Source organism: Hylobates moloch, unplaced genomic scaffold (genome assembly GCF_009828535.3).
Source record: "Hylobates moloch isolate HMO894 unplaced genomic scaffold, HMol_V3 SCAFFOLD_3, whole genome shotgun sequence".
NCBI classification, from domain to species: domain Eukaryota; kingdom Metazoa; phylum Chordata; class Mammalia; order Primates; family Hylobatidae; genus Hylobates; species Hylobates moloch.
In genome coordinates, this window is record NW_026652278.1 from 153,772,589 (window position 1) to 154,060,946 (window position 288,358).

A 288,358-nucleotide genomic window follows, 5' to 3' on the forward strand; every position below is an offset into this window, starting at 1 on the left:
CATTGAATCTATAAATTACCTTGGGCAGTATGGCCATTTTCACGATATTGATTCTTCCAACCCATGAGCATGGAATGTTCTTCCATTTGTTTGTATCCTCTTTTATTTCATTGAGCAGTGGTTTGTAGTTCTCCTTGAAGAGGTCCTTCACATCCCTTGTAAGTTGGATTCCTAGGTATTTTATTCTCTTTGAAGCAATTGTGAATGGGAGTTCGCTCATGATTTGGCTCTCTGTTTGTCTGTTATTGGTGTACAAGAATGCTTGTGATTTTTGTACATTAATTTTGTATCCTGAGACTTTGCTGAAGTTGCTAATCAGCTTAAGGAGATTTTGGGCTGAGACAATGGGGTTTTCTAGATATACAATCATGTCATCTGCAAACAGGGACAATTTGACTTCCTCTTTTCCTAACTGAATACCCTTTATTTCCTTCTCCTGCCTGATTGCTCTGGCCAGAACTTCCAGCACTATGTTGAATAGGAGCGGTGAGAGAGGGCATCCCTGTCTTGTGCCAGTTTTCAGAGGGAATGCTTCCAGTTTTTGCCCATTCAGTATGATATTGGCTGTGGGTTTGTCGTAGATAGCTCTTATTATTTTGAGATACGTCCCATCAATACCTAATTTATTGAGAGTTTTTAGCATGAAGGGTTGTTGAATTTTGTCAAAGGCCTTTTCTGCATCTATTGAGATAATCATGTGGTTTTTGTCTTTGGTTCTGTTTATATGCTGGATTACATTTATTGATTTGCGTATGTTGAACCAGCCTTGCATCCCAGGGATGAAGCCCACTTGATCATTGTGGATAAGCTTTTTGATGTGCTGCTGGATTCGGTTTGCCAGTATTTTATTGAGGATTTTTGCATCAATGTTCATCAAGGATATTGGTCTGAAATTCTCTTTTTTGGTTATGTCTCTGCCAGGTTTTGGTATCAGGAAAATGCTGGCTTCATAAAATGTGTTAGGGAGGATTCCCTCTTTTTCTATTGATTGGAATAGTTTCAGAAGGAATGGTACCAGTTCCTCCTTGTACCTCTGGTAGAATTCAGCTGTGAATCCATCAGGTCCTGGACTCTTTTTGGTTGGTAAGCTATTGATTATTGCCACAATTTCAGAACCTGTTATTGGTCTATTCAGAGATTCAACTTCTTCCTGGTTTAGTCTTGGGAGGGTGTATTTGTCGAGGAATTTATCCATTTCTTCTAGATTTTCTAGTTTATTTGCATAGAGGTGTTTGTAGTATTCTCTGATGGTAGATTGTATTTCTGTGGGATCGGTGGTGATATCCCCTTTTTCGTTTTTTATTGCATCTATTTGATTCTTCTCTCTTTTCTTCTTTATTAGTCTTGCTAGCGGTCCATCAATTTTGTTGATCTTTTCAAAAAACCAGCTCCTGGATTCATTAATTTTTTGAAGGGCTTTTTGTGTCTCTATTTCCTTCAGTTCTGCTCTGATTTTAGTTATTTCTAGCCTTCTGCTAGCTTTTGAATGTGTTTGCTCTTGCTTTTCTAGTTCTTTTAATTGTGATGTTAGGGTGTCAATTTTGGATCTTTCCTGCTTTCTCTTGTGGGCATTTAGTGCTATAAATTTCCCTCTACACACTGCTTTGAATGTGTCCCAGAGATTCTGGTATGTTGTGTCTTTGTTCTCGTTGGTTTCAAAGAACATCTTTATTTCTGCCTTCATTTCATTATGTACCCAATAGTCATTCAGGAGCAGGTTGTTCAGTTTCTATGTAGTTGAGCGGTTTTGAGTGAGTTTCTTAATCCTGAGTTCTAGTTTGATTGCACTGTGGTCTGAGAGACAGTTTGTTATAATTTCTGTTCTTTTACATTTGCTGAGGAGAGCTTTACTTCCAACTATGTGGTCAATTTTGGAATAGGTGTGGTGTGGTGCTGAAAAAAATGTATATTCTGTTGACTTGGGGTGGAGAGTTCTGTAGATGTCTATTAGGTCCACTTTATGTAGAGCTGAGTTCAATTCCTGGATATCCTTGTTAACTTTCTGTCTCGTTGATCTGTCTAATGCTGACAGTGGGGTGTTAAAATCTCCCATTATTACTGTGTGGGAGTTTAAGTCCCTTTGTAGGTCACTGAGGACTTGCTTTATGAATCTGGGTGCTCCTGTGTTGGGTGCATATATATTTAGGATAGATAGCTCTTCTTGTTGAATTGATCCCTTTATCATTATGTAATGGCCTTCTTTGTCTCTTTTGATCTTTGTTGGTTTAAAGTCTATTTTATCAGAGACTAGGATTGCAACCCCTGCCTTTTTTTGTTTTCCAGTTGCTTGATAGATCTTCCTCCATCCCTTTATTTTGAGTCTATGTGTGTCTCTGCACGTGAGATGGGTTTCCTGAATACAGCACACTGATGGGTCCTGACTCCTTATCCAGTTTGCCAGTCTGTGTCTTTTGATTGGAGCATTTAGCCCATTTACATTTAACGTTAATATTGTTATGTGTGAATCTGATCCTGTCATTATGATGTTAGTTGGTTATTTTGCTCGTTAGTTGCTATAGTTTCTTCCTAGCCTCAATGGTCTTTACAATTTGGCATGTTTTTGCAGTGGCTGGTACCGGTTGTTCCTTTCCATGTTTAGTGCTTCCTTCAGGAGCTCTTTTAGGGCAGGCCTGGTGGTGACAAAATCACTCAGCGTTTGCTTGTCTGTAAAGTATTTTATTTCTCCTTCACTTATGAAGCTTAGTTTGGCGGGATAGCAAATTCTGGGCTGAAAATTCTTTTCTTTAAGAATGTTGAATATTGGCCCCCACTCTCTTCTGGCTTGTAGAGTTTCTGCCAAGAGATCAGCTGTTAGTCTGATGGGCTTCCCTTTGTGGGTAACCTGACCTTTCTCTCTGGCTGCCCTTAACATTTTTTCCTTCATTTCAACTTTGGTGAATCTGACAATTATGTGTCTTGGAGTTGCCCTTCTCGAGGAGTATCTTTGTGGCGTTCTCTGTATTTCCTGAATCTGAATGCTGGCCTGCCTTGCTAGATTGGGGAAGTTCTCCTGGGTAAGATCTTGCAGAGTGTTTTCCAACTTGGTTCCATTCTCCCCATCATTTTCAGGTGCACCAATCAGACGTAGGTTTGGTCTTTTCACATAGTCCCAAATTTCTTGGAGGCTTTGTTCATTTCTTTTTATTCTTTTTTCTCTAAACTTCTCTTCTCTCTTCATTTCATTCATTTCATCTTCCATCAGCGATACCCTTTCTTCCAGTTGATCGCATCTGCTACTGAGGCTTCTGCAATCTTCGCGTAGTTCTCGAAACTTGGCTTTCAGCTCCATCAGCTCCTTTAAGCCCTTCTCTCCATTGGTTATTCTAGTTATCCATTCTTCTAATTTTTTTTCAAAGTTTTTAACTTCTTTGCTATTGTTTTGAATTTCCTCTCATAGCTCAGAGTAGTTTGATCGTCTGAAGCCTTCTTCTCTCAATTCATCAAAGTCATCCTCCATCCAGCTTTGTTCCATTGCTGGTGAGGAACTGCGTTCCTTTGGAGGAGGAGAGGTGCTCTGTTTTTTAGAGTTTCCAGTTTTTTTGCTCTGTTTTTTCCCCATCTTTGTGGTTTTATCTACTTTTTGTCTTTGATGATGGTGATGTACAGATGGGTTTTTGGTGTGGATGTCCTTTCTGTTTGTTAGTTTTCCTTCTACCAGACAGGACCCTCAGCTGCAGGTCTGTTGGAGTTTACTAGAGGTGCACTCCAGACCCTGTTTGGCTGGGTGTCAGCAGCGGTGGCTGCAGAACAGCGGATTTTCGTGAGACCACAAATTCAGCTGTCTGAAAGTTCCTCTGAAAGTTTTGTCTCAGAGGAGTACCCGGTTGAATGAGGTGTCAGTCTGTCCCTACTGGGGGGGGGATGCCTCCCAGTTAGGCTGCTCAGGGGTGAGGGACCCACTTTAGGAGGCAGTCTGTCCGTTCTCAGATCTCCAGCTGTGTGCTGGGAGAACCACTACTCTCTTCAAAGCTGTCAGTCAGACAGGGATATTTAAGTCTGTGGAGGTTCTTGCTGAGTTTTTGTTTGTCTCTGCCCTGCCCCCAGAGGTGGAGCCTACAGAGGCAGGCAGGCGTCCTTGAGCTGTGGTGGGCTCCACCCAGTTCGAGCTTCCTGGCTGCTTTGTTTACCTAAGCAAGCCTGGGCAATGGCGGGCGCCCCTCCCCCAGCCTCGCTGCAGCCTTGCAGCTTGATCTCAGACTGCTGTGCTAGCAATCAGCGAGACTCCGTGGGCATAGGACCCTCTGAGCCAGGTGCGGGACACAATCTCCTAGTGTGCCGTTTTCCAGGCCCGTTGGAAAAGCACAGTATTAGGATGGGACTGACCCGATATTCCAGGTGCCATCTGTTTCCCCTTTCTTTGACTAGGAAAGGGAACTCCCTGACCCCTTGCACTTCCCGAGTGAGGCAATGCCTCGCCCTGCTTCGGCTCGCGCACAGTGCGCTTCACCGACTGTCCTGCACCCACTGTTAGGCACTCCCTAGTGAGATGAAACCGGTACCTCAAGCAGAAATGTAGAAATCACCCGTCTTCTGTGTCGCTGGGGCTGGGAGCTGGAGACTGGAGCTGTTCCTATTCGGCCATCTTGGCTCCACCTCACTTATGTAAATTTCTGCAGTCAGCTTGAATTTCTCCTCAGAAAATTGATTTTTTCTTTTCTATTGCATTGTCAAGCTGCAAATTTTCTGAACTTTTATGCTCTGCTTCCCTTATAAAACTGAATGCCTTTAACAGCACCCAAGTCACGTCTTGAATGGTTTGCTCCTTAGAAATTTTTTTCTGCCAGATACCTTAAATCATCTCTCTCAAGTTCAAAGTTCTACAAATCTCTGGGGCAGGGGAAAATGCCTCCAGTCTCTTTGCTAAGATATAACAAGAATCACCTTTGCTCCATTTCCCAACAAGTTCCTCATCTCCATCTGAGACCTCCTAAGCCTAGACCTTATTGTTCATATTACTATCAGCATTTTTGTCAAAGCCATTTAACAACTCTCTAGGAAGTTCCAAACTTTCCCACATTTTTCTATCTTCTTCTGAGCCCTCCAAACTGTTCCAACCTCTGCCTGTTACCCACTTCCAAAGTTGCTTCCACATTTTCAGGTATCTCTTCAGCAGGACCCCACTCTACTGGTACCAATTTACTGTATTTGTTCATTTTCACACTGCTGATAAAGACATACTCTAGACTGGGCAATTTACAACAGAAAGATGTTTAATGAACTTACAGTTCCACATGGCTGAGAAGGCCTCATAATCATGGCAGAAGGTGAAAGGCACATCTCACATGGCAGCAGACAAGAGAAGAGAGCTTGTGTAGGGAAACTCCTCTTTTTACAATGATCAGCTCTTGTGAGACCTATCCACTATCACAAGAACAGCACAGGAAAGACCTGCCCCCATGATTCAATTGTCTCCCACCAGGTCCCTCCCACAACATGTGGGACTTCAAGATGAGATTTGGGTGGGGACACAGCCAAACCATACCAGTTGGATACCCTAGAAACCTGTGAATGTGAGAAGTACCGTCAAAGCCACTAAACCATGGAGGCGGGAGTTAAATGCAGCATAATCATGGCAATGGCTGACAAAGATATAAGTGGTGACCATTTTATTATTAACTTAAAGAAGGTAAATGGGAAGAAATTAAGACAAAAGGAAGTGTTATAAAGGCAAGATAGGTGGAAAAGATCTTGGTCAAGATCCAGGCAAATGTCAGCCAAAGTTCAACTGGAGTCTGTACCACATGCTAGGACATAGATGAGTTCAACTGAAGTCTATACTGCATGCTAGAACAGAGATGAATTGCGGGGGGCTGGGGGGGCGGTGTAGGCAGGCGAGCTTCAAATTTTCATTTTATAGAGGAAAATTGAATCTCAGGGAGATGGAGTTACAAGCTTACTGCACAGCAGAAGTAAGTCATTATTTTTCTTTATCTGTCATCTCTGCAATGGAAATCCTACCCATCCTTCAAAGATCAATTCAAAAGCCACCCTCTGTTACACACTTCCCTGTTTTTCCTAACTCCTGATCTCTTTCACCTCTGAATTTCTGCAGATTTTAGTAGTGTTTATGTAACAATTTCTACTTATATTTTGGTCATTTGTATGTAATGTCTTAACTTTCATAGTCTTCAGACTGTATACACCATATATGTGACAACGATAAACTTTTGTTGATATGAATAAATGAATGAATCAGGCACAGTAGCTCACATCTGTAATCACAACACTTTGGGAGGCCAAAGCGGGAGGATCTTTTGAGCCCAGGAGTTTGAGACTAGCCTGGGCAATGTAGTGAGACCTTGTCTTTACAAATAATAAAAAATTAGCCAGGTGTGGTGGCACATGCCTGTAGTCCTAGCTACTCAGGAGACTGAGGCAGGAGGGTCACTTGAATCCAGGAGAGACTGCAGTGAGCTATGATGGCACCACTGCTTTCCAGCCTGGGTGACAGAGTGAGATGTTGTCCCAAAAATAAATAAATAAATTTCAAGACCATTTAATGGACAGATTCCTTAGCCCCGTCTGAATTTAAAAGCAAAACAGTTTTATTTTGTTTTTCCTGGCTTACTATCCTGTTCCTGTTGCAGGCTGCTTGAACTCAAAGAAAGAGGCTCACTGATGAGTATGTAGGCAGGGAGGGCCTTCAATATAGCGTATCCTCTTGCTGGAGAGAAAAGAACAGGGAGAAAAAATGAAATGTACCCTGACCTCATCATTTTTTTCTCTTTTTCAGTAAATGACCTTCATGAATTCTACTTATTTTATTTCTCCCTGTTCCTATGAAACCAGAAGGTAAGTTTTTTAGGGTTTCTCCTCAGAGCATTCTATTACCTCCATATTATGATTCCAGTAAATAAATAAATTCTAGGGACCTTTGGTAGACCAAAGGCCAGATGATGTCAGCTTTTCTCTGCTTTCTACTTTGAGTGACAGTCAGGTAGTACAAATGCAGCCCAAACTGGGCTAGTGTGGTGTGGGGTCACAGGACCAAATTAGTCAAATGTATGGTAGCTAACTGATCATTTCAAAGTAAGAAAAGATGGATTTAAAACTTTTGCTATTATTATGATGATGGTAAAGGAGAAGTCATTATGAAATTACATTAAAAGTAAAAAAGATGGTTTATACCTAAAGGAGGAATTAAGAGCTCAGAAATAAAGATTTTTTTTCCTCTCAGTGAGCACTTGTGAATTTAGAAACCCCAGGAGTGAGTCACTGAAGATGTCCCAACAGATAACATATTGTTAATCTTTTTCTTCTCCTAGAAAATCCAATGTGAGAGACTAAAAATCTAAAATAAAGTCCACTGCCTATCAAATATCTGAAGAAACTAATGGCAGAACAGTGATGAGATCAAAACAAAATAAAACCATCAGCTGATCTAATTCCAAGAACTAGTGAGGGTGTGTTTTGGTTTCTGCAAAGTTCTGGAAAGCAAAGCAGCTGGTCAAATTCTTAACTCCTTCAGGGCAGAGCTGTGTTTTATTTTAACTGTGAATTCCCTTTAGCGCTCAGCCGCACAGAGTAGGTGCTTGGAACACGTTTGCTGCATTAACAGCGTTGAGCTGTACTTGGTATAGCAAAGGCAACCATGTGCCTATGTTAGTTCTCTCTCATATCAAGCCTTTCTGAATCTCTGCCAATCTTCTGGGTTCTTCATACTTCACAAATCGGTGACAGAAAAGCAGATGCCCTTAGTCTTTTGTACTATCTGTTCTAAGCCTGGGTTTCACAGTTACTTCTTGCCTTTTGTGTGTGTGTGCTAGTGAAAAAGTGATGACTTTTCTGGTAAATGATGTATGTCTCCACTGCCTCTAAAGACGCTACATCAAAAGACCTCCAGGACTCCTATTTTTCATGCCTAGCAACTATTATTAATTGGAATTCGGTCTCAGAGTTTAGTAATTTCATTCCCAAATCTCTGGGGTGCAGAGAGCTAGGCTCAGGGGTGGGGAGAGGTCCACGTTTGGCTGAAATACCTGTTCCTCTTGTTCCCACTCATAGGCCCGTTTCACATTAATGAGCCAGACAGCTCTGCCTAGAGAGCCTATTGCTTTTTTTTTTTAAATAAGTTTCTTGATCTTAAAAACATACATTTTATTGTTAAAAAGTGATTGTAGACAACCGTACAGAGTAAAAAGGAGGAGTGCTGCAATCTTTTGCCATCCTATCATTGATCTCTTTCACCAGAGGTCATTGCTGATAAAATCCTGACCTTCAGAGATTCAGACAGATTACATCACTGCCAATGTTTGAAAAAAGAAAAATCTTACATTCAAAATAATTCTGTCTGCATGCCTTCCAATAGTTCATTTTACAGTTTTGATGAAACACTGGTCAGGTACTGTAAAGGATCTGAAAGTTATTACTCCCAGTACATCCTGTGTGTGGTACAGACTGTCAAACGTACACCTTGTATTATTCTTCATACATCCTGGATTCCTGGGGAGAGGGTGTATGATGTGGGCGTGTTTCGTGTGCTTGATATCTATAAATATACTCAGAGGCTGCTCAAAGCTGCTCACTGTTATTTCAGCACATTCACTATTCCCGGTTTTTACATACACCCGCACCCTCACAAAAAAGGAGTAAAACTGAATTTATTTCTGCTGTCATGATCATGATTCCAGATAAATTGCTACAAAACTAGTCATCATTTTCTAGGTGTACCTCACCCCAAAGATACAAAATTAACTTCTAGTTTTTCAGCAGCAATGTGTAGAACACTCTGTTTCTACTCATTTTCTTGACCTCCTTCAGGGCTGACTTCTGAGATACTGACTTCTATTTATGCCTCCACCTGCCTTCTGCAGTTTGACTCAGGGATCATCTTCTTTTAGCTCATGACTCTGACTCCATTTTTCCGCTAAAGCGTTTCCTTTTTCTTTCTCCAGGAATCCCAGCCCACAAGTCTTCCACCCACTGCTGCCTGTACCCTGCCCTTGCAGTCTGCACTTATCTGGAGTATGGGACCTTGACAGTGTTCAGGGTGCATCATGATCAGCCCCTATTCACCCACCCAGTCTCACCTCCCATGGCTCTTTCTCATATGTAACATTGTGGTTAGGAGCATAGATTCAGGAGTCAGTGTCTGGGTCCAAATCTTGGCTTTTTTTCTTATAAGTTATGGGTTACTTAACACCATATGGACTTCATTTTCCTCATCTGGAAAATGGGGATCTTAGTCCAGTTACGAACATCACAGGGTTTTTATAAAGACGGTGGGTGGACTGTTGCAATAATCGCAAACCCAGCGAATCATGCCTGAAACCACGCTCTTGCGAAGTCCCCTTTGACATTGATTTTGGGTTTGGCCATGTGGCCTGCTTTGGCTGATGGCACAAGCAGATATTTGATATGTGCTTGCACGTTGAGTTTTGTACTCATTTGCTTGCTGGTTTTTGGAACTCAACCACCACCTGAAAAAGCCTAGGGTAGCCTGCTGGATTCTGAGAGATGTTTGTCTCAATGGACTCCATCCCCCAAGTCAACTGAGACATGTGGGTTGGGCAACATCTGGGACTAGCCAGCCCCAGCTAACTTGCCAAGTGATTGCAAATACATGAGTAATTCCAGCTATTATATGGAGCAAAAAGATGGACTGTGCTAGGTCAAATTGCCAACTCACAGGATCTTGAGCTAATAAATGGTGATGAAGTCACTAAGTTTTGGGATGATTTGTTATGAAGCCATAGTTAACTGATAGAAAGACAAGTGAGTTTTTACTTGGTACATGCAAAGTATTTAGAAAAGTGTCCGACATTTGGTATGTCAGTAGTTGTTTATTATTATTTATCATTAGCTTGAGTCATAGGGGTCATCCTGGAAACTCCTGAATAGGCTGAGCCTTCTTATGCTTCCATGCCTCTGCATATGATTACAGTTTCCAAAAACGCATTCACTGACTGCCTACCTCCTATGTGTCCCTCAAGAAGGGGGATATTTAAAATATTTGACAATTAGTATGGCATGGGCACCATTAATCAGAATCAGGTGTGTACCACCTAAATATCAGGTCTGCCTTCAAGACTCTGATGAAGCATCACCATCATCAGTCACCTGAATTATTGTAATACCTCATCAGATTTCTCTGCTTCTCTTCTTACATCTCTCCATCCTCACCCCATAATTTGCTCTAAACATGGTTGTCATTTTTTTCAATGGAAATGATCCTTTAAAAATATAGGTCAGATCATATCACCACACAGAGAATCAAAACTGCAATGGTTCTTCGGTTCACTCAGAGTAAGACCTAAGGTCCTTGCAATGGTTCACAAGTCCTGCAAGTTCTGAGTCTTCCACTCCTGCTCCTTAGCTCTCTGATTTTTCTCTCCTTCCTTCACTGTGCTCCAGCCACACTGGTCTTCTTGTTCTTTCTCAAAAATCCTACCTTAGAGATTTGGTTCTAGCTGTTATTTCTGCTCGAAATGCTTGTCCTAAAAGAACACACTTGCCTAACTACTTCACTTTTTCCAAGTCTTTGCTCAAATACTTCTCAATGAAACCTAAACTGACTATTAATCTGTAACCTGCTCCCTAATGTTACCCTACACTCTCACTCTCCCTTTTACTCTATCACCTTCTGTAACAGTCAGGAATCCCCCAGAGAAGCAGAACCAGAAGGATATATATATATATGAATATATATACACAGAAGGATGTGTGTGTGTGTGTGTATATATATATATATATATATATATCCTTGCAAGGAACTGGCTTATGCAACTGTGGGGGCTGGCTAGGCAAACCAAGATCTGTAGGGCAGGCTGTCAGAAAAAACAGACTGAATTCCCAAGCACAAGCTAAGGCTTCAGTCCATAGGCAGAATTATTTGTTTTTTAGGGAAACCGCAGTTCTACTTGTAAGGTCTTTCACCTGACTGGATCAGGCCCATCCAGATTTCTAGGATGATGGTCACAGCAACACCTACACTGGTGTTTGCCTGAATAACTTAGGACTATAGCCTGGCCAATTGGCACATAAAATTGGCCATCACATCTTCTAATATACTATATAATTTTCTAATTTCTTATGTCTATCATCTGTCTCCTTCACTAAAATAAAATTTCCATGAGCATTGGGGATGTTTTTGTTTGCTGATACATTTCATAGTGAATATTCAGTAGATGTTTGTTGAATTAAATAGAAACATCACATCCCCAGGAAGTCTTTTGACTACCCGCTGTCCCCAAAACAGACACCTACCTACCCTAAGTTAGGTGCCAATCCTCTTCTTTCTACCTCCTATTTAGCTAAATCCATCCACTTTAATTAGACTGATTTAACCTCATTCCAAGAGATTAAGTAAAGAACCAGGAATAACTAAGCATCTTATGGTTTTATTTATTTAACTTATTTATCTCTTTGCTCCCATTAGCCTCCTATTTTGCATCTATTCCTTTATCTTTCTTCTACTTCTTTCTTCTACTTCGAATCATTAGGAAAAATAAAAAGAAGGATGCATCACGATGAAATTTATAAAAAGAAGCCTTACACTAAAGGCAGTGTTGACTTGTTTGATATCTCCACCTATAGAAATAGTCTTTCAATTTAGCAACATGACTCCATTTATTTTACCAGCATTTATTAAGCACCAAATATGTCAGACATTGTATAAAGTACTGAGACCACGGAAATAAAAATCAATGTCACTGCCTTCAAATTGCTTATAATCTTTAGTAATTGTTAATTATCATATATTATCAATCATATAATTATTGATTCCTATCAATTATTTATTACTCATTAATTAAGACTTTATTAGTTAATTATTGGTATACACAGTGTTTGATATTTAAATCGGCTGTTGACATTGAAAAATTAGGCCAGGTGAGGTGGCTCATGCCTATAATCCCAGCACTTTGGGAGGCCAAGGCAGGTGGATCACCTAAGCTCAGGATTTTGAGACCAGCCTGGCCAACATGGTGAAACCCTGTCTCTACTAAAAATACAAAAATTAGCCGGGCATGGTTGTGGATGCCCGTAATCCCAGCTACTTGGGAGGCTGAGGCAGGAGAATCGCTTGAACCTGGGAGACAGAGGTTGCAGTGAGCTGAAATCGCACCATTGCATTCCAGCCTGGGTGACAAGAGGGAAACTTCATCTAAAAAAAATGGAAATATTAAAATATTTTACATAGAAATCAGAATCTCTAGCTTCCCTTGAAATATCAAAAGATGTAACAAAATGGCCTGCATTTTTACGTAGCATAAGCAGCTCAGATTTGAGGCATGAGCTCTCCATTTCTAATTCACCATATTCACTACTTCTCTGTATTGCTTCTCAACATTAAGGTCAGATATCAGTTGCTATTTATCACCTTACACCTAGCCTGATTCGTTATTTAGCTACCTTCCTGGCCTCCTGCATGGATTTGGTTTGTGGATCTCTAGTCTAGTTCGTTGTATTTGATAATACACTACTAAAACACTTTTTAACTCTGCAAAATAATTCTGCTTCTATGATATAATTTGATGTTCATAACAAATCTAAGATGTAGGTAGGCCAAGTATTACTGGTTCCATTTTTTACACAACGTAATGAAAAATTGAAGTGGTTAATTTACAGATTTGGAGTGTAGTGGTGGTTCTAGACTTTACATGTCCTCCTTAGCTACCTTAAGTCTAAAGGGTATTGCAGAGGGATTTCACCCCCTTCCTCACTTTCCTCAGTACAAGATTTTAGACTGAAGTAGGTCAACGATTGGGAGGAGCAGAAAAATGAACACAAAGTTAAATTTGGAATTTTAACTATTACTCAAGACTGAGTTGTGGCATTTTAGGACTAAGTGGCTGGGGGACTTTTTATTATCTGAGAGTCACGAGCCTGTTCAATGTTTCATCTTCGGATAGAAAAAGATCACACCAATGAATACATGTGGAAAGGGACAATGGAAGCAAAAATTGAATTTTTCTGTGCAATCAAAATGTGTCATATTTATTCAGCTTACCAATTACACACAGAGATGCACACACACCACACACACAGAGACACTTTTTCTCTTTTACATACATAGGCTCATACTGTATGCAGTATTTTTTATTGTTGTCGTTGTTGAGACAGGGTCTCACTCTGCCATCCAGGCTGGTGTGCAGTGGCGTGATCATGGCTCATTGATCCTGGATCTCCTTGGACTCAGGTGATCCTCCCACATCAGCCTCCTGAGTAGCTGGGACTACAGGTGCATGCTACCATGCCTGGCTAATATTTGTATTTTTTTTTTTTTTTATAGAGACAGGGTTTCATCATGTTGCCCAGGCTGGTAGTATTTTCTAACTTACTTTTTCCTTTCAACAATATGTCATCTTTTTATGACATTAAGTTTTCTTATACTGTGTCAGTTTTAATGGTCCCATAGTAGTCTACTATATGGTGGTTTTATAATAATATTTATCCAGTGACCTGTGGGCCAATTTGGTTTTCCAATGTATTATTATATAAATAAGTTGCACTAAATATTCTTGTAGCTGACTCATGTGCATGTATGAATACTTCTTTTTTTATTTTTATTTTTTGAAAGTGAGTCTCTGTTGCCCAGGCTAGTGTTCAGTGGGGCCATCTCAGCTCACTGCAACCTCTGCCTCCCAGTTTAAAGTGATTCTCCTGCCTCCACCTCCCAAGCAGCTGGCATTACAGGTGTGTGCCACCACGCTTGGCTAATTTTTGTATTTTTAGTAGAGACTGGGTTTCACCATGTTGGCCAGCTGGTCTTGAACTCCTGGTCTCAAGTGATCTGCCTGCCTCGGCTTCCCAAAGTGCTGGGATTACAGGCTTCAGCCACCACGCCTGGCCATATGATTATGTCTTTAGGATGAATTCCTAGAAGTGGAATTGCTATATCACAGGATACATCTATTTTTAAAATTTTGATGCACATGTAATGACTCCTTAATCAATGTCCTTCCTTCCCAAATCTCCCAACTCCTAATTAGGTCTAACTACTTCAGCCAGATAAATCTCACTAAATACCATACTTGAGTATTGTACTCCCTTGTTAAAAAGTCTCAGTGGTTTCTAGCTTATTAGATAAATTTAAAAGCTTTGGGGCTGTGGGGGGAGGCCCAGGGAAAATATCTCATCTTAACTTCTTTAATCTCACTTACCGCTCTTCAATTCCAGTTGGGGCTGACCTATAATTTCTGCCAGGTCCAACGTTTCTATTTTTTTTCCCCCTACATGAGGAAGCTGCTCCCTTTTCTTCTCTGCTAATCTAAATCTTATATGTCCCCTGAAGTCCAGATCAAATTATACCTCTTCCAGAAAGTGTTACTGGAATAATCCCACCCCCAAATTATCATTGCACCCATAAATCATATTCCTCTATAATTTTAGTATGTATATCCTAAAATTTCCTCGGGGTGGGCAAGCTGTTTCTGGGCAGGTTATATTTTGAATCTGCCTCCATAGCAAACATAGTGCTAAGTTCTGAATCTTGAAAAGGACTGTAAAATTGTACAATGAGTTACTGGAGAAAGTTCTTGAATACTCCCTGAATGCCTTTAAAATCGGTTATACTCCCATTTGAAATTAGGTAAATGGACTAACTGAGTTTCAAAGAGGCTTCAGCCATATTTTTCTAAGAGCATAACTATAATTAGTTATCGATGAAGTATGAATCATTTTCAGCTGGCCCTGTGAAAGATACCTCCACTTACTCACAAAAAGTATTTGGTATGGAATAAGGTATGAGAGAAAAATCTCTCAAAGATGATTTAATCACCACAAGTACCAAAGTAGTTGTTGGTGGTCACATGATGGATTTTGAAAACCACATAAGTGAGGTTCCATTGTATAGAGATATTTTTATTCATAGCTTATGATACAAAACTGAACCAATGAATTTTCAAATTATCCTAGATACTGAACATTAAGAAAAATTTTGATTCATTTGAAAATACATAAATTATTTTCATTTCACCCCCCCCCAACTATGGTGCTTCACTGTTCCAAAAGTACTACACATTCAAATAAACTGTAATTATGAACACATATAGCTTCCCACAGTTAGAACTTTAAAAATGAATTGTGTTAAATAAAATGCATGTTGCTGCAATATTTAAATATGCTTTAAAGTAAATCATTATTATAAGTAGGTATGTAATTACTATGGCTTTAGGAAGGTTTAACTGGGAACTAAAATACAAAAGAATAAAATTTCTGCAGCTTTTGACCAAAATACGATGAATAGTTATCCACCGTAAATCTGCTCTCTAATCCCTCATTCCAGGCCTTCCTAGATGAGGTAACTGGAATGAAAAATCATAGAGAGAAAAAGTAAAATTTGGAACAAAAGATATGAAAAATAGAAATAGAGAATGTAGAAATATTAAGAACTTCAGGCAATGTAAAATCCAATTTTTTAAAAAAATGAATCTTTACTGGAGGAATAGTGGCTTTGAATCTATCTCCCTAAGGATTAGAGGAAAACTAAGATTTCCAAAAGAGTGGCTGTGTTTTGGTCAGAATGGAGGAGGAAGTTGTCTGTGGTACTAAGATGCAATGTAGTACCCACTTGGCACTAGGTAGTCTTTAACCTAATGCATTAGTCAACCTTCTAATATTCAAGTTTTTCCCTGAAATTTGTATCATTTTAACTCGTAGATGTACTGGCAACTGGCAGCTGAGCTCTCCCTGCCTGGGTCTCCCACAGCTACAGCAAGTTGGCAGTAAGCCTTCCTTAGCAGCTGCTAATGGGCTGAAGGTACCTACAGTGTGATTCCACTTACATGAAACAAATACAAACCCACCTATTTCCATGTGTACCACATATGTATGCAACTACGCAGAAAAATGTTTGAAAAGATACACTTAAAACTGTTAACATGTGCTACTTCTGGTGAGGAGATTAAGGGAAAGGTCAATGAGAACTTTCATTTTATGGTTTGAATTTTTACTATAAGAATGTAATCATTTTATTTCCAGTAAAGCCTTGTGAAAAAAAAAAGAATGTAATCATGTATTATTTGCTTTGAATTATTTTAAAAATTAGCAACCAAGAAAGCAGCCCTGGGACGCTAGCCAATGCCCAGAGCAGTGTGAAGAACAATGTAGTTGACCACAGAAAGCTGCATAACCAGTTTCTTCAGGGCCCAATAACTTTATGAGAGTGAATCTATCTTTGTACCAGGTGTCCTTGATCTGGCTAATCTACAACTTTCCGCCGGACATTTTACTGGGATATCTTGAGGTTGCTGCAAACTCTGTAGGCCTAAAACCACACGCATCATCATCTATCCCATGTGACTTTCTTATTTTTACCAACTCTATCATCATATTTTCAGGCTACTTCATCTTCCTTGCCCCCCATATCAAATTAGTCACTGAGTCATGTTTATTCCACCATTGCCATTTGGCTGCTTCTTTTCATTTGTGCCACACTGCACTACTTCATGCTTTTACCATGGATAAACTTTTTTTTTTTTTTTTTAAATGGATTCTCATTCTGTTGCTCAGGCTGGAGTGCAGTGGCACCGTATCAGCTCACTGCAACCTCTGCCTTCCAGGCTCAAGTGAGTCTCATGCTTCAGCCTCCTGAGTAGCTGGGATTACAGGTGTGTGCCACCACACCAGGATAATTTTTGTATTTTTTAGTAGATACAGGGTTTTGCCATGTTGGCCAGGCTGGTTTTGAACTCCTGGCCTTAAGTGATCCACCCACTTCAGCCTCCCAAATTGCTGGGATTATAGGCCTGAGCCACCACACTTGGCCCACAGATAAACTCTTGTAATAGTTTCCCAAAGAATCTTCCTGTTTTCAGTCTCTCCCAGCTGTCATTAATTTTGTAAAGCAATGCCAGATTAAAACTCTTACAAGTAGAGTTTGTTTATTCTACAACCTGGACACACACACGTATGCACGTGCACGCACACACACACACGGACTTAACCCCTCTAATAATTGTCTACTTATTCCACATACAGCCTGAAAAGATTTATGGAATCTGATGTTAACATTAATAGCTTGGCTTTATTTCTTAACATTCTATTCTTGGATTATTTGCCTAAAATCCTCCTTTACTATCCACTGAACATATTCTCTTTCCCCACTATGTACTTTTCTTTCTTTTTTTTTTTTTTTTTTTTTTTGAGATGGAGTCTGGCCCTGTCTCCCAGGCTGGAGTGCAGTGGCGCGATCCCGGCTCATGCAAGCTCTGCCTCCCGGGTTCACGGCATTCTCCTGCCTCAGCCTCCCCAGTAGCTGGGACTACAGGTGCCCACCACCACGCCCGGCTAATTTTTTGTATTTTTAGTAGAAACAGGGTTTCACCGTGTTAGTCAGGATGGTCTCGATCTCCTGGCCTCATGATCCACCTGCCTTGGCCTCCCAAAGTGCTGGGATTACAGGCGTGAGCCACCGTGCCTGGCCACTTTTCTCTTTCTTAAGTGCTCAAGTCAGAGTTTATCTTACTCGTGAAGACTCTGTTGTCTGGTATTTTTGTTTAATTAGTTTTATTTATTTATTTTTAAATTATTATTATTTTTTTTGAGATACAGTCTTACTCTGTCGCCCAGGCTAGAGTGCAGTGGCACCATCTTGGCTCACTACAACCTCCAATTCCCAGGTTCAAGTGATTCTTCTGCCTCAGCCTCCCAAGTAGCTGGGATTACAGGAGCCTACCACTATGTCCGGCTAAGTTTTTTGTATTTTTAATAGATACGGAGTTTCACCATGTTGGCCAGGCTAGTCTTGAATTCCTGACTTCAGGTGATCCATCTGCCTCAGCTTCCCAAAGTGCCGGGATTACAGGCGTGAGCCACTGTGCCTGGCCTAGCTTTATTTATTTTTTAGAGACAGGGTCTGGCTCTGTCACCCAGGCTAGAGTGCAGTGGCACAATCATAGCTCACAACAGTTTTGAACTCCTAGGCTCAAGCAATCCTCCCACCTCAGCCTCCCAAAGTGCCGGGATAATTAGTTTTATTTAAAATTTGGATTTATTTTTATCACTGAAGATGATTACAGTTATCTTAAGGGGACAATCCTTGTCCTAAGTTTCATATTATTCCTAACTGCTCCCCCGGGCGGACTCACCTATCACAGTGTAATCATCAAAGGAGGCATTCAATAAATTTATTGGCTGATTGACTCACTGAAATCAAAGAAAATTTCTCTGTACCTTCTTTATTTCTGGGGACCATTGTTTATATGCTTCCAAAAGTAAAAAAGAATAAATTTGATACATTGATGTAGCCATATATCTATTAAAATGCACATTGCCTGAATTTTGAGTTGGAATATATGTTCCTGGAGGTAAACGTTTTGGTTGTTGCCAGTTCATTCATTCAACAGTATTTCTTGAATGTATAATATGTGTTAGGTATTTTGCTAGGCCTTGGGACTGAACAGACTAAAATTCATGCCTTCATAGAGCTTACATTCCAAAGAAGAGAACAGACAATACATGAAATAAATAAGTAAGACACAGAGTTGGTCAAATTGTGATAAGTGCTTGGGGAAAAAACAAATCCGAAAATAAGTTTAGGAAGTGTTGAGGGTGCAGGGGGAGTGCTAGTTGCAATTTAAAATAGGGTGGTCAGTATTTTCCATATGTGACACAGAAAAAAAGTTGATATGTATATCTAAATATAATACAATCAAGATTGGCTTGAATCAGTTTGCCTCAGAAAATATGACTTGGAATATTTTTCTCATGATTTAATTTTAGTTGGCTTTTAACAAAGACTTCAAAATGGCAGCTCAGGTTCATTTTTAGTTCAATGAAGAATAGTTCTCATACATATGCAGCCTGGATTTAATTCTATTTCTTGGGTTGGATTATTACCAAGATCTTAACAAGGAAAATGAAGAAATATGGATGCCTCAGGAATTGACTAACCACTTATATCCTGCATTAAACATGCTTCTCTGCATCCAGAAGCTGACTAGTACCAGATTAAGAACTAGAAAGGATTTCTTGGCAAAGGACCCTTTCTTGCAAAAATAAATCCAAGACTTGGGCTGAGCTCAAATTTTAGGATTTATGTGGAAATTCAAGACTTATCTTTTTGTATTAGCATGTGAACAATTTGAACAAGTAATACAAACTCCCTGAGGTATGGTCTCAAAAGGTCTAGAGTTTAAGAAGAATATTTTTTATCTCCTATACTCTGCATTGTCCCTTATCAAAGTAAAGCATTCATTTCACAGTGTTATTCAGTAATACCTTTATTAATGAAAGACACATTTAAACATCACAACTTGTAAATAATTTTGTAATTAAAATAATATAGATGACATGGGAATGCATTCTAGGATGGAGAATAGGGGTAGGGTATAAAGATATTATTCAGCTCAAATAATACCAGTATGAGGTTACCCCATGTCTAAAAGCCATTTGTTTTAAAGTGTAGTTCACTAATCATTCTGTTGGCTGATGTCTGATCATTTCTAAGTTTTGATTAGGGATGGAGAGAGGACACTGGAGACCTGTAGAAGGTGTCAAAGGTGAGAGATGTATTGACGCATGAAAAAAGAGAAGAAAATGGGAAAAATGAGAATGCCAAAGCAAACTTATTTCACAATTTTGCTTAGGGCCTGTGCTATTAACAGTCAGCTGTAATGGACAGCAGAAGCTGTGGGGAGAAGTTTTTGTGTATGTGCGGATGCATAATTTCAGATGAATGACAACAACCTAATAATGCTTTGCATAATTTATCAAGAATTTTTACTTGCTTTTTCTTCCCCCCAGCACTGCTGACTGTGTAGAAAGATGTTCAGTCCTAGATAATTCTATAATGAGGAATTACATCACCAGACTACATAAATAGATACCATAAAGCTATATATAAGTAAAAATAGATTAAGTAAATTTCCTTTAAAGCACAGAGAAACTGCTTACCTGATATACATTAGTGTGAAACCTATTTTTGGATACTTCCTGTACCAATTCCAACAGATTTTCAATTAAACTTTGCAGCAAACAATTTGCATTCATTTCTCCGGGAAGCTCAGATACAGGGTAATGGGAGGTATGCTGTGCTGGAAGTAAAGTTGCTATCTTACAGACTACACAAACAAGGAGGCAAGCATTTGAAGAGTAAATTGGATTCATGGAAACAACGGACTCCATCAGTTTCTATTGATCTGGAGCACAAGATGCACATCACCCCATTTGACACCATAAAGCTTGTAATACATATCTTAATGTATTGACAGATCCATTTGCTAAATTGCAAAGTATCAAAAGAACATTTTGAAATGCTTCTTAATATATTATACTGCTAAGTTTCTCCTAAGTCAAAATATTAAAAGCAAAACCCCTAATTTAAAATTAGTCAAGCAACTTAAACTAAGTCTTTAGGATAGAAAATGCGACTTTTTAGAAGGCCTTTATTTTCTTTAGTACCTAATTTTGAATGAGTGAATCTTTTCATACTTGCCATCTTTGCACTGGAAGGAATTACAAATATAGCATCTAATGGTTTTGTATTCTTCGGTGAAGTTAAGTCTTTTCTTTATAGGAGCAATTCTTAGCTCCCGGATACTTGCCATGAGATGTGTTTGTGCCTGCCATGTCATGTCATTAGTTCTATTGCAACATCTGACTTCAGCTCAATCTAACGGATTTTTGCCACTAGCCACTGTCACAGACTTGTTCATCTGAGTGGTTCCATTTTCTTTACAAGTGATACATTCCAATTACTTACATTACCTTTAGATTATGGTTACTAATATGGTTAAGGAATTGTTCTATCTCAACAGCATAGCAGGCAGATGGACTTTTGTAAGATCTCATTCCTCTGCCAAGGGTGTGAAGGGCTCAGCTAAAGAATGATGAAAACGTGGGTGGAGGTAATAACCTAAGCAAGGGGAGGTCAACACCGTTGCATGTTCAGTCAGACCTTATGTCAAGGGAAATGAAAAAGAGAAGAGCTTGGTGGTCTTAGGTAGCTGCTCCTAATCCTTAGTGTCCTTCACTTGAGAAGATGGTGAAACTGAGAGTCAAAGGAAGAAGTGTTAAAAAGTTTCTTCCCCACTGTAATGTTGGATTTGGGCTCAGCCTGTCAGGCATTTTTGTTTACTTTCTCTTGTGAGCAGAGAGACAGGTTAAGGGTGGAGGCTGTATCTGGCTGAGGACCAGTTTTGGTGTGACATTTAACTCCAAGTAAGGCTGAATTGTATGTGGGTAATGTACTCTTTCCCAGTCTACTTGTGAAGCCTACAAATGGGGGTGGTTGTGAAAAAAGAAAGGTTTGGGTTGACATTTAGCATGCTAGATGAGTTGAACCCCTTAAGCAAAGAATTATGATAGACAAAACTAACCCAGAGGAGGATGTGAGAGGGGCTATGGTTTGAAGTTAGGTGCCTAGCTGTCAGATGGACACATCTTAATTTTTTAGTATTTATTTGTACACATAACACTATTTTGGGTGGGAAGATACAAAAGCAATAGAAAAAGTCCACCTCCCACCCCGCGCCTGAAAAGAGTTCCTGAAATGGCAGATGAGTCAGCCCTATTCACTGAGGTTGCATGCAGAAGGAAGTCAGGCCAAAGGCTTGGTAAGACCTAAGTCAGTATCTCCTGGCTCTAGGACTTAACCCAGTTCCTAGCAGAGTCAGGTATAACTGATGGCCACAGAAGTGTACAGAAATAATAGCAGCAACTAACACTTATTAAGTGCTTCCATTATACATTTATGTGCTATATACTTTACATCAATTATTTCATTTAATTCTTAAAACAACCTTGTAAAGTAGGAAGTTTTATTATGGCTCTGAACAGAACCATCATACAGAGAAGTTAGCTCATGCTAAAGTACTAAGAGTTTTTTTTGTTTGTTTGTTTTTCTGGAACCCATCACTAGGCTGCCGAGACACTTGCCTTGGATCTCCTTCTATTTCCCTGGTTGTTCCTTTACCATCTCCTTTGCTGAGTCCTCCTCCTCTTCTTTTTTAATGTTGGAGTGCCCCAGGGCTTACTTCTTGGTCTACTTCTTTTCTCTAGCTACATAATCTAGCTGATCTCAATACCATCTGTATACTAACAACTTCCAAATTTACATCTACCCCAGATACATATATCTAATTGTCTACACCTATCTTCACATGGATGTTTAACAGACATCTCAAACTTACCATATCTAAATCAGAGTTTACAAATACAATCTCCAGCCCACCCTCCAATATTTGTTCTTTCTCAATATCCCCAATCCCAGTAAAGGGCAACTCCATTCTCCCCAGAGCTCAGAACAAAACCCTTAGGATCATCTTTCTTTTATATGCTAATCTACCAGCAGTTCCTGCGTACTTTACCTTCTAAACAGATTCAGAACCTGTTCACTTTTCTCAATCACTCGGACTCTAATCCAAGCCATCCTTACTTTTCATCCCAGCTAGGCTAATCTCCTTGCTTGCTCTCTTGCCTCGCTATGCATGTTGCCCATACAGCAATCAGTCACCTTTAAAAAAAAAAACTTTGTATTATGAACTTTTATTTATTTATGAATTTTGAGACGGAGTCTCGCTCTGTTGCCCGGGCTGGAGTGCAGTGGCCCGATCTCGGCTCACTGCAACCTCCACCTCCTGGGTTCAAGTGATTCTCCTGCCTCAGCCTCCCGAGTAGCTGGGATTACAGGCACCCACCACCACACACGGCTATTTTTAGAAGAGACGGGATTTCGCCATGTTGGACAGGCTGTTCTTGAACTCCTGACCTCAGATGATCCACCCGCCTCGGCCTCCCAAAAAGTGCTGGGATTATAGGCGTGAGCCACCGCGCCTGGCCCATTATTATCTTTTAAAACATACACATAAACACACATAAATGATGACCACCCCTATGCACCCATCACTTAGCCTCAAAAATTAACATTTTGCAAATCTTCATCTATTCACTTCTCTGTCTTTTTTTTTTTTTTTTTTTTTTTTGAGACGGAGTTTGTTTCGCTCTTGTTGCCCGGGCTGGAGTGCAATGGCACGATCTCGGCTCATCGCAACCTCTGCCTCCAAGCGATTCTCCTGCCTCAGCCTCCCAAGTAGCTGGAATTACAGGCATGCACCACCATGCCCGGCTAATTTTTTGTATTTTGAGTAGAGACGGGGTTTCTCCATGTTGGTCAGGTGGATCTCGAACTCCCGACCTCAGGTGATGGGCCCGCCTCGGCCTCCCAAAGTGCTGGGATTACAGGCGTGAGCCACGGCGCCCGACCTCTGTCCTTCTTTTTGTGGGATATTTTCAAACAAATCCCAGAAAAGTCATCCTTTTAATGAACAGATCAAGCTACTCACCACTTTCTAATTGCTTCTAATCTCAGTAAAAGCCAAGTCCTTTATCATGGCCTGCAAGGCCTGGGTGATCTGTGATTACTCCCCGCCACACCCATTCCTGCCGCCGTCCTCCTGACCTCACTCTGCTTCGTTAGAGGGTCTCCCACCCTCGCGGCCCCAGCAAGCATCAGCTGGAAAGCTTGTTAAAGCACACGCTGCTAGGCCCCACCCCCAGAGTTTCTGGTTCAGTAGGTCTAAAGTGGAACTGGAAAATTCGCATCTCTAACAAGTTCGCAGGTGCTACTGCTTCCAGCGGGCATACTTGGAGAACCACCAGCTGCATTGTTCTCCTTCCCGTTCCTCAACAAGGCAGGCAGGATCTTGCTTAGCAGTTTCCACGCTGCTCTTCCCTCTGCCCTGGGCATTCTTTGCATTACTCAAAGCCCCTGTTACTCCATCTCTGTTTAACTCATGCCTTTTGAGAGGCCTTCTCTGACCACTCTTTCTAAAATCTCTTTCCCTCTCCTCATCCTTATTTATGTTTCTTCATGGTAAGCATCACTTACTGTTTCCGTCACCACGTCTAGATGGACAGCTCCACAAGCACAGAGACTTGGTTTTGCTGTCACATACCCAGCACTAAAACCTTGCCTAGCAGGTGCTCACTTCACTTGTCCAAGGAATGGATAGCATACTGAGGAGGGAGAACCCGCTTCTTGCTTGGGACACTGGACAGGCAAATCATTTCTTCTTGCCTCAGTTCCACCATTTGTAAGGACACTGGTTGGTTATGCCTATACCCTTCCCATCTCCCTGGGTACAGGCACAAATGAAAAGAATAACGTGTACACGCCCGCGAAGCAGAGCAGCAAGTGGATACCGAGCATTATCACACTGTGCGTTCGGCCGCCCTTTTACTGCACGGAGAACCCCCTCCGCTCCCATTTTCCAGCACCCCCGTCCCGGCGATCCACAGACCCGCTGTGGGCGGCCGCCGCCCGCGTCCCGGCCTGTGGGCCAGCGTCTGGGCACGCCCGCCCCGCTCCCGGCTGGCGCCCGCCCGCTCGCCTCCAGAAGCAGCAGCGGCAGCGGCAGCGGCAGCAGCAGCAGCAGCAAGAGGAAGGGGAGGCGCCGAGGGAGGGGTCCTTGGCCGCCGCGGGAGGCCGCATCGCAGTCCCGTCACAGCGTCGGCGCCGGCCGGGGCCGAACCCGGAAGTGGCCGAGCCCGCGCGCCCGCCGGTCCCGTCGCCGCCGCCCCGCACTCGGGCGAGCGCGGGAGCCGCGCAGTAGAGGGAGCGCGCCCGGCCGAGCGGGCCATGGCCGCGGGGGCCGCCGCCGCAGGTGGTGGCGCGCGGTGAGGAGAGCGCGGCTCCCCCTCCGGGGCGGATGGAACGCGGCTCGGCGGGCGGGCAGTGCCGGCGTCCGCGGCTGGAATGGTGCTGGCGGTGTTGGTCGGTGCCTGCGTTCTAAAGCCCGAGAGGAGCCACAATGGAGACGCCGCCGCTGCCTCCCGCGTGAGTGAGCGGGCGGGCGGGCTGCGCCGCTGCGGATAAGCGCGCCGCTGCGGCGCGTGTCGCCGGCCGCGGGCGCAGCTCTGGGGACAGCCGCCGGGGCCGGCGGGATGTGGGAGATGCGGGGCGTGACGAGGCGCAGTGCCCGCAGTCCTGAGCGGACGCGGACGGAAACTCAGCCTGGCCAGGCGGTGACTTAAAACGCTGCCCAGGATTTCTGGGGAAGGGTCTTCCCCATCTCAGGCGGATAGAAGATTCGGGGTGGGGCTGTGCATGGGTGACCCTGCAGGTCCTGTGTGTACCTCCCTGAAATGCATGGGCACCTGGTTCCCAGTTTGCCTACCCCTTTCTAAGAGATCAGGCTAGGATGCACTGAGTCCGTTGAAAAAAGGAAACTGGAAAGTACCAGTCACCCGCTGTCTAAATGAATTGATCTTAGGTTGCTTGATTCCCCGAATTTCTAACAAAATTAATATCTGAGGAGCTTTTGCATCACTCTAAATGAGCGGCGGCCGTTCAGGGCATGTGACCTCTTTTACCTGGCACTGCAGAACGTTTTATCCAGAAATCAGAGCATCTTCTGTTTCCTTCGTACCTCGGGCAAATTAGTAGCGTATCGACCTGCCAGGCACAGGTGTCTTTTTTCTTTGGTACCCAAGTACATTCAAGATCACTGGCAACAGAATTACTTTCTAGAAATAATAGCTGAAACATTATATAGAAGACATTATTGCATTATTTAGAACAAGGGTTTTTTTTTTAATTTTAGTTTTAAAAACATCTTGGTAAAAGTGAACTGTAAATACCCAGGAGTTTCGAAAATTTCAATTTTGGTTCCCTCTTCTCTTAGGAAGGAACAAGAGTCCTTTGAATCTGACTTTTCAAATCGCAGACAAACCTCATCCTGAAGAATGGTGTACCTTTTCATGAGAGCTTATTCATGGAGGCTTGTCTTTCTCCGTCCGATTTGGCAAGCTTCACTCCATGCCAATTGTACCGCACCAGTCTCTTGTGGTTATTTGGCAAAATTCCAGCCAAAATAAGGATAGTTGGCTTGGGTTGAATAATTTTTTGATGTTCAGCCCTTTTAGGAGAGCTAATGGGATTCTGGAACGACAGTTTCTAAAAGTGCGTTTCAGAATTTTTAGCTTGAGTGGAACAGGTCGTGGAAATCTAGGGGGTAGATGATAAGACTTGATTTGGCCTTCCTGGGCTGACAGAAGCAGGGGCTTAGTCACCTCTCGATAGCTGTGACTTTGAGGGCTCTGAGATTTGGTCATGTTCTTCAGCAGGCTGGAGGAAGGCACCTGAACCCCTAGGAAATATGATGGTGGACGGTTCACGTCAGCAGCATGAGCACACGGGGGTCTGCCGAGGCTCAGAAGCACTTAAGGCAGGATATGCTAGCTGTATTTAGACAACATATGGTATATAATATGTAACATGTAGGTATGTTATCTGTAGTAAACCTGCCTTCTATATAAGTTCCTGCAGTTCCTTTTTACTTTTGGAACAGAGGGAACTAAAGGAAAGAACAAGGGAATCTTAGAATGCAGGTGAAAAGAAGGGTGTGAAAAAGCAGGCTCTGGAGGGAGGGAGTAGAGACACAGATGATTTAAATTGAAATAATAAAAAATGAAATTGATGTATGCATTCAAACATTGATAAACTGACTCTATGGTAGATCAGCTAATCATGATTTTGATGACCAGCACCATTTTTTTTGGCATTGAGATTCCATCAATAGTGCTGGAACAATGAGAGGCTGGATATAATGGCAAACCTGGAATGCCAGCATGGATGAAAGAATTGTTAAAACTCCTTTCAATCATGGGTGGCTAAAGTTGGTGAGACTTTTTCATTGTTTCTATTTAATTATAAATACAAATAGGTTTTTATTTTCATTTGGTTCTATCCAGGATTAAACCTAATTCAAGAACTCGTTATGGTGTTATTTGCCATTCGGTGGATCAGAAATAGTTTTTTTCCTTGCCACCCCTTGGCCTGTTTGCCTCCACTCCCATTAACATCCCTCCACCATGGATCCCGTGTGCCGGATTTGAGACTTGCAGGCAGTGTCTTTAGGAAGGAACTTTACCGGGCCTCACTGCCAGAGCTGGGCTAGGACAGAGGCTAGTGGAAACTATTAGGAAGACTCAGCTTTTCATAAAGTTAGATTTTTGGCCTGAGTTTTAAGGCAAAGAAAGATGTTTGACCTGGACTTAAAGTGCCTTAGATGATGTGGTTGGAAGCACAGCCCCAGATTCTCTTTAAGTGTCTATTTATTAATTCATTAAATGTGCAAATATTTGAATGCCTGTCTCTGCCTGGCACTGTGCGTGGTGCTTTTGCTTGTGTTTCTCTTTTAACATCCAAATTTACATTGTTCTCAGATCCCACCTTGTTCTCCATTGGCCTGTTGGCACATTGTCTTGGAGGGATGTCAGGCATCTGTACCCACCATTCCTGTTTCCTTCAGGATGGACTCCTTGAAATTAGCTTCTGATCTCTTGTGCTTTTTCTATTCCTTGCCTCCAAGTTCTCATCCTTTTTAATTCTCATATAATTAAAAATTGTCGTTGGACTATATATTTCTGCTTATTGTTTTTTGCATACTTGAGTATATGTGGCATTTAGATTCTGTTGCATTCTGGGGTCTGGGTGATATCGAGACTGTGGTTACATTTGCTTCTGATCAAACCTGAAGGATGTGTAACTAAAAAATTAGATGTAGATTAGTAAAGGAATTTCAGGTAGTAAATTGAGAGATGCAGTTTAGATGTAGATTAGTAAAGGAATTTCAGGTGGTAAACTGAGATGTGCAAAAGAATGTAAATTGACCAGCCCTGACCTCAGGAATGTATTTCACAGTCTGGCTTTTATAGTTATTTGTATAAAGGATTTTCATAATAAGTTGAAGGAAGACTGTGAGGTATAGGCCTGAGTGCATCCCTCTGATCTCTTACTGATCAGTTTTCTTGGCACTTGTTTTTTTACTGGCTTCATTTTCACAAGTCGGCTTACTGTCTATAAGCCTTGATTTTTTTGCTTTTCCTTCACAAAACTAAGCAAACATCCCTCAGATAGAACCATATCTTTTTTCAGTTGATGGTTCCACATTCTTAGAGACTTGTCATCAGAGGTGTTCATGCATAGGCAGATAAACAACTTGTTGACCATGTTCTAAGGCATTTAGGCAGCAGAAGATTGGTTGGATTAGAGCAGAGGTTCTCACATTTTTGAATTTCACTGACCTGTAAAATTAAAAAAAGAAAAAAACAATTGAAGTCTAACAATTGCTAAGTTTTTTGTTTTGCTAAGTAAAAGAATTATTTATAAAACAACAATGATCAACTATCACCATCTTTTTATGAAAGAAAAAAACGTTTTAATATCCTTTCTCAAATATAAGGAAGGATATAATCTGACTAAAGGATTGTCTTTAAATTTAAAAAGTTTAGCCTTCTGAAAACTTAGTGCATTGTCCTCGTTTTGACATAGATCAGTAAAAAGTTCATTGAAGCCTGACATTGCAGTCCACTGGACCAGATGACCTTTAATGTTCTTTCTAAGATTCAATTGCTATGAATTTGGAACCTTGCTAGAGGTTACCCAGTATTCATTTGTTTGTCTGTTATCGTGCATTGGAGTGTATTCTTATTTTTGTTTAATTAAATGTACATTGGGCCTCTCTCATATCACGGGTGAATCTCCCCAGTGATAGACAAAGACGTTTAAAATATTTAGGAGTAATAATGGCCCACAAACAAGGTAATGGTGAAAGAAGACGTGTGGATCAATGTGTGTTGAAGGAAGTGTTAGATATAGGGACAACTTTGAGGTGCATTCGGGAACTTGAGAAGTGAATTCTGGAAGTAGGTAGCATTTATGTAGTAGTTTAAAAAATTTCTGATGCTGGGAAATCACTCCACCTACTCCCTGCAAAATGCCCCAAACTTTTTGTTTCTGATGTACATGGTAGGCATTAAGTAAATATTAGTAAATGTGCTTTTCTGAAGGTGACTAAGTTTACTCATCTATGGCTGTTACGGATTTACACTAGTAGTGCTTATGAAGACCATCGAACTTCTTTCTTAAGATCAGGCAGAAGGTTTTTTCAAGGTGATCCAGAGAAGGAAATTCACTTTAAGTTGCATTTCTGTAGTGTTCTACCAAATCCAAATGCATTTACTCTTTATGATGAGGTAGTTTGAGTTTTTAATTTATATTTATTGAGTGCCTACTATGGCCAGATTTTGGGGATATCTTAGAAAACAAAGTTCCTTTTCCTATGATTGAAACTAACAGCAAACAAATATGTAATATTGTTAGTTGTATTACAGTAAATAAAAATGAAGCAGGATAAAAGGGTAGAGAATAATAAGAATAATAGTTCAGATAGGGTCAGGGTGTCTTTGACGAGGTGGTATTTTAGCACAATCCAGAGGGGGAATAGCATTCCAGGTAGAGAGAATAGCAAGCGCAAAGGCATTCTTGAATTCTTCCCCTGATGAGATAATTGCTGCAGTGAGTGGGTCAGTATACTTTTTGTGTGTTATGCACCGTACTTTCTTACATTTCGGACTGTTGGCATTTGCTAAAATATTCCTTTGACCAGTTCCATTCTCTGATTTTACCTTGAAAAAGAAGCCCCTGCTTTTTATGATAGCTCTTTCTTGTTTTCCTTCTCTGATTTTTAGGTTGCTAAATGTGATTTGCATATTTTATCACTTAATCTCACTTAATCTTGTCAACAACCTTATAGTGGTAGGTGTCTTATTTATCAGCTGAAGGAGTTGAGTTTAAGTTACTTTCTCAAGCTTATCAAGTATTAGAAAAAGTGGGATTCTGATCTCTCAGTTGAATCACTTTTTTCTGTCTTGCGTGGCTTCTCTTCTATCACTGTGGGCAGTATTTCCTCACAGAAGTAGGCCTTGGCCAGTTCTTTTCAATCAACTGTTAATCTCTGAGTTCTAGCTCCATCTATATCTTAAGTCTGGGCTCCAGGTCTGTGCTTTGATGTGGAATTTTGAACTTCTCACGTCTCTACTCTTAGCTCATGCCTCTAAACCCAATATATCCAAAACTGATGTTTGTTCACAAACTGACTTCATTTTATAACATTTCCACTTATTCAATGGGATAACCATTCTTCTGGTTCCTGATAACCAAAACATTGGAATAGTCTTTGATTTCTCTCTCTTTCTTCATCTTCCACATCTTATCAGTCCCCAGGAACTGTAGTCTTGGTTTCAAGTGTCCATTCTGGCTGCTGCTATTCTGATGAATGGATTTCATCACTTGATACCTGAACTTTTTCACTGGTCTCCTATTGAGCTCTATTTATTCTCTCCTCATCCTTCAGTGCCCACACTGTTTTAACCCTCCAGCATCTTAGAGTCATGTGAAGTGACTTACCAAAACCGGAGACTCAGGCAGTCACAGCCCTCCATCATTTTATCTTATCCTACATATCCAAGATCATCATGTGCTTTTAAAACTCTTCCTTATCCACAAGCCAGGATTCTCCAGCCTTTTCTTATGCTTCTCTTCTTCTCTCCCCTGTTATAACAACTTGAAGTTCCTCCAAGGCCCCATTGGAGGCCCATTGGAGCCCTATCTGCTTCACAAAGTCTTTCCTCTTTACTCCAACTCATTCCAGCTCGTCGTTGCATTCCTATAGTGTTTGTCACTGCACCTATGTACTGACTTGTGCCATTCCTTAGTGGTTTCCCATGTACCTTCCCATTTAGATGGTAAATGGAGGAAGATCTCAATTCAGGCTTCCTAATGCTTCTTACCCTTCTTAGTACAAGGCATGCAGTGGGCATCTAGGCAGCACTTAAATACTTAATTTATTAGCTTTGGTCATTTTGAATATTGCTATTAACTTTGAATTGAATGTTGCAATTAAAAATGAAGGCCAATAAGATCCATAAAAATGTATCTGCATATACAGTTTAGCTCCTGAACTCAACAATTTTCTTCTAAACTTTGTTTACATTCGTATAGTGCCTAGTGCCTATACAGCTCCCTGAGATAAGTAGGTGAGGTATTATTATCTTTGACTTTCATATTACATTTCACATCAGACATATTTGTGAAATAAATTTTATAAGTAGTCTGAAGCCCAGAGAGGCTAAGTGACTAATCCGGGGTCTCTTGGTTAGTAATTGGCATAGACAGAACTACAGTTTAGGGCTTCTTTCTGATTCTGGTCCTCATCTAGTACCTTTTCATTTGAGTGCTAGAAAATGTATCCCAGTCAACTGAATTGCGGAGTCATATTGCCGCCCCCTTACCAAGCAAGTGATGGCAGTACTAGGAAGAGGGGCAAAAGAAAAGTCAGAAATATAAGTGATAAAATAAATGGAAATGTTTGAAATGGATCATCGACCCCCTTTTCCCTATTTTAGCACCTCACAAATATCCCACTCTGACAATGCTTTGTTAGTTATTTATAAAATATTCCTTAGGAGATTGATCTTGCATAAGACATGCTTTTACCCTGGTCCTTTTCCTGGTAATAGTCACTGTCAGGGACAAAAAGTGCCTGATTGTGTTCTGTTTGTCATGTAGGTGGGAGGGAAAGAGGGAGAGAAAGCTGAGTTGAACTGAAGCAGAGCTTTTTACAGCTCTATTGTTCTACTATCAGAGAGCAATTATACTCCAACTTCCATCCACCTCAGACATCCCAACCTCCTCCTCCTGCCACTGCTTCCCCACACACTTAACATACAGCCACACAACCGAGTTCTCCAGGGAGAATAGGGTGCTCTTTAATACCTCCCTCTGCCCTTCAGTGAGTTCAGGGCTCTGCTTTTCAACTGCTAATATATTTTAGTAAAGTTTGGCAATTCAAGCTTTTCTAGATGTTTCCTTTTCAACTCTGGAAAATTGGAAAAATAACTTTTAACTATATATATTTAAAGTATTCAGTGGCATTATGATATTGTCTGAAAGGCATTCTGTGACTTGATGCAAGATCAGAAGTTTTTTTTTTTTTTTTCTTGGAAAGTTAGTAATAAAAAGAAAAAAGAGATCAAAGTTTTTATCTCACAAGATACCTCATATTCAGTTCTACATACTGAAGACCTAATGCAAGTTCTTACACGTCTATAGGGCAAATGTTAACATTTTTAAAAAGCTACATTTATTTGGTAATATGAACATATGTTTGCAGATTAGTTAGTCTACTGTTTCCATACCTAATAAAAGTTTAAATTCCAGACATGTGGAGAAGATTTGCAGTGTGTCTCTTCGCCTTAGCTAACTGCAAAAATTGAAATCACAACCCTACCATAGACCCAAACGTGTTTCCAATTGAGAAAGTCTTCTACCTTCACAGCCTCTAAGTAACATAGTGGTTATTTGTTTGAAGGATGTGAGAGTATTTTGTTGAGAAACTGTAGAATGACATAACAAATTTTAGTTAAAATATTAGTTATGGTTGACTCTGTACTTCTGATATCCTGGATTTGTGTATGAGAACAATGCTAGCTAGTAAGATGCCTGCTTCTGAATGCAAGTTTAGCTGGGAAGACAGCAGAGAAATATAAGAAATATTATAAAGTAATGGAGAAACCTCAAAACAGTACAGCATGGATGTTGACTTTGAAAACAACAGCTGCTGATGTGAACTTGGCAGAAATTTGTGAGTAATGATGGGTGACTCATTGCAAGCGGGGGAGTCTTGCAGCTTTTGAGGTGAACAGGCAAAGGGGAAAACAGTGATGGTGGCCACCCAAGGGCCAAGTATTTGTGTCCTAAATGTCAAAATGTCTTTGATCGCCTGTTAAACTTTGCAGCTGCGTCATTCACATGAATAGTTGCATTTTTTTTTTCTAAAAATGCAACATATTTTCTAAAGCATTTGTTTTTAATCTGGGATGATTCTGAGGTGGGAGGTAAGTTGGTGGCAGGACATATTACATGACTTTTGTTATTATTATTTTTAAAAATCACGCATTGCTGGCTTTACCCTATACTCCTGGAGATGCCATCATGTACATATAGCTAATTCTAAAAAGGGCTTGTGTGACTCTTCATGTGAGAAGGGGTGGTTATTTGTGGCTTGAAAAAATTGCTTGGGTGATTCTGATCTTTCTCTTTCACTCTGCTGAAAACCATTGTTTCAAAGCCAATAATAAATATCTAAAGCAGTTTTACTTCATTTCTGTGGTGTTCTCAGAATTGTTACAGTAGGTTTAAACCTTTGCCTGGTTTGGAAACCTTGACTATTTGAAGGAGACAGCCCTGTTAGAGTCTTTATTTTCTTCCTGTCTGAGAATTCAGTTATCATCAATAGTGTATTCTTAGGCAGAGTCAGAAAGTCACCTCATCTGAGAAGCCACGTGTGTCCACAGCTGGGAATTTGCAGAAGTCAGTCACTGAAGGAAGGCTTTAGGATATCTATGATAAAACATAGCAGTACGCTGGGATCCAAACCCTGGGAAACCTCGACTATTTTAGAGTATGTGTTGATAACAATAGGCTATTGGATAATTGCCAGACTACTTGAGTCTAAGAGTTGGGGAAAGACTTAAAGGTGAAAGGAACTTGGAAAAATATCTTCTTCAGGTATTTTAAGGAAGACAGTTCTCAGAATGAGAAGCTTTTCTGGAAAAGGCTAGCACTTTGCTTCAGAAGGGAAGCAGGGCAAAGGTGTAATTCTTCATTTAATGTGGTACAACCTAAAGGGTAAACCTTTACCTCTCACTTAACTAATTATTCCTAGTATATATATATATATATATCTCACATCTATAGTTTTAGACATTATGCATCATTTTCTGTTCTGCTTCTGAATGAGAAGCCATCTAACACAAAGCCATACAGGGAATGGAAATTTATGGAAAGGGCATTCGTTTTGAAAATGGACGTGTGCAGAAGGGGTGATGTATTTGTAAGTGACTCTCAGTACAGAGAACACTTAACAAAATTCAGTGTTTTTTCTTACTTATTCCTTTAAGCCTTTGAATAAAGTCGTCTTTGCAGAGTTTCTGTAGTACATCAGAAAAAGGAGGAGCTGAAAATAGGTTTAAGAGAGGACCAATGTGGGCATTGATTGTTGTATGGCAGCTGTCTTAAAGTGAATTCTCCAATGCAGGGAATTTTAATTCCTAAGTTCTTAAGCAAATATAAACACTCCTGACTCTTAAATCATGACATTCTTTCTGGGGCAGAGTTGCTTTTGCTTCCACTTTCAAGCATGGAAAATTCTTTTATGATAGTTTTGCTAATCCTCAGTATAACAGTCGTCCTTTGTTGCACCTTCTAAATTATTAAACTAGAAGCAAATATAGAATAAATATTACCTTGCTATCATATATGGACATGCAGTGTTACATGGTTAGAAAGTTTGCATGGGTTGCATATATCTACACAGTTTTCACTTTCCCTGGTTTCCTACTGTTTCCTTTATAGGTAGAATGAGAATATCTGTCTTATACTATAAAGTGTTTCTGCAGTCCTCTCCCTCCAGACGTGAATGTTCTGCCATCTTTTTGGCTTCTAGACTTATCAGTGCTTTTCCTTTCTTAGACTGGGTGTAACTAATTCCCTACACACACCTTCAAGAGGCCATAGGGAGTAGAGTGGCACCTCCTTATTCTCCCACTCCAGCTGTGGGCTTTCCCTGTAGAGGTAAAGCCTTGGGTTAATTCATTTGTTAGGACCCTTAAAAAGTCTCAAGTGGTGAGGAAGTAGAACTGATGTGCACTTGTAGTAGGCAAGCCCTCAGAGAGTCAGGTGCTTCAACTAGTGCTGATTCTGGGGTTTGGGGTTTGCTTAATTTTAGAGGTTATATTAATGTTGAGTACCTGTTTCATGGCTTCATGTACCATCCATGTAACCAGTGATTCCCACATTTCTGCCTCCAGCTAAACTTTTTTCTCCAACTCTAGACTCCAATATTTATCTGATGATTTGATGCCTTCATTTGGACGTCTGATGTTTTAAAACCAGTATGTATAAAAACAGCTCTTGATCTCTTCCTATCTCAAACAGTTCCACCTGCAGCCTTCCCCATCTCAATGAACAGAAACTGAGTCCTTTCTCTTGTTTAGGCCAAAAGACTTGGAGTCATTCTGACTTTCTTTGACATGTCACATGGTTGTTTCAACAGATCTTGTTGGCTGTATCTTCAAAATGTCCAGAACCCAGCCAATTTTCATCACCTCCACTGCGACTATCCTCCCTAAGCCCCGTCATCTTTTTCTGAATTAATGTAATAGACCACTAAATAGTTGCCCCCTTTTAATCTTTGACCCGTGTAGACTGTTCTCAAACAGCAGCCAAAGTGGTCTTTGGAAAACATAAGTCGGATTGTGTCACTCTTTTGCAGTGTCTCCTCATTTCACTCAAAGTGAAAGGCCTTAGGATATCCTAAAAGGCCCTTTGTGATCTGCACTCCCCTCTCCTGCTCAGCGCCAGCCTTTTGCCAAAGCTGCATGGGTCACAGTTCCTGGAACATACCAGGTACATACTGGCCTTTGCTGTAGTTACTACTTCCATCCGGATGTTCCCACACCCCCTAGTCTTTTGTTCAAATCTCAGTTCTCAACTAGGCCTTCCCTGAGCACCCTATTTACTGCAGATTACACCCCTCCACCATCCCCACATTTCTCACTCTCTTCACCCTGCCCTGCTTTTTCTATTTCCATAACACCATTTCCTAACATGCCAGTTGCTTCCCTAACTTGTGTTGTCTTCCCCTTTCCCCCCACCAGACTCCAAGCTCTATGAGGACAGGGATCTTTGTTTTATTCACTGGTATATTCCAAGTGCCTTAAGAATAGTGATTGGTACATGGTTGGCACTAAAAAAATTGCTGAATGAATTAATGAACGATAATGTTTAAAAATGAATCATCCTTTTAGAAGTGGGTCAGGAAAGGAAGAGAAGTGCAGCAATTAATAATGATGTTTGCTTGTTCTTTGATATATATACAAGTATGATATTTTTAGACTTCATTTTTTAAGCCTGGTTAAAAAAATTGGTGCCCTGATTTTTTATGTAATAGCTTTATTGAGGTATAATTTACATACCATAAATCCACCCATTATAATTGTGCAATCCAATGATTTTTATTAAATTTATAAGGTTTTATAACCATTGCTTCAAGAAGTTCTCTTGTGTTCATTAATTTGCAGTTAATTCTCTGCCCCCCTCCTCATGGGACCCTGATTTTTTTGGTTAATTTTATGGTCCTAAGTCTTGAAAGAATAATTCATGTAGCAATGCTAGTATAGCCTTGTGTGCTTAAAAAATGTAAATTTAAATATTCACTGTTCAGTGTAGGAAATGGTATTGAAATATTAGTGAAAAGAACAAGATGGAGAATCAGACTGGCCATACTCTTACCAAGCCCTACCATTTACCACATTACTCAAACTATTCATCTATTAAATGGGGATAATAACAGTAATTTGCTCAGAGAGTTGTTGTGAGGATTAACCAAATAACGAAAGTAAACTACTCAGCACAGTGGCTGCCATATGGTAAATACTCAATAACTATTAACTAACATGATTAATCTCGATTAATCTCTTGTTCATATAGGTCCAAAATATATAGGATAAATATATCCTGGCAGGTAGAGAGCAAAATTTAAATCAGATTCTAAGTTTCTGAAGTTTGTGTAAAATATGATCCTGTTCTGTCTTGGTTTGTTAATAACGTATTACTATAGAAGTTTGTAAAAGCAAGTTAATTTCCAATGGAGAAGATCATTTCTCAACAGTTTTATTTGGAGGTATCTGCTAAGTCACTTCTGCTGAATATTCTGTGTTGATCTTTGACGGAACTTTGACACCAGGGAGGTAATTACCCACTTTTTAATTGAAACCATAGTGTACATCAGAAACTGTTCTCAGTTGTCTTAACCTTACATTGGGATATTCTGTCCATGAGACTTCCTCTAAATAAGTAGGGGAAGGAGACATTCATTGTCTCTCTTGTAGCTTGATAAGCTGAACTAAATTATCTTTAATAAGATCTTTCTCTGTTTTTGTTCTTTTCTTTTATGTACAGATGCACAAAGCAGGGTCATCAGAAGCCTCTCGATTCAAAAGATGATAATACCGAAAAACACTGCCCAGTGACAGTGAATCCTTGGCATATGAAGAAAGCTTTCAAAGTCATGAACGAATTAAGAAGGTATCATTATACTAATGTACATGCAACCATTGGTTTCGTCCCTTTATTTTTCAGTTGTTTGTAGTGAATATATAATCAACCTTCCATTGTTGCTTTGTCTGGTACACAGAACATTAAAAGCTTTTTCTGCAAGTTTTTTAAAGGAAGAGAGCAAATAATTTATCAGAAGTGTGGATGGTGTGGGGCTCCTCTATTAGTGTGGTAGCCACTTAGCCACGTACAGCTAGTCTGATGAGATAGTTTGGAGGTGAAAAACACACAGGGGATTTCTAAATGCAGAAAAAAGAAATGTAAATATTTTATTAATACTTTTAAATATATTGATTCCATGTAGAAATGATAATATACTAGATATTTTGAGTTAAAAAGAATATAGTAGGCCAGGTGCGGTGACTCATGCCTATAATCCCAGCACTTTGAGAGGTCAGGGCAGGAGGATCACTTGAAGCTAGGAGTTTGAGACCAGCCTGGTCAACACTGTGAGACTTTGTCCCTATTTTCTTTTTGTTGAAGTTAAAAATAAGAGAATATATTATTGAAATTAATTTCTCTTGTTTCTTTTTACCTTTTTAATGTGATTACTATAAAATTGTGACTTGCATTATGTTTATATTGGACAGTGCTTGTCTAGGGCTTCTAACTTACCGTGGTAAAGAATATGGAAAGAAACTTTTAGAGAAAAATGTAACCATTTTTTTTGTGGGAGTGGTGGTAGTTTTGGGGGGCAGTGACCTGCCTGTTGCTGAGGTAATTCTCAAGTGTACTAAGGATCACTGCAACTTTTAAGTAGTATTAAAAGTTGATTGAAAAATGAGTAGCTTTTTTTTTTAAATTAAAAGGGTAATGTATGTATTAAGAGTCTTGGTTTTATTTTCTTAGCACTTTATGAAAGATCTGCTTTTTCCCACCATTCCCTTTGTGAAAGTACTCTACGTATATCTATCTGAAATGCTGAAAGCCTGGCTAAGAAGGGATTAAACCTTCCCTTAATCTTTCTGTGCTTCCTAAAAGCTCTCCCTTTTAGGCCCATCATTTGTTTGTTTCTTCTTTAATTAAATTAGGGATTCAATAAATATTTATCTGCTAGGTACTGTGGGTACAATGGTGAGCAAGAACAAATATGGTTGCCACCCTTGTGGGCCCATAGCTGACTGCAGGAAGCAGGCATTCATCAAAGAATCACAAAAATAATTTACTGTAATGACAGTAAGTGCTGTAAAGGAGGGCTGCTGGTGCTAGAAAGGTGGTTAACAGTGGTCAGGAAAGGCTTTCTTGAGAAGACAGGAATAATTATGCTGATATCTAGAAGGAAAAGAATATAAGGGGGTAAAGTCAGGATGGGAGTGGGGAGAGAGAGAACAGTGTTCCAAGCATGGAGAATGCTGTGCCACATCTTAGGGTAGGAAGGAGCTGGCCTCATTGGAGGAACTGACAATGTTGCTGCAGTGCACATGGCAGTGGAATCACACAGAAGAGGCAGCTGAGTTGGTAGGAGGGGCCATTGGACTGAGGTCCTGATATTTTGGTCTTAATCAAGAGTTGCCTTGAGAGGAAGCCAGCGGAGAGTGTTAAGCAGGAATGTGACCTGATCAGATTTATATTTTGAACACACTGGCTGCTGGGTGGAGAATGGGTTGGAGAGAGATAAGAGAAAGTTAAACTGAATATTGGATCATTTGATTTGCTTTCTAGTACCTCTTTGACAACATTTTCAAAATGTGGGTTTTCGCTTATTCTTTGGGAGAATATATAGCTGGGATAATCCAGCAAGTCTGAGGGTGTTGTTTCAGGTTTTTAATCCTGTTTTGACAGTAGTTATTAGAATGTAAAATGCATTGGTTACTAAGTGGAACTGCAGGAAAAGTAAGAAAAATAGTCTGGTTGTTTTAAGACTGGGATCTTTGATGGCTCTTTTTTCCTTTGAGAAGTCTAAAAAGACTTTTAATAGGACTATTCAAATGTTCTTTTTCTGCACTCCTATGGGTGGGGCATGGGTAGCCTTGGCTTTCTGCTGGTGTTAATGTGAGTGGGTCTCTGTTGACCTGAGCATGACTCACTAAACTGCAAGGAAGGTAACACCAAGGGCTCCTTCCTTTGAGGTGAATGACCTGAGTTTTGGGACAGACTCTGGTCTTGAGCCAATTGTTTTACTTGTTTGAGCCTGACTATAAAATGAGAGGAATGGACAGGATGGTGTCTAAGGTTCAGTGCTCCTCTGACATTCTCAGCCTAGAGATGTTTTTCCTGCTTACCTGCAAGCCCTGTGGTGTCCTTGCCTGGCCCTAGGATTATTTATAAGCTCCAGTCTTCATTCATCTGTTTGCCCCTTTTTGGATATGAACTCTATAACTGTGAGATAGTACCTTCTTGTTCTTTGTGTGGCACCCTTTCAGCAGCTAGTATGTCACTGGGCTGGTAGTTGATGCTGATTTTCAGAACAAAGAATGACCTTTGAATAGCCAGAGTGTTGGCTGCCAGGTCTATAACCTGGATTGTTTTAATGAAAGCGCCAACAACAACAGTATTTTTAAAAATGCACTGTTGTTGGGGTTCATCAGACCTTTTTAAAAATGTCATTCCCTTCCACTCTTAAATCTTATAGCCATTTTGAATAATTCTTTAAAAAAAAATCTCTAAGAGGCCTATTCCTTGTACAGCTGAAAATCATTAATTATTTCCTGTCCTTGCGTCAACTTCCTCTTGCCCAGAAAGGGTAGCTGAGAGTGGTTTCCTGACTTCTGGGAAGGGAGAACTTCCTTGTTCTCACCACTCTGCCCTTGGGCTCTAACCTCAAAGTGGTAGAACAACAGCTGTACTCTGAAGAATGTTAATGTGAACCTTTGGCTGATGGAAGCAAAATTTTAGGAGTAAAAGTCACTTTCAATTATGGCTGATGTAAGGTGTGGTTGTGGGAATGGGGGTAGGAAGACAGGAGTTCTGTAAGGTTTAAGTTACAGAATTAAAATTGTTTGATAGAAAAAGTACTTGACATTTTATTGTTTTCTTAAACTAATTGTTTTTAGACAGGAGGCCCAGAGACCTAGCTTTATATCCCAGCCTGGTAAGAGCTTGAATATCTTAAAATTATTTGGTTTAAAAACCCTGCAGTCATATGTAAACAATGTATTCAACAAGTATTGGTGAGCACCTAATCAGCTAATATGCCTGAAAGGCTGTGTGGGATCCAAAAACAGTATCAGACTTAGCCCATGACCTTTGAGTGCCTAGAGAGCTGCTGGACACATACAGAGAGGAGGATGAGGCAGTGAAAAAGTGTGCAAATCGTGGGTGCCCAAAAGGATTCTCATGGGGAAAATTCACACAGCCCACAGAGGTGGGCTTCAGTTGGGCCTTGATGGGAGTGTGGCAGGATTCACTGAGGGGATGGAGTGGAGTGGGAAGGTCTTTGCTGGTACGATTAATTGCACAAGCCAGGGAGGGAATAAACATCATCTGTTGGATAAAGTGAATCAAGGGTTCATCCTGGGGAGTCTGTGCAGAAAAGGTTAGGAAGCAGGGGCAGAATTGTGGCAGGCTTAAATAGTGTGATGAATTCGGACTTAATCCTCTGGGCAGTGGGATTCAGTGAAGGCTTTTGAGAAACGGAGCATCATGCTAAGATTAATGATGTTGGAGTTGTGAAAGGATGGCTTTTAGGTCAGCAATGCATCTCTGGTGGGAAATTCAGATCGTAACTCTAAATTTCCCAAGTGTGGATGGGGGAAATTTTTCAAAACACCAACATTTTCAAAATAAACCCAATAGATCTTCACAGAGTGCTTATAACGTGCAACACACTATATTAGGTTTATAGAGGGGATAGAGAAGCAGACTGTACCCCAGGTAAGTTTTTTCTTTTCTTTTTTTTTGAGACAATCTCACTCTGCCACCCAGGCTGGAATGCAGTGGCGTGATCTCAGTTCACTGCAACCTCCGACTCCTGGGTTCAAGCGATTGTCCCACCTCAGCCTCCCGAGTAGCTGGGATTACAGGTGCGTGCCATCACACCCAGCTAATTTTTTATATTTTTAGTAGAGACAGGATTTTGCCATGCTGGCCAGGCTGGCCCAGATAAGTTTTATTGACAAAATTAGATTGCTAGCTTTTGGAGAAGACCAAAGAGCAACTGTCGAAAGGTGGCATTTTGTCTTTAAAATAAATTAAAAAAAAAAAAACCCTACTGTTTTTTAGGCTATAGGATAAGACTGTACTTGAGCTTTAACAATTTCAATGAGTATTAGTGGTGGGGGTACAACCTATTAGCTTTATTTACAAGAAATATAAGTTTGGGCCGGGCGCGGTGGCTCACGCTTGTAATCCCAGCACTTTGGGAGGCCGAGGCGGGCGGATCACGAGGTCAGGAGATCGAGACCACGGTGAAACCCCGTCTCTATTAAAAATACAAAAAATTAGCCGGGCGTGGTGGCGGGCGCCTGGAGTCCCAGCTACTCGGAGAGGCTGAGGCAGAGGCGGACTTGCATGACCGAGATGGTCCACTGCACTCACCTGGCGACAGACAAACTCCTCAAAGAAATATAAGTTTGATCCTTAATATTTAGGAGTTGAAAGTGTTCAGTAAGGATGAATCGTATGAAGCAATTCAAATGTTCACCTTTATATCCTGTATAACTCATAAATATTGAGTTGTTCATTCATAACAGCAGTTCTTAACATTCCAGAAGATATTTAAGCAAAATAGTCTGACATGCCCTCTTAAGGGAATGGTTATTGTGTTTTTCCCCCAGGATTTTACGCATCATGGGACCTATATCACTACTAGGATTAGAGTATCTGTTTTGCATCCATAAAAACATTTGATTTGTGGCTGTTGAATTTTGACTAAATTGTTATTGTGGCTATTGTATGAATTCATACTTTGTTACTTAGATGGCAAGTGAATTAAACAGTGAACTTAAGTGAGTCTCCCCTTTTCTTCAGGTATACCTAAGATATTTTGATACAGGTATACAACGTATAATAATCACATTAGAGTAAATGGGATATCCATGACCTCAAGCATTTATCCCTGTTGTTATAAACAATCCAGTTATACTCTTTTAGTTATTTTTAAATGTATCATTAAATTATTATTGACTATAATCACCCCATTGTGAGACATATTTTACTTTTAAGAAGATAGACACCGTGCATTTTAAAAGCAGTGACAGGTTTTTCTCAGTCTTAGGAATTCATTCATTTTATATCAGAAGACCCAAGGATGCATTAGTATGTTCAGGCATGTTTCATACCTTTTCAAAGCAGTTTCTTTTTTTTCCTGAGAAGGACCAATTTTCATGATATAATTTTATTTAGGAGATGGGGTGCCTTTCTTTATTCTGTGCTATTTGAATTTTACATTAAGCCTATCTAACTCCTGTTCTTTTCCCTTTAGATTTTAGCTTAGAAGCCACTTCATTCTGAAGCTTTTCCATAAGGTTGGGCCTAGCTTCTCCTGTGTGTTTCCAAATATCCCACACTTGCCCCATCTTAAAGTCACAGGTTCATTTTACAATCACTTATTTCCTTGTCTGTCTCCCTCACATGACTGTAAACTTCATACTGTCATGGCTGTTAATCTTGTTTATTTTGGTAATCTCACACAGTCCTTGATAAATGAATGAATAAATGCAAATTTTGCTAAATAACAACTTACTTATACCATTATTTTGGAGGCCTTCTTTTCCTACAGTTTATTCCCTCATTATATTTCCAGTAATAGGAACATAAACTTAGAAATTCACAATGGAAGACTTTGCATATGGGCTGCTAAAAGAAGTTTTTCTTATTTTTAGTGCCAGACTTTTCATTCGTAGCTCTCTCACTCAAAAGTCATTCATCTTCTTGTAAGCACGCAAATTTGGAAAGAGGTAAGGGCCAGACTCAATGTACACACACTGATATACACTCATTGTATACTCAGTGACATAAACTAGTAAGTTTGTTAGCTCTCATCTCTGAATACTGTTTTAAAATATGTTATTACTGAAGACAGAGAAAAAATTGAATACTGAAACTAAGCATGTCCTTAATTTGTAAAGTGGCTCTGAGACCTAACCCAGGATGCGGCTGCATAATATTTTAGCAGTGTTTTAACCTTATTAGTTAACTAACATCAACTAATAAGTCAGTAAGGCCAAGTTAATTATGTAAGTGACAGCCAGCAAGTATTATGTTAGAAGGTTTGGATCAATGAATAATTGTAATTGAAGCCAAATATAATTAGTTATGTGATTTTTGAGGTGTTCAGGTGTAATTCCACTTGTGTTCCATCTTGAAACTAAAGCACTAGGAGGGATTACTGACAAAAGAAAATAGGCATAAAGATGCACTTGACTCCTGTTTGAATTGTGTTCAAATCCCCAGGTCACAAAAGAGAAACCTGGATTGCTTTATTCTAGAGAGACCACGCATGCTCTGCTGACCTGCTTACCTCCCTCCAGAGTTTCTTCGCTCCCACCCTTCTCTCTCTCCACTCTTCTTGGCCCACAGTTCTGCATTCTACTTTGCTGCTTCAGGTCTCCATGCGATAGTACATTGTGTTCTCTTTGGGATTCTTTTGCTCCTTCTCGATCCAGCTAACTCTTACTTGTTTTTAGAACTCAGCTTAAGGCCAATAGCTGCAGGAGGCCCTTTCTGATCCCCAGTCTGATTTAAATGCAGCCCCCCCAACAACCTTTCCATAACATCTTTATTACGGTGCTTTCCACTTTATCCTATAATTTTTGCATTGCCAATTTTTTTCTGCTGGTCTTGTTAAGGGCAGAGATGGTCTTGCCCTTCAACTTTGTTGAATGAGTGAACAAACTTTGATTTTTAAAAATATTCTGTAGAGGTGTACTTAAAACCCACTAAATTTGGAGCTTTTATTAGCTATATATAGAACTTAAAAATACTTTCTAGTATATAGTATGTCAAAAAATAAATTGTTGTTATTTATAATTTATTTATTATTTCCCTTTCTTGTTTTATTCAAACTTTAACAGATCTTAAAACCATATAGCTTTAGGTTTTGTGTAGTGGTTGAGAGGCTCTGGAGTCAGCCTGTGGATTTGAATCCTGGCACTGCCTCTAGTTGGAGGACTTTAACCTTGGTTTCCCCAGCTATAAATTTGGGGATAAAAATAATACCTTATAACATTGTGGTGGGCACTAAATGGAATAATACATGCAGGTAAAACACTTGCATAGTACCTTCCTGAAAACACCACTGACACCACTGACTTTTCCATCCTAGTTATATGTGAACCCATAGAATTCATAGAATTGCAGAATGGTTTTATATTCTCAGAGCAGATGGTAAACTTTGTCAGTTCTCTAAAATGATCTGGAGGAATTATAAATTAGTGATACTGTGCCACCTTTTATGACTCCAATATGGGACCTGCATTATGTCTCATACAGCATCATGAGCCATTAAACTGGTAGCACATGAGCCATACTATAATCTAAATGGCATAGCAATCTCATCAGCAATGAGGCCTTGGGATACAGTCATCACTGATGCCGGGGTACTCTTTTTTTCTTCCATTTCTCCTGAACTGGAAGGAGAGTAGTTACCAGTAGGCTCTCCAAAAAGTTTTGGCATGAACTTCATGGGAACAAGTTTGTAAGGACAGGTGGAAAACTTCAAGGACTTGGTCAAGCTCATGGAAAATGTTGCTTGTAAGCTACTAGAAAATTACAGAAGTGAGCAGTCCACCCTTTTAGGAAATAGAACAGTAGAGGAGGGTGCCAAGTGTGACCTGCATGCACTATGCACATAGACATAAATTCAGTGCTTGGGTGTGTGAGGTGTGGAAGGGACATTTGCTTTCACCACACCTGTTTCAGTCATTCATAGTATGACTACCAGCAAGGCAGGTTTTAGGCTTTGGAGCCTTCTTGCTTGTTCTAGAATAAGCATCAGCAACGTTTTCTGTTAAAAATAGTCTGTGACATTATTAATTACCTGGAGAGTATGATCTGGCACCACATGTTGCATGTCAAAAATGCTCACTACATGTTTTTGAGTGAATTACAATGGATGTTTTAAAATTAGAGATATAATAATTATGGTTGCTGAATAATGGTTTTGAGGTAACAGAACGCTTTTTTTTTTTAAACAGAGTCTCACTCTGTCACCCAGGCTGGAGTGTGGTGGTGCGATCTTGGCTGAATGCAACCTCTGCCTCCCAGGTTCAAGTGATTCTTGTGTCTCAGCCTCCTCAGTAGCTGGGATCACAGGTGTGGTCTACCATGCTTGGCTAATATTTGTATTTTTAATAGAGCCTGGGTTTCGCCATGTTGGCCAGGCTGGTCTCAAACTTCTGGCTTCAAGTGATCCATCTACCTACCTTGGCCTCCCAAAGTGTTGGGATTACAGGCATGAGCCACTGCACCTGGCCAAAGTGTTTTTTAACTTTAGATGTAATATTTTCTGGCCTTGAGGGATGAGATATTTTGCGTTGGTAAAATGTTGTGATTAAGTTAAGCTTCAAATGCACAAAGCCTTTTAAGCAGCAAGTGTAATTGAATATAATTTTACCATTGTTTGATGAACTAGAGTCTTTTTTTTTTTTTTTTTTGGGAGGGGGTGGATATTTGACCCAATTTAGTTTTCGGCATGTGTTTTTCTTCATCTTCACGTCACACTACACCTGCTACTTCTTATTCAGACAGCCTCTTCTTTTGCAGTCCATTGATGGTTTGCTGCCAGTAATTGCCTTTAGGTTGAAAAATCAATAATCAAGTTTGGGAATATGACTGTGTTTTTCAAAGGCAGGATTCTTAGTGAAGGTCCAAGGCATGTTGGGCCTTTATCCCAGCTATTTTCTATGTACTTCATGTTTAGGGATCATGTCCCAAAGGATGGCTGTCTTTTACGTTAGTCTCCACTTGATAAAAGTGGGCTTTACTGTAATATTTTTACATAGGATGTTCAATACATTCATTGTTGATATCATTTAAATTTTTTCTCTCTGCTTTTTACACAGTCAAAATTTGCTATGCGATGTCACGATTGTAGCAGAAGACATGGAAATCTCTGCTCATAGAGTGGTGCTGGCCGCCTGTAGTCCTTATTTTCATGCCATGTTTACAGGTATGAAATATTTTAGTTATGGGCATTTTAAAAAATGTATTCAGATCTGCGCTTTTCTTACCACATTTTCTTTTGTTATTAACATTTTACTCTTATGAAATGAAGAATTATAATGGAAGAAAATGTTCTTGCTTTGTTCCAAATTCCTCCTCATCTTTGTTTTTCATTGTTGGGGGTCAGTAAGCCTATACATAGGTACACTCACAATTTTATGCTCAACTTTCTCCCTGTAAGTTATACTTACGTATATTAGTTCCTGCCATTTATAATAGCTTTTTGACACTTTATTATTTTGACAAAAGAAAACCACTTTACATTTTTTAAAATGATTTTTACATTTGTTTCATCTAGTGTTACATTGAACAAAAAGATGTTTATTTAATATCCTTCATTTGGAAATATAAGAAAATAAAACGATTTATCTACAAGCTTAGGTTTTACTTTGGCAATTGTGAAAATATATAGAATGATTTTAGTACTTCTGGAAAAGAGGTAATTTATGTCTGTCACACTTGAATCCCTTACTCTCATTCTTTTTTAAAATATACTGTACAAAGAAATGAAGTTTTTATCTGTTACATCAATGAGTTTATAATCTTAGGGTATTGGTATGCCAAATAGAAAATACAAATAGAAATGTAGTTATACCAAAAAGCAAAAATACAAAGCTCTTTTTACTTTAGAAACTATTAAGTATTTCTGGTGCTACTGTTTTACTAGATACTTCAAGGCATACAAAAACAATGTGAACATGCTTCCTGCCCCAAAAGCTTCCTGTGTAGCTAGGCAGATGGATGTGCACCCTTTAATAGGTAATAGTGTATGGAAGATCTGAGTGCTCATAGCAGTGGTCAGACATTGAGGGCTGTGATGGGCAGCACTGAGAGAAGGATTTCCCCAGACCTGATGGATTGAGGGGTTTACACAGATGAAGATGGGTGTAGAAGATCAGATGGAGAAGATGGACTGAGTGAAAACTTTTCTGGGTGTCTTGGGAGTAGTGAGGAGACCAGAGCCCCGCTCGGTTTTCAGCCTTTTATGATCTTGCTGTTCCAGAACAGAGTTAAATAATCAGGAATGAAGAAGGATAGCAGGTGGGCTCTAGCCAAGTTTGGGAGGGTTGCCTTTCAGCTGAGAGCTGAGGTTGATCTGAAAAGTCAATACCCGTGAAGTGAGACTAGTCAGATTTTTATGTCTTGGGGTTCACTCTAGTCTCTTGATTTACATCTTATTTATTACTGCTGGACACTTTTCTAGAGGGAGAGAGTCTCTAAGGCTTGTAAGAGAAGGATTCGATCTGGAATGTGTTGGGCTACTTTAGGAATTCCCTTGTAAAGTGCTGTCCCCTTGTTGGCCTTCCTTCAGATGACACTGCTATTGCCACTTACTTGTTGGAACTACTAGGTCTTTGGAAATCTTAATCTGTGCTTCAGTTTCCCCATCTGGAAAAAGGGAATAATAATATTGCCCATATCCTAGAGTTTTTGTAAAGATTAAATGAGATCATATGTATGAATTTCTTAGCACTTGACACATAGAAAATGATCAGTTAATTTTGACGGTAATTATTATGGTCATCATCACCATTCTTTTTTACTCTAACTTCCTAAATTTCTTTATATTCTGTACAAGATTGGAAAGCTTTAAGCTAGGCTTTTTTTTTTTTTGATAAATGTTTTCTTGTCCACAGAGTGACAAAAATAGAGTGATTAACTTATACCTGTAAGATCAAGGTTAGTTTCCTTTCCCCTCAAAAGGCTTTGGAGACTTAGTGTCTCCAAACTCCTTGAGCCTTAGACATCCAGTGAAATGGATGCTAGGTAGAGATAGGAGAGCTTATTATGTCTTTAGCTCTCTTTTCTGTTTGCTTTATAATCTAAACTGCATTTCAGTTTCCCTCTTCTGTTTTTGTCTAACGGTTCTCTATGCTTCATGATTTAGCTGACATGTGGTTTATGAATATGTGAGCTTTGCCTAATGAAGGGAATGAGGCATTGAAGACATTCTGATTTTCTAAGTATTTATAGTGTATTGCAACTAACTAGTAGGTAGGTGCTTTTGCGGTTCAACTGGTTTCTGTCTGAGAATATACCTTTTATGCTTAGTCAAATTTTAGATTGCTATGCGCTAAAGTAGTTGAAAATAGGAATACTATGTTAATTTCTGGCACATATACAAAATGTGAATTGAGTACCTAACTTTTTTTTTTTACTAATTTATTGAGGCATATTTTATATATCATAAAATTTACCCATTTCAGGGCTGGATGCAATGGCTCACACCTACAGCCTCCCAGCACTTTAGGAGGCTGAGGCAGGTGGATTGCTTGAGGAGTTAAAGACCAGCCTGGGCGACGTGGTGAAAACCCATCTCTATCAAAATATAAAAAATTAGTGTGGTGGCACTAGCCTATAGTCTTAGCTACTCAGGAGGCTGAGGTGGAAGGATCACTTGAACCTGGGAGGCAGAGGTTGCAGTGAGCCAAGATGGTGCCATTGCATGCTAGCCTGGGTGACAGAGTGAGAAAAAAAAAATTACCCATATTAAGTGCACAACTCACTGATTTTTAGTAAATTTACTGAGTTGTACTGCCATCACCATAAATCAATTTTAGAACATTTTTGTTCTCACGTAATGTTTTTGAGGTTCATCCGTGTTGTAGATGTTTCAAAGGAAAGTTTGCTGTTCTTATTGCTAAACAGCATTCCGTGTGGATAGACTGCTTTTGACTTTCCATTTACCAGTCGATGGATGTTTTTGTGTTATTTCAATTTTTGGCTATTATGAATAATACTGCTATGAACATTCATGCGCAGTTCTTTGTGTGGACATATATTTTTATTTCTCTTCGGAGTAGATATCTAGGAGAGTAATTGCCGGGTCACATGGTAAATTTATGCTTAAAAAATTCTGCTAAGCTGTTTTTCCAAAGTTACTGTACCATTTTACATTCCTACTAGCAAGGTCCTATTTCTCCACATCCTTGCTAACACTTGCTACCGCTTTTTAAAAAATTATAGCCCTTCTAGTGGGTGTTGAAGTAGTATAGCATTGTAGTTTTAATTTGCATTTTTCTAATGACCAATGATGTCAAGCATCTTTCTATGTGCTTATTATTTAGGCTAAACTTTTATGGTTTTTCAGCAGTAGATGTTATTTGACTTTCTAGCAATCTTTGTACTGTTTCTTTTTTCTTCTACTTTTGAATCTACTGTTTAGCCAACAATTTGGCAGAAATTAGATAAAAAAGATAAAGGCCACTTTGGGAGGCTGAGGCGGGTGGATCACGAGGTCGGGAGATCGAGACCATCCTGGCTAACACGGTGAAACCCCGTCTCTACTAAAAATACAAAAAAAAAATTAGCCGGGCGTCATGGTGGGTGCCTGTAGTCCCAGCTACTTGGGAGGCTGAGGCAGGAGAATGGCATGAACCCAGGAGGTGGAACTTGCAGTGAGCCGAGATAGCACCACTGCAATCCAGCCTGGGCGACAGAGCAAGACTCTGTCTCAAAAAAAAAAAAAAAAAAGATAAAGGCAGGGCGCAGTGGCTCATGCCTGTAATCCCAGCGCTTTGGGAGGCCAAGGTGGCAGAATTGCTTGAGCCCATGAGTTCTAAACCAGCCTGGTAGAAATAGGGAGATCTCATCTCTAAAAAGATTTTTTAAAAAATTTACCGAGCATGGTCACGTGTGTCTGTATAGTCAGTCCCAGCTACTGGGGAGGCTGAGGCAGGAGGATCACTTGAGCCTAGGAAGCAGAGGTTGCACTGAGCTGAGATCATGCCACTGCCCTCCACCTGGGCAACAGAGTGAGAATGTGACCCTGTCTCAAAAAAGGAAAAAAAAATAGAAGACACGGGAATTGGGCCTAGGTGATTTAGTGTATGTGGACTCATTTAGGTATTCGCCAGAGTGTGAGTACTTTATTTCTTTGTTTTTCATGGTCTGAAGCCCTGTTAAGCTTTTTTTTTTTTTTTTGGTAAAAATTATGGTGAGGTTAACAAGTAGACCATTGGATGCTTTCATTCCACCAAACATCATGTACATTTACATTCTCTTGCTCAGGGACGGGGAGTTTCCCTGCTCTTGTTTTGTTTTCCTGTGACTAACCTATTAGGAAATGGGGAATATGCAGATGTTCTTTGTTGGGTCTTACTTTTAATCTCATAAACTGTAGGTGAAGTTTTCATTTAAATTATATCACCTAAGAAATAATTCTGTTACTCATCATAGTTCCAAGTATTTGAGTAGAGAAGGGAAGTGAAAAGTAATTCTGTGATGTAGTCACAGGGTTTTACTTTGTGAAGTATGGGCCTATTTAGAGCAAGGCCAAGTTGTTTAACTATTACTTAAGAAAGAACACACCAAATTGGGTTCTTGTGTTTTTAGATTACTTCTTGGTTACAAATGTGGCATTTAGAAAACTGTTTGCCTAACACATACTTTGAGATTTATTTGTGCCACAGGCTAACATTTCTGAAATCTAGTGGGAAGTACTGAATACTAAATTTTTATTTTTAGCCTTTTTTTTGGTGTGCTTTTTGATTTCTTTTGTCATATTGAACATGATTCAGTAAAATAAATTAGAATAGGAAAAGACAGATTATTGTTTGAGTGACTAAGAAGTAAGATTTTAAAAAGCTATATACATGGTTATGTTTGTCTAAGATTCATGCTTTCATTCATCAAGGAATATTTATTGAGCATCTTCTCTGCTAGGCATTGTCCTGGGCTTTGGGGACTAGAGTAATGAATAAAACAGATAAGTTCCTATTCTCATGATTCTAGTTAGGAAGAAGAAAGGTTAGACAGTAAGTAAACACACAAAAGATAATTTCTGGTATTGATGATGGCTCTGAAAAAAATTAAATAGAATGTTGCACAAAGAACTTAAGTTGGAATGCTTTAGGCTGCCTGTAACAGCAAACTCCACTCAAACTGGTTTAAATAGTAAGAAAGCAGGCTGGGCACCAGACATGATTGGATCTACAGCTTGAAAATTTCATCGAGAATCTTCTTCTTCTGTCTCTCTACCCTTCTATCCTCAATAAAACTATCCTAAGGTTTGTTCCCCTCCTAAATGAAAGATGCCTACAAGAGTGGACCCAACATCTCAAGGAAGGAGGACTCTCTCTTTTAGGAGCTAAGAAACCTTTCTCAGAAGTTACCCCAACCAGACCAAAACTGGCAGGGCAATGCAGTTACCATGTTGGCCTTCGATTTGCTGTAGAACTGGAGAGTTACATACTCTGACCATTATAGAGAGTGGCTGGTGGGCCACCCAGGTCAGCTTGCCAAACTGAAAATGCCTGTGTGTCAGTAACTGCTTTGTAACCCAAGAACAAAAAGGTGGTAGTGATTAGAGTAGATGACAAGTGGAACTTGCAAAGTAATGGAATAAAATTTGTTTATTAAACATAGCTATAAATTTGTTATTTATTTCTTAGGGTTTCAGCATAGAGTTTCTGCGTTACACTTTTATTTTTTTTCCAGATGTTTTGTGTGCTAAATAACTGAAATTAGAATCATAGAATTTTTAAAATGAAATGAATTTTAGCGTTTATTTTTTTAAACCTATTCACTTTTCATTTATTCATTGGATTAATTCATTTTGCAGTGGATAAGTGAAGTTACCAGTTTATGTTGGGCTTCAGGAGTCCTGATTAAAGATCCTTGAGATGGAATTTTTTTTTTTTTTTGAGATGGAATCTCGCCCTGTTACCAGGCTGGAGTGCAGTGGCATGATCTCAGCTCACTGCAGCCTCCGTCTCCCGGTTTCAAGTGATTCTCCTGCCTCAGCCTCCTGAGTAGCTGGGACTATAGGCATGCGAGATGGAAATGTTTTTAGCCATATATGTGTTCTTACACTTTCATGATTTGGAGGACTTCTTTTTTTTCTCAATAAAAGTAGATAGGAGACTGGGTGTGGTGGCTTATGCCTATAATCCCAGTACTTTGGGAGGCCAAGGCGGAACAATCATTTGAGGCCATGAGTTCAAGGCTGCAGTGAGCTGTGATTACACAATTGCACTTCATCCTGGGCAGCAGAATGAGACTCTGTCTCAAAAAAAAAAAAAGGTAGAGATGATGTGGTATTTGCTAGTGAAAGTGCTTGGCTCACTCTGTAATGTATAGTGATGTTCAATAAATGTTTGTTGACTGAAATCCTACATAGCTAGAATATCCATGTTTAAGACTAATTTTAAAGTGCTGTTAGTTATGTTAAGTAAAAATGCTATATTTTATGTATTTATTCAATTAATTAATTTATTTACTTATTTATTTATTTGGTGAGATAGAGTCTTGCTCTGTCACCCAGGCTGGAGTGCAGTGGTGTGGTCTTAGCTCACTGTAACCTCCACCTCCCGGGGTCATGCAATTCTCCTGCCTCAGCCTCCCACATAGCTGGGATTACAGGCATGTACCAGCATGCCTGGCTAATTTTTGTATTTTTAGTAGAGATAGGGTTTTGCCATGTTGGCCAGGCTGGTGTTGAACTCCTGACCTCACATGATCCGCCTGCCTTGGCCTCCCAAAGCGCTGAGATTACAGGAGTGAGCCCCTGCACCCAGCCAAAATGCTACATTTTAAATTGGCACTTGCTTTACTTTTTATTCATCTAGTCATTTACTTATCTAACCAGTATTTATTGAGTATCTACTAGATGTCAGACATGTTATACAGAGATAAGAAAGGCTTCATCCCCGTTCTCAGTGAGCTTAAGAATTCAGAGGAGGAGAACTAGGTAAAGAGTTGATTATGACAGAGTGGATTTGCATGAGGTACACAACTGTACCTAATCCAGCCTTGGGCCACCAACAGATAAGGCTACCTAGAGAGGTTCCAGTGGAGATTAGCCTGGGAGATGAGTGGGTGGGGAGACAGAGAGGACAATGTTCAACAAGAGCATCAGGGGTAAGACATTGCTTGGTGTCTGTAGAAAACAACAAACAGCTTCTCAATAATGTATTTCAAGTTTAGAAATAGTGGGAGGAGAGAGAGAAGGCTAGATAATGAATCAGGGGCTGGACATGTGTGCTTGGACTGGGAGAAACCAAAGGATTTTTGAACTCCGTGCTCAGATTTGTGGAGTCAGTACTGGAGGCAGGAAAATAATTAGGAGGTGGCTACACTGATGTTAGCAAGAGATTATAGGATCCCCAATGGTGAGAAGGTGAGAAGATTTATTTGAGATCTATCCAAGTTTAATTCTGCAAGTTTTAGTGAACTGTGGGACTGGTCGGTAAGGAAGAGGAGAAAATCAAGGATGACTCTCACTCAGGTTTTTAGTATAGGTGTTTGTATGTATAGCATAATGTAACTTCAGAGTTCTGATATAACCTCAGAGTTATGTGATCAAAACATAAACAAGAAACTATAATCTCTATAGAGACTATGGGAGGTTACAAATGGTAAGGATAAACTATGTACAGTATCATTGGATAGCCTAGTTTTTTTTCTGTTTGTTTTAAATAGGACAGAGTCTTGCTGTGTTGCCCAGGCTAGTCTTGAACTCCTGGGCTCAAGTGATTCTCCTGCTTCAGTCTCCCTAGTAGCTGGGATTACAGGAGTGAGCCACAGCACCTGACTCTCATTGATAGTTTTTAAAATGCATTAGCAATCATAAATCTCACAAAGCCATACTGTTTAAAGATTTCCTCTGAAAACACAGCAAAGGGCAAAAACTAAGGTAATATGTAACAACTGCAATTAGATATAAATAACTTTTACAATACTCTTTAGTATAGGCTTTGATTCATAGTAATTAGAATTTTTAAACCATTAATACAGTCATGGGCACATTTTTTGTTTTTCTTACTGTTTTTTAAAATTAATATAAAAATATTAAAATGTTTTCAAAACAGTATATAATTGGAATTGAATTTATTGGAAGCAGATACAGTTTTCTGGGGAGAAAAATAATCTTAAAAATGACAGATATTTGAACTAGCAAAATGCATCTTATAGCAATACCTTAAAAACTATAATATTAAAAACTGTTTGGCAGAGAACTAATTATTTTTCAGTCATACATGTAAATTAAAGTCCCACTTGGTTTTGCCTAAGGTAAGTCACGCTTAACTGAGTACTGGCTGTTTGGCTTTGTGCTCATGTGGCCCCAGGCCCTGAAGGGCTTTGCATATTATTGGGGCCCTGTAGGTGAATCAGTTATGGCCTTTGTCTCAAGTCCAAGTGGGAATCACCAGAATGTTTTAACTTTTGGCCCAAAAGACTTCAGTTTATGCAAACTATCAGTTTATACCCCAACTATCCACAGGATCCAGCAAGAATAGGATAGAGGAAGGTGCCTTATATGTGGCTGAAGACTTATTTTTCTGTATTCCTTGACCTTCCTTTTTCCCCCTTTCTGTAAGCAGGGGAAAAACATTTGCTGTAGCACCAGACATACAACTCAGTCCCCTTTCATCCTGCTATGTAGGTATAGGTACATCTTTCTCGTTAACTCTCCTACTTCCCTTGTCATACAAAGAGATGTTTTTCTTCCTGGGAAGTAGCAGGGTAGTTTTTTGGGATATTTTAGCTCCGTGGTGAACAGCTTCTTTCTGAGATCTTGTCAGAGATAATCTCCAGGGAAGCACGCAGTTAAAAGTACACCACTATTGTTATTTCTCTTCTCCCAGGGTTTTGTTTACAAAGGATTTTGTGTAATTATGATTTCCCATAGACTTTTCTGATAGTTTATGGTCGCTGACAGTGCATTGTATCAGAAAAAGAAGTGAGCTTTCAAGAAATCTTGAGGCCATGTTATGTTTTAATAAGAGATGCTGGGTTAAAGTGAAGGTGATGAATGGTGGCACGTTCTCATGCTTCTTTTATCTTTGAAACTTAGTGAATTCTAGAGCCAAATCTTTTTTGCCCATGGCCCTCAGCATTATTCTTGGACTGTCCTTTTAGTTTTTAATTGAATCCCTCCCCACCCCCATTCAATTGCTTGTGTCTCCGTGTATCATAGTTCACTTATGTTGTCACACCTAGGTGCTTAAACTTGCCTCCTACTCTCCCCAAGTCTCCTTGGCTTAGGGACCATCCCTTCTCCTTCCTCCTTCCCTATTTCTTTTCCATAAGTGGGTATTAGGAAGAAAGTCTTGCACTGTTTTTTTAGCAGGCAGTTTTGTAGAAGGATACCTGGTTTTAGTAATAAAGCTGGTATGGAAATGACTTCAGCGTGAAGTTGCTGCAGATGACAAACAGGAACTGAATCTGAGCTAGAAGATCTCTGTAACAAGCTTTGTTATTGACTAACCCTTTGTTATTATTGTGATCCCTGTTATGCCTTGTATTCTCTAAGCATCATAAGTAATTTGTTTTCTTGTTGTCTCTGGCATGAGGGTTGTGACCTCTCACTGAGGGTGGAGCCTCTGTGTCTGGTGCAGGCTATGCATGCCCCTGCAGGCATTTGTGTGTTTGTTGAAGGAGTAATGCTAACCAGGTGGGTCCTTTTCAGCAGCCATTCATTGCTATTAGCCAAAGGCAGTAACATCGTTACTCTTCTAGTCATGACTAGAAATCCATAAAGACAACAAATGCCCAAAAGCAGGGACAGCCTCTGCTACTGATCCTGTAGCCACAAGAATAGTTCATGCAGCTGGACATATGGCACGTTCATTGTTGTGATACGATTTTCAGGTGCAAGTGGGTAACAAAAGTACATTTTATGATTTGCTCAGGTAAGCTTTTGGAAGAGGAAGGAGAGTGTTTTCGGCCTGCAAAAAGTGGCTGATTATGCTGCCTATTGAATACAGTGAGTGGCTAGAAGATGTATCAATCTATGTTGGCATTGGAACTTCCACAGCAGTGTCTTGCTGTAACATCACTCTTATTCCTTTGTGTTTTAGGTGAGATGAGTGAGAGCCGAGCAAAGAGAGTTAGAATAAAAGAGGTAGATGGCTGGACCCTGAGGATGCTAATTGATTACGTTTACACTGCAGAAATTCAGGTTACAGAAGAAAATGTACAGGTAAGAATAAACACTTCACACCATCTAGCTCTTTAGGCATACAGTTTTTTTTAATAAAAAAAGCATACCCACACAGTATACATTTTGCACCAAAATAATAGGATTCATTGTGAAAATTGTATTTCTAAAAAATATTTGGAATGATTACACCTTTTTAGTAATGTTTCTGAGTTCAGTATCTTTTATATTCTTTAAGATCTGAGATACAAATCCTTTAGTTCTCTGAATGATGCTTGTTCTTTCATGAAAGCACTGTCATATTCATTTATAACTGTTGATTGATAAGCCCACAATTTTTCTTTATTCCTTGGAAGGATATACTCTACAAAGAATGTTTTTGACTGCCAATATTCTTTATTTCTTTCTTTTTTTTTTTTTTTTTTGATACACGATCTTGCTCTGTCTCTCAGAGTGGAGTGCGGTGGCGTGATCATGGATCACACAGCCTCGACCTCCCAGGCTCAAGCAGTCCTCCCACCGCAGCCTCCCAAGTAGCTGGGACTACAGGCGTGTGCCACTGTGCCCAGCCAATTTTCTTATTTTTTTGTAGAGAGGTCTCACTGTTGCCCAGGCTGATCTCAAACTCTTGGGCTCAGGTGATCTACCCTCTTCAGCCTCCCAAAGTGCTGGGATTATAGGTGTGAACCACCATATGCCCAGCCTATTCTTTGTTTTACTATTTGAGCATCCTCTTTAGGTGATTCTGGAGTTTAGCTAAAAGTTGATATTGCATCTTATTTTCTATAAAGAACAAATGTTTTATGTATGTTACATAAATGTTTAAATAATACAGATGGATGTGGAGTAAAAGGTGAAAATTCCTCTTTAGAAAACTGCCCTTCTCTTCGAACCTACCCCAGTCCACATACATTGATTCACTTCTTCTAACCCAGAGGGTAGCTTCTGTTATCTACTGTGAATCCCTTCAGACCGTTTTACATGCATTTATTCACACACATGTATACACACAGTTTTTTTACATAAGAAATACTATACTTGTTCTGAAACTTGCTTTTTGAACTGAACAGTGTCTTAGGGGTCTTTACACATTAGTGTATATGAGTCTAACTCATGTTTATCAGTTATACATGTATGTATGATTTTTCACCTTTATAAAAACAATGCAATGAGTGGACATTTTTATATTCAAATCTCCAAATTTTATAAGCTGGATTCCTCAAAATGGAATTGGTGAATCAAAGAGTACACGCGTATATTAATTTTTTGATAGCGATGCCAAATTGCCATCTGAAAATATGTGTTTATTTATATTTCTTCTAACAGGGACACTGTGTTTTGAGGACAACAAAAATAACTAGGACTAAATTCTTAAGAAATAGTCTTTAAATTCTACTTGCACAAATAGGAAGTTGTTGGCTCAATCCTTATCCCTGCTAACTAGTTGAAATATACTACAAAATGAATTCGGCGACTGAAATCTTTGCGCTTGTTAAGACATGCTATTGATTGTTCCATGCGAAATATTGGCAGTAGTAAGGCCTCCTGGTGATCTTTCCCAGATGGCCTCATTAGCCTTCGCTTGGAAGTTCTAGTTATGAGGTAAGGCATTTGAAAAACCTTGGTCAATATTGGGGTTGTTTCTAAATGTATGCATCAGATACTAGATGAACTTTTTTTTTTTAACATGGAAGAAAGTGTTTGGTATATGTCATGAGATCACTGTACTAATCTGTCATCTCATTCTGGTCTTTTAGGTACGTTTAGACTATTTGCTAGATTCTGGGGCATTGCTTTCAACAAGAGTTTATCTTGGTTTCTTTTTGTTCATTCTTTTTATTCATTTTAGTGCATGGGCCCCGTTATGCCCTTATATTTGACCTTCAACAAATGAATTACTAATTTCTTTGATTCACATAATGGGCCACATGGGAGAAAATTGAGAAAAATCATTTAGGCCTTAGAGACTAAACTGTGTGAATTCAGCGCTAAATGTTGTTTGTAGTAGTTCTTGTGGTGGGGACATGGGCCTATTAGGAATCAGGAGAACGCCTCTCATGTTTCTTTCAATAACTATCATGTTCCAGTCCTGAAATATTAGTCATCACAGCCTTTCAGAAAACTCTTGCCATCCTAATTTGCCTCTTGTGTATTATATTGCTTAGCTTTTAGAATATGCAGGAATACATTCTAAGGGTTACATTTGGCAGGCTTATTAAATGCTTAACATTTGTATAGTTTTGTTTTGTTTTTAAGAGGGAGAGGGATATCTCTTCAGCATAGGACTATCCTGGTTTGTAAAGCTTTCTTTTATTTTCAATTGAAAAATACTTGTTTTGGAAAAGGCAGTTGAGAAGTAAATTAGATTGAAAGTAGCTACTTTTTCCATAACGTGTTTTTCAAAGAAAAAAATAAGACTATACTATATAAAGATACACCAGACTCCTATTTCCTGTTTTGTGTATTTTTTGTCAATCTATATTATGTTAAATCTTTCTTGTAAAGTGCTGTCCACCTTAAAGAAGAAGGTGTCTGGTGTTATTAATGTTAAGCTGAAGTTTTAAGTGGCCATAACTGGAAGCCCTGCTCTGAATTTACATGCCCTGAAGGTGCTGACAGTGGGAACAAAAGTTTCTGTAATTAAAATGTTTCTTGTTGGTGGTATATTTTTCTCACTGGACCTAGACTCAAATCTTTTACCAGGTGACCTCCCTTTTGTAAGTTTCTGTTTTAGTAATAAAGTACAATATTGGGCTAGAAAGTATCTTTGGGATGCATGTTTTGATGTAGAATCATTGTGCCTTAGAATGCTGAGGTCCAGCCATCTTTTGGCAGTCAGTTGGCAACAGAACAGGGCTATAACCCTGGTTTCCCAGATCACTAGTGTAGGGTCTCTTCCATGATACCATATGGTCTCCTTATTACACTAATTTTAAACAATATAATAGCTATTTGAAGTGAAGGTTGTTAACTTGGAGTCAGAATGAGGGAATGAGTAATTTAAAAAATAAACTCCAAAGAAGGGACTGTTGTTATTATAGTCCCTTCTGATTTATACAAGCAATAGGGCTTTAATTCTTTGCCATTCCAGGTTTCCTAGCTTTTTGTGTGTTTGTTGCTGCTGTTGTTTTTTTGTTTGTTTAGGTTTTTAAACTTTGGCTTTAAGTTTGGATATTTGGTTTTATTTATGGCAAAATCGGAGGATGATTTGAGCTAAATGAATTTACAGTTTTTTTTAAAAGGAGATAAAAGGAGAACCAATATTTTACCTATGACTACACTTGTAATTCAACTTTTTTGTTGTCGTTGCTGTTGAGTGAATTAAAATTTAACTTATGTCTAGAGTTTCAAAGCAAACTTTATGAACTGCATAAATCTGGGAAATATAGAAAATACAGCCAAAGTCTATTGAAAAGTATGCTCTTTGACATTTGGTGGTTATGGACACCTTTGAGAATATGATGAAAAACTGTCAACCCTTTTCTAAGGAAAGGGCACATTAGCTTATCTACACAAAGTTTTGCATACATTTTCAATACACTTTCAGAGAATCCGTGTACCTTGCTGCTTGCCCCACCTTCCACTGTTAAGAATACTTGGCTTTATTTTTAAATTTTTTTATTTTATTGAGACAGTGTCTTGCTCTGTTGCCCAGGCTGTGGTCAGTGGTGTGATCTTGGCTCGTTGCAACCTCTGCTTCCCAGGTTCAAGCAATTCTCCCACCTCAGCCTTCCAAGTAGCTGGGACTACAGACATGCACCATGGCCAGCTAATTTTTGTATTTTTAGTAGAGATGAGGTTTCGCCATGTTGGCCGGGTTGGTCTTGAACTCCTGAGCTCAAGCAGTCTGCCAACCTTGGCCTCCTCAAGTGCTAGGATTATAGGCATGAGCTACCACTCCCGGCCAAGAATACTTGGCTTTAGATATAAAAAATATAAATATGTAAGTGTGTGTGAGTCTGTGTGTGTATGTGCGTGTATGAAGGATTTTCACATGGGTATATCTCTAGTTATATACTAAGCATTTTATATGTAGCTCATTTGATGTTTGTGCCTCCATATAAGATAGGTGTTACACCAATGTGATTGAAGAAATAGGCTTAAGAAGGTTAATTTGCTCAACGTCACACAGCAACTATTAAATCGTCATTAACTAGTATTGCTTACAAAGAGAGTTTATAAATTCAAAAATGTAAATGGCTTTATAACTGAAATTTTTTTTTCACGATCCAGAAATTATTCAAGATATATGCTATGTCATTAGATGTGTTAATTAACACTTTTGGAGAATCCTAAAGCATCTTGAACTTCTTAAAGCATTTACTTCATTGCTAAATTTGTAGTTTTGTTACATGAGTTTGACTTCTCTGCCTTTGGGTATTTGTTTTGGCTTCCTAAAAGTAGGTAAGAGTTTTTCACTTGATGTAAGTGTTAAAAACAAAGGTAATGCTGTTAATAAACAGTGCCCATGAAAGTAAATGCTCTCATTCCTAAATTAATATTATAAGTACTCATCTACAGATCTTTCTATATTAGAACTGTTATCATCTAGAAGAATTTGAGAAACATCTGATAATTTTGAATGGATGGGTTTTAAAAAGTTCCTGAAACATATGTTGGATGAATTGGGCTTATTTGAGACAGAAACTTTCTGTCTCTTTAGAAATGAAACAAAATTTAAATGAGAGTTTTTCAAGGGACATCTAAAATCAATTATTGGTAATAAACAGACTAAATGTTTAACACAGTCTCAGTATAGTAGAAAATTCAACATAGTGTGTCCATTTGATTGGTAGTATAGGGCAGGTTGTTGTTGTTTTGCTTCAAACCAGAACTGCTAGGAGTATGCTGTATAGATAGTGTTTTACTCTGCATGTTCCCAAAAGGAGGACATCACGTGGAGGGGCTTGTTACATGGTACCAGGCCTGTTGACATAGTTGAAAAAGCTTTAAGTTGGCTTAATCAATAAAAAGCCTGCCAAAGTAGAGAAGTCACCAAAACAGAATACGTGTGTACCCTCAATATTTTAACCTCAAACATGTAAGTTTACAATTGTATTCCAATCTTTGTTTGTAAAAGCTAAGTATGGTCAGCTGTTTCGAGAGCCACATGTCCTTTTTTGCACAAACCACACCATAATCATGCACCAACTATAATTTCCAGGCTTTTTTCTTTAAGTGCAGCAAGAACTGAGACACTTGAAATCTCAACGCAAAATCTTCTTTGAATTACACAGTTTCTCTTTCATTCCTCCCGTGTCTAATTGGATTGAAAACATTTATTTTTTTTCCAGTAACACATTGATCAAGCCACTTCAAAGCAGCCAACTTAGTTTTCATAGAAAGAGCTCTTTTTACATTCACATTTCATTGAATTCATTTACTTAAATTGTGTAATTTCAATAAGTGCAAGTGTCATAAACAGATGTGGGAGCAAATCCAACATGTATGAGTTGGTAAAATGCATCCCAGCTGGAGGAGCAGACGTGTGCAAGCACAGTAGAGTGTACTTACTGAGGGCATGGAGAGAGTTGGTTCATCAGGTGAGTAGGTAAAGTGGATTTTGGTGAAGAGTGCTTTTGCTTTGTGTATTTCTATATTGTGTGGGTAAACATTGAAATGAAATTCTCATTAGGTGGAGATTTGTTTTAAAAATCTGTCTTAAAAATATTTAAGATACCCTATCAGTTAAACAGTCATTGATAGAATATCTGATAAGTACTTGGTCCTGGTGCTACAAAAAAAAAAAAACAACAACAAAAAAAAATGAACAGGGAACAAAGCGTAATGAATAGAGTCTATACTTAGACTGGGTTTGGATCTTGGCTTTGCTGTTTAAATGCCATGTGACCTTGCCTAAGTTGCTTAACCTCTGATTGGCATTGGAGCTTGAGCCAGAGATGAATAGGGCTAGGCATAGGAGCACTCACCTGATGGAGCAAGCACTCAACAAGTATTTTTTTTGTGTTTGTGTTTGTGTGTGTGTGTTTTTTTGACATTTTCAAAAAATAATTTTGAAACTGAGGGTAGGCTGTGCACAGTGGCTCACGCCTGTAATCCCAGCACTTTGGGAGGGATGCCAAGGGAGGTGGATCACCTGAGCTCAGGAGTTCAAGGCCAGCCTGCCCAACATGGTGAAACCTCATCTCTACTAAAATTACAAAAGTTAGCCAGGCGTGGTGGTGCACACTTGTGGTCCCAGCTACTCGTGATGCTGAGGCAGGAGAATCGCTTGAACCCGGGAGGCGGAGGTTGCAGTAAACCAAGATCGCACCACTGCACTCCAGCCTGGGCAGCAGAGTGAGATTCCATCTCAAAATAACAACAACAACAAAAAAAATGAGGGTAGCATGCAGTCCAAACTGAAATGTTTAGAGGTGAGTTACAGATTCAGGTCTGAATGAGATGCTGCAGAGATCCTGGCAGCAGGACTTTTGTGGTGTTGGTAGTGGTGGTGGCATATACTCTTAGGCTGATGGCAGTGCCTTTATCCAGGAAGAGCTGCCCTGGGTGAACACTCAAGCCTACAGCTCTTATATTTCTGGCTTGTCTAGAAAGAGACTTGGTAAGGGCTGGGCAATTGTAATGACCACAATCAAGTAAGTTTGAGATTGTGGAGGGTCTGCATTCCCATAGGAAACTGGGCAGCAAACCCAGGATCTGGGGCTTGTTATGTGGGGCATTAGGAGTCACGCTGTGGCTTGGCAAGCATGAGGGTACTTGGGGGAGCACATCATGTTTAGGGCAGCAAGATTAACGCCAGACTGTAAACACTGACACGGTGCCCAATAAGCTTTGTGGTATTGGTCAGGATTAGTTTAGGACCGAATTGAACTGCACTTGAAGATCTAAGATTTTTAAGACCTGTAGCTGGATCAGGCCAGATCAGGTATGGATGAAGAACCACTTTACTGCTTTTTATACATGGCTTGCCCTTTCCCTTCCCTGTATCTAAGCTGTTGAGGTTACCTGTTTTTTTCACTGCCAGTATTGATCCTGATGAATTCCATCTTTCAATCAATAGTTTACTAAATATTTATGGGGTATGTATTCTATGCCAGACACTGTTCCAACCATTGGTGTTACAATGTCAAGCAGGATAGATAAGGTCCCTGTCTTGAAAGGCTTTACATTGTAGAGGAGGGGTAGGGACGAGACAAATAATATACCCATAGATAGAGAAACAGGTAAATTTTACATTATTTTCTGGGGAGGAGTCATGTGAACAGAGACTTGAATGAAGAGAAGGGAGTGATGTAAAAGTAAAGGCAGAGAACATTCCAAGCAGAAAGAGCAAAGGACCTGAGATGTGAATAAGTTTGGCATGTTCTATGGGCCAGAAAGAAAAGGACAATTATTATTTGAGGAGAGTAAATGATGAGAGAGTGGAGGAAGACGAGATTAGATTAGAAAGGTAAATAGGGCCAAAGTAGGTTTGTAGACTATGATAAGGAGGTTTGATTTTGTTCCAGTTGTAGTTTGGGCAGGGAATTCATGCTTTAGACAGATTGTTCCCCTTTCCCATCTGCTAGGTGGAGGATGGACTGTGGGGGCAGTAGAAGAAGTTGGAGGCCCTTTAGATACCTGTTGGGGTAGGCTAAGTGAGAGACTAGTGGCTTGGGCCTGGGTTGTTGGCATGAGATGGTGAACAATAGATTTGGGGGATATTTGGAGGTAGGGCCAATGGAATTTACTAATGGATTTGCATGACGGATGGAGGAAGGAGAATGATCAAGAATGGCTCCTGCGTTTTTGGCCTGAGCAACTGGGTGGATTATAGTGCTATTGTCTGAGATGGTGAAGACATGGGATGGGGACATATTTTCGGGATGGTGGGAATTAATGGTTCTATTTTGGTTATGTTAACTTTTACCAGTTGGACTTACAAGTGGAGATGCTGAATAGGTTGGTTCTGTGATGGGAAGGGGTCAGGTTAGGGAGGTAGATTTGGCATATTGGTGGCATATTGAAGTGGATGAGGTCACTTTAAGAGGTAGTGTAGACAGAGAAAGCAAGCAAGCCAAAGACATAATCTGGGGCATTCCAGATTTTAGATGAGCAGATGAGGGAGATGGAGTACTGGTGATGTAGGAGGAAAAGCAGGTGTATGTGGTGTCACAGAATGCTAGTTCTAGAGAAGAAAGTGCTTTACGGAGACAGTGCTTGGCTGTGTCAGATGTTCTTGATAGGTCAAGAAAGTGAATTGAGCCATATCAGTGTAGATGTCATTACATTCATTTGCCTGAGACAGTCCTATTTTGTGCCTGTTAATCTGGTGTCTTGTCTGATTAGTGTTTATTTTACTCAGAAATGTTCCAGTGTGGATGATAAATTATATGGTCACACTGGTCATTAGTGACCTTAGGAAAAGCTATTTAGAGGTGATGGTGAGAATGAAAACTGGTTTGGAGTGGACTAAGAATAAGTGGACTCAGAGAGTACCGAAAGTTCTTTCGATGCCTTTTGCTATGAAAGGGGAGAGAATGTGCTGGCTGAAGGGGATGATGAGTTTAAGGGTGTTTTTTTTTGTTTATTTGTTTTGTTTTGTTTTTTGATGGGTAATATTTTAAAGCAAGTTTTTAGTTAATTAGAATAACCTAGTAGAAAAGCAAAAGTTGATGTGATAAAGGGGAGAAAGAAACAAAGGGTATAATTGCAAAAGTGAGAGAGGTTGGCATCTAAAACAAAATGAAGGGGTTTACCTTAGATGGGAGCAGGAAAACTTCTCTGTTAACCAGAGAGAAGGCAGACTGTGTTGTCAGATACAAGTTAGTGGCTTGGATGGTGGAAAGGTAGGTATTTTATCAGCTTGCATATAATTATAAAGGCTGTGGCAAGTAATCAGCCAAAAGGAAGATGAGGAAAAGGGATGCTAGAGATTTGAACTAAAGATGATAAATCATTGTCTTGCAAAGGATGAAGGTGAATTTACTAGTGAAGTGTAGTCGAATTGTCAGGCCATATTGGGAGCTCATTTGAGATTTGCAGTCATAAATATCAGGTAGAATGGTTGCATGATTTTCTTCAGCCATGTTAAACCACTTATACTTAGTATAGAGATGATGAATGTGTTAGTTAGCTATTGCCACAAAAATGCCACAAAACAAAGTATGCCGAAACTCAGTGGCTTAATAAAAAATCATTTATTCTTATGGATTTGCAGGTTGGCTGAGGATCAACTAATCCAGGCTGAGGTTGGCTGGGTGATTGGCTCTACACCATGTTTTAAAAATTATTCTGGAATAAGAAAGTCTAGAACAAGACTACATGAGTGCGTAGTTGAGAGAGTGGAGGAGGAAGTGGTAGTTGGAACTCAGGAAACTGAGATGTTCTATTTGGATGTTTATGTCGTCAAAAATTGTCAGAAGTTGTGGTGGAGAGAATGGTGATTTAGGTTTTAAAAAGTTCTCTCTCTCGTGTGTTTGAGTTAGTGTGACGACAACACTCTGGGGTGATTGTAGTACCATACTTAATCTTTGATTTAGAACCACCTGTTCCATCTTAGTATATTAGACGAAGTTGGCCAAGTAAAAAAAATCATCTGTAAATGAGTTGGAGTGACCGAGGTGTTGTTAGATAGTCCCAGTGAGGAAGGTGAGTAGACATGTGCTTCCAAGGAGCAGGGGTTTTTGGAGAAAGGAGAAAGGAAGTAGCAATGGGGAGCTGCATCTCTAGGCCTTAAAGCAGCATTTTTGTTTTTCAGGTGTGGATGACGATCAACTAATGGGTCAAGAAATAAACTTAGTAGGTTGTTATTAGCATTTAAGAGAAAAATTAGAGACAAGAGTAGGAAATGCTATTCAAGCCGAAGGTCTGTTTCAGAAGAAAATAGCAGATCCTAGCAAGTCTGCATGTTTTGTGAAACTTTGAGTTCTAGGTTGTGAGGTAAAAAGTCTTACTATGCAGTGTGGTCAAAAGAATTGGAAAATTCAGCTGTAAGTTACTTGGAGTGTGAGAAAGAAAAGATCCATAAATAGTAGAGATGTGACTGAATATATGTTATTGATTATGCATAAATACAGTGATTTTTATGTTATTTGTGTATATATTTTATTTTTCTAGACTGTATTCTTTAGCATGGAAATGCCCAATAGATGACTAATAGATGTTGACTACTTAGATATCAGGAAGACATAGGTACTCAGTGGTAATCCAGAAAGTATACTTTGTTTTCTATGCTGGCTCGTGGTGCAGCTCCTGGAACAGGGCACAGAGATTCAGATGGACCTGCTTGAGATGGTGAGCAATGAAGGTGACGTCACAGTGGGGGTTAGACATCACTTGCCCAGTCTATTTCTTGGCTTTGCAGGTCTAGAAACTATTTTGTTAGCTCCTTCAGAATTGATCAGACTTTTGTGAAATAGCTCAGACTAGCCAAAATCAGAACACTAATACATGAACCATAATGATCTTAAACTAATTTTCAGTGGGGTAACAGGTGTTTCTAGGGACTGTGTTTACATTATCCGGTGTGCATCATTCTCAGGATCTGGATACCTAAGTGATAGAATTAGTAATCAGAGCCTCATTTGGTGAGCAGGGAATCACAAGGAAAGGGAATTTACTTCAAAGGGATAGTGGAAAGTCCTACTAAACTGGCATCCCACTGCAAAACATACCTTTCTGGTGATTTGAGTATTGATTACATACTGTGAAATCCAGTGTCTCCCTATCTTTCATGGTACTGGGAAAACTCTGACAAATAATTGCTCTTTGGATAACCCATTTCTGAATTTTTTTGTAATCTGGTAGTTGTCTTTTTCTGTCCCCAAGCACTTGAGGATGTGCCAAACTCCAGCAGACACAGTGGTTCATTGACACAGAGATTCTCAACTAGAGGGCAGAGTGCCCTGGTATTTTTAATTCTTATTCATCTCCTTGTGGAGATTTAATAATGTGGACCATTTTAAACCTCATGTTAAAAATAGTTTCCTCTGGCCAGGTACGGTGGCTCACGCCTGTAATCCCAGCACTTTGGGAGGCCAAGGTGGGTGGATCATGAGGTCAGGAGATTGAGACCATCCTGGCTAACACGGTGAAACCCCGTCTCTACTAAAAATACAAAACATTAGCCGGGTGTGGTGGCAGGTGCCTGTAGTCCCAGCTACTAGGGAGGCTGAGGCAGGAGAATGGCATGAACCCAGGAGGCAGAGTTTGCAGCAAGCCGAGATCACTCCACTGCACTCCAGCCTAGGCAACAGAGCAAGACTCCATCTCAAAAAAAAAAAAAATAGTTTGTTCGGACAGAGACTATCACTATATATTTTATTATGTTTTGAGCTTTGTTACAGTCATGTTCCAGATCTGCTCCTCCAACACTGCCCTCCACCCATTTTGAATGGATGACCATGCTTCATTCGTAGCCACACATCTAGAAGTTGCCAAATAGCAAGGAGTTCTGTGGAAAGTTCATCTTCAAGGTGAACAGAAACATCTACTGAGCAGTTTTTTAAAATATTGTTAATAAATCCTCAAGGTAAAATCATTTGAATTACACATATAATGCGGCATATTTACATTAATGTGGAACAACTCAGAAAATAATAAGGAACCCTTAGATTGCCTTTCTGCTAGTAAACTTCATGGCCCAGTGGACTTTGGCTAATTATTGTACTAAAATTCAGAGCTCAAATCTTGAATTTATTACTGACTTCAAGAAGAGCCTTGAGTAAGATATTAACCTTTCTGTTTCTCAGCTATTAAATGAGGCCAACAGTGCTTTGCCACTGCATTGAAATGGTGTAAAAATATACCAGTTAAAGCTTGCAAAAATATCTAAATGCTCTATAAGTGTTGAGCAGAAATAAGAGATGGGCAGGAATAAAAAGACTTAAGACCAAGAAAAAGAACAACTCATTAACATTATTTGGGATCACTGGGTAGAAAATAGCTCATATGACTTTTCGTTCCCTCTTTATATTCTGAATCAGGTCATATAAAAAATGTCCCTAATTTGCTATAGAGTTCTCTCCCTCTTGTGCATTTGAGTTGGCATGGAGTCCACAGTCGGGTGATTGTAGTACCATGCTAAATCTTTGATTTAGAATCACCTGTTCCATTGGTTTGACATGTAGTGGTTAGAGAAGAAGTTATGTATCTCCCAGCAGTGTCTATGGAGGGCTTATTGCTTTTCCATTTCTGTTTTCTTTCTCTTATGAGATAGAAGTCCTTTGTGAGTAAAAGGGTTTGGCAGATGATGTGCTTGGAAAACACAGGTTGAAACTTAAAAAAAAAAAAAACATAAATTCCTGAATCAAACCTTCAGGATTAGTGGTTGTTTATGATATAACCATGGGTACTTATATCATTTATCTGACATTCTAGCACCCAGAAATCAGTTACCTTGATATTTTATCACTTTACCTGGTTAGTACTAATTTATTATTATCCAGAGGCATAAAAATTTAAATTATTTACCATTTGAGCTTTGATGTTAATTGTATTTTATTATATTTTAAGTCTGAATTTGGTAATCCTCATAGTTTTAATCAAAACATTAGACCAACTAGAACATCCATTCTCCATTCTAGTTAAATTATTTTTATTCAATATAAGAATATAGAATAAAACAGTCATATTTAAAATTTAATATGGAAAGGCCATTGAGGTCAGCTAGTTTGAGAAAACCTAGAAACCTTAGTATAAGAGCATCTTATAAAACCAGATGGATATGGAACTCAAAGTGGTTCTAAAAAAATTTATTGTTCGGAGCAAGGCTAGGTACTCTAGAAGCGTTAGTAATTGAGTTACTTGTGGCTTTGTATTATTAAAATATATGGTCCTTGAAGATGTCTCCACAGCTGAATCATTTTGGGATTCATGTCTGAAGTAGTTTCATGTGGTACATAAAAGCATTTATCTTGATGAACAAAAAATGACTCCATCTTGATTGTGATTTAGCATGTTATAACAGCATCTTTGTAATTTGAACTAGAACAAGAAAAATAGAAACAAGTCAAAGTCCTTATTAGAAATAAACCCAGTTCAAAGTGGATTTTTTTTTCTTGATTTGTGATGTTGTTTAGGTATGGAGCCTGTGTGTGGGATAGCACATTTGTATCAGGCTAGTTGCCAGTGTTCAGGGTATGCCTCTCCAATCCAGTCCAGGTGGTCACAGTCTAGAGCTGTTAAATTATATGTGGTTCTGGCATGTTTGGTTTGACACCAGCCAAAGGTTTTATAAACCCTAGCATTATTGACATATAGTCTTAAAAATATTATTACCTCTTGGACCTTAATGTCTTAATCTCATTGTTAGGTTAGTAAAATTAATGTGCTTCTGATAACCTGGTTTAAGTATATTGTGCCTTTTCTTAAGCTATATAATTTATGAAAACTTTATTTCTAGCTTTGTACAATGGCAGTATCGTAGCCAATGAAGTTTATCTGGGGCATGATTATTGCTAATTGAAAACTATTTCTTGTGAAAATAGAATATAGCTATATCACTGACACGGATGCACAAGCTACTGCTTTAAAATAAGTTTATCAATGCTAGTGTAGCAATTTGGTCATGTAAATGCATTTTTGCGGGGTTGCCTCTTATTTTGGATTCTATCAGGTAGGATTATTATTTTCTATTTGAAAATTTATTTCATGGCTTATAAATGCTGTCTGTTGACCTCTGGTTAATCTATTAGTATGGATTTAAAGTACAGTTGTCCCTCAGTATCCGTGGGAGGTTGGTTCCATAACTTCCCTTGGGTACCAAAATCTAAGCATGCTCTAGTCCCTGACTTAAAGTGGCATACATAGTATTAATATTTGCATATAACGCATGCACATCCTCCTGTATACTTTTTTATTTATTTATTTTTTTGAGACGGAGTCTCGCTCTGTTGCCCAGGCTGGAATGCAGTGGCACGATCTCGGCTCACTGCAACCTCTGCCTCCACCTGGGTTCAGGTGATTCTTTTGCCCCAGCCTCCTGAGTAGTTGGGATTACAGGCACCCGCCACCATGCCTGACTACTTTTTGTATTTTTTTTTTTTTTTTTTTGAGACAGAGTCTCACTCTGTCGCCCAGGCTGGAGTGCAGTGGCGCAATCTCAGCTCACTGCAAGCTCCGCCTCCTGGGTTCATGCCATTCTCCTGCCTCAGCCTCTCCGAGTAGCTGGGACTACAGGCTCCCGCCACCACACCCGGCTAATTTTTTGTATTTTTAATAGAGATGGGGTTTCACCGTGGTCTCGATCTCCTGACCTCGTGATCTGCCCGCCTCGGCCTCCCAAAGTGCTGGGATTACAAGCGTGAGCCACCGTGCCCGGCCTACTTTTTGTATTTTTAGTAGAGACAGGTTTCACCATGTTGGCCAGGCTGGTCTCAAATTCCTGACCTCAGGTGATCCACCTGCCTCAGCCTCCCAAAGTGCTGGGATTACAGATGTGAGGCACTATGCTCGGCCCCTCCTGTGTACTTTAAATCATCTCTAGTTTATGTACAATACCTAATACAATGTAAATGCTATGTAAATAATCATTAATATGGTATGGTTTAGGGCATAATGACAGGAAAAAAGTCTGTACATAATCAGTACAGATGCACTATTTTTCCTGAATATTTTTGATCTGAGATTGGTTGAATCCCATGGAGAGTTGACTGTACTTGATTGTTTTTCCCCTAGTGGGATATAATTTACATACCGTAGATCTTAACTGTACAGTTTGCTAAGTTATAACAAATGTACACATCTATTAATCCACACCCAAATCAAGGTATTGAGCATTTATAACCTCAGGTCTCTTCCCAATAAATCTCCCACTCCCTTTCCAGGCAACCACTGATGTCATTTCTATTATAATAGATTAGTTTTCCCTGTTCTTGAACTTCATATAAATAGAATCATACAGAATGTATTTCTTTTAAGGCTGACTTCTTCCTCATAACATATTTGTGAGAGTCATCTATGCTGTTGTGTATTTCAGTAGTCGTCCCTGTTTATTGATGAGTATTGCATTGTAAGGGTTTATTATAGTTTAGCATGTTAATGAATATGTGTCTTCTCTGACTAGAGACAGGATGGGATCCAGATCCAGTGCTGCCAGCTGTAGGAGTGAAGGATGGATGCAAGGGCAGGAGCCAAGCTGTCATTAAAAAATCAATAGAACACTTTCTTTACTCTGTCCACTATGTGTTAAAAATACTTGGTGTGGAAGTGTTCACTAGTTCGTTCTGTTTGTGTCAACATCAGAGGAGCTTGTTGTCCATTAAGTTGTTCTAATATGATGATAGGTTAAAGCTGTGTGCCAAGTCAATTTAATTTTATAATAGGATTGTTTGTTATAGCAAATACTTTAGAAATGTTAGTTATTTTTAAAGCCACTATTAGTCTTTATTATTACTGATTATAACATTTCATCATGTGGATTTATCATATTTTACTTAATTGTTGCCATATTGTTAGATCTTTAGTTGGTTCTGTTTTTTTTTCTACTCTCATAAGTAATGCTAAAGTAAAAGTCATTTACGTATCTTATTCCATTTTTTGAACTTTTTTCTCAAGGTAGATTTTCAGAAACATAATTTTAGGGTCAAATGTTTTAAACGTTTATATTTTTTGGTATCTATTGATCAATGTTCCTTACTTGTTTTCTAAGAGAGTTGATTAGTTTACAGTGACAGCAAAAATATGCTAAGGGCCAAGGCTTACTGTACTTTAGTTTGAATATATATTGTCTGGAAACATTTTGTTGTTTGAATTGGGAGGTGCTAGAAAGAAAAGTAAAAACATTTTGTATTGTTATAAAATGCACTCTCATGGTTCTATATTTATTTGATAACTAATGAGGCATCAAATACATTTCTCATTTTTGTATGCTATGTTTCTTCTTTTGCAAATTTTCCCTGATTACATCTTTTATGTTGAGAATATTTGATCAAAAAAGGAAGCTACCTATACTGTGAATGATCTGGGACAAAACATCACCTTATGCGGGAGAGAGTAAATCTTGCTGTTCCATTCTCATGGGGTAGAATGTTCAATCCAAGAAAAAAAGCCCTGAGTCAGAGCTGATGTGCTACATGGTCATTGCCATGCGTTGTTAAATGGTTGACTGACATTTAATTTTTCAACAACCCTGAAAGGTAGGTGGTGTCTTCATTATCCATTTGAGCCACTGTCAAATAAGTTGGACTTTTAAGAAAAACCTTGAGTTAAAAGTAGTAGAAGTAGCAACTGGAAAAAGGGTAGTGTAGGAGAGATGGCTTTCAGTCTGCCTGAGGCTGCTTTGCCCCCAACTTTCTTCTCTCCATACTACCTTTGCTTTTCTACTTCATTAATTATAACATTGGAGATTCCACCAATTGCAGTTGTAGTCTGCTTAAGAGTCAACCTCTCTTAAAATGTTAAAAACCCCTAGAAGGGATTTATTCTGGAAGATCTTGTGTTATTAGCCATTAATATGAGCTAATAAGACAGTTTTTTTGGGGAGGGGGGAGGTTGTTGTTTTTGTTTTTTTAAACTCTGTGGGACATACCTATTCCTAGGGGTGGAGTGTTGGGAGGAGGCAGGCGAGGTTGCATGTGGGGTGCAGGAAAGAAGGAGGAAGAAAGTTTCCTTCCTCTTTCTGGGATGTAGGGGGCTGGCCCGGTGCAGAGTTTTGACATAGGAAATGTTTGTCCTTGGCATCCTGCCATCTCCTTATTCATACTTCTACATCTCAAAACCCTACGCCTTGGCCGCAAAACCCAGCCCTCTGCTATGTGCATCCAACCATGACTCTCCACCCAGATCTGCCCTTCTTGTCACTAAGCGTTTCATCTTCTAAACACATCACCCTTGCCTGCCTTCTCCCCACACTCCTCCCCAAGCTCCACCTTGCAAGATAGCTACGGCTAGCCTAGTCAAAAACAACAGCAACAACAAAAGCTGTCTTTTCATGCTTGCATGTTTTCTTAGATATCTAGAAGTTATATATATGGAGCAATCGGACCCTTTGGTAGTCTCTTCCTAATAAACAAACTGCTAATGGCGCAGGATTTAAAAGACATACTACATAAATTATTTCCCCCTATGGAATAAATGCCCAAGCTGAAAATAAACTACAGATCCTAATAGCCAAGCAGAAGGAGTATACTTGTCTAAGCGAAACATCTTATATGTAATTTGGCTTGTCAAACAATGTGAAGTAGGATGAAAGCATCTTGCTTTAAAATGTGCAGCTGGTGTGAGAGTGTCACACGGATGCTAATTGTTTGGCTTGGGTGTCTTCCATTTCTCATGCTCTACAGTGTCTTCACTAATCAGTGGTGGCCTCTCCCGCCCCTGGTTTCTTTGTTCATTGCAGAAAGCATCTCCACAGTAAAAAATGTGCAGCCTTTTATTTGTCTCCATTGGTTGGAAATCAACATATACAAATACAACTTTTTTCCCCTATTTTTCAAAATGACAACATTTTAAGTTAGATTTATTTAATCAGGGGCTATGTCCTTCTACCTCATGTTTCTCCTAACACTTAAAACTGTTGCTGTTCACTGAACAGGAAGAGTAACGTGTAGAGCCTGGTTACTGTTCTACAAAACACTGGCTTGATGATCAAAGGCCTCTCAGACTCCAAAGGCCTTTCAACACGCCAAAGTGAGGCAATCTCTAGTGAGTGGTGGGTAATATTTCCCGGAGAAGCCACAGTCCATATATAGCTCCCCTTAACCCTTGTTATATTTACTAGCATTGTAGAGATCCAGAAAGACATTCCTTTACTTGCTTCTCCCTGACTTTCTTTTAAATAATATTTGACCATTTAAATGGTACATGGAAAATGCACCACTTAACAAATACATAAAATTTAACAAATATGTAAAAATAAATAGGAAATGTTCATATCACACTAACCAGAGATAAACCGTATTAACAATTGTGGTATAGCCCTCTAGTACTGTCTGTTGTTATGTACACATGTGTTTACCCAAAAAAGGGGTCATACTGTAGATTCTTTTAGAAACTAGCTTTTTATACTAAATGTATTAGAAACATTTTTCCAGGTCATTAAATATTTGTCTACTATGTCTCTTTTAAGAGCTGCAAAATATTCAATTTCATTGATATTATAGAATTGACTTCATTTTTCTCTTGTTATTGGACATTTAAGTTCTTCTCAATTTTTTATAATTTAAACAGCACTATAATTAATAGTTCTATAGCTAAGTATATTCACATTCACAGTTTGTTCCATTGTGTAATATAACAGCTTGGGGTCCTTCTGCAAGCAAGGCTTATGTGCAGTTCATTTATTTGGGAAGTGATCCCAAGGAGCCACAGTGAGTGAATGGAGGACTTGAGCTGGAAAGGAGGGAAAACCGGTTCGTAGGTGCAGTACAGATCTGGCCATAGCTACATGTGACAGGACCTTTGAAAGCCTTATGAAATATGTCTCAGAACTGTCTTCTAGGAGAATACCAGGGGGAAGTATTTCTCTTCCTTTGATCCATTCTCCACTAGTCAAGGGTGGTCCCACAGCATTATTTCCCTCATGCTTCCAGACTGTGTGGGTATGAGCCCAGTGCATCACTGAAGTCCTAGGGTAGGAAGCCAGAGAGAGGTATGGCCAGGGGCTGGGGTGAGGCCCTGTTACATTACATCTTCAGAAAGGTGGTCAAAGCATGCTTGGGCCTGGTTGCTGCAGTGGTGGCATGGGCAAGAAGTAAGGCCTCAAGGATTTGTAGTAGGATACAAGAAGTGTCTGGTACATATACATTCCTAGAAACAGTTTGTAATTTTGTCTCAAAGGACATGCAGAATTGTATCTCTTAAAATACAAATACACATGGGAGTCATAAAATTATGTTCAGGTTGATTCATTTATGAGGTACACATTCTAAGACCTGAGGATGTGGCAGCGGGTAACAGACGTGATCCTACTGCCACAGAGCTTACATTTCTTTGCAGGAAGACAGTAAACATGGGAACAAATACATAACATCAGTGCTGACAGCAGTAGGTGCTGTGAAGCAAATGAAATGAAGCAGTGCTGTTAGTAGTGACTTGAAAGGGACTGAGCCCATGGTGAGAACACCAGGGTTCTCCTGATTTTAGATGGCACACAGATAAACTGAGAGTGAAGAGACTCAGGGTTGGGTTGATGGAATAGAACTAAAGGAGAAGGATGTAGGAAGGAGGGGCGAGGGCCTCTTTACATTCACTGTCTGCTTTACATTTTTCCTAGAGGCAGATGTACTCAAGAGAGAGATTTTGGCTTTTGGAGTGTGGCCTTCCCTCCGTATATACACTATATGGAATTTAATCCCTCTTAGATTCTTAGGAAATATTATTAACATTCAAAATATATGTCAAATTATAATTGCTCCATCTTTGATGTTTTGGAATATACTTCAGGATCATAGAGTGCCTTGGGGTTATTTTTAATCAATCTCAGGGTTAACACTAGTGCAACTCTGCACTAGATGGAAATTTCCATTTGATGGTGGCTGGGGGTTTATTGTATCAATGTAATTCTACTTCATAGGAGAAGCAGCACTGTTCAACTGCTCCTTTGCTTCAGAGAGCTCAGAAAATAAGTTTCAAAGACATAAATTTATTCATTGGACCTTTTAGTTACAATGCCCAAGATATTTTTGTGACCTAAATAGCAAATTAAGAAATCAGCTCTTTACATTGCTAGGTGTTTCTCACATTTGTTACCAGTAGTACAATTTATGCACTTCAGTAGAAAGTAAGCCATGGGATTATGATAGCTCCAGATTAAAGCACATTCTTCTTTTTCAGTGATATGTAAAATCACGGGATCAGAATTATATTAGATATTGAAAGATTAGAATATTAAATCTGATCTCCTAAATCAGGGTTTTCCAAATTCTGATCACTTGTAATCATTTGTGGGCCAGCTTCAAGATTTTGCTATATTCTACAAGTGCTGATGCTGTTAAATTTTTAATGTTTTTCTCTACAGTGAGTCAATTTTTGCTTAAATAAGTTTACTTTAGAAGGAATGTTTATATTATCGTATTATTGAAATAAATGGAAAATAACTTTAAAAAATATATTTCTAACTATGAACCTATATTCTTTTTTTTTTTCTTTGAGATGGAGTCTCACTGTGTCACCCAGGCTGGAGTACAATGGTGCTGTCTTGGCTCACTGCAACCTCCGCCTCCCGGGTTCAAGTGATTCTCCTTCCTCAGCCTCTCAAGTAGCTGGGATTACAGGTGCACACCACCATGCCCGGCTAATTTTTGTGTTTTTAGTAGAAACAAGGTTTCACTATGTTGGCCAGGCTGGTCTTCAACTCCTATTCCTGACCTCAAATGATCTGCCCACCTTAGCCTCCCAAAGTGCTAGGATTACAAGTGTGAGCCACCAAGCCTGCCCTGAACCTATATTCTTAACTATTAATGCAAGAAGTTTATCTGTATGTCATCTAAAACCATTATGCACATTTTGGTTAGTACTGCTCTCATAGCAGGCTTGGCCTGTCCCATACCAGGTGTGTGACCTTTAGCAAGTTACCCAACTTCTCCTACCCTCTGTATTCACTTGTGTATGATGGAGATAATGAGATATTGTTGTCTGACAAGTGCTTAGCACAGTGCCTGATGTAGTAATTACTCAGTAAATGGAAGCAACTGCAATAATGCATTGTTGAAGTGGTTGTTGTCTTTATTATTCTTCATGAAAAGGACAGTGTTGGAGATTTAGAAATTATACAAATACTTCCATTCTGCACCTAAATTTGGGGTTGAAGGTATTAGAACAGTAGACCAAAGAGTTGACCAATTTGATTATATCCCTAGCTTTCCATGACTCGCTGTATGACTTGGTCAAGCCGTTTAACCCCTCTAGGGTGTGGTTTCTTCATCACACAAATTAGAAGGTTTGATTTGATTTGATCTCAAGACATTCGACTTGCAGGGTGCCAGCTGTTTGAGTGGTTTTGATCATGGGATGTGGTTCATCTGAAGTCAGAGCATTTTAAATTTTGTTTTAAGTGGCTATTTGACACACAAAATAAGCTAGGAGTTGATGTGGCCCCAGCTGTTTTCCTGTTTTCATTACGAGTGACTGATGGTCACCAGGCGTCATGTGAGCAAGCTGGGTCAATTAGTAATTGCTTTTGAAGCTGTATATAATTAATTACATAATTATGAGCTATTGAAGTTTAGTCCTAGTAAAACTACATCATGAAACCAAGGCAATTTCAAAAGATTTACTGACAAAAGAAAAATATGAACAAACTTTTTGTACATTTGACTTACATTATTTTATGTTTAGTATATATTTGTCAAGCATGTAACCACTTTTCACTGTCATCAATAAAAATTATATGTGAATATAATCTAGCCACATGGACCACTGTAGAAATAACTTTTATATTTCTACCTAGATGACTTGTTATGCCCCTTCCAGATAGGAGAATCTACAATTTTATGAATTTCGGTCTGTTAATAAGGTAGATCTGAACTTGGTAATGATTAGGTTGAAATCAATAAAGCAAAATAAAATTTAAAAAGCCTGCTACACACACACGTGTGTGTGTGTGTGTGTATGTGTGTATGTTAGCATAATATACCAACAACTAATTTTTTTTTCACTCAGGAATATATTTTAGAAATTATCTCATTTATTAGTTTCCTCTTTCGTTTGAATGACTGCAATTGAATGGATGATTCCAATTATTTAATCAGTCTCCTTATGATGGACATTAAAGGGTTTTTTCTAGCTTCTATTAGCCACAATAATGCTGTAATGAATATCTTGCGCATGTGAGATTTTGTGCATATGTTAGCATATCTATAGGTTAAATTGCTGGGTCAGAGAACATGTGCATTTGTAATTTTGAATTTGAAATAAACACATTGTTCTTCACGGAGGTTAGACCAGTATGTGCTCCCACCAGCAATGTGTAAGTGAGCCTGTTTTCTGCCAACCACTTTTTCCTCATCGTTCTGTGTGAGCAAACAATTTAAGTATTACACTGTTTTCTCTAGCTAGGAAAATGCTAATTAGAGGGGTGATCATACTATTTGTGCAATTTCACAGAGGTTGAATATTACACTGAAGACCACTTTCTAAACTATATGTAGAAATTTAATTTGCTGAATTAAATGGCTGTACTGTTAAGCATCTTGGAACGCACTTTATGTTGCTTCAGAGCGCAATTACACTGGCATGGAAAAACCTGCAATTTGAAAATTATCAACAAATTAAAGCCTTCTGTGGATATTCATTCTCATAATGAAACCTACTATACATATCATGCAAAAAGTTTGGCTGTAACGTTATTTATACTTTATTTTCTATTTTTATTTTTATTTTTTGAGACGGAGTCTCTCTCTGTCACTCAGGCTGGAGTGCAGTGGTGTGATCTCGGCTCATTGCAACCTCTGCCTCCAGGGTTCAAGTGATTCTCCTTCCTCAGCCTCCTGAGTAGCTGAGACTACAGGTGTGTGCCACCACACCCAGCTAATTTTTGTATTTTTAGTAGAGATGGGCTTTCACCATGTTGACCAGGTGGTCTCAAACTCCTGACCTCAAGTGATCCACCTGCCTTGGCCTCCTAAAGTGCTGGGATTACAGGCGTGAGCCACCACACCTGACCTATTTTTCTTAAACTCAGAAGGAAAAGGCCTTATGTCTAGACACTGTTTCTGGTTTTTCTTGAGCCTTTAGGTTCAGGAGTTAAAGCTTCTGTGCTTCCTTTAAGAAAGTAAGAAGTTTGTTACAGAGAGATGTGAATGATGTCTTTCTTTTCTATGTTTAGGACTTACTGAATATATTTAGGAAAGTCATAACATATAGTCATAAACCACTATTATTTTTCTGTCTTTGGGCTGCAGTGTGGCATATATGAAAGTCAATTTCTGAAGGAACTTAGGTCTTTTTTTAATGCTAATGTAGTCTTTTCTAAAATTTACCATTGTTCGAATAGTTGGTTTTTTTGTGAGGTTTCTTTGGCTTTTATAAAGGATCACCAGATATTTGATAACCTTTTTTTGAAGTTTTTCTCCTTAATTTGACTTTCAAATATGGTCCTTTATATAGCACTGTAATAATTCACTTACAAGGAAAAATGTTTTTCTATTATTGACTTATTTGAAAAGCACTTGTAGTGTTGGATATAGTATTTATAGTGAAGATAGTGGTTCAATCCCACAGAATAACCTATAATTAATATAAAATTGCTTGGAGTTACTCAAAAATGCAAATTAAAAAGTTATTAGATAATCACCTATTACATTTTCCTTATTAGCACATATATTACATTCTAGAGAAACTGTCTGCTTATAGGTAGAGACTGTTGTTGAACTTTAAATTGTTCTACCCCGTAAGGAAAGCAGTTGTTATGATACTCGTACAGTGAAAAACAGGCCTTCGGCAAAATGACGCTTTGTTGTGATATGGATTACTCTGGGGCCACTCCTTCCCCACAAATCACTGAAGCGCATTACTGCTTGAACTAAGAGAACAAAACCATTTTCATTGAATCATAGCACCCCCTAGCATCCTAATAATTTACGGGTTTTTGTTGTTGTTGTTGTTTTGTTTTGTTTTTGAGTTGGGGTCTCACTGTCACCCAGGATGGAGTGCTGTGGGGTGATCGCAGATTACTGCAGCCTCGACCTCTCAGGCTCAAGTGATCCTCCCACCTCAGTCTCCTGAGTAGCTGGCACTACAGTTGTGTGCCACCACACCAGGCTAATTTTTGTATGTTTTGTAGAGATGAGGTCTTGCTATGTTGCCCAGCCTCGTCTCAAACTTCTGAACTCAAGTGATCCTCCTGTCTTGGCCTCCCAATGTGCTGGGATTACAGGTGTGAGTCACCATGCCCAGCCAAGAATTTGTGCTTTTAGAAGTCAAAGGAACATTTTGTTTATGCTTATAAACAAACCATTAATCTAATAAGATCTGATATCTCATATTCTTCTGACCAAGGAGAAGAGGCCTTTGAAAGATTACATGGAAATTATGAGGAATGTGAAGAGTCATCATTGTTATTAAAATAATTTTTATATTTGTTTTCTGGGGAATATGGGGGTATGGACGCAGACAATAAACTATGGCTGAACATCTTGTGTCCTATGTAGAAGTGGTCAAAGAGACAGTGTTTTTCCAGCCAAGTGCCTAAGAATATTGATGTGTGTGTTGCAGGTACTTCTCCCAGCAGCTGGTCTCTTACAGTTACAGGATGTGAAGAAGACTTGTTGTGAATTTTTGGAATCCCAGCTTCACCCTGTCAACTGCTTAGGAATCCGGGCTTTTGCTGATATGCATGCATGCACCGACCTTCTGAACAAGGCCAACACCTATGCAGGCAAGTGGAGTGGACCTCAGCTGAATTTGGGAGGAAACTGCTTGGTTTTTGATATGGTTCCACAGTGGTCTCTGGATAGTCATGTCGTATTTCTGGATCTGGGCATTATAAAAATACATTTAAAATCTTATAATGGTCACACTGCATAACTGAAGCATACTCATAAAATTCTGAACTTAAAAAACAAGCAACTATACATTGGGATTGGGCCTGAATAATAGAATAGCTAGGAATAGCTAGGTTTTTTTTTTTGTTTTTTTTTTTTTTGAGATGGAGTCTTGCCCTGTCACCCAGGCTGCAGTGTGGTGGTGGCAATCTTGGCTCATTGCAACCTCTGTCTCCAGGGTTTAAGCAGAATAGCTGTATGTATTTTTCTTTCAAATTGTTAAATGAATAGGCATATGAGAAAGTGTATGCATGTGAAGTTATTTTAGCTCTGATTTTTTACATTCTTTTTTTTTTTTTTTGCATCCATGAAAACAATTTTGTGGCTTAAAAAATCTTCAAAGCAGTGAAATATAGATAAGTTTGGTGGAGTAGAAAAGCAGACCACCAATAGAAGCAGCCCACTCCTTGCATGCTGGTTCCATGGCCTACTGCTACTGCTGGCATCTCCCTGTGGCAGAGGGAGGGCCTGTTACTATTTTCAAGGAGCCCTTGCTTTAGCTGCTGTTCAGGTCCTTCAGGCCCCTCATCTCTGCAGTTGGGGAGGGGAGATTGTTATAGCTTTGAATGCACACACATAGTTCACAAATGTAATCTATATTTTATTTGAGTTTATAAACAATTAAAAATATATATTAAAAGTGATTATTAGGAAATTTCTTTTTTTAGTTTCTTTATGCTTTCATTTAATTATTACATCCTTTTTTTTTTTTATTCTAATAGCTTTAGGAGTACAAGTGGTTTTTGGTTACATGGATGAATTGTATAGTCACGAGGTCTGGGATTTTAATGTACCCATCACCTGAGTAGTAGACATTGTACTCTAATCGGTAGTTTTCCATCCATCACCATCCTCTCAACCTCACCACTTCTGAGTCTCCCATGTCCATTATACGACTCTGTCTGCCTTTGCATACTGATAGCTTAGCTCCCACTTATAAGTGTGAACATATAGTTTTTGGTTTTCCATTCCTGAGTTACTTAACTTAGAATAACAGCCTCCCGTTTCATCCAAGTTGCTGCAAAAGACATTATTTTTTTCTTTTTTTATGGCAGAGTAGTATTCCATAATACACACACACACACACACACACACACGTACGTATATACACATTTATATATGTACACACATGTATATACATATGTCTATATATGTATATGTGTGTGTGTGTGTGTGTGTGTGTATATATTTAACATTTTCTTTATTCACTCATTGGCTGATGGGCACTTAGGTTGATTCCATATCTTTGCAATTGTGAATTATACTGTGATAAACATACACATCTGGGTGTCTTTTTGATATAATGATTTCTTTTCCTTTAGGTAGATACTCGGTAGTGAAATTGCTGTATTGGATTTTAATTTCTTTGAGGAATCTCTAGACTGTTTTGCATAGAGGTTGTACGAATTTACATTCCCACCAGCAGCGTATAAGCATTCCCGTTTCACCACATCCACACCATCATCTATTGTTTTTTCACTTTTAATAATAGCTATTCTGGTTGGGACAAGGTGGTATCTCACTGAGGTTTTAATTTGCATTTTTCTGATGATTAGTGATGTTCAGCATTTCTTTCATGTTTGTTGGCCATTTATATATCTTCTTTTTAAGAAATATCTGTTCATGTCATTTGCCCACTGTTTAATGGGATTATTTGTTTTTTTCTTGCTGACTTGTTTGAGTTCCTTTTAGATTCTGGATATTAGTCCTTTGTCAGAGGTATAGTTTGCAAATATTTCTTCCCATTCTATAGGTTGTGTGTTTACTCCGGTGATTATTTCTTTAGTCTTGTGGAAGTTTTTTTTGTTTAATTAGGTCCCATTTATTTATTTTTGTGTTTGTCACATTTGCATTTGGGGTCTTTGTCATAAATTTTTTGTTTTGGCTGATGCCCAGAAGTTTTTCCTAAGTTTTCTTCTAGAATTTTGATGGTTTCAGGTCTTAGATTTAAGTCTTTAATCCATCCTGGGTTAATTTTTATATATGGTGAGAGATAGGGATCTCTCACCATATATAAAATGTGTACATGTGCACAACGTGATGGTTTCCAGCTTCATCCATGTCCCTGCAAAGGACATGAACTCATCCTTTTTTAATGGTTGCATAGTATTCCATGGTGTATATGTGCCACATTTTCTTAATCCAGTCTATCATTGATGGACATTGGGAGGTTCCAAGTCTTTGCTATTGTGAATAGTGCTGCAATAAACGTGTGCATGTGTCTTTATAGTAGCATGATATATAATGCTTTGGGTATATACCCAGTAGTGGGATTGCTGGGTCAAATGGTATTTCTAGTTCTTGATCCTTGAGGAATCGCCACACTGTCTTCTACAATGGTTGAACTAATTTACATTCCCACCAACAGTGTAAAAGCATTCCTATTTCTCCACATCCTCTCCAGCACCTGTTGTTTCCTGACTTTTTAATGATCGCCATTCTAACTGGCCTGAGATGGTATCTTACCATGGTTTTGATTTGCATTTCTCTGATGACCAGTGATGATGAGCATTTTTTATATGTCTGTTGGCTGCATAAATGTCTTCTTTTGAGAAGTGTCTGTTTATATCCTTTGTCCACTTTTTGATGGGGTTTTTTGTTTTTTTCTTGTAAATTTGTTTAAGTTGTTTGTAGATTCTGGATATTAGCCCTTTGTCAGATGGGTAGATTGCAAAAATTTTCTCCCATTCTGTAAGTTGCCTGTTCACTCTGATGATAGTTTCTTTTGCTGTGCAGAAGCTCTTTAGTTTAATTAGATCCCATTTGTCAATTTTGGCTTTTGTTGCCATTGCTTTTGGTGTTTTAGTCATGACGTCTTTGCCCATGCCTATGTCCTGAATGGTATTGCCTAGGTTTTCTTCTAGGGTTTTTATGGTTTTAGGTCTAACATTGAAGCCTTTAACTCATCTTGAGTTAATTTTTTATACGGTGTAAGGAAGGGATCCAGTTTCAGCTTTCTACATATGGCTAGCCAGTTTTCCCAGCACCATTTATTAAATAGGGAATCCTTTCCCCATTTCTTGTTTTTGTCAAGTTTGTCAAAGATCAGATGATTGTAGAGGTGTGGTGTTATTTCTGAGGGCTCTGTTCTGTTCCATTGGTCTACATCTCTGTTTTGGTACCAGTACCATGCTGTTTTGGTTACTGTAGCCTTGTAGTATAGTTTAAAGTCAGGTAGCATGATGCCTCCAGCTTTGTTCTTTTGGCTTAGGATTGTCTTGGCTATGTGGGCTCTTTTTTGGTTCCATATGAAATTTAAAGTAGTTTTATCCAATTCTATGAAGAAAGTCAGTGGTAGCCTGATGGGGATAGCATTGAATCTATAAATTACTTTGGGCAGTATGGCCATTTTCACAATACTGATTCTTCCTATCCATGAGCATGGAATGTTCTTCCGTTTGTTTATGTCCTCTTTTATTTTTTTGAGCAGTGGTTTGTAGTTCTCCTTGAAGAGGTCCTTCATATCCCTTGTAAGTTGTATTCCTAGGTATTTTATTCTCTTTGTAGTAATTGTGAATGGGAAATGACTCATGATTTGGCTCTCTGTCTATTATTGGTGTATAGGAATGCTTGTGATTTTTGCACATTGATTTTGTATCCTGAGACTTTGCTGAAGTTGCTTATCAGCTTAAGGATATTTTGGGCTGAGACAATGGGGTTTCTAAATATACAATTGTGTTATCTGCAAACAGAGATAATTGGACTTCCTCTCTTCCTAATTGAATACCCTTTATTTCTTTCTCTTGCCTGACTGCCCTAGTCAGAACTTCCAACACTATGTTGAATAGGAGTGGTGAGAGAGGGCATCCTTGTCCTGTGCTGGTTTTCAAAGGTAACGCTTCCAGTTTTTGCCCATTCAGTATGATATTGGCTGTGGGTTTGTCATTAATAGCTCTTAGTATTTCGAGATATGTTCCATCAATACCTATAGTGAGAGTTTTTAGCATGAAGGGCAGTTGAATTTTGTCAAAGGCCTTTTCTGCATCTATTGGGATAATCATGTGGTTTTTGTCATTGGTTCTGTTTATGTGATGGATTACATTTATATATTTGCGTATGTTGAACCAGCCTTGCATCCCAGGGATGAAGCCGACTTGATCGTGGTGGATAAGCTTTTTGATGTGCTGCTGGATTTGGTTTGCCAGTATTTTATTGAGGATTTTTGCATCATTGTTCATCAGGGATATTGGCTTAAAATTCTCTTTTTTTGTTGTGTCTCTGCCAGGCTTTGGTATCAGTATGATGCTGGCCTCATAAATGAGTTAGGATTCCCTCTTTTTATATTGATTGGAATAGTTTCAGAAGGAATAGTACCAGCTCCTCTTTGTACCTCAGTTAGAATTTGGCTATGAATCCATCTGGTCCTGGACTTTTTTTGGTTGGTAGGCTATTAATGATTGCCTCAATTTCAGAATCTGTTACTGGTCTATTCAGAGATTCAACTTCTTCCTGGTTTATTCTTGGGAGGGTGTATGTGTCCAGGAATTTATCCATTTCTTCTAGATTTTCTAGTTTATTTGCATAGAGGAATTTATAGTATTCTCTCATGGTAGTTTGTATTGCTGTGGGATTGGTGGTGATATCCCCTTTATCATTTTTTAATTGTGTCTATTTGATTCTTCTCTCTTTTCTTCTTTATTTGTCTGGCTAGCGGTCTATCAATTTTGTTGATCTTTTCAAAAAACCAGCTCCTGGATTCATTGATTTTTTGAAGGGTTATTTGGTGTCTCTATCTCCTTCGGTTCTGCTCTGATCTTAGTTATTTCTTGTGTTCTGCTAGCTTTTGAATGTGTTTGCTCTTGCTTCTCTAGTTCTTTTAATTGTGATGTTAGGGTATCGATTTTGGATCTTTTCTGCTTTCTCTTGTGGGCATTTAGTGCTGTAAATTTCCCGCTACACACTGCTTTAAATGTGTCCCAGAGATTCTGGTACGTTCTGTCTTTGTTCTCAATGACTTCAAAGAACATCTTTATTTCTGCCTTCGTTTTGTTATGTACCCAGTAGTCATTCAGGAGCAGGTTGTTCAGTTTCCATGTAGTTGTGCGGTTTTGAGTGAATTTCTTAATCCTCAGTTCTAATTTGATTGCACTGTGGTCTGAGAGACAGTTTGTTGTGATTTCTGTTCTTTTACATTTGCCAAGGAGTGCTTTACTTCCAATTATGTGGTCAATTTTAGAATAAGTGCGATGTGGTGCTGAGAAGAATGTATATCTTGTTGATTTGGGGTGGAGAGTTCTGTAGATGTCTATTAGGTCTGCTTGGTCCAGAGCTGAGTTCAAGTCCTGGATATCCTGGTTATTAACCTTCTGTCTCGTTGATCTGTCTAATACTGACAGTGGGGTGTTAAAGTCTCCCATTATTATTGTGTGGGAGTCTAAGTCTCTTTGTAGGTCTCTAAGGACTTGCTTTATGAATCTGGGTGCTCCTGTATTGGGTGCATATATATTTAGGATAGTTAGCTCTTCTTGTTGAATTGATCCCTTTACCATTATGTAATGGCCTTCTTTGTCTCTTTTGATCTTTGTTGGTTTAAAGTCTGTTTTATCAGAGACTAGGATTGCAACCCCTGCTTTTTTTTTTTGTTTTCCATTTGCTTGGTAGATCTTCCTCCATCCCTTTATTTTGAGCCTGTGTGTGTCTTTGCATGTGAGATGGGTCTCATGAATACAGCACACCGATGGGTCTTGACTCTTTATCCAATTTACCAGCCTGTGTCTTTTAACTGGGGCATTTAGCCCATTTACATTTAAGGTTAATATTGTTATGTTTGAATTTGATCCTGTCATTATGATGTTCGCTGGTTGTTTTGCCTGTTAATTGATGTAGTTTCTTCATAGCATCGATGGTCTTTACAATTTGGCATGTTTTTGCAGTGGCTGGGTACTGGTTATTCCTTTCCATGTGTAGTGCTTCCTTCAGGAGCTCTTGTAAGGCAGGCCTGGTGGTGACAAAATCTCTTGGCATTTGCTTGTCTGTAAAGGATTTTATTTCTCCTTTACTTATGAAGCTTAATTTGGCTGGATATGAAATTCTGGGTTGAAAATCATTTCCTTTAAGAATGTCAAATATTGGCCCCACTCTCTTCTGGCTTGTAGGGTTTCTGCCAAGAGATCAGCTGTTAGTCTGATGGGCTTCCCTTTGTGGGTAACCCGACTTTTCTCTCTGTCTGCCCTTAACATTTTTTCCTTCATTTCAACTTTGATGAATCTGACAATTATGTGTCTTGGGGTTGCTCTTCTTGAGGATTATCTTTGTGGTGTTCTCTGTATTTCCTGAATTTGAATGTTGGCCTGCCTTTCTAGGTTAGGGAAGTTCTCCTGGATAATATCCTGAGGAGTGTTTTCTAACTTGGTTCCATTCTCCCCATAACTCTCTGGTACACCAATCAAACATATATTTGGTCTTTTCACATAATCTCGTATTTCTTGGAGGCTTTGCTCATTTCTTTTCACTCTTTTTTCTCTAATCTTGTCTTCTCGCTTCATTTCATTAATTTGATCTTCAATCAATGATATGCTTTCTTCCACTTGATCGAATCGGCTGTTGACGCTTGTGCATGTGTCACGAAGTTCTCTTGCTGTGGTTTTCAGCTCCATCAGGTCATTTAAGGTCCTCTCTACACTGTTTATTCTAGTTAGCCATTCGTCTAACCTTTTTTCAAGGGCTTTAGCTTTCTTGTGATGGGTTACAACATGCTCCTTTAGTTCAGAGGTTTGTTATTGCCAACCTTCTGAAGCCTACTTCTGTCAATTTGGCAAGCTCATTCTCCATCCAGTTTTGTGCCCTTGCTGGTGAGGAGCTGCGATCCTTTGAAGGAGAGGAGACGCTCTGGTTTTTGGAATTTTCAGCTTTTCCGCTCTGGTTTCTCCCATCTTTGTGGTTTTAACTACCTTTTGTCTTTGATGTTGGTGACCTGCAGATGGGGTTTTGGTGTGGATGTCCTTTTTGTTGATGTTGATGCCATTTCTGTTTTTTAGTTTTCCTTCTAACAGGCCCCTCAGCTGCAGGTCTGTTGGAGTTTGCTGGAGGCCCACTTCAGACCCTGTTTGCCTGGGTATCACCAGCAGAGGCTGCAGAACAGCAGATATTGCTGCCTGATCCTTCCTTTGGAAGCTTCATCCCACAGGGGCACCCCCCTGTTTGAGGTGTCTGTCATCCCCTACTGGGAGGTGTCTCCCAGTCAGGATACACAGGGGTCAGGGACTCACTTGAGGAGGCAGTCTGTCCGTTCTTGGAGCTCAAACGCCATGCTGAGAGAACCACTGCTCTCTTCAGAGATGTCAAACAGGGACGTTTGCAGAAGCTGTCTGCTGCCTTTTATTCGCCCCAGTTTATGTTTTTGTATGCTTTGTCGAAGATCAGTTTGTAAATATTTACTTTATTTCTTGGTTCTCTATTCTGTTCCATTGGTCTACATATCTACTTATATGCCAGTGCCATGCTGTTCTGGTTATGATACCCTTATATTAGTATAATTTAAAGTCAGGTAATGTCATGCCTCTAGATTTGTTCTTTTTGCTTAGGATTACATTGGCTATTTGGGCCTTTTTAAAAATTCCATATGCATTTTAGGATTTTTTTTTCTAATTCTGTGAAGAGTGATGGTATTTTGATAGGAATTGCATTGACTCTGTAGATTGCTTTGGACAGTATGGTCATTTTCATGGTATTGATTCTTCTAATCTATGAACACGGGATGTATTTTCATTTGTTTGTGTCATGTATGATTTCTTTAAGCAGTGTTTTGTAGTTCTCCTTGTAGAGTTCTTCACCTCCTCGGTTAAATATATTCCTAAGTATTTTATTTTATTTTATTTTGTAGCTATTATAAAAGGGATTGAGTTCTTGATTTGATTCTCAGCTTGGTCACTGTTGGTGTGTAGCAATGCCACTGACTTACGTATATTGATTTTGTATACTGAGGCTTTACTGAATTCATTTATCAAAGCTAGGCGCCTTTTGGAGGAGTCTTTAGGGCTTTCTAGGTATAAGATCATATCATCAGCAGAGATAGTTTGACTTTCTCTTTTCCAGTTTGGATGCCCTTTATTTCTTTCTTTTGCCTGATTACTCTGTCTAGGACTTATGGAAGTTGCTAATTTGTTTTTAAACCGTATTTCTGGAAGATAAATCTGGTAGAAGTTACAATCCACCAACTGCCTGCAAGACTCTGCTTTGCATCTATGAGACTCAATAGGAATAGTTCCTATGGAAGCTTCTATGTTCACTGCTCCTTTAATAGGCTCTAGAACTGTAACTTCCCCAGCTTTCAAATGCAAGAGCGTTTTGTCTAAACTGCTTCAGTGTGCTTACTCTGATGAGTAAGGAAGCTTTTGGTACATAGATCTGGGTAAGGGAGAATGCATGTGCGTATATATATGTGTGTCTGCCTGCACAGAGCATTGGAGAGTAGTATTCCTAGAATCCCTATTTCATTTACCAAATAAATAATAGTTCAAAGTGGTTAGTTGAAAAAACAAAAACCACAGTGCTTCACTAAATCACAGTAGGTCCAATAAATTTAGACTTTATTGATTTCTGTTGGGTGGCCTGATGGCCTAACTGCCCTTTAGAAAATTATTTCAGTGAAAAAATGTGATCTGAGTTCTAGGAAGCCGATTTACAGATGAGCTTTTAGAACACAACCCTTCTGTAAGTTGGGGAATGCCTGTAGTGCATAACAATATTCATGCAGCACTTTTGAATAGAATGAAGCATTTTATGAAAAACCAAAGACAAATATGAATTTATTGGTATATTCCAATGCAACCAATTCTATTCAACTAAGTAGAAAGTATTACTTCTAAATTCAGATTCCATTAACTGCTAGACTTAATGCATCTGTTATAAGTGACTTCTATTAGGAAAACCAAGAAAGCTTTCATATTTTTAGATATTTTTTGCTGCATGAAACAATCACTGTTTAACCTTTTGTCTTTCCTGGGCTGCCAGTTTTCTCTATAGTGCTTGATAAATGTTACTGACTGCTAATGGGGAAAGGAGGGTCAGTGCCTGGGGAGAGAATGAATAAAGTAGGATTAATGCACAGGATATCCAAACATAGTTCATATGATGTACTAGAACTCTTAGTTTTGCTTATGTCAGAAGCAACTCATTTACTGTGTTTTTAGGAGATCATTAGATTTTTAAAAATCTTTCTTATTTAAAATCTTAAATTTATTCTAGTATACTACAAAATACAAAAAATTTTCCACCAGAATTAGAACACTTCTGTTTCTTAGTTTGTAGAGTCCTCCTTCGTAATTATGCCAAGAATTTTTCATGAAAAATTATTCACTTTCAGTAAAATTATAAAGAAGCATTGATTCTTCATTTTTAATGCACTATATTTTGCATCTGAATCTAGCTTTAAAGGATGTACTGCTTTTATACCATGCTTCTGAATCTTGTATTTGCTTGAGTTTCTTAGGTTTTAGGTAACATTTTAAAACATCTTTCATTATGAAAAATTGCAAGGATGTACAAGAATAGAATAGTACTCATCATCCAACTTCAACAGTTGTCGACTCAGGGACAATTTTGTTTTAATTATAACCCTCATTACTCCCCTTCCCTTTTTTTATATGCAAACATTTTACTGAAGTCTAATGTACATATAGAAAAGTACACAAATCATGTCTACAGCTTGAGGAATTTTATACATCCTCTTATATTATCTTGAAGCAGTTGTCATGCTTTACCTATGTATTTCATCCTTATATTTTAAACAAATGCCATTACAAAGACCATGCTTGTATAATGAAGCTATTTCCATATCTTTGGTGTATTGATAACTAGTTGCAACAAACTTTCCAAAATAATCCAGAATAATACTATAAAACAGTTTGATATGTTTTGGCTGTGTCCCCACCCAGATCTCATCTTGAATTCCCATGTGTGGTGGGAAGGACCCAATTGGAAGTAGTTGAATCATGGGGGCAGGTCTTTCCTTTGCTGTTCTTGTGATAGTGAGTTAAGTCTCACAAGATCTGATGGTTTTAAAAATGGGAGTTTCCCTGCACAAGCTCTCTCTCTTTGCCTGCTGCCATCCATATAAGACATGACTTGCTCCTCCTTGCCTTCCACCATCATTATAAGGCCTCCCCAGCCACATGGAAGCCACATTCTTCATAGTGAAACTATCTGATCGTTGACATTTAAGCAAACAGGAGGTGGGGAGATAAGGAGTCCATGCAGTAAGATGTCTCTAGCTCCTTTTCTACCATAAACAAATAATTGTTGTTTAGGTGATTTGTCTTTAAAGCACTCTATTTGTCCAGAAAATTTACCCAAACCTTCAAATTACTTTCAAGTCATATCACACAGGTTGTGAAGAACTCCAAGAGCGTGACGGGACACAGTGGCAGTAAAGTTAATATTTTTCTTTTTATTTTTCTTTTCCCTATCATAGGCAGTAGGACTTGTGACAGGCTTTTCTAGGTAGGAAAGAAAAGAAGGAAGGGAAGAAATAAATAGCAATATATGATTCAATACTTACATACATATATACATGTAAAGCAGAAGGGAGGAGTAAGAAGCTGAGGGAGAAAAGGATGGATAAGGAGAGAAAGCCTCCAGGACCTCAGGGTATTGTCTGGTCCATGGTGCACATAAGAAGAGCACTCTCTATCCTTTGAAAACTCACCGGAGATTCTGGACATAAGAACTACTTCATTTCTTTCTCTTGCCCACTGGAAACAAGCCTTCTAGAATTCATTATAATTAAATTAAATTGTATCGGTATAATGAAAAAATTAACAGTGTTCCATGGAGATCTCTTCCATGAACTCATGCTTATTTTTAATAACATCAGTATCTTTAGGGAAAGTAAAAATGTGAGCAACCAAATGGGTAGGTTAGAGAGTGAGAGCAGGGGAGGATGTGGAATCCACACTGCTCACCCTGAGACGCTCTCATGGCTTCAGCAGCGTGGCACTGGCAGTGACAGCCCATCACACTGACCACTCTGCTTCTCCAAGGCGTGGAGTGACAGCTCAGTGTGAGCAGACCACCCAGGTTAAAGGGCCTGCGTGCTGAAGCATGGTGTTCTGGACTATGGTCAGCCTTTGTTATACTCCTGAAAGATTTATTTTATTTTAGCTTAACAAGCTGTATGAAATTATTTTTTGTATCATGTCTAAAAATGAAAATTTTCTCAGTTAACCCCAAGAATACTGACTTATTCAGAGAGTGCTGGTTTGTGGACTCTTCTCATGTTTTTTGGGTGGTATCTATATTTTAACCATTTCTCAAATCATTAGCACCTTTATTTTTAGCATTTTTGGCAGGCCAAAAATATAGAGGAGATAAAAGTTGAACTCATCAGTTTAGATGCATTTTAATAGTTCTAGCAAAAGACTCTTTGGAAATTGGATTTTAATTATAACTTGAAATATGAATTTTATTCAGTATTTCTTGTTGATAGCCAAGCACATTTAAGGGGAAAAAAATTGTTTCAGATTTTTAGTCATTCCTATACCTCACCACTTCCCATACTGAAAATTTGAGAAACTACTTAATACTAGTTCTAACTGATCTTTGGGGAAGTTTGTGGTATCATTTTCTGTTTCTTTTTTAAAATAGAGACGGGCTCTTGCTGTGTTGCCCAGGCTGTTCTCGAACTCCTGGCCTTAAGCAGTCCTCCTGCCTTGGCCTCCCAGAGTCGGGATTACAGGCATGAGCTACCACACCCAGCCTATCATTTTCAAGCTAGAGCTGTAGCTGAAATTCTGGGCTTGGTAAGCACTCAGCAGTCCTTGGTAACAGGACTATCTGTGGAGAATTCCTACAGAGCCGGGCATGGTGGCCCACACCTGCAATCCCAGCACTTTGGGAGGCTGAGATGGGCGGATTGAGGCCCGGAGTTCGAGACCAGCCTGGCCAATATGGTGAAACCTGGTCTCTACTAAAAATACAAAAAAAAAAAAAAAAAAAAAAAAAAAAAAAGAGCCAGGCATGGTGTCATGTGCCTGTAGTCCCAGCTATTCGGGAGGCTGAGGCACGAGAATCACTTTAACTCAGGAGGCAGAGGTTGCAGTTGAGCTGAGATCACACCACTACACTCTAGCCTGGGCGACAGAGAGACTCCATCTCAACAACAACAAAAAAAAAAACAAAAAAAAAACGTCCTCCAGTTACTGATGTGCTTTCATTTTATTTTCCGTTCTTTGGCTCTTAACTCTGTTCTTAGTTTATATATCCCAGGCCCCGGCGGTAGTAACTACTTTACCCAGGCCTGTTCAGGCACCCCTCACTGTCCAGCTTCTGTCCTTTCCACTAGGCCTATAAAATGATCAAACTTTTTTATATGCGCAGGTATTTTCATGTGTGTCCCCTCTGTCTTTGTCGTAAATGAAACTTTTTGTTTCCCCCAAACCTGTATGGCCTGGGCAGACTTCTCAAAGGGATCGCTCCCCACATCTCACTGGGAACCTAGGTAGAAGGGTACCACTTCCAGACCATTGCTCTCTCACTGCCGTCAGCCTCACTCTTTTTTTTTCACTGTTTACTACAAAACAAAGTAATTTTAAGATATTTTTTAAAATTGACGTTGAGAAGCTAGATTAGGTAACTTCTTATAATATGTGACATTAAATATTTTGAGAAATTCTTGGTTTCGTTGGAAGGCATTTGTGATGATAAACCTTTTTTCAGTTAAGATACTAAGCAGAGCTAATTCTGTCATCCCAGATAGCAATTTCTTATTAACAATTGATAACATTTGAACTGAAAGAGATTCTTGGCTTTATTTCTATATTTTTTTCTACTTAGGTATTTAACTTTTTTGACATCCTCTTATCCCCTCAATAGGATCCAAAATACGTCTAAAATTAATTCAAAAGAAAAATAACTATTTGAATTATTGCTTGTGTTTGAAAACAATATTTACTGTAGTATTCCACAGTTTCTTCTTTTTTTAGGCTAAGACAATTAAATAAAAATGTAAGGGATAAGAAATATAGTTGAAGTCACAATAAAGTATATTTTATGGACATAAAACATAAATTTTAAATGTTGGCTCTTTAAGAAAAAAATTCTTCTGGTAAATATTATGCATAACCATTGCCCAAAAATGTATACAGCTGTTTTCCAACATATTTATATACATAGTGGTTCACTTAAGACCAGCCCTATTAGAACCTTCTGAATATAATGTGCTCTTAATTTATAAATGGGCTACCCTCAGTGTATAAAATATATAGGCATATATGTTATACATACAAAGTAAAAAATAGAGATGGAAGAAATAAAAAGTATCCTTTCCTATAAGATCCAGACAGAAAGTCATTATGATTAGTGGGACCATGGAAAATATCGGAAGGATTTCAGTTTTGGCAAATACTTTTCAGAAAAATATCCAAGCTATGAGAACACTAAATGTCTATTTTAATAATTTAGTAGAGGTTTCTATTCAAACATTCAGTGAAGGTGTTGCCATCTTCTACTATGTAGAAAAGAAGACTTTTGGGGTGTCTGTTAAAAGCAAAGAGCTGCTCATTTTTAATAGGTTAGTAATAACCTTTTAATCAAGTATATGTCATGCAGAGACTCAAATCCTGGTCCAGTAGTGTTTGAGTATGTTTGATGGAAGATTCCAATGGTGAGGATCAGAATTCTTCCTACATCTTAGAGGGAATGGAGCAGGATTTTACTGCAGTGGAGGGGGTCAGCCCCAAAGGTAGCTGGCCCAACCTTAACTGTGGATGTTAAAACACACACACACACACACACACACACACACACACACACACACACACCCCAAATATTTCTATAGCATTATTTTTGCTGCATTTTCTTTATTTTAAGCCACAGGTCTAGTCTACTTGGAGGGTCATGTAGCAAGTGGCTTATAAATAAAATGAAAGTCTATGAATAGTGTCATTGCAAAAGAGACAATTGCTGGGTTCTTTCATTATGGAAAAAGCTCGCATCTAGGGAATCCATGAGTTGGTAGGTTTTATGGAATACCTGAGATGTACCTTGCTCCAATTAACATTGCCATGCTACTCACTATAAAAAAGCCCAAGGGCAGACTAGAGAAGACACTAGGGTCACCACTTTCTGGAGACTGAGTTGTAACCCAACCCATTGACTTCATCACAGCTTTCTTCCATGTAGAATAACGAATTTCACTTTCCTCAGCATTAATCTGAGGTTCAAACCGCTCCATCATGACAGCGGACAAATCCTCGGGTTCAAGACCCCATACGTCGACTCCGTCTGCAGCCCCTGCCGCCATAGCAGCACCCAGTGCAGTGGTTTCGGGCATCAAGGCCTTCACTACTGGAATATACAGAATGTCTGCTTGTAGCTGCATAAGAATTTTGTTGCTGGTCATTCCTCCATCTACCTGCAAATGACTGAGTGGAATTCCACAGTCTCGATTCATGGCATCCAAAATCTCTCGGGTTTGGAAACAAACAGCTTCTAATGCAGCAAAAGCAATGTGGCATTTATTGGTGAACTGAGTGAGTCCACAGATTATCCCTCTTGCGCTGGGCTCCCAATAAGGTGCATATAACCCCGAAAATGCTGGGACGAAGTAGCAGCCATAAGAAGTACCTACTTCTTTAGCAAGTTTTTCAATTTCTTCTGAGGTCTTTATAATTCCAAGATTGTCTCTTAGCCAGCGAATAACAGCACCAGCTATAGCTACAGAACCTTCCAAAGCATAATATACCGGTTTGTCTCTGCCAAGTTTGTAAGCCACTGTGGTGAGAAGGCCATGATCAGAAAATACACACTTACGGCCTGTATTACATAGTAAGAAACATCCTGTTCCATATGTATTTTTGGCTTGTCCAATCTGGAAGCACATTTGTCCCACCAATGCAGCAGACTGGTCCCCTAAACACCCAGATATTGGCACACCTTCCAAGGCCCCAGCTTTCATTAGGCCATAGATCTCAGAAGAACTCCGGACATTTGGAAGAATTTCCATTGGAATTCCAAAAAATTCACAGAGTTGTTTATCCCATTCCAAAGAATGAATGTTGAAAAGCATAGTCCTACTTGCATTTGTTACATCTGTACAGTGGACACCTCCATTGACGCCTCCTGTCAAACTCCAAATAAGCCATGAATCAATAGTCCCAAAAAGAGCTCGTTTTTCTTCAACGGCCTTTTGAACTTTTCTCACATTGTCAAGGAGCCAACGAAGTTTCACGGCACTGAAGTAAGTGCTAAGTGGAAGGCCTGTCTTGGACTTGACAAAGTTATTATTTCCTGGAATTCTTTTACTAAGACTCTCAACGGTAGACTGTGTTCTTAGATCAAGCCACACCACAGCATTGTAGAGAGGCTCTCCAGTTATCTTGTCCCAGACTACAGTGGTTTCCCTTTGGTTGCTGACACCAATAGCTTTTATGTTGGAAATACCAATATTGAGCTGTCCAAGTGTCTCACATGTTTTCTCTATACACTCATAGACAGAATGTAGAATTTCCTTAGGGTCCTGTTCCACCCATCCTTCTCTTGGGAACTCTTGTTTTATTTCCACTTGATGATGACTAAGTAGTTCAGCTGTTCTTGAATTGAAAACCAAAAAGCGTGTGGAACTGGTGCCCTGGTCCACGGCCCCCACCAATGGCCCCAAAACTGCCTTCTTTGAGGCTGCCATGAAACCAGCTTCAGGTCGGCCCGTGTTTGCGGCCGGTTTCCTGGGTGACGGCGGCGGGAGGGGGAGGGGCGGGTGACGAGTCCAAAGAGCGAGGCCGCGCGCGTCCCCTGAACCAGCCTCACTTCTTTACCGGCTGGCCGGCAGGCTACTGCATTCTCTCTGCAGCTCATTTTCTCTCTTGGCCTCCAGGCATACTTCTGTCTTCAACACTGAGATTATCTTTCCCCGTGTATTTTGTTTCTCCTGCCATCAACGCCTTCAGAATCAATACTGTTGGCTCACGTGAGACTCCTTCTTCATGGCTCCTTGTGACCATCATCTTCCCCCCACAAACCCATTCATCACCTTAGACTACACTTCCAGGGTCTGTTGGACCTTTCTGGTATTTAGAACTCTGGGGTCCCCACCTTGGTTCAGACTAGATGTGTGCCTTCTCATTCTCTTGTATTTCTTCATAAATCTGTGCTCTTTGGCCCTTGTTCTTCCAGCCAACTCTTGGCCGTTCAGCCTAGACCCAGTAGTCAGTCATTTCAAAGCTATCCTCTTTATGTGCCTGGCATTGCCCACACTGTTGTGGGTGATAGATAACAGGCTCAATACAATTTAACCCTTGCTTATAATCTAACTTTATAGTCCAGTAACAATAAACTCACACCCTAATTAAGTATATTTGGAATATGCGTTATTCTCTGTAAAACCAGTTTTGATAACAGTTTCTTCTACAGAAAATTTACTTCAATCATTTGCCCACCTTTCTATAATTTAGGCTAGGAATCACTGCTTGGAATAAACATCGGTTAGAATAAGCTCATGATTTGAATGCTGCCCTCTTGAAATAAATTTGTGTTGAGTGAGTGGTTTTAATAACAGTATTACTAGCCTTAGCCATGGAATATGCATGCCGAAGAATAGATGCTGATTATTCAAGGGTCTATTGCAATGTTAATTTACTGATACAGAAGATTCTTCCTTTGGAGAACTGTGAAAGCACTTGATACACAGCACTTTTTAGCTGAAGTCATGCCAACTCAAATGACGCTTCTTGAAAGAGTTAATTATTTGTATATTCATGCATTCATTATGATCCTCTTTATTCCTTAGTAAACTACATGCAGTCTCTGCTGTGCCTTGTTGACAGGTTTTTTTTCTAGCTTACATGAGTTAACTGTTTTCAGGTTTCATTAAAACTGCCTTATGTTAATAGAACTGCTGGAGACATAAATGGTTTTTTTTCCCCTAAAGATTAATAGTGTTGAAAGTCAAAGAATCACAGAGTATTAATGTTATAGGAAATCTTAGCAGTTATCTAGTCTAACACTTTCATTTTATTAATTAGGAAAATGAAGACCAGAGATATTTCTATTTTCCCAAAATCACTTTGTCTGTTAGGGATGAGCTGCTTGTGGATCTAAGATACTATTGTTATTCATACTTTTGCCCTCACTTCTCAAATGGGACTCTGCATTGAGTATAGAGGAATTATGGAGACCCATCATGGCATTTTAATTTTGTTCAAAAAGGTGCTTGGTGTTTAGAAATCAAATACAAAGGGTACTTTGTACCTTATTACAGGATACAAAACAGAACATAACACTTGAGACTTATATTGTTGATTTTATTACACTTATTTGGGATGAGGGTCCTAACCTGATGCTTTGTTTTTTTTTTTCTTTTTTTTTTAATATTGAGACGGAGTCTCGCTCTGTCACCCAGGCTGGAGTGCAGTGGTGCGATCCTGGCTCACTGTGAGTGCTGCCTCCCGGGTTCACGCCATTCTCCTGCCTCAGCCTCCCGAGTAGCTGAGACTACAGGCGCCCACCACCACGCCTGGCTAATTTTTTGTATTTTTAGTAGAGATAGGGTTTCACTGTGTTAGCCAGGATGGTCTTGATCTCCTGACCTTGTGATCCACCCACCTCAGCCTCCCAAAGTGCTAGAATTACAGGCCTGAGCCACCGCTCCCAGCCCTGATGCTCTCTCTTGACCTGGTATGGCAAATTCTAGGGACTGTCTTTCATTTCATGATCAGCTTATTTTATTTCCTGGAGGGAAACAGAAAAGTTCAATTGCTTTAGAGAGTAATGAGCATATGTGCTCATTATGGAAGGAATGGAATGTATATTCCATATACATGTATGGAAGGATGCATATGTATATTATACATTACGTGTGTGTAGTTTATGTGCTTAATATATATAGCATATTGATGGCGTAGTCTTTACTACCTGGAATTGTGCCCTATTGCAGTTACAGTATTTGTTTAGAGAGAAGAAACTGATGATTAAATGTCAGTATAACTATGTTGGGCTTTATTCAGTGGCCAGTGGTGAACTACTGAAGGTAAATTACTAATGTCACAAGCTATGATCCATAAACAAAATGACCTGTCAATATGTGGGTGAAAGGTTTGGAAGCAATAATTGAGGTTGGTAATAAGGTTAGAACTAGGGTAATGAACATAGAGAGGAGGTGAATGAAGCAAGATCATAGATATGGGAACTAACTCTGAATATAAGTAGAGGAAACAGATTAAACTCTGAGATGACCTGCCTTTTAGCATTACATTTTAGGTAAATTCTTTGTAGATACATTTTAGTGTGTGCATATTTATAGCCAGTGTGCAGTAGCTGCTGATTTTTACTGTACCTTACTGAGATACAGTAGGCTGAGAAAGAATTCATTCACTGAAAAGGAAGAATTTTTCACTTTGGCTGTGTTGTGTTAGGCTTATATTAACCAAACTAATGCAAAGATGTTAGGCTTTTAGTTGATGGTATATCCAATGGGAACCAATTAGGTAATCGTGTCCAGAAAAGCGTAAGGTGATTATCCTGTTCGGTTCTGTTCAGATCAGACCATAGCTGTGAAATTGAGTTTACTTTTAGCTTCAGTGTTTTGAGAGAGACTGATGCACTAGAGCCCTGAATTTATAGCCAGGATGATGATGAAGACCCCAAATCATGTTGTGCAAGCAGTGGTTGAAGGACATAGGACTGTACAGACCATTGAAGGACAATTTGGGAAAATATAATGCTCTCTGTAAGATTTTGAGGAATTTCATAAGAGACAGATTAGTTAATCTTGTTCTGTTTATTGTGGTGGCAGAATTATCAGTGTTACAAAATAAGAGTGAAAAAGATTTTAGAGCAACGTACAGAAGAACTTCTAATAGTAAGTGTTTGTATTAGTCCGTTTCCATGCTGCTGATAAAGACATACCTGAGACTGGGCAATTTACAAAAGAAAGAGGTTTATTGGACTTAACAGTTCCACGTGGCTGGGGAGACCTCACAATCATGGTGAAAGGCAAGGAGGAGCAAGTCATATCTTATGTGGATGGCAGCAGGCAAAGAGAGCTTATACAAAGAAGCTCCCATTCTTAAAACCATCAGATCTCATGATACCCATTCACTATCACGAGAACAGCATGGGAAAGACCCATCCCCATAGTTCAGTCATCTTCCACTGGGTCCCTCCCACAACACATGGGAATTATGGGAGCTGCAGGATGAGATTTGGTGGAGACACAGAACCAAACTATATCATTCCACCTCTGGCCCCTCCCAAATCTCATATCTTCACATTTCAAAACCAATTATGCCTTCCCAACAGTCCCCCAAAGTCTTAACTCATTTCAGCATTAACTCAGAGGTCCACAGTCGAAAGTCTCATCCCAGACAAGTCAAGTCTCTTTCGCCTATTAGCCTGTCAAATCAAAGGCAAGTTAGTTACTTCTTAGGTACAAGGGGGATACAAGCATTGGGTAAATACAGCCATTCCAAATGGGAGAAATTGGCCAAAACAAAGGGGCTGCAGGCCCCATGCAGGTCTGAAATCCAGTGGGGCAGTCAAATCTTAAAGCTCCAAAATGATCTCCTTTGACTCCATGTCTCACATCCAGGTGACACTGATGCAAGAGGTAGGTTCCCACAGTCTTGGGCAGCTCCTACCTCCAGGCTGTCTTCAGGGGCTGGTGTTGAGTGTCTGCGGCTTTTCCAGGCACATGGTGCAGGCTATCAGTGAATCTACCATTCTGGGTTCTGGAGGATGGTCCTCTTCTCACAGCTCCACTAGGCAGTGCCCCAGTAGGGACTCTGTGTGGGGGCTCTGACCCCACATTTCCCTTCTGCACTGCCCTAGCCGAGGTTCTCCATAAGGACTCCGCCCCTGCAGCAAACTTCTGCCTGGGCATACAGGCATTTCCATACATCTGAAATCGAGGTGGAAGTTACCAAACCTCAGTTCTTGACTTCTGTCAGGAGTCAACACCACGTGGAAGCAGCCAAGGCTTGAGGCTTGCACCCTTGGAAGCTACAGCCCAAGCTCTGTGTCGGCCCCTTTCAACCATGGCTGGAGTGGCTGGGACGCAGGGCACCAAGTCCTTAGGCTGCACACAGCACAGGGACCCTGGGCCTGGCCCATGAAACCACTTTTTCCTCCTAGGCCTCTGGGCCTGTGATGGAAGGGGCTGCTGCAAAGTTCTCTTGACATGCCCTGGAGACATTTTCCCCATCGTCTTGGTGATTAACAGTCGGCTCCTTGTAACTTATGCAAATTTCTGCAGCTGTCTTGAATTTTGCCTCAGAAAATAGGATTTTCTTTTCTGTTGTATTGTCAGGCTGCAAATTTTCCAAACTTTTATGCTCTGTTTCCCTTTTGAAACTGAATGCCTTTAACAGCACCCAAGTCACATCTTGAATGCTTTGCTGCTTAGAAATTTCTTCTACTAGATACCCTAAATCATCTCTCTCAGGTTCAAAGTTCCACAGTTCTCTAGGGCAGGGACAAAATACCACCAGTTTCTTTGCTAAAACATAACAAGAGTCACCTTTGCTCCATTTCCCAGCACGTTTCTCATCTCCATATGACACCACCTCAGCCTGGATTTCATTGTCCATATTATCAGTGTTTTTGTCAAAGCCATTAAACAAATCTCTAGGGACTTCTAAACTTTTTCACATTTTTCTGTCATCTTCTTCTGAGCTCTCCAAACTGTTCCAACCTCTGCCTGTTACCCAGTTCCAAAGTCGCTTCCACATTTCCGGGTATCTTTTCTGCAGCACCCCACTCTGCTGGTACCAATTTACTGTACTAGTTCATTTTCACACTGCTGATAAAGACATATCTGAGACTGGGCAATTTACAAAAGAAAGAGGTTTATTGGACTTAACAGTTCCACATGGCTGGAGAGGTCTCACAATCATGGTGGAAGGTAGGGAGAAGCAAGTCACATCTTACATGGATGGCAGTAGGCAAACAGAGCTTGTGCAAGGAAACTCCCATTTTTAAAACCGTCAGATCTCATGAGACCCATTCACTATCATGAGAACAGCACAAGAAAGACCTGCCCCCATAATTCAATCATCTCCCACTGGGTCTCTCCCACAACACATGGGAATTATGGGAGTTACAAGATGAGATTTGGATGGGGACACAGAGCCAAACCTTATCAGTGTTCAAGGATGATATGACTGTCTTGCCATCTGTTGATGTGTGCAAACTATAGCCAGATAACCATTTATTGTGAAAATTTTTGAGGTTATGCATACATAATATAGAAGATGTGTCAGGTGACCTTTCAGATCCCTTATGCCATTAAATCTTACGATTTTTATGGAATTACTGAGAAAGAATTAGCAGGGTTTAAGAAACAATTCACATTGGGGTTAAAAAAGTGGGATGACGAAGGAAAGAGTAGTTATTTAATGCATTTCATACTTGCAAGATGAAAATGTTGGATCTTTTTCATAACAGTGTGAATATACTACTTTTTTTGAGATGGAGTTTTGTTCTTGTTCCCTAGGCTAGAGTGCAGTGGTACAATCTCGGCTCACTGCAACCTCTGCCTCCCAGGTTCAAGCAATTCTCCTGCCTCAGCCTCCCAAGTAGCTGGGATTACAGGCTGCCGCCACCATCCCTGGCTAATTTTTGTATTTTTAATAGAGACGGGGTTTCATCATGTTGGCCAGGCTGGTATCAAACTCTTGACCTCAGGTGTTCCACCTGCCTCGGCTTCCCAAAGTGCTGGGATTACAGGTGTGAGCCTCTGTGCCTGGCCCAGTGTGGACATACTTAACACTATTAAACTTTACACTTAAAAATGGTTACGGTGGTAAATTTTATTGTTTTTATCACATAATAAAAGAGAGGGAGGGAGGCAAGAATGACTGTGACTAAGACTTCATTCAGCCTTGGAATCAGTGTGGAGCCATTAGGACACAAAGGGAACACGGGAGGTCCAGCAGGTGTCTGGAGGAGGGCACTGAAACGGTTTGAAATATAGGTATATCCTCATCTTGTTTGCTTGAGGGAGAGCCAGCAGTAAAGTGCAGTATCATTTTAAAGGTTCTCAGATTGGGCCAGATGTTTAATAGTAGCCAAAGACAGCTTGGCCAGAGGAAGAACTTGATTTATGTTGAGAGGAATATCAGCAGATACGGAGAATCTTTATCAAGTATCAGGCCAAAGTGTGAAGCAAAGCATCACTGGAAAAATGCACCATGATGAAAAGTCAGACCATAGAGCTCAAAACAGGCCAAGGTAAGTGGCCCAAGGTCGTAATTAATGTGAGGGTTCTAGAGGACTGCTTGTATGTGGTACTGGTTTCATGGTGTGTGGGTGGCTCTGTCTTGTTTAAAAGGGCCATGACGATTAGATCATATTCATATGGAGACTAACAGCTAGAAATTCAAACATTGGGGTTTGGGGGAGAGGTTGGATCTGGGAGCAACAATATTAGGGTAATAAAGATAACTGTGGACAATAATGTACATGAGATAGTTAAGACAGAACAAGTGGAGAATCAAAAGGAGGCTCAAGGCAGGTAGGACCATAGTAATACCTAGTTTTAGGGAGGTAAAGGAGGCAGATTGAGTGGTCAGAAAGGTAGAAAAATATATAGAATCCTAACCAGTAGAGGAGGCCATTAAGGTTAAAATCAGCAGAGAGATTGAGAGGGACTAATGCCAAGAAAAAGACTTCCAAAGAACTATTTCAAGGTAAAATTGAGCCAGAGGCTATGCCATAACATAAAAATGTGAGTGTGCATCAGCACACAGAGGCTTCAGAATTAAGATCTGCTCTTGAGAAGTCTGGTGTGGAGGCTGACAAGGTAGGACAGCGGCCAAACATAGGGATGTTAACCCAGTGATCTTTCTTTTTTAGCAGAGCAGGTATTTGTCCACTAAAGTCAAGACAGTGACATGCATTGACTGTCTATAGCAACACTTCCTTTCTCACTGGGGAAGGAAAGTAGTTGGATCTAGTTCCTTGTTTTGTTTTTGTTTTTTAATTTTCATCACCAGTGTTTTCAAATGGTTATAAACTTTTAAAAATATTTGTGGTAAAGAACATATAACATGAAATTTACCACCTTAGCCATTTTAGGTGTTCCACTCAGTAGTGTTATGTGTAAGTATTTGCTTTATTGTGAAACAGATTTCTAGAACGTCTTCATTTTGCAAAACTGAAACTCTGTACCTTTTAAACGACTCGTCTTTTCCACTTTCCACTAGTCCCTGGCAAGTATTATTATACTTCCTGTTTCTATAAATTTGACTCCTTTGGATACCTCATATTAGTGGAATCATACAGTATTTTTTTATTTTTGTGACTGGCTCACTACACTTAGCATAATGTTCTCAAGCTTCATCCATGTTGCATTGTGACAGGATTTCCTTCCTTTTTAAGGAATTTTATGTATGTATATAGTATATGTATATACCAATTTCATTTATCCATTCATTAATCAGTGGATACCTGCTTCTGCCTCTTGCTGTTGTGAGTCATGCTTCTGTGAACATGGGTGTACAAATATGTCTTCAAGACCCTGCTTTACATTCTTTTGGATATATACACCAAAGTGGGATTGTTGGATCATACAGTAGTTCTACTTTTAATTTTTTGAGTAACCTCCATGCTTTTTTTTTTTATAATAGTTGCGTTATTTTATAATCTTACCAACAGTGCATGAGGTTTCTAGTATCTTCATGTCTTTGCCAACAATTGTTATTTTCTGGTTTGTTTGTTTGTTTGTTTTGTAGTAGCCACCCTAGGGGGTATGGGGTAATATCTCATTGTGGTTTTGAGTTGTATCTTCTCTGATGATTAGTGATGTTGAACATCTATCATCTATTCATATGCTTATTGGCAATTTGTATATCATCTTTGGAGAAACGTTTATTCCAGTCCTTTGCTCATTTTTAAATTGGGTTATTTGATTTTTGTTGTTGTTGAGTTGTAGGAGATATTTTTATATTCTGGATATTAACTCTTTGTCAGATACATGACTTGCAAATATTTTCTCCTCTTCTACAGGTTGCCTTTTTACTTTATTGCGTCCTTTGATGCACTGAACTCTTGACTTTGATGTAGTCCCATTCGTCTTCGTTGCCTGAGCTTTTGGTGTCATTTCCAAGAAATCATTGACAAATCCAGTGTCACGAAACTTTCCCCCCTGTGTTTACTTCTAGGAATTTTATAGTTTTGAGTCTTACATTTAGATCCTTAGTCCATTTTGAATTAATTTTTGTGTATGGCGTATATGATCCACCTTCATTCTTTTCCATGTGGATGTCTAGTTTTCCCAGCACAATTTGTTGAAGAGATTGTACTTTTCCCACTGAGTGGTCTTGGCACTCTTGTCAAAGATCATTTTACCATATACATGAGGATTTAAAAATATTTGAAAGGTATACATTGAAACAGTCATCCTTTCACCCTTGTTCCTCATTTCTCTCCCCCCTAAAGATAATCACTATTATTAGTTTCTCGGTTTTGTTTTATTTTCTTGCATGGAGAGGATAAGTAATCCATTCACATGGTTCATGTAAAAACAATCTAGCCACTGAAAAAACGTGTTCTCACATCTATCCTGCGTCCTTTCTAAGCTGACAGTATTTCCTAAAGCTTTTTTCATATTATGAGCTTCCTTGTTCATTTTTACAGATGCAGAATATTCCATTGTATGGATATACTATGTTTTAAACTAGTGTCTACTGATGAACTCTCTGTTGTAGTTGTTAAATAACAAGCAGTGCTACAGTGAATAACTCAGAGTGTGTCATTTCATGAGTGGTCAAGTATATTTGTAGGAGATTTCAAAATTGCTCTCTGTAGAGATTGTGCTGATTTATACTCCCACCAGCAGTATGAAATAGCATACTGTTTCATAATAGGGTTGTTGCATTTTTTTTTTTTTTAACTTTGATCTTCATAGTTTTGTGGCTTGAGGCCAGGGAAGGAATGTTCATGTTATATCATTTTTATTAGTACTAGTGGTAATATAAGAGCATTTAATGTCATGAACTAAGCACCAGAGAGACTAATAGTGATTTGCATCAAGAACATATAAAATAACAGGTGAGCTGCACTAGCCTTCTTGCCTTTCTTCCTGTAGAATTTTCCATGCATGCCTTAGAGTGACTTTGCCAGTCATCTAGTGCTTCCTGACTGTGTGAAGTGTTGGGTCCTTAGGAAGTGTGTTACAAGCAACAATCTCATTAAATTGCCTATCAGTTAATGCTGTAGAACACTTGAAGAAATGTACAGTTAATATAAATAGAAGAAAGGCAGGTCCTAAAGTAAACTAATTTACTCCAGATGTTGCCAAATAGTGCCCTCTATATTTTAATAATGCTCCATATGTGTTAACTACATCCTTTCCAAAGAAAGTTCAGTATAAGAATGTAAACATTAGATATCAATACTTAAAAATTTTTCTAAGGAGGAGGGATTGTTCCAATAGAAAATAAAAGTATTTGAGAATTGGAAGTATTTAAAAACATGTATATGTTCACAATGAAAGTTACTTTCAATTTGAACATTTCTGCTTTACTCTTAGGCTAATTTTTGGGTTTTTTTTTTTTTTTTTTTTTTTAGTAAATGGTGAAGGGGTGGTATTTGTTTGAGTGACAGCTGTGTTATGGTTTTGTCAATAAAGTTGTAATAGTTGACTATTTTCCTTGCCCTCTTAACCTTCTTTGATACACTAGGAAAGAATACACAATGAATTTAGATCCCAGACTTAGTTTTGGATAGAGTTTACCAGTGCCCTTCTACATTTATGTAATTGCTGACTTTTAAAAAATCACCACCAAGTTGGCTTTTTAGCAAGTCCATTTTTTTCTGATTAGTGAAGCAGAGACTAAGATAACATGTAGTCACAGTATAGAAAAGTTCTCTCAGTTATGTTTGCTACCACTAGAGAGTTCTTTCCCCTCATGAAAAGCATAAGGAGGCCAGCAATCTCTTGCTTCGATTCAGATTTAAAATATACAGAAGAAGCTTAACCCAAAATCACTATAGACATACATTTGAAGGTGAAAATATTTTTATAACGGATAGAAAGAGATTTATGTTAGCTTCTCTTTTGTTCAGTGACTACTGTGTTTTCTGTTTGAATTTCTAAGTTGGTATTCATAAATGTTTCTAAATTTATATGCTGTTTGCCAGCTTTTCATTAAAATGAATTTATTTCTCAAAATTTTAGAGCTCTTTTTTTATTTTTTTTTTTGAGACAGGGTCTCACTCTGTCACTCAGGCAGGAGTATAGTGGCACAGGTGATCTTCCTACCTTAGTCTCCCAAGTAGTTGGGACTACAGACATGCACCACCATGCCCAGCTAATTTTTTGTAGAGATGGTGTTTTACTATATTGTCCAGGCTGGTCTTGAACCCCTGGACTCAAGTGACCCACCCTCCTCAACCTCCCAGGATTCTGGGATTACAGGTGTGAGCCACTGCGCCCGGCCTACTTTGGAACTCTTTAATATAAAGAACCTTGTTTTTTGTTTGTTTGTTTAAATATGTTCAGACTTTAAAAAACAAACTCAACTATTGAAAAAGTTTCCCCTTTTTTCTTAGTATATAAAGAAAACTTTCTAATTTTATGTAAACTTCTGGTAAAGTCAGGAATTAGTGGGATTATATTTTAGATATAGAAGGTACTTTTGCAATTAATCATGATGGCTTTTTAAAATCTATAATCCGGCTGGGTGCGATGGCTCATGCCTGTAATCCCAGCACTTTGGGAGGCTGAGCCTGGAATTTCACCTGAGTCAGGAGTTTGAAACCAGCCTAGCCAACATGGTGAAACCCCGTCTCTACTAAAAGTAGAAAAATTAGCTAGATGAGGTGACAGGCGCCTGTAATCCCAGCTACTCAGAAGGCTGAGTCAGGAGAATCGCTTGAACCCAGGGGGTGGAGTTTGTTTGATTTTGGAAGAAACTGCCAAACTGATTTCCTACCAGCAGTGAATGAAAGTTCCTGTCATTCCACATCCTTGTCAGAATTGTTGTTGTCAGTGTTTTGGATTTTAGCTATTCTAATAGATATGTAAATGGTGGTATCTCATTGATGTTTTAGTATGCAGTTCTCTAATGAAATTAATATTGAGTATCTTTCCATATGCTTATTTGCCATCTGTTGTATATGTCTTCTTTGGTGAAGTGTCCATTTAGATCTTTTTGCCCATTGTTTAGTTGAGTTGTTTATTTTCTTATTGTTGAGCTTTAAACACTCTTTTTATATTTTAGGTAACAGTCCTTTATCCGATACGTGTTTTGCAAAGATTTTCCCCCAGTCTGTGGCTTGTCTTTTAATATCTTAAGAGCATCCTTTGCAGAGCAGAGCAGAAGTTGTTAATTTTAATGAAGTCCAACTTAACCATTTTTTTTTCATGGATAATACTTTTGATGTTATATGTAAAAAGTCATTGCCATACCCATGGTTAGTTAAATTTTCTCCTATGTTATCTTCTAGAAGCTAAGTTTTGTGTTTTACATTTAAGTCGCTGATCCATTTTGATTAATTTTTGTGAGAGGTGGAGTCTGTGTCTAGATTTACTGTTTTGCATATGGATGTTCAGTTGTTGCAACATCATTTGTTGAAAAGACTGTTCTTTCTCTATTGAATTGCCTTTGCTTCTTTGTCACAGATCAGTTTCCTGTGTTTTTGTGGGGTCTGTTTCTGGGCTCTCTATTCTGTTGTGTCGATCTGCAGTCATTCCTTGGTATCTACATCCATGGGGTATTGGTTCTAGGACCCCCAACAGGTACCAAAATCCATGGGTTCTCCAGTCCCTTATATAAAATGGGGTAGTATTTGCATACAGCCTACGCACATCCTCCTGTATACTTTATTTTTAATTTTTTTTTTTTTTTTTAAAGAGACAAGCCATTACCCAGTTGCCCAGGCTGGAGAGCAGCGGTGTGATCCTAGCTCACTGCAGCCTCAAACTCCTCTGCTTAGGCAATCCTCCTGCCTCAGCCTCTCAACATGCTGGGATTACAGGTGTGAGCCACTGCGCCCGGCCCAATTCTCTCATTTTAAAAAAATGTTGGTCATATATTCAGACTGACTAGCATTTGAGATTTCTTTAGTTTCCAAATAAAGCAGGGCTTTTTTCCTTACTCCATAAGGAACAACCCTCTAATGTTTCACATGATATGACATGTAGGATATGACAGCATGACATCATGTTCTTTATCTGATTTATATAATCAAAAGGTTTTACAAATTTAAGTACTGATGGTGTCATACCATATAAGGAATAGATTTTTTAGGCCTAAAATACCACCATGTAAAAGAAGAGTGATTCAACTAAGTTCGTGTATATTAAGGCAGCTTCCCTACTTGCACTGCTACTGTGCTGTTGTGTAAACAAATCACTGAAGGTACATCCCCAGGTGTCTCTGAGTTTGTCTGGGTTTGTCTTGTTAGTTCTTGCCTGGAGGTGTGCAACTGGTTTTCTCATTCTTAAGTTAGATTAAATTAAGAAAAACCTTTTTTAAGCAGTTTGAAACTATGATAATGGAATGTTGATGTCAGTGGATTTTCTTTTTAATTCCCAAACAGAGCAACATTTTGCAGATGTCGTACTTAGTGAAGAATTTCTCAATCTTGGCATCGAACAAGTGTGCAGCTTAATCTCAAGCGACAAACTTACCATTTCTTCAGAAGAGAAGGTAAGGATATTTTTCTTTTCCCAGTGTGCAGTGATGTTTTCCTTTTTTTTTTTTAATTTCACTTTTTTTTTGTAGCTTTGTGATCCTGTATGTGTAGTGACAGCCAGTGATGTTTCAACTGGAAGTTAAGAAACTCAGCTAGTTACTTCAGGAAAGGATTCCAGGAGAAAAAAAAGAAACTCAGGACTTGTTGATTGTCTATGTAAATTACTCCCGGTCTTCACTTTGTGGGAGGTTCCCTAAGTTTTTAGCCGCTACAGTTTTGTACTTGACCTCCACAGCAAGAGCTTGCGCACATTATCTGAAACAAATGCTTTTTTGGAAACTAGTTTCTTCCTACAATTGGATGCCTATAGGAATTATGATGTGAACATACTATTTGTCACTCAATTAGTTTCCTTGTCTTCTGAGTTGAAAGAGGTTACCTAGGATGGCGAAGTTTTGGTAGTTCTAGACTGAACATTCTTGATCATCACCTTCCTTTAGATTGGTTTCCTGTGACATAATACCTCACCCCTGCCAGTCCGTTCAGCCTCCCTGCCTCCCTGCCTCCCTCCCTCTCTCCCTCCCTCTCTGTGCAGCTACTGCTTCTGGTTGTAGTCTTTTGTCTCTCCACATTTTGGATTACTTTTGTCATCCACCTGCACTTTTCATATAGTTGGAGAGAGAAGCTCCTTTTAGTAGGCTGTTTTTCCTTGGGTGGGTTTTGTAGCACATGGGAATCAGAGCACAAAAGCTGTGCTTAGAGGAAATGAAACTTGAGTTTCTCCTTTGTGTGCTTTGCATTTCAAGTTGTGTAAATTCTGATTCTCTTAAGGATATTCATTTCACCTGGGGGTAAAAGACACATTTACTCTAATATTTACAGTATTAAAAAATGTGAAAGCATTTGTGACATATATAACCTTAGCATCCTAGAAATACAGAGGAAGATGACATTACTTTCATACTTAATAGACATGTATTGAGTGCCTACCATGTACCAGACACTGCCATGGGCTCCTAGAGAAGAGAAGATTAGCAAAATAGAATTTGTTACTCATAGACTAGTGGGACAACCAGTAGAGTAAATAATTGATTACAGAATGCTGTAAAGGGTGCCTTAGGAGCATTTAACTTTTCCAGGAATGGGATAGGGATGGGGATGGTAGTTCAACTTGGTTCAGATGTATATTTCAAGTCTTTTAAAAATGAGTCTGAGTTTGCCAGAGAAATAGGGATGGGTGGGAATGCAGAGGGCATTCCAGGTAGAAGAAACAGAATATACAAATGTAAAGAGGTGTGAAAGAGTAATTGTATTCAATGTGTTCAGTATGATGGGAGTTTAGAATATGAGACATTGGTGGAAGATAAAATGGGAAGATGATATAATAAAATATCTTCTCAGCTATGTTAAAGAAAATTAGCTGTATTGTAGTGATGAGCCTTAAAAGGGTTTCAAGCAAGAGGAGAAAACCATGCTAAAACCTGCATTATAGAAATATGAGGATTGTTCTGGTTTTCTGCTGCTACTCAAGTCATGGCCAAATGTAAAAGCATAAACAATAACCATTTTATGCTAACAATTCTATGGTTAGAATTCATGCAGAATAGGGACAGCTTGTCTCTGGTCCACAGTGTCTGAGACCTCAGCTAAGGTGACCCAGATGCCTGGAGATACCTGGCATGGTTCTACTGGAGCCACAGATCTGGAGCTTCAGTTCTTCTGCACATGGCATCTTATGGGTCTGTAATGTCCAAGGTGGCTCCTCCACTCACTTTTGTCTGGCTCCGGGGCTCAGGGTTGATTGGTCTCTCTCTAGGTCTCCCTCCTCTGCCCTCTTTTCTTCTCTGTAACTTGCATGGATTTCTCACGGTGTGATGGTTTCAAGTAGCCAGACTTCTTGTATGACATTTGGCTTCCTTTAAATGAGCATTTCAAGAAAGCAGAGTAAAAATAGTGAGGCTGCTTAAGACCTACCTTCAGAAATCACACAGTGTCACTTCCCCCATACTCTACTTGTTACACAGGGCCAGCTTAGATTCAGTGTGGAAGGTTACTATATAAGGGTATGGATCTGGGAAATGTGGTTTATTAGGAGGCTATCTTTGGAGACTAGCTATCATGGTGGTGGTGGGCAGTGTGGGCCAAAAATGAGGTGAGGGCCAGATGAGAGGATGTTGAAGTCATACCAGTGAGCAGTAGGTTCTGATGTGGGATGATAGAAGCAGTGGGGAGAGAAGACAGAACTGAGAAATATTAGATAGAATTGCCAGAAGGCCGACTATCTTGTTCACTTAATCTCTGGCACCTGGCACGTAGAGACACTTGATAAATACTTGTTGACAGAATGAATTAAAGAAGAGTGTTTAATTGTGCATTATTTTTAGTTTCTTGCTTTATTCCTGGATCAAAATAATCTATTTTTGGTCTCAGTTATCCATTTGCATATTGTCAAACATTTCCTGCAAACTTTTAAAGATTATTAAGTGATATATTCATCAGTTGAGAAGGAAATTATGTAGACAAACGGTGTCTTCATATTAACTTATTAGCTTTCTCACAATTACGTATTGTAAAAAATAATGCCCTTATCTTTAATTTGTAAAAAAGATTTTCAAAATACTATATTTTAATATATTCTGCTATTACAGAGCTGAGTCGATCTATTGTACAAACCTTCGATTTACGTGTATGGTCTAACATTTGTTCGTAAACCTGAAGAAAAAACCAAACATGAATTGTTTATAAGAATACATGATTTTCGGCCGGGCACGGTGGCTCACGCTTGTAATCCCAGCACTTTGGGAGGCCGAGGTGGGTGGATCACGAGGTCAGGAGATCGAGACCACGGTGAAACCCCGTCTCTACTAAAAATACAAAAAATTAGCCAGGCGTGGTGGCGGGTGCCTGTAGTCCCAGCTACTCGGAGAGGCTGAGGCAGGAGAATGGCGTGAACCCAGGAGGCGGAGCTTGCAGTGAGCCGAGATTGAGCCACTGCACTCCAGCCTGGGTGAAAAAGTGAGACTCCATCTCAAAAAAAAGAAAAAAAAATACGTGATTTTCATTCCAGAATAACACTTTGCTTTATCATTTTGGGTAAATAAATAAAAAAAAGAACAGAAAAGAAATGGGGTGAATGGCTTTGTAAGTACATTGCAAGTCAGGATTTTGAAAACATTTGAGCTGTGAATTAAACTTGGATGTCTTAGCAAGAGTTATATATAAAATGTAGTCTCATATTTTATCCAGATGCCTTGATACACAACTCATTTGTTATTTTTTCTTCTCCTATATTTTCTGCAAGGTATTTGAAGCAGTAATAGCGTGGGTGAACCACGATAAGGATGTGAGGCAAGAGTTTATGGCCCGACTGATGGAACATGTACGGTTACCTTTGCTTCCTCGGGAATATTTAGTTCAGGTAAATGCATATGCAAAACATATGAATCCACACAGCACTGTGTCACTGGCCTGACAGCATGTAGATCCCTGTCAAACAGTGATAAGAGCTGTAGAATGCAGATCTGTGGAGTACAGGACAGAAGACAGTAAAGGACCCCGCAGGCTGGAGTGCAGTGGCGTCATCTCGGCTCTCCGCAACCTCCACCTCCCGGGCTCAAGTGATTCTTGTACCTTCTCCTACTGAGTAGCTGGGACTACAGGTGCATGCTACAACCCCAGCTAGTTTTTGTATTTTTAGTAGAGTTGGGGTTTTGCCCTGTTGGCCAGGCTGATCTCGGACCCCTGACCTCAAGTGATCTACCTGCCTCGGCCTCCCAAAGTACTGGGATTACAGGCCTCGTGAGCCACTGCACCCAGCCACCATTGCCCGTTCTTAGAAATTTGCTTTTGCCCCTATTTTTGATTTGGGTAAGCAAGTACCAGAGCTTATCAAGGTATTATTTGTGGTCATTTAAATACATGTAAGTAAATGTCCCTGTGGCGGTCACTGCTTTGCATCTTCTTTACGATTTTTTTCTTTTGATAGTCTCTTGATTCCCCTGCAGACCTGGAATTTTGAGGTTTGACCCAAATACTGTTTAATTTTACTTCGTAATTTAATAGTGGCATGCATTTGATTTCTGTCTTTATTTCTAAGCTGAGGGAAAACATTATTTGAAATAAATGTGAACAAATTATTCTTTAGTGGTCTCCAAATAATTTTAAATTTACTCTTTTTTTTATTAGAATCCCGCTAGGAACATTCCAACATTATTTTAATAATTGAAACCATTGAAAGAATCATTAATTAAGAAATTAGATTTGAACATTTTAGGATTTCTTGAAATCTCATTACTTTTTGTGATCTGTGTAATCATGGGTCTTCTGGTATTGAGAAAATGATCCAAAAGGCCAGGCGTGGTCAGTGGCTCACGTCTAATCCCAGCCCTTTGGGAGGCTGAGGCAGGCAGATCGCATGAGGCCAGGAGTTCGAGACCAGCCTGGCTAACATGGAGAAACCCCATCTCTACTAAAAATACAAAAAATTAGCCAGACTTGGTGGCAGGCACCTATAGTCCCAGCTACTCAAGAAGGAGAGGGAGGAGAATTGCTTGAACCCGGCAGATGGAGTTTGCCAGGATTGCGCCACTGAACTCCAGCCTGGGCGACAGAGTGAGACTCTCCCGCCCGCCACCACCCCCACCCCCTCGCCCAAAAAAAGGAGAAAAGAAAACGAACCCAAAAGCCTGTCCTGTGTTTGAGGTCAGGCTAGGCAGTACAAGATTTATTTGTGTTATAGGTACATTGCTTTAAGGTTATTTCTAATCTCTTTTTGGGATATTTTACTTGCCCACTTGTGTTTGAAAACGATATCATTAACTTATTAGTATTGTCTTCACCTGAAGGATGCATTACCTAAGTTTTGTTTCTTGTTTTGCTTACTTTTTGGCTTAAAGGTTAAAGATAAACAGGTGGATATAATATCTAAAGACTTCATCATATTCCATAGCTAACATTGAAGTTTATCATTTCATTGCAGTTCTTTTTATTACCTATATATGTTTTTCTCTGCAGGCCAGATACTTGAGCATTTTTTGGTTTTATTTATTTTTCTCTTAGTTGTATTTATAAACTTTCCTTATGTACTTTTAGACTAAACTAAAGGATATAGTACTGCTTTTTTCCTCTCCTTTACTTCTTTTTCTTTGGCAATTTAATTACGAAATAGCCCTACCCTCAGGGGGTGTGTCTGATTTCTTATTACAGAGGGTTGAAGAGGAAGCATTGGTCAAGAATAGCAGTGCTTGCAAAGATTACCTCATTGAAGCAATGAAGTATCATTTGCTGCCAACAGAGCAGCGTATATTAATGAAGAGTGTCCGGACCCGGCTGAGGACACCCATGAACCTTCCCAAAGTAGGATCTGTTGCGCATGCTTGTTATTACCTCATGCAAAAGGCTTATAAGTGAAGTTGTTAGTACTTTGCTCATTTGAATTTCCGTGATTGATTGTTTGTTTTAGTTTTCCTTCAAGAGAAAATGTGCCTAAGAATGCATTGTAGTATATGTAATTCAACCTCTATTGATTTTATATGTTAAGGGTGGGGATTGTTTGGTCCATTTAATTTTTATAAACTGCATGATGTCACTCTTCTGGAACAGAAGACAACTGGTTTTTGTCCCCTCTGAGTTTTATTAGCTCTAATTATAGTAGAAAGCTCTAATTATAGTCCAAAAAAATCAGACCAGGTAGAAAGGTTTCTCTGTAGGCCGGGGGTGCTGTGGTTCATGCCTGTAATCCCAGCACTTTGGGAGACTGAGGCTGGCGGATCACCTGAGGTCAGGAGTTTGAGACCAGCCTGGCCATCATCGTGAAACCGTGTCTCTACTAAAAATACAAAAATTAGCCACGTGTGGTAGCAGGTGCCTGTAATCTCTGCCACTCAGGAGGCTGAGGCAGAGAATCACCTGAACCCAGGAGGCGGAGGTTGCAGTGAGCTGAGCTCGTGCCACTGCCCTCCAGTCTGGGCAACAATGCGACAGGCTCTGTCTCAAAAAAAGAAAAATAAATAAAAGAAAGAAAGATTTATTTTGTAAGCTAGGTATTTGTTTAATAACTGAAAACCCAGTAGTTTCACAGAATTACATGTTAGAACTACGGATGAGAAAATAGCTTGTTCAGTTCATCTCATTGCTGTTCCCTGTTGTATACCATTTGATGGTTCCTTGCACATCATATGTAGCCATTTCAGCATACATTCCCATGTCTTCCCATGTCTCTCATGTTCATATTTTCTTATGTGAATGTTTATATTCTACCTTGGTCTTTTTAGCTGTGGCCATTCATATTTTACCAATTCAATTTTTCTTATGAAATAACCCCTCATTTCTGTCTCTGTTGGCAATTCCTTCTGCTCTGTTTACATCTTTATAGTACGACCAGTACTTTAAGCACCATTTTGTGCGTGGTCTAATCAGAATGACTCATAGTATAAAGACTTTATTTATGTATTTATTTATAACTCTTGTGTATGTTTCGGGCAATGCTGGATTAAGAAATAAGAATCTGTTCTCTCTTGTTTTCTTATGTCGTCTTTAGTTATTACTCTCTCCTTTCCATTGAATTATGTTTTTTAAATTATTTCACCGTAATACATTTATTTAATATTTTTCTAAGTTTTACTTTGGAGTCTACATTTTTAATTGCTGCAAATCTATATTGGTATTGTTTTTCTGTTTTGCCTATTACTAACAGCAGTTCTCAATTTAAAACTAACTGCAGATTTGCCAGGGTGCTGTTGACTTAATTTCTAGATGGTTAGCAAATATTTTAATTTAGAATTGATCTCAAAACTCTCTTGGTGGCACCTTGTTAGAAGTACCCAGCCACTGACACAGTCTATTTGTGGAAAGTTTCATTCTATGTGATTATTATCTAAGCCAAAATAAGTAATTTGGCATATAACATCTGATGAGGTTGAGGATCAAATGGATTCAAATTTGGCATGACTTTTTAAACATTCTTCTGCGTGTTATTTTATTGGTCCCTAGAAGTTCAAATGCTTTTCTCAAAATCTTCTAAATTTTTACACAGAATTATTATCACTTAACAAAGTGTATTTACAGGGTGTTCACTGCCTATCCTGGTTTGAAAATTTGGTATTTGCTTTCTTTAAATTTTCCGATCTATCCTCAGTTCTCTGAGATTTTTCAGAAATAATTGTAAGTGGCTCAGTAAGTACATTAGCTAATTCCCTTAATACCTCAGTATTCATGCCAGGTCTGCTGATTTTATATGTGTTTACATTTCTCAAATACCCTTACACCTGCTTTTATAAGTACCCATCTTTTAAGTCTTCATTAATTCGTATTTGTCCATCTTATTTGGTGTCAGTTTTTGTTCTTACAAAATGATCCATTTATAAAAATTGTTCAGTCTTGGCAGTAAATTTAAGGTTGCCGTTTATTTTATTTTATTATTTTATGTAAGTCTTTCCAACTTCCTTCTAAATAATGTGCTATATCTTTAATACTTTTTAAATACTTCATATTTGTAAAAAAGAATTTCTTCTTGTATATTCCTTCTTCTGGCATCTTCAAACTTTCCTATATTTAGCTATGCTGCAGAGACCTTTAGAGTGAAAATGAATTCATTTTTGATTTCTGGAATAAACATGTCATTTTTGAAACCTTCTAGAGTTCTCGGTAAAAGCCTATCAAGTACTTACTTTCTCTTTTGTGGTGTTGTGTTTACGTTGTTTCTGGACTCTGGTGGTGGTTTTGGAGTAGGACTCCTATAGCTGTGTTATACTTTTAGATTTCTCAGTTTTCTAGCTGTTATTTTGTGCTGGGTATGTGGGTCCCTGGAGGTTCTCTTTCATTCTGCTCTATCGGGGTGGCGGGAGGGGCAGCAGACTTGCTGGATAGCAGTGAGCAGCCCTGTTGCTTTGACTTTGCATGTTTACTTGTATGATCCCTTCTCAGTGTGTTTGTTTATCCACACATATTTTCGAAAAGGTGCTGGTGATGAACAATTTTCCAACACCACCATTTGTCATTTTAGAGTTGTTATGTTCAGATTAAGTCTAAGGAGTTGGGTAAGAATGAAGCAAAGATTAATTTCTTATGCTTATTGTTTCATAGTAATGATGCCTTTTATCATCGTAATAATGAGTCAAATTGAACAAAATGTGGTAGTCGTGCTGAAGAAATTACAAGGTTTTGATAATATTTTACCATGAGAGTGAATTAGTACTTTTTATATTAGGCTCTGATTTTTAATTTGCATGAATGATTCTTTTCATATCTCAGACATTGGTTTTGGCTTCTCAATAAACAGATTGTATAAGGCATCCTTGGATTTGTACATCATAATAAAACTTGTGTGTGTTTTGCTTCTTTTGTATTTTGTTAGCTTTTCTCTTTGGAATCTATATTTTTATAAGTGCTGTCATATTTCTGGGTATATATTATATTTTAAAAATATTTTTACCCAGTATATTTATTGAAATTTTCAGTTGGAAACTTGATTTTTCAGGAGTTAATTTTCAACTAATATTTATTTAATAGGTAAAGAAAATAAAAAGAACAAAGTTTAACTGATGTACATTTCAGGATGATTACTGAATTTGCTTAACCTCCTACCCCTTGCCCTCTTTAAATATGTTACGTTTAACTTTTCCTTACAAAAGGTCTTCTTTTCTTGTTCCTTCACAGCATGATTAGTATGGTGTTTCTCAAATATCTGTGTCTTTTACAGATAACTGGGATGTCAGCATTATGAGCAACTCTTTTGGTAGCCACACAATGGTTTATGACACAGTCTCTTGGTTTTATATAAATATTCCTGCCTTCTTGTCCCCCTATTGCACATTCTCGTTGTCTCCTTTATCCCTGATTCCTGGAGACCCAAATCCTTACCCCACTTTCCCTCTCTTGGGTGAGTAAAGGACAAATATTACTACTGTTCTTTGTAATAGCACAGTTTTCCTTTTCATCTTCATTTTAATGTGTAAAAGTGAACTATTGCGTGGAAATAGAAATCTTATATTCAAACTTTGAGGATTATGAAATCTGTAACAGTGTTATTTCTCAAAAAATTTAAAAAGTGTTCCCTTCTGAAATTTTAGAAAAATTGTTCTTCATCAGATATATCATCTAAGACTCTTTCAACTATTGTCTCTTGGGCAGTTTTGAAGTTTTGAACAGAACCCTAAATACAAGGTTTATCTTAACATGCATCCCAATTCTGTAATTTTTACACCCTTGCTCCTGCACTGTTTTTGGGTGGTCAGAGGTGAGGGTATTGTATATTTTCTTTATTAATTATGTTTATTTTATTTATTTATTTTTTGAGATAGAGTCTCGCTCTTTCACCCGGGCTGGAGTGCGTTAGTGCAGTCTCAGCTCACTGCAACCTCTGCCTCCCAGGTTCAAGCAATTCTCATGCCTCAGCCTCCCGAGTGGCTGGGATTACAGGCGTGCACTATCATGCCTGGCTAATATTTTTGGTAGAGATGGGGTTTCACCACCTGGGCCAGGCTGGTCTCGAACTCCTGATCTCAAGCGATCCACCCGCACTGGCCTCCCAAAGTGCTGGGATTACAGGAGTGAGCCACCGTGCCTGGCCAACCAAAATGTTGTCTGTTTGTTTGTTTGTAAGACAGAGTCTCACTCTGTTGCCCAGGCTGAAGTGTAATGGTGCAATCTCGGCTCACTGCAACTTCCACCTCCTGGGTTCAAGTGATTCCCTTGCCTCAGCTTCCCCAGTAGCTGGGATTACAGGTGTGCACCACCATGCCCGGCCAATTTTTAGTTTTTGTTATTTTTTGTGGAGAAAGGGGCCTTGCTGTTAACCAGGCTGGTCTTGAACTCCTGAGCTCATGATCTGTCCGCTTCAGCCTCCCAAAGTGCTGGGATTACAGACGTGAGCCAGCACACCCGGCCAAGAAGAGTAACAGGCCTGAAAAAAATTACGTAGTTGGTTTATGTTCAGTCTTCTTTTAAGACTTAAAATTCATTCTGCTCTCCAGTTACTAAAAACTAAGATGGGCTTCTTTTTGGAAACTTGGGATTTTCTCTCTGATTCAGCAATCATTTTTTGCTGTGTACCCATCTTTCTTTAATTCTAAGTACAGATAGGTCATTGCCTAGTCAAGGTTGCAAATCTCCTCTTTTTGTGTATATGAGTTACTCCATATTGTTTGTTTTTATTTTTTGTTTCTTTCTAACATCTGTTTTTCCAATCATTATCTCATCTTTTCCTGAAGGTCCTTGCCATTCTTTACAGTTTTCCATTTGAGACATCATTAATGTTTACATTATTCTGATTTGACGGCTGTATTTTCACTGTTGCCCGAGAGTGTCTGTGTATACTCAGTAAAAGACAGACACATTGATTTCTAAATTCTATCCATTTAGCAAGACCATAGATCAGGTTCCAGGAAGCTTTCACTAAATTACAGCAGCTTTTCATTTTCTGATCAGCAGTAGCAGTTACGTCTATACTAATCACATAATTTTTCGATCATATGTAATTGTGTATTGTTCTTGAGTTACTTCATAAGTCTTGTCTCCTTAGTGAGATCTATCAAGTCTTGAAGGGTAGAGACCATGTCTTATATTTCTTATGTATAACACCTAACATAGTTCTGGACACATATAGACGGTAGGCATTTAGTAAATAGTTGTTGGATTGAGTTGAGGGAACTTATAGACCTCATTTATTCTCAAAAGTAGCCTATTATGTATTTGTTCATTATGATATCCAGCATCTCCATTACCTGTCCTGTTAGGTTGTTTTATTTGTGGGGCATCAGGAAAGGTCTCTACTGGAGATTCGGGAATCTGTACTCTTGTGAGCTCCAGTTCAATTACTCCTCCTTTTTCAATATTTTTTTTCCTTCTTCCATCTTTCTTTTAATACTTACTGTCCTTTTCACTTCACTTACCCAGTAACATATGTTTCATTTCTATCTTCTCTCCTGGATTGTGGAGTTCTAATGCCTGGTCATTGCAAAACTAGGATCTAGTTTATAGCAAGCCCTATGACATACTGCAGCCTTGCCAGTAATGACTACCTGCTGTTTTTTGGCTTAAATAACTGCTTTTGCTTGAAGGATCAGAAACTTAGTTTCTGAAGTCCTTATTTTTGACTAAATGTGCTGGATGATAGAATTGTAATTTTAACACGTGCCCCCTTTGTTGATGTTTATGAAATGTTGATTAGATGGTTAGATGTTTGTATTCGCCAGCTCACCTTATCATCTTCATCCTAACACTTCCCACACCAGTGTCTTTGTAGGACATTTTAAATCCTGAATATGTAATAGTCATTTGTTCAAGTGCTTACATTTCTGCCCTTGCAGTTGATGGTGGTGGTTGGGGGCCAAGCACCAAAGGCTATCCGGAGTGTGGAATGCTATGACTTTAAAGAAGAAAGGTGGCACCAAGTAGCAGAGTTGCCTTCCAGGAGGTGCAGGGCAGGTAAGCATCATGGTCAATTCTCTACTCCTGGGTCGTTGGGGGCTTCTTTTTTAGTTCTTATTTTGTTAATTAGAAAAATCTATATCAAAAAAGCTTTGAGTAAAATAGCCATGTAGTTGAACAGTAATTCAGGGGCCTCATATGCCTCTCAAGACATTGATGGGATAGCTACTCTGTCTCCACCTTTACATATCTTTCTGATTGTTTAGTGTAAGGTGGAGGAGCTAGTAATTTGCCGGATATTTCCTAGTTACATTTGCCTGAAGTGTTGAGAGGGGAATTCTTTAGGTTGGGACCCTTAGTTCTAGGAAATTCCCTCAGCTATAAGGTACTGTTAAGTCCCTCAGTTATAAGGCATAATTGCCTTCTTCAAGGCATCTGTTTTACAAACATTTGTTGAAATAGACTTTCATTTAGCCAAAGCGGTGATCAAAAGAAGCAGTTATTATACAAACTCGGGATTTTTCCTGGGACTTAAACTTGGATCCATAATTTCTGTCTCCCATAGCGAAATGAGTTCTGTATGTAATGGAACATTTCTATGATGGTAGCACTTTAACAATACATCTTGGAGATTGTTACATATCAGCATATCTTGAGTTACCTCATTCAATAAGAGCTGTCTAGTGTTTTATTTTGGTCTGGACATAGTTTTTACTAGTCTTTAATAGAGCATTAAAAATGTTTTTAATCTTAATGTTATAAACAATGCTACAACAAATCTCTTATACCTACATCATTGCGTACATATGCTAATATATTTTGGCAGGATAAAACTCTAAAACTAGACTTACTGATTCAAAGGATGTCCTAAAAGGATATGTCAGTTATTACTCCCACTAACAGTAAAATATGAAGGTGCCGGTTTCCCTAAACTCCTGACAGCACTTTGTAATTAAATGTTTTGAGCTTTGCCAATCTGGTGGGTGAAAAATGTCTTAATTTGTACTTATGTAATTATGAGGAAAGTTAAATATCTTTCTCTCTGAATTGTCAGTTCATGATTTTTGCCATTTTAATAGTTTTATTGATGTCACAGATACAGTTAAGGAAAGTAGCCTTTTTGTCTGTGATATGTAGTGTGAATATTTATTTGTATTAATCTTTTATCTTTTGACTTTGTGCTATTTTTGCCATGTAAAAACTTTATCTTTTAATGTAGTCCTGTATACCAAAGTTTTTTGTCTCTGGACTTAAAAATTTGTTTCTTGCATAGAAAGCCATATGCCAAAATTATCTATATGTGTGTGTGAGTGTGTGTATACACACACAAACATATTTTTAAAAAACTTTATGTTGGGCCGGGCGCAGTGGGTCATGCCTGTAATCCCAGCGCTTTGGGAGGCCAAGGCGGGTGGATCACAAGGTCAGAAGTTCGAGACCAGCCTGGCCAACATAGTGAAACCCCTTCTCTATACTAAAAATACAAAAACTAGCTGGGTGTGGTGGCAGGCACCTGTAATACCAGCTACTCAGGAGGCTGAAGCAGGAGAATCGCTTGAACCTGGGAGGCGGAGGTTGCAGTGAGCCAAGACCTTGCCACTGCACTCCAGCCTGGGCAGTAGAGTGAGACTCCGTCTCAAAAAACAAACAAACAAAAAAAACAAAAAAACTTTATGTTGAAATAATTTTACTTACAGAAGAGTTGCAAAGATAGAACAAAGAATTCTGGTATATTCTTTCCCCAATATTAATATCTTACTGTGATACAGTTATGGAAACTAGAAATTAGCATTGGCATAGTAATATTAACTGAAATACAGACTTCATTCATATTTACCATTTTTCCGTTAATTCCCTTATGCTGTTCCAGGATCCTGCTTTGCATTTAGTTGTCATATCTTCTTATCTGAAATAGTCCCAGAGTCTTTTCTTATCTTTTATGCCCTTGATTCTTTGAAGAGGACTGGTCAGATATTTTGAAGAATGTCTCTCAAGTTGGATTTGTCTGATATTTTTCCATGGTTAAATTGACTTAGTATGATTATTTTTTGTGAGGGTAACCTTGTTCTCTTGGTTAAGGTGGTATCTGCCAGGTTTCTACCCTATGACAAAATTATATTTTAAAAACATTTGTCGTTCTAGTACCTTCACAGTTTTATTTATAAATATATATATCTTAAGATTTCTGGGCTGTATTTTAGTCTAAGATGTAAGGTATAGATTTTGGTTTTTAATGGCTAGTCAGTTGTCCAAATACCCCTTATTGACTTATCTGTCTCCATTCATTTGATGAAATGCTGCCTTTATCATGTATTAAATTTCCACATTTACTTGGTTTTATTCTAAATTTTCTGTTCTCTTCCATTGATTTGTCTTCCCTATTCATGCATCAAGACAAAGCCAATTTTAGTTACTGAGCTTTATAATATGTTTTACTATGTTATGAAACTAGTGATAGGACTCCTGTCTTCTTTTATATCCTTCAGTAGATTTTTAATGTTTTCTTCCAATAGTTCTCTGTGTTTCTTGGCAAGTTTATTTTCAGGTATTTTATCTTTATCGTTACTATTGGAAGTGGAGTCTTGTTTGCCATTTACTAACTGGTTTCTTGATTCATATCTGATTCCTAATACAGTTCCCTTTTCATTGGGGCCATAAGTCATTTGACTCATTTTATTGCAAAATGTATTATTTACTTATTGGGTAACTATGAATAAATTTTATCTTCATCATGCCCTCTTCCCTCTCCCTCCTTCAGATTAGAGCCAATGTCCTTAACTGTGTAAACTTGGCCAAATTTTAATAAACTGTGTAATTAAACTTCTGGGCACTTCAGTTTCCTGATAACTTTGGGAGGTTATCATACTTTAGTTCAGTCCCTTCTCTAGACCCAGAGCCTTTGGTGGGGGGCACTTCATAGATTGATTCATTTATTTTCTTCTTCTCTGTGACCTAAAATTCTCTAAAACTTGGTAAGCATGCTACATTACTTCTAAGAGATGGCATATTTGTAGTGTTATTTTGTGGGTAGAGAAAGGAAAATGAAAATTGCAATGGGCAAAATTCCCACAATGAACATTCCCTGGAGTTAGTTATGATTTTGGGATACAGGATCGTTTCATGCTGAAACATGCTGCCTGCTATGTTGCTGCTCACGAGTCTCCAGGCCCTCTTAGGAGGTCTGTTAAATTCTGTGCTAGCAGGGGGCCAAAACAGGCAACTTCGTCTGAACTGGAAATGTCTTGTTGCTATATGGAGGACTGCGTTTCCGTGTATTTTTACAGGGGTGGGGGAATAAAGCACTAGAGGGTAAGACAATAAGGGGTAGAGGTGCATCTCTTGCCTGATAACATCTGCAAAACATTGAGCTCGTCAAACATATCTGGTGATTCCAGTTCTCCCTACAGGGATTCAGAGAACTGTGAGCCACATTGCCTGCCCTCAGGCTGGCAGAGGGACATAAACATTATAGAACTAAGAACAATAAAAATTTGAACAATTTAAAGTAATTATATTATAGACGGTACATTTATTAAACTCAAGTACACGATATAGATGTTATTTGCTCTAGGGTTCAGGAGCTGGACGTAATCCCTTTTAGGCTAAAGTGGACAGGGAAGGCATCATAGAGAATGTGGAACTTTAACTGAGGATTCAGAGTTAAAGAGAACAGAGTGGATGGTGATAGGAGCCTGTCCGATTAGGACAGCAGCATGAAAAAAGTTGAGAAAAGTGAAAAGATGGTTGAAACCTGAGTCTAGCAGTCCAGTTTCTCCATTCACTGATTCCGTAATATCTCTTTAGCCCAAGGATCAGCAGACTTTCTCTTGAAGGACCAGAGAGTAAGTATTTTAGGCTTTGTGGTTATATGGTCTCTGTCACAGCTTCTTATCTACTGCTATAGTGCAAAACCAGCCATATGTAAGTGAATGGGTGTGGCAGTGTTCCAATAAAACTATATTTATGGATGGTGAAATTTGAATTTCATGTAGCTTTTTACATGTCATGAAATATTATTCTTCTTTTAGTTGTTTTTCAGCTATTTAAAAATATAAAAACCATGCTTAGCTTATGGGTTCTACAGAAATAGTTCGGTGGACCAAATTTAGCCTGTAGGCTGTAAATTTGCCGACCCCTGATTTAGCCCACTAACATGATAAACTAGGAATACGTTATGCAAATAAATTATAAGCGTGTAGAGTTTCATTCTAAGAATATCCACTAGAAGATCCAAAATTGAAAGCTATGGGAAGTGAGTACAGGTTCAAGTAGTTGGAAAATAATGGCTCATTATTTAAGCTTGTAAATTGATATTTAAAAAAACCAAGAGTCAACATGGTACTTTAGGCTGTGCCATTGCATTTTTTAATAACCTTAGAAAGAAGGCCAGGTGCAGTGGCTCACGCCTGTAATCCCAGCACTTTGGGAGGCCAAGGCGGGCGGATCACGAGGTCAGGAGATCGAGACCAGAGTGAAACCCCGTCTCTATTAAAAATACAAAAAATTAGTCGGGCGTGGTGGCAGGCGCCTGTAGTCCCAGCTACTCAGGAGGCTGAGGCAGGAGAGTGGCGTGAACCCAGGAGGCTGAGCTTGCAGTGAGCCGAGATGGCGCCACTGCACTCCAGCCTGGGCGACAGAGTGAGACTCTGTCTCAAAATAAAGAAATAAATAAATAATAATAATCTTAGAAAGAAAGACAATTTAGTAATTGGATGTTCTTGCAAATGAATAGCATTTTCAAGGATTTATTTAATCAGGCTCCTCCTAAGAGTAGCATGTTCTGACAACAGCTATAGACTTATCAGAAAGCAATCTTTGGATATTGGTGGTAGTTGAGTTGCATGTTGATCATTAAATGCTGTACTCCTTTTGCAGGTATGGTCTACATGGCTGGACTTGTTTTTGCTGTTGGTGGCTTTAATGGCTCATTAAGAGTTCGCACTGTAGATTCCTACGACCCTGTGAAGGACCAGTGGACCAGCGTTGCTAACATGAGAGACCGGAGAAGCACTTTGGGAGCTGCTGTGTTAAATGGATTGTTATACGCTGTGGGAGGCTTTGATGGGAGTACAGGTAATTTCCTTTTCATCTCTTCTACATTGCTGCTAAAATTAACGTAGTAGTCATGTTTATGGAATAAATTGTGGCAGCATTAGGGCACATGTGAGGTTTTTTGTGTTTTTTTTTTTTTTGAGATGGAGTCTCGCTCCATTGCCCAGGCTGGAGTGCAGTGGCGCAGTCTCGGCTCACTGCAAGCTCCACCTCCCGGGTTCACGCCATTCTCCTGCCTCAGCCTCCCAAGTAGCTGGGACTACAGGTGCCTACCACCACACCCGGCTAATTTTTTTTGTATTTTTCAGTAGAGACGGGGTTTCACCATGTTAGCCAGGATGGTCTCAATCTCCTGACCTCGTGATCTGCCCGCCTAGACCTCCCAAAGTGCTGGGATTACAACATGTGAGGTTTTAACTGGTATTTAAAGATAAGTTTAAAATTTTATCAAGAATTTCCTTAAATGATATGAGTGCTGAGTATATAAATTTTCTTTCTCATGCATCAGTATCAGTCATCAAGTTTTAAAAGCTTATAAATGTCAGTAGCTTAGGTAGGAGCCTTCTGGAAAACAAGCTGTGCCTGTTTTTCATGTAATTGCTGTGTTTACATTCCACCATTTTCTTCTCTTAATTTTAGCCCAGTGTAACATACCTGAAGTATTTTTCCATATATATGAAGTATTGACTTTTTCTAGAGAAGGAAATGAAGACTGTTTTGCTTTATTATAGGTTTGTCATCTGTGGAAGCATACAACATAAAGTCTAATGAGTGGTTTCATGTAGCTCCCATGAATACAAGGAGGAGCAGTGTTGGTGTGGGTGTTGTTGGAGGTAGGTGTTGGCAGTTCTTTCAGGTACATATGGCTTTTTGATCCTTGAGAGTGGTTCTTCCAGTAATTTCAACTTTAGTTTTCTGAATGGGCAAGCTAATTATCATTTTAAAAAGAAAAGTCATAATTACTGTAAAATTTCAGTTATCCTCTTTTTAAAATTAGCTTCTCTATATAAATCAACCTATAGAAGGCCTTTTCTCTCCCTCTCTATCCCCCTCCCCTTATCCCTCCTCCTTTCTGTGTGTGTGTGTGTGTATGTGTTTGACTTATATAACTGTGTGTGTTTGACTTATATAACACATGTGTGTTTGACTTATATAACAGCAGTCCCCAACCTTTTTGGCACTAGGGACTGGTTTTGTGGAAGACAATTTTTCCATGGACAGGGGTGGGTTGGGGGGATGGTTTTGGGATGAAACTGTTCCCACCTCAGATCATCAGGCATTAGAGTGTCATAAGGAGTGCACAACCTAGGTCCCTCAAATGTGCATTTCAAGATAGGGTTCACACTTCTGTGAGAATCTAATGCCACTGCTTATCTGACAGGAAGTAGAGCTCAGCTGTAATACTTGCTCACCTGCTGCTCACCTCCTGTTGTGCAGCCTGGTTCCTAACAGGTTCCAGACAGGTACCGGTCCATGGCCTGCGGTTTGGGGACTGCTGCTATATAAGACTGTCAACTGATTTTAACAGTTCTTTTGGGGAACAATTCAGGTGACATAAATGTGTAATTTTATATCTGGCTGTTAAGGGATGGATTGCCACAGTTATTTATTTATATCCTACTTTGTCTCCCAACAAAAGTTAAGGAAGGCTCCAAGTATTATTTTTTGTTTTTTTTTTTTAATTGACTTGGGCAAATTTGCAAGTTTCCACCCCCTCCTCATCGTAGGTGTAATCTCTGCACTTAGAAAAAAACAGCTTTATTGTGATATAATCCACGTACAATACAATTCACCCATTTCATGTATACAGTTCATTGTGCATCCATCACTGCAATTCATTTTAAAACATTTTTATTATCCTCTAAAAGCAATTCTGCTTCCCTTAGCTCTTACTCATATCTTACCCAACCTTCAGCAACTGCTAGTCTACTTTCTATCACTTGGAGATTTGCCTCTTCTGAACATTTTAGTCATACAGTATGTGATCTTTGGTGACTCACTTCTTTAGCTTAGGGTGATGTTTTCAAGATTTGTTTATTTATACTGAGGCATTTATTAGTACTTCATGCCTTTTTAATGCCAAGTAATATTGCATTGCATTCTGATATTAATTTTTGATTTAACCTTTTTTCCGATTTCCTAGGATAACTTTGTTATTTAATTCTGTTTTACAGGATGTTGTTCACTTATCAAATAGTGTTGCCTAAAGATATAATGAGTGTGCTATTTTATCAGATTATTGATGAAAGTATAAAATTAACATCATCAGCTATACCCTGCAGATCTTCATAATATGATTTGATTACTCCATCTGTCACCATTAGGCAAGACCCTAATATAGTTCATAAAAATCAGCAGCACTTTAAGGGGAAACTCTGCTGCCATGAAGGAAAATATATTAATATTTTCTGGCTTGAAAAAATAGTGTTTTTTGTTTGTTTGTTTTTTAATAAATTTGGCTTTCTTTGTGATTTTATGTGTAGGTTTGCTCTATGCTGTAGGAGGTTATGATGGCGCATCACGTCAGTGTCTTAGCACAGTAGAATGCTATAATGCTACAACAAACGAGTGGACCTATATAGCAGAAATGAGCACCAGGCGGAGCGGAGCAGGTACATGTGAACCTGTTTCAGCAATTGAAGCACAAAAATTATGGAAAATAGTTAAACTAAAATGATTCAGTGGCATCACTTTACATTATCTGAAAATATATGATATGCTGATTTTAATGGCACTGCTAAATGTCTTTTGAATTGTGCAGGTAATGGGAGTAATTACACAGTAATTTTACTTTAAAATTTAATGTCTAAGTGCCATAGACATTTCTGTTTCATTTATATATTCACGTTGTTAGCACTCCTTTTAGTTTTTTGTTTTTAGTGCTTATTGGGGAACTTGCTTAATAATCAAGTCTTTTCATGTATATTTCTTAAAATTTTGTGCTTTAATATGGGGTTATTTTATTATGGATATTGTTTTCAAAAGGATTACATTAAAGGACTTTTTCCCTCCCTGTGTTTCACCTACATATTATTAATATTTTTATTCTGTTTGACATGCCTCTTTTTTCAGAATAATAGTTTGTTGAGATGCTTATTTAATCATCAATTCTATTGATTTCCATTTCTTAAATTGTAGGCTATAGTATCAGCTTGCTTTTATTATGAATTATAACTTCAGAAGTTTTAGTTACAAGTCATTTAAATAAACCTAATATGATATAAATCTCTTGTTCTTTTTGCCCCTCTATTTGGCTGGTTGTGTTTTATAGGTGTTGGTGTGTTAAACAATTTATTGTATGCTGTAGGAGGTCATGATGGCCCTTTAGTACGAAAAAGTGTTGAAGTGTATGATCCCACCACTAACGCATGGAGACAGGTTGCAGATATGAACATGTGCAGAAGAAATGCAGGTATCTGTCAGTTTAAGGTTATGAAACTTAAGCTGAATTTTATTTTAAGTTTCACTGGTATCACTGTGTGTTTCCATTGTTCTTTTACTGATCTGGGTTCCCTGATAGACTTTGACCTCTTTAAAGACAGAAACTTACATAATAATCCTATAAAGTGAATGCCTGCCATAGTCTCTGGAACATAACAGGTTGTTGTGACACTTCAGTAAACTCATCATTTCTACTAGCTGCTACTTTTTGGTGATAAATGTGGAGAGTAATTAAATTAGGAGTAGACCCTTTAAATGATACTTGAATTCATTCATTCTTACAACAGATATATTTTAGTGCCTACTATGTATCTATCATATACTGGAGATCCTAGTTCTCAGGAAATTTGCTAGTTGAGTACATATTTATACTAGGTTAAAAAGCTAGTTGATTATCTAAAGCTAGAGGGGAAGTCTGCAAAGGTAACCCTAGCTGAATACAGTTCAGGATTTCCAGAAAAATGGAAAAACTAAAGCAACAACAACAACAAATAATTTTAAGAAAGTAGAGAACTGCAAGATTAGGGAACTAACCACTTAAAAAGAAGAATCAAGGAAGGGAAATACAAATGGGAAATAGACTCAAGATAGCTACATAGCCTTTCAGGAAATGCTAGGATTCTTCAAAATGCCATTATCTTCATGTCATTTCTCATAGTGTAAAATAAGTTCGTGGTGAGTCTCAAACTTACTGTACACCATTGGACACCCCCCTTCCATCAGCGCTCATCTTAGTTTCTCTTTAAAGAAGTGTGATTACTAAGAGAGAGACTAAGTATGTGGAACTGCAGATACTGTTAGCAGCAGACCAGAATTTACAATTAATTCTGTTTGGCCTTGCACGTCATCTAGTCAGTTGTATATGGTAATCAGTTCGTTTGATGTTAAGACCCTCAAATTTGGGTCCTTAGTAGAATAAGTGACTCCAGTATACATTAAGTTAGAAAAGCCATGGTGATTTGTGCATGTGTCTTCCTGGATTAGGAAATTTAGTTGCAATTTGAGCTTTTTATGAATATTTTCTTAAAGGTTAGACTAATTTTTTCTCTATATGTGTTAATTGTTTTCATATCAAAATTCACTCATTTAGGTAGAAGAATAAAGAGATAATTTGTATATATAGAGCTATCATTATCCTGTTCTTCAAAAAATTGTGTGGGAAAGGGTAGGATTTAGGAAAAAGATATAAGTCTCTGTTGAAAAGTTGTTTCATATTTTGATTTAGACAACATTACTTGAGTTTATTTGATAATCAGAAAGAGAGAGAAATCTGAAAGATTGTTTTTCAGTTTGTTTTTCCTTCTCAATGAATTATGTTTATTTTCTATGCAAATAACAAAATTTGAATTATTTACTTCTATAATTTACAAGATACAATGTAATCCAATTGAGCATCTATTTTAAAATTATTTAAGTTCATAAGAGTATTTTAAAATCTCAGCCTCATTCCATATTCCTAATAATCTGAAACAAACTTCTGATAAGATCTATTCAGCTCTTCCTTTTTAATAACCTAGGCTAAGAACCTCATCCAAACACCTAAATTATTGGAAAGAAAGAACTAAGCTGGCAAAGAGTGGAGGACATGTATTCAATGTTAAATGGGGAGAGGTGAAAGCATCCATATAAATTTGAAATAGCAAGCAGCTTACAAGCCAGATTTCAAAAGTTTTCATAAGTATGGTAAATTATGACACCAAGAGTGGAGTAAAAATGAAATAAATTTGAATTAGATGATTATGTATAGAGCTTTAATACCTAGCACATCTGTAATAGGTTCTAAATATGAATTTGATTGTGTTGAAGTAAACTGAATAAACTGGAGCCATCAAACACTGCAGAAAGTGCATCCTTTTGGCAAAGTTATTCGGCTCCAATCGCCTAAAAGGAATCTGGTGTTGTGAGTTAGTGGGTTAGTAAAATTGATGTCTTCTGAATTTATAGCTAATATATTCAAATGGATGTATGGACCAACCTCCCTTTCTGCAGTGGGATGCTCTTTAATCTGTGAGCCCCTCGTAGATATAATTGGGAAAACTCTTTAGGACAATATAGTCTCCTTGTTCATGCCTTCCATCATAGCAGGGCCATTTTTGAGATCATTTTTTCTCTCACAGTCCTATGTTGTCCATCAATAGGCTGAAATAGAGTGTTGCATACACATGTAACTACTGTGTGGAGCTTGTGTGGCAGCAGCATTTGGTTCTTGCTTTTAAGTATTTGAACAACTTTAAAATGGTATGAGTTTTTTTCCTACAAAGTTTTATAGATTTGGGCAGCATTCTTTGGGATTCTTTGATGCCCTCTAGTATAAGTTCATAGCAGCACTGAACTTTTTATAAGATATTAAATGTACTTTTAAAAAATTACATTGAAATAGCTTTTTAAAGGCATTTACCATTTGACTCAGGAGTTTTCCTTCTAATAATTTATATTAAGAAAAATTGCTCAAGTATTCAAAACACTATTCAGGGTATCTTTGTTCATTGCAACATCATTGGTTACAGCAAAAAAATCAAAATTACTTAAATATCCATCAGTAAAAAAATGATTAAATAAACTATCATACATAAAAATTACATTTCTATTTATTAACTTGAGGAAATGTCCAAGGTAGCTTGGTTGGCCAGGGTGGGTAAGTTATTTAATAAAGTAGCATGTGTAGTGTGAGCTACTTTGGGGTTAAAAAAGAAAGTATCTGAGTATATATGCATAGAGAAAAGTTAGCCAGAGTAGAGATCAAAATTTTAATGGTCATTATTCTAAGAGACATAAGGTTGGAGGTCATCTGTTTTTCTTTATACTTTTCTAGATGTTTTGAATTTTTGCAAAGAAAAGAGTTATTTTAATAGATAAATAATATTGTTCTCTTTCAAGGGAGATAAAATAGCTAACCATTCAGCGTGATAATTAAAATTCAGAATATTTTTACCTTCTACTAACATATATTTTCTTCCTTAAGATTCCCTAAGTAGCTGACTTTGACTTTTTATTTTTTAAAAAAAATAAAATGAGGGTCAAAATAGTTTCTAACCTATAATGTTGTGAAAATTAAGTAGAATAATGCATATATAAAGTAACTACTGCATAAATGACACTCAGTGGGAGCTTAGAAGTGGTATTATAGTCTCCTAATATAGAAAGAATTCTTTTTTTTTTTGGAGACAGAGTCTCACTCTGTTGCCCAGGCTGGAGAGCAGTGGTGTGGTCTTGGTGGTCTTGGCTCACTGCAGCCTCTGCCTACCTGGGTTCAAGTGATTCTCCAGCTTCAGCGTCTTGGAGTAGCTGGGACCACAGGCACACTCCACCATGCCTGGCTGATTTTTGTATTTTTAGTAGAGATGGGGTTTCGCCATGTTGCCCAAGCTCATCTCGAACTCCTGACTTCAAGTGATCTGCCCACCTCGGCCTTCCAAAGTGCTGGGATTACAGGCTTGAGCCATGGTGCCTGGCTGTCCTAATATAAAAAGAATTCTTTACATGCTCACTATTTTCTCTTCTTGCCTCCTTTCAAAGAAATTAGTGTCTCGGGATTACCTCACTAAACATGTACAGTGATACTCATATTCATCCAAATTTTTTAAATGATTGTTTTCTCTCTGTGTAATTTTTTAAAGGAGTTTGTGCAGTTAATGGTCTGTTATATGTTGTCGGAGGGGATGATGGTTCCTGTAACTTGGCGTCAGTAGAATATTATAACCCAACAACCGATAAATGGACAGTTGTGTCATCGTGTATGAGCACAGGGAGAAGTTACGCAGGTAACAATTGTCTCTAAAGTCAATTTCCGTACAAAAAGATGACCTCACTATGAATTTTATATTAACGAAGTTTTTCTGTTATAAGAATAAAGTCTTTTCTCAAGGTGTAGTTTATATCTTATTCTTAAGATGATTAACATTGGCTGTGTATATTCTGAAATAAAGCACCAGTATACTTTTGTCATTCTACAGTCATTTGTATTCAAAATCCCAAATCTTTGATATACAAAATCATATAATAAAATTTAATGTAGCTAAAATCTGTATGCAGAGGAGAAGAATTCATATGTGGCAAGGCTTTAATTCCTGAGATGTCCAAGAAATAGGATAGGATTCCGCCGTGGTGCAGCTCCATGAGATAGTATTATAGTGAGGCTGTGGAATAATTTTTCTTTCTTAAGCATAGTACTGGTTGAGTTATAAAATGTGATTTTTTGGTCCATTCTCTTAGTAAGATAAATGATAATTTTAATAAATATTATGGCGAGTCTTTGTTATTTATTTCAATTATATTTATCTTGCTTTTAATAGTATAATATTTCTGTAACAAAATTGATCCAATAGTGGAGGAAGAAAATGTTTAAACTCATTAACCATCACTGTTGCTTATGTATCATTCAAAACAGTACTTAGAAGAACTGTGTACAGTAGAATTCCAGTATAACATGGCTGAATATTAGATGAATTTTTAAAACAACTTCATTGAGGTATAAACTGACAGAATACATAGCGTACAGTTGACCCTTGGACAACACAGGTTTGAACTGTGTATGTCCACTTATATGCGGATTTTTTTCAGTAATTGGAAAAATTTTTTTGGAGATTTGTAACAGTTTGAAAAAATTCAGATGAACTGCATAACCTAGAAATATTGAAAAAATTAAGTTTAAGATTATGAACACATAAAATATATGTAGATACTAGTCTGTTTTATCATTTACTACAAAATATTCACAAATCTATTACAAAAAGTTAAAATTTATCAAAACACATGCACACAAACTTTTATGGGAACAAACACCCACAAACCATAGATGGTGTCATTCACAGTCCAGAGAAATGTGAACAAGCCACAAAGATACAAGATTAAATCATAACTGCATGAAATTAACTATAGTATGTTGCTGTACTACTATAATAATTTTATAGCTGTCTCCTGTTGCTGTATTGGTGAGCTCAGCTGTTGTGAGTATCCACTTAAAAAGCTGTGGGGCGCTAATCACCTTTGAAAGAGCAGTTTGTCTCTTCAGCGATGCGTATCTCAGTAAAAAGTTCTCTCTCATGGTTCTGCCTTATTTTTCATCATGTTTACTGCAATATCATAAACCTTCAATAACACCACGGGACCCATACAAAGTGTCACTGGTGATGATGCTAGGAAGTGCTTCAACGAAGCAGAGAAGAGTCATGACATTACAAGAAAAAGCTGAATTGCTTGAGATATACCATGGATTGAGGTCAGCTGCTGCACTTGCCCACCATTTCAAAATAAATGAATCCAGGGTAGGGATCATTGTAAAAAGGAAAAATGAAATTCATGAAGCCATCCCTGCAGCCATCCCAGCAGTTTTGAAAACTTCACACTTTTTGTGAAATCCCTTTTTATCTTGTGTTGAACATGCAGCTCTTATGTGGGTGCAGGATTTTTGTTTTTGAGACAGAATCTCACTCTTGTCGCCCAGGCTGGAGTGCAATAGCGTGATCTCAGATCACTGCAACCGCCGCCTCCCAGATTCAAACGATTCTCATACCTCAGCTTCCTGAGTAGCTGAGATTACAGGGGTGTGCCACCACACCCAGCTAATTTTTAAATTTTTATTACTTTTCTTATTTTTGACTTTTTGGTTTTGGTTTTTGGTGGGTGCAGGATTGCTGTAAGAAAGGCATACCTGTCAACTCTAACATGATTTGAGAAAAAGCACAGTCATTATATGACAACCTGAAGCAAAAGGAAGGTGAAGGATCTAAAGCTGGAGAATTTCCTCAGCCTACTCAAGCAAAGGATGACCTGATAATTTTCGAAAGGGGTTTGGCTCAAAAAATGTCACGATAACAGGAGAACAGCTTCTGTCAACCAAGGGGCCAGCAGATGAGCTCCCAGATGCCATTAAGAAAGTTATTGAGGAGAATGGATATCTGCCTGAACAAGTTTTTAATGCAGACAACTGTGCCACCAAGGACATTTATTAGGAAGATAAGCGAGCACCAGAATTTAAGGCAGAAAGGGATAGGCTAACTCTACTATTTTGTGCAAATGCGGTTGGGTTTATGATTCGGACTGCTCTTATCTAAAAAGTTGCTAACCCCCAGTCCTTGAAGGGAAAATATAAATACCAGCTGCCAGCCTTTTGATTGTATAACAAGAAGGCCTAGACAAGAACTCTTTTCCTGGACTGGTTCCATCTATGCTTCAGGTTCAGGAAGTACCTTGCCAGTAAGGGACTGCCTTTTATTTTGATATTGGACAGTGCCCTTGGCCACCCAGAACCCCATGGGTTCAACACCAAAGGCATAGAAGTGGTCTACTTGGCCCTAAACACAATGTGTGTAATTCAGCCTCTAGATCAGTGACCATAGGAACCTTAAAGGTTCATTATACATGGCACTCTTTGGAAAAAATTGCCAGTGCTATGGAAGAGAATCTCAACAGAGAAAACATGAAAGTCTGGATGGATTACACCATTGAATATATCATTGTTATAGAAAAAGCTATGAAAGTCATCAAACCCAAAACAATAAATTCCTGCTGGAAAAAAGCTGTGTTCAGATGTTGTGTATGACTTCACAGGAGTTTTGACAGAGCCAGTCAAAGAAATCATGAAAGAGATCATGGATGTGGCTATAAAAGTTGATAGTGAAGGGTTTCAAGGTACGGATCTTGGAGAAATTCAAGGGCTAATAGATACCAAACCAGAGAAATTAACAGAACATGACTCGACGGAGATGAGTGCTTCTTAACCACTGCCAGACAATGAAGACGACGTAGAAGCAGTGTCAGAAAACAAATTGACATTAGACAGTCTGGCAAAAGGGTTCTGGTTATTCAAGACTGTTTATGACTTATTTTATGAAATGGGCCCTTCTATGATATGTGCACTGTAACTGAAGAAAGTGGTGGAAAGAGGATTGGTATTGTGTGGAAACAGTTTTAGAGAAATGAAAAAAACAAAAAAGTCAGACAGGAATTACAGTGTATTTCCTTAAAGTTGCACCAAGTGTGTCTGCCTCTCCTGTTTCCCCTGCCTTCCCTTCCACCTCCTCCACCTCTTCTGCCTCTGCCACCCCTGAAACAACAAGACCAACCTCTCCTCTTTCTCCTCCTCCTCAGCCTGCTCAATGTGAAGAGACAAGGATGAAGACCTTGATGATGATCCACTTCCCCTTAATGAATAGTAAATATAGTTCCTCTTCCTTATGACTTTTTAAATAACATTTCCTTTTCTGTAGCTTACTTTAAGAATACAATATATAACACATAACATGTATGACATATATAACATATTACATGTAAAATATGTGTTAATTGACTGTATCAGTAAGGCGTTTGGTCAGCTGTAAGCTATTAGTAGTTAAATTGTGTGGAAGTAAAAAATTATACATGGGTTTTTGACTGCGTGGAGGGTCAGCACCCCTGATCCCCATGTCGTTCAAGGGTCAACTGTATTTTTAAAGTATATAATTTTATTACTTTTGACATAGTATATACCCATGAAACCATCACCACAATCAAGATAATGAACATACCCATCACGCTGAAAAGTTTCTGTGTTCCCTTTTGAGTATATTTTCCAAATTGTTACAAAGAGGAAAAGACTAGTTCTGGATTAAATAGTCTTATATTTAACTAGTCCATAACTAAACAGAGTTTTCACTGTCATTTAGATTAAAATGATAATACTACTAAAGTTTAAGAAAGAGATTCTGATACATGATTTGTATGGTTCCTCCTGCCTTCGTATTATAATAAAGAATTGAGTGTTTTCTCAGAGATACAGAATGCTGCCTGTGACTTCTTTTTTATCTCTTCATTTCTTTGCTCAGGGGTCACAGTTATTGATAAACCATTATGAGCCTGAAGGACATTTTCAGCATATTTATACATGAGAAACAGCCTTCAACAAGTATTTGTGAAGTGACTGAGAATCTAGCACTTCTCCACTTGTAGCTGCACTTTAAGTCTCAGCAGAAGATAAGATCGTCTGCCTTTATAGGCCTCGGATACTGAAGATTATTTTTGGTAGAAGCACCGTGTAGGCTTTTTCTGCAATGAGCAGCAGCTGACTGAATTTTCATAAGAAACTTGGACTGCAGGACTTAATCTGTAGTCTTTAGACAACAGTTGCTTTCATAAAGACTAGTTCTTATCAACCTTGAATGACTACAGATTATTTTGTGGAGGAGGATGAAGTAATGTGTGTTCTTGTAAAATTAAATTTTATCTTTATTTCTTCTAAAAATCTGTATACCAGGAACTGAAAATCTTTGAACAGATATTAAAATCTACGTAAGTATACAAACTAGTTGAGGGATAAACTGTTTGCTTTTATAAAATAACTTTGATTACATGAATATAATAAATTATGTGCATATAAATGTGTGTCTATATGCTTTCCTTTAAATATGTTTGAAAAGATGTTTGAAACTTGATTATACTATTTATAATTGGCACAGTACTTTGAATTATGCCAGTACTACATTGTAAAACAGAGTTGTATTTTTTGATATTTAACAATGCTTAACACTTTAAATGCCACTTCCGAGGAATGGACCTGGTGTAACACACTTGAATATGTGTGATGCCAAACTTTTTAAAATACAATATAAATTATGCTTATTTATTATTTTCTTTAGTTTAATCTTGGTCATGTTTTGGTGTGTATTTTTAATTTTTTTTTCTTAAATTAACACTTTGGCATGAACATTACTGCAGGTTTTTGATGAATATAATGAATGTATGGAATTCAACTGAATTTGCATGGTCTTCGGAATTTTTTCTGTGTGTATACATTTAGCTGCTATTAACAGAAGAGAGAACTTTCTGTGAGTAGCCATGTGTGTTGATCAGATACAGTTTTTCTGAGATCTTCAATTAATCTCACTTTAAAAATGACCAAAACATGTCTTTCTTGAATTATCTTTGAATAAAAGTTTGTATATTATTTGTTTCACAGTGTTCTTGATTTTTATCTATTTAGTTTTGTGTTAGTTTCCTGTTAGTTTTTTTGCTCTTTTATAAAGTGTGTATTTTGTCACTTCACAAATGTGCATTTTTAATTTATTGCCAAAGTGACCTGACCTCTACAAGACAAACTATTAAATGAATAACTGAAGTCAATAAAAATGGTTCTCTTTCCAAAGAAAAGTAACCTCAACTATCAAGGAGAGGTCTGTCAAGGATTGGTAAAATTTAAACTTTTTATATTTTTGTGTCCCTGATATGGGTAGGGCATGAGATGAGGATAAAACAAGTAGCATTAGACCAAAAAGAAAGTCAAAGAAAAAAAATACCTACTCCAAAGTTACTGAGAAATAAACTGTGGTTTTGATACCAAATAAAAGGAATTGGCCGGGCACGGTGGCTCACGCCTGTAATCCCAGCACTTTGGGAGGCCGAGGCGGGTGGATCACGAGGTCAGGAGATCGAGACCATCCTGGCTAACACGGTGAAACCCCATCTCTACTAAAAATACAAAAAAATTAGCCAGGTGTGGTGCTGGGTGCCTGTAGTCCCAGCTACTCGGGAGGCTGAGGCAGGAGAATGGCGTGAACCCGGGAGGCAGAGCTTGCAGTCAGCTGAGATTGCGCCACTGCACTCCAGCCTGGGCGACAGAGCGAGACTCCGTCTCAAAAGAAAAAAAAGGAATTGAGGAAATAGAACAGTGGAGTCAGGTAGGCAGCTGAGGTGCTGGACACAGCAGAGGAAGGGAAGAAGGGGAAGGAGGAGGTGATAGGATATTGTGACCATTCCTCAGGAATTAAAAAAGTTGGCATGAGCTGTTGCTAGACCAGTTGATAATCAAGAGGAAAGATTGCTATGATAACATTTCGATTCAAATTTAAACATGGAATCACATTTAATACTTAGTTCAACTTTCCATTATAAAAGAATTTAATCAGAAAAAGCCTATGCTCAGTTGATGAAAACATGAATTTCTGCCTTAGTGTGGCCTTACAGCACATCATTGTCAACAAACATGTTGAAGGTCTAATGAACTTGGAGTAGTCGGCTGTTTCTGACAGAGGCACCAAGAAAAATGTATGAGGTCTCTTGTCTTTCCTGATCACTTCCAAACACTAATGTTCTATGAAACTGTATGAATCTATCAATTAAAGATTTATCTGAAAAATCTTAAAAGCTTTTCTTAAAATATCTCAGCCTATTAAAGTAACAAAGACTTAACTACATAGCATGTCAAATACCTCTATCTTTACTTTCTTAATCTTTGAAGCTTTAATAGCTATACTATAATTGCCAAGGTTTGTCAGTTGCTGGATTCATATCTATGATTTCAGAGACTTTAGACATACCTCCTTCCCCTATGCCAACCTTTGTCTTTCCAGTTTGAAATTTTTTTTAAAGGCGTATGGAAGTGTTCTCAGCCTGTTCCATTATTGTATGAAAAATAAGAAGTTAAGGCAGAGAGGTGTCTTAGAAATCCTGCCAAGGAAGCAGCCCCAGGTTTGAGCAGAGTTCAAGGCTGGATCCACATACCTGCGTTGTGAAGCAACTTGTCTGCCTGCTTTGTTAGGATGTATGCCTCCTTGGCTGAAAGCGGTGATGACTATGGTTAAGGCGGATGGTGTATTTACTGTCAGAAGAGTATCAGTTCTCTCCGTTTCTTACGGAGTCTGGTATATGATTCCTGGTATTTATTATCTCTTTATCGTTCCTCATAGCATAAGAACCCAGGTATTTGTAATCCTAACTGCTGACACGTTATGAGACTTATGAGGTGTAAAAGGGTCACATGATATTACATAGCAGTGTGCTGACACCATCTTGTTTCAGTTTTGTCTTAAGCAGATTGCCTCCTACTGACTTCCATGGCTGCCAGTGTCTCATTTTGGAGAGGAGGCTACGTTGGAGAATGGAACTATACTTTGAGTCAAGATTCTGGGGTTCTAATCCTGGCTTTAAGGAAAAAAGCCGTGTGGTATATTGGAAAGCCCATGGGCATAGAAACAAAAGGGTTCTGGGTTTGCAGCTCCCTCTATCAATTGCTAGCTGTGACTTTCAACACATTACTTAACCTCTAACCCTTATTTTGTTTTTAAAATGGCAATAGTAGTGTCTGTGTCACAAGGTTATTGTTGTGTTTGAAAGAAATGATGCATGTTAATATGCTTGAAATTCAGAGGGCCCTCAATAAATTACAGCCATTGTTCCCTGAGCCCCCTGTTAATCTTCATTATAGGGAAATAAGTGAGTTGAGCTGCTGCATCAGCATTTTTTTCCAGCTCTAAGCCTTCAAGGTTTAAACTAATGTGACCCCTCCATGCACCTACACCTGCTCTGATTTAGAAAATGTAATACTGTGGTAGAATTCCAGATCAGAAATAATTGCTGACATTTGCTGATCATATCTTGTATGCCAGAGACTGTGCAAAGGGCTTTACATACGTTATCTCATGTAATCATCATAAATAACTCTTCCAGGTGTAGGTATTATTATTTTACAGAAGTACCAGATAAGACAGAGAAGTAACTTATCCACTGCTAATAAAATGCCAAGTTAAGTGTGGCCCGATAGTGTGTGCTATTGATGCTTACCTGATAGAGGATGGCAGGTTTGGGCAGAGAGAAAAGTTGGGTGGCAGTGCAGTCATCACACAACAAATAGGATGGGGAGCTCTGGAGCTGGGATGGCCAAGCAAAGTAGCCCTACATTGGTTTAAAGGCTTTTACGCCCCTGTTTCAACCAGTTAACTTGACTAGCTGTTGCCCAGAAAGGGGGTATACCCGTGGGGAGAGGTGCTTCTCTTTGGCAGTACTCAGCAGCTGGAGGAATGCCTGCTTAGGTCTTGAAGAGGGGGATCTGGGTGGTGTGCCACGGCATCCACTACAGGACCAACAGATTCATATGCCCACTGCACAGTATACGCTGAGACAGCAGGATTTGCAGCAGAGAAAGAGTCTAGTGATGTCAAGAGGAGATGGGAGGAGACCCTAAAATTCATCTCTCTGAGGAGTTCTATGCTGGGGCTTTTAAGGGGATCCTGGAGGGCAAGGGGCTGGAAAATTAGGGTCCTTGATTGGCTGGGATAAGGGGGATGAAATCATCAGGATGTGGGAACTGCATTCTTTGGTTAGTCAGCTCCTTGTGGTCCTTCAGACCAGCTGAGTCAGTAGTTTCATCAGTATGAAGGACCTGAAAGGTTATCTCAAAGCACAAACTTAACGTTTCATAATGTTCAAGTTGTTGTCTATAGAGCAGTTAGGGGAAACTATAACCTTGTAACAGAGTCTACATGATTCTGAAGCAATAGGCAAACAATTATGAGGAAGGGGTCAGACAGCAAGCTGACCTAATTATTAATCCTCAGTGTGCTGCAAGCTTGGTTTAATTTCGTTCCCCCCACCCCTTTTTCCAGATTAATTTCATAAAGTATATAGGGACCGTTTCAGACACCACTGTAAAGGTATCCTAAACACAGGGCTGACTGACAACCAAGGGACAGATCCCATTTCTTTTCATTTGACGTGACCTCTGTCATGATACTTTACAAAGAATGTGTGTGCCAAACATGAGGGATAGACGAACGAGTACAGGACACACTGAATCTAAAAAAGACACTTTTCTTTTTTTTTTTTGAGACGGAGTCTCGCTCTGTCGCCCAGGCTGGAGTGCAGTGGCGCAATCTCGGCCTCCCAAAGTGCTGGGATTACAAGCGTGAGCCACCGCGCCCGGCCTAAAAAAAACACTTTTCAAGAGGGAACTTCCTCAAGGAGATAGTACCTGAATTGATGGGGCGGCATGGAGATGGCTGATTATTCCAGGCAGAAGGGCCAGTTTGAGCAAAAGCATGGAGAAGTGAAACAATAGTATTCTGTTTTCAGAAGATGTATATATTTGACACAAAATACACATAATCAAAACATCATGTGTGCGCCGTAAACACAATTTTTGTCAATTATACCTTAACAAAGAAAGAGGAAAAAGGGCCTTCACTAGCCCAAATGCCCCTGTGCGGTTTTTTCTTTAAAGGCACCTTTTCCGTTAAGCGAAAGTTTTAGTATATTATCACATCTGTACACAGTTTTATTATTATACCCCAGTACACAATATTTTAATGTTGAGAGATGGTGTAAACTGAGCTTAGAGCTGCAAAGACCTGCGTCAAGCCCCCCCCCCCCCCCCCCCGCCCCCGGGCACTCATCGTCCAGCACGGCAATTGCAACAACACCTGGGCGTCCTCAACCCATGTAGCGAGGTCAAGGTCCTGGGAGCCGAAATCTCCCTTGATGTTCAATCTGTTTAAATCTTTCCCAGCCTCTATTTCTCATCTGCAAAATGACGATAATAGCATTTAAAATTCTCCGTTTTCAAAATGCAGGGATTTATTAAAAGATACGTAGGCTGGGGAAACAAGGGAGACGAAAGATTTAAATCTAAAAGGTAGATCAGAAAAAGGAAGGCAAGGGTGTCTAGAAACACAAAACAGTCAACATAGATTTTAAGACTCATTTACACTCTTTTCTTCCCGGGTTTGGGAGCTGCGGCTGCTACACAGGTCACATTTGAAATAAAAGTCCTGGGACGGCGGCTGGCGCGACACTGTCTCCCCCGCACAGCGCAGGATCTGACTGGGAAATCTGCCTGGACCTCAATAGCCAAAGCGACTCCGCGCGGCAGGGCGAGGCGGCCATCCGTCTGTGCCCGCCCCCTCACGCCGTGACGCGCTCTCACGCTTCCCCGCCTCCGGGCGCTCCGCGGCGCCGGCCATTGGCTGGCCCTGCGGGTCTCACTATCCTCACTCCATCCGCGGAGCCAATGGCTGGGACCGCCAGGGGCCCGTTAGCGCGAGTCACACGATGTCGGTAACTGCACAGACCAATCACCGCGCCGAGAAGGCGGGGCGTGAGCCCTCGCAGGCCAATAACGACAGGACGGACCGCCCGGCCCACCCGGCTCCACCCCCGAGCCAGGCCAGGCAGGTTCCGAAGTCGCTACACCTGGCCGATCCTGGGTGACGGTGGCCGGCAGTCATCTCGCGGCCGTTCAGGTGAGGTGGTCGGGGGAGTGGCTCGTGAGCGAGGAAGGGGGAGCAGGCGGGCTCCCACCCAGTGCTCCGTGAGATCGAGGGGAGCGGGTTCGGGGTGCGGATGCGCGCGCTGGGCGGAACGCTGGCAGTGGTACCCGAGAGGGGGCGGAGGGAGACTGGAGTGAAGGTGGGCCTAGGTAAGGTACGTGCTAGAAAGGAGGAAAACGGATGAAAACAGAGTGAAATTCTTAACTGAGGGAACTAGGCTAGAGCATGTTTCTTACCCTTTAAAGAGTGTTGTCTTCGGGAAACGGGACGTAGAAGACAGTTGCAGCACACGGTGATAGACTGGCGAAAGTTATACAAAAGCAGGAAACACTAGAAGGAGGTAAGATGTAATGTGCTTTGGGAGTAGTGGGGTTGGGAAGGGCGTCCGAGAGAAGGTTACTGAAGGATGACTAGGAGTTGGATGGGAGGACATCACCTGTAAGGGAACGATATTTCCGTGGGCAGAGAGGAATGAAGCAGTAGCAACCATGAGTGATCAGATACTGCAAAAATGTGAAGTATAGGATGGCGAGAATGTAAGAAATGAAGAGTGAAGAAGTCTGGAAGGGCCTCGTGTGCATCAATCACAGTGGAGCTTGATCTTTATGCTCAGGGCAAGCGCTCCCTTGAACTTTGAGTGTTTTAAGGAGGTTATCTCTGATGTTTTTAGATTTATATAGATCCTGGCATTGCATCTTAGAGATAAGGTTTAAGAAGGGCAAGCTTGGAGGCAGGACAAGTCCAGAAAATGAAGGAGCTGGTGAAATCCGTGTTAAAGTGCCAAAGGACAGAGACTGGCTGACAGCTAAACGAGGTTTCTGAGAATCCACAAATAACTAAATTTATCTAGTCAGCCTGCTCCAGAGCAGGCTTCCAGTCATTTAGGTTGCCCAAGAATGAGTACAGGAAAAGGAAATTCGATTTTCCAAGACCTTGTTTCCCCTCTCCTCTTTAATTCCTTGTTCAGTTAGCAACGGTATATCCATTTCCTCGCTCCTTTGTGAAAAGTAAATTCCTGAATGTTAACTAAACCAAGTGTTTCTAAATTGGGTAAGAGTTTGAAGACTTAATAATTAAGACAGCAGAGATGGGAGAGACTTAAAACGTTATGTCTGAGAATTGGGCATTAAAGGAGGCCTAGTATTTGGGCGGGGGTTGCGAGGAGCACATACTGAACCTTTGGACCTGTTGAGTGAGTTCATGTGCCTCTGAACTCTCTGATTGGATATGACCAGTAAACTTGGAATAATTATATCCTGGAGTTTAGGGGAGAGGGCTAGAGATAGACAGGATGGCTATCAGCGTATTTTTAAAACAGAAAATAGTTAAGATCATCCAAGACAATCTGGAATCGTTAGAAGGGAGTAAGGAAGGCATTATTGGGAAACTTTCCAGCTTCGATTCTCATATTCTTTCTAATCTCCTGGTTGCATCTTTGGAGTTGCTGTTCTGTCTATGCAAAACCCCTCCCTCGACCCTCTGTCCCTCACTCTGTTTTTTAATTTGTCACCTCCCTCTCCTGTTCTAGGTCTCAGTTTAGATGGCACTTTTCTCTAGAAGTTCATAGCACTGTGTATTCCCCCCTTTATTCTTATCACATAATTTTTGATGGTTTGGACACTAGTTGTTTTTCCTCACTAAATTTTGTGTTTTATGAACTCAGGGGTAAGGGCAGCAGCTAGCACAATGAATGCACAATACTTGTCAGAGTGAATGCATTTGAGTTCTGAGAACCAAGGAAAGGCAGTATTTCAAGAAGAGAAGTATCAAATCTTCCAGATGAGTCAAATAAAATAAACTCCAAAAGAAAGGTTTATTGGATTTGGCAGCTGGAGATCCATAGCGATTTTTTTTTTTTTTTTTTTTTGAAGCGGAGTCTCACGCCCAGGCTGGAGTGCAGTGTCGTGATCTCGGCTGGCTGCAACCTGAGCCTCCCAGGTTCAAGCGATTCTCCTGTCTCAGCCTCCCCAGTAGCTGGGATTACAGGCATGCACCACCACACCCGGCTACTTTTTTGGTATTTTTTTGGTAGAGATGTTTCACCATATTGGCCAGACTGGTCTGGAACTCCTGACCTTGTGATCCGCCCACCTCAGCCTCCCAAAGTGCTGGGATTACCAGCGTGAGCCACCGCACCTGGCCTCCTTAGTGATTTTAGTAAGAGTAAGTTCAGCGCAGTGATGACAATAGAATGCAGATTGCAGTTGCTAGAATATAAACAAGAAATAAGAAGATAAAGACAACTCATGTGGAATACCTTTTCATAGGGCTTAGGTAAACTATAGGAATTATTCTCCTTGTACTCTAATACTTATTATGGGTTTTATTTATAATTATAGTATAATACAATGGATGAGTGCATGGCTTCCCCACTTAGCATTTGTTAAGTTAAGCATTAACTTAACATTAAGCATTTGTTAATGCCCGAAGCATTAGACTTCGGGCAGGTTGCTTAATCTTTCTAAACCTCAGTTATTTTATCTATAAAATGGGGATAAAATAATACCTACCTCACGAAGGTGTGGTAAGGATTAAAGTTCAAATGTAGAGAGCATGTAGCATGCTTTGGACACAGTTCTTGGCACAGAAAGTGCCCAATAATTGTTAGTTTCTTGTAGCTATCACATGTCAGGTCCTGTGCTAAGTGCTTTATATGCATTACCTCTTGGACTCATTGGAAGACCTACTGTTTTAATTTTTGCTGCTGATAAAACTGCATCACAAAGAGGTTACCTAATTTGCCCAAGGTCACAGGACAGGACTAGTAAGTGGTCTTGGTTCATTATTGTCAAATTTACTAATCACCTTGAGAAAAATTAAGATTGGATGGTTGTCTTATTTTACAACTTAGAAGATGGTTTAAGACATTTTGGTGCAGGTGGGGAGCCAGATTGCAAGTAGCTCAGTGAGTTGTGTGGGTGAGTTAAGCAATCTTTTTTTTTTTTTTTTTTTTTGAGACAGAGTTTTGCTGTTGGTGCCCAGGCTAGAGTGCAATGGCAGCTTACCGAAACCTCCACCTCCTCAGTTCAAGCGATTCACCTGAACTCCTGACCTTAGGTGATCTGTCCGCATCAGCCTCCCCAAGGTGCTGGGATTACAGGCGTGAGCCACCACGCCCAGCTGAGTTAAGCAATCTTTATGTAGAGCTCTCCTTTGAGAAAGAAGTTGGTTGTTTCAAAGAAAGACAAATGGGACAGTGGCTTGGAAGAGGTAATGGAGGCTAGGAAGGTGTTTATCAACAAAGGAAGATGTAGGCTGGGCGCAGTGGCTCACACCTGTAATCCCCACACTTTAGGAGACTGAGATGGGAGGATCACTTGAGCCTAGGAGTTTAAGACCAGTCTGGGCAACATAGGGTGACCCCTGTCTCCACAAAAAATAAAAATAAAAAAATTAGCCAGGCGTAGTGGCATGTGCCTGTGGTCCCAGCTACAAGGGGCTGAGGTGGGAGGATTATTTGAGCCTGGGAGGTCGAGGCTGCAGTGAGCCATAATTGCGCCACTGCACTCCAGCTTGGGTGACAGAGTGAGACCCTGTCTCAAAAAAAAAAAAAAAAAGACAAGACGTGAATGTGTTTTTAGACCTGAGGGAATGGATTCCATGAAGGGAGAAGGACGAAAGATGAGAAAGGATAAGTGATGGACAAGTTCTTGAGGTAAGATAAGAACACAGGAAGACTGGTCAGTCTTAGAGGAAAGAATGAATGAGCAAAGAAATTTTAAGGCTTGTAATGACACAGGATGGAACACTATAGTCACTGTGGTGTAAGTCATTTAAGATGAGTAGGACAGAAGAAGGACGGCATGAAGTGAATTCAGATGCCTGAAGGAGGAGTTGGCTAGGTTCTCAATATTCCTTCTGTAGAATGGGATAAAAGGTCAATTTGACAAGTGCTGGGGAAGGGGACTTCTAAAGCACTATTTAGAATGCTTCTGAGGCTTTAAAATACTCATTTTTAAAATGGTCCAAAAAAATTCATAAATTAGAAGCAGCAGTGGTGAACATTTTTAGGAAAGTGACTCTTGAAAAGTTTTTTTTTGGTTAGTGACCTATTGAGTTTATTTATTAGGTAAGTAGAACATGCTCATTTGAAAAGTTTAAATTCTGCAAAAGACATAAGTCAGATTTTTTTTTCTGTCTTCCATAACACTATTTCCTACCCCGCTATGCTCTGTCTTCCATAACAGTCTCCCCTACCCTACCACACTCTAGTCCATAAAACTATCTCCTAGTCACCACTCTGTCTTCCAGAACTCTCCCCTACCCCGCCACGCTCTGTCTTCCATAACACCCTCCCCTACCCCACCACGCTGTCTTCATTAACACTATCTCCTACCCCACCACACACCTCTGTTTTCCTAGAAGTCACCACTGTAAATTTTTCCCTTTGTATCCATATGTACATTTTCTGTTTCTGTGTGTCTCTGTATGTACATATGCATAAAAGGGCATAGATAAAATACATATCCTTTTCAAAAAAATCTTAAGTGGGGCTCTTGCTATACATATTATGCTGTAACTTGTTATTTGGATTAACACTGTGTCTTAGACATCTTTCTATGTAGAGCGTATAGATCTTCCCTGTTCTTTTAAATGGCTGTGTAATTGTCTATGGAAGGACTTAATTCATTTAACCCATACCTTGTTGATGGCTTATTTGCGTTTTGCTTTTATTTTTTCCTCTTTGTTTTTGCTACTACAAGCAATGCTTCCTTCCGTCTTAGTGTATCTGTCTTTGTACCCTTGAATGAGAAAGTTGCTGGATCAAAGGATGTATTCATTTTGAATTATGATAGGTGTTGCTAATTTTTCCTCCAATGATACCCTGATGTATCCTCCCTGCCCACAGTGTATGGTCATGCCTGTTTTCTCACCCTCTTACCAGCACTGGGCACTGAGCACTAATAAACTTTTAAAAATTTGCTACTCAGGCTAAAAGTGTCTCTTTGTTTTAGGGTGCATTTCCTCATTTAATGAAGTGAAGATTCTTCCTTGTTGAAGTGACCATTTGCCTTTATTTTTCTGTGAACTGCTTGTGAATGGCATTTGTCATTTTTCTATTGTCTTTTTAGTCTTTTTTCTAAAGCACACTTTGTAGCCCTTTGTTGTAAAATGTTGGAAATATTTTTCCCAGTTTGTCATTTAATCTTTGACTTTGTTTATGACTGTCTTTCTGTTCCCCAGTAGGAAGTACTTAATTTGTATGTGCTCATATTTGGCAGGCTTTTTCTTTATAGGTTCTTTTGGCTTCAAGTGATACTTTTAAACCCAGCTATTGCTCATTTAAATTAGAAGCTTTTCCATGAGAACCACACGGACGATTTCTTTAAATATAGCTTGAAAAAATTTTTCCCATATTGTTCTTTTAGCTATTGTTCTTGAAAACAATGTGTTTTTTAAAGGAATATCTACAAATGGAAATGGTGATGATATCCAGCAAATTTTTTAAAATGGTGTAAAACCATTTGTACTCCTTTAGTAATTTTTTGGTAAAAAATTTATACTCCTTTAGTAATTATCATTTTTAAAATGATCAGAGGATGCATTTTTTAACTGTTTTATTTTTTGAAAGCTCATTGTTTAACTTATTATATATGTATTCATTTCTACAGAATTATAAGGCTGTCTGCAGAGATTTGAAAAATGGCAACAAATGAAAGTGTCAGCATCTTTAGTTCAGCATCCTTGGCTGTGGAATATGTGGACTCACTTTTACCTGAGAATCCTCTGCAAGAACCGTTTAAAAATGCTTGGAACTATATGTTGAATAATTATACAAAGTTCCAGATTGCAACATGGGGATCCCTTATAGTTCATGAAGCCCTTTATTTCTTGTTCTGTTTACCTGGATTTTTATTTCAATTTATACCTTATATGAAAAAATACAAAATTCAGAAGGTGAGTATAAGGGACTAGAAATAGAATGTTATCATTAATGTTGCTGAATGTTTTAAAAGTAAATAGGGCTTTGTTTTGTGAGGCTAAAGCAGTGATATCCAATAGAAATGTGAAGCTACGTATGTAATTTTAAATTTTCTAGTAGAATACGTAGAAAAGGTAAAAAGAAATAAGGAAATTAATTTCGTAATGTGTATTATTTAACTCAATAAATGTAAACTATCGCTGGGTGCAGGGTCCATGCCTGTAATTCCAGCACTTTGGGAGGCCAAGGCAGGAGGATTGCTTGAGGCCAGGAGTTCAAGACCATCCTGGGAAACATAGCAAGACCCTGTCTCTACAAAAAAGATACAAAAATACCCAGGCATGGTGATGTAAGTCCTAGCTACTTATGAGGCTGAAGCAGAAGGATTGTACCACTATACTCTAGCATAGGTGACAGAGTGAGACCTTGTCTCAAAAAAATAAGAAATAAATGTAAATTATTATTTCAATCAGTAATCAAATTCTAAAAAATACTTAATGAGATATTTAATAAGTCTTTGCAATCCCGTGTGTATTTTACATTAATTTTAGTCTATCTCAATTTAGACTAGCCATGTTTAAAGTGTTTGGTAGCCACATGTTACTAGTTGCTCCTGAATTGAACAACACAGTCCTAGGTCATTATTGATAATATTTCAAGAATAGTTTGTTAAATTGGGCTTTAAGTAGATGTGATTGTTATCTAACTTAAGTTTGTAAATTTCAATGTTTAAGCTAGCTGGAAAGGAAAGGTATGGTGATTTGTGCATATTTTGCAGTTCACCCCAACTCTGTGTTCCAGCAAATCTAAGGGACTGTTAATACACTACGACCTTGATCAGGGCTATTCAAGTTTTTTTTTCCCTAAATATATGGTAGGTAGTTCTGCAGCATTCATATCATCCCAAATAAGGAGGTGATGCTCCTCGTTTCTGGCTATTTGCTTCATTGCACTAAATGTTGAGAGGTCACTATGTACATGACAAGGTGAAATCTAATATGTAGCCTATGAGCTTGATGTGAGAATTTGGAGTAGCTTATTAGAAAGATGAATTATTTGTCAGCATTTGGTAAGCCGATGATAGTTTCTAGTGTTTGCTGTTTACTTTTCATAAAAAGTCATTCCAAACTAAAACTCAAGGGCACACAGTCTTGGTAGAAAGTAGACCATTGAGAGTATTCATCTATGGAAAGTAATTTACATTCACTCAGTACAATTGGCTCTCCATATCCATGGGTTATTGTATCCATGGATCCAACCAGCTGCAGATCAGAAATATTCAGGGGAAAAAAATTGTCTATACTGAACATGTACAGTCTTTTTTTTCTTGTCATTATTCAAAATAACAACTATTTATAGAGCATTTGCATTTTATTAAGTATTATAAGTGCCATAGAGATGATTTAAAGTATACGAGAGGATTCGTGTAGGTTATGTCAAATACTATGTCATTTTATATCAGGCACTTGAGCATCTTCAGATCTTGGTATTTGCAGAAAGTCCCAGAACCAATCCCCAAAAGATACCAAAGGGCAACTGTGTATATTTTGGATGGCAGTCTGTACACATTCTCTGTTATCATTCTGTTAGTTTCACAGCTTCTCCCAGAGTCTCACTTTAAGCAGGTATTAATATTAGTCCTCTCTGGGGATAATGCAGGGATCAGATGACTGTGGACTCCAGGCCAAAGGAGAAAAGAGCAAAGGGTAAAGGTAAAGGAAATAAAAAATAATGTAACCCAAAGGAGAGTACTCTGCGACCCTCAATTAAGGTCACAGAAGTTCCAACGTGCTTTTTAGAAAAGCACCTGCTTTGAAAGGCAGAATTAAGTTTGGATGTCTAAGTTCTAATGCACCTTTAGGGTGATTGTGGCTGTGCCGTGTGTCACCCAATGATTTATTTATAGGGCTCATTCATTGTAATTCATTGTATGGCTGGCCAGGCAAAAGCATCCTTTTTCTCCTTCACTGCACTTTGCAACTGACTCATTGGTTAGAAGTAGTCACCTTTCCAGAGAGACGAAGAGCTTTTTCAGGCAAGGGTATTTGAGCAGCTTTAAAATATAGTGTGGCAAAGGAAAGAATAAGCTGTAGTCTAGTTGGTCAGAGCTAGTTGTTTATGAACAGATTGAAAGGCTGGGTAATTTGACTTCAAGTCTGTACTCAGCAAGTCTTTATGTTTCATAACCATTAAAGTCCATGCTTTGAGCATTTTTGATAAAAAATGTGATTTTAAATCAGGACTAGTTTTCACAAGTTAAAGGAGTTTTAAAAGAAACCAAAATATCAGTATAAATTAATTACAGGTTTATGCATTTTGAAGGCAGATACCCTGATTAACATTGAGGGTATCAATTGTTTAAGATAAAATATTTGAGAATTATATTTAACATATGCAATAAATGTTTTTATTCTTAAAATTGTCAAAAAGAATAGAAGAAGTTGGTGGTGGTAATGAAATAGTACTAAAGACTTTCTGCTTTCAAACAGAACCATAGGAATGAAAAAGTAAAGGAGACTTTGCAGGATCTATTTCTTTCCAAAAAATCATACATCTTAGTAATTCTCCAAAAATTTTCCTCAAAGATAAATGTACTACAAATAATATTTCTGAAGTTTGTGGCCCTTGTAAAGGTATTCCTTTATATTAAGTACAATTATGCATAAAGAAAGTAAAATATGGTAAACTTTCATATTGCACTAGGTATGAATTTGTATTGCTAACTGTTTTTGTAACTAATTTATGTATACTCTAAATGGTATAGCATGTGATTTTATTATAGTTGATTAACTTTGTAATTTCTGTAACTGCATCGATATCACAGTCTACCTGGGAAATTAAGTCCATTAACCATAGTTGCTGTAGGAGACAGTACTATTGCCAATTGAAGCCTGAATCCTTCATTTATTTCCTCCCCAATTACAGAGTGGAGGTTTAGAGGAGTGGGGTTAGATAATGCTCAGATTAGAAATACAAAGGCAGTTGTCAGATCCTCCCATTTTATTGTTGAAGAAACTGAGTTGTAAACATCCACAAGAGCTAGTTAACCGGTGAGTAGCAGCCCTGGTATTAGAGCACAAATCTCTGGATTGATTCTTAGTTCAGTGCTTTTCCTATTTTTGTCAGGAAGATAACCCTTAAAGAATTTCAAGACAGAACTGGATCTGGAGACCTAGATTTTAGTTAGTCCAACTTCTGCCAATAACTGCATGTGTGACCCTGCCAAGCTGGTTGACCTCTTTGGGCTTCTGCTGATGCGCAGTAGTTCCCGTACTTTGGATATCGTGGTTCAATTAAAAGAGTTTTGTCGGCAGATATCTGAATTTTTCAGCAGTGACATTTAAAATGAAGCAATAACTGATATTTATTGTCACCATCGTTTTGTAAAACCCAAAGCACTTTTTTTTAAGTGCAGTCCTATAAATTGAATACATTTAGTTAGTTTTTGTTTTGTTTTGTTGTGCTTTGTTTTTTATAGTGGCTTGCTAAGCAAATGGGTATCCTGATGAGGTCTTAGGAACATCTCATGTTGATCTAACTTTTCTCATTTTGACTTGAATCTGTAAACTCCATAATCAGGACACATCTCTGTACTTCTCAACTCAGAGAGTTTATAATTCTGTCATTGGATATGAACAAAAGTGCACTTATTTATTGGAATGAATACCACTGAGTGCCTGGAAGCATCGACTTCCTGTGTAAAAGGCTTCCAATGCTTCGTGTACAACTTCTTCAATTGCGGACACCCAACTGTAATCTTAGCATATTATATTTCTTCTTCTCTGAAACTTCTGGTAAAAGAAGTGAAGTGAATGATCTGTGGCAGCAAAGACTGGAGAGTTATTCATTCCATAGTGTTTCTTAGTTTATTTGAGATCATTATGGCTGGGTGCATCTGTTAACAGTTTCTTCACCTAAAGTAGTGATAGTAGTTGTCAAGAATTTAGAAGGCAAAGATTCCTGAGTCTTAGTTATATAAAGTTAACGTAACTGACATAGAATTAAGGTCCAACATAAACAGAGAAAAAATTAGGTCAAGTTAAACTCTGATAGCAGAGACTAATATTAGATATTGTGATTTTTCTTCGTAGGATAAGCCAGAGACATGGGAAAACCAATGGAAGTGTTTCAAAGTTCTTCTCTTTAATCACTTCTGTATCCAGCTGCCTTTAATTTGTGGAACCTATTATTTTACAGAGTATTTCAATATTCCTTATGATTGGGAAAGAATGCCAAGATGGTATGTAGATAAAAATTTGGCTTTTACACCCAATTGTGGCTTATTCAGTTAAGTTATACTTAATGTTTACCCATTTTCTTAATTTTAATTAACGTTTGTTCTAAACTTTGGAAGTAAATAAATAGTAGAAAAGTAAACCATAGTAAAATCTTAAAATGTTTCCATTTTTACATCTTTTAAATATTTTATTGGAAGGTGAGCTTCTAGTATCAGAAGTTTCCATAATGTCTTTTGTATGTTTATATACATATATAAGTGCTTATGTTGACAAAAGTATATTACATTTTAAGTTTAAAATGAATGAAATATGAGAATCATTTATGAGGTTTATAGAAATTGTGTTTATATAAACAAAAATATGTATGTGTGTATATATATATACACACACATATATACACACACATATGTACTCATGTGTCACTTAACAGGGATATCTCTTGAGAAATGTGTCATTAGGCAAGTTGTGTGAACGTTGTAATGAAATGAAATTGGTCTAGTGGGCACTCTCTTTAACCTTATATCAAGTTATGTAGCTGTATCTGGTGGTTTTGAGAATTTATTTATGAATATATCCAATTAGGTCAACCTGGTAAGTGGGTGGGTGGTTTTATGTAATGTCTCAAGCACTGATCCCAACTGAAAGTCTGGATAGTTGAAGTAAAAATTATTTCTTACACATTACAACATTTTTATCTTAAAGGTATTTTCTTTTGGCAAGATGCTTTGGTTGTGCAGTCATTGAAGATACTTGGCACTATTTTCTGCATAGACTCTTACACCACAAAAGAATATACAAGTATATTCATAAAGTTCATCATGAGTTTCAGGTATGTGAGAGTTATATTTAATTCTTTCTGTTAGAAGCAAAACGTCTATTTTAATTGCCTGAGCATTTTTCTAAAATTGTTGGTGATGTTTTTATTTTCTTTTCCTTTGGCATGATTATTCAGAACAACACACACACACACACAAACAAGCCATTTCTACACATTGTCTTCATTATTTAAATTTCATGGTAAATTGAGATCTGAAAGAAAAATATTACATGAAAGTTTGGACTTCCATCCTTGTGGACAGTGCTACACTGGAACAGCTAGATCCTCACATCGCTAACTCCCACAAAAACAGTAACTTTTATTAGCACTGCTTTTTTTTTTTTTTTTTTTGAGACGGAGTTTTGCTCTTGTCTAGGCTGGACTGCAATGGCATGATCTCAGCTCACTGCAACCTTCACCTCCTGGGTTCAAGCAATTCTCCTGCCTCAGCCTCTCAGGTAGCTGGGATTACAGGCATGCGTCACCACACGTGGCTAATTTTGTATTTTTAGTAGAGACAGGATTTCACTATGTTGGTCAGGCTGGTCTCGAACTCCTGACCTCAGGTGATCCACTTGCCTTGGACTCCCGAAGTGCTGGGATTACAGGCGTGAGCCACCGTGCCCGGCCTATTAGAATTGCTTTGATGTAGCTTTGTCAAACTGGTTATGTGAGTATGTTTTGCATTGACCGTGATTACATGGTGTGCCAAATCAAGCATCTCTTTATTAGAAGAACAAATATAAATACATAAATCAAAAGTAGAGTTCAAGTCAATTATTTAATGCCTTTATCTTAAACCATCAAAGAAAGCAAGATTTTATATCCCTAGACTTTTGATGTTGAGTAAGGACAAAAGAGTATTTTTATTGAGAATTGCTAGTATTATTTATAAGTGTATGACTAGATAAATCATCACTACATATAGAATCAATATAACTTTGTAAAACTTTATGCATAAATAGAATATATGTATTAGTGAAGTTCTCCAGTGAAGCAGAATCATTGGGGTATATATATGCAGAGAGAGATTTATTTTAAGGAATTGGCTCATGCAAGTGTGGGGCTATCAAGACTGAAATCTGTAAAGCAGGCTACAGACTAGAAATCCAGGTAAGAATTGTTGCAGCCTTGGGTCCAGATTCCATGGAGCAGCAAGTTGGAAACTCAGGCAGGGTGTTGGTGTTGCAGTCTTGAGAATCCTTCTTCTTCAGGAAACCTCAGCCTTTGTCCTGAAGGCCTTCAAATGATTGGATGAAGCCCACCCTCATTATGAAGGGTAATCACCTTTACCCAAAGTCTACTGATTTAAATGTTAACAACATCTAAAAAATACCTTCACAACAACATCTAGACTGGTATTTAATCAAACAGTTGGATATCATAGCCTAGCCAAGTTGACACATAAAATTGACCATCACAATAGCTAAGAAATTAAGAATTTCTTATCTGTTTGTTTTAGGCTCCATTTGGAATGGAAGCTGAATATGCACATCCTTTGGAGACTCTAATTCTTGGAACTGGATTTTTCATTGGAATCGTGCTTTTGTGTGATCATGTAATTCTTCTTTGGGCATGGGTGACCATTCGTTTATTAGAAACTATTGATGTCCATAGGTGAGTATTGATTTCTGTTCAGGTATAAAGTATAATGGAATATATTTATTTTCATGGCCATAAGATTATCATATTTCTAAGTGGACTAATAGTAGAAATTAATCTTCTTAATGTTATATTAAGAAAACATAATTGTTGGATAAAAGTTTAAATAATAGATGTTTTTACATTCTAGCCTATGCTGTTACAATTTTTACAGTGATAATGTGTTATTAGGGCAAATATATATTTAGGACCAGCAATTTCTTTATTCTTCTGTAATAAACCTAAACTTAACTCATATTTGAAAAAAAATCAATGCATTCAGCCTTCATTGAATAAGACTTTCTAATCTCTACTGTTCAGCACTGATAAAAGCACTTGCAAGATGATACTACTGCTTGTAATACGTACATATTTCAAATGCATCCTTTGTGTTGATTGGAAGACATTTTGTGGTAAATTATTTATATTGAATGCCTTCTTAAATGCTTATCCTAATTGTTCATTATTTTTTAATTATATGTTCATTGCATTTTGACTTGGGACGTACTTCTGTACTCATGAATGCAGAATATCAAAATTATAAGAATTATTTTTAAAGTGCTAAAGTAGCAAAATTAATGCTTCTAGTCCCAGGCAGAGAATATTCTTCTGTAGAAAAATTGTAATTGACATTTCTTTCTTTTTTTTTCTATCCATTGTTTCTTTCTGCCTTCCTTCCTCTAAGCCCCTCAAAGGAATAGAGGGTTAGAGTGATTCTAATAAGCATAACTGGATGTCTGATTGTAGATATATAGTTAGAAATAAAGGAGCATACTTTAAATGGGACTCTTTTTTGAAGCCATTTGTCTTCTCCCAACTATGGAAAAGTACACTGGTATTTTGATTAATTGTGGTACATTTGATTCCAACTTGTCATCGCCTAAAAAAGTAAATGAAGTTGCTATGCAGGGATTCATGGGCCTGCCCTTTTTAATACTTGATACTAATTTTATGTGACTTTTCCTAAAAAACTTATTTAGTATTTTGGGCTTTATTTACAACTGTTATAGATGATGGTGAGAAAGCTTCCTCTAAAACATAGAAGAAAATTAATTCTTAAAAATCTGTGCCTATCTGTTACTATAATCCCTCTCTTCCATCATTCACATATTTTGTCATAAAATAAATGATTTTCATAGATTTTTTAAGGATTTGTTTTTCTTAGAGTGGTTTCTAGAATATACACCATTTTCTGTGTTTGCTGTTTGTGAACATCTTAGAAATCAAGTGGTCTAGGCAAAGTGGAATGTTATCTAAATTGGTTAATGTGAACACATGATTATTAATAAAAACAACAATTATTTGAGATGTATTTATTCCCTAATAATCTTTATCATTTTTGTTTCAGTGGTTATGATATTCCTCTCAACCCTTTAAATCTCATCCCTTTCTATGCTGGTTCTCGGCATCATGATTTCCACCACATGAACTTCATTGGAAACTATGCTTCAACATTTACATGGTGGGATCGAATGTTTGGAACAGACTCTCAGTATAATGCCTATAATGAAAAGAGGAAGAAGTTTGAGAAAAAGACTGAATAAATATCTCACGTAAACCTTCCTGAAAGAGAAACGTTTTCCTGAATTCAGAAACTAGTAGCTAACATTGCTTCTGGAGAGCAGAAATAAGCATGTCTTCTGGCTACTAAGTGATAAAAAGAACATTAACAACGTTTAATTACCTTCCTAGTGGGAACTTTTTCTACTCTACCTACAAGTTCTATATATGTAGAAATGAATAAATATATATTTAAGTACAGTTTTCATGAGGAAGTTTTAAAAGGCCATGTTCCTAAGCTTCCAAGAAGGTTTTGGGTACTAGAAGTATTAATCTATGGCTTTTCTCCCAGTAAAACCATAGGCCTGAAGTTGACATTGGTCTTTAAATCTTTTAGATATATACTGGTCATTTCAGAAAATTCTTCATAGTCGTATTGACCTTATATTTAGCTTTTTTTTTTTTTGAGACGAAGCCACACTCTGTCTCCTAGGCTGGAGTGTAGTGGCACAGTCTCAGCTCACTGCAACCTCTGCCTCCCAGTTCAAGCAATTTTCCTGCCTCAGCCTCCCAAGTAGCTGGGATTACAGGCACCCGCCACCACGCCCAGCTAATTTTTGTAGAGATGGGGTTTCACGATGTTGGCCAGGCTGGTCTCGAACTTCTGACCTCAAGTGATCTGCCCACCTTGGCCTCCCAAAGTGCTGGGATTACACGTATAAGCCACTGCGCCCAGCCTTTTTAACTTTAAACATGTTTTAGAATTTGCCTAAAGATCAAAATGTCATGGATTGAACCTTATCAATTGATAGCAGTGAGCGACTGAAGTTTCCAAATCAAGAAAAGCCAGCACCAAGAACTTCCATTTTAATCTAGAGCTGACCAGTTTGAGCTGATTCTCTCTTTGAAGAGTCCTTCTTGATTGCAGTGCAGTACTGGCATTTCTGAATGGATGTAAGTGGAGTATTTTAGTCTAAAGGCTTTTCAAATTACTTGAATTTTTTTAAAAATTGAGCTTTATTTCTATTTACCGTTTCATTTTTGTATATCAAATTTCCATTGTCATTAAAAACTGTATCTTGAAACTTTGTGAACTGACTTGCTGTATTTGCACTTTGAGCTCTTGAAATAAATGTGATTTTTGTGTGATTATCTGGTTTCCAGTTTTAAACATTAACTGTCACCTTTTATTCTTAAAATTGAAAGTATAGAAATTATTAAATTATTAAGTTGTACAATAAAAGTATTGGTTTCTTTTTTTTTTTTTTTAACTGCTTCCTTTGCTGAAATGTTTCCTGGCTGTTTGAACATGAATTTTTCAGGTTTAACTACTGTGGGAAATCGTCTTGACCTAGTAAAGCAATACATATTGAAGCAGCTCTTTGCCCTGCTTAGATAATGTATGTTTTCTGTACAGTTGAAGAATAGAGCTAAACTTTTCAGGGCTGATATAATCTCAAGTATCTAGGTTGTAACTCATTAAGGGTTGGGAATTCTTAGTATATGGTGGTAATTATTTTTATTTTTTTAAGCTGTGGAGTCATTATCTGGTAACTTCCTTTTTTTTTTTTTTTTCTTTTTTTGAAACCTTAACGCAGTAAAGATGTCCAGGTAAGGGATTCAGATACTTAAAACTGAGAATGTTTTGTCTGTAGGTCATGCTTTATACCTTGTATGTGGTTCATATGCCCACGTGTGTGTGTGTGTGTGTGTGTGTGTGTGTGTGTGTGTGTGTGTGTGTGTGTGTGTGTGTGTGTGTGTGTGTGTGTGTGTGTGTGTGTGTGTGTAATTTGTTATAACCCTCAAGCAACAAATTTGAGGCTGGCTGCAATTAAAATTGTGCTGTGTGCTACAAATAGAGCTACCATACGATCCAGAAATCCCACTACTGGGCATTTATCCAAAGGAGATGAAATCGGTATATGGACGAGACATCTGCACCCTCAAGTTTATTGTAGCACTTCACAATAGCCAAGATACCGAATCAACGTAGGCGTGGATAAAGAAATGGATAAAGAAAATGTGGCATATATACACAATGGAATACTTTTCAGCCACAAAACAGGAACCTTGTCATTTGTGGCAACATGGAAGGAACTGGAGGACATTCTGTTAAGTGAAGTAAGCCAGGAACAAAGTTAAATACTGCGTGTTCTCGTGGAAGCTAGAGAGAGTTGATCTCAGGAGTAAAAGGTAGACCAGAGGACACTTGAGGCTGGGAAGGGGAGGGAGCACAGAGGGATAGAAACAGATTTGTTAAAGAATATAAAATTAACAGTTGGAAGGCAGAGATACTAATGTTCTGTACCACTGTAGGATGACTAGCTAGAAGGAAGATATTGACTGTTCCCAACACAAATGATAAATGTCTGAGATAATGGATATGCTAATCACTATACATTATATGTATTGAAATGTCACTGTGTACTCCACAAATACGTACAACTGTATGTCAATTTAAAGAGTGTGCTGTTATTCTGGGAGGCCGAGGCGGGTGGATTACCTGAGGTCAAGAGTTCGAGACCAGCCTGACCAAAATGGTGAAACCCCCGTCTCTATTAAAAATACAAAAAATTAGCCGGGCGTTGTGGCGGGCGTCTGTAATCCCAGCTACTCGGGAGGCTGAGGCAGGAGAATCACTTGAACCTGGGAGGCGGACATTGCAGTGAACCGAGGTCACACCATTGCACTCCAGCCTGGGCAACAAGAGCGGGAAACTCCAACTCAAAAAAAAAAAAAAAAAAAAAGTGTGCTGTTTAGTTATACCTATAAGAATTCTTTTATTTTCTACCTTTTGCTCCCTAATACTCATGGAATGCCTAGCATCTGAATTAGCAATAAAAGGTGACTCCCTGTCAGCACTTGGGGAGAGAGTGACACCTGCTGCTGGAAGCTCTGCTAAACGTTTCAAAACAACTTGGTAAATTCCAACTCATGCTTCATACTACACATTTATTGAGCACTTTGTGTCCTAAATTGTGCTATGTTTAGTGTGCTGTGATTTTATTACACGTTCTCATTTAATTTCTGAGGTAGATGCTATTGTCCCCATTTGATAGATGAGATAATTGTCTGAGAGGTTCAGGTCATGGGCTTGGTCTTTGACTTTTGTGGCTACTATGTTCACTATGCTGGAGAGTTGCATCTTCTATAAAACTTGTAGGGAATACTTTTTTTTTTTTTTTTTTTTTTTTTTTTTTAGTTTGGGATATGACCTTTATTGAGCTTATCCACCAGAGTGGAAATAATGTCTGTACAAAACCAAATGTTTGTTACTATAACTTCTGCATCACAACTAAAATCCAAACAGTTTTTTAAAAACAGTCAACTCAATCAAAACCCACTACTTCAGAATCAATAGCTTCTTTGAAGCCACAGTAACACTTAAATATGGTTAAGACTCGAATGCAGAAATTTGGTTGGTTGGAAAGCTAATTAAACTTCCAACTTGCTCAAATAGAATTACAAAAAGGCAAAATTGTGTTTTTCACAGAGATACAGTCCACTGGAATCACCAACACTGGACAGCTGTTAGAGTATTTAGAGTCCTGAGATAACAAGGAATCCAGGCATCCTTTAGACAGTCTTCTGTTGTCGTTTCTTCCCAGTCAGAGATTTGTGGACGTGTGGAATGACACCACCACCAGCAATTGTAGCTTTGATGAGAGAATCCAATTCTTCATCTCCACGAATAGCAAGCTGCAAGTGACGAGGGGTAATACGCTTTACCTTTAAGTCTTTTGATGCGTTTCCTGCCAGTTCAAGTACCTCTGCGGTGAGGTTCTCCAGGATGGCTGCGCTGTATACAGCGGCAGTCGCGCCCACACGTCCATGACTGGTCGTCCTAGATTTCAAGTGTCGATGAATACGGCCCACTGGGAACTGCAAGCCGGCTCTCTGCGAGCGGGAAACCGCCTTTGTCTTGGCCTTTCCGGAGTCCTTTCCAGCCTCACCCGCCAGCCATTTCGAATTCCGCTGAAGCTCAAGCAAGCAAGGCAGAGAAAAGGCTAATGGGACCCACGGTGAGATCCCAGCACCTACTCCTTCGTCGCACCGCGATTCAAACTGCCAGGGAATACTTTTAAAAGTGATATTTGAAGAGAAATAAAGTTCTAAACTAGTAATCATCCAGGAAGTGGTGCGACACATACAGGTATGTTGGTATGGAGTAGACAGACTTTAAGCTAACTTACCAGCCAAACCTTTCTTTTTAAAATTACCTAAATTAAGCTTCTAACTATACTGGCATTTGATAATTAGACAAAAATAAATAGGAAGACTAGAATACAAAACGGAGTACATAACTCTGACTCTAGCAAATAATTGACAAGTTTTTTTTTTTTTTTTTTTTTTTTTTTAAGACAGTCTTGCTCTGTCTCCCACTGGAGTGCAATGGTGCCATTTTGGCTCACTGCAGCCTCCACCTCCTGGGTTCAAGTCATCTCCCATCTCAGTCTCCTGAGTAGCTAGGACCACAGGTGTGTGCCGCTACATGCAGCTAGTTTATTTTTTGTAGAGACAGGGCCACACTATGTTGCCCAGGCTGATCGTGGAACTGGCTCAAGCAATCCTCTCACTTCAGCCTCCCAATAGTGCTAAGATTATAGGCGTGAGCCACCATGCCCAGCTGACAAGAGATACTCTTTGTTTCTTGGATTATCTATTTGGATTTTACTAATTGTTTAAAAGTTTAGTTAATATTATAATTTAAAAATTAGTAGTAGAGTATGCTTAGAATTATAATTAACTAGTATTTTACTCTTTGCTACATATTTGGCTAACGACATTTAGACCTTTGAACAAGATGGGTTCTGTGGAGACTCTTACCCCAACTTCGAATTCTCATGCTCTTATATAAAACCTAGTAGGTTTTTTTGTTTTGTTTTGTTTTAGATGGAGTCTTGCTCTGTCTCCCGGGCTGGAGTGCAGTGGCACGATCTTGGCTCGCTGCAACCTCGCAACCTCCACCTCCCGGATTCAAGCGATTTCCTGCCTCAGCCTCCTGAGTACCTGGGATTACAGGTGCCCGCCACCATGCCCAGCTAATTTTTTGTATTTTTTAGTAGAGATGGGGTTTCACCATGTTGGCCAGGCTGGTCTTGGACTCCTGACCTCGTGGTCCACCTGCCACGGCCCCCCAAAGTGCTGGGATTACAGGCGTGAGCCACCGCGCTTGGCCTAGTAGGGCTTTTTAATTCCACATTTAAGTTCTGTATTTCCATAGAGAAAGATAGTATCTAAGCTCTTCCTGAAGAGTGAGCACCTTGTTTCTGAAGGTTTAGCTCCTAATCCATTCTTGCAAAAGAATAGAATTTTTCAGCCAATGTTAGAAAGAGTAGCATGCCATTAGTCTAATGAATGCTGTCTCTGCAAGTGACTGCCAAATGTTAACATTCTTACATGAAATCATCAGAGGGCCGTGGTAAAATGTCTTTAGTACATATGCTTAGAGGTCTGTTGCATTCTAAAAGACTAAAGAAAAAGGACATGAATGGCTAGAATCTAAGATATGAAATGTTACTTTCAAACTATTAGGAAGATAAGTAATTCAACTCAGGGACACAGGCTGCTTATTGTGCACTCACAAAAGGAAAGGGACCATGACGGAATGAGAACATGGGATAACTAACCTACAAGCTGCGCATAGGATGCTGAAACCAGCACTGCTGGGATAGTAACAGGAGAGACTGTGGTGTGTGCCCTGCCAGCCGGTCTTGCTCCTTTGCATTAGGAAACTCCTCGGCTCCTGGTGATTGGCTCACTCCCTGGAAAGCCTTTCCCCCTCCTCTCTCTGGAGAGCTATTTCCTCATCTATGAAATGAGGATAATAATACTTCATGGGGGGGTTTGTGAGGATTCAGTAAGATGCACCATGTGAAGTATGCGATGCGTGTAATGAATATTAGCTATTTTTTTTTAAAATTCCCTCCCTTTATTTAAAGATCCGGTTCAAGACTCACCGCACCACTCCATCAGCCCCACTCTGCTTTCTGAGGTCTTATTTCTGCTTCAGATTAGAGAAATCTCTCCCACTCTCCCTCACTCACAGTTCTGTAACACTCATCTCTATCACCTCTCAGCATACGCCACCTTGTGTTTTCTGCTCCAGACAGAGATTGGAAGATATTTTTGAAGAAACTGAACCCAACCCACAGAAAAATACTTACAAAGTTTGAAAAGATTGACTTGCTGCCTGATTATTTAAAATGGTTTTACAATCACGTTTGCAAATTTTATTGCTACCACTTTTTTAGCCAGAGGTTTCTCTTTTGCACTGTGTGCTTTTGTTCTTCTGCACATTTGCTCATGCCTAACCCTCAGCCAGTGAATGTTATTAATATGGTCAAAGGCACGCAGGTAGTTCATGGCAAAGCTGACTACAGAGCTGAGATCTTCCCACTCTGTGTATTTTTCTCCCTTGTTATGTATACCTGGCACCTTGCCTTGAACATGGTAGGAGTTCAATAAATATCTGTCAATTAAAACAAAGAGAGGACATTGTAATAGCATCATAATATAGGAGCGGTAATTAAGCTGCCATTTTAATAAGCAGTTCAGAAGGTTTTTAGTAATTAACAGCAAATGGTGGGGAAGGAGAGGACAAGGGAAGAAGAGGGTTCTTGAAATACAAGCCAGAGTCAGAACCAGGTGCGGGGGCTGCCGGGTTCAGTTGAAGTCTGGCTACATTCTAATGCTTTGGCATCTTAAACTTTGATTTCACTGGTCACGTTCTTGTGGGATATGCAGCTTGACATGCTCTTTGAGGGAACAAATTATATATTAGAGCGCATTCATGTCCATTTAAGTTCGTGTCCAGCTAATAAAGAAAATTTAGAACTATTTAGTCTCTTGGCAGATTTCAATCAGACCTCTTGTATTCCATGAAGGTTCTCTGAGCTTTCTTTTGCTATAAAATAATTTATCTGATAATAATAAAATATCATGATGGTATGGAGGTAGAAGAGTAAGGAACTGCTCACTGCCCAGGAGTAGGTAATATACCGTTAGGATATTAGAATGGGAGGCTGAGCTACCTACTTCTTGCATTTCTAGGTCACAGGAAAATCATTTTCAAGTTGGAAAAGGAAACAAACTAGCCCTGTTCAAAGGGAACCAAATCCCAAAGGGGAGGAAATTTTTAGCAAAGTGCTTCATACATTTTAATAAACTTTTTTTTTTTTTTTGAGATGGAGTCTTGCTCTCTCACCCAGGTTGGAGTGCAGTGGCGTGATCTCAGCTCACTGCAACCTCCGCCTCCTGGGTTCAAGTGATTCTTCTGCCTCAGCCTCCCGAGTAGCTGGGACTACAGGCACCTGCCACCATGCCCGGCTAACTTTTTGTATTTTTGTAGATATAGGGTTTTACTGTGTTAGCCAGGATGGTCTCGAACTCCTGACCTTGTGATCTGCCCACCTCAGCCTCCCGAAGTCCTGGGATTACAGGTGTGAGCCACCGCGCCTGGCCTTAATTAAACTTTTAAGTCTCCAAAGTCAGATAATTTGCATTCCAGGTGACAGAAAGAATTTGCAAATGTGATTGTAAAGCCGTAGATGATCAGGCAGCAAGTCAATCTTTTCCAACTTTGTTAAGTATTTTTCTGTGGGTTTGGTTCAGTTTCTTCAAAAAAATCTTCCAATCACTGTCTGGGGCAGAAACTGCTCATATGTCTTCATGCTGGGAATCACATATATGGGAGGAGACAGGATCTGACAGTTGAGTGGGTTCCCTTTCACAGAATCCCTCTTCTGCCACCTGCCTACCTCACCCAAGGCCTCCTCAGCATCAGGAGAGTCCTGAGCCTCTTCTGTTCCATTTCTCCAAAGAATAAATCTGCCCCTTGGGAAGTGTGGCTCTACAGAGTTGGAAAAGGGACCTGTGGCCTAAAGGCTTTGTAATAGAGTTTTGAAGTGAAATTGAAATGCTGGCTTTTAGTATGACACAATACCATGGTATTTAATTTTTAATGGAACTACATCATACAAACACACCAGAAAAGCACGCAGCTTGATGAATGGTTACATTCATGTGATCACTACACAATCAAGAGCGTGACTACTTCCTTTGTCAATTGTCCACTTTGGACCAGGAATGTAGTTAGAGTCTTACCTGGTTCAGCAACTGAATCCGAATTCTCTTGACCAAGGAGAGTTTCTAGTGTTGTGACTTGAGGCTTTGCCTGTAGCCTTGTCCTGTTACACATGTTTATCATTAACCTAGATAAGGCCGCTGATGCCAAGCTTATCAAATTTAATACTGAGGCAGAGGAAAAACAGCAGCTGACACTTTGTGCTACAGGACAGAATCAAGATCCTGCAAAATGTTTGCCTTGATTTAAAAGTTCAGCTGCACAAATGGAAGAGAGGAAACATAACCAGGATTAATAGCAATATATACCTAAGAGCCGTAAGGATTTTAGTGGACTACAAGTGCTCACTTCCCCACAACTTAAGACAACCGTAAGCTAAATTATTAAAGGTAAGCCTAAATTACAGAGAAGACAATCTCCTTTTATTTTGCTTTGATTGGTCACAGGTGGAAAAGCATATTATGCTTAGTGCATCGTATATGACTAGCATCCACAGGAGACAAGAGAGTAATCAGGATTTTTGTTGTTGTTTTGTGTTTGTTTTTGTTTCTCAGAGTCTCACTCTGTTGCCCAGGTGGAGTCCAGTGGTGTGATCTCAGCTCACTGCAACCTCCACCTCCTGGGTTCCAGCGATTTTCATGCCTTAGTCCCCCAAGTAGCTGGGACTACAGGCGCACACCACCACACCCAGCTAATTTTTGTATTTTTAGTAGAGACACGGTTTTGCCATGTTGTCCAGACATGTCTTGAACTCCTGGCCTCAAGTGATCCACCCACTTTAGCCTTCCAGTATGCCGGGATTACAGTCATGAGCCACTGTGTCCAGCAAGGAATTGCTTAAGGTCTAGCAGTAATTACACAAAATAATTTAAGGAAACAGAGGGATAGTCTAGAGCAGCTCTGTCAAGTACAGTAGTCATGAGCTGATGTGGTCATTGACATCTCTGAGTACAGATCATAGAACATTTCCATCATTACAGAAAGTTCCCTTAGACAGAGCTGGTCAAAGAGGACTAAATAGAAATATCAAAGTTGTGTTCAAATGTCTGAAATGAAATTATGTAAAATAGGGTGAGTCATTCATTATTGCCCCAGAAAGCATAAGTGTATCAGGAAATAAAGTTCTAGGTGTTTGCTGTTTAAAAATTCAAACTTTGGAAGAACTTTCTTAAAATTAGAGCTAGTTATCTTCCCCTTCATTGATGGTTTAGGCAGCAACTATAGGATTCTTAGTCAGTGTATAACGAAAGAGATCCTTAAAATGAGGATGAATTTCTAAAAATAAATTTTATTTTATTATTTTATTTATTTTGAAACAGAGTCTCAATATGTTGCCCAGAGTACAGTGGCACAATCTTGGCTCACTGCAACCTCCGCCTCCCAGGTTCAAGTGATTCTTCTACCTCAGGCTCGTGAGTAGCTAGGACCACAGGTGTGCGCCACCACACCTGGGGCTAATTATTGTATTTTTTAAGTGGAGAAAGGATTTCACCATATTGGCCAGGCTGGTCTCAAACTCCTGACCTCAAGTGATCTACCTGCCTCAGCCTCCCAAAGTGCTGGGATTACAGGCACGAGCCACCGCACCGGGCCTAAAAATGAATTTTAATTGACACATAATAATCACATGTATTTATGGGGTACAGTATGATATTTCATGATATAGTTGTATACGATGTGTATGATCAAATCAGGGGAATTAGCATATTCATCACCTCAAACACTTATCATGAAATGAGGATGAATTTGAACTGGGTTATATCTCTTTTTTTGAGACAGGGTTTCACTCTGTCCTCCAGGCTGGAGTGTAGTGGCATGATCATGGCGGCTGCAGCCACAAACTCTTGGGTTCAAACAATCCTCCTCCCTCAGTCTCCTGAGTAGCTAGGACTACTGGCATGTGCCACCATGCTCAGATGCTCAGCTAATTTAAAAAAAATTTTTTCTTTTTTTTTTTTAGAGATGTGGTATTGCTATGTTGCTCAAGTTGGTCTCAAACTCCCAGCCTTAAGCTATCCTTCCACCTTGGCCTTCCACAGTGTTGGAATTACAGGGACGAGCCACCACAGCTGGCCTGAACTGGATTATTTCTAATGATACTTCCAGCTTACCATGGTTCTAATGTAGATATTTTAGTTTATTGTTGCAAATATTTTAAAATAAAGTTTACAAGGTTTTTCTGTTGTTGGTGGTGGTGGTGGTAGGTTTTGTTTTGTTTTGTTTTTTGAGATGGAGTCTCGCTCTGTTGCCCAGGCTGGGGTACAGTGGCACTATCTCAGCTCACTGCAACCTCTGCCTCCTGGGTTCAAGCAATCCTCCTGCCTCAGCCACTTGAGTAGCTGGGGCTACAGGCATGCACCACCATAACTGGATAGTTTTTGTATTTTTTTTTTTTTTTTCAGTAGAGATGGGGTTTCACCATGTTGGCCAGGCTGGTCTCAAACTCCTGAACTCAAGTGATCCACCTCCCTTGGCCTCCAAAAGTAGGCTTTGTTTTCATCAATGCTACTTGCACCACTCTAGCCTAATTCATATTTAGCTACTTTGGGTTCCTGCAGAGAGCTGTGTCTCTCTTGCTTCTTGGCATTTTCACTTTCTCTTTATGATACCTAGAACAGTCCTTCCTCTCCATGCACTTCTGCCCTCTTCACCTGGCTAATTCCCACACATACTCCGGTCTTGGCTCAGATATCACTTTTGGTGATCATTTTCCAGAACATTCTCTCCATGTCTGGCTGAGGTACCTCTCTGATGTACTCCCATGACACTGTTTACTTCCCCTATTACGGTACTTAGCACCTAGATTATAAGGCCAGTTTATTTGTCTGTATCCTTCACTAGATTATAAACTACTCAGGTAGTGTCATAGTATTTATTTTATTCACTTAGCTTCCTCAGTTTCTACAGAGTGACTGGGTCTTCCTAGGAGCTAAGTAAAAATAAAAGCATGGCTACTTTGGAATGAAGCCAGACAGGCTGACAAAAAATGTCTAAGAGAAAAGTGATTTTAGTATTTATTGAATGAATACATGTTCCATCAATTATTGTTGACCAAAATCAGAATACCTATAGGTATGTAGACTTTTTGAGAAAGTGAAAATACTCGGCAGTGACCCTATAGATAAGGAGAGAGAGAGAGAAAGAGAGAGTCAGGTAGAGAGAGAGACAGAGAAACAAAGAGAATAGCAATTGTTTAAAATTCAGTTAACATTCATTGTGTAAAATCAGTATTACTCTGATACTAAAACCAGAGAATAACAATACAAGAGAGGAAAACCAGAGACCAATATCTCTTGTAAGTTTGGATGCAAAAATTCACAACAAAATATTTAATAAACCAAATCAAGTAACATATAAAAAGAATTAGACACCATTACCAAATAGAATTTATTTCAGAAGTGTAAAGGTTAGTTTAATATCCAAAATCAAACAATGTAATATACCATATTAACAGAATGAAAGAAACCATATGATCATTTCAATACATGCAGAAAGAAGCATTTGACAAAATCCAACACTCTATCATGACAACAATTTTCAGCAGACTAGAAATAGTAGGGAACTTTTTTAACCTGATAAAGGGTTCTAAAAACCTACAGGCAACATATTTAATGGTGAAAGGTGGAATGTTTTCTTCCTAGGATCAGGTACAAAACAAGGATGTCTATACTTACCACTTTTAGTTGTCATAGTAATGGAGGTTCTAGGGCAAGAAAAGGAAATGAAAGGCATTCAGTTGGGAAAGGAAGAAGCAAAACTACCTCTATTTGCAGGCAAAATAATCTTTTATATTAAAAAATCCTAAGGAATCTATTTAAAAAACTATTAGAATGAATAAATGGTTTCAGCAAGGTTGCAGAATACAAAACCAATCTACAAAAATAGTATTTCTATATGCTAACAATGAATATCACAAAACATAAAATAAAGAAAACATTCCATTTCCAATAGCATCAAAAAGAATAAGATACTTTTTAAAATTTTATTTATTTTTTAATTTTTTACTTTTTTATTTCAATAGGTTTGGGGGGAAGAGGTGGTGTTTGGTTACATGAATAAGTTCTTTAGTGGTGATTTCTGAGATTTTGGTGCACCCATCACTGGAGCAGTGTATATTGTACCCAATGTGTAGTCTTTTATCCCTTGCCCCCGCTACCATTTCCTCTGAGTCCCCAAAGTCCATTGTATCATTTTTATGCCTTTGCATCCTCATAATTTAGCTCCCACATACAAGTGAGAACATATGATGTTTGGTTTTCCATTTCTGAGTTTCTTCACTTAGAATAAATCTCCAATTTCATTCAGGTTGCTGCAAATGCCATTATTTCATTCTTTTTAATGGCCGAGTAGTATTTCATGGTATACATATACTACATTTTCTTTATCCATTCATTGATTGATGGGCATTTGGCTGGTTCTATATTTTTGCAATTGGAAATTGTGCTGCTATAAACATGTGTGTGCGAGTATCTTTCTCATATAATGACTTCTTTTCCTCTTGGTAGATACCTAGCAATGGGATTGCTGGATTTAATGGTAGACTTACTTTTAGTTCTTTAAGGAATCTACATGCTGTTTTCCACAGTGGTTGTACTAGTTTACTTTCTATGCCACCATCTATTATTTTTTGATTTTTTTTATTATGGACGTTCTTTCAGGAGTGAGATGGTATTGCATTGTGGTTTTGGTTGGCATTTCCCCGACGACTAATGATGTTGAGTATTTTTCCATATGTTTGTCGGCCATTTGTATATCTTCTTTTGAGAATTGTCTGTTCATATCCTTAGCCCAATTTTTGATGGGATTGTTTGTTTTTTTCTTGCTGATTTATTTGACTTCTTTGTATTATAGATTCCAGACATAGAGATTGTGAAGATTTTCTTTCACTCTATGGGTTGTCTGTTGACTCTGGTGATTATTTCTTTTGCTGTACAGAAGCTTTTTTGTTTAATGAAGTTCCACCTATTTATCTTTGTTTTTGTTGCATTTGCTTTTGGGTTCTTGGTCATGAAATCTTTGTATAAGCCAATGTCTAGAAGGGTTTTTCCAATGTTATCGTCTAGAATCTTCCTGGTTTCAGGTCTTAGATTTAAGGCTTTGATCTACCTTGAGTTGATTTTTGTATAAGGTGGGAGATGAGGATCCAGTTTCATTCTTCTACATGTGGCTTGCCAAATATCAGCACCATTTGTTGAATAGAATGTCCTTTCTTCACTTTGTTTTTGTTTGCTTTGTCAAAGATTTCAGTTGGCTGTATTTGGCTTTATTTCTGGGTTCTCTATTCTGCTCCACTGGTCTATGTACATATTTTATACCAGTACCATGCTAGTTTGGTGACTATGGCCCTATAGTATAGTTCAAAGTTGGGTAATGTTGATTTGTTCTTTTTGCTTCGTCTTGCTTAGGCTATGCAGGCTCTTTTATGGTTCCATATGAACTTTAGAATTTTGGTCCCATATGAATTTTAGAATTGTTTTTTCTAGTTCTGTGAAGAATGGGAATTGATGGGAATTGTATTGAATTTATAGACTGCTTTTGGCAGTATGATCATTTTCACAATATTGATTCTATCCATCCATGAGCATGGAATGTGTTTCCATTTGTTTGTGTCATCTATGATTTCTGTCAGCAGTGTTTTGTAGTTTACCTTGTAGAGGTTTTTTGCATCGTTGGTTACATATATTCCTAAGTATTTTTTTTTAAGCTATTGTGAAAGAGGTTGAGTTCTTGATTTGATTCTCAGCTTGGTTGCTGTTGGTGTATAGCAGAGCTACTGATTTCTGTACATTAATTTTGTATGCTGAAACTTTGCTGAATTTGTTTACCAGTTCTAGGAGCTTTTTGGATGAGTCTTTATGGTTTTCTAGGTATATGATCATATCATCAGCAAACAGCGAGTTCAACTTCCTCTTTACTGATTTGGGTGTCCTTTATTTCTTTCTCTTGTCTCATTGCTCTGGCTTGGACTTCCAGTACTACGTTGAATAGAAGTGGTGAAAGTGGGCATCCTTGTCTTGTTCCAGTTCTCACAGGAAATGGTTTCAACTTTTTCCCATTCAGTATTATGTTGATTGTGGGTCTGTCATAGATGGCTTTTATTACATTGAGGTATGTCCCTTGTATGCCGATTTTGCTGAGGGTTTTAATCATAAAGAGATGCTGGATTTTGTCAAATGCTTTTTCTGTGTCTTTTGAGAGGAGCACGTGTTGTTTGTTTTTAATTCTGTTTATGTGGTGTATCACATTTATTGACTTGGGTATGTTAAAGTATCCCTGCATCCCTGGTATGAAACCCACTTGATCATGGTGGATTATCTTTTTGATATGCTGCTGGATTCGGTTTGCTAGTATTTTGTTGAGGATTTTTGCATCTATTTTTGCATCTATGGTTTGGCTGTGTCCCCACCCAAATATCATCTTGAATTGTAGCTCCCATAATTCCCATGTGTTGTGAGAGGGACCCGGTGGGAGATAATTGAATCATGGGGGCAGTTTCCCCCATACTGTTCTTGTGGTAGTGAATAAGTCTCATGATATCTGATGGTTTTATAAGGAGAAACGTTTCGCCTGGTTCTCTTTCTGTCTTCCCTGCCACCAGGTAAGATATGCCTTTCACCTTCTACCATGATTGTGAGGACTCCCCAGCCACGTGGAACTGTGAGTCCATTAAACCTCTTTTTCTGTATGAATTACCTAGACTCGGGTATGTCTTTATCAGCAGTGTGTGAATGGATTGATACAATGTTCTCCAGGGATATTGGTCTGTAAATTTTAAAAAAAATTTTTTTTGGTTATGTCCTTTTCTGGTTTCAGTATTAGGGTGATACTGGCTTCATAGAATAATTTAGGGAGGATTCCCTCTTTCTCTATCTTTTGGAATAGTGTCAATAGGATTGGTACCAATTCTTCTTTGAATGCCTGATATAATTCAGCTGTGAACCCATCTGGTCCCGGACCAGATTTGTTGGCAATTTGTTTTTCATTACCATTTCAATCTCACTGCTTGTTATTGGTCTGTGCAGAGATTCTATGTTTTTCTGGTTTAATCTAGGAGGATTGTATATTTCCAGGAATTTATCCATCTCCTCTAGGTTTTCTAGTTTGTGTGTAAAGCTGTTCATTGTAGCCTTGATATTTCTGTGGTATCAGTAGTAATATTTCCTGTTTGTTTCTAATTGAGCTTTATTAGATCTTCCTTATTCATTTATTTATTTAAGAAAGAGTCTCACTCTGTCGCCCAGGCTGGAGTGCAGTGGTGCAATCTTGGCTCAGAGGTGTCACCTCTGCCTCCCGGGTTCAAGCGATTCTCCTGCCTCAGCCTCCTGAGTAGGTGGGATTACAGGCACGTGCCACCACGTCTGGTTAATTTTTGTATTTTTAGAAGAGACGGGGTTTCACCATGTTGATTAGGTTGGTCTAGAACTCCTGACCTCATGATCTGGCTGCCTCGGCAACCCAAAGTGCTGGGATTACAGGCATGAGCCACCGCGTCCAGCCTCATTTATCTTTTTAAAGAACCAGCTTTTTGTTTTATTTATCTTTTGTGTTTGTTTGTTTCAATTTCATTTAGTTCTGCTCTGATCTTCATTATTTCTTCTCTTCTGCTGGGTTTGCATTTGGATTGTTCTTGTTTCTCAAGTTCCATGAGGTGTGACCTTAGACTGTCTAGTTGTGCCCTTTCAGACTTTTTGATGTAGGAGTTTAATGCTATGAACTTTCCTCTTAGCACCACTTTTGCTGTATCCCAGAGGTTTTGATAGGTTGTGTCACTATATAATTTTTAAATTTCTGTCTTGATTTCGTTGAACCCAATGATCATTCAGGAGCAGGTTATTTAATTTCCATGTATTTGGATGGTTTTGAGAGCTCCTTTTGGAGTTGATTTCCAATTTTATTCCACTGTGGTCTGAGAGAGTACTTGGTATAATTTCAATTTTCTTAAATTTACTGAGGCTTGTTTTGTGGTCTATCATATGGTCTATCTTGGAGAATGTTCCATGTGCTGATGAATAGAATGATATTCTGTAGTTGTTGGGTAGAATATTCGTAAATATCTATTAAGTCCATTTGTTCTAGGGTATAGTTTAAGTCCATTGTTTCTTTGTTGACTTTCTGCCTTGATGAACTGTCTAGTGCTGTCAGTGAAGTATTAAAGTCCTCCACTATTATTGCGTTGCTGTTGATCTGATTTCTTAGGTCTAGTAGTAATTGTTTTATAAATTTGGGAGCTCCAGTGTTAGGTGCATATATATTTAGGATTGTGATGTTTTCCTGTTGGATAAAGCCTTTTATCATATATAATGTCCCTCTTTGTCTTTTTTAATTTTAATGCTTTAAAGTCTGTTTTGTTTGATGTAATATAGTTGCTCCTGCTAGCTTTTGCTATCCATTTGCATGGACTATCTTTTTCCACCTCTTTACCTTAAGTTTATGTGAGTCCTTATGTGTCAGATGAGTCTCCTGAAGGCAGTAGAAACTTGGTCAGTAAATTCTTATCCATTCTGCCATTCTCTATCTCTTAAGGGAGCATTTAGGCCACTTACATTCTACACTTGATCTTAGCCAAAAGGCCGAGAAGCGATAGGCCACTTACATTCAATGTTAGTTTTGAGATGTGAGGTACTATTCTATTTATCATGCTATTTGTTGCCTGAATACCTTGTTTTGTTTTTTTTTTTTCATTAGGTTATTGTCATATAGGTCCTGTGAGATTTATGCCTTAAGGAGGTTCTATTTTGGTGTATTTGAGGATTTGTTTCAAGATTTAGAGCTCCTTTTAGCAGTTCTGGTAATGCTGACTTGGTAGTTGCAAATTCAGCATTTGTTTGTATGAAAAGACTTTATCTTTCTTTCATTTATGAAGCTGAGTTTCACTGGATACAAAATTCTTGGTTGACAATTGTTTTGTTTAAGGAGGCTAAATGTAGGTTCCCAATTCCTTCTAGTTTGTAGGGTTTCTGCTGAGAAATCTAATGTTTAGCTGATAGATTTTCCTTTATAGGTTACCAGATGCTTTTGCCTCACAGCTCTTAAGATTCTTTCCTTCATCTTGATTTTAGATAACCTGATGACTATGTGCCTATGTGATTAATTTTTTTTCTGATGAATTTCCCAGGTGTTTTTTGAGCTTCTTGTATTTATTTGAATGTCTGGGTCTCTAACAATGCTAGGGAAGTTATCCTTGATTTTTCCCTCAAGTATGTTTTCCAAACTTTTAGATTTCTCTTTTTTCTTGAGAACACCAATTATTCTTAGCTTTTGTTGTTTAACATAGTCCCAAACTACTTGGAAGCTTTGTTCTTTTTTTTTTTTTTGAGACAGAGTTTCGCTCCTGTTGCCCAGGCTGGAGTGCAATGGCACAATCTCGGTTCACTGCAACCTCCACCTCCTGGGTTCAAGCGATTCTCCTGTCTCAGCCTCCCAAGTAGCTGGGACTACAGGCACATGCCACCACCCTCAGCTAATTTTTGTATTTTTAGTAGAGATGAGGATTCATCATATTGGTCAGGCTGGTCTCAAGCTCCTGACCTCAGATGATCTGCCTGGCTCAGCCTCCCAAAGTGTTGGGATTACAGGAGTGAGCCACCATGCCCAGCCGGAAGCTTTGTTCATTTTTAAAAATTCTTTTTTCTTTGACAGATTGGTTTAATTCAAAAACCTTGTCTTCGAGCTCTGAAGTTCTTTCTTCTGCTTGTTTGATTCTATTGATGAGACTTTCCAGTACATTTTGCATTTCTCTAAATGTGTCCTTGATTTCCAGAAGTTGTGACTGTTTTTTATGTATGCTATCTATTTCATTAGAGAATTTTCCTTTCATATCCTTTATCACATTTTTGGTTTCATTAAGTTGGACTTCACCTTTCTCTTGTACCTCCTTGACTAGCTTAATAATCGACCTTCTGAATTCCTTTTCTGGCAATTCAGAGATTTAATCTTGGATTGGATCCATTGCTCGTGAGCTGGTATGATCTTTTGGGGGTGTGGAAGATCCTTGTTTTGTCATATTACCAGAATTGTTTTTCTGGCTCCTTATTTTGGTAAACGATGTCAGAGGGAGGATCTGAGATTCAAGGGCTGCTGTTCAGATTCTTTTTTTTTTTTTTTTTTTGAGACGGAGTCTCTCTTTCACCCAGGCTGGAGTGCAGTGGCGCAATCTCGGCTCACTGCAGGCTCCGCCCCCTGGGGTTCCCGCCATTCTCCTGCCTCAGGCTCCGGCGTAGCTGGGACTACAGGCGCCCGCCACCTCGCCCAGCTAAGTTTTTGTATTTTTAGTAGAGACAGGGTTTCACCGTGTTAGCCAGGATGGTCTTGATCTCCTGACCTCGTGATCCGCCTGCCTCGGCCTCCCAAAGTGCTGGGATTACAGGCGTGAGCCACCGCGCCCGGCTGTTCAGATTCTTTTATCCCACAGTGTGCTCCCTTGATGTGGTGTTCTCCTCCTTCCCCTTGGAATGGAGCTTCCTGAGAGCTGAACTGTGGTGACTGTTTTTGACCTCCACCCAGTGGAGCTACCGGGCTCTGGGCTGGTACTGGGGAGCATCTGCAGAGTCCTGTGATGTGATCGGTCTTCAGGTCTTTCAGCCGTGGATACCAGCACCTGCTCCAGTTGAGGTAGCATGGGAGTGAAGTGGACTCTGTGAAGGTCCTTGGTTATGTTTTTGTTTAGTGCACTGGTTTTGTGTTGGTTGGCCTCCAGCCAGGAGGTGGTGCTTTCAAGAACTCACCAGCTGTGGTCCCATAGGGAGGATGTGAACTTGCCTTAGGGACACCTGGTTAAGTATTCAGGTTTCTCAGGTGGTGGACAGGGCCATAGAGCTCCCAAGAGATAATGACATTTGTCTTTGGCTACCAGGGCAGGTAGAGAAAGACCACTAGGTGGGGGCAGGGACAGGTGTGTCTGAGCTCATCCTCTCTTTGGGCAGGTCTTGCTGTGGCTGCTGTGGGGGATGGGGACGTGGTTCCCAGTCCAATGGAGTTATATTCCCAGGGGGATTATGGCTGCCTCTGCTGAGTCATACAGATTGCCAGGGAAGTGGGGGACAGCTGGCAGTCACAGGCATCACCCCGCTCCCACTCAGCCCACAGTCCTAAAGGCTGGTCTCACTCCCACTGTGTCTCCCCAGCAGCACCAAATCTATTTTCAGGCAGCTGATGACCAGGGCTGAGAACTTGCCCCAGACCACGAGCCTCTCTGTTGATAAAGCAAGCAGACGCACAGTTTTTTGGCATCTCAGGGAGCCTGCAGCAGTGATCCAGTTCTTTCAAAGGGTCTGTGGATTCTCAGCTTTCCAGGTATGTTCCTGCGGTATTTCTTGGAGCAGAAGTTCATGATGTGAGTCTCCACAGGCTGCTCTGTACATCCAAGCGGGAGCTGCAAACTAGTCCTGCTTCCTATTCACCATCTTAATACATTCTTTTTACTCAATAAAATACTTTTGATATAAATTTAACAAAGAAAGTGAAAGTCTTACACAATGAAAACTACAAATATTGTTGAAAGAAATTAAAGCAGATCTAAATAAATGCAAAGACGTGCCATTTTTATGGATGAGAAAACTTAATATTGTGAAGAATGACGATACTTCCCAAATTTATCTGCAAATTCAATGCAATCTCTATCAAAATCCAAGCTGTCTTTTTGTAGAAAATTACAAGCCAATCTTAAAATATATATGGAAATTCAGTAGACTGAAAAAAGTCAAAACAATCTTGAAAAAGAAGAACAATTTAGAAGACTCATATTTCCCAATTTCAAAACTTACTACAAAGTGACAGTAAACAAGACAGCGTGGTTTTGGCATAAGGGTAGACATATAAAAAATGGCATAGGTTTGAAGTTCAGATGTAAACCCTGATATTGATGGCAATAGATTTTAACAGTGTTACCAAGATAATTTAATGAGTAAAGAACAGTATTTTCAACAAATAGTGCAGGAACAACTGGACATCTACATGCAGAAGGATGACATTAGAGATCTACCTCACTCCATACACAAAAAAGTAACTCAGATGATAGCACTAAATGTAAAAGCAAAAATGATAACACTCTTAGAAGGAAGTGAAGGAGTTGCCTCGGATTAGCAATGATCCCTTAGTTATGACCCAAAAAATACAAGCAACAAAATAAAATGATGAATACATTGGACTACGTGAAGAATTTTGTGCTGCAAATGATACCATCAAGAAAGTGAAGACAATACACAGAATGGGAGAAAATATTTGCACATCCTATATCTGATAAAGAATTTGTGTCCATAATATATAAAGAACTCAAACTCAATAATAACAACAAGAGATAACCCAATTCTCAGCAAACTAACACAGGAACAGAAAACCAAACACCACATGCTCTCACTCATAAGTGGGAGCTCAACAATGAGAATACATGGTCACAGAGAGGGGAACATCACACACTGCGGCTTGTTGGGGGGTTGGGGAGCAAGGGGAGGGAGAGCATTAGGACAAATACCTAATGCATGCGGGGCTTAAAACCTAGATGACAGGTTGATAGGTGCAGCAAACCACCATGGCGCATGTATACCTATGTAACAAACCTGCACATTCTGCACATGTATCTCAGAGCTTAAAGTAAAACTTAAAAAAAAAAAAGATTTGAATAGACATTTCTCCAAAGAAAATATACAAACAGCCAGCTGGGCGCAGTGGCTCACCCCTATAATCCCAGAACTTCGGGAGGCTGAGGCAGATGGATCACAAGCTTAGGAGATCGAGACCAGCCTGGCCAATATGGTGAAACCCTATCTCTACTAAAAATACAGAAAGTTAGCTGGGTGTGGTGGTGGGCACCTGTAGTCCCAACTACTCAGGAGGCTGAGGCAGAAGAATTGCTTGAACCCAGGAGGCGGAGATTGCAGTGAGCCGAGATTGTGCCACTGCACTCCAGCCTGGGCAACAGAGCAAGACTCTATCTCAAAAAAAAAACAAGAAAGAAAAGAAAATAATCAAACAGCCAACAGCCAATATGTACATTAAAAGGTGCTCAACATCATTAATCTTTAGGGAAATACAAGCCCAAACCACAATGAGATGTTACTTCACACACATGATGATGGCTGTAATAAAAAAGATAAGCAATAGCAAGTGTTAGAAAGGATGTGGAGCAGTTGGAACCTTTCTATGTTGCTGGCGGGAATGTTAGATGGTGCAGCTGCTTTGAAATGAGTTTCGCGGTTCATCAAAATATTAAACACAGAGTTACCACAGGACCCAGCAATTCCACTCCTTGGTACATGCCCAAGAGAAATGAAAGTGTATGTGAACACAAAAATTGTACATGAATATTCATAGTAGCATTATTCATAATAGCAACAAGAGGAAACACCCCAAATGTCTATCAACGGATCCAGTGGTTCCCAATCTTTTTGGCACCAGGGACTGGTTTCATGGCAGACAATTTTTTCACAGACAGGGGGTGGGGATTGGTGGTTTTGGGATGAAACTGTTCCACCTCAGATCATCAGACATTACATTTTCATAAAGAGCACGCAACCTAGATCCCTTGCATGTGCAGTTCACAGTAGGGTTTGTGCTCCTGTGAGACTCTAATGCCACCACTGATCTGACAGGAGGCAGAGCACAGGTGGTAATGCTCACTCGCCCACCACTCACCTCCTGCTATGTGACCTCGTTCCTAACAGGCCACGGACAGGTACTGGTCCACAGCCTGGGGATTGGGAACCCTTGAACTAATGAACGAATTAAAAAATATGGAATACTCATACAATGGCATGTCATTCAGCCAAAAAATGAATACAGTACTGATGCATGCTATAGCATGAATGAGCCTTGAATGTACTATACTAAGAGAAAGAAGCCAGTCACAAAAGACCACATATTATATATATGATACCATTTATATAAATTATTCAAAAGAGACAAATTTATAGGGACAGAAAGTGGATTTGTGGTTGCTTAGGGCTGGTGGTTGGGGCTTAGGAGGGAGGAATAGGGACTGACTGCTTACCACTAGCAGGTTTCTTTTATGGGAGATAAACATGTTCTAAAATTAGATTGCGGTGATGGTGGCACAGCCCTATGAATATACTAAAAGACATTGAATTGTATGCTTTAAAAGGGCAAATTGTATGGTACATGAATTATTCCACAATAAAGCTGTTTAAAAAACAAAAAGGCAAACAGTTAGCAGTGCATTAGTTTGTTAGGGCTGCCATAACAATAAGCAACAACCTGGATGGCTTAAATAAGAGAAATGTATCATCTCACAGTTCTGGAAGCCAAAAGTGAGATCAAGGTGTCAGCAGGGTTAGCTCCTTCTCAAGTCTCTGAGGGAAAATCTTTTCCATGCCTCCCTCCTAGCTTCTATATTTCTATATTTCTTTTTTATTTCCTTTTTTTTGAGAAAGAGTTTTGCTCTTGTTGCCCAGGCTGGAGTGCAATGGCATGATCTCGACTCACTGCAATCTCTGCCCCTGGGTTCAAGTGATTCTCCTGCCTCAGCCTCCCAAGTAGCTGGGATTACAGGCACCTGCCACCATGCCCAGCTAATTTTTATAGTTTTAGGAGGGATGGGGTTACATCGTGATGGCCAGGCTGGTCTCAAACTCCTGACTTCAGGTGATCCACCCACCTCGGCCTCCCAAAGGGTTGAGATTACAGGCGTGAGCCACTGCGCCCGGCCCCTCCTAGCTTCTAATAGTTTGCTGGCATGCCTTTTGCATTTCTTGGCTTGTAGATGCATTACCCTGGTTTTTGCCTTCATGTTCACACCGTGTTCTCTCTATGTCTATCTTTCTTTGTGTCCTGATTTCCCATTTTCATAAAAACAACAGTCACTATTGGCCCGCCCGTATTACCTCATCTTAACTTGATCATTTGCAAAGCTCCCTTTTCCAAATAAGATCACATTCACGGGGAGTGGGGGTTGGAGTCAGGACTTCAACATCCTTTTGGGAGACACGATTCAACCTATAACAAACAATATGGACATGATTTCCTTAATTCTAAGATCAGAGATGCTAGAATAATGCTTACTTACAAATAGCTCATCCCATTCTCTAAGACTGTAATACAGAAGGAAGATTTTTGTTTTCTCTCTCTTCTTAGCTTGAACACTTATCTGGAAGGCAATGCGATTTTCTGAGACAGGCAAAGACATTGCATAATAATTCTGTGTCCTCAATGACCTTAAAAGTCACTTAGTTTAGTTATCTACTCAGGGTTTGAATCTCCTTCCCGTGACAGACAGACTTTTTTTTTTTTTTAAGGGGGCTGTGAGCTGAGACCACTGGAGAGCAAATTTACCATTTGGCGATAGTTCGCTCGCCAGCTGGTGGCAGTATTTTGCTTGAAGCTGTGAGGCCCAAAGACTGGGCACAGGAACTACTTAGACCTCAGTGTGGAGTCAAACTCTGCCATTTACTGTGTGACTTACTTGTGTGCCCGTAGACAAGTCACTCAAGTCAATCTCTGTTTCCTTGTACATAAAACGGGAATAATGATGCCCATCTTGCAAAGTTTTAAGAATTAAACACAGCCATAAAGAAAAACACACCAAACAGCAGAGTGCCCAACTCATATCAGAAACAACAGCAACAAAAAACCAACAAATTTTTTAAAAAGCAAATGATGCTTAATTTTCTGAATTACTTAATTAGTATTTTAAAAATAGACTGCCAGCCGGTTGGGCCCAAGAATATGGAAAATCTGAGAACCAGTGCAGATCTTTTTCACTGGAAACTATTATTTTCCCATGCACACACGGATTATTACAGGTTTGCCAATTTTTTTCCTGTAAAATGTGATGGGTAGATATATGCAATATATAAAAATAATTTGATATAACTACCAAATACATGTTTAAACTTAAAATAGCCATTAGTTCACAGTATACAACTTTTAATGGTTGTGTTAAGAACAAAAATTTTTACATTTTTTCAATTTGGGAATTTCACATTAAAATGATTTTTATCAGCTATTTTATCAGTTTTTCTGATTTTCATTCAAATGAATAATCTCTTATCATGTAACATCTGTTATAACACCTCAAAAACAAGAGTGATTTTCCTGCTGTGAGGAGTGCTGTGTTGGATGGGAAGCATAAATAACCCTGGAACTAAATGGTTCAGCTGACTTTTCCCCCCAGACAATTTAGGCTACCCAAATGAATGATCTTTTCATGGTTTTGTTTTTTCATTCTATTCCAGTCTATTTTTACTTTTTTTTTTTTGAGAGAGAGTCTCACTGTGTCACCCAGGCTGGAGTGCAGTGGTGTGGTCTTGGCTCACTGCAACCTCTGCCTCTTGGGTTCAAGTGATTCTTCTGCCTCGGCCTCCTGAGTAGCTGGGATTACAGGCATGTGCCACCATACCCAGATAATTTCTGTATCTTTAGTAGAGACAGGGTTTCACCACATTGGCCAGGCTGGTCTCGAATTCCTGACATCAAGTGATCTGCCTACCTCTGCCTCTCAAAGCTCTGGGATTACAGGCTTGAGCCACCATCTCCAGCCTATTTTTACCATTTAATAAAGGGTTTTCTCTAGCCATCCCTGGGTTGCTGCACAAAACTCACACATTAGAAAGAGTTCCTCAGACAAGACTATGAAGACCAAGAATTATTCTCGAATGTGCTAGTTCAGGGCAGTGGGGATGAGCAACAGGATGGCAACAGTCTTCTGAGAACTGGCTATTGAGAAAATTCCTTTTTAACAGGGCAGCATGCCTGCTTTACAGCTTTCATTCTTTACTGAAGAGTCCCAGACTAAGAAATCGGCAGTGATTAACACCTAATCCTGGCCAAGGGGCGTTAGGGGAAAGTGGTTCCTTCAGAAACAAGGAGCCAATGAGAAATAACTCATGAAGCATTTTCTTGGCCTTACTGAAATAGTGAATCTCCTTCCCTCCATCCCTCCCTCCCTCCCTCCCTCCCTCTTCCCTTCCCTTTTTGAGAGAGAGTCTTGCTCTGTCACCCAGGCTGGAGTGCAATGGCGTGGTCTTGGCTCACTGCAACCTCCGCCTCTTGGTTTCAAGTGATTCTTCTGCCTCAGCCTCCCGAGGAGCTGTGATTACAGGTATTCCCTTCCCTTCCGTTCCCTTCCCTTCCCTTCCTTTCCCTTCCCTTCCCTTCCCTTCCCTTCCCTTCCCTTCCCTTCATTTAAGCCATTTAAATTTAGTTTAGTTGCAATAAACCAAGTCTAATTCATCTACTCAGGACTTCGAAGTCAGTAATGTTGCATTCCAGGTTTCTTTGGTTACAACCCGTATCTCCATATAAACTGGCAGGAGTAGGTAGTGGTGATGGGTTCTTCATCAAGCTCAGCAACATTGCTCTCATACCTGCATAAATCCACAACCATCAACTGTTTCCTGCAAATATGGAAGGGGTTGCAGCTTAATGAGTGTAGATTTTGAGCAAGTTATTTTTGAACTGTTGAGGTTCGACTTAAATAGCAGCATATCAGATGTCAACTGAGGAGCACAGCTTGATCTCTAAGAATTTATGTATTCATTCATTCAATCAATACTATTTACTTAGTTTTCCATTATGTATCAAATGTTGCTAGGTGCTAGAGTACACTAGGGGCCATGAGAGACAAGATTCCTGCCCTCACACAATTTATAGTACAAGGGAGATTACGGACAATGAAATAAGTAATTATTAAAAACCTCTGACAGGTGAGAGAGGCCTAAGGACCTCTGAGATCACATAGCAACAGCATCTTTTTTGCTTGACGGAGGCTGTTAGACAAAGCTCCCAGAGGAAATAATGTGTACCGTGAGACCAGAAGGACAACTAAAAGCTAACAAGAAATGAAAGGGGACAGAGGGGAAGAGTGATTCAAGTAAAGGCAACAAAATATGCTAAGATCTGCTGGCAAGACAGAGAATAGAATAAACCAGATACTGAAAGAAGATCGTATGATTGGAGAGGATGCAGAGATGGCGGGACAAGTTGGAGAAATAGGCAAAGCTAGGTCATGATGTGCTTTGGAGTTTGTTTCTGAAGCGTTTTAGACAAGGGAGGCTGCCCTGCTGCAAGGCTGTGCACAAGAAGCAAGACAAGTGGAAGGATGACCGTGGGGCCTTGTGGCTTGTTTCCATCAGCAAACCTGCGTGACTAGCCCTCACCTGCCCTCTATTTCCTTTCCTGCATAATCCTATCAGTTCAAGGGACGATTTGTGCCATTTATTTATTTATTTACTTATTTATTGAGACAGGGTCTCTCTCTGTCGCCCAGGCTGGAGTGCAGTGGTGCAATCTCGGGTCACTGCAACCTCCACCTCCTGGGTTCAAGCAATTCTTGTGCCTCAGCCTCCCGAGTAGCTAGAATGCACACCACCATGCCTGGCTAATTTTTCTATTTTTTGGTATAGATGGGGTTTCACCATGTTGGCTAGGCTGGTCTCGAACTCCTGGCCTCAAGTGATCCGCCCACCTCGGCCTCCCGAGGTGTTGGGATTACAAGTGCGAGCCACTGTGCCTCGCTTGTGCCATTTATTTTGATGGTGCTTTTGGCACAGCACTTGTTGGCTGTCTGGCCAAGCATGGGTTAGTGGTAGATGTCTAGGAGTGGATTTATTAAATCGCTAATGAAATAGCACAGGTATTGGGAGTCAGCCTGAACAAGCTAAGGAGATAAGAAGCTAGTTCCCAGGAAGAGCTAAAACCAAGTTCAAGTAGGGATGGTGGTGGGGTTGTTAGGGTTTCTGCAAGTATTAAATAAAATATAAGAAAACTCAAGGAGCCAAAATATTGGTTTGCCGAGGCAAGGAACCAGAAAGAACAAGTTTAAAAAATTGAAGTTTGGAAGAATCCTTTATTAAACAATTTTAAGCAATGTGGCAGCCGAACCTAATTTTTTTTACCCAACCACACAGTATTAATGACTCATTGTGTTTGGTAACACTTCTTGCTGTAAGTGGGTTCCCAAGGAGCTGGGGTGTGGTGTGTTTTGAATCTGTCAATTCATTAATTATTTAACCAATCTAGTTATTGAACATTCATTATACAATTAGTCCTCACTTAATGTCATCAGTAGGTTCTTGGAAACTGCAACTTTTAACAAAATGACATATAAAGAAACTAATTTTACCATAAGCTAATTGATATAAACAAGAGTTAAGTTCCCATGGCATACTTCTGGTCATAAAACCACCACAAGCTTCTAAATAAAGACCCCAAACACTTCTAATATTAAACATGGAAAAAATTGTGAGCTATATGTACATTTAGGAAAGATTAATTTTAAAAAGTAAGATTATTTACTTGCTTATTTCACTTCAGGGTCATAGGTGGCTGGAGGCTGTCCCAGCAGCTCAGGACATAAGGTGGGAACCCACTGGCCAGGATGCCATTCCACGGCAGGGCACACTCATACACACACCCACACTGGCTCAGACCGGGACAATGTAGACACATCAATCAAATCAACATGCACATCTCTGGGATGTGGGAGGAAACTGGACTACCAAGAGAAAACCCACGTAGACACAGGGAGAATGTGCAAACTCTCCACAGATGTTGGCTGGCTCCAGCTGGAAATCATTTTTCTTTCTCATCAATGTTGGAACAAAATGACATAATTTAAAGACCTGCTGTGTATTGTTTTCAGAGTGTTCAAAATACTCCAAAAGTCGCTTCTTAAAAGCACATGTTTTTCCCAGCCCTCACTTCTGCTAAATCCCAATTGAAATAAACTCTCCTCTGCATGATGATTGGTTCTAGACAGGGAATGTGCTTATCACTGGATGAGGCAATCTTGTATCTTTAGCCTGGAGAGGGAGGTCTGAATACTTCGCTGGTAGGAACTACAACTTAATCAGTTTCGTATTCCTTTCTGACCACATCTCACTCAGTAAAAGCTGAGTCTGTGGCATTTACTAGGTCCTAAATAAAAGTCTGTTGAATGAATGAATGGAAAGCCCTCCAGTACACCATGGAAATAATGCTGTGTTTTCCTGCCACCCTGTCTTCACTATTTCCTATTTATATGAACTTGCACAGGTTATTTAATGTTTCTAAACTCTATTTTTCTTATTTGTAGCATGTGGTAAGTAGGTGGAAGATTAAAGCCAATGACTAGCACCGAGTCTGGTTTAAAGATATTAGCTATTAGTAAGGTTACGAGGAATTAAATTCTTTTAGAGGTAGATTGGTTCTTTCCTTGAAACGTTTAAAGTTTAAACTAGAACCTTTGGCATATAGTTCTTGAGGATTTAAATGAAAATGTTAGGACATATGAATTATTCATTCTTTCAAGAAATATTTATTGAATCTCTTTTATAGACTAGGCTCTGGTGATAGGTCACCTTCCATCGGGAAAAGAAAGCAACGCAAGTAAAAAAACAACATCATTTTGTGATGATGCAATGAAGAAAATAAACAGGAAGATATGATAAATAGTACATGGAGTGCCTACTTCACAAGAAAGCCTGAGTCCAGTTGTACTCAAGGAGAGGGAAAAGTAGCCAGGAGACAGATCCGGTAGGACTGGGAAAGCCATGTTAAGAAGTTGGGAACATATTCCAAGTACATTGGAAAGCTGCTGGAAACTTTTAAGCAGGGAAGTGATACAATCTGATTTATATTTTGAAAATGGCTTGCTGTTTGAGTAACAAATTCTAAGTTGGCAGATGCAGAGGCAGGGAGACCAGTTAGGAATTGATTGAAATGGTCCATGTGAGAGAAGTTAGTTGGTGGCTTAGTTTAGGGTAGTGGCCGAGGCAGTGGTGAGGAGTGGATGGATTCCGTGTATAATGTGAAGATAGAATTGATAGAGATTGCTGATGTGGGGTGTGGGAAAGGGAAAGATCAAGATTGCAAATGAATTTCATTTAACAAATATTGAGGCTATTTCTGAGATAAGAAAGACTGGGAGGAAAACAGGGTGGGGTTTTTGTTTTTTTTTTTTGTCAGGGGGAGGAGAGAGGGTCACAAGTTTGGAAATCATATCATCCAAGAAGATACGATTATAGATTATAATAAAAGATTAGTGTGCTGCTGTGCACATCTGTGTCGTTTTCAGAGGTACCACTGTGGATTCCTGAGCAACTTAATGCATACTGTAAATAAAGAGGCTGACCCACATCTTGTGGCTAAAGAACAAATCAATCATCCTTTGTGACATTTGTCTGAAAAGAGGGTGCCATGTGATTTTCATTTTGGCAACTTCACTCCCAAAGGGCATTTAAGAGAAAATGCAGGTTTAGCATTTTCTGAACATTATATTAGTGGAGGGACTCATATAACATTTTGTAAGTAGACCATTGTAAGTAACATCTTTTTAATTCAGTTTTTTGGTATCTCGTTTTTAAATAGCAGAGTACACCATTAAAGTTAAATCTGATGAACACCACCACCACATTTTAGAGTTGTTAAAGGCATTATCACACTTTATATGTCTTTGGTAAGGATACAAGAATATTAATTTCTAGCGGGGCACAGTGGCTCATATCTGTAATCCCAGCACTTTGGGAGGCCAAAGCAGGCAGATTGCTTGAGCCCAGGAGTTACAGAGAAGACTGGGAAATATGGCAAAACCCCATCTCTACAAAAAACACAAAAATTAGCCAGGTGTAGTGGCATGTACCTGTAGCCCCAGCTACTAGGGAGGCTGAGGTGGGAGGATCACTTGAGCCCGGGAGGTCAAGGCTGCAGTGAGCCGTGATGGTGCCACTGCACTCCAGCCTAGGGAACAGAGTGAGATCTGTCTCCAGGAAAAAAAAAAAAGCAAAGCAAAGAAAAATAATTTCTTTTTAGATAGACAAGAGAAAAACATAGAAATTTAATTCGTCCTTGGCTCCTTTAGGTTTATAGTATGTTGTTCTAAAATAGAATTGGCCCAGCTCCAAAAACTTACACAGAAGGTAACTCCAGAGTATATTTTTGAGCCAATAATAATATATATTTTGACCCAGCATTTGCTTGCTTTGAAATGTATTCTTTACAAATGTAAGTGGCTTATCAGTCAATGTAGATAATAAAATGAGGTCATTGTGAGGATCAAGTCAGAAAATGCAGATGAAACTTTGTAAACACTAAAGTACTTTGTAACATAATTTTTTTATTATTATTATACTATTGTGTATCTTTAGTAAGATGCAGAGATGTTTCAGTTTGATTTAGGACTAATCATAAAAAAGGTAAATTTCCCACACATACCACATTGAAATAGGTGAAGTGCATAAAGTTCCTAAGACCCCTGAATAGATAGATATTAGTGATTTCATTTTTCAACTGCTTTACTTTTGCTTTCTGTACCCATTTTACTTTTTTACTTCTTCCTCCATTTCTTCTCCCATTGCCTCTCCCTCTCCCTGTCCCTCTCCTTCACTCCCTGTGTCTCCCTCTTCCCTGCCCTCTCCTTTTCTCCCAGCCCTCATTCTTCCCATATGGATTCTCAGCTAAACTCTATTATTCATTTGACCACAGGTTTCCCTCTGAAAGAGGTAATCTATTAAGTCACTCATGACAGAGCAAATCTAGCCTCAAGACATAGGCTGAGCCACCAACAGAACGTGGCTGAGCAGCTACCCCTCCATACCTCTTGGGCCCTCGTCTACCTAGCATGTTGGATTCTGCCCTCCCAAGTTAGGGATTCGGGATGCGTGTTGCTGTAGCAAACCATGCAACCAGCTGGAGAGCAAACCATGCTGCCTTTTTCATTGACTTGGAACAAGACTCCAGATATGAGTTACTTTTCAACAAAAGGAGGAATACATATATTGTGGTTAGGGTGTAGGAGAATCCTGATTTAACTTCAAGGACTTTGATGAATCTACACGGAGGTGCACAATAGCAATAATCATGTAAAACGAAGTCATTGTTATTGGTGAATATTCTTTGATCATACACTTAATAAATGTGCTGTTTCACTTACTTTTAAATGATTTTGTGGCAAATGATGTTGATGTGACTGACCACTCAATCACCCACTGGCATCTGCGTTAAGCTGTCATTTTGTCAGTGAGGTGAATTTGTTGTATCCACAGAGTTTTGAAATTAAGGGTGCAGTTCTGGGAATGAGTAAGAGGTTTGTTTTTCTCTCTGTGTACATAAATCATTGGTTAACCTCAATGATCTCGTTAGCACCATGGTCAGTCCATCCAGAATCAAAGCAGCTACCAAAATGCTGGTCAAGGGAAGAGACGATATAATACATATGCATAACTACTACATGTCTTTACATACACTTATTATGTTGTAGCCTAGCAGGGGAGTGAACGGCTTTTATTAAATAAGATATCATTTCACCCTGACATCATGTATATTATATAAAACAAAAAGGCTTCCTATTTTGGACTCTTCAGATTAAAAAAGTTATTAAGAAATGTTATGGATTGAAAAGTAACATAAGAGATAAGGCATGGTTATGGTTGATAATGAAATATTCCGGTACTTTTTTGTACACCTGGATGGTGTTTAATATTCCTGAGCAAGTTTATCTACATTATAAAGTTGTTGTGCATTGTGTTGGTCAGCTTCCAGCAGCTGAAGGGAAAACCAGTCATTCTTTGAGTTGTTTACTGATGGAAGTTGGCTACTTGACTTTCATTTCAGTAATTTGATTTCCAAAGGTAAGAACATAGTAGAAATTCTACTTTTCTCTTCCAAATATTACATTTGTAGTGTGGTCGACTTAAAATTATATTATGAACAAAGTAATAATATAGACAGAAATAGGAATTACACTGAATAATTACACAGATAGAATGAGAAAATTGGTGAATGACATATATTACATGCAAGCAACTTGGTAAATGTGGTTGATGAGTGAAAAGGAAACTGTAGTTATTGCATCACACTTAGGGAGGGATCCTGTGGGAGAGCGTGGGAGCGTAAGAGCTTGCTGAGTAAGGAGACCATTCACAACAATGGGAGAAGTCTGAGTGCCGTAGCTAGAAGAGAGTTGGTAGTGAATTTTCTAATTCACTCATTCATTTGCAAACATATACTGAGCACCTATGACTGTGATTCTCACTGTGCTGGGCTTTGGAGGTGTAAACACTAGTAAGAAAGGCTGGTCTCTGTCTAAGTAGAAGACACAGGACTCTGAATCTTGGGAGCTATAAACATGGGAGGAGAGAGGTAATAAGTGAAACTATGAGGGTGGATGAGGTCACCCTCTGCATGTGAAGAGGGAGCAAAACAATGGGCCAAGTGTGGAGCGCTCAGGAAATCCAATTTGTTGACATATTAGTGCTGGTTCTGGCTCAGAGTCTCTAATGTGGCTGTGGTAAACCTCAGATGTCAGAGATGGAGTCCTCTTGAGGCTCAGGTAGGGCTGAGATCTGCCCCTGCCCACCCACTTGGTTGTTGACAGACCTCAGTTCTTAACTGAATGCTAGACTGAGGATGTCAGTTTCTCTCAGGCTGTTTGCCAGATGCCTCAGTTCCTTGCTATATGAGCCTCTCCACAATATGGCAGACAACTTCCCCAAGACAAGTGATGGAGTGATGGGGGACTGCGGGGAGGAAAGGAGGGAGAGAGAGGGAGAAGGTGAGGAGAGAGGGCACACACAAACATGAGAGAGCAATTAAGACAGGAGCTGCAGTCTTTTTAATAATCTAATTTTGGAAGATCATGTCATTACTTTTGCTGTGTTATGTTCATGAGAAAACCACTAAGTCCTGCCTACACTCAGATGGAAGAAATTAAGTTTCATCACTTGCAAAGGAGGAGTATAAAGAATTGTCCCATCACAACACTATATGATGTCATGCTACTGCATATCTCTTCCCAACACTGTATTCAGTGATACAACATTGGTAGTTTGAAATCAGCCATGGTGGGAATATTTAAACCATGGAAATTAGCAAACATTCTAAGTCAGACTTTTCTCCCCAGACAGCTGACATTTGCCAGCACACGACAGGATGAATATAGAGCTATGCGTTCACAAAATTTTTATGAAGTAGATGAATTTTAGGAAAGGCTTTGAAAGAAGGAAATAAATATTATTGATACAGAAAAAGATAGTTTCTTAATTTAAAGATAATAGAGGTGAAGCAAGAAGTGGAGGGAGACCTAGGGAGTTTAAATATGCTCTTATGGATGCCTGTAATGACATGAAGAGAAAGCAGCTCTTTCTTTCTCTTTTTTTTTTTTTTGAGACGGAGTCTCGCTCTGTCGCCCAGGCTGGAGTGCAGTGGCATGATCTCGGCTCACTGCAAGCTCCGCCTCCTGGGTTCGTGCCATTCTCCTGCCTCAGCCTCTCCGAGTAGCTGGGACTACAGGCGCCCGCCACCACGCCCGGCTAATTTTTTGTATTTTTAGTAGAGACGGGGTTTCACCATGGTCTCGATCTCCTGACCTCGTGATCTGCCCGCCTCGGCCTCCCAAAGTGCTGGGATTACAAGCGTGAGCCACTGCGCCCGGCCTCTCTTTTTGTTTCTTGTGTGTACATGTGTGCACACGATTTGAAATGGAGATTGCATACTAAATTTAACTATGTGTACACACATTAAAGACTTGGCATACAAGATTTTTCTTTAATCCAGCAATCAGGATGGGTATATAATCTTTTACATAATTGCCTATGAAGCCACAAACAAGTAATCCATATGCCAGTAAAGTTGGTAAAGCTGACCTATACCTAAAATAGCTCAGAAATTCAAAGACCAAATTTTAGTTCATTTGAACTGATGCCTTGGTGTATGTAGTATGACCAATAATATGTGAGGAGTGCCACCATTTTATCAAATGAGCAGGAATTCACTTCAAAAAGAAAATTTCCAGAATCATAGCATTTTAGGTCTGAAAGAGACGGTGGGAAACCTACAGTACATTATTTCTCAAAATGTCTTTGTCAATCAAACATCAAAATCAGAAATGACTGGTCTTCTTTTTAAAACCTAGAAGCTTGTTAATACCTGAAACCCACCCCAGACCTGATGAATTGGTAGGGGCTTAAGAATCTGCACATTCTATAAACTCCGTACATGATTCTGTTGCAAGCAAACGTTAGAGAGTGAATAATCCAAAGCTTTTATTTTATAGATTAGGGAAACAAACAACGAAGCTGTAAAAGAGACCCCCCCCAACAAGTGAGACCACATAGTAGGCATGATTTTACACATTACAATTTTTTTTCTCCAAAATAAAATTTTTTAAATCCAACAATCATGGTGGATATATAATCTTTTGTATAATTGCCTATGAAGCCACAAACAAGTAATACATATGCCAGTAAAGTTGGTACAGCTGACCTACATGTAAAAATAGCCCAGAAATTCAAAGACCAAGTTTTCATTCCAAAATTTCTTATTTTGGAGAAAATAGAAAGCATGTCCTTTGTTCAAAGAGACAATTAAGGAACAACACAGGACTTCAATGAAAATATGTTGTTTATGTGTGTAGTTACTAGTCAGTATGCCCCACCTCACCACAAATTAGTGTGGTTACTCTAAATTGCTAACATGAAAATCTTAACCTCCTACTTCTGAAGTTATTTGGTTTTAGCTACTCAATTTTTTTTTTCTAGGCTTCCAAGTTTGCTGTTTTGGGCATGATTTTAGAAATATAATTATAAGTTTGATTTCAAACTTCTGGACCATGTAATCAAGCACAGACTGGTCATAGTGGAAAATATACAATTTTTAGCTCTGCCTACATTGACAAAAAAAAAAAAAATGGCTGGATCCACATCAATTCAACTTGAGTGCCATGTGTTTACGGTGACAGTTTCTCCCCAAAAACGCAAAAAAAAAAAAAAAAAGAAGATCCATGCTGCTGTAGTACATGTACATAGGGGTGTTTGAAGCCAGCCCCTCCAGCAGCACCTTACCAACCATGTCTGTGCTTTTATTTATGGATCCAATAAGACGACTTAAATATCTAACTCCTTTTCCAGGTAAAAGTTTTTATTATGTGCAATGCACTGTTAAACAGGTGAAGAATAAACAAGTTTAGAAAAACAAAAAAGCCTAACATGAAAAATTACCCGCATGGTGTCCACTTTTCCTGCTCGGTTGCAATACCCAATGGATTATTTATTTATTTAGATTTGTGCTGTCCCTGAATCCAAACAGCAGCCTCTTTAGAGTAACATCTGCTCCAGACATTGCTCCAGGAATATAAATCCCGACTAAGAGGTGGGTATTTAAAGCTGTAAATGATTTTTTATTTTTACAATAGCTTTGCAAAAGGAATGGAGGTGTCATGTCATCGTCGGAGTTTTCTTAACAGGATTTAATCTTAATGCCAAACTAAATCCTTTGTCTAAAGCATCAGCAGAGTTGTACTTTATTTTCCCCGTAGTATTAAAGAGGAGGGCTGGTGCAGGCACAGCCACATGACATTGCCTTATCTGTTTTGTCTGTTTGTTTTCTGGAAGAATCTAGGAATGTGCATAAATACAATTAAGGACAGTATCTACAAACTGGAAGAAAGCATTTCTATTCTCTTAAACCTCTAAATCAAAGCACTTAATGTTCTGATTTCCAGCAAGACCTTTCAATAAATGGAAACCCAACCCTTGGGTTTGTGTTTTGACTCTTGATACAGTTATGAAAGACGCATCAGGAGATGGCAAGTGGCTGCCAGTACTTCCTTTTTTTCTGGAATATTCTCTAATTCTTGGTGTATCAAGATGGAAACTGGTAGGCTTGGAATAGATGTCCCTTTAAAAGGCTCCACTAACAATACAAGAATATTTTTTCCATACGCAGTGACGTGGGTGGGTCATGGGTGTCTCAATGACAGTAACGTTCCCGAACCCCGGACCTTAGCTGTCATTTCACCTGCGTCGTCCCGGACGCCATTTGGCTGTTGACGTGGTTCCGAGCCAACAAATAACGCCAGCAGCCCTCCCAGATCCACGCCGGCCCGTCTCTCCGCCGGCCCCCTCCTCGCAGTGGTTTCTCCTGCAGCTCCCCTGGGCTCCGCGGCCAGTAGTGCAGCCCGTGGAGCCGCGGCTTTGCCCTTCTCCTCTGGGTGGCCCCAGTGCGCGGGCTGACACTCATTCAGCCGGGGAAGGTGAGCGAGTGGAGGCTGGTGAGGAACTTGCCACCCCCAGCAGCGCCGGCCGGCTAAGCCCAGGGCCGGGCAGACAAAAGAGGCCGCCCGCGTAGGAAGGCACGGCCGGCGGCGGCAGAGCGCAGCTATGGCCGGGCGAGGGGGCCGCGCGCTGCTGGCTCTGTGCGGGGCACTGGCTGCCTGCGGGTGGCTCCTGGGCGCCGAAGCCCAGGAGCCCGGGGCGCCCGCGGCGGGCATGAGGCGGCGCCGGCGGCTGCAGCAGGAGGACGGCATCTCCTTCGAGTACCACCGCTACCCCGAGCTGCGCGAGGCGCTCGTGTCCGTGTGGCTGCAGTGCACCGCCATCAGCAGGATTTACACGGTGGGGCGCAGCTTCGAGGGCCGGGAGCTCCTGGTCATCGAGCTGTCCGACAACCCTGGCGTCCATGAGCCTGGTAAGGGCGCTGCCCCCTGACAGCCCTGGGGGCATCCCGGAGGGCGGGCGGCAGAGGGTGGGACTGGTGGCGATGGGGGAAGGAGGGATGGATGGGCCCAGGGGTGCCTCTTGGTAAAAGGTATCTAAGGTGGAAGGTGGAAAGTGGGGGGAGGGATGGAAATGGGGAAGAACCCGACTTAGAGCGCCAGTGGCCCAATTTCTGCTTTCCCGTCCGATCCCCCCCAGCACCAATCCCATCTCCCCAGACCTTAGGCCACCCTCTAGTAAGTATAGGCTTGGGAGGCTGGGGTGGCGGGGGATGGAGGGTTAGCAATACAGAAAAAACAAATCCTGACGCACGCAACCCCAGCGGTCGCTCTCACTTTGCTGTGTGAAAAACCCGAAGGAATGATTGCGAGTCCCCAGCAAGGGGGTTTGGTCTTCCTTGCTGAAAAGAGTAGAAAGATAAGGTGCAGAAGGCAGTGATTTAGAGGAAAGGAGAACGAGGGAGAAAGAGTCATTTATCATTTTTTCTCTAATTTCCAGAGGACCAGTTTATTGGCTCTGTGTACCCATCTCTACCTGTGTGTGCATACGTATTAGGTACACTCGCTGCTGTGGATGCTTGGGGAATCTTAGGGATATTGCCAATCTGGGGTGGTGGTGTATACAGACACGTTGGTGCCCATCTTCCTACCAGGGTGAAAAGTGGTTTCTGACTTTTGAAACCAGATTTTGAAACCGCACAAGGCCTCTCCAAGGAAAAGGGAGTATTCCATTTTCTCTGCTATAACCATTTGAGATGAATAGTTTGTGATGGGGTCTTTATTCCAACTGATGTTTCCAAATAACCATCTGTATTCATCTTTCCTAGAAGTACGTTAAAGCACGTTTTGGTTTATGTTAATTGTGATGCATTTACTATTAATGAAGAGGTATTTAAAAATGTTCTTGGGACTTTTTTTCATTATGTTTCTGCTTAGGAAATAATTTGGGCCTGGTCTTCTGATAATCAAGGTACAGCTAAAGTAATCTGTGCTAATAATATCAGCATGGGATGCTTAATTTTTGTTTAATGACAAAGCAAGCAAGAAAAGTAGGCTAAAAATTCTCAGTGCAGGGCCGGTATAGTTTTATAATGATACATAAGAACCAAACCAAGAAGGGATTAAAATAGGTGATCAATAGACATTTTGATCTTCAAATATATAGTAGATGGTTTGATCAAGAATAAATCTTCAGGAAATATTTCTTACCTTCAAATAATATAAGAAATAAAGGTTTGTGTAAGTTTGCTGTCAAAATTCTAAGATCAGATCCTAGAAAACATTTAATATTAACTACTCTGTCTAGCAGGATTCAGCATGTAGGATTGGACATTTTGAAACTTAGTTTCATAATGTTATCTGAAGAAAAGGAAAAATTTACAATGTGATAACTGATTTTCAGCTAAATCCAATAACCAAAGCCAAGATATCCTAGGCACGGTTAAAGCTAATGTAAGTATTTGTGACTCTCCTGCTGCCTACTTAATGAGAACCCTTTGTTACTCTATTTTGTAGATTGATCCCAGAGTTTTTTGCATTGTTACTTCAAGAGATTATATGAAAGCTAATGTTTAACTTTTTGTTGTTTCAAATTTGGAAATAAAATTTTAAAGTGATATTACAGTTAGAAAGTGATACGCTTTAGAAAATGAAAACAATGATCCCTTTGCTTAAGTATCTGGAATATATAGTTCATCAAGGTTTGCGAATCCTTCTTTTCGATTGCAAGCTGTATGAAGTGGGGACCCTGACTCCAGCACCCAGCTCATGTTTGGCACACAGCGGGCTTGAATATACATTATGAAATAATCTACATTATGGAAAAATACTGAATATTTAGTATGGAAAAAATGAATCCATCAATAGCTGCATAACACAGTGTATTAAAATAAAATGTTTAATTCTTCATACATACAAAATACGTCGATTGAATTCCTCTTAGAGACAAACTTGGAAGTGTTGTACAATGTGTACTTTACAATTCCTTTTTAAATGAAGGAGACTCTAAGTCTATGGTATTACTAATAGAATACAAAATGTCTCTGTCCCTTATATTTTTAAAAGTAGGAATAAACTATTATAAACCAACACTAACAAAACTACAAGGTGATATCCCCCTCCATCACCTTTTATGAGGGTCAAGGAGGTTAGAAATCTTCAGGAAACTAGTAAACATAGAGATCTGATCAGTATACAAGTTTGATGGTGCTTGTGTGAATTAACTTTAAGGAAGTTTGGATAAAGGAAAATGTTCACCATTCTTAAATGGCTTTTCAGTTTCTTTTAGGTTAAACTATTTTAAGAAGTAAAAAGGAATACTTATTCTGAGGTACAAGTGAGCTCATTCAGTGTTTTTTTTTTTTGAGCACCTGTATACTCAATGTGGACCAGACTTCTGTGAGTCGTGCCTCGGCACGACCCATAGAAGATAACACAGAAGATAGTCCCTTGCCCTGAGGGGAATAGAGAATTGGGAGCTTGAAGAACAGCATAAAGGGATGTGAGGCTGCAAGATCGGCTTTGGGAGGACTGGAGAAAAAGACAGTAGGGTCAGCAGGTCAGGGAGACTGGATTATTGAAGAATGGATGACAAAAGATAGGAAACGTACAGTTTGTTGACATTTACAAATTCCAAAATAGCTGGTATAGATATCTGTCTTCACTAGGACCCCTGCTTTTGAAAAAGGGCCAACTGTCTTTACTATTTTCACCTTTTAAGTACCTTATTTTTTGTTTGAAATAACATTTCTGATTCAGCTTTAGGAAATAATATTGAACTTAAGAAATGTGTTTACTTGACTGAAATTTTGAGGTGAAGTTGCTCATTTTTGTTTTATTTTCCAGCAAGAGAGGTGTCAGATTTGTTGATTAGTTTTCTTAATCTAGATTCTTTTCCTGAACATTAAAAAACCAGTGGATTTCTAAGGATTTAGTTGTCGTAACAGAAGAACTCCAAGAAAATACAACAACATACCCACATAAAGCCCTTTCTTGTGGTAGAATCAGCAAGCTAGAGGTTTGCTTCGTTAGACTAGCAGTTTTTGGACAGACATGTTTGTTGATACAATTAGCTCTTTTCCTGAGCAGAAAGAAGTGATCTTTATACATGCTTGGTACAGGACATGGGGTGTAGTTGAGCTTATCTCCTGAAAATGACTCTCTTTGCAAGATGTTCAACATTTGAATTCATCAAAAGGCAAAGCAAATTCCATTTTGAATTGGTCATCGAGGAATAGCCAAACCTATTCTGTGATGACATCTTAGGAATCAGCTTGATTGTTGACCAGCTGAATGTTGGGTCTCAGTCATCAATTTTGTATCACTTCTGAGGTCTGCAAAAATCTGTTGAAAGAGGGTTGCGAGCAGCAGCCAATTTTAATAAGCAGAACCACAAATGGTCCTGTCACTGGTCTCATCTTCTCAGACATTGTTAAGTCTGGACCCCAGATGGGTTTCCTCTACAGTGGGAGTTAGTGTTTGTGGCCCATTTGGAACTGGGATGAAGAATGAGCTTAGACTAGGCTAGGGGCTGATTCTAAGTGCTCAGATATGCCCCATTAGATATCATACCTGCTAGGCATGATCATTTTTCCCATTTTTCTTTCCTTTTACTTAGATTTTATACTTTTTTCTTATTTCCATGCTTAAGGACTCATGTATTCAAACCCAAACGTATGCCTTCCTAGGCATGTATATCCGTCATCGAAATACAGTACTCATAAAAGAAACCTTTATTATCTTATGTTTAAGTAATGGATTCTGTGTTCCCAGACCACTCCACCCAGAGTTAAATCTGAGTTAAGATTAATTTGCTTAAAACACTATTTCTTTTACATGTAGTTCAAGATAGCTTTTGGGAAGTAAATCTGATTTATAGCTAAAATGCTATCTCAAAAACATTCTTTAGAGCAGGATTTTTCTTTCTCAAAGGCTGGAATGATTATTTTGGACGTATTCCTCTCTGAATCTGTTAAAATTTAAAGTGTATAAATGCCAGTGTGCATTTGCCAAATATTGTGATGGAACGTTTAATGCTGGCAAAGTTTCCACACAACTTGAAAAAAAGAAGTGTGGATTTTTATTATTTGTATGGCCTCTTTTTATAGCAGATTAGTATGTATTAGTGGCAAATGGTTACAACTAAGTAACACCTTAAAATTTGTGAAGATAGATGTTAGATCCTAGAGAAGAATCTAGACCTACCACACATAGTCAAGAGTTATTTTTAGACCTGAATGAGTCAACACAGCTTTTGCCAGAAGTGATGTTCTTGATTGACTTGTGATTGGTTAATGGAAGAGAAGGCAAGTTGGGCTTGCCCCTACACGATAGCCTTTGCTCAGACAAAAGAGGCAGCTTTCCATGACAACTGATTTCAGAGGTGGCAGACAACTCATTTGCTAGTAACTCCCTTACCGGCTTACCATAGGGGCGAAATCCTATTTCTAAATATTATTAAGAAATACGAAATAGCTCTTGTAACGGGTGAGACATTAACCCAGCTTTTCTCAAAGTATATTCCATGGAACATATATTCAGCACGGTTTGATAGGCATTATGTAAACAAAGATAAACAGGTTTGTATATTGAAAGACTTAACAGAGCTCTTAATAAGCTAAGGTACATTTCAAATCTCCAAGTTAGATTCGTACTATATAAGGTTTCCCAGCCTTTTACCATGGGATCTCCTCCTCTCCCGCTGGCTGGTGGCTCACACCTGGTTGAGGCAGGAGGAGTGCTTAAGGCTAGGAGTTTGAGATCTGCCTAGGCAACATCATGAAATCCTGTCTCTACAGAAAAATAAAATTAACTGGGCATGGTAGCATTTGCCTGTAGTCCCAGCTACTTGGGGGGCTTAGGAGGGCGCTTGAGCCCAGGAATTTGAGGCTACAGTGAGCCACGATTGTACCACTGCACTCCAGCCTGGGCGACAGAGCGAGATCCTATCTCAGAAACAAAATAACAACAACAACAACAATAAAAAAGGGAGCTTATCTTGGAAGTAGTGTTACACTTCCATTAGCCCATTATCATTCTTTATCATAGTATTAAAGATTCATTTGTCACAGGAGACTGGATGTAGAACAAAGAAAAAAATGATTCAGTTGGCAATTCTCCAGCAGAGGGCCTCATACAGGGAGCTCTTCAGGGGTAGGGAACATATGTTTTCCATTTTTCCCCTCCATAAACAGCTAGTGTAGTGGTTTGTGTAGAGTAGGCTTTTACGTTATGCTTAGAATCAGAGCATGATTCTGAGGCAATGAGGCAGAGGAGAAATAATTTCATTTGCTTTTTCCTCTCCCTGTCTTATGGAGCTGAAAAGGACACATAATTTTGATGAAAATGATTAAAGTTAGACAAATGCATCACGATTCTTCTTTTATTGTTGAATAGCTTCATGCCTTTAACTTTTGTTCACCTCTTTTCCTTGTGTATGACAAGGGAATACGTTAAGAACTCAGAACTCACAGGATCGCTGTGAGGCCAAAGTAGTGTAGTATATAGAAACACATTTAATGAAGTTGCTTACATCTGGTTATTAAGAAGAAATGCTAATTTGTAAATATTCTTTTTTTACTTTCAGTTGGTCTGGAAACTGTGCTCCATGGCCTTTAAGTCATTTAGCGTAGGCACTCTTGGCTGCGTCATCACGTGAGATCTGCCTCCACCAATCCTGCGGAATGCTTTCCTCTTAGGATGCTGTTGCACAGGCTTAGTTGATAGCCCTGAAGGACTTTTTCCCTCTTCTTACTGTTTTTTTTGTTCACAAATGTTTGCTTTTTTTTTTTTTTTTTTTTTTTGAGATGGGGTCTTGCTGTGTCACCCAGGCTGGAGTGAAGTGGCACGATCATGGCTCACTGCAGCCTTGAACTCTAGGGCTCAAGGTGTCTCCCTCCTCAGCCTCCTGAATAGCTGGACTACAGGTGTGAGCCACCACACCCTGCCTGTTTGCCTTTTATCAATTTTAAAATGTGGGACATTCTTGCTTTTCTTCAGTTTGATATGATGATGAACAATAATCATCAAGCAAGCTTGAATCAAGCAAGCGTCACTCAATAGGAACAAAGTGTGCGTCAGTATTTGAGAATGTCTTTATGGTTGTTTCTTTAGGTAGCCAAATAAATCTAGGGCAATATCAACATTTTCATTGGCAATCTGACTTATTTTTCTAAAGAATTTATGGTGAAACTGCTCCGGTCCTGACTAACTTAGTCTTTTACAGTCTCAGCAGAAGCAAAAGCTCTTTGAAACCTCCTTTCTCCCCGCTCCCTAACTTTCTTACCCCTACTGGGGCTCTTTCTTTATGCTTCCATATTTCTTTGGAGAGCTGTAAAGAATTACAGTGTGGACTTTGATGTCAGGGGACTTGAGCTCAAATCCTGAGGCTTCTTATTTTTAGCTGAGTGTCCCTGGGCAAGTCAATTAACTTCTCTCTACCTCCCAAATTCATCACCTATGAAATGACAATAATGTGATGATTAAATGAGGTGGTAAATATAAAGTTCTTAATTCAATATGTGGCAACAATTATTATTACCTCATTATGGCATTTTCCATTGTTGGTCTACATGGGATAAATCTATAGACAAAATACAATCCCGGACAAGAAGAAGCTCCTATAGCTCTTGTAGCTTCTTGTGCTCTAGGATTGTATTTTGTTTATATATATTTTTTAATTCCAAATGTCTAGTATTATGCTTGGGACATAGTGAATATTCACTGAATAGACTCAGTGAATGTTTTTGAATAAATGAAGTTTCTCAAATAGGCAAAGATGCATATCATAAAACAAAGCCATGTTGGTTGATGTTGACATCATGCATATTAGCATGCCAGAAGTGTGATAACAAGAAAGGATAGAGATGGTACTTTTCTTTTGCATATGCTTATTTTTTGTGTGCGCTGAATCCAGTTTTGCATAATGGAGAAATACACCAACGTGAATTACATGTCTTTTCAAGTTTCAGTGCTGAACTTGCTGTGTTTGTTGTCTCATATAACTGGACTGGTAAGGGGTTCTCTTCCTTTTGGAAGAGAAGGATCTTCAGACATCTTAGAAAGTTAAGCTGCTTTTTAAGTGTTAAATACACATTTTAAAGATAATTGGTAAGCATTTATTTCATAAAATTTTGACCTTTAAAAACTCTGCATGAGACCTGAGTGTTAAAAACTAAGAGCTATGTGCGTGTTTTTAACACAGAAGATATGCATCTCCAGGTTTTCATTTTCCTTTTTCTCATGAAATGGTATTCAAATTGTGCACTTCGAAATGCCACAGAGGAGGAGGTTTATCCGAGCTAGGTGATGGGTCAAATGAACTTAAATTTGAAACATGTTTAAATTTGCCCTTTTCTTTCCTTCTCATTAATTACTGGAATTGCCATGAGTCCGTTGCTCTGTGAAGGTTTCTCTTTCTTTGAACATTCGGGATATGGTGTTTTGTAAGTGATCTAACAGCCAGCTTTTTCTAATAAAACATGGCCTAAGAGAAGAGCCTGTTTGTGTTACTAGTGTCTTTTATGATTTTCAAATGATTTACCCACTTCTTTGACTGTCCCTAGATGAGTAATCTTTGAAGGGTAGGGTGGCACATGTGGAGTATTAAAGAGATGGCTCTTAAGCAAAGATAAATGAATTACTTATGATAATACACCGTGGAACAACTTTCCACTACTGGTAAATATTTTGTTTTCTACAGAAATCTCTTTACTATCAAATCATTGCTAAACGTCATAGTTCTATAATAATCACATTTGAAGACGTTTCATTTCAAACACAGGCTGATTATTTTAAAATGGATGTAAATTGTTTATTTTCTAAGTAAGCCTAAATATAACTTAAATTCAGGTTGCTAAAAAACCTCTTGCTGGCCAGGCGTGGTGTCTCACACCTGTAATTCTAGCACTTTGGGAGGCCAAGGCGGGCGGATCACGAGGTCGGGAGTTCAAGACCAGCCTGACCAACATGGTGAAACCCTGTCTCTACTAAAAATACAGAAATTAGCCAGCCGTGGTGGCACGTGCCTGTAATCGCAGCTACTCAGCAGGCTGAGGCAGGAGAATCGCTTGAACCCGGGAGGCGGAGGTTGTGGTGAGCGAGATCGCACCACTGCTCTCCAGCCTGGGCGTAGAGTGAGACTCTGTCAAAACAAAAAACAAAAAACCTCTGTGTTGGTCAGGCTTGTCTTGAACTTCTGACCTCAGGGGATCTGCCCGCCTCGGCCTCCCAAAGTGCTGGGATTACAGGCATGAGCCACTGCGCCCAGCCCGCCCCAAATTTCTTGCTGTGGTTATGCATGTCAAGGTAATTAGAAGGAACAATAATTATCGCATTTATTTGCTCAATGTAGGTAGGCAACTCCTCATATGTTCAGATCCCAAAGTGATGCTGACTGATTGGACCTATCCAATTTCTCTTCCTATATAGGCGAAAGTATTTAAAATCATAAAATCTTTCCTTCACTATGCAGCTGCTAGTCACTGCCATTGTGTAATGTTTTCTCCAAGAAATAGCTGATTTCTAGAACTCTGCTCAAAATTTGCACAAATCATAACCTTTAGCCATGAGTTTAGGGTAGTGAAACTTGAATATAAAGATCGGATTGTCACCTTCCTGACCCATGTCCTGAATACCCTTTTTCCTTTTCTTTTTTTAGCCAAGTGGTAATTTGTAAAACAACCTTTCTTCATAACTATTATAAAATATTACTGTGTGGCATTCCACACTGAAATTAACTTTCCAAGATGAAAATGTAGGCCTTTTTTACTAGAACTAATAATTTCAATGTAATTTAGGGAATATTTAATGAACACCTACTATGTCCATGCCATTTTACTTTACCTGCTGGTCACCATTTGAGGCAATGCCATTGCATTTCTTGAAATATGTTATTTCATTTTTTGCTTTGGATTCACTCTTTCACACACATTGAGCTTATATTGCATACTGTATAACCAGTGGATACATTACTTGATTCTGCATAATGCCTGCTGCATATGATGCAGGGGTTGAAGGCTTCTCTATCTTATTCTTAATGTAGCAAACACAGAAACAGTATCTGTAGGGGAAACTACTGAAAATGTTAAAGACATTTGCAAAATGAAATACTTTTTGTCCTTTTTGTGTTTTAGTTGCAGTGCTGGACATCTGATTTTAAAGTACAACAGTCCTATTCAAACATTTTCATTTGTCTCAGATCTTGACATTGTTCAGCACAGATTTTTTTTCTTTAAGTTTACTGGAGGAAACCAGTCTTATTCATTGTGGGAACTCGGTAAATGTTAAGCCAGATTTTCAACATAACCAGCATCAGGGGAATTAAGTTAATGCACTTTTGGAAACTGCATTAACTCCACAAAATCAACAAGACTTTTATAGAGCTCACACAAAGAGAAATCAGCTGCTACATGTATTTTCTCAAGAGTCAAATTCAGTTTTGGGAAAATGCTAAAGCCATAAAAATACATAGGTAGATAAATCTCATGTGAATACTATTACATAGATATTTAATGAATAATACTATGTAGCTAAATAGACTAAAATACTATCTAGACATGTAGGTTTTATTTAGGGTTTGATGATGGCAAGATAATTGTGAATGCAGAAGTCGTCTTTGTTTTAAATTTCAAATTAGTTTAACTATTTATATTTATAGATTTCACTCCTATCTATAAAATAGCCCTTGTTTTTCTTGTTTTTACTTCTACTCATAGCTATTGTCAGGAATTGAGAGTTTTTTCTTTAATCTGAGTGGTTGGTGCTTGTAAAAAATATCATTTCTCAAGAATTTTTTTTCAGGAAGTTTTCTTGGGCTATTATTGTTCTCTGGGTTTTTAAACAGTTGGGCTAACTTTGCCTTTGCTTTCAACAGAATGCTAACCAGATAGCTTCTGAGATAGGTTACAACTTCATGGCTTAAAGTATTGGTTGTGCTGGAGTTGTCGTTCTCCCTGGAGAACAGTCCTTGAGAACTAATTTCATAGCCAGATATGCTGAAACTGTTAGAAGGTTGAGGTGACTTAACGGCCATTTGTAAATTAAACTCTGTAAAATTATTTGGCAAATGAATATTATTAAATGCCACTAGCATAATAAATGAACAAGTCCAAACATCTAGTGAAAATTATAATTTCAATTAGATTTAGGACATATTTTATAATGTCAGTGCTTTATTTTCACAGTTGCCAAATTATAAAGTGAAATGTCTTCTCGTTTCTTAAGGAGACATTTTCAAACTGGTCTGTCTTCTCCTGGAATCAAGATAGTGACTGCACATTTCAGCGTGAACTGTCTGGTGCACGTCTATAGTAGGTTCTCGATGTGTTGTTGAAAGCGTTGAGTGAGCGAACACTTCAGAATGAATGACACACATATTAGATCTAGTTATGCACACTTTGCCAAACCATTGACATGCATGCAAGCACACCTGCTTCTCCAGCTGCAAGGCAAGTAGTTATATCAATACATAATTCTGCCTTCCTTCTAGAACCATGACCTTGAGGAGAGGTGGCTATCTTTGGCAGATTAATTACTGTATCCACAGTGCTTGGCATGTATATTTTGTCACCAACTGGGTCTTATGTTAATGTTCCACCCTAGGTTGATAGTGTTTCTTGTTCTGGTCTTTTCTATATTGAGCCCTGGTTCTGTGTTACCTTCAATCTACTCAGTGAGATGCAGGTCCTCATTCTGTTCTTGGATTTAACATTAATTTCTCCATACAATGGGTCAGACTCAGTACTTAAAATACGGAGGCTTCCTCCTCTGGGAGAATTTTTGCCGCCATTTCTTTATTCCAAATGTATGAGCTGCAGAAAACTTTAGAGGTGTTGAACATGTGCAAAATACCTGATAAAAATGCTTCTATATGTTAATGCATAGGAAGAATTCTATAAACTTTCCTCAAATTAGCCTCCTTCAAATTAGAATAACCTTTGGGTTGAATGTTATTAGATACTTAGAATGGTCTCCCCAATGTCCATAATGGGTTAGTTTCAGTATTCCACTGGTCAGTGTAGCATTGGGATTAGTAGCATTTTTATATTTTCATATGTATGAGTAACACACATTTTTACTGTACTTGTCAAACCCATTTCAATTTCTAATTTCCTCTCCACTAGTTAACTATGGAGTGAACATGAGAAACTTCATTAAAAGAGTATATTCATTTTACTCGTGTGTGTAAATTGTTAGGTTGTATGTTGAGGACAGCTCTAGGTTTCTCTCCAGCAGTGAAAAACATGAACTATGTGATATTTTTAAAATTTTTGAGATCCTTTTCTATTGTTTCTAAACTTCTGAGTAGGCTTTTTTATATAGATTCAGAGTACTGGATAGATGGGAGTGAGGGCACCTTATGCCATTTTAACAAACATTTTCCCTTCTCCTTTGAGTGTATTTCAGTTTGCACAAACTGTATCTTAAAAAATTACACCTAATTTTCAGGGACATCAATTCAGTGTGAGGTATTTTTCCTGGATAGTTTTAAAACTGTTATTTTTGTTGCTGTTATTATTTTAACATTGAAGCTTAACTCATTGGATACTATAATTTTGTGACCTCTGTGTACAGGGAAAGTGAATCAATGAGAATGCATTTTTTAAATGAATGTACAGAAGAGTGAGACTTGTTAATATTTTTTCAAAAATTCATTGGACAAAGCTAATGCATTCATGGGCTCCATAAAGACAGTAGTATAAGGAAAACATTCATACCTCTGCCAACATTTCCAAAAGGCCAAGAAGGCTCCCATTCGTGGAACACGTTACATTTTCCACAATGTTCTCAGCCCTCAGACCAAGGTAGTAAGAACGCTTTATTATCAAAAAGGCCCTACTAACAACTTGCAGTGTAAATCATCCTAATTGGACAGATCACTGAGAAAAAACAAAGACATTCATTCACCAGACATTTGGAAATTCCAGGTAGAAATGCTTTCAAACCAGGCCACATTTGGAAATCAAACTCTGAGTAGTAGAGGGCTGTAAACGAAATACTGTATCTTTTATTTCTGTATGTGTTATTATATTTGTAGCGCGAATGTACTTATTTAACAATAATAACTAAGTGCCTCCTATATGAGTGACATTCTGCAAATTGAAGAGGTATTTCAAAAGGGAGCAAGAAACAACAGTATTTTACCAAGTACTTTGTATGAAGGTATTGACTCTAACTCTTCAGGGAGTTATAAGAGAGTGGTCTACAGTGGAGGGCTTTCAGAAGGAGGTGGAGCTTTGAGCAGGACTTAAAAGATGCATAAGATATGGAAAGTCAAAGAGAGAACTTTATTCTAAGCTAGTAAAAAATCATTCACATTTCTTGTGTTTTTTTCTTCATTGTTCTGAATGTGGTGACATATAAGCATTCAAGATACATTGTGCCAGATAATTATGTTCCATTAACATGTGAAATTTTCATCTACAGAAAATTTTTGTTTAGAGAATGCTGTTTTGGGGGTGCTGTGCTTTGGGGCTGATTTCCCTCATCAAGACGGTAAAACTATTTGGGATGGAGCATATACTAATATAAATATAATATACTTATATATATAGTATATATATAGTAGTGTATATACTAATATATAGTGTATATATGTATATAATATATATTTATATATTTACATATAATAGTATGTATACATAATATATATATCACATATTGTAAATATATGATATATGTATATGTAATATGTAATATACATATTATGTATATTATGTATATAATATTATGTATATAATATATATGTATATATTATGCATACATATTCAGAGCTAACCTTTGGGTATTAATGAGAGTTGGAGTCCAGAGCCTAGCATATATGTAATATGTAATATACATATATCATATATTTACAATATATGATATATTATATTAAATATATAATATATGTATATATTATATTAAATATATATTTATAAATTATAATGGAGCTTATACTTATATATTATATTTATATTACATTATTATGTAATTATGTATATTATGTATATATCATGTATATAATATATATGTATATATTATGCATACATATTCAGAGCTAACCTTTGGGTATTAATGAGAGTTGGAGTCCAGAGTCTAGCATATATGTAATATGTAATATACATATATCATATATTTACAATATATGATATATTATATTAAATATATGTTTATATTATATTAAATATATATTTATAAATTATAATGGAGCTTATACTTATATATTATATTTACATTACATTATTATGTAATTATGTATATTATGTATATATCATGTATATAATATATATGTATATATTAATATTATATATATATCATAAGGACTATTCCATATAACTCATCCCAAAGGGAAATCAGCCTCAAAGGACAACACCCCCAAAACTGCATTCTCTAAAATGAAAATTTTCTCTAGATGAAAATTTTACATGTTAATGGAACATAATTATCTGGCACATATATAGTCTGTTATAATATATCACATATATAAATCAAACATAAACAGTTATATAGTGTATAATTATAAGTAGAATTATATTAAGCATATACTAGATTATATTGTAATTAGCAACAATTGATTAGTAATACTTTTCCTCCCTAGGTAGCTATTATTGAGTACTCTCTAGTAAGTCATGGAATATAAAGATGTTATGTAATTTTGATTTTGTTAGGCTAATTTCCAGCAGTTAAGTATAGTTCAATTAGTGTTCTGTTTTGACTATGTAATTCAAAAACTATGTTTTGTAAAAACCCACAAAAATAAGAACAAGAACAAAAAAAGCAATGTCGTTTGAGTTATTGAAGGAGAATTCAGCCCATAGATTTTCTCCATGCTTTGGCAGCTGTTTTAGAGCATTCATCCAGCTGCATTTGTCTAACACTTGAATAATGATCATGCAGTTTGTCAGATGCTTTTGGGAGAGAAATTCACTACGCAGAAATATTTAGTATTTAACTAATTTTTCCAATTATAGGTTTTTGATTAGAGTAAATTTATTTTGAATTACTCCTGATGTTAAACCCAATCTTCATTAGTGTTCCATAGAATTGTGAAACATTAGAATTATAGTTTTTTCCTAGCTAGAAGGAGCACTCTCATTTTATAGATGATTAAGTTGAGCTTCAGAAAGAGATTAAACAACCTGCCCAAGGTTTTGAAGCCCAGGAGGCTTGGAACTCATTTTCTGATATACAGTTGGACACTCTTCTTAAAGTATTTCCCATAACAATGTACACAGTTGGAGAAAAGAACATAACTATTTCTTATTGGTCATGGAGGGTCATGAGCTGTTTATGTCTGTGAGGGCGTTACTGGAATGTAACTTATCAGTTATGTTTTCAAATCCTTAGAGCAGAGCTTCTTGACCTGTGTGCTGTAAATGGGTATGGGTGTGCCAGAGGTGGATGGACAGGGCCTAGGGTGGCAAAAAATCAGGAAAGCATTGAAATAAATCACTCCAGCACACTGTAAGTACATACAGAAAATGTTATTTTTCTTGGCAGTAGAATCCATTCTCTAGGAAGAAACAAGCTTTTGTTGGAAGACTGCTCTGATAAACTTTTTGGAGGGCTGGGCCTTCAGGAAGGCTGAGGACCTAAACTGGATAAAAGGGAGAGGGACATATTCAGAGGGTGTGTAGAGAGTCAGAGAGAGAGAAGAGAAAGACTTAAGGGCTGGTGGCTCAAGAGAAACTTTGGGGAAACAGGAATAATGGATGCGGACATCAGCAGATCTACAGCGCTCCATAATGATTTGTGGAGTAAATTACTTTGGGAGATGGGATGAAGTGCTTAATCTTGCTTTGAGTTAGGGACTGGTAAAATCCAAGATTGCCCAAGGAAAGACTGTTCCATATAAGTTACAATACAATTATGAAAACTTATTAGCAAAGATCAGATACCTACTATACCACAGTGCTTCTGCGAATAGATTCAAGTAATTTTTTGAATTTAAGCCTGGCATCTCCCACATGACTGACCATTTAGGAATCCTGGTCCTAAGAGAACATGACCATTGGGAATGGGCCTCTGGGAAGGGTGCTGTGGTGTGCAAGGGCAACCCTCAGTTATGTGCACCAAGCAGAATGAATCATGTGTTGTGTCACAGGAAGTGAAGGGTGAATAATATAAATAACTAAAAATGGGTGAGGTTTCCTGTTAAAAAAAACATACTCGTGTTGATCTGTTCATGTGTCCGCATTACATTTCAATGTGATTGAGTGGGGAGGATTGCTTGGGCCCAGTAGTTCGAGACCAGCTTGGGCAAAATAGCAAGACTCTGCCCCATTAAAATTTTTTTTTTTTATGTGAGAAATGTTATTTGTGCTGAAGGGGATCACATATTTGTTGAGAATGTTTTCCAAACCAACAATCGTCACACAGTTTCTCAAAGGACGTTATTTCCAGGTTTGTAAAAGTTTTATGAAACTTATTAAAATGTTTAAGAATCATTGATAATATATTGCATGTTTAATGAACAGCCTTTATTAAAAAGAAGAAATATATAAAGGAACTATATCTGGAATGAAGAGCCTCCTTAAATGATTGGACAGAAAATAGTGGCATGAATTACTGTAGGAATTTAAGAATATATGATATACGTGTGAATGACTTTTTTTGTTTTGATTTTTGTGTTATGAAAAACTCTACCAAAATGATTAGTTGATGAATTCTGTTGGTAATTTATAGTCAGGATATTAGCAAGCAAAGTATTCCAAAGTCTTCTGGCTGATATTTGTGTGAAAGGTTGTGTTCTCATATGAGCAGGAAATGGGCTAATAAGGCAATGAAAAGACTGGAGATAATTTCACGGTTAATTTGGGGTACAATTTATTTTGATTATAATATTATTTCTAGTGAAAGTATTAAGTCTGAATTATTCAGACAATTGCTTTAATTCTCCATTTGATATTTGACCTGTGCATAGAACTAACCTTTGGGTATTAATGAGAGTGGGAGTCCAGAGCCTAGCCAAGTAAGAGATTAGGAAGCAGAGATGGAAAGAAAGTTCTAACTATGCCAAAGGTCAATGCACAGTACTGGTAATGATTTGACTGGGCAGTTTTATTAGCAGCCATTTCTTTGACAGACCAATAAAAATGACTTACAGATTCTTTTCCAAGTTATCTTATATAAATGAATTATGATGAAAAGAATGTGAACCACATTTCATCTTCTTTCTTGCCTTCTGTTAAATATGTGTTCAGCTTAGAAATTAAATAGCACAGGATAGAACTTGAAATCATAAATTCTGTGCGTGATATGTAGTTCAAAGGTATTACATGATAATTCACATGTAGAGAATTGCACAGGATAGTTGGGAAATGTTTCTTAACCCTCAGAGAATGCTCGCTGGGCACACGCATAACGTGTAGATGCCCAAAGCATTTCAGAAGTAGAATTACGAAAAAACCCCAAAACACTTGTCATGAAAGGTTTGTGAACCTAATCTCGCCTGTATAGACTGGGCTAATTCTGATATTAAGAGGAGTTCTCCCTTCTCTTAAGTAAACAAAAACTAGATTGGCTTTCATCCAATCGGTTATTCTAAGACCACTGCAACTTTTTTCTCTCACAAAAAGGAGTTGCCCTAAAGAAGTTTCATTTGCTTTGCCCTCTTTTTTTTTTCTCCCTCCTCTAAAGGAAAAAAGGTATGTGTGTGTTGAAATCTAAAATATAGGAAAGTTTCCATTTAAAAATACTTTTTAGATAACCAGATTTGCTCTTCGCACAACGAGGTCTTTGGTCCCTGGGTGATATTTTATATCATATTCCTGAATTCTTTCCTGGAGTCATCTTTAACGGGGCTAGGGAATTTATTGGGTGCTGTAAGAACTGTTGGTATGACCCACCATGCTCTCTCTGTCTCTCTGTGTAACTCCTACAACTTGACTTTGAGATAGATCTAAAGAAGTGAGCTATCAAATGTTGGAAATATCAGGTAAGAAGTTACGATAGGCTGGTCATGGTGGCTCACACCTGTAATCCCAGCACTTTGGGAGGCCAAGGCAGGCAGATCACTTGAGACCAGGAATTCAAGACCAGGAGTTTTCAGACCAGCCTGGCCAACATAGTGAAACCACATCTCTACTAAAATACAAAAATTAGCAGGGTGTGGTGGCATATGCCTGTAATCCCAGCTACTCTGGAGGCTGAGGCAGGAGAACTGCTTGAACCTGGGAGGTGGAGGTTGCAGTGAGATGAGATTGTGCCACTGCACTCCAGCCTGGGCAACAGAGCCAGACTCTGTCTCAAAAAAAAAAAAAAAGATAATGGAGATTATTAAAAAGAATAAGATAGACGGAAATATAATATTTAAGCTTAAAGAAGAAGGCTGGGTGTGGTGGCTCACGCCTGTAATCCCAGCACTTTGGGAGGCTGAGGCAGGACAATCACTTGAGCTGGGGAGTTTGAGACCACTCAGACTCACTTGAGACCAGCCTGAGCAACATGGCGAAACCCTGCCTCCACAAAAAAAAAAAAAAAAAATTACGAAATATTAGCCAGGTGTAGTGGTATGCTCCTGTAGTCCCAGCTACTCAGGAGGCTGAGGTGGGAGGATGGCTTGAGCCCAGGAGGTTGAGGCTGCAGTGAGCCATGATCACAGCACTGAATTCCAGCCTGGGTGATAGAATGAGACCTTGTCTCAACAAATAATAAAAATTAAAATAAAATAAAAATAAGACAGTGAAGCCAACTGAAAACAAAAAGTATTAAAACACAGAGAAAGTTAGAAAATAAAGTTTAAAGATGAAGTAGAAAGGCCAAGGAAAAATGTTTAAATGTTGTAGAGAGAATATGAACTTACTATATATTATTGCTCACACTTAAATAATGCTTGGTATATGCCAAGTGATGTTTAAAGGCACAACTTACCCACATATCCCTTATGGGTTTGGTACTATAATTATCCCCATTCTATAAATTAGGAAACTGAGGCCCAGAGAGGTTAAATGATTTATTTAACATCACAGGTTTGTAAGTGGCAAAACCAAGATTAAAATATACATGTATATATAGCTACATTCTTAAATACACAATTCGGTATATTAGACACCTATTTATTTTGTCTTCCTCCCTTCTGATATTAGCTCCTCTCTTCCCTTTTTGGGTAAATGTTCCTTCTTACCATGTGACTTCGGTGGGAGCTGTTGCCATGTTCTTAGACACTCTCTTTCCATGCTTTCGAAGTAAGCATCCTTTCTACCATCTTATCTTGATTATACAACGTTATTTCCAAATATTATTTTAGATTGTCTGCATTTTCATCAGATAAAACAGGATTATCTCCCTTTTATAGGACAAATAGTCATTTCCATTTAAAAATGGAGCTGTATTAAAAACAAGCTTTTGGCCAAACATAGTGGCTCATGCTTGAAATTTCAGCATTTTGGGAGGCCAATGTGGGAGGATTGCTTGAGGCCAGAAGTTTGAGACCAGTCTGGGTGACGTAGCAAGACGCTGTCTCTACCAGGAAAAAAAAAAAAAAAAGAAAGAAAAATTAGCCAGGCATGGTGGTGCATGCCTATAGTCCTGGCTACTCCAGAGGCTGAGGTGGGAGGATTTCTTGAGCCCAGGAGTTGGAGGCTGCGGTGGGCTGTGATTGCATCACTGTACGTAGCTTGAGTGACAGAGCAAGTCCCCATTTCTAAAAAAAAAATAACAATCCCCCCCACTAAGGTTTTAATGTTATCTTGTACATTCATGCTAAATAATTTAGAGGCTGGTAACAAAAAGAATATTGTTCTGGTCTCAATTAATTAATTATTCTAATTAATACATAAACTTATTTTATTAATTGCTTATTTACATCAGATATAATATTAGTAAAAGATTGATAAGAGCAGGTACCAGTGACAATTTTCTGAGACATTAAGATTTTTCTTTATATTTAGGACTATTAGCCTACAAGTGCTAATATATACACATATATACACACATACATATACACATGCATACACATATATACATATATGTATATAGGTGTATAAATACATATAGGTACATATATACATATAGGTACACATATACAAATGTTCATGTGTATACATATGCATACACACACATTTAAATGGAGTATGTTTATCTAGAAATCAGGAAAGTTAGAAACTGAGAGTAAATAAACATTTAAAAATGGAAAGGCAAATGGCTTTTCAAGATAGCCCTGATTTTAGGTCAATGGAAAAAATCTAAGCAGTTATTTTAACTAAAGTATCTGGTGATCATAGCTTGGAAGATCTGGAATTTTAAGGTGGGTGGCTCACTTGACTTGAAAATCCAATATTTTTTCTGAAGTAGGTGTTGCCATGGTGACAGAACGGCTTAGCAACTGAAGACAGATTTCATTGGCTGGCTGGCTGCAGACTTGCTTGTTGAATGGCATTAATATGTTGCCTCCTGCTGTTTTTTATGAAGGAGACCATCTGGCATTAGCTGTATTTAAAGGTACAGTTCTGTTAAACAAAGAATACCAGGTGATATACACTGAGGTGTTAAAAATAGGTTTTGCAGGCATTAGTTGGTTTAATCAATCAATGACTAAGAAGTTCCACTTCAAATCACAACCTAGTATAACCAATTAATTCACGATTCTAGGCTTTGACAGCAGGCATTAAAGGGTTTTTTTGTACTTACTTATATTATAAAAATTTAATTGCCTAAATATACTATACTAAATGATCATATTAATCTTGATGTGCCTAAAAATTAATCTACTTGATAAACTGTTCTCTCACTTATATGTTCATAAACCAGAGATGTAGTTTTAAAATAATGATTACTGAGGATGTTTAATATATCAGAGCATAAACAGCTGTCAGTTTTTCTTTTACTTTTGAGGGTGATAAAAATAATGGATTTTCAAGTAAGATATATTAAGATGTCAAATGCATCTATTCTACTAATTATAACTGTTGATTCTAAACAATAAATACCTGTTGTACATCTGTGAAAAGACATACCCTCTTTTTTATTTTTTGAGAGAGAGTCTCTGTCACCCAGGCTGGAGTGCAGTGGCATGATCTCGGCTCACTGCAACCTCCACCTCCCAAGGTCAAGCGATTCTCCTGCCTCGGCCTCCTGAGTAGCTGGGACTACAGGCACACGCTACCACACCCAGCTAATTTTTGTATTTTTAGTAGAGATGGGGTTTCACCATGTTGGCCAGGCTGGTTTTGAACTCTTGACCTCAGATGATCCACACGCCTTGGCCTCCCAAAGTGCTGGGACTACAGGTGTGAGCCACCGTGCCTGGCCACATATCCTCTTTTAAAGGAGTTCCCAATATACTAGGGAGGATAAGACACATGCATATGTTATGGTAAGACAGAAAATGACAAGTACCTTAAGAGTAATACAAAGCGAAGTTTGAGATTGAAGAATGGAGGACACGTTTAATAAGGATACTCACCGAGACTTCTGATTGGCTTAATCTTGACCAGTGGAGAGGAGAGAAGAGAATTCTAGGAGAAACAGTAGCATTCATCAGTGTTATAATCACAGCCTCTCTAAGAGTGGGTTCCAAGATAATGTTCAGAGGATAATAACACAGCACTTTGTGCTTAGACCTTGCTATACACACGTAGAGGAAGCAAAATCTTTACAAATAGTCTTTGGCCATATCATGAATATGCTTAAATGCTAGGCTGAGGATTTAGACTTCATTTGTTCAGGAATTAATAGAAATAGATCATTTGTGAGTTGCTAATTTAAGAAAAAGATATTGTATGCTTTGACATCTTTAGGGAGGTGTTGTGGACCCACCACCTGGAGAGAGATATATGGCCATCAGTTTGAAATGAAAATCATTTCATGGCAGAATTTGAGGACAGAGGAAAAGATTTAGGAGTCATTTGCCTGACTGGTGAGGGTGAAAATGGCGATTATGGATGAGATGACTGAGGGACGGAGAATAGGCAAAGGAGAGAAAGTGTATCAGGCAGAAACTTAGAACACACCAACATTTTTAAGATTAAATGAGCAAGAAGAGAGCAGAGAGATGTAGTCAGAGAAAGAGACAGTAGGTATGATTCAGAGCTGTAGTCTCAAGATAGGACTGGGGGCATATGACGATGCCCAGTGCAGTGGAAGTTAATGAAGCAGAGGATACAGTAAAGGTCACTCACTCCCAGCACTGGTTGGAAGTCACTGGGGACATTTGGGGAAGTAGTTTCAGTAGAGTCAAGAGGAATAAGTCAAACAAATGGATAAGGAGTAAGTGAAGGGCAGTTTCACCTCTAACAATCACCTTTTCTCTCACCCATTCATCAAACCAAGCCTTTCTTTTTTAAAGGCTAGTCAAGTGAAGCAGTGGGAGTAAAGAAGGAATAAACTAAGTTTTTTGAAGATTACATACTATTTTCAACACACATTCATTCCTGAACTCATATCATTGTGGCAGTCACTGCATTACTCTCTTCATATGGTTCTCACAAAGGGCCACTACTGACTTCTTAATAGGGTGACCTTATGTCTTGGTTTCCACCATATTCAGTGTTCCTGGGGTATTTTTGTTAATAGAGCCCTCTGTCACCCTCAAAACTGTGCTAGTTTGGATGATAAATTATGAGTTATCCCAGCTCTTAACCACCAGTTCTAATGAGCAGTTTTCAATCTTTATCTTACTTGACCTTATTTGATTTTTTTTTTTTCTTTACACAGCTGACTACTCCCCTTTAGTGTGACTTGAAATCCCACTTCTTTGATTTGTACTGGATAACTCTTCTGGTTCTCCTGACACCTTCTCAGTCTTTTCTGCGGCCTTCTCTTCTGTCCACCCTGTAAGTGGTGTCATTGCTTAGAGTTCTGTTCTTGGTTTCTTCTCTTCATTACACACCTTTTCCGTAGACAAGCTCACTCATAACAACAGGTGCAGTTAACTAGAAGCCAGTGATGGAAAAATATAACCCTTGTTTCTCCCCCCGAGCTTCAGATTTGCACATCCACCTGCCTAGTGCACTTTTACTATAAGTGATACTCAACATGTGGACAAGAACTTGAGCATTGGAGTGAGACATAAGGCTGCCAGGTCTGCCATTTAATAGCTTAATGGCCTTAAAGAAGAAAGTCTCTATGTGGCTCAGCTTCCACTCTGTAAAATCATGAAACCTGTCACGTAAGGTTTATGTGCAGGTAAAATGAAATAGCACATGTAACGTGCTAAGCACAATTCATGGCACACAATATACACTTAATGAATAATAGAAATTATTATTATTTCCCAAACTGTATTCTCCTCCCATTATTTCTTGTCTTGTGGAACATCTGCCTTCCTGAGTGGAGGAGGGTTTATGTGTGGGGGAACATGAAATACTTTTGGAAAGATTGAGTGATGCCACAATATGTGAGGCCCTGGAAGCTGGAGAGAGGAATTTAGACACAATGGTGGGTTACGGGGGCTTCTGCAGTCTTGTAAGCATAGAATGATTCTGTGGAAAGTGGTGTTGTAGCAAAATTAGTTATTTTAATATTAAGCCAGATGTGTTTAAAGTAGGGGCTGGGAGGCCGGGCAAAAGGCTGATAGAGTAATACTGGCATGATTTGATGAGGACCTGGAAGGGTGTGGTGACAATAGAATGAAGAGGAAAGGATAATTAGGGAAACATGATAAATGGACAGATTATTTTATTTTTTATATCAGTTCTTTCTTCAGAAGGTTGTGAAATATTTCCATCAAAAAGATATATTTAATAAAAATGTAATAAAGCTTCTTTATGGATCAAGAAGCCACTACTGTTTTGTACCTATTTATTTGTGAAAGAGCAGGAAAATGTGCTAATAATAATAGTGGCCAACATTTTCAGCCTGATTCTCTCAGAGTTTGCTTAGATGATCATTTACCTCTTCAGATCTTTGAAAGAATTTCATAAATGACTGGTCCCATTTGTAACCTTTATTATTCTCATAGTTACATAGAATTATTGAGATGCATACTTCAGTATTAAAGGATGTTGGTGTTTCTAGTGATTCTGGCCTGTTACATGATGCCATGTGATACAGTTTGGATATCTGTCCCTGACCAAATCTCATGTTGAAATGTAATGCCCAGTGTTGGAGATGGAGCCTGTTGGGAGGTGTTTGGATCTTGGGGGCAGATTCCTCTTGAATGACTTGACACCATCTCCTGGTGTGAGTTCTCGCGAGATCTGATTAAGTGTATGGTACCTCCCCCACCTTACTCCCTTTCTCTCCATGTGATGTGCATGCTCCCGCTTCTACCATGAGTGAGAGCCCCCGAGCCCTCCCTAGAAGCCACGTAGATGCCAGCACCATGCTTGTACAGCCTGCAGAACAGTGAGCCAATTAAACTTCTTTTCTTTATAAATTACTCAGTCTCCGGTATTTCTTTATAGTAATTCAAGAATGGCCTAATGCACCACGTAAATTAAAATATACACCTGCAAATATGTCACAAAAAGATTTACTCTCCCCCGAAGAGGAGTCAATACAAAAACCTGAAGAATGTGGCAAGTGGAAAAACAGAAATGAGAAAACTACCTTTGTTTTTAAAAAATATTTTTAAGATATTTTTTCTTTGGAAATAGATTGTTGTTTTAAAATCTGGAATGTAAAATGCCAGACTCTTCTTCCGTTTTTCTGGATTTGAAACAATCGAACACTGGGAAATATCTGGTCCGGAACTAAAATGCAGGCACACCAAATTTGAACTCAGATTGAAAAAGTTAACACGGGGAATCAACTAGAAATTAACAGTGATTGTGAAGAATATTTTGATTGCTATTTGATTCTTTCATAGCTCTGTAAAACTTATGTAAGCAAGCTATTAAAAAACAAAAGCTGAAGGCGACTGTTTTATGATGTGTGTATCACAAAGGAAACCATCACCACCTGTCATTGAAACAAAGAAAGGTTCATGTCAACTAAATGTGAAAAGAAAACAGTGTAAGATATTTAAAAAAAATCATATTCTTGAGGCCATGAAACACATGTTCCAGAAAACAGTTTATTAGAATTGCATTAAGTAAAAACTAATGTCTGCATACTGATGGGGAAGCAGTGTGGAGTGGTATGGAAAATGTTAGAGCAGTCTATTTTTGTAAAATCTGGAAGTTGGAATAACTCATCATTGGGGCCCCATCTCTAAAATCCTGCTACCACTATTAATGTGACAATGATTTAATTGTTGAATGAAATTTAAATTGTAACATATGCCATGGGGAATGTGTTTTCTGGCTTGCTAACAACATGAAAAGAGGATGTTGAAAGCCTCTTGTAATTCATGTTTTTAATTTCATTCTTTTTTTTTTTTTTTTTTTTTTTTTTTTTACAGAGTTTGGTTTTTATTGTTATGTGTTTGTCTGGGTGGAGAATTGTCTTCACCACCCCTGGCCACCCTGGCCTCCTGAGAGGAACAGGCAAAGAGATGGCTCCAGATGGCTCTTGGCTGCCACTCTAGGCCTCAGGGCTTATACAATGAGCACAGTGGGTTCCACCTTCCAATAGTGCAAACTCTATAATTCACAGTCAGACTTCACCAGGAGGGAGAGATGATCTTGGCTGAAGGCACTTTAATCAGGGAGCAAACCCAATGCCGGAGTTTGTCTTCCTTCTCGTTACTCTGATAAATCTAGACGCCACTCTGTTGGAGAACCAGCACTGCCGGCAGCTGGGGTTAGTGCACTGACTGAGTGAGGCATGAGGCCTGCTCACTGGTAAAACTTCTTGTTAGGGCTGTTAGTGTGGTCAGCTAGCAGCTGGCTTGGGGTGAACTTTTTTCCATAGGCAGCCTCATACTTCTTGAGCCGGTCCACTATCTTCTGGGCTTCATACAGATCCGCAAAGCAGAAAGGCCCTCCAGGACAAGGTGGGAAGCTGAGCCCGAAGATGGCTCCAATGTCTCGCTCTGCAGGTGTGGCCAAGATCCCCTCTTGCAGGCACGTGACTGCCTCATTCACAAATCTTGTCACCAGGTGGAACTGGATGTCTTCATCTGAGGAGACTTCAGACTTAGGAGGCATCTTCAGACTTGCTAAAATACTATCCATGTCAGAATTCAAATTCTTACTCTTCACACTCTCCTGATAGATGGAAAAGCCCTTCCCACACTTGCGACCTAGGAAGCCCTTGGACACCATCTATGTCAGCAGTTCTGGGTTTCCACCTCCAAACTGCTCCCCAAAGGCTTTGCCCAGATCTTTCGCCACATGTTTCCCTACATCCACGCCAACTTCATCCACCAGTGTGTCGGCACCCACAGGAAAGCCAAGGCTTGTGCTCAGGGAATCCAGCTTCTTCAGGTCAACTCTTTCCTGGAGGATTCAGATGACTTCAGACATCATGGGTGCAAGACACCTGGTGGTATAGAAGCCAGGTCCATCCTTAACCACAATGACGACCTTTCCCTGCTTGAGACCGACTGCTACAGCTGAAGCACTGGTGTCTTTGGAAGTCTTCTCGGTTGTGATCATCTCCAGCAGCTGCGTCTTGTCTGCGGGAGAGAAGTAGTGCCTGCCAATCACCTTCTCAGGTCTTTTGCTGACAGCAGCGATTTCACTGATTGGGAGAGGAGATGTGTTACTGGCAAAGACACAGTGATCTGGAATCACTGCTTCTACTTCCTTTAGCACTCTGTGCTTAAAACTAAGGTCCTCGAACACAGCATCCATCACCATGTCTGTCTTTCAAAACCTTGGTAATCAAGCTTCCCAGTCAAGTTGCTGAAGATGGAATCCCTTTCAAATGATGTTAGAGCTTTCTTCTTTACTTTATCATTCAATCCTTTGAATACTTGTTGCTGTCCTTGGCCTAGCCCAGTGAGTGTGGTATCTTTAAGTATAGTCTTTCGCCTCTTATCCACGGAGACTTGGGCAATGCCTGCTCCCATCATCCCTGCACCAGGAATAGCCAAATGCTTAACATCCTTTTGTGGAGCTCCAGATGTATTCTTCTTGCACAGGACCTGACCCTGGTAGAGTCCCATCAAGGCCTTTGATTCTTTGGTCATTGCAAGCTCTCCAAATTTCTGAAATTCAGAGAGATAACCAGCATCACTCCCTTGCTCAATTCCAGTCTTTACCACATCAGTTATTTTCAGAGGTGTGGGATAAAGCCCTTTTGTCTGCTTTCACACTTTTTCTTCCACTTTTTTGTAAATCTGTTGCCTGACAAATGGAATAGTCATGGCATACGCTGTTAATTTTTCCACCAATCCCTTGTCTCTCTTTGGAGAGATCTTCTTATCAGCTAGTCCTTTGGGAAAGTAATTGTGACTTCTTCTAGGTATTTGATTGTCCATTCTTCTGGAAGTTTTAGTCCTGGTCCCAGAGATTCCACCGATTGGTCAACCAGTCCCATTTTCCTTGCCCTGTCTGCACGAATGTTTCTACCAGTCAGCATCATGTCAAAAGCAGCAGGCACACTCACCATTTTGGGCAGCCTTTGTGTCCCTCCTGCTCCTGGTAAGATCCCCAGCAAGACTTCAGGAGCACCGAATACTGTTTTTCTGTCTTTTGTTGCTATTCTATATTGGCATAAAATGGCAGGATCCACTGATGTCATCACAACAGGCTTTGTGGACTTTTCAAGTTTCTCAAATGTTCTCTGTGCTTCTTGTGGTATCTGTGTTACTTCTTGAGGGGTCTTGCAAGTGGCTAACATGTTGATATCAGCACCTACAATAAAGCAGCCTGGCTTTGATGAGATAAGGATGGCACTTCTGATTTGATCACTAGCCCAGATTTCATTCATAACTTCCATGAACTCTGAATGCAGCTGTTTGTTTATTCAGTGTATTTTATCTTTGAATGGGGAGAGTTAATTTAAATAACTACCACATCCCCTTTGACTCCATAGTTAATATGGGTTCTGGTCAGCAAAGCAAAGGACCCTGTAAAATTGCGGCATATATAACCTTGGGAGCGGAGGATTCTGAAGGCAGAGAAGCGGCTGAGACTGCCAATCGCCCAGTAGGCCACCATGTTGAGCTGAAGAGAACAGCAGTGGAGAGCGCTTCTCTTTAATTTCATTCTTATCTTTTGTATGAGCTTTTTTGATGTATTATAACCAAGGAGAATACAAATGAACTGACTTCACAGTTTTTCCCTCAGATTTCAGAATTGTACTGTTCTTAAGCTCCCTCCTAAAGCTTGCCTCTTTTATTAAATATTTTAATATTTAATGGCTGAAAATCTTTGTGGTCATTATTACTTTGTTGCAGCTTTATTGAGATAGAATTCACATACCAAATAGTTCACACAATTAAAAGTAAAATTCAATGGTTTATAGTATATCCACAGTGTTATGCAGCCATCACCACAATTTTAGAACATTTATATCATCACCTCAAAAAGAACCCCATACCCATTAGCAGTTATTCCTCATTTTCCCAATTCCTCCCAATCCTGCTCCAACAACTCTACGCAACCAGACTAATCTACTTTTTGTGTCTATAGATTTGCTTATTCTAGACATTTCAAATAAATCAAATTGTGCAATATGTGGTCTTTTGTGGCTCCTTTAACTTAGCATAATGTTTTCAAGGTTCACCCATGTTGTAGCATGTATTAGTACTCCATTATGTGGATTTACCGTATTTTGTTTTTCCACTCATCAGTTGATAGACATCTGGGTTGTTTCAATTTTTTGTCTATCATGAACAAGGCTGCTGCTGTGGCACTCGTGCAAGTTTTTGTGTGGTTGTGTGTTTTTATTTCTTTTAGATATGAACCTAGCAGTGGAATTGCTGGGTCATATTGCAGTTCTTTGTTGAACATTTTCAGGAAGTGCCAGACTGTTTTCCAAAATGACTGCACCATTTACATTCCCATCAGCAGTGTACAAAGGTTCCAATTTCTCTATATCCTTGCCAACTTGTTTTTTGCTGTCGTTTTGATTATAGCCATTCTACTGGGTGTGAAGTGATATTTTAATGTTGTTTTGATTTGCATTTCCCTGATGGCTAATGACATTAAGCATCTTTTCAAGTGCTTATTGACCATATGTATATCTTCTTTGGAGAAACTTCCATTCTTTTTTTGTTTTTTTTTGAGATGGGGTCCGGCTATGTTGCCCAGGCTGGTCTCAAATTCCTAGGCTCAAGGGTTTCTCCCACTTCAGCCTCCCAAGTAACTCAAGTGGATTGCTGGGGTTATAAGCATCATGCCGGGCTTCAATTTTTTCTCTTTTTTTTTTGAGATGGAGTCTCACTCTGTTGCCCAGGCTGGAGTGCAGTGGTGTGATCTTGGCTCACTGCAACCTCCACCTCCTGGGTTCAAGCAATTCTCCTGCCTCAGCCTCCTGAATAGCTGGGATTACAGGCACCCACCATCATGCCTGGCTAATTTTTTATTTTTTTATTTTTTTATTTTTTAGTAGAGACAGGGTTTTGCCATTGGCCAGGCTGGTCTTGAACTCCTGACCTCAGGTGATCCACCCGCCTCGGCCTCCCAAAATGTTGGGATTACAGGCATGAGCCACTGCACCCAACCCAACTTTTTTTTTTTTTTTTTTTTTAAGAGACAGAGTTCCGCTGTGTCTCAAACTCCTGGGCTCCCGGGATCCTCTCACCTCAGCCTCCCAATTAGCTGGACAACAGGCATGTGGCACTGCACCTGGGGCTGTCTGTTCATTTTAAAATGGGCAATTTATCTTATTATTGTTGAGTTGTGAGAGCTCCCTATGTATCCTGGAACCAAGTCCCTTATCAGATATACGATTTCCAAAAATGTTCTCCCCTTCTGTTTGTTGTCTTCTTACTTTCTTGATAGTGTCCTTTCAAGCACAGAAGTTTTACATTTTGATGTGGTCCAATTTATGTATTTTTTCTTGTGTTTCTTGTGCTCCTTGCATCATATCTAAAAAACCATTGCCTAATCTAAGGTCGCAAAGATTTACACCTACGTTTTCTTCTAAGAGTGTTATAGCTTTAACTCTCACATTTAAATCTTGATCCATTTTGAGTTAACTTTTTTATCGGATAGGTAGAGGGTCCACTTTCCTTCTTTTGCAGGTGGATATCCCATTGTCCCAGCACAACTCATTGAAAAGACTCTTATTAAAAAAAAATCCACCCCTCAGCATATTTCCACAAGTCATGAATTTCATAAGTGAGTAGAGGCAACTCAAAGATAGCAAACAACTTGATTAATATCATTGGCTAATAAGGGGCACAGTAGGAATTTAAAAGCCTTAGATTATATGCTTCCAAAACCCATACTTATTTCAATATACCAGTGGTTCTCAATTTTGAGCCTGCGTCAGGATCACCTGGAGGGCTTGTTAAAACACTGGTTGCTGAGGTCCCACCCCCAGAGTTTGATTCAGTAGGTCTGAGGTAGGGCCTGAAATTTTGCTTTTCCGACAAGTTCCCAGGGATTCTGATGCCACTGGTTCAGAGGCCACACTTTGAGAGCCATTGTAATGCACTGTGATGGTTCCCCTGTGTATCCTGATGCTCGAAGAGCCTTCAGTTGGGGTGGAGGGAGACACAGAGAGAATAATATAAAGTCAATAGTAGTGACAAAGGGCTAAGTGTGCATAGAGGAAGAAAACAGTAATTCTGATTAGAATATTGAAAAAAGTTTCTGCAGGAGACATTATGGAATGGATTGGTTTATGGATAATCTCAAGGATTTACCTCCACCTGGTGAAATCAGACAGCAACTGTCTCTTCTTACATTTGTTTGGTCACGAGTATGCTTAGAGCAGCTAAGCTCTTGAGCATATAAGCAAGTATATGGCGGAGTGGGTGGTGGTTCCGGAATGGTTGACGTGGGAAATGGAGAGAGAGCACTTAAGTGTCAGATTATGACACTGAATACCGGAAAGTAATGGGAGTGAGGCTGGTTAAAATTTTTCACCCATGCAGTCTCCCTGTGTTGCCCAGGCTGGAGTGCAATGGTGTGATCTCGGCTCACTCACTGCAACCTCTGCCTCAAGGGTTCAAGTGATTCTTGTGTCTCAGCCTCCCCAAATAGCTAGGATTATAGGTGCGTGCTACCATGCCTGGCTAATTTTTGTATTTTTAGTAGAGACAGGGTTTTGCCATGTTGGCCTGGCTCGTTTCAAACTCCTGGCCTCAAGTGATCCACCCGCCTCAGACTCCTGAAGTGCTGGGATTACAGGCTGAGCCACCGCACCCGTTCTCCACCCATGCTTATATCCCACAGTCAGGTTCAGTGAATCGATGCCACTTACGTGAGGGACTAAAATAAATAGTGGATTTAATTTGATGACCTTTTTTTTTTGACTCTGAGTCTTTCAGTGTACAAATGAAATCTTGATAAAGAAAATATCAATAATAGCAGTATATCAATGCTTTCCTAAGAAACTGTGAAATACTGTGGTGATCTTATCCTGGAACAAACTAGGATGAGCCAGTCTTTATTAGATTATTTTATACTATATTTATACTTACTTTGTGATTGTTCAGGAGGACCCTTCATATTGTTGAATTCGGTAAAATTTCCTTGCAGGCCTAGTGTTAATGGGGTTTACAGGCTCTCAGGATTGTGTGCCAGTTGCCCTCTTTCTAAGGTAGTTTTATTCATAAACCACACAGGTTTTTTTTTTTTTTAAAAAAAACAAAAAACACAAACAAACAACAAAAAAACAGAGGCCAGGTGCAGTGGCTCACACCTGTAATCCCAGCACTTTGGGAGGCCGAGGCGGGTGGATTACCTGAGGTCAAGAGTTCGAGACCAGCCTGGCCAACATGGTGAAACCCCGTTCTTTACTAAAAATACAAAAATTAGCTGGGTGTGGTGGTCGGTGCTTGTAGTCCCAGCTACTCAGGAGGCTGAGGCAGGAGAATTGATTGAACCTGGGAGGCAGAGTTTGCAGTGAGCCAAGATCAGGCCATTGCCCTGTAACCTGACGGAGGGAGACTCTGTAAAAAAAAAAAAAAAAAAAAAATCAGAGATTTTAATAGGTCAGTCTTGAACTATGTGAACAACTTCAATTTATAAAAGGTTAAAAAAATCATTGAGTTACAGAACTATGAACTGACTCCTTTCTGATGCAGCCTGATTATTAATAGTCTTGTTCACAGCTGTGCCCAAAGCAGAAAATCACACCGGCACTGGGTAAGTAAACAAAACAGGCCAGTAACTCTGCCAAAGACCTAGCTATTAATGGCAATTTATTTTTATTACATATTTGGAATCTTGTCATCCCAGAAGGTGCTGAAATAGAAATTTAGTAATACTTGATTTAAGAGGCAGAAGTCCTATAAGTTTGCAGCTATTAAAAAATGGAAAGAAAAGAAAGGTTACAAAAGGGAGGGGACCATATCTGTGTTTACATTTGCTCCTTTCCTCAAATGGAAGGTAGAATAATGTATTAGAAGATATTTTAAATATTAATATCTAACTGAAACCTGATATTAGAGGATGAGAAAATTTTGCTGAAAATTTATTTTCTTTTCTTTTAATTTATGGTGTTACTATACCTTTTAGATTTAGGAAGGCAGAAAGACTGTGTGTGTGTGTGTTTGTGTGTGTGCACTTGCACTTTGGGGTTCTCTTTCTATGGATGTTTCAGGATCTGAGGATAAAGGATCACAGTCTAGCCGAAAGCTGGGTTTCAGGGGATGTCAAAGGTAATTTCATGGCTATATTAGTAGATAAATCCAAGACCAGAGAGCATGCTGAATGGAGGACATTTACATAGTTTTTCCAATGCTAAAGGCAATAGGGAAGTGATTATTTCAAAATTACCTAGAGGATCTTGAGCACAGTATGACTTAAGATAAAAATCTAGCTCATTGTTTCTGAGAGTTGGCCTCTTTCTCCTCTCCAGAGGAAATATTTTTTTCCTTTTTTTCTCCTCTGTGGAAAGAAATTATTAATTAAAACAAAAAGACATTGTTGGAAAGGGAGTTTTTTTAGTCGCCTAAGAGAGGTGCTATTAGTACTTGTTTATTTAAAAATTGACCTTTGGTCAAACTAAACTATACAACTTTTTCTTTTTCAATCCTCCTTCCCTCTATCCCTCTTCCTTTCTTTATCCCTCCTACTTTTTGCCCTTCCTCCTTCCCTGATCCCTTCTTTTATTTAGTTTATGTCATTCTACAGAGCTCACAGTTACCACGTGGTACGTACACTTGACATTCTACACAGTTGGTAAATCAGTGTTATACCAGTTGCTAAATAATTGGCCAGGAATAGCCTTTATCACTGAATGCTGCTTCTCCTTTTCACTCTCCATTGAATAAAGACGGAAACCAGCTTTGCCTCCTTTTTGAGTATGGCCAGTTGATTTCTAATTTGTCATAGCTCACATGGAAACCTTGTGATGCGCTTGAGGGGGTTTTCTCATGGAGACCTCAATACCTGTGGAATGTAGGGCACATGGCAAACAGATCTGGTTTATCTGATCAAATGATTAATGCAATAAAAAATTATAAAAATTCAAAGTGAAAAGTGTGCTCTTGTTACTGTGTGTGGTAAGTAGTTTAGTGGATTCTGGTTCTACCCATTGAAGCACTATACCTGCGGCTGGTGATGGAGGTGAAAAACTTTTACTGGAAGGAATGGGAAGAAGGGTAGTGGGGGCCAGAGAGTCTCCACATTCCTCCAAGGAGGAGGAAACCATCTCTTTAAAATGACAGTGCTTTCCTTCCACGAAAGAACCATAATTTTTCTAATCATTGGTAACTATTTTGGTCTTTCAAATGTGTCAACAACTTGCACACTGGAACAGCCTCTGTCTACAGGCAGAGCAGGATTCAGTGATTTTTAGAAGGCATTTGGGCCCCAGCCAGCCTGAAAGTTGGGGTTTACAAATGTGTTAAACAGAAGAGATTTTGTTTGAAAGGATAAAGCACATCATGGAAAAGTTGAGGAAGAAACAAAAGAGAAAGTTGCAAACTTACCTTTATGTTTATAAGAACAGATGTGTTCTTGAGAGATTGTGGATTTTTAAAAATACGATTTTTTTTGGTGGTCAGAAAATTGTAGACATTAAATACCTTTTTCAGTTGTGTTGACACCTTACAATTACATAATCCTTTATAATTTTCAAATAAATACTAACATTAGAAAGCAATTACTACATACCAGGAAAAATTCTAGATGCTGGAAATAAGGCAGTAAATAAAACAGGCATTATTTTATTAAGTCCTCTCAATAAAACCTATGAATCAGTTACCATTATTACCTCTATTTTACAGATTAGGAAACTGAGGCACAGAGGAGTTGTGTTACTTGCTCAGAGTTTTCATAGTCAGGAATGGGGGAGTAACGTTTGAAATCCAGACTCTCGTTCCAGAGCCTGTGCTCTTAGCACCACCCAGTCCTGTCTCAGGCAGGCAGCATTGCCACTGTGCACTTTATCCTAAAAACAACCCTCTGAGGGAGGTGGGAAAGGTATGTTTCTTCACATTTAAAAAATATGAACATGTTTAAAAATTAAACAGTGATCTATTTAAATTCGTATACCGGGAAGAAGTTCTAGAGTCATCATCTTCACCTCTTCAGTGCTTCAGTCATTGGCTTCCCAGCCTCTAATCAGCCATGTACTCCATTTCTTTTTGCACCGTTATAACCAGTGATTTTTCTCAAACAGAAAGTCTGTATTGTTCCTCTGCTTAACTCCCTGCAGTGGCTCACTGTTACACCTAGGATCAAACCCAGACTTCTTCGCATGCGCTTGAGATTCTTCTGGCTGGGTCCCTGTACACCTCTGCAGCGTCACACTTGCACTCTCTGAGCCCTAGCTCTACAGGGCTTTTCTCATTTTAACAAAACATGCTCTTTCTTGTCTCTCACATGTTGTATATGCCGGTTCCCTGGCCTCAACATTCTTTTCTTCCCCTCTTCCCTCCTACTCTACCCTTTTTAACTGGCTATTCTTGTCCCTTCTTTTAATCTGTACCTTTATGCCATGTCTCTACAGTGTGTTGCAATTGCATGTCCACCTCCACTTTCCCTGAGTCCATGGGTCTGGAAACCATGTGATGCTGGGTCTGAAGCGAAGAATTGGGGAATAGAGAACGGGAATCTTGTACACAATACTCTCCAGGACCCAGCATGGTGACCCAGAACATGTACATGTAAGGCATTCGTACATGTAATCAATTAGCAGGCATGTTTTGAACACCAGCTTCATTAGGAGTGATGCCATATTTGAGGCAGCAGAAACATAGTATGATGGAGAATTCGAGGGGCTTTGGACTCATAGCTCTTAGTTGAATTCTGGCTTTATCAGGTACTACCTTGAGGCTTTAAGCAAGTTACTTAACTTTTCTGAGCTTACTTTCTTAAATAAAAAGCAAGGATCACTAAAATGCTTTGGAAACTTTCTTGTGAGAAATTGATGTGTAAATAGATAATTAAGGGACATGCTAGGAGTTATGTTACAGGCATGAACAGGAACACAGAGGAGGGGACAACCAACATAGCTCAAGAGGTCACAGAAGATGTCACGTAAGCCTTTTCTTTTTCTCAGAGCCTCTGGCATCGACGTGCCTGGAGATACCTGGAAATTGGGCAGCTGTTTATCTTTCTGGAAATGCTTAGTCAAAGGTCTTCTGAGCATGGGGATACAGGAAGTGATCTTCCATTCATGCATATTTATGATTCTATTCTAAGTTAAATTATTAATAGCATTTGAGGAGTATTCTATTTTGATATGGACAAGAAAAATAGTTCACTTTGAAACATTTACTGAGCTCGCTTATAGCATATTGGGAAAAAAAGTCTTGGTTTTGTTATTTTTCTCAAAAGATTTATATGTATTTTCCTGCAATAATAAACCAAAAATAAAATCCATGAAGGATCTAGAACTTTTAAGGCTATGTAATTCATATTTTAAGCCTTTACTGTTTCATAAATTATTTAAATAATTTGAGGAATTACTATTGAAGAGAGTCTTAATCTGTCAAATTGATCAGATTGGATTTATCTTGAAAACAGTTCTGCATCTTTGGATAAAAATCTATTTTATCCCAAAGAAAGCTTTTTTTATGGCAAATAAAAGCAAAGGTATACATTTTTAATAATCTTATGATGAATAGGATGATCTGCTTTAAAGAAGAGGAAGTTTATAGAGTCGGAGTATCCTTATACACACCTTAAAGTCAAACGTTTGAAAAATGAAATTTGTTATGATTCTAAGTGTAGTTTCTAATGTAAGAAAAAGTTAAAAGAGTGATGCAGTCAGGAAGCTTGGAATATTCTCTTGCATAAATTACATGTGTTAACAGCCTTAGCAGTATTCTCTTGTAGGCCACTTGGCTCCATCTTTAAGGTAGTTTGATGAATATTGACTGGTCTATAAAATTTGACTTAAGAAATGTTGAGCCAAAGTATCCTGGATAATATAGATATAGAGATAAAGTAATACACACACACACACACACACATATATTTACATATATACACATATGTACTTATTTACAGTGTGTATATAAAATAATTTAGAGGAATGCATCCAGAAACCAAATTGAGCTTGAAAAGTACCACCTCACATGACTGCAGGGGCAGCTGGTTATTGTCTTAGGATATATTTGCATTTTGAAGTGAACTTTAGTGACATTACAAAATGCCAGATTGGAAAAACAGCCATTTTTTTTTTAAAAAACAAAATATAATTAGCACTAGATGAATGAGTTTTCTCATAATCACCTCATTATTACAAATTAATTCCAAATGAATATGTTTGAACAAGGCATTGGTTTTGAATCTTTAATTTATCTCCTCCTTAGCCTTGCTACTGACAAATCATAAATAGATATAATTAATGAAAATGTTAATAGGGCCGGTCCCCAAAATATCTCTAGATCACTGACCTTCTGATTGGTGGAAAAACCTTTGGAAAATGATCTTTACAGGATTACATGGCAGTGATTTAATCTATTCTTCTCTATATGGGGGCAGCAGACGAGTTTCTTCCTCTGTCATTTGTAGGATCTACTGTTATTCTCTGGAGAGCTATTGTGTCAGAATGGATTTGGATTATTTTTTAAAACTACTGCTACCTAGAGGGTAATTTTATTAAATTCCTTTATCATTTGGATTAAATACAGCAAAATGAAAGCAGCTCCTCCTGCTCAGAGGAGCTGTCACCACAATCTTTAATATTTTCTTAGTATTATTTTCCTTTAAAGTATGCTTTGGGACAATTAATAATGACTAATACTTAAATTTTCACTATGAGTAAAAGCTTTTTGGTAAACATTTATTATATATTCCATATCTCCCTTTTATTCTCTAATTATTTCACCTATTCACCTAATTATTTCGTAGCTCAAGTGTATAATTTAAATGATGTAGAAATATACAGATCAAAATTAATACAAATACATTTATATAGTGATGTGTTACATGTTGTATTTGTCACATATATAGCATATATTTGTTTGTCTAGTACATATATAGTATATACAGTACATATATATATTACATACATACATATAGTACATATTTGTGTAGTACACAGGTATAGTGCATATATATATATATTTGTCACATATATAGAAGTCCTGTGTCTTCTTTTTAGGTAACATGGGAGAATGAATGTATGTTTTTGTGTTCAGTCCAAGAATGACACAGATTTTTTTGTTTGTTTAGTTAGTTTTCTTTAGGATCTAGATCCCCCAGAGGTAAACACTAAATATAAAACTGGGAATTAGAAGCTGACCTTGGGTTCTGCAGTTCTAGGCATGGCGTTAACGTTTTTCTTAAAACTTAAGGCCCAGACTACACAAGGAATCTTCCCGCCTGCACTCCCCTGCCAGCTCAGCTACTTCCCTACTCCTGCGCCAACTCAACCGTTAACAGTAACTGAGACGAAGGCATTGCTCTGAAGTAAGGCGTAGGGAAGCTTTCTGGCTTCCTTAATAAAGTTACACCCGATCTTCTAAGCTTGGCGATGGCGGGAGAAGGCACTTGGGAGGGTCTTCACCGATCCTCTGGCCCTGACTCTGCCTACCCTTCATTCATTCACCTGCCCCTCTGGGGGCCCTGGGTGGTGACCACTGCCACTATTGGGCTAGCTAGTGGTGGGGGCACTGCTCGCCTTAATGCTCTGGCCCCTAGGGGAGACACAAAATATTGTTTTAAATTTCCAGTAGTGTAGCTCATGGCAGGCCGAGGCACTTACACAAAAGGGTGCTGGAGGCTTTAGGGTAACACAATAGAAATCATCAAAGGGAGAATATGCAGTAGACAATTTAGGCTCTTCAACATAACTGGCTTGATCTCCAGAGCTCCCAAACTCTGCTCATGCCAGGCTTTGCACATGCCATTTCCTCTGCTTGGACTGGTCTTCCCCATCATTGCCTGGCTATCTTCTTCTCAATTACTAGATTTCACAGTAGGGGTTCCGCCTTCTTGATTCCCCCGGCCTGGGTTATATAGGTTTGTCCTAGATAGTGTGGTGGCCCCACATATGCCTCCTCATCAACCTGTTTTGCAGTTGTTTATCCTGTTAGGCCATAAGCTCAGTGGCACCAGGGACCTTCTCTGTCTCTGTCAGCATTGTATTCTCATCAGCTTGGACAGTGCCTGGCACAGTGGGGACTCAGAAAATATTTTCGAATGTGTGAATGAGTCCATGAATGAATGGAATTCAGATAAAAAGGGAATTCTGACCTCCAGCTTCTCTTTATCCTATGAGATGCTTTCTTCACTGTAATCTTGCAGGACTGGGGTTAGGTTTTATTTAGAAAGCTGGCAGGTTTATTTACAAAAGATGCAAATAAACCACTGGGCTTAGGGGACAAAAAGAAAGAGCCATTTTCTTAGACTAGGAAATAATATGGAATGGATTAGGGGGCGGAAGAAGGAATGGGTGAGTGGGGTGGAGGAATGCCAGCAGATAGGATGTTGATGGTTATAAAAATTGGGAAACTGTCCAATTCTCCTTAGTTTAGACTTTTAAAAAAATGAGTAAATTTCTTAGAAGTCAAGTGTAGACATATAAAAATATTTGGACTAAGTTATATATAATTCCCTTGGTATTATTGAATTGCCTTTGACTTGGAGACAGAGCTATTCATTACACAGCAGTTTCTAAGAGCCTGGGCTTCACAGAGATTATCTCTTTTCATTCAACAATGTAATGAAGTAGGAATTATACTTCTATTTTACAGATGAAGAAATAGGCTCAGAGAGTTTAATTGACTTTAAGATTGTAAAGTTACGAACAGTAGAACTGGCAGCCATTCATTCATTCCACAAATATTTATTGGCAGTATTTTTTTTATCATTAGCTTAGTCTTTTTTGATGGTAGAAAATTCATTTCATTTAGAACTACGATTTTAGCCCAGAGAAAGCGATGTAGAAAAAAGCAGTAAGTTAACTAGATCATATCAGTATAAATGTGAAGCCTCACCATTTTACTCATCCAAAAGTGTCTAGGGCCTTAAGTTCAGTTCCTTTTATTACAACTTTAATATTTTGTCTGTCTTAAAAAAAAAAAACATTAAATCTCCAGCCCCTGGAATCATGCTTGGAACATGGTGGGTACTTAATAAATAATTTGCAGTGAATGAGAAAATTGAGAACCATTAGTCATTTTCTGTTCAGTATTAACGAAGTCTGACTTACGTTTTTGTTTTTGTTCTGTGTGGGCACATTTCACTGAGTGCAACGTGTGAAGGACCTCAAGATCAAATTCATGTCGTACTCTTGGAATTGAATTCTGACAGGGGGACTGAGAGTTTTTTGTCCTCTAAGACTTTATTCTAAGACAGATGACACCAATGTAGGTAGTTATTCAGAATAATGGACTCAGGAATTTAATAAGGGTGTTGTTTAAAACGCAAATATCACCAGCCAGTGGTAAAGCAAACACATTCTGTGTGAATGAGAACAGCCCACTGATTGACATTCAAGACCCATTGGAAAAATCAGGAGACACAAGAGTGGGAAGAGTGCAGATTGGAGCAGCTATCCAAAAATACAGAAGGCCAGAAGGTGGTGAGAAAAATGTCAGACAACAGATTGTGGAGAAAAATAAACAAGCCAAGAAAAGTCCTATTTGGCCTTAAAAGAGGCAGATGGTGACAGGAAGTGTTCGGTGAGGAGTGATTGTGCTAAAAATCACAAAGTCTATAAAATTATCCATCTGTAGTTTGAGGTTTTTGGGGAAAATTAAAACTCTTTGCTAGCATTACAGGGAAGGGTGAGAGCACAGAAACAGAATATTAAGTAAGTGTGTATTTGTGTCAGGATAATAGAAATGAGAGATGCGTTATTCCATTAGAATAGAAGTTTTGTTTACTTAGAGATTGTGACCAAAATTATAAAACGTGTTTTGTTTTGCATAAAAGCAGTTGAACTTGTATTAAATCTGTTCTTTCCACATTTTTGATGTAAGAAAGAATTCTCCCAAGAATGTTAATAGGTTGCTAAGGTAGCAATGATAATTTTCTAACTGAAGGAATGTACTAAACATTTTTTTCCATTAGGGAGTTTTTTTGGAATGGGATATAGAAAATGACAAATCACAATGTTAACTTTAAAGCAAAGAATTTTAATTTGAAAGTTGAGAAAATATAGCAGAGAAAACTAATCATTTGGAATGGTATGAGAGTATTTGAAAAAAATATTATAAATGTTTTAAGATAGATGTGGTTGAACATTTAGAATTGGGAATCATTTTTTGATAGTTTGGGACCTAGTTTTCTGTGCTTAAATTTTAATTCAGTACTACTTACTCCATGGTCTTCTGGTGGTGTGCAACTTGAGGAATCAAATAAGCCAGGGTTTTTACAACTCTTTTCTAGGTCATTAAAGCATCTCTGCTATGTGCCTGAATATGTCTTTGATTATGCATAAGAATTATTAGATGCTTCATTCTCCTTCTTTAGAAGAAATAGTAACTGAATATGTTGGATTCTTCTCTATTTTTGTTGTTTCTCTCTTAGATTTTTAACCACACTTGCTCAAGACTAAGTTTTGTATTTTAAGTTTAGATGTGTAAAGTAAAAGGCTGGGAGCTGTGTGTGGTGATGCTTCCTCTTTTTCCCTTGAGAACTGAAGGCAAAAAATTAAATTTATTATAAAAATTTGTTTTACTTTTAAAGATGTGATTTTCCAGACAGAGAAACAAACTCATGTATCGGTGTATTTTTTAATGAATTAGAATCATGAAATCTAGGTACTTTATGTAAGTCATTTTATTTAATCCTCAAAATAACATTTTAAAATAGTTATTGTTTTCATTCTCATTTTATAATTGGGGAAATGTAAGATCATCAAAACCAAGTTTCAGTTTCCTAAAGTCACACACCTAATAGCAGAGTCAGGATTTGAACTCAATTCTGTGTCTTTCAATGGCAGAAGGGGTTTTGCACATTAGATTACATAAGCCATTGTCCATTAGACTCCTTGTCCTTTGCACTTGTCCAAGAGTGGTCCCCAGGCACAAACATGCATGTGAGGAAAGCTCCAGAGGAGAATCTGATTCAAATCTCCAGTTGGGAACTACTACATCAAACATTTCAAAAATCAATCAACCAACCAATCAACCCAGCCTTTATTGTATGGTGGTAGTTAAAAATCTAAACTCTATTTTCTGCCAGTTGCTAGCCAATTGAACCAAACTTTTTCACTGGATAATATTTTTAAACATCGATTTAGAATGTCTTTTTATCAAATATGAAAATAAAATATATAATAGCTTATTTCTGGGATATATGCATACATAATTGTTTCCCACCTATTTTTTTTTCACTTTTGTAGCCTTATTATGTGTGACTGTCTTAATATCTCAAAGGGCTAGTGCTATCCTCACCCTTATTCTTAGATTTTATCTCTTTAATTATTTTCTTTGCTTTGTTATTCCCACCAGTTTGTCTTCTAGAAGGTCTTCATATCATGTTATCACTTAATAAACATTCTCTTTTTTTATTCTGAGTGAAAATGCACCAAAGTATAAATCTGAAAAAAAGTGAATATTTTATAACTTTTGTTTCTCAGAAAATTATAGCAGTTATATTAATATTGGTGATATACTTCTCATTGTAGTCATTCCTATGCAAACAATATTTTTATTGCTACTGTGGATAAATTATTTCATTATATTTTTAACTTGTTATTGTTGGAGTAAAACAACTATTTATTTTTCATATAAGTATTTTGTTTTTGGCCTTTTTGCTGAACTCTGAATTTTAATGGCTGTCCAGTTTGTTTATTTATTTCTTTATTTTATCATCTCCATTTTACAGGTGATATGTAGTTTATTTTTTCTGTTTTTTTCTGAGTGTACTATATAAATTGTATACAGTGTTGGTACTTTACATTTTTAAGTTTATACATCGTAATTTATTCCTATGCATAATTGAATAGTTGAGAATTTCTAGTATACTGTTACATAGTATGTCTTTTCCCTGATTTTAATGGGAATGGCACTTCTGTGCTCATATGCATATTCAAGCATTCAAATAATCATTCTTCTGAAGTTGCAGATTAGGTACTTTAAGCATTTGGAATAATTAGTTTTTATTAAATATCATTTTGATTTAAGATAATTTTTTATTTATAGGATACTAAAAGTAAACGTTGGAGCAGATTTTTAAAACATACATTTCTATTTTCTGACATTTTACTTAGGTTTTCATATGTATATTCATAAAGAAAATTGGCCTGTACTTCTCTATTTTATATAATTTTTATCACACTTAGAATTAGAGTTGTAATTTATTTTCAGGAAATAATTTCATTACGATCTACATATTTGTTAATGTCGTGAGAAATAGCTCAATTTGGGCTTGCATTATAGTGGAAAATTATACTTCTTAACACTCTGCCTGATTATTAGTTACTTCCTTTTAACTGCCTAAGGCTGATCCAGTTAGCAAGACACAAACCTACTGAGTGTGCAGTAGTAAATTTTTCATCTTCTGTAGTCGGATTTGGAGTCTTCGTTGCTGTGCTCTATAGTTAAAAACAACACATGTATTGAAAGTCATACTTTTAGGACCTACATGCCTGGCCATAGCCTTGCCATAGCTCCTGGTCCTCCTGTGGGCAGAGAAGGGGCCAAATCTTAGTTGGTATCTCTTCTATGTTTGGTCAGCAAATAACCTCTGCCTCTATTCCACCTCCTGGACTTGACATTTGTAACTTTTGTTCTCTGTCTTACTGACAGAGATAGGGCTCATTCCTAGATTGGTGAATTTCTTGTTCTCCTCCAAGTTGTCCAAAAAATCCCTCACATTTGCCTCACAGCCCCGCATCCTTCTTGCTCTTACAGTAAGGACCTTGAAGTTCCCTTGCCACCTTCACATAGTATATACCTTTTCACCCAGGAGAGGACAATTGGAGTTGTAGTTACAGAATTCTTACCAAAGTTTGATTTAGGCTAAACACTGTGCTCACATTTTCATCCATCTTATAGTGCTGTTTAATATCATATCCTGATTTAGAACACAAATTACATAAACAGAAAGGCATATCTGATAGCTTGTGCTCTTATATGATGTTCTTCCATTTTTAACTAATGTTAATGGTGCATAGCATTCCATTTTAATGCCTTTTCCTCTATTGTTTCCATTGTATTGTTTTTAACCTAATTAATTATTTCTGTTTTTTAAAATAGTTTTGTAAGAAGTTAGTCTAGGTCAGCATTCTGCAAGCTGTTCTCAGAATACTAAAAAAAGGGCAAATAAGCTTGGGAAACTGTACTAAATACTCTCCTTGAGGATTCAAAGTACATTTTAACATAAGAAAAGATCTAAGAAGTTTTAAAATAACAGGGAAAACTTTTGAAGTTTATTCAATGATTAAAAGAACTTCAAAATAAAGAACTTATTTGTGTAGAGGAAGGCTTTTTCTTGGCACAGTTATTAAAATTCTCCGGAATAGATTTTAATTTTTTTCTTAACACCAATTTAAGAAGTGCTAGTCTATTTCATCATCATTATTACTTTAAATAAGGAGCTTAGGAAATTACTTACTCAATTCATTGTTGTTCTTTCATCTCATTTATTATTTTTTACATATATTTTAATTATTTTTTATCTATTTAAGGAATCTTCTCTTTACAATAAAAAATTGTTTGGTTCATTTATTTTTATATTTAAGCAGGAAAGCAGGAAAAGAATTAAAGTTATGGCATTATCTCTGAGTATCCCTTTGAACAATCCTAAAGATTTTTATATTTAGCGATCTCATTATTGCTATTGTAAACCAGAGTATCTGAGATAAGCCTCAGTCAATTTAGGAAGTTTATTTTGCCAAGGTTAAGGATGTACCTGTGACACAGCCTTAGGAGGTCCTGATGACATGGCACAAGGTGGTCAGGGCACAGCTTGGTTTTATACATTTTAGGAAGAAATGAGACTGAGACATCAATCAGTATGTATAAGATGTACACTGGGGCCGGGCTCAGTGGCTCACGCCTGTAATCCCAACACTTTGGGAGCCCGAGGCGAGCGGATCACAAGGTCAGGAGATTGAGACCATCCTGGCCAATGTGGTGAAATCCTGTCTCTACTAAAAACACAAAAAATTAGCCGGGCGTGGTGGCGGGTGCCTGTAGTCCCAGCTACTTGGGAGGCTGAGGCAGGAGAATGGCGTGAACCCGGGAGGCGGAGCTTGCAGTGAGCCGAGATTGTGCCACTGCGCTCCAGCCTGGGCGACAGAGCGAGACTCCGTCTCAAAAAAAAAGATGTACACTGGGTTGGTCCAGAATGGAGGGACAACTTGAAGAAGGGAGGAGTGTTCCAGGTAAGGGACAAACAAACATTATTTTGAGTTTCTGGTAAGTCTTTCCAAAGGAAGCAATCAAATATGCATTTATCTCAGTGAGCAGAGGGATGACTTTGAGTTCTGTTTGTCCTTTGTCCGCAAGAAATGTCCTTGTGGACAAATTGTGAGGGAGGTGTGTAGCTTTTTTATCTTAGTAGCTATCATTTTTAGGAATAGAATGGGAGGCAGGTTTGCCCTAAGCAGTTTCCAGGTTGACTTTTCCTTTTAGCTTAGTGATTTTGGGGTCCTTTCATGCTATTTTATAAATAAACTATTTTTAATTTTCTTCTTTGATCTCATTTTTTTTTTTAAAGTTTTATGCCTATTTTCAAAGTTTTATTAATTCTCAGTTTCATCATATGGTTATTAGAGAATGTGATCTATAGTCTTTCTTATTTATAAATTTATAAAATTTATAAATCTTGTTTCTAAAATTTATCAAAATTTCCCTATGACAAATTATGTAATTAGCCATTGTATTTCATGTATATGCCAGAAGGTGAGTTCCCTGTTGCTAGATTACCAAGATAAATATATGTTGATTCATTTTATTTTTTAAAAATATCTCTACTGTCCTTATTATGTCCACTTGACCTGTTGTAAGCAGGTGGAGGTGGGTTGCTCTCTTCTGTAATTGTGTTTATTTCCTACTTAGACTTCCAAAGGTTTTTGCCGTATGTTTTCTTGCTGCATTTTTTTTTAGTTATTTACTCACTAGATATTTAGCCTTTTCACACATATACACCATGGAATACTATGCAGCCATAAAAAATGATGAGTTCGTGTCCTTTGTAGGGACATGGATGAAATTGGAAAACATCATTCTCAGTAAACTATCGCAAGGACAGAAAACCAAACACCGCATGTTCTCACTCATAGGTGGGAATTGAACAATGAGAACTCATGGACACAGGAAGGGGAACATCACACTCCGGGGACTGTTGTGGGGTGGGGGGAGGGGGGAGGAACAGCATTAGGAGATATACCTAATGCTAAATGACGAGTTAATGGGTGCAGGAAATCAACATGGCACATGGATACATATGTAACAAACCTGCACATTGTGCACATGTACCCTAAAACCTAAAGTATAATAAAAAAAATAAAAAAAAAAGAAAAGATATTTAGCCTTTTCAAAATATGAAGTGGCCTTTCACCTAAATACTGCTTTAAAAAATATTAAAGTCAATTTTGCATAATTAGGTTACCTTACTTGTTTTTTATTTTGGGGTTCGTTTGATATGCATGTACATACTCTGTTTTTTTTTAATTCTTTCCGTGTCATTTTATTTTATGTATTTTTATCAGACGTTGTAGAATTAGTTATTTTCTCATAATGTCTTAGGCTTTTTTCTTTTGATAGGAAAATATAAATGATTTATATTGATTACCATAATTATCATGTTTGATCTTATTATTTGTATGTTTTTATTTTTTATTACTGTTTGCTTTCTATTCTGTATTTTGCAATAAAGTCCATTTTTAAAATTTTTATTTATTTTTATTTTTATTTTTATTAATTTATTTTTTTGAGATGGAGTCTTGCTCTGTAGCCCAGGCTGGAGTGCAGTGGTGCCATCTCTGCTCACTGCAAGCTCTGCTTCCTGGGTTCACACCATTCTCCTGCCTCAGCCTCCCGAGTAGCTGGGACTACAGGCACCCACCACCACACCTGGCTAATTTTTTTGTATTTTTAGTAAAGACGAGGTTTCACCGTGTTAGCCAGGATGGTCTCGATCTCCTGACCTTGTGATCCGCCTGCCTTGGCCTCCCAAAGTGCTGGGATTACAGGCGTGAGCCACCGTGCCCAGCTCATGTTTTTTACTTTGAGTTTCTGAAATGATTTAAAAAGTAGAAACTTTTTTTTTTTTTTTGAGACAGAGTCTAGCTCTGTCGCCCAGGCTAGCGTGCAGTGGTGAGATCTTGGCTCACTGCAACCTTCACCTCCCGGGTTCAAGTGATTCTCCCTCCTCAGGAGAGATTAATCCCAGAGGGATTACAGATGTGCACCACCATGCCCAGCTAATTTTTGTATTTTTAATAGAGATGGGGTGTCATGATGTTGGCCAGAGTGGTCTGGAACTCCTGACCTCAAGTGATCTGCCTGCCTTGACCTCCCAAAGTGCTGAGATTACCAGTGTGAGCCACTGTGCCAGGCCGAAACTTCTTTTTAATTCCACTGTTGCTTACTATAATATAGACTTAAAACCTCTTTATTGTTATGAAAATGTAAATATTATTTTAATATTTGTTGGTTTTTTGTATCTAATTAGAAGTTTTTACTCTGACTTTTAAGCTAGAATATTTTTATTTTGTTAAACACTACCGTTTCTTCTTCACTACATCTTCTAGTTTCTTGAATTAATTTCTTGAGTCTAATGAATTTATAGAACTTTGCTCAAGCAATATTTTGGACCAATATTTCCTTTATGTGTTTACAGTTAGAAGACAGGGTGAAACCAGCTTTGCCTGCTTCCTGTTTAGGAAAACAGAAAATTCTACCTGCCCAGTTTTTAGTTGGATAAAAGGAGCAGAAGTAAAAAAAATAGGGTGCCAGATTTACTAGATATTGACAATAAGGTCAGATCATCCAAAGATTGATTAAAATCAAATGTTTAAAAGCAAATATTTCCTCAACACTTAATTCCAATAGAGTCCGAGAAGAAGTGTTAGAAGTAGTTCTCAAATGGGTGAGATCTTGCTACCTAGGGGACATTTGGCTTGTCTGGAGACATTTTTGGTTGTCACAACTCTGGGGAGAGTAGGGATGGAAGGGCAGGGAGGAGGTGGGTGCTCCTGACATCTGGTGGAGGCCATAGATGCTGCTAAATATCCTACAGTGCACCAGGCAGCCTCTCACAGCAAAGAATGATCTGGTCCCAAATGTCAATTGTGCCATGGTTATACCTGTGTAGCTTACATGCTACCTATTGTGCCTGAATGAATTACTTACCTAAAGACTTCAGCAATACAGTTTTCTATATTGCTCTTTCTGTTTTGGATTTCATGGCTTTCACAAGCTATGATCAAGAGTCTTCAACCAAATTAAAATAATGGATCATTTTCCCACACTGAAAAATATTCTCTAGGGGAATGTCTTTCAACTCTAGAATTTTAAGCTCTATTCTTAGTGGTTTCATATCTATAAATACTGTTCCTTCAAGAAGGATACGAAGCAAGCTTTATTTCTGTATTTCTAAAAAGTAAAATTGAACGTTAGATTATTGAAACAATTATTTTTACTGAATTATGGTTTAAGGTTAGCCTTTGTTTTATATATAATGATTTATTCTGTTTAAACAAGAAAAATGTTAAGTCCAGCCTCCAGCTATGGTGATTAAGTCATCTCAGTCGCTGTGTGACATCTACTTCTTGTTTCTTTCCTTGCCATTTAATACTTAAAGTGTGGTGCCCCACTCGTTTGCCAGCAGCAGTATCACATCAGACTCTGCTGTTAACAAGGTCCCCAGGTGATTCATATGCACATTAAAGTTTGATATGCACCTCTTTTGGCATTGACTTTACTTTCAGTTTCATTGGCCTGTTTTATGTAATGTAAAATTGTATAGGCTGCCTCAAATTCTTTTAGAAGTAGGAAAAGGCAAATGTCTTTTGTGTCTGTCTGAAGTAGGCAATTTCTGGATTTATTAAAGAAATATGCACACTCAAAGGTTTGAGAAAATTCAGAAAAGTACAAATAATTTAACAGAGTTAACCCTTTGTTATGGTCTCACCAATGCACTACAATGTAGCAGTCTCTTGTGAGGTATCAGCTGGAGTTTTTTGTCTCACAACCAAGAGAATTAAGGAGCATGGACACAAAGGGTGAGATTGGAGCAAAAGTTTAATAAGTGAAAGAAGAAAGCTCTCTGAGGCAGAGAGCGGGCCTGGAAGAGAGTTGCTGTTTTTACAGTTGAATGCAAAGGCTTTTACAGGAAACCAATGAGGGCTGGGAGTCTCATTTGCATAAGGTGCAAATTTCTGGTAGCTCCACTCCGTCATCCTAGTGCACATGCAGGCCCTTAGCTTGAGTTACTCCATATTGCTTTGTTCACTTTACTGTGCATGTGTTAGAGGACAGAATTTTCCATTGTGGGCATATCTGGGAAGTCACCTGTGTAGGCTTTCTTATCTGTGTGGCTGTGGGAATGTCTTAGGCAAGCCCCCCTGTGCAAGTTCCTTTATCTGTGCCTGCAGCTTGATTTCTCAGGCTGTTCTTTTGATTGAAAGAATTCAACTGAGGACCCATCCTAATTGGCTTCCTGATCAGTTTCTTCCTTTCTCTTCTCTCACTTTGGCAATTACCTTTTTGTTTTTTTTCTGTGCATATGTCTTTGTATAAATTATAGTTTTGTCCAACCTTTTTTAAACATTTTGTCATAAACATTTTCTCAACCATTTTCTATAAACATTTTCTCAACCATTTTCTATAGGTATTTGTAAGTAATATCAATGGTTGCATAATATTCCATTTTATGGACATGGCATAATTTATTAAATCACTTTATAGGGTATAATTTCTGAATTAAAAAGAAAATTAATATGGGCATTGGGTAAGAACCTACACATATTTTGCATTTTTTTCCTGAATATTAGATCCTCTAAAGGAGATTGTCTTCCACAGCAAGTACAGAACTCCCTGTCTATGATGGTTTATCCCCCAAGGCTCTGATGGAAGTATTCCATTGTATCAGTCACACAAAACAAAAGTGGATATAATACTTCTTAATATTTTCCATTGGATCTCCTCTAGCAATAGGGAAGGGTGATTTAGAATCTCTGTGAATCTCAGGGTGTAGTCCAAAGCACCCATACGTTGCACATTTGATATTTAATTTATATGTAATTTTCTTCTTGAAAAAAATGTGAATTTGTATTGCATTCTATAGTGTATGATGTTTATTACTTATGAGTGAAATGGACACTATAAGTTCTATTTCAGATTATGCATTTTTATGCTATATTTTCATCTCTCTCTCTCTCTCTCTTTCTTCTTTTATTTCTTTTTTATAGACAAGGTTTCGCTCTGTCACCCAGTCTGGAGTGGAGTGGTGAGAGCATAGCTCACTGCAGCCTCAAACTCCTAGGCTCACGCCATCCTCCTGCCTTAGCATCCTGAGTAGCTAGGACTATATAGGCACATGCTGCTATGCCTGGCTAATTTTAATTTTTTAAATGTTAATCTTTAAATTTTTTTCATTTTTTGTAGGGGTCTCACTTTGTTGACTGGTCTCAAACTCCTGGGCTCAAGCAATCCTCAGCATCCCAAAGTGTTGGGATTATAGGCCTGAGCCATTGTGTGTGGCTGTCCTGTATTTTCTTAAACTCCTTGTCAAGGTTTAAGTACTCCCAATATAGAAGCAACCAAAGAATTGAATTGTTGTTCAAAGAAAAAAGACTTATCTGTAATGGGAGATAATTTTCCCTTTGACATCACAGCATAAAGACAACTTGGTCTCCCATATACATGATATACATGATATACATGATATACATGTATTACCCATGGTATTCGTTTCCTGTGGATTCTGTAACAAATTACCACAAATTTGGTTGTTTAAAACAACGGAAATTTATCCTTTACAATTCTAGAGGCTGGAAGTTTGAAATTAGTATCACTGGACTGAAATAAAGGAGTTGTCAGGGCTGCTGTTCCATCAGAGTCTCTAAGGGAGAATTCCTTTCCTTTTCCAGCTCCTGGTGGGTGCCAGCATTCCTTGACTTGTGGCTACATCACTCCAATTTCTGCCTTTGTGGACACATTGTATTCTCTTCTTCTGTGCTTGTAATCTCCCTCTTATAAGGATAGGTGTGATTGCATTTAGAGCTCACCCAGATAATCCAGGATAACCTCCCTATTGCAAGATCATTCATTTAATCACATCTGTGAAGATTCTATTGTTTCTGCCATATCAGGTAACATTCACAGGTTTCAGGGATTAGGGCATGGATATCTGTTGAGAGGCCATTTTTTCAGCCTACCACACTAATCTTTACTCTTTTCCTTAATTCTGTCACTCTTCTGTCCTGTGTTACTTATCTATTGCCACATATTTAACCACCCCTGCAACTCAGTGGCTTAATAACAATCATCGTTTGATTTTTTTTCATAACTCTGTTGGTCAGCAATTTGGGTTGGGCTCAGCTGGAAAGTTCTCCGGCAAGTCTTTTCTGAATTCACTTGGAAGCTGCCTGGTTCAAGTGGGAGCTTCACTTATGTCTGACTGTTGGTGCTAGTTGTCAGCCAGGCCATGTGGACTCAGGGAGTTATGATTCTTTGGGGGCAATTAGGTTAACAATTTTCAGTGTCTCCTATTTTTAATTATTTTGGAAATCCAAGTTTATACAAAAACATTCCCATTTATTGGAAAAATTCTTTGCTTTTTTAAACATACTTTAAAAATTAAATTTGCTGGGTGTGGTGGCTCACACCTGTAATCCCAGCACTTTGGAGGCCAACACGAGTAGATTGCTTGAGCCCAGGAGTTTGAGACCAGCCTGGGCAACATGGTGAAACCCTGTCTCTACAAAAATACAAAAATTAGGCAGGTATGGTGGTGGGCACCTGTAGTCCCAGCGACTCCGGAGGCTGAAGTGGGAGTATTGCTTGAGCCCAGGAAATGGAGATGGCAATGAATCAAGATCGTGCCACTGAACTCCAGCTTGGGTGACAGAGTGAGACCCTGTTTTAAAAAAAAAAAGTTATTAAGCTTCTGTCATGTTACAAACACTTGAAGTTTATAGGAAAGATGAAATACACATATACATAATGTAAAAACAATAATAAGCAACCAAGACTGATTATAAGAAATTATGTAATTGTTTATGCTGTGCTTGTGCTTTTGGGTTTTTAAAAATGCTGTATAGATGACTAACAGGTAAGAAACATCTTATTCTTAATACCTAATCCCTAAGGAAATCATAACTTATTTGGCATGAGGCCAACCCTAATCATGTTGGGAGAAATTCTGCAGGTAATTTTCATGTACCTAGAGAATTTCTGATTATTTGAAAGCTGAATGGAAATATCAAAAAATAAAAATAAAAATAATGCCCTTATTATTATTGTGCTCTTTAAAACGAATTAATTGTAGTCTTTTTGAAAATCAGTTTTTAGTAGTGGCAGAAATCATATAGCCTAGAGACAGTTTTCATTTTTTAAAAAATATTGCTTGTAAGTAACCATATGTGGCCAAATTGATTGCATGTGTTGACTCAATTTTTGGAAGAAGTATTCTTAGTCATACGTACTACAAGACCTTCTTGTTCTCTGAGAAAAATGTCACTTTGGGAAATTTGCACAAAAAATTTTCAAAGTAGTTCAAAACAACATGTGACAAAATAACATAAATTTTTTTGGGTTGAGTTTCCAAATGTAAGTGCTTGTGTGGGATTTCAGAATGATGTTTATACATATATTCTGCAAGATCCCATTTCACTGACATTTTGAAGGTAATAGATGAAAAGTTTTATTAATTAAAATTTGAGTTTTACCATATCTGACATGAATCCCAAAAAGAAGATAATAAGGACTTTCAAAAATTTATAATATAATTGATTGTTAAAACTGTGTGGTGGTAAAATATAGTTTGCACTTCATGTTGGAGTTTGAAAAAATATAAATCAATATGAAAGTAATTTTTATTATACTTCATATATGCTTCATAAAAGAAATGCAAAAAGAAAATTATTTAAGGATGTACCTTTCAGACCTACTAAAAGAGAATGAAATTTAGGGTGACGAAGCTGTATTTCAGAAAAAGAAAAAAAACGAGAAAATGACTTAAGTTAAATGTTTGGATTTAGTCTGAAGACACCAAGGTTGAAGAATGCTGGCACAGTCCAGAGGAAATTAATGATGGAATGGGACTCTGGACAAGGCCTGTGCCACCACCTCAATATTACTGACCTTACCTTTCCAGAAGAAGCTCTGACCTCGGTGGTTGCTCATGACCAGATTTCTGCTCTTGTCTTTTCCAATAAACTCGTCTCACCTGGATGGAGACTTTGTGATCATACCTAAGACAGTTCTTCAACAGCCTGAGCCCCATTCCTAGGGACTTTCCAATGTGTCCTCTGCCTTTTGCCTTTCTTATCATAGATCTCCTGATACTGACCTATAAGCTGCATTTTACTAAGGTTCAGGAGCTGTGTGGTTTGAGTTACCTTCACACCTATCACTTCCTGTGCTGGTAAGGCTTACTGTCTTAATGTGATACTTCCATTTTCCACTGTCCACACGTACGTGATGCCACCTGGGTTAGCCTGGCATTTGTTTTTACATCTGCCTTCTCCCACTCCAGCTATAGGTTAGGTGTGTTAGTACTACAAAATTGATCTTGCAAAAAAGGCAAAAGGACCGGCAGAACTGATGTCCTTTTGTACATGACAGGAAAGGAGGAAAGGGAGAGAGGGCAGAAACTATGTTTAGGGCACTAGGCCAGATAGTTTCCATATAGACTCTCACTTTAACATCTATAGCTCTCTAGGAAGCAGGTGTGAATAGCTCCCTTAAGTAAGGACACATAGTTAATAATAGGGGGAGATTTTCTGAAAAAGACCAGGCGTTTTCCACCACAACGTGCTGCTTCCTGATGAGTTTGGAACATCCACAGTGGACAGATTCTGTTTTTTTCTGTATATATTATATAATCATGGTAATTGAAATTAAGTACTGAAGAACTTTTGGAACTTTTTGGCAAAGATATCTGAAAGCTGATTTGATTTTTGTTGGAGTATGAAGACAGTAAAATATGGTAAAGTGTGATAAGGAGCCATAGAGTAATAAAAATAGCTAAATGTATGAGAAAAGATCTGAAGGGAAGGAAAAATATTAAAGGCTTTACAGAATAAAGCAGACATTCCTATGTGTGTTAATAGAGAACATAGGTAACAAGACAAGAGAGATGAGTGTAGTAGATGGGAAAACAAAAACATCTCTTTCTTTTCCTCTTACCCCACCCTACACCCCAATTAAAAAAAAAAAAAACCCAACACCAAATGAAACAATCCATGTAAGACAAGCAATATTAAGACTATCAGTATGATGCCAGAGAAAAAGAAGGTCGGGGAAGACAAAGACACTCTCAAAACATATTTCAAGTACTCAGAAAATGAAAAGCTGATTGGTGAAGCAAGACCTATTCGCCCTTGTCTCTCTTCATACCATGTTTTGTGATCATAGCCACATTCTAGTCATTGTGCTGGGCACTGATGACAGATGTACGAGGCAAGAAGACACCACACAAAGAACTGAAAAGAGTTGCAGGATTTTTAAATCATTTGTGTGTGTGTGTGTGTGTGTGATCTTTTGCCCAGGCTGGAGTGCAGTGGCACAATCTCAGCTCACCATAGCCTCCACCTCCCAGGCTCAAATAATCCTCCCACCTCGGCCTCCCTATTAGCTGGGACTACAGGTGTGCGCCACCGTACCTGGCTAAGTTTTTTAACTTTTTTATAGAGATGGGGTTTCACTATTGCCCAGGCTGGTCTAGAACTCCTGGGCTCAAGCAGTTCTCCTGCCTTGGCCACCCAAAGTGCTGGGATTATAGGCATGAGCCACCATGCCTGGTGAATTGAAGAATTTTTAATAAAACTTTTCAATAGTCACAACAATTTCAGAGAGTGGGGTAAGAATGTGAGTATCCTCTTTATTCCCCCAGTAATTTATATGTTTCAGATGGATTATTCATATTCATCTCAAAGTTCAGGGCGCATTCCTGATCTGCCCCCACTCTCTCTGTTCATCTTTGTTTCCATGTGGCCTAAGCAGCACAACCCGCCCCCAGCTGCTCCTACCAGAAACCTGGGAGTTTTTCCAGGTGCCTCCTTATCCCTCCCACCAGCCCTCACCAAGCACTGTGAATTCCACGTCTTCGTTGTTCTCTAATCTGTTCACTGCTCTCCACGACCTCCACTGCCAACCTAGTCCAAGCCAACAGCCTCTTTTGCCTGGATTTGTCCAAAGACAAAATTACAACAAATTTAGTTTAAAGCTCTCAATTGGCTTTATTGCAATTCTAGAATCAGGTGACACTTCATCCCATAAAATAGAATAGGTGTTTCAATGACTCTAGCAGAGGAGGTTGACTCTAGAGACAGAAAAAGAGCTGAAGAAAGAACAAAAGTGGATTGGTTATTTCAAAGATACTTTCCTTGTTAGGCAGGGACAGGGAGACAGAGGAATAGAAAGATAATGGATTGGTTAAGGATTAAAAGTGAGGAACTTCATTTTCATACTTACTGGCCTATTTGGAAAATTGGCTGTTATCTCTCTCCTGATTTCTCGGAAGCTCAGATGACTTAGTTTTAGTTTGGTGACATGGAACTCAGAACAAGTGACTCCATTTTGATTTTTAGCCTGGTCTCTCGGAGCTCAATGCAGGAACTTAGTCCAAAATAATGGCCGCCTATAGTGATTATTTAACAGACTACCGCAATATCCTCTGACTTCTTTTCCTTATTATCCTCTCAGCCCTTCCAATTCATTCTCCACACCAGATGTGGGCAAACTTTTTCTACAAAGGGCCAGAAAATAAATATTTTCAGCCCTGCCGGCCATACAGTCTCTGTGTCAACTACTCAATGCTGCCATTTATAGGAGAAAGCAGCCATAGCCAGTGCATAAAGAAACAGGTGTGGCAGCGTGCCAGTAAGACCTTATTTACACAACAGACCACAGCAGGATTTGGTGTTCTCATCACAGTTTGCTGAGAGTCCTTGTTCTACACTGAAGCTAGGGATCCTTCTTAAATGCGAGGGATATCCTGTCAGGCCCCTGCCTAATGTTATTTAATTGACTTGCTGCTGCTCGAGGACGTGCATTCACAATGTCTTGCTTCTTAACCTTGCTTATTTTGAGCCCCTTCCTTCTTGCTCATTTTGTACTTGTTCTTTGGCTTTCTTTCGTTCAGATCCTTGAAAGCTCCTTTCTGAGCTAGGACCTTTGTACAAGCTGTTTTACGGCTCCCTGGAAATCTTGACTTTCCTAACCCCTGCTCAACCTTCTGTCTTTAGCTTAAATGTTACCTTCTCAGGGAAACCTTCCTTGTCTTTCCAGACTGATTTTGGTTTTCTTCTACTAGATCCATACTTTTTTTTTTTTGTAACATTTATCTCAAAATTTTAAAATTAAATAAAAATATTTGTGTGACTGTTTAGCATTTAGCTCCTTGCTAAACTGTCAGCTCTCAGGGTCAGGGAACATGTGGGAATTTTCAACTCCGAATTCTCAACATTTTGTCTAGTGCTTTGTATAGTGGACACTTAGCAAATATTTGCTAAATAAATACAATTTAAATCTATAATTTTCATCTATAATGTGAACATTGATATTGGAGAAATGGGTGAAATAGAGATGCTGTAGTGTTCACCTATCAGCGATAGAGAGCACACAGATTTTGCGAGAAAAGCTTTTAGGTTGAACCATATGAAACTACCTACATCTGACTACTCTTGACCTACAAAAAAGGTCATTTCATGTGCCTTAATATAATACTAAATATTATATACTCTTTTTCTTTTGGCATCTTACTTTCAGCACCTAAAGAACTCAATGGAACGATGAGCACTAATATGGCACCTGGCACATTGAGCGCTGTATTTAATAAGCTTTTGATGGATATGAAGTTTTGGAAGTAAGAAAGAGGGAAGCTGCCAGTGTGAAGGGTATATGCAGGAAGAGGAGCTACCATAATACCTGGTTGTGTGATAACACAACATCTGCCATAGCTTAGTTTGCTTGACCCCTCCAAATCTCATGTTGAAATTTGATCCTCAGTGTTGGAGATGGGGCCTAATGCGAGGTATTTATGTCATGAGGGCAGAACCCTCGTGAATGTCTTAGTGCCGTCCTCACTGTAATGAATGAGTTTTACTCTGTTAGTCCCCTCAAAACCTGTTGTTAAAAAAAAGCCTGGCACCTCCCTTCTTTTGCTCTTGCTTTCTCTCTCACCATATGATCTCTGCACATGCTGGCTCCCCTCACCTTCTGCCATGAGTGGAAGCAGCCTGAAGCCCTCACCAGAAGCAGATGCTGGTGGCATGCTTCTTGTACAGCCTGCAAAACCGTGAGCCGAATAAACCTCTTGTCTTTATGAATTACCCAGCCTCGAGTATTCCTTTATAGCAATACAAATGGACTAAGACAACATCTTTGAAGCTAGTTTGCCAAAGTTATAGGAAAAAAGATGGAAAAGCAAGAGTCTCAAATAAGTTATACAGCCTCAATGAAATGAAAAAGGACCATGACTTTGCATATAATGGCTTTCTGGGAAAGTTGAAATGCTAATGCCTTTCAGGCTACAGAAAAAGAAAAACTAAGTTTGGAAAAGAATTCAGAGAAGCAAAAGAAGAAGAGATGAAAGCTTGAGTTTGTGTTTATAAGAGCAGATATGTAACTAACTTATTAGTGGAACATATTATGGGTTATTATATCATAGGAAAATAATTATAAATATGATGTAAAATATTAATCCCTGAAAGTTTTGGAAAGTAAAATAGCATTTTTTCTGTGTAATAACTTAGTATAATTCTTAGCCAGGATGTGAGGACTGTGACCTCTTATGTGCTTTTGTAGTTCTGTGATTCCATAAAAGATGTAGAAGAGAAGCAAAAAATAACATTACACATAAATTTGAACATGTTTTGTTTACCATATATAATATATGTGCTGACATTTATTTACTTTATGTTTCTTGTACATTTTAAATATCAATCCATGCCATTTTATAGCAAAATCTTTGTCTTTGATTCTTCACTTCCTGTTGTGAATCAATTCCAAGAAGGCTTTACCCTGTCACTCCGTTAAAGACTATAATCTTCATCACTGTTTAGATCACCAGTGGCCACCTTCTGGCTAAATACAGTAGTAGCTGGACAAACGTTTGACCCTACTGACCATGCTTTCCTTCATAGAACACTTTTTAACCTGGTTGCCAGGGCTTGGTTTCCTGGTTCTCTTCCTACCTCTGGGCTGATTCTTCTTTGCCATCTTTGATAGTTTCTCCTCAACTTCCGAAACTCAAATATTTAGAGACCCTAGCACTCTGTTCTTGACCTTCCTCTCTTCTTTGCATACATTTATTAGGTTTATGACTTTCAAACTTATTTTGATCCCTACATGTAAAAAATATATTTTGCAGCATTTCCCAGCACACACGCACACACACACACACACACACACACACACACATGCACGTGTGTGCAGAATCCAAGTTCTCTTTTCTATATCATTAAAAAACCCTCTTTATACCCACTAAATTGATTTTACTACCCACTTAGTGAGTCATGACTTGCAGTTGGAAAAACATTTTTCTAGGTGATCTCATGTAATCTCATGGCTTTAGATGCTGCATTTATGCTGATGGTACCTAAATATATAGGCATGACAGTGTGGGATTGTAAAAATATGTATTGCATAGAAACCATACAGAATGATCTATGTAATCAATGGGGAAAGTTATGATTGTTTCCTGATCTTTACAACTAGACAAAATATTAGAAACTCATACTATTGTATGGCTGAGTTCCAATAAAACTTTATTTACAAAAAACAGGTGGCCAGCCCATACACTGCAGTTTGCTGAACCATGATCTAGACTATTCCAAAGACTTTTTGGAAGAATCATTTCTGGATCATCTTAGACAGAAAAATCTTATTTATTTATTTAGAGATGGGGTCTTGCTATATCGCCCAAGTTTGTCTTAAACTCCTGGGCTCAAGTGATCCTCCTGCCCCAGCCTCCTGTGTAGCTGAGACTACAGGCACGTGCCAATGTGCCTAACTGAGGAAAAATAGTTTTAAAATAAATCTTTGCATTAAGGAGTTTTGTAGAGTCGAAGAGGAAAAGCTTCTACTTTGCCCTCTAAAGGTTTACCGAAAATCACTGAACAAAAGGCAGATTACTAAGAAAAAAAGGCATGCAAAATTTATTTAATGTGCATAAGCACAGGAGACTTGGAGGAGGAGGATTACCCAGTGAAGTCTAGGTGCTTATATATCCTTCTTTATAGGGAAGCATGAAAGTGGGATCCTGGGGACCTGGTCATGAGGACTGCTGTTCTCTATGTTATCTCCTTTCTCAGATAGGTCCTTCTCTCAGAAGAATAAATTCCCACAAAAGTCCTTAATTGAGTGTTATTGGTCTGGCTGGGGTCACATGCTCGTATCTGAAACAGTTGCTGAGGTCAGAGATGAAGAATAGTGATTCTAAGCCCTGGGTCAGATGGACTGAGATTGAAGAAAATCATGGTGCTGTGCCTCAACACCGGAGAAATTAATTCTGGTCCAGCAAAAGCTTCACATGTCCCCTCTGGACACCATTTAAGTAATATTTTCAGCATATTTTTTCAGAGCCTGCATCCTGTATTAAATCAGCTCTGTTCTGTCATTGTCCCAGATCCTGTATCTGCACCTGAGTTTCTTGTTGTCTAAGGGAATGGAAGTTGAAAGGGGATTAAAGTGAAACCCTTTGGGTCAAACATTTAATAAACAGCAGCTCAGGCAGTCTGCCAGATCCTGAAGATATAAAGAAGAAGAAAGAAGGCACAGTTGTGGCTCTTGAGATCCTTATATCTAATGACCTCAATTAGATATAATGAAACGAGGACATAGAAATATGCAAATTCAGGACAATATAATATTTGCTATGATATCCTCATGCATTGGGTATGATGGGAGGAAAGACAGTCAGCCAATCTGGGAGCAATCTGGGAGCAGAGCGTGGAGTGTGGAGAGAATTCGGGGAAGGTGTTCTAGAGGAGCTAACATCTGAGCTGAATCTTGAAGTATGAGTAAGAGTTTCTGGATGTAGAAGGGGAGGCATCTAGGCAGAAGGAACAGAATGAGCGCACATATGGAGAGGAGACAGAGCATGGTGTGTGACTAGCTGCTGATAATTTAACAGTGCTTTAGGGTGAGGTGTGAATCAGAAAGTGGCTGAAGGGGTGGAAGAGACTAGGTGTTGGCACTCAACATAAGTTGCCTAGTGTTTAGATTAAGTTCAGATACAAATGAATTCAGACTTTATCCTGTGAGAATTAAGGAAATCTTGAAGGCACTTACTTAGGGGAAGGATATCTATGGATGAATATTTTAGAAAAATCACTCTGGCAGTTGTGTGGAGGAGGCAAGATCAGTTCTGGAGGTGGGAGGACAGACAGTTTAGGAGACTATTTTAACAGACCCAGTGGGAGATGATGAGGGTAGTGGATGGGAGAATGTTCAGAAGGGAATGAGTATGAGAAATATTGGCAAAGTTTGATAAATGGAGTTATGTGAGGGAGTTGTTTTGCAGCACAGGGCTTTCCTAGATATGAGTCCTCAGGTTAGGAAGGCCATTTAGGTCTAGAGAAAGTGACAGGTGTATTTGGTAGTACAAAAAAGCCTTGAGGAAAGAGTAGGGGAAACAATTGGTCATCTATCCTTCTTTATTTGAGGCACAATTTCCCCCTCCATTGGTGTATTTTATCAACATGTATTCATTGAGAATCTTCTATATGATTGTCATTGTGCTGAGATGCTAACTATGAACAAAATGATCATAATCCCTGCTCCTGGGTCCTACAGTTTAGTGAGGAAGACAAATGGATAATTTGAATGGGTCATTTCAAACATGATGAGTGTTACGAAGTCACTAAAATTAACATGATTTTAAAAAGATGAAATAGATCTAATGCAGTGGAAGAGTTCATTGTGACTTCCAGGCTAGTGGGTAGTAAGGATTGTAAAGGCTGATGCCAGCTTCTTTGCTGGGGCAATACTTTATTGGACCGATTTTGGATTTCTTGGCACTCATGGACTGTAGAGTTTGTAGTAGAGTTTCAAGAGTGCTTGCTCAAAGGATGTGCACGGATGGCAAAAATCAGAGGTAGAGATGCATAGTTCACCTCTAGTTCTAAGGCTGGCCCCTTTAATATTGGGCAGGCCAGTAGAAATGCAGATTTGGTGCAAAGCTCCATATCTGTCCTGGTATTTTAAAAGAGTAAGTGTTTCCAAAGGTGTCTGATTTGCAGTCAGGAAGAAGCTTAAACCTTCAGAGAATCTGTTTCTTACAATTCTGACTTAGAAAAAAGGGAATAATCAGAAACACTTCATTTGCCTTTTTCATTGAAGATGCTTTTAGGTAAATAATCTAGCATCATGTTTGAAAAGCCGACCAACCAACCAACCAAACCAATGTTAACAAGAACAATAGCAAAACAAGAATAACAACATAAAAAACAGTTGTCTAATAATTCCCAAAAGGTGGCCTTGGGTTGAGCCAACTTTAAAATTTAGTAAGGCAACAAAAAGATCATGTGAAAGAGAAATCGATAAGGTAGAAGAAGATGGTGGTGGGGGAGTAGAATTAACTGCGAAAGGAGAGTAGACTGTGTCTTTGTTATTTGTCATTCTGATTTATAAGTCAACAGAAATTCGTTTCCTAGTTAAATTGTTAGAAATAAATTATTCATGGAAGAGCCATCTGTGTTCTCCATTGCCAATTTCTACACATAAAAGGAACAATGTGTTGTGGCAGAAGTCGGCTGAAGCTTTTTTTTTTTTTAATGTGACTCATGTCACTTTGAAGATTTACTTTACTTTCAAACTTACATCTCAGTTCTCAGTGTGACAGGAGGTTCATGTTACATTTCTTCCTCTCACAAAAAATCCAGAGAGACTTCTAATCAAAGAAGGATATTGATACTAATGAGAGAATATATATTCACAGTTGCTGCTAGACATTTCTATATATAAAAGATAGGGGCAGCAGTCTGATTGGAAGAGGGGAGCAGTTTATGACAAATAAAGCAAATGTCAACGTTCTGGATAAAATCATGTTGAGGCAATCAAGGAACCGATAGCATGATGAGAGGGCTAAAGCACTCCCCAGATCAGCTCGTGAGCCCATTAAATGAACAAAATGCAATTCCCTTGTTTATGAAGTTTATTTCTCTGTTTTCTATAATTTTTTGTTTAGCTTTTAATACCTTAGCTCAAAGATCATCATTTGCATAGTGCAATTATATTGTTACATAGCTTTGCATTAGATGTCCACATCAGCCTTTCTTGCCTTCTTCAGTTTTTCCTACTGTAAATATTGTGGATGTGTGTGTGTTTTTCTGTTTTTACTTTCTGTGTATACTTTCTAGGTTCCCAACGTGCCGCTCCTGCTGTGAAGGCTTTAACCAGAAAAACTCCTAGTGTTCTTCTGCCAGGGATAAATCAGTGGGAGGCAGGAAGAATGGTGGTTTTAAAGTTCATCTTCATTATTATAGAAAATAACTTTGTCTCTTTACTTATCTAGAAGTTAGATCAGTTTGAACTGAGCCCCTTGTAATATAGATGTTGGCAATATGGAAGTGTACCAAAGTAATCATTTGCAGAGAAATTAATCAAAGATAAGTTTCAGAATCCCCTTAGCGGCTGCTGCTGCTGTCACAACCCCCCTGCAAGCTATGGTTTCTGGAACAGTGGTCTGGTGTGCAGGATTTGGAAAAATGCCACTGATTTCATGATTCATATGCATACCATGGAAACAAACAAGAGCAAACTTCTATAATAATTTATGTACTCTAAGCCTTATCCACTTTGTGAGACTTTTTCCTCGTACCTTCCCAGCTGAGTTCCTGTAGCTCTTTATAAACATTAACATCATTGCTGGGAGAATTCCAAGGAGTGAGTCAGAAAATACCACCTCTGCCCCTATGTCACTGATTTGGAAATATTTGCCTTGAGGAGTTGTCCTCAGTGACTTCTGAGTCCTTGATAGACGCTAACTAATTAGCACTTGAAAATTGCCTCTGAGACCTGGAACTTGTTGGTTGCCAGAGAGGCTGGTGTGCTCCTTCTTTCACGTGTGGCATTAGCAAATGCCGGTGTGGTATAAATCTTAAAAATTCAATTCTGACAATCTAATCTCAATAATAAAAGTATAAAAATGCTATTGCATCAATGGAAATGCAGATGTCACTGGATGGCAAATGCATCAGTACAAAGGCACATCCAAAGGGAGGCAAAGTCGGAGAGGCGCATGCGCTGAGTTAGATCCTGACTGCACACCTGGACCTTTACAGCAGTATTCCCAGGGGATGACCACATGTTTGGGTTTGCTCAGAATGGCCCCATTTATGACTGTTTCCCTGGCAGAATTAATCGTCGAGACCCCATTCACTCTCAAGAATCCTGATTTGATTGTTAATCTGATAAATAGTGAAAGTGTTTTTAATGGCTCAAATAGCATAAAGAAACCCAGAGAATCTGGAGAATCAAAGCAATTTGAGGAGGTGGCTCCTCTAGATCCTGAACTCCTTAACAGTCCAGATTAGTAGCACTTGGCAGACCTTGGCTTTCCTGTGACATACTACATCCCAGTGACTCCATTTGCTACAAAATGGAGCCATCATTTGAATTTCCATCACAGCCTGTCTCTGGAGCAGACCACTGTGGTACTGGAGTTTTGGGGGCTCTCTCAAGCCAGCTTCACAGACTCACTAACCTTACTTTCCAAGTAGCATTCTAGAACCAGTAATTATAACTTACAGGATGGGCATTTTCCATGAGATCCCGGTTCCAATTACTCCTAATTATTTGTTACGTCATATTTGAGTTTTCTTTTTACAGATCTTTAAAAAATTTTCCTTTGGCTCTGAGTTGAGTCAAAATGTTGAGTCAACTTTCATCCTAAGCAAGATAGAGGGCATGAATTATGGTTGAGGACTTATGCATATTTTGACCAAATGAAAATGACCACTGTTGCTCCAGCCCAATTGCTGCTACTCTAGATTGTGAATGCAGATACAGTCAAAGTGACTTTTGTAAATGCTTCGAATCATGACTGATCATCTTTTTGGTTGGTAGAAGAAGTAGGAATGCATTCATATTTTATATGAAGGATAGCATTCTTTTTGTAAATTCTTGCTATTTAAATAACTTTTCTGGTTTGTCAAAACCTTTTCAAATTTTTCCAGTTAAAGTTTCTTCCTACAGCAAGACAGTGAGTTTGGGTTTTTTTTTTTTTTTTTAGACAGTGTCTCGCTCTGTCACCCAGGCTGGAGTGCAGGAGTGTGATCATGGCTCACTGCAGCCTCGAACTTCTGGGCTGAAGCCATCCTCCCACCTTGGCCTCCTGAGTAGCTGGGACTACAGGTGGATGCTACCACGCCCAGCTAATTTTTTAATGCTTTTGTAGAGACAGAGTCTTGCGATGTTGCCCAGGCTAGTCTTGAACTCATCAGCTCAAGTGATCCTCCTGCCTCAGCCTCTCAGAGTGTTGGGATTACAGGCATGAACCACTGTACCCAGCCTAGCAAAACATTGAGTTTTTATACCAAAAATATACGGCAGCTTGTGCTAGTGTATCCACAGTACTACTTCCACATTTCCTTCTGATATTCCTCAACTTATCTTCTTGAGATGGAAATAAACAAAACATACAGGAAGTTCATACAAAAGTGCTGAATTCTTGTAAATTTGTTTGAGTTCATTGTAGATTCTGGATATTAGCCCTTTGTCAGATGAGTAGGTTGCAAAAATTTTCTCCCATTCTGCAGGTTGCCTGTTCACTCTGATGGTAGTTTCTTTTGCTGTGCAGAAGCTCTTTAGTTTAATGAGATCCCATTTGTCAATTTTGGCTTTTGTTGCCATTGCTTTTGGTGTTTTAGACATGAAGTCCTTGCCCACGCCTATGGCCTGAATGGTATTGCCTAGGTTTTCTTGTAGGATTTTAATGGTTTTAGGTCTAACATCTAAAAAACAAACAACCCCATCAAAAAGTGGGCAAACGACATGAACAGACACTTCTCAAAAGAAGACATTTATGCAGCCAGAAAACACATGAAGAAATGCTCATCATCACTGGCCATCAGAGAAATGCAAATCAAAACCACAGTGAGATACCATCTCACACCAGTTAGAAAGGCCATCATTAAAAAATCAGGAAACAACAGGTGCTGGAGAGGATGTGGAGAAATAGGAACACTTTTACACTGTTGGTGGGACTGTAAACTAGTTCAACCATTGTGGAAGTCAGTGTGGCGATTCCTCAGGGATCTAGAACTAGAAATACCATTTGACCCAGCCATCCCATTACTGGGTATATATCCAAAGGAGTATAAATCATGCTGCTATAAAGACACACGCACACGTATGTTTATTGCGGCACTATTCACAATAGCAAAGACTTGGAACCAACCCAAATGTCCAACAACAATAGACTGGATTAAGAAAATGTGGCACATATACACCATGGAATACTATGCAGCCATAAAAAATGATGAGTTCGTGTCCTTTGTAGGGACATGGATGAAACTGGAAAACATCATTCTCAGTAAACTATCGCAAGGACAAAAAACCAAACGCCGCATGTTCTCACTCATAGGTGGGAATTGAACAATGAGAACTCATGGACACAGGAAGGGGAACATCACATTCTGGGTACTGTTGTGGGGTGGGGGGTGGGGGGGGCGGGGACAGCATTAGGAGATATACCTAATGCTAAATGACGAGCTAATGGGTGCAGGAAATCAACATGGCACATGGATACATATGTAACAAACCTGCACATTGTGCACATGTACCCTAAAACCTAAAGTATAATAAAAAAAAAAAAAAGAAAATGCATACCAAAAAAAAAAAAAAAAAGTGCTGAATTCAGTTTCCAGATTATAACAAGGCCCCATAAACATCAAAACATCAGAGGCTGATCTGTGCTGTTCAATATGCTACCCACATATAGCTATTTAAATTTAAATTAATTAAAATTAAGAATAAATAAAATCCAGTTGCTCAGTTGCACCAGCCACATTTCAAGTGCTCAAATGTTATTTCCCAGGACAGTACAGAGAGAGAAAATTGCCACCACTGCCGAAAGTTCTACTGGAGAGTGATGGTGTAGGAATAGGCAGACCTTATAAAAAACAATCCTTTTATTTTCTGGTGAAAATGGAATTGAGCCAACCTTTCATGCGTTCTTAGTTCTGATTCTGTGCCATTAAGTCAGAGCACTATGAGAATCCCTATATTACCTTGAGGAAGAACAGTGAAAATTTATAGTGGTGCAGCTGTCCCAGAATTCAGAACCCATGATCTAGGAGACTTTAGATTTCATGAAAGTAAGGTCTAAGCCTACCTTGTTTTTCACTGCAATCCCTGGGTCTGGCACATAGTAGACATTCAATAAACACTTGTATAATGAATAGTTGAGGGAACCGAGCAAGGACCCATTAAAAGGGCCTAACTACAAAAACATGGGCATCTCTTGGGGTTTAGATCATTTTTGAGGGTTCCCTGGGAATCATGAGAAGGGGCAGGCAGTAGCCATTGGAGATTTCTCCTTCGTAGAAGCCACAGCACAGCATAGGGCAAATGGCATTCGCTGAGTAGCTTCTCCTTTTTCTTCTCTTTCTTCTCTGTCTCCTCTCCTTCTCATCTCCCTATTCCAACATCATATCAAATTGCTTATTCTGTGGAGCATTTATTAAATGCCAGCCACTATTCTAAGGTCTTTTAATAGATTATTTCATCTTCCCAGTGATTCTATTCTATTGCTTTGCTAAGGCTACCATAGCAAAATACCACGGACTGGGTAGCTTCGGTTGAAATGTTTATTTTTTCACTGTTCTGGAGACTGGAAGTCCAAGATCAAAGGCAGGCAGGTTTGTTTTCTCCTGAAGCCTCTCTCCTCGGCTTGCAGATGGCCACCTCCTTGCCGTGTCCTCACATGGCCCTTTCTCTGTGTATCTGCATCACTGGTGTCTCTTTCTGTGTCCAATTTTCTCTTCTTATAAGGACACCAGTCAGGTTGGATTAGGATGCATCCCAACAGCCTCATTTTAACTTAACCACCTATGTAAAGGCCTTATCTTCGAATACAGTCACATGCTGAGGTATTGGGGGGTAAGGCTTTGCTATGGTCTGAATGTTTGTGTTCTCCCAAAGGTAATTTGTTGAAAACCTAATTGCCAATGTGATGGCATGAGGGGAAGGGCCTTTGGGAGGTGATTTGTTCATGATGGCTGAATCCTTATGAATGGGATTAGTACCCTTACAATGAGACCCCAGAGAGTTGCCTTTTCCATCACATGAGGACACAGCCAGAAGGTACCATCTACGAACCGGAAAGGGGGCCTTTAGCAAACGCCGGCTCTGCCAGTGCCTTGACCTTGGCCAGCCTAGCATTCTGAACTGTGAGAAATTCATGTCTCTTATTTATAAGTTAAGCAGTTTATGGTGTTTGTTATAACAGCCTGAATGGACCAAGACAGGCATCAACATATGAATTTTGAGGGGGCACAATTTAGCCCGTAACACCTACAAAGTTGGTATTATTATTAGTCCCACATTATAGTAGAGGAAACTGAGGCATGGAGTAACCTTGCCCAAAGTTTAACAGCTGGTAAATGATGTAACACAGATAGACATCTCACCAGTCTGACTTCAAAGCTTGCATTTTTAACCATTAGAAGGGGTACTGCATTTTCTTAAATTGGGAACACATTTGGGTTTGAAACTAATTAGAAAAAGATATCATCAACCAGGCGCAGTGGCTCACGCCTGTAATCCTAACACTTTGGGAGGCCAAGGCAAGTGAATTGCCTGAGCTCAGGCATTCGAGACCAGCCTGAGCAACATGATGAAACCATGTCTCTACTGAAAAAAAAAAAAAAAAATTAAAAAAGAAAAGAAAAAGATATCACCATGAGAGGTAGATCATTGCAGCATTGTAGGTGATCTGCCTCCCCAGGTGGGGAGACTGGGTACAGCTATTGCTGCCCCAGCTTCTGCTGTTCTTCATATGCTTGTCAACTGCAGTGTCTCCAAAGTTCCTACCAGCTCAGCCATATTCTTCCTCCCTACCCTCATTGTGTCTTTCCCAGTTTTATCTGGGAGGGAAACTTGTGGTGGGTAGAGAGATTCATCTTGAACTGTGGCAATCTTCAGTTGCACAAACCACGTGAATTACAGGATGGCTGGAGCAACTGAAGGGCCAGATCCCTAGTCATTGCAAGTCGGATAGCTTTCTCTCTAGTTACTTTGTTTTGTAATACTAATAAGAATAAAAATTATTTTAACTTCTTCCATATGTATTATTCCATTCTCTTTCTTCTTCTTTTTAAAATAATTTTTTTTGAGATGGAGTCTTGCTCTGTCACCTAAGCTGGAGTGCAGTGGCACGATCTTGGCTTACTGCAACCTCTGCCTCCTGGGTTCAAGCCATTCTCCTGCCTCAGCCTCCCAGGTAGCTGGGATTACAGGCATGCACCTTGACTAATTTTTGTATTTTTAGTAGAGACGAGGTTTTGCCCTGTTGGCCAGGCTGGTCTCGAACTCATGACCTCACGTGATCTGCCCGCCTCGAACTCCCAAAGTGCTGGGTGTATATGTGTGAGCTATTCTCTTTCTTCTAAGAATATATAAATTTGTTTTCCCTTTTTCTGTTTTTTTTTTCTTTTAGGCACAGCAGAAGTTATTCTATTTTATTGGTATTTTTTGTTTTGTTGGTGTTATTTATCCTTTATACTGCATCTTTAATTGTTTTTTAAAATACTAATTTTGCTTTTAGCTTTTAAAATCTCTACTCCTACCTTCTTTTGTCTGGTTTTGGTATTTTCTTTGAATTTGAAAAAATGAAAGAAATGACAAAGAAAGTTAACAGCTTTTAAAAATAATGGCAATAACAAGTTAGATACAGAAGTAGAAAAATGTTCTTTTCACAATTGTATAGCCAGGAATAGATTTAACAAAAAAGGTGCAACTCTCACATGAAGAAAGATGTGCTTATTGACAGGACTTGAATAAATACAAATTGAATTCATGAGAAGATGTAAAATCATGAAAATAACAGTTCTTCCAAAATTAATATTTGATTTAATAAAATTCCAACCAGAATTTTATTTTTTTAAGTAAAAAAATTATTTTCAGGTTCATTTGAAATAATAAATATATTAGAATTCCAGAAAATATTTTAGAAAAGAGACTTATATTGGAGCAGTAGTCCTACTGGCTATTAATACATGGTTCTAAGATTCTTTTAGCAAAACAGCTTGATATAAAGTCTGGAAAAAAGCAGCTATTATAATAGAATAAGGTCCAGAAATAGATTAAAGTATAGATGGAAACCTAATTTATGATAAAAGTGGAATTTAAATTCAGAGGGAAAATGATGTTGGCGTAGTTGGCTTCTAGCTAGAATAAGGTAAAATGAAACCACAACTTCACACCATGTATATATAAAATATACATGTGAGGTGGAATAAATACTGAAATGTCAAAATCAGAATATAAAATAATAGAAGAAAAATTTTGATTATATTTAGTTTTTCTTTAAAAACCACAGGAAAAATCCATAAGCCATTTAAGAAAAGAGTTGGATAGTTTTCACTAACAAAATTATAAATTTCTGTGTTGAAAAATGCACAACATAAAGTAAGAAATACAAGTTTAGACTGAGAAAATATTTTCAATACTGCATTATAAACAAAAGTGTAATGTATTTATACAATGAGACTTAATAAAGCATTAAGAAACATAGAAACAATAGGCAAAGCATAAGATTTGGCAAGATACATTGGATGGAATGCAGATGGCCAATAAATATATGAAAAAATGTTTAACTTTTTAAATAAAAGAAATACAAATTAGAGTTTTTGTTTTGCTTTGTTTTGTTTGTTTTGAGACAGGGTCATGCTCTGTCACCCAGGCTGGAGTGCAGTGGTGTGATCATGACTTATTGCAGCCTTGCCCCCGTGGGCTCAGATAATCCTCCCCTCAGCCTTCCAGGTAGCTGGGACTACAGGTGCCCACCACCACACCCGGCTAATTGTTGTATTTTTTGTAGAGATGGGGTTTCGCCATGTTGCCCAGGCTGGTCTGGAACTCCTGAGCTCAAGTGATCCACCTGCCTCAGCCTCCCAAAGTGCTGGGATTATAGGCATGAGCCACTGCGCTCGGCCTAGAGTTATTTTCTAATAGTTTGGAAAAAATAATAATCTTTATTGCTGGCCTTAGAGTGAGTAAACAAATCCTTTCACACATTACGAAGGGGTGTGTGAATTGCTACAATTCTTTTGGGAGAAGCTATTGAAATATAAAATGCATATTCTCCTCAAATCAACAACACTGCTGTTAGAAATCTTACCTACTGAAATGAAAGCACAAGTATGTATTGATAAACAAATTATGCAAAACTTAACAATGGAGATATGTTTTGAGAAATTCGTTGTTAGATGATTTTGTCATTGAATGAACATCAGACTATACGGTAGAGCCTACTACACACGTAGGTTATGTGGTATAGCCTATTGCTCCTAGGCTACAAACCTGTCTGGCATATTACTGTACTGAACACTGTAATACATTGGTAAGCATTTGTATCTCTAAATATAGAAAAGGTACAATAAAAAGACAATATGAAAGATTAAAAATGGTACACCTGTATAGGGCACTTAACATGAGTGGAACTGTAGGACCGAAAGTTGCTCTGAGTGAGTCAGTAAGTGCTGAATGAATGTGATGGCCTAGGACATGACCATATAAAACTGCAAACCTTAAAACTAACACTGGATACTTTGGTTACACAAAATTTATTAAGAAATATTTTTATGGCCAGGAGTGGTGGCTTCATGCCTGTAATCCCAGCACTTTGGGAGACTGAGGCAGGCGGATTACCTGAGATCAGGATTTCGAGACCAGCCTGGCCAACATGGCGAAACCTCATCTCTACTAAAAATACAAAAATTAGCCAGGCGTGGTGGCGCATGCCTGTAATCCCAGCTACTTAGGAGGCTGAGGCAGGAGAATCGCTTGAATCCAGAAGGCAGAGGTTGTAGTGAGCTGAGATCACACCACTGCACTCCAGCCTGGGCGACAGAGCGAGACTCTGTCTCAAAAAAAAAAAAAAGAAAAGAAATATTTTTATTTTTTCAGTAACAAATTAACCTTAGCTTACAGTAACTTTTTTTACATTATAAACAAATTTTTAAAAAAATCTTTTTGACTCTTTTGTAATAACACAGCTTAAAACACATATAAGCATTGTATAGCTGTACAAAAATCTTTTCTTTCTCTTATATCCTATAAGCCTTTTTGTATTTTAAAAATTTTTATATTTTTCTACTTTTTAAATTCTTTTTTTAAAAAAACAAGGACACAAACACACACATTAATTTAGGCCTACACAGGGTCAGGAACATCAAAACATAGGCCCTAGACAATGGGAAATCTTCAGATCCATTATAATCTTATGGGATTGCAGTCATATGTGGGGTTAATCATTGACTAAAATGTCCTTATATGGCCTATGACTGTACATTCATTTTATTAAATATATGCATGTCTATATTCATATCTACATATACACAAGGATGTTTATTGCCTTTTCAGAAGGTTCATCAATAGGAGAGAGGTAAAAATTATTGTGTATTTATAAAAGGAATTGTTACCCACTGTTATGAGGAATAAGATCTAAACGTGTTGACCTATAGAGGGGTAGAGGGAGGAAAGGAGATTATGAACTTTAAAAAAATAAAACTTCAGATAATTTTATTTGTCACGGGAGACTGCATTACTTTTCATATTAATTATAATAATGGTTACCACTCATTGACCCTTACTATGGACCAAGTATAGTGGGAATTTACATATATCATTTATAATTCTCACAAGAACATGCAAGAACGATGTCTTCAGTTACCTATGGGGAATTGAGGCTCAGATTGGCGGTCAAGTGGTGGAGCCAGGATTCAGCCCCTGGCCCATCTGCTGAGAAAGTCTTCGCTATTTCTTCTGGTTCCCACCATGGCTGCATCATCTTCTGTGTGGGCCCTAACGGGGAGCAGGAAATGCCCCACTTCTCTCTGGGCATGGGAGCCATGAGAAGGAGGTCCCTAACGTGTACAACCACTGCTGGTTTTGGTCCTGGGGAGAACTAATAAAGAATAAAGCAAAAAAAAAAAACCCTTCTTTTATCACTGGGAGCATTGTCACCAGTCCTAACTGACCACTCCACTCTACCACACCCATAGCAATGTATTGAGTCATTTTTGATCGTCAGTCCACTATCCAGTGAATTATTGCATATTCATAAGCTAGAATATGGACAGTCAGGGAAGGCCAGCATGGAAGAGGTAAGCACCTGAAACTTGATTAGGGAGACAGAGTCAGAGGGTAGTGATGTTCTTTGGTTGTGGTGCTACATTGTGGGTTGTTGAGTTCCAGTACTGCTGTACTTAAGCTCTGTGGTATAGGTGAAGATATTTAAACTCCTAGTGCCCTAGGTTTTCTCATCTGTAAAACGTAGACGAAAATAGTTCCTACTTCTTAGTGTGTGTTTGTGTGCACACATGTGCATGCACATGTGTGTATGTGAGTGTGTATTAAATTAATTAATACACAGAGAGCCCTTAGAAAAGTCCCCACCACAGGGTAAGCCCAAAGTACATGAAGGCCATTATTATTATTATTATCAAGACCAATCTTCAGATTCTAGGTCTAATAGGATAGTTTACTTTTGGCGTGATTAGCCTATGATTACCAATGTCATAATGCTAATGCCTACATTTATACCATGAGTTTAAAGAAGGATAAGATCAGATTGAGGTTAATAACCATTTGAATTCTGACATGTTTGTGACACAATAATGTTCACGGGTGACACCAAAAATGTTGAATTATCATTTGCTTTCTTGAATACTGGTTTATTTTAGGAGAGGCCTAATTTTTTGTGTGACTCCTGTTAATTTTCATGACTGTCCTTGTTGCTCTATTGTCTGTGTCTTTTCCTTCTCTTGGATGTTGGGGAGATGAGCGATATGTAGACAGGAGAGGTGAGTGTGAAGGCAGAAGTGTGGTTGGTGAGTGTTGAAAAGAGAGTAACAGACCCGTAAAGAAAACCACAGCATTTCCTACCCTTGACGCTGAGATATGCGATGAATATATCTATCTGTTGATAGAGCTGTTTAGGTTTTTGTTTATTTGTTTGGGTTTCGTGCAATTTCATGTAAATTTTTTCTGGTAATTTTTGGTTATTTAATTATCTTCCCAGAAGAGAAATTCTTTTTTTTTTTTTTTCTGGGTTTGAGGCACATTTATTTATCTTTTTCTGAGTTGTTAAGCAGTTAGAAAATTATTTTAAGTCGTTTTTTTTGATACACATGATGATTTTTATCAGTAAACTTGAAAACAGCTGTTTATTTTGGTCACAAAGAAATATTTTAATAATGCTTTTGACAAGATATCTCAAACCATCTGAATAGAGAATCTTAAATAGCTTTAAAAGAATCATGAACTTATTAGCAAAAATAATGAAGCTCAGTATAACACTTAAGTTGACATTTTGAGATTGTAGATAATGTTTACTTGGGACACACATGAAATTAAAGGTGATTTGTTAGCATTTAGTAACTGTCTTTATTTCTTCATTTAAGCCAGATGTTTTATATTTTATTTAGCAAAACATCTTAATATTATTTTTAGTTTGGAGTGTTTGTAGAATATTTAAATTAACATTAAAAAATTCCTAAGGGAAGGAACAAGTGAAATACTAATACAAACAAAAACTGTTATAAAATCAGAAATGCCAAGATTTGGGGGGGGCTACTGTGTATCTATTTAATTATCTACTTGATCTTATATGCGATTTTGTCTTTCATTTTATTACTCTTCTTCATTGGGAAGAAAAAATCCTCTCAAGGTCCTATCTCAGTCCCTGAAGAAATAAATAAAAAAGAGTAGCAGAAGATGAATGAGATTGAGTGGGAGGTAAAATTAGAATGGCTGCAATCAGTAAAAATCTTGAAAGTACTTTAGTGAGAGAACCATAAACAAAATATGATAGTGCATATCCTATAGATCCATGATTACTCATAATTTATTCACAAGTACATTAAAAATGTAAAACTATACATAATTATTTAATGTATAATTAAAATTTAAATATTGAATTTGAAACTGGGACAAGCAATACGCTTTCCTGTCATCTGAACAGTTCTGGAGTATCATAGGATTATTTCATGTCTGATAATATTCCATCATCTTCCTGTATCTGACATCAGATTTAATACACACAGCAGATACTTTTTGATCATACAGTTTAGCATTTATAATGCATCTTAGAGCTGAAGCCACATAGCAGCCTTGAAAATTATGCTGTATGCCTTTGAATGGGTGGGCACTCAAGTTTTTGTCGTTGTTAATTATTTTAAAAGTCAGTCTCATTTGATCTCTCTTTCTTTCCCCCGCTCTTGATTTTGGAGGTTCCAAATGGCCTTTTTCCACTCAAAGAGTGCCCTAGGCCTGCAGGATAGCATGGTCCACTGACCAGCCGCATGGCATCCCAGGGGAGCTTATTAGAGCTACAGGCGCTCAGGCCCCACTCCAGATCTGCTGAATTGGAATCTGCATTTTAGTAAGATCTTCAGTTGCTTCACATGACATCCAAGTTTGAGGAGCCCTGCCATATGGCATAGGTCTGAATCAGGCCGATATTATTGTCTATATTCCTGGAAGGATTGCTTAATTTTCCAAACTTGTTTGAGTTGTGTAGCTTTTTGAATGATCCCAGGGGCTCCTGATATTCCTGTTGGAAGTTTCTAAGTCTCCAACAGGGAAGATCATCTATATTATTGTTACCAGTATGAGTAACAACAATGGGTGATATGATTTCCATTTATTAGCTACCCACTAGTGGGGCATGATGCAAAATGTCTCATCTGTGTATTTCACTTATAATCCTCTCAACAACTCAACAGAAGAGGTTTTATTATTTATTATTTATTTATTTATTTACTTGAGACAGAGTCTCTCTCCGTTGCCCAGGCTGGAGTGCAGTGATGCGATCTCTATTCACTGCAACCTCCACCTCCCAGGTTCAAGTGATTCTCCTGCCTCAGCCTCCTGAGTAGCTGGGATTACCGACACATGCCGCCACGGCTGGCTAATTTTTGAATTTTTAGTAGAGACAGGGTTTCACCATGTTGGTCAGGCTGGTCTCAAACTCCTGACTTTGTGATCCACCCGCCTCGGCCTCCCAAAGTGCTGGGATTACAGGCGTGAGCCACTGTGCTCGGCCCAGAAGAGGTTTTAAGAAGACAATTTACAGAAAAGAAAACCGAGGCTAGGGGTTATTTGTTCAAGGTTAAATACACAATGTTAGTTTTGAAATCAAACCCAAGTTTGTCTCCCCTAAGCCACGCACTGCCCCCCAACCCTCGTTTTTGTTTTTGTTTTTTTAAACAATACTATATTGCTACCATGCCACTTTGGTCCTCTTGCAGTAAGGAAGGGCATATAAAAGTGCCCAGTTTGTCTGGGATTGGAAAACAAGCCTGTGTAGGCCCAGAGAGACAAATATGGCATGTTCTCACGAACATGCAAGAATTAAAGTGGATCTCACAGAAGGAGAGAGCAGAATGATAGATACTAGAGGTTGGGAAGGGAAGGTGAGAATGAGGAGAAGTTAATGGACACAGTTTGCTAGAAGAAATAAGTTCTAATATTCAACACTACCGTAGGTAAATTATATTTAATAATTTATTGTGCATTTCAAAATAGCTAGAATAGAAGAATTGCAATGTTTCCAGCACAAAGAAGAGATAAATGTTTGAGGTGATGGATATCCTAGTTACCCAAATTCGATCATTGCATATTGTATACATGTATCAAAATATCACATGTATGTATAATTATATATTTATGTACAACTGTGATATACCATTAAAAAAAGAAAATAAACCTGTGTATAGGCATCTGCTGATATTTATTGTGACTCTTATTTCTGTTTTCTGATTCTGACTTATCAATGTCTAGAATAAGGTTCCTTAAATTTGTAAAATCTTTGTACATTTTTGTGATTTGTTTTTTGGATTTTTTTTGCAAATGTGGGGGAAGATCATTCATAGTTTTGTTTAAATTGAATTTTCAAAAAAGGCCATGACCCACAAATTGTTAAGAGCCATCCCCCAACTCAGCCTGTACCTTCATGGCCCTCAGCTGTTGAAATGCCCACCAGTCTGCTGGCATCATTGCATCCCTCCCAATTACTAGATTTTCCCATTGCCTTCTTCCCAAATCATTCCTTCTCAATCCTGCCCTGGCATCAGAATCACCTCTAGACCCTGTACAGAATACAGCTGCTCAGGCCCCTTCTCAAACCTTCTGAAGGATGAGCTTGGGAATGGGGCTCAGAAAGCTGTATGTTTAAGAAGCTCCACAAATGATTCTGACCCAGAGTGCTGTAAGTCAGCATAATTTTCTTTCTTTTTTTTTTCTTTTTTTGAGATGGAGTCTCACTCTGTCGCCCAGGCTGGAGTGCAGTGGCACGATCTCAGCTCACCACAACCTCCGCCTCCCAGGTTCAAGTGATTCTCCTGCCTCAGCCTCCTGAGTGGCTGGGACTATAGGCGTGTGCCACCACACCTGGCTAATTTTTTGTATTTTTAGTAGAGACGGGGTTTCACCACGTTGGGCAGGCTGGTCTCGAACTCCTGACCTCGTGATCCACCCACCTCGGCCTCCCAAAGTGCTAGGATTAAGGCATGAGCCACCGCGCCTGGCCAATTTTCTTATTTTCTTTCTTTCTTATTTTCTTTCCTTCCTTCCTTCCTTCCTTCCTTCCTTCCTTCCTTCCTTCCTTCCTTCCTTCCTTCCTCCTTCCTTCCTCCCTTCCTCCCTTCCTTCCTTCCGTCACCCAGGCTGAGTGCAGTGGCATGATCATGGCTCACTGCAGTCTCAACCTCCCAGGCTCAGGTGATCCTCCCACCTCAGGCTCCTGAGTAGCTGGAACCACAGGCATGCACTACCATGCCTAGCTAATTTTAAAAATTTATGTAGAGACAGAGTTTTGCCATGTTGCCTAGGTTGGTCTCAAACTCCTAGGCTCAAGTGATCCTCCCACCTTGGTTTCCCAAAGCGCTGAGATTACAGGCATGAGCCACCACACCCAGCTTCAATTTTCTTTGCAAACTTTGAACAAAAGGAGATACTTCATGAATGCCTTCTTGTGGAGTGATCTCCTGGAGGGAGACCCAGAGCAGCCCAGTCCTCCCACAAGAGACTCATCATCGTCTAGATCTAGCTTTCCTGGTAAGATCCTAACTAAAGAAAGAGAGGGGAAAAGAAGGTATTTCCACCTTCACTAGTTTATAAAAAAATAATGTCAGAGTTTCAATATTTACAGAAATGCCCTCACTTTTTGAAATGCAAGTATTTGATGCTTTCACAAAGGCTAGAATTTCTTTACAAATACCCCATACACAGTGGTGTGCTGGTAAATGTTTTACAGTCAGCTCTGATTTGTAGCATTGCCTATTTCCATGGTGTAAATACTCCCACCCTGGCCAATTTGAAGCTACCAACTTGGCTCACAAATTTCCTGAAAATTAAGAAAGCCTCTCATATGCCAGTACAAGCCTACTCCATCCCACCACTGCATATGGAGAGTGATTATCTGGGAGAGATGTCTTCTGGATTTCTCCATAGGCTCAGGCATGCAGAATGATTCAGAGAGCTCCATTTGCTTCTTTATTCTCCTTCAAAACATTCTATTGCGTGGCCTACTCCTTCCAAAACCAGTGCATGTTCAACACTGCAAGTCTTTCATGATGATGTTGAAAAAAATAACATCTTGAAGATGTTTTGACAAATTAATTTGACTTTTGAATTATTTTCCTTTTGAGAGAATAAAATGTTACAAAGGTCTCTTGGGAAGAGATTGTTCAAATAAGTTTTTATATTGTTGATTTTGTTTTAGGTAGTTAATGCTACTACCTCTTTATCTGCAGGTTAGTAAATTGACGTTTTTCTCCTTCATTTATCTGTGTCTGCTAGAACTGTTTGATATTCTTCACCCACATAGGTTCTGATGACATTACTTTTACTCATTGTCTATTTACCTTTGAAAGGATGAGCTGTTCATTCATGGGCATAAAGAGCAATGACTGAGGAAATGGACTAGTGTTTTTCCATTTATTTTTATAATCGTGCCTTAGTTCACTATGATGATCTACAGTTTTCTCTTTGTTCCAGAGAACTATCAAAATTGTCACTGACACTTATTGACAACCATGATTTGTATAGGACAGTTTTAGAGACTTGAATACCAGTAGTTTGTCAAGCAAGATACAGCGCCTGCTTCTCTAGAATCAGGGGATGTTTAAGAGGTTATCTAGTCCAGCCTCCACAGCTTGTCTCTTAGATATCTTTCTGCTTCTGTGGAAATTAATGACTTTTACTGACTGTAGATTTGTCTGGAGTTTTGCAGAACAAACCAAATCCTTCCCCACATAACAACCTTGGAAAACTTGGAGAACTTTCGGCCTTTGGAAACTTGATGCTGCCCCCTAAACTTTTCTTCTCAACCTATGAAATGAGCTTCTCATGGAAATTATTTTCCAAAATAGATATACAAAGCGCAGTAAAATATGTTAATGAGAGAATCAGCTAAATTGATGCACTCGAATCATAGTCGCTGCCACAAGCCAGGTGCATTCCTGTTTTCTTTCCATTGACTCTAGTGTCACTTCATTTACCTCTGTTTTATGCTTAACTTCTTAGACAAATTTATCTTTCCAATTTATCTTATTTGATAAGAATATTAGTGAAAGACAGCAGAATCTTCTAAGAGAGTTATCTAAGATAACTAGAAGCGAATAACTCTAAAAGATGCTTCAAGGTCCAAAAACCCTCTTCAGTAAATAAATGCACAAAGGCATTTTGATAAGCATTTGATGTAGCCAATAACTATTATAGCACTTTAAAAAATAATTATGGTCTTTTTGGTGATTAATATGTACAGAAAGATTTCAAATCACGAAACTAAATCATTAAAACGATCTCTGCCTTATCTGATTTGTATATTAAAACTTCTCTGTGCTCACTTAACAATGTTCTTAAACAAGTCAAAGGTTTTGTGTTTTTTTTGTTTTTGAGATGGAGTCTTGCTCTGTTGCCCAGGCTGGAGTGCAGTGGCATGATCTCAGCTCACTGCAACCTCTGCCTCCTAGGTTCAAGCAATTCTCCTGCCTCAGCCTCTCCAGTAGCTGGGATTACAGGCGCCTGCCACCACACCTAGCTAATTTTTGTATTTTTAGTAGAGGCAGGGTTTCACCATGTTGGCCAGGCTGGTCTGGAACTCCTGACCTCAGGTAATCCACCTGCTTTGGCCTCCCAAAATGCTGGGATTACAGGCGTGAGCCACGGTGCCTGGCCACAAGTCAAAGGTTTTTCTGAGTCTGAAGGCTTTCATAGGTAGCTTCTTCTTGGATGGTAATAATAAGGTGTTTTGTCATACTAATTTTAAATTATTGATTTCTGTGAATTTTAAATGATGAATTTATATGAATGGGAATGGAAATTATATTGCCTTTTTATTGTGAAGGTCGTCTTGTAGGATAGGACTATAGAGAGAGCAGAAGGAATTTTGAATATCTGATATTATTGCTGACAAATATTTTAGAAAAACTATATAATAGGTTAAAGTAAATTTTCTTCATTGATTTATTATGGCTAATATTTAGGGCAAAGGGTGATATACTCTCAGGAGTCAGTAACTGCTAGAATAACTTATTCAGTCAAAAAATTTTCACTAGGCCCCTTTACTGCCCTTCCCCCTAAGTTGAATTCATAATGATGCAGTGCTTTGGAAAACAGCTCTGTATTAATACAAGGTAAAAAGCCACCACAAAATAAAAGCTTCTTTTAATTATCCTAGCATGAAATGAAACAGAAAAGTGATAAGGTAGATGCTAATTTCTTCTTTCTCTCTCTCCCTCTCTCTTTCTCTCTTTCTTCTTTCAGACAGAGTCTTGCTCTGTCGCCCAGGCTGGAGTGCAGTAGCGCGATCTCGGCTCACTGCAAGCTCCGCCTCCTGGGTTCAAGCGATTCTCCTGCCTCAGCCTCCCGAGTCGCTGGGACTACAGGCGCGCACCACTATGCCCAGCTAATTTTTTTTTTTTTTTTTTTTGAGATGGAGTCTCACTCTGTCGCCCAGGCTGGAGTGCAGTGGTGCAATCTTGCCTCACTGCAACCTCCGCCTCCCGAGTTTAAGCAGTTCTCTGCCTCAGCCTCCCGAGTAGCTGGGATTACAGGCACCCACCACCATGCCCGGCTAATCTTTGTATTTTTAGTAGAGACGGGGTTTCACCAGCTTGACCAGGCTGCTCTTGAACTCCTGACCTCGTGATCCACCCACCACTGCCTCCCAAAGTGCTGGGATTACAGGTATGAGCCACTGTTCCAGGCTGTAGCCTCATTATATTTCTTATAATGTGTTTCAAAATTCTTCAGATTTCTTAGACCTCAGTTTCCCGTTTTGGAGAATCTTTGGAGAAACCAGAAGCCATCTATCCCAAATAATTGCTTTCCGCATGCAGTGGTGGGTTGGAGTAGGCTTTTACTGGCATATGAGAGCCTTTTTTAATTTTCAGGAAATTTGTGAGCCAAGTGACCACACATTAGTAGCTTCAAATTGGCCAGAATGGGAGTATTGACACCATGGAAATAGTCAATGCTACAAATTAGAGCTGAGTGTGAAACATTTACCAGCACACCACTGTGTATGGGGTATTTGTAAAAAGTTTGTAGCTTTCTTTTGTGAAGGCATCAAATACTTTCATTTCAGAAAGTTAAGGCATTGCTGCTAATATTGGAACTCTGACATTATAAACTGGTGAAGCTGGAAATACCTTCTGTTTTTTGCTCACCTCTCCTTCTTCAGTTAGAATCTTAGTAGAAATATTTTAGATGTCATATGTAACTTTAAAATTATATTAATAGCAAATGCATAATATTACAAAATGATTCTGTAATATGTCTCTGCAGAATAATTCTGTAATATATTCCATCTTGACTGTCCATTAAAAATCAGATGAAGCAAGATTTCACTTTTAAGATATCATGTTGATTTGGTTGTTTTCTAAATTTCACTCTGAAGGAAAAAGCAAGAAGAGAGAATATAATGCTGTCATTTCTTTTGTAATCATTTTTTATTCCTTTGCCTTTTCTTGGTTTCCTTTCTCCCTTTTTTTCTTTACTTTTTCCTCATTTCTTCTGTAAATGAGTAATCTGTTTTTATAACCATACTACCCCCTCGTGTTGTTTATTGGACCCCTGGAGACTTGCATTTCCTTTAGGAATATGCCCAGCATTTTTAGGCTGCTAAAATACGAGCCAGTTAATGATGTTCTTATTGACGACGTCTAGGAAACTTGTAGGGTTCAGTTACTGCAAGAATAATTTACAGGCTATAATAGGTTAGAATGCCAAACAAGGGGAAACAATTAGTAGCACTAATGCTTTAACCCCAGGTTTATCACTGAGAGAGGATCACTGATGAAAAGGCCCATCTGTTCCAAAGATGTTTCCAACTTGCTTGTATAGCAGTTTGTAAATCAAATCAGTGCAGTGATTGTGAGGCTTATGTAGCCATTTGTTTGTCTATTTTTCAAAATCACTGCTTTTGTGCACATTTTATCATGATATCTTTGAAAAATGGGGTTTTACCTGTGGAGATTACACTATTGTTATTCAGCATTATGTTCAGTTTATTACATGTACCAGGAACACGTATTTTGAAATTGTCACTAGCTCCAAGAATTATGTAATCAGTGAGTTAAATATATAACTTCCAAATGAATTAGTGGACCTATATTTTGGCAAAAATTTGTTGTTAGAGGAAGAATAGATTCATCCAGAGTGAGTTTCTTCTCTATTTTCAGGATAAAAGGTGGGAGAATTCTGTTACTATAATCAAGTTCTTTCTTAAAATACCCTTAACCTACTTTTTTTCCCTCTAAATAATGATGCTCCACTTCTTACATAGAATTTCACAATTTACAACCCACATTCACATTTGTTATTTTATTTCCTGTTGGATATTTTCCCTCTGCTGTTTTCTTCCCATAGAAAGGCCATTGAATAATTGGCTCTAAGATTTGAAAGGAGTCTTCAGATTATCTGTTCAATTACTGTGCCTAGTGATCAGCCTGTCTGTTATTTCCAAAAGGAGAAGAAAATATTAGCTAGGTAGACAGACTGATCATGGGGCTAAATAACAGAGTGAAAGTAAATTTTCTTTTCATAGGAATGGAAGACAATATTATTTTTTACTTTTGTCTTTTTATTTGATCATTTATTTCATGCTTGCCCTACTGACCTGTGGACTTCTGTTTCAGTGGCTCTCTGGTCACTTTAAGGCATAAATTCCTTTTACCATTTGGGAACATTGCTAACTTGCCCCCAGCTTCAAATTTCACCCACATGGATGTGAGTTTCTGGGGTGTAAAAGAGTGACATTTTATTTTTGAGGCAAGAGACTTCTTTAAAGCTGCTTTTTAAACTGATTTAGTTATTTCAAATCATATTAATACAAATTGGGGCAAATTAAGAGTTACAAGTCTGGACTTAAAATCATTTGCCTGCTCTGGTTTGGAATTTATGCAGCTATTTCTGCCTTAATTAAAACTGTGGATATTTTTAAAGCTTAGAATTTATTCTTATCTTATTCTGACGAGAATGCAAATCCAACCAGGCACATTAAATGTTCTGTGATACGGATGGAAAAAGATAGAAACTCGGCCCAGCCAGGCTGGATTTGGTTTGTGAGGAGATCATCTTTTAATAATGGCTTGATTGATGATTGTGTGCCATGTGAAGTAACTGGAATGCTAGATGGTTACATGAAATTGTGGGAAAATTGACACAATGGGGAAAAGATGCTTGCTGAGCCTATGAAGTGCAACCTGTGCAAATATGATGATTCCTCAACTGCAAGATCAGGAACTCAGGATGACTGTGTAAAAAGGAAAATGAAGGCCGGGCGTGGTGGCTCACGCCTGTAATCCCAGCACTTTGGGAGGCTGGGTGGGGGCGGATCATGAGGTCAGGAGTTCGAGACCGGCCTGGCCAATATGGTGAAACCCCGTCTGTACTAAAAATACAAAAATTAGCTGGGTGTGGTGGCGTGCACCTGTACTCCCAGCTACTCAGGAGGCTGAGGCAGAAGAATTGCTTGAACCCAGGAGGTGGGGCTGCAGTGAGCTGAGACTGTGCCACTGCACTCCAGCCTGGGCAACAGAGTGAGACTCTGTCTCAAAAAAAAAAAAAAAAAAAAGGAAAATGAATTAGTGAAGAAAATAAGATGAATATAAAAACAACCATCCCCAGTGTCCTGAGGGTAGTGCTTCTTGCCGCCTTCCCCGCTCTCCCACCCCGTTGCTAGGAGAGAGATGAGTTAACGCACAGGGACGTGTACATTATACCAGCCGGATCTACGTACCTGGCAGCTGCAACCTGTTAAACCTATGGTTTTTTCTTCTATGTAAACACTATAAACAGGAAGGCAAACGTCATCCATTTATGCAGAAGAGAAAATTGATGGTGAAAAACTGTCACTGCTTTGCTTAAAAAAGTCTAAGGTAAAGAATGTATTGACTCAGAGAGGGCCATTCAAAATCTAGTCTTCAGTTTTATTGCTATTTCTGTATTAACGATTCTGAAGGCAAAATTTCTTCAGAATCTGTTGTTTAGACTTTACAACAAAAATAGCCTTGGGGAGCTGCTTGCCTGGAGAGGTTTTGTGGTGACTATGGGAATTAATCTTCTTGATGGGAAATCAGCTGTTCACAATACTGCTGCCTTCATTCCCAAAGAAGAGTTTCCATTCCTACCCGGAGATGTTGGCTAGAGCAACGAGCCACTGAGGCCTCCTGATATTCCACCTGGGGTGCAGCCTCCTGGAAGCTGCCTCAAGCCCCCTTCAGTTACTCCTTTATTCCCTTCGCTGTTCCAGAAGGGTTTTCAAGCATCTGCAGCTGCACCTCTGTCTCAAGGGCAAGCTCTACTGTCAGCCACGCTGCTGCAAGGATGGGACTGAAAAGCAAGACCGTTCATTTACTCTTTCGTTCACAAATTTATTGAACTGATATTTAAGCTTAGAATTTATTCTTATCGTATTCTCACAAGAATGCAAATCCCTACTATGTTCCAGACTCTATGTGGGGGCACAGGTGACACACTAGTGAGCTAAACTAGATCCCATCCCAGGACTAATAGACCTTGCAGTCTGGTGACAGAGGGGTTAATCAAATAACTACATTGATGAGTGTATATTTTCAAACTGAGGTATTAAAAATAACAAACCCAGCCTGGGCAACATGACAAAACCTCATCTCTACAAAAAAATTAGTTGGGCATGGTGGTGCACACCCATAGTCCAAGCTACTCAGAAGGCTGATGTGGGAGATCACCTGAGCCCAGGAGGTCAAGGCTGCAGTGAGCCATGATTGTGCCACTGCACTCCAGCCTGGGTGACAGAGTGAGCCTCTGCCTCAAAAAAAAAAAAAAAAAAAAAAGAAAAAGAAAAAAAGGAGAAGAAAAATAACAAAGGAACTGGACCTAGACTCAAGATACTCCAAGGAAGCTGTATTTAGTCATACTTAGAAGGCTGTGTGGTTAAAATATGTGAATGCGTGAAGCAGAGATCATTATAGGCACGAGCCCCGTGGCTGAAAGAAGGATGGCTGAAACACAGGAGGGAAAGGCTGGTGCCTTGAGAGGCACCACGCCAAACCACATGGAGGTTCAAGATCTTGTAGAGAATTTTGGTCTTTATCATGAAAGCAAAGGGGAAGTTACTGATGGGTTCTTAGGTGGAGGTGACCTGAGGAGGGTTGCGTTTTAAAAAGAAAGCTTTAGCCTTGGGAGGGAAAAGAGCTGGAGAGAGGCCAGAGGGGTGGGAGGAATATCCCAGTTTGGAACCCTGAAGCAGTTTAGTTACATATCCAACATTCCTTCATCGTTGCCTCACTCCTGAACATTGTCCCTTGCATGTCTGAGTCTTCCTCCAGACTCTACATTCCTTCAGTTTAGGAATGCTGACATATTTGCTTTTGGATCCCATGTAGTGTCTGACCCTGGGATTTGCATGTATGTCCAACAAATGCTGTATTTAAACAATGAGGCTCTTCCCCATCTCACAAGTCACGTTAGTTGGCTTAAAGGAACATAGCTCTTCTGTATTCTAGTGATAACATTATATAGTGATCTGATTTATTCCAGAGGACAGAAGGGATTAGCGATACACTTGCCTTTTCTTTTGCTGTCATATGTGCCTTGCATTTTATTTCCATACATTAATATCTTCAATATAATGACCTTTGTTGTCCTGTCTTCATGTCAACCTAAAGCATTGTTATTGTCATTAGTGTTGCTACTGCCTCACAAATACATAGATATATTGGGGGAGATTTTTCCTGAGAGAAATCTGCAGATTTGAAGAGAAACCATGTCATACATTTTCTGAGTCTGAAAATCAGGAGTTGCAAACATAAATGAGTAAAGCAGCAGTAGGGAATGGTGCAACCTGTGGCAGAACTAGGGGGAGCATGCTCTATCCCAAAGCATTCACATTCGAACACAAAATATACTGTGCTAGCTAAACCAGACATCTGGGGGCAAATGTGGCTTAGTGACTGTGGGTTTGTTGTTTCTCCTTTAATTGATTAAAAAAAAGATTTAAACACAGAGAAGTTATAGAAATTTTCAGTGTAATTAGGGGTTGTGGGCCAAGCTTTACTGAGTGACGTGAAGCTTCAAAGTTGTTTTGGGGAAGGGAGCAGGACCAAAATGCCTCCTTAGTGCAACTTTTTCAAAAAACCTTGTGAAGCCGGCTTCTAATATTCCCCTGGCTACTTGCTCTCTCTCTCTCTCTCTAATGAGCTGCTGCAGTTTCTCCTGTGCTGCAATCAAATGAATACATCACATAAGTGAAGGTATAAACTGCATGGGTTTACAGAAAGGAAGAAGGTTATTATTACCTTTGAAATCAGAAGCCAAGAAAACATCTCTTCTCACACCTCCTCATCTCTTCTCTTACTTTCTGGGCAGTCCCTAAGGATAATTTTATTAGAGACTCTCCCTCAAAGTGAAAACTGAGGGGGGTATAAATAGCCCTGATCCTGCTCCCACCTGATCCTTAGATTAAGATTAGCATAAACTCAGGCTGAGAGGTCACCACAAGGTCATAGTTTTCTGGGGTGAATAGTCACTTAATTCAGGCACTCAGGAATCTCATGCAAAGAATGCTTAGTTAAATATTTCCAGGAGAAAAATAATTCCAATTTGCTTTCTTATACCAAGAACCAGCAGTCTTAGTGATTTTGTAAATGGGAGAATCCTTTCCACTGCAGAAATTGGGCCCGTGGGATGGATGAAGCAGAAATGAGCAGAACAACAGGATTAATTGAGATCACTTTGCTGCTACGTTCTGCAATTTCATTACTACTCCTCAAACACAATGGAGAGTCTCACAAACAGCCAACAGTGACTTTTGTTAGTATTCTGAGCCCTTCAGCAAAATATATCCTCTTTGGGCTGATTTATACCATACGGATAATAAAAATATACACCTTACACATTTTAGTGGGCTGTTGCGAAGAGAAAATTAGATTATGTATGGTAAGGAACTTCACAATGACAAGATAATGTGATGTAATAATAATATTAAAGAAAAGTATAGGAAACACATAGCACTTGCTATTTGCCGGGCACTGCTCTAAGCATTTACATTCATTATTTTATTTAGTTCTTATAATAACCTTCCGTATGGACTAGAATCTATTGTTATCTTTAATTTTTAGATGGAAAAACAGAGCCACAGAGAACTGAAGTAGCTTGCCCAAGCCTAGACAGTAAGAATTGGTGCTAGGATTTGAACCCATGCAGTCTGGCCCCTCTTAATCACTATGATTTAGGAATAAAAACAAAAAAAACAAAAACATAGACTTTTAAGTAAACCAGAAGACTAGCATTTGAATCCTGGCTTCACAGGCTGTATAACTATGGAGACAGTCTTCTTAAGCAGTCTGAACTTCAGTTTGTTTATCTGCAAAATGAAGTTGGATAATAATCCTTATTTTTAGATGTTTGGTCAGGATTAAATAAGAAAACATGCAAAGCACAGTGTTTCATAGGAGGCACATAGTGTGTTATTAGTTATTGTGGGTGAGATGGTATATTAGTCTTGTCAGACTGCCATAGCAAAATATCCACCGACTGGCTGGCTTAAACAACAGAAATTTGTTTTCTCACAGGCCTGGAGGCTAGAAGTTCAAGATCAAGGTGGCAGCAGGGGCGGTTTCTGGTGAGGCCTCTCTCCCTGGCTGCCACCTTCTCACTGTGCTCTCACATGGTCTTTCCTCTGTGCAGAGGAGCGAAAGAGGGCTCTGGTGTCTCTTCATCTTTTTATAAAGACCACAGTCCTATTGGATTAGAGCTCCACCCTTATAGCTTAATTTAACCCTAATTACCTCCTTAATGCAGTCACATTGGATGTTAGACCTTCAACATACTAATTTTGGGTGAATACAGTTCAGTCCGTAACAGGTGGGTGGCTGGGAGGCGAGGAATAGAAGGATAGAAGGGGTATTTTAATGTCTAAGGTAGATTTTTTTATTTTTAAGGCATCGCTGCTGGAGGAAAAAAACCATCAGATATTCATAATACATTTGTAGGTATACAATATATTTGGCACTGTATGTCATAGAAAACATCTCCATGCTATCTATTGTTAATCTTTTAGGTGAGCCTGAATTTAAGTACATTGGGAATATGCATGGGAATGAGGCTGTTGGACGAGAACTGCTTATTTTCTTGGCCCAGTACCTATGCAACGAATACCAGAAGGGGAACGAGACAATTGTCAGCCTGATCCACAGTACCCGCATTCACATCATGCCTTCCCTGAACCCAGATGGCTTTGAGAAGGCAGCGTCTCAGGTGAGTGCCAGGCAGCTCAGATCAGGCGTGCTTTCTTCGTTTTCTGTATGTTTGTACATACATGTTTATCTAAAAATTATGCCCTCGCACAAAGCTTACAGATGGTGCAGTGGAGGGCATAAGTGATGCATTCATTATTGAACTCACTGGTAAGAAGATAGCTCAGAATGAAAGGAATGATGGGTGAGTTTTTCCAGTGAAGACTGCAAATCAGAAATTGTGTTAAGAAGTTAATGTTCTAATAGTGTTCTGTTTTATGTTTTTCAATAAATTATTCATCCACTTTTGTGACGAGGTAAGTTTTCTTTTAAAAATCTACAAATATGAAAAACATCTACTGTCATTTGTTGAAGAGTAACGCCATGGGTGTATGAGGATGAGCCAGTGTCACAGCGCCCTCTACTGAATTTAAGGAAGAAATACTTTTGGCCAGAATAATGTTTTACTGATGTTTACTTGGTTTTTACATATGCTGAGTAAAGTTAAGAAACAAGCAAAAACCCTACCTCTTAACTAAAAATGATTTAATATATCTTCGCTGTTAGATGAACTGGAAAGTAATGCCTTTTTAAGAGAAGATATATGGTGTGTTCCTATTTTATTGGACGGGGTGGGGGACATTATATTTGCTGTTTTCTACAGTTTAAAATAATTTTCTTAGTCTATGGGAACATGGGAACACATTCAAGTTAATATTTAGTATGTTTATCTACAGTTAAAAAATCCAATGACATAGTTCGACATTGTAAGAAACCCAGCGAATTTCTGTAAATAAATATAAATTGATATGATTTCTAAAGTTATGAGAGAAAAATTCTAATAATATGTAAAATTATTTAATATTTTAAGGTAATATTCAGAATTTTTAGACACATGGGCAACAGATTATCATTGCTATTTTCTGTCTTATAGATTTTTATCCCTCACAGTCTAAGGTATCTAAACTTCCATGACTTAAAAAATGTGGGAAATATATCTATGTCATGTGATATAACTTAACAGTAAAACAAGAAAATTCACATTATAAAATGAAACAAATATATTGGAAATTTATTAGTTTTCCAGATTGTACCATTAGTTAAATGAAGAGTTTAAACTGGAGAGAAATTCCTCAAATCATAAAGCCCTAGAACTTTTGTTCTAGGTTCATATTTTTTCATGAAGACTATAAGAGGGAGACATGTTATTAGTCTATAATGCATGTTAAATTCATTTTAAGCTTCTAATCTTTAGTTATTTATTCTTCTAAATATTTAAAAAATAGGTTGCTGTGATTTATAGAGGCAATGAATATTTTACTTAAATCTAATTATAGAATGATGTGCTTTGAAATAGGTCATTTATAACTAGTGAATATATATTCTGAAATTTGATAAATATCTCTTTATTATTATTAACATTTAAAATATTATTCATCAAACATATTTTCAAAATACCTATAACAAGTACAGTGATGCATCTCTTAACAATGGAGAAGCGTTCTGAGAAATGCAATGTTGGGTGATTTTGTCGTTTTGTGAACATTCTAGAGTGCACCTACATAAACCTGCATGGTGTAGCCTACTACACACCTAGGCTATGTGATATAGCCCGTGGTTCCTAGGCTACAAGTCTGTACAGCATGTTACTGTACTGAATACTGTAGGCAACCGCAAACACTAGTAACTATTTGTGTATCTAAACATAGAAAAGGTACAGTGAAAATATGGCATAAAAGATAAAAACAGTACCTTTGGACAGGGCTCTTAACCATGAATGGAGCCGGAAGTTGCTCTGGGTGAGTCAATGAGTGAGTGGTGAGTGAATGTGAAGGCCTAGGACATTGCTGTACACTACTATAGAATTTATAAACACTGTACACTCAGGCTACACTAGATTTATAAAAAATATTTTTCTTCCTTCAATAATGTATTAAACTTACCTTACTGTAACTTTCTTTTTCTTTTTTTTTTTTTTTTTTGAGATGGAGTCTCACTCTGTCACCAGGCTGGAGTGCAATGGCATGATCTCGGCTCACTGCACCCTCCGACTCCCTGGTTCAAGCTATTCTCCTGCCTCAGCCTCCCAAGTAGCTGGGATTACAGGCACGTGCCATCATGCCCAGCTAATTTTTTATATTTTTATTAGAGACGGGGTTTCACCATGTTGGCCAGGATGGTCTTGATCTACTGACCTCATGATCCACCCGCCTTGCCCTCTCAAAGTGCTGGGATTACAGGCATGAGCCACTGCACCTGGCCACCTTACTGTAACTTTTTTACTTTATAAACTTTTAAACTTTAAAAACCTTTTGGACTCTTTGTGATAACACTTAGCTTGAAACACACAACACATTGCACAGCTGTCCAAAAATCTTTTCTGTCTTTATATCCTTATTCTACAAGCTTTTTTCTATTTTTAAAGCTTTTAATGGTTTCTTAGTTTTTCAAATGTTTTGTTAAAAATAAGACACAGGCTGTGTGCAGCAGCTTATATCTATAATCCCAGTGCTTTCGGAGGCCCAGAGGAGAGGATTGCTTAAGGCCAGGAGTTTGAGACCAGCCTGAGCAACATAGTGAGACCCTGTCTTTACCAAAAATAAAAAATAAAAAACTTAGCCTAGCATGTTTGTGCACACATGTAGTCCCAGTGCTTTGGGAGGCCAAGGAAGGAGGATCACTTGAACCCAGGGATTTGAGGTTACAGTTAGCTGTGATTATGCCACTGCACCCAAGCCTGGGCAACAGAGTGAGACCCTGTCTCTTAGAAAAAAGAAAAAGAAACTAAGACACAAACACACATATCAGCCTAGGCCTACACAGGGTCAGCATCATCAAAATGTCACTAGGCAATAGGAATTTTTCACCTCCATTATAATCTTATGGGATCACTGTTGTATAGTCTGTCAGTCGTGGTAAGAAATGTCAATATGCGGCCCATCACTGTACTTTAAATCTGATACCTTCATGTTTATATAAGTAAAGTAGTAAAAATGCTGATATGGGAGGGCATTGTTGAAGTAAATAATCTTAAAGGTTATCTTAAAGAGCATTGATAGAGACCTTAAATAGAAAGTGACATAATAATAAGCAACTGATGATTTTTCTCTTTGACTTTTTTTTTAGCCTGGTGAACTCAAGGACTGGTTTGTGGGTCGAAGCAATGCCCAGGGAATAGATCTGAACCGGAACTTTCCAGACCTGGATAGGATAGTGTACGTGAATGAGAAAGAAGGTGGTCCAAATAATCATCTGTTGAAAAATATGAAGAAAATTGTGGATCAAAACACAAAGGTAGTGACCATGGGATAGTCTTCTTGGGTTCGTCTCTAGCCTAAGGAAATATGTTCCAATATCTTCATCATCATGAAGGACAGAGGAGTAACATCACAGCTTGTATGGAGTGGTTAACTGTGGCTTTGAAAGTCAAGGCTGGAAGGACTGGTGCCATTAAATTAGTCCTGGCCCCTAGAATTGGGCCGTAGGTGGAGAGGAGTTGGAGGTGCAGATATAGGGAGGAACCCGGTTGTAGGTTTCTTAGAAAATCACCATGGCCTTCTCAGAGACCCTTTATTAGCTCATCTGATCAGCTCCTCCTGCCAAATTTACACTGTTGCTCTTTTTCTCTTTTCCAGAACTTTCTCCTCCCTTGCTTTACAAAACTCTACTTTCTCCTACCTCTTCTACTGTCTTCCAAATGACTACTCAGTTTTTTCCCCTGTTTCTTCTACCTGGGCATAAATGCTGGCCATCTTCAGGGTCTCATCTGATACCTTTATTTCCTTCCCTGGGCTTCCCTCCTTACCTGTAGTTTCAGTGTTGTCCATTACACAAGGTCTCCCAGATCCGTGCCTCTAACTCCAGACCTTCCACAGAGCTTTATGTCTCTGTTTTACTAGCTAACTTGGGTTCCTTTAACTGGTGGAACTTGATATCTCAAGCTCAGGTTGTCCAGAAACAAATATTTTCCCTTAGAACCACTGTTCTTTCATTTATCCCAATCATCAAAGCTTTTGATTTTTCCATCTCTGTCACTGCTCACCAGTTACCACCTCTCAGTGATTTGATCTCTCTGACACCTCTTCCATTTCCGTTCTTCTGCAAACTCATTCCCCTGCCTCAGCTGAGACCCCCACAGTCTCCTGCTGTGACTGGCGCGGTGGCCTCCTACTTGTGTTTCATGTCCAGCTTCTCCGAACTCCATTCTATCTTCTCAAATTCTCAATCTTCCAGAGTGACCTTCACACACAAATTATTGCTCTTTTGCTTAAAAAACCTTACCAGCTCTCCACTGCCCAGAAGATAAAGTGAAAACTCAATGTGATGGTTAAGTATGGAGACTCTAGAGGTAGCCACCTTGGTGTAAATCATGGCTTCATACTTGCTGCGTGAACTTTGTAAAGTTATTTGACCTCTCTGTGCTTCAGGCTCTTCATCTGTAATATGGAAGTGATAATATCTACCTCATAGGATAAGGATTGAATGAGTTAATACATATAAAGTACTTGAGGCCAGGACCTGGAACTTTTATTACCATTTCAGTGTAATTTTTTGGTACTCTCTGTTTTGTAGCTCAGGGCTAGGTGGACACATTTACATATCCACTAAACATTTGGTGCATCTTTGAAACAACATTGTCATCAGTTACTTGGAGGAGAAATTGAGCCCATCTTGGAGGAAAGGTGAAGAACTACTGTCAGCAGCCCTGTATTCCTTCTCTATTGTTCTGGGTATTTCTGCTTTCATATGTCCACTATGTCTAGTGTCTTTCCTAAGTGAGAGCTCGCAAAGTACAATTTCTCCATTTTATTCTAGTTGCTGGGTCATTCCAGCACCTCTAGGCCCCTGGAAGCTTCCGGCTGGTTTATTCCTTAACCTGGCTTCGATACCCTATAGACTCCACTCATACCATCTCCTTTGTGCTCCTAAACATACCATTTTCTAACAATTTTATGTCTTCAGATGAGTTACTGCTCCAACTGTCTAGAATTCTCTTCTCTTTCCTTCCATGCCACTCCCTCTGTGAAGTCATCCTCTACTCTTCAAGACAGATTCTTTTTTTTATATGTTCTTCATCTATACTTCCAGTATGGGCTTATTGTTACATCCAGCTTTATATATGTTATTTGTTTATACAGCTGTTTTCCCCTTTGATTCTAGAATTTGATCACTTGATTGTAAGAATTATGATTAATATTTGATTAATCATAACAGGCTGAGGGCCTGTTATGAATAAACACAATCCAGCTCAGCAAACAAATCATAATATCTGAAAAAGAGGGCCACTGCAAGTAAGCAGCTAGGAATCCAGACAAGTGTTCATCATGGGGCTGGGATGCTGGATGAAGGATCCAGGAGACAGGGAGTCTTAGGTTATTGGTTTAAACTTTTAAAAACTCTCCTGCCTATATATGGGATTCATTGCAGAAACATGGGCTGAGCCTACAGGTGGGGGCTGGTCTTCTTAGTGGTGGCAAATCCATGCAGGTCTTCAGCAACCTCAATTCTTGCCTCCTCAGAAGAATTCGACCAAGAGGCATAAGGCAGAGTGAGAGACTAAAGCAAGTTTTAGAGCAGGAGTGAAAGTTTATTAAAAAATTTCGAGCATGAATGAAAGGAGGTAAAGTACACTTGGAAGAGGGCCAAGCAGGCAACTTGAGAGATCAAGTGCACTATTTGACTTTTGACTTGGGGTTTTATATATTGGCATGCTTCCAAGGGAGCAGGAGGTTGTGTGTCTTTTCCCCTGATTCTTCCCTTGGGGTGGGCTGTCCACATGCACAGTGGCCTCCCAGCACTTGGTAGGCACTGTATTCACAGTGTGTTTACCAAAGTTGTATGCATGCTCTCTTGAGTTGTTCTTCCCTTACCAGTTGAGTGTTCCTACTAAGTCGCATACTAGTTAATCCCTGCCATTTTGCCTCTTAGTATGCTTAAGCCCACTTGCCCAACTCCTGCCATCTTATCAGGAAGCTGATCACCAGTTTTAGGCTTTTCTGTCTGTTGAGGGACTGCCTTTCCCTGGCACTTGCTGCAACCAATTATTATGTTACAGAGGCAGTTTAACAACCGCCTGACCATCACCTGATGGTCCTGGTGGTCGGAGGGCCCTCTCTTGTCCTGTCATGTCTGACTACCTACGTACCATAACATTTCCCCCCTCAAGAGACCAAGACCTCAATTCTTTGGGGAAAATGGATAAAGGTCAGTCTTCTGTAACTGCTTCCTGCTGATAGAGGGACGGTGGTGGTTGTTTTGTGGGTCTTCACCTCTTGCTAGCTGTCAGGGTAGGATGGCTCCATGGGTTGGTGAAAACAGTATCCAGCCAGGCCGAGGGAGAAAGGAGTGGAATTTTGCCTCTGTCATGTCTTGTTGATGGGAAGTCTAAGGGTCCTCTGTAGAAGGGTGACTCTTGAATACTGACATGATGGTATCTCTCACTGGGGATCATCTGGAGCTTGATGGCCTGAAGGCAAGAGGAGACAAATTAGTTTATTAGATTTAGAAGAATGTCAAAATGAAATAAGGGGGTGAGGACAACTCCAAAAAATCCTGAGGCTGCCAACATGCTCAGGCAACTGGTGGCTATTGTCATGCCTGCTAGGACTTCCGTGGATGGGGTTACAAGCCAATTCCAATGTGTTCTCAGAATTAGAATATTGACCCAGATTTTTACATTACCCGTTCCTCTTGTTTCTTCTGAGCTGTGGCCAGCGATCACTGGTTGGTTCACAGGAATAAATAGGATTAGTCTAAATTGCAGACAAAAACTCAAAAACAACTGATGAGAATAGAATCTAATACCAAGTTTTTAGATTATAGTCTGTTATGTTCTTGAAACATAACTTTTCTGTCTTCAGTCCTCATTTTTATTAAAAACAAATCATGATAGGACTGATTTGTTTGCAAAATAAGCATTAGTCCTATCATACTTGGCCTGATTATTTGCATAAAGCACAGCAAGAATAATTGTTTGCCGTATAGGCTCCTTTTTAAATTGGCTTTGATGAAACTTCATTCCATAAGTTATCTCAGATAAGACTTTTTAAATGCCTTGAGCTCAGCCATGGGTTTCTGCCATCAAATACCTGCATGAATTGGGTAAATTCCTCTCCTCTTGAGGTCCTAAGATAACCTGGGGCTCCTAGGCCTATCAGAAAGTGACATTCTTTACTCCCCATGGATCAGGAACCCTGTACAGGGACTGTGTAGACAACGTATGAGGCCAGTTTTCCCAAGGGGTTTTTATTGGCTCTATAAGTCATATTTGATTCCTTAAAGGAGAGCATGCCATTCCAGTCAAACCCTTGGTAAAATAACCAGTTTCTCCAATTGTGCCCTGTTGCAAAAGAAAACAGATTACTATTGCACTTATGCAAATAACTGTATTGCCATAAGTTAAGAATACTCACAAATAGTTTCCAAATTCTGGAGAAATCAGGTAGAGAGAAATATGCTCCAAATTTTGTTTACATGAGTACTTATTTTTAAAAGCTGTAAATAGCTCAAAAGAAAGTTTTCTTGACTTTGAAAAACAAAGGATCAGCAATGTTTTAAGCAAAAAGTCATAAAAGGATAATTTTAGTCTTCTTTTAGTTCAGTCCATGCACTTAACTCCTGTTCTGCCTGATATTCATGAACACTTCAGCTCTCTATGAGAGTCCTGAAAGTTCTTTCTGTATTCTAATGTTACAATCTTTAAAGTTATCAGCAACCTGCATTCAAGAGTGCCTGTCAGAGTCCTATAGCTGAGTATAAAGGCCAACTTTTAAAGAGGATTAAAACAAGACAACAATTGTGAATGAGAAAAAGTCTTAGGGCAGCCACAGTCAAAGACACAGTTGCCAAGAAAATTTGTTATCTCTGTGGCACACAATTATGTAGCATAACAATTATAATTATTACTGACAATGTATACTAAGTTATATCAGAATTATAGGAGCTTTGTATAATTTGGAACACATACAAATAACACATTTATGAAGAGTAGATCAATGCTTTACTAAAACTCTGTTGTGCTTTTCAATTTGTGGAAAAACTGAACAATAGTTCTTTAACTTTAGCCAATATGATTATGCACAGAATTTTTTTTACCAGATTAATCTTTCACAAACCTTCCACAACTTGCTCAAACCTTCAGCTTTATCCTATCTAACTTACAAAAATCCTTTAACTCTCTAAACTAGTCAAAAAAATCCACATTTTTATGGCTTTTTATATAATCTTTTACTAAAACCACATTCTACTTTCCTTACATGCCTTGCATGTAAAAGTTTTCCAGTAGTCTCAAGAACATGTTGCACTGTTAACTCTTAGCAACTTTTACTTTTGGTGAAAAACCTGCTAAGTAAGTGATTCTGACTATGTACTAGGTTTGCAGCTTAGGACACCAGATAGAAATGCAGAAAAGGTTTGACTCTTTCTAGCATCTAGGGGGCATGGGTAACTCTGTATGTCCTCGGGCCTTACATAGCTTTAAAGGCAGCAAGTTGTACATATAGGAGTCAGAGTAGCAGTTTATGAAGCATTTAGTAAGCCTAATAACTTTTAAAACTGTATAACTTTTTAAAAATAAATTCTCTTTCACAAATCTTTTCATAACTTACACAGACCATCTATGACA

At 38.8% G+C, this 288,358-nt stretch overlaps 5 protein-coding genes and 2 pseudogenes across 8 annotated transcripts in view; 4 read left to right on the top strand and 3 right to left on the bottom strand.

The window, feature by feature from the left end:
- The first annotated feature begins 24,376 nt into the window (after nucleotides 1–24,376).
- On the top strand, nucleotides 24,377–137,676 carry KLHL2 (kelch like family member 2). Of its 3 annotated transcripts, XR_009212941.1 has the most exons (16): nucleotides 24,574–24,718; nucleotides 36,749–36,874; nucleotides 45,847–45,953; nucleotides 55,810–55,931; nucleotides 79,989–80,151; nucleotides 108,791–108,900; nucleotides 112,188–112,304; nucleotides 114,092–114,241; nucleotides 120,193–120,310; nucleotides 125,129–125,326; nucleotides 126,037–126,138; nucleotides 127,789–127,917; nucleotides 128,577–128,717; nucleotides 132,364–132,507; nucleotides 135,836–135,899; nucleotides 136,549–137,672. XR_009212941.1 is itself a non-coding variant. In XM_032148818.2 (15 exons), exons 1-15 carry the CDS (start codon nucleotides 24,693–24,695, stop codon nucleotides 136,575–136,577), a joined length of 1,782 nt encoding a protein of 593 aa, XP_032004709.1. In that variant the 5' UTR covers nucleotides 24,377–24,692; the 3' UTR covers nucleotides 136,578–137,676. The 3 variants fall into 3 exon arrangements, 2 of the variants coding, with proteins under 2 accessions (XP_032004709.1, XP_058292844.1); XM_032148818.2 differs by lacking the exon at nucleotides 135,836–135,899 and having other exon boundaries at nucleotides 24,377–24,718; nucleotides 136,549–137,676; XM_058436861.1 differs by lacking the exons at nucleotides 24,574–24,718; nucleotides 45,847–45,953; nucleotides 135,836–135,899 and having other exon boundaries at nucleotides 36,789–36,874; nucleotides 136,549–137,670.
- LOC116466259 (U4 spliceosomal RNA) lies at nucleotides 69,236–69,314 on the top strand (annotated as a pseudogene).
- GK3 (glycerol kinase 3) lies at nucleotides 94,081–95,978 on the bottom strand. The gene has a single exon (XM_032754530.2). The coding sequence runs from the start codon at nucleotides 95,934–95,936 to the stop codon at nucleotides 94,275–94,277; it is 1,662 nt and encodes a 553-aa protein (XP_032610421.1). The 5' UTR covers nucleotides 95,937–95,978; the 3' UTR covers nucleotides 94,081–94,274.
- Nucleotides 137,677–142,635: 4,959 nt separating the features above from the next.
- On the top strand, nucleotides 142,636–158,132 carry MSMO1 (methylsterol monooxygenase 1). Of its 2 annotated transcripts, XM_032148848.2 has the most exons (7): nucleotides 142,652–142,731; nucleotides 143,004–143,098; nucleotides 148,371–148,656; nucleotides 152,773–152,921; nucleotides 153,622–153,748; nucleotides 155,199–155,353; nucleotides 156,726–158,132. In XM_032148848.2, the coding sequence occupies exons 3-7, from the start codon at nucleotides 148,402–148,404 to the stop codon at nucleotides 156,919–156,921; spliced, it is 882 nt and encodes a 293-aa protein (XP_032004739.1). In that variant the 5' UTR covers nucleotides 142,652–142,731; nucleotides 143,004–143,098; nucleotides 148,371–148,401; the 3' UTR covers nucleotides 156,922–158,132. The 2 variants fall into 2 exon arrangements, with proteins under 2 accessions (XP_032004735.1, XP_032004739.1); XM_032148844.2 differs by lacking the exon at nucleotides 143,004–143,098 and having other exon boundaries at nucleotides 142,636–142,731.
- A 1,944-nt stretch (nucleotides 158,133–160,076) lies between these two features.
- LOC116481368 (histone H2A.Z-like) lies at nucleotides 160,077–165,077 on the bottom strand. The gene is made up of 3 exons (XM_032754654.2): nucleotides 164,984–165,077; nucleotides 164,638–164,729; nucleotides 160,077–160,942 (listed from the first exon to the last, which is right to left on the bottom strand). The coding sequence occupies exons 1-3, from the start codon at nucleotides 165,075–165,077 to the stop codon at nucleotides 160,454–160,456; spliced, it is 675 nt and encodes a 224-aa protein (XP_032610545.2). The 3' UTR covers nucleotides 160,077–160,453.
- Nucleotides 165,078–192,690: 27,613 nt separating this feature from the next.
- CPE (carboxypeptidase E) overlaps nucleotides 192,691–288,358 on the top strand; it is a 121,751-nt gene continuing 26,083 nt past the window's right edge. Inside the window, exons 1-3 of the mRNA XM_032148858.3 lie at nucleotides 192,691–193,352; nucleotides 279,561–279,757; nucleotides 282,862–283,029. Of these exons, the coding sequence (XP_032004749.1) occupies nucleotides 193,046–193,352; nucleotides 279,561–279,757; nucleotides 282,862–283,029 (672 nt within the window). The 5' untranslated portion in view covers nucleotides 192,691–193,045. The remainder of the gene's footprint in view (nucleotides 193,353–279,560; nucleotides 279,758–282,861; nucleotides 283,030–288,358) is intronic.
- On the bottom strand, nucleotides 217,626–220,546 carry LOC116465963 (trifunctional enzyme subunit alpha, mitochondrial-like; annotated as a pseudogene).

What these genes read in the sequence shown, in the direction of transcription:
- GK3 (XM_032754530.2), bottom strand. Translation starts at nt 95,936, where the DNA reads ATGGCAGCCTCAAAGAAGGCAGTTTTGGGGCCATTGGTGGGGGCCGTG.
- MSMO1 (XM_032148844.2), top strand. Translation starts at nt 148,402, where the DNA reads ATGGCAACAAATGAAAGTGTCAGCATCTTTAGTTCAGCATCCTTGGCT. An exon ending in TGGGAAAGAATGCCAAGATG is followed by an intron (nt 152,922 to 153,621) that starts GTATGTAGATAA and finishes TTTATCTTAAAG; the next exon opens with GTATTTTCTTTTGGCAAGAT. An exon ending in AAGTTCATCATGAGTTTCAG is followed by an intron (nt 153,749 to 155,198) that starts GTATGTGAGAGT and finishes TGTTTGTTTTAG; the next exon opens with GCTCCATTTGGAATGGAAGC.
- LOC116481368 (XM_032754654.2), bottom strand. Translation starts at nt 165,077, where the DNA reads ATGTGTAACAGGACAAGGCTACAGGCAAAGCCTCAAGTCACAACACTA. An exon ending in GGATTCAGTTGCTGAACCAG is followed by an intron (nt 164,730 to 164,983) that starts GTAAGACTCTAA and finishes CCAACTCTGTAG; the next exon opens with AGCCACACTTCCCAAGGGGC. An exon ending in CTGAGGAGGCCTTGGGTGAG is followed by an intron (nt 160,943 to 164,637) that starts GTAGGCAGGTGG and finishes ATTCCCTGGCAG; the next exon opens with TTTGAATCGCGGTGCGACGA.
- KLHL2 (XM_032148818.2), top strand. Translation starts at nt 24,693, where the DNA reads ATGGAGACGCCGCCGCTGCCTCCCGC. An exon ending in CTCGGGAATATTTAGTTCAG is followed by an intron (nt 112,305 to 114,091) that starts GTAAATGCATAT and finishes TTCTTATTACAG; the next exon opens with AGGGTTGAAGAGGAAGCATT. An exon ending in CACCCATGAACCTTCCCAAA is followed by an intron (nt 114,242 to 120,192) that starts GTAGGATCTGTT and finishes CTGCCCTTGCAG; the next exon opens with TTGATGGTGGTGGTTGGGGG.